General features: G+C 38.5%; 10 protein-coding genes across 20 annotated transcripts; 6 read left to right on the forward strand and 4 right to left on the reverse strand.

The window, feature by feature from the left end:
* Positions 1 to 3,692: 3,692 nt before the first annotated feature.
* On the reverse strand, positions 3,693 to 13,529 carry LOC134863356 (uncharacterized). Its single transcript, XM_063881835.1, has 13 exons — positions 13,355 to 13,529; positions 12,615 to 12,817; positions 10,872 to 11,009; positions 10,294 to 10,411; positions 9,540 to 9,726; positions 8,753 to 8,894; positions 8,504 to 8,659; positions 8,061 to 8,116; positions 7,668 to 7,843; positions 7,069 to 7,469; positions 6,814 to 6,910; positions 5,988 to 6,255; positions 3,693 to 5,564 (listed from the first exon to the last, which is right to left on the reverse strand). Exons 1-13 carry the CDS (start codon positions 13,475 to 13,477, stop codon positions 5,353 to 5,355), a joined length of 2,277 nt encoding a protein of 758 aa, XP_063737905.1. The 5' UTR covers positions 13,478 to 13,529; the 3' UTR covers positions 3,693 to 5,352.
* A 1,749-nt stretch (positions 13,530 to 15,278) lies between these two features.
* arfgap2 (ADP-ribosylation factor GTPase activating protein 2) lies at positions 15,279 to 25,928 on the forward strand. 3 transcript variants are annotated; one of them, XM_063881991.1, is made up of 17 exons: positions 15,279 to 15,324; positions 16,011 to 16,142; positions 16,875 to 16,993; positions 17,239 to 17,311; positions 17,469 to 17,600; positions 17,994 to 18,074; positions 18,692 to 18,797; positions 19,417 to 19,473; positions 20,908 to 20,960; positions 21,383 to 21,519; positions 21,636 to 21,767; positions 22,358 to 22,486; positions 22,582 to 22,734; positions 22,820 to 22,946; positions 23,101 to 23,188; positions 23,577 to 23,701; positions 24,075 to 25,928. In XM_063881991.1, the coding sequence occupies exons 1-17, from the start codon at positions 15,283 to 15,285 to the stop codon at positions 24,093 to 24,095; spliced, it is 1,707 nt and encodes a 568-aa protein (XP_063738061.1). In that variant the 5' UTR covers positions 15,279 to 15,282; the 3' UTR covers positions 24,096 to 25,928. The 3 variants fall into 3 exon arrangements, with proteins under 3 accessions (XP_063738061.1, XP_063738062.1, XP_063738063.1); XM_063881992.1 differs by having other exon boundaries at positions 23,586 to 23,701; XM_063881993.1 differs by having other exon boundaries at positions 23,589 to 23,701.
* On the reverse strand, positions 25,857 to 43,565 carry pex16 (peroxisomal biogenesis factor 16). The gene is made up of 11 exons (XM_063881994.1): positions 43,282 to 43,565; positions 42,825 to 42,860; positions 41,485 to 41,561; positions 40,310 to 40,443; positions 36,441 to 36,541; positions 34,934 to 35,014; positions 33,048 to 33,200; positions 30,120 to 30,192; positions 29,207 to 29,326; positions 28,325 to 28,389; positions 25,857 to 26,816 (listed from the first exon to the last, which is right to left on the reverse strand). Exons 1-11 carry the CDS (start codon positions 43,412 to 43,414, stop codon positions 26,758 to 26,760), a joined length of 1,032 nt encoding a protein of 343 aa, XP_063738064.1. The 5' UTR covers positions 43,415 to 43,565; the 3' UTR covers positions 25,857 to 26,757.
* A 35-nt stretch (positions 43,566 to 43,600) lies between these two features.
* On the forward strand, positions 43,601 to 56,594 carry cars1 (cysteinyl-tRNA synthetase 1). 3 transcript variants are annotated; one of them, XM_063881988.1, is made up of 23 exons: positions 43,619 to 43,706; positions 46,237 to 46,464; positions 47,927 to 48,018; positions 48,632 to 48,720; positions 48,813 to 48,909; positions 49,580 to 49,678; positions 50,226 to 50,375; positions 50,828 to 50,968; positions 51,071 to 51,159; positions 51,257 to 51,378; positions 51,667 to 51,779; positions 51,888 to 52,016; positions 52,195 to 52,324; positions 52,587 to 52,690; positions 52,788 to 52,885; positions 53,033 to 53,222; positions 53,348 to 53,413; positions 53,684 to 53,765; positions 53,889 to 53,969; positions 54,266 to 54,333; positions 54,785 to 54,844; positions 54,931 to 55,014; positions 55,237 to 56,594. In XM_063881988.1, exons 1-23 carry the CDS (start codon positions 43,685 to 43,687, stop codon positions 55,363 to 55,365), a joined length of 2,463 nt encoding a protein of 820 aa, XP_063738058.1. In that variant the 5' UTR covers positions 43,619 to 43,684; the 3' UTR covers positions 55,366 to 56,594. The 3 variants fall into 3 exon arrangements, with proteins under 3 accessions (XP_063738060.1, XP_063738058.1, XP_063738059.1); XM_063881990.1 differs by lacking the exon at positions 46,237 to 46,464 and having other exon boundaries at positions 43,601 to 43,706; XM_063881989.1 differs by lacking the exons at positions 43,619 to 43,706; positions 46,237 to 46,464 and adding an exon at positions 47,527 to 47,734.
* Positions 56,595 to 57,505: 911 nt separating this feature from the next.
* LOC134863742 (G2/mitotic-specific cyclin-B2-like) lies at positions 57,506 to 60,361 on the forward strand. 2 transcript variants are annotated; one of them, XM_063882400.1, is made up of 8 exons: positions 57,506 to 57,664; positions 57,864 to 57,977; positions 58,128 to 58,430; positions 58,508 to 58,666; positions 58,740 to 58,976; positions 59,175 to 59,315; positions 59,396 to 59,506; positions 59,604 to 60,361. In XM_063882400.1, exons 1-8 carry the CDS (start codon positions 57,638 to 57,640, stop codon positions 59,709 to 59,711), a joined length of 1,200 nt encoding a protein of 399 aa, XP_063738470.1. In that variant the 5' UTR covers positions 57,506 to 57,637; the 3' UTR covers positions 59,712 to 60,361. The 2 variants fall into 2 exon arrangements, with proteins under 2 accessions (XP_063738470.1, XP_063738471.1); XM_063882401.1 differs by having other exon boundaries at positions 57,517 to 57,664; positions 57,867 to 57,977.
* A 19-nt stretch (positions 60,362 to 60,380) lies between these two features.
* crybgx (crystallin beta gamma X) lies at positions 60,381 to 65,292 on the reverse strand. Its single transcript, XM_063882402.1, has 6 exons — positions 65,113 to 65,292; positions 64,648 to 64,696; positions 63,867 to 63,988; positions 62,433 to 62,568; positions 61,368 to 61,507; positions 60,381 to 60,615 (listed from the first exon to the last, which is right to left on the reverse strand). Exons 1-6 carry the CDS (start codon positions 65,154 to 65,156, stop codon positions 60,483 to 60,485), a joined length of 624 nt encoding a protein of 207 aa, XP_063738472.1. The 5' UTR covers positions 65,157 to 65,292; the 3' UTR covers positions 60,381 to 60,482.
* A 1,920-nt stretch (positions 65,293 to 67,212) lies between these two features.
* lctla (lactase-like a) lies at positions 67,213 to 73,202 on the forward strand. 4 transcript variants are annotated; one of them, XM_063882399.1, is made up of 15 exons: positions 67,432 to 67,808; positions 67,941 to 68,106; positions 68,190 to 68,350; positions 69,073 to 69,160; positions 69,484 to 69,593; positions 69,675 to 69,803; positions 69,900 to 69,995; positions 70,223 to 70,277; positions 70,369 to 70,530; positions 70,712 to 70,986; positions 71,726 to 71,852; positions 71,978 to 72,177; positions 72,259 to 72,322; positions 72,451 to 72,509; positions 72,704 to 73,202. In XM_063882399.1, exons 2-14 carry the CDS (start codon positions 67,980 to 67,982, stop codon positions 72,507 to 72,509), a joined length of 1,653 nt encoding a protein of 550 aa, XP_063738469.1. In that variant the 5' UTR covers positions 67,432 to 67,808; positions 67,941 to 67,979; the 3' UTR covers positions 72,704 to 73,202. The 4 variants fall into 4 exon arrangements, with proteins under 4 accessions (XP_063738467.1, XP_063738469.1, XP_063738466.1 ...); XM_063882397.1 differs by lacking the exons at positions 67,432 to 67,808; positions 72,451 to 72,509 and adding an exon at positions 67,213 to 67,404; XM_063882396.1 differs by lacking the exon at positions 72,451 to 72,509.
* Positions 73,203 to 73,789: 587 nt separating this feature from the next.
* tipin (timeless interacting protein) lies at positions 73,790 to 79,275 on the forward strand. 3 transcript variants are annotated; one of them, XM_063881901.1, is made up of 9 exons: positions 73,790 to 73,846; positions 75,045 to 75,180; positions 75,413 to 75,506; positions 76,187 to 76,262; positions 76,379 to 76,501; positions 76,677 to 76,734; positions 77,321 to 77,596; positions 78,249 to 78,857; positions 79,021 to 79,275. In XM_063881901.1, the coding sequence occupies exons 2-8, from the start codon at positions 75,057 to 75,059 to the stop codon at positions 78,848 to 78,850; spliced, it is 1,353 nt and encodes a 450-aa protein (XP_063737971.1). In that variant the 5' UTR covers positions 73,790 to 73,846; positions 75,045 to 75,056; the 3' UTR covers positions 78,851 to 78,857; positions 79,021 to 79,275. The 3 variants fall into 3 exon arrangements, with proteins under 3 accessions (XP_063737971.1, XP_063737972.1, XP_063737970.1); XM_063881902.1 differs by having other exon boundaries at positions 78,249 to 78,424; positions 78,497 to 79,275; XM_063881900.1 differs by having other exon boundaries at positions 78,249 to 79,275.
* A 1,499-nt stretch (positions 79,276 to 80,774) lies between these two features.
* Positions 80,775 to 99,411, reverse strand: dis3l (DIS3 like exosome 3'-5' exoribonuclease). Its single transcript, XM_063880614.1, has 18 exons — positions 99,172 to 99,411; positions 97,888 to 98,041; positions 96,082 to 96,210; positions 94,372 to 94,507; positions 92,193 to 92,360; positions 91,694 to 91,772; positions 91,411 to 91,590; positions 90,714 to 90,883; positions 89,382 to 89,543; positions 89,043 to 89,293; positions 86,831 to 86,923; positions 86,458 to 86,746; positions 84,256 to 84,491; positions 83,957 to 84,111; positions 83,176 to 83,354; positions 82,949 to 83,094; positions 81,896 to 82,067; positions 80,775 to 81,324 (listed from the first exon to the last, which is right to left on the reverse strand). Exons 1-18 carry the CDS (start codon positions 99,299 to 99,301, stop codon positions 81,001 to 81,003), a joined length of 3,153 nt encoding a protein of 1,050 aa, XP_063736684.1. The 5' UTR covers positions 99,302 to 99,411; the 3' UTR covers positions 80,775 to 81,000.
* A 1,481-nt stretch (positions 99,412 to 100,892) lies between these two features.
* Positions 100,893 to 216,067, forward strand: LOC134863331 (multiple epidermal growth factor-like domains protein 11). The gene is made up of 26 exons (XM_063881796.1): positions 100,893 to 100,967; positions 122,709 to 122,810; positions 127,891 to 128,024; positions 128,928 to 129,029; positions 130,061 to 130,161; positions 142,510 to 142,602; positions 169,807 to 170,053; positions 172,531 to 172,651; positions 173,203 to 173,339; positions 177,711 to 177,923; positions 179,090 to 179,264; positions 185,682 to 185,802; positions 188,169 to 188,332; positions 190,062 to 190,164; positions 194,056 to 194,202; positions 195,938 to 196,072; positions 203,585 to 203,713; positions 204,036 to 204,164; positions 206,205 to 206,333; positions 207,161 to 207,289; positions 208,906 to 209,139; positions 209,786 to 209,937; positions 211,173 to 211,242; positions 211,821 to 211,874; positions 213,439 to 213,657; positions 214,170 to 216,067. Exons 3-26 carry the CDS (start codon positions 127,909 to 127,911, stop codon positions 214,373 to 214,375), a joined length of 3,426 nt encoding a protein of 1,141 aa, XP_063737866.1. The 5' UTR covers positions 100,893 to 100,967; positions 122,709 to 122,810; positions 127,891 to 127,908; the 3' UTR covers positions 214,376 to 216,067.
* Positions 216,068 to 217,455: the final 1,388 nt, after the last annotated feature.

The following is a 217,455-nucleotide window of genomic DNA, read 5'->3' on the forward strand; positions in this document are numbered from 1 at the left end:
ACAATTTAACCTGCCAAATATATAAATATATATATATATATATATATATATATATATATAACATTGACAAATTGGTTGAAGTGACCACCATTCCAAAAGATGAATTGCCTTTTGGCATTCATTTTGTTAACTAGAAAGGTTTTTTATTATAGGTTCAAATTAAATTGTTTCATGATCGACTAAAATCAGTTATTATTTTGAAAAACAAGAACCGGAAGTACAGTCACTTCCTTTAGCGAAACAAAGGATTTCTTTTGTCATTTTTGATTTGCTGTGTGCTGTGGCCATTGACTCAAGAAATGTCTGTAGGCTACAAGAGGCTGATGTGGGTTTGGAAATGCTATGTATGGGCAGTTTATAAAAATAAAAAAATGTAATATAAAACAAACAAAAAAACAAACAGATACTTACACAGACAAAGTAGAATTTGCCAAGTGAAGTTGGATGAACTAAGAGATGAACATTTCTGCACCAGTAATATTTTGGTTGATTATTTTAAACTCCCAAAAAATCACACCTGAAAGATCTCGTGTTTTGATCCTCAGGGCCACACACTTGTAACAGTTTGCATTCAAAAAATCTTCTATACTATGCTGCTTTTACCCCGTATTTAAGTATTTATCTTTGAATTGTCACTTAAAAAGTAATTTACTCTTTCTTTGTAACTGATGTTTTGCTAAATTTGCTTATTTACACTAGTCGGACAAATCATTACCTTCTGGGATGAATGTAACCCTGAATTTAATGAACAGTCAGTTTAAATCTCAATATGAGATATAATTGGGAGGTATTATTTTGCCAATTGTTTAAACTTAATTACGGAACCCATTTAAAATGCAGAAAAATCAGTTTGCTTGTTGAGACTATGTTAAAAAACGTCATGGGCAATATGTCCTTTGTTTTTCTGAATACAATCTGCAACTACAGACCTAATGTATACTATAAAGAGGTTGCACTGAATAGGGGCATCACCTTGCAGGGCTTGTACATTTCTGACACCTGCTGTACACTGGTGGTATTACATGAGAATATCATCATACAACAAAATGGTTTTTTCCTGCATTATAAATTGAAACACCAAAAAAGCTATTATGACAGTAGGTTACGTTAATGCAACAGAAATACTTCATTATGTTTGGTAAAACATCATGTTTTGGCTTAAAAAGCGCTGGTGTAGCACAAAAATAATAATCGAAAAGAGTAAGGACCACTTTAATATTAATTGTGAGACTGTGTATCTGTGTAAGACATGTCTTATGATCTGTCTTGCTAAACATTTAGAATGATTGTGCACGTGTTTGTCATTTGAAAACGTAACGTAAGTTGAGGGACTTTGTGGCATTTTATTTCTGGATGTCTAATCAGTCAAATGTACCCGAACAATCGATCCTATGTTTACTCTTGATGCACAATCAACATAACAATCCAGATCACATTCAAGGAATTTGCTTTGGTGTTTAATGGTGCATAGAGTATTTTAACATAATGAAAGGTATTCAGTTGAAAAAAAGGAGCAATTATAAAATTATTTTAAAAGCTGTTTAAATTTAAAAATAAATGTTTAATGTTATTTTTTGGTTAAATTAAACGTTTTATAAAATAAAAATATATGAAAAAAACAAGTGCAAGAAGAATACAACTAATTACTTTCAATAATAAAATATGTGCAGTGCATCAGAATTCAAAGTGGGCATGCGGTGCAGTTTTAAACGAGGCATTATTGCTAGGATCTGACCAGTGAAGTAATTTAAACCCCTAGAGGGCACCCTGCTGCAAGATGTGAAGTACTGTATATGTCTTGGTGATGGACACCATAGAAAACAACTGTGTGTTACTCAACACTCCTCACAGTGTTGAGTTGACCACTTATTTAACCTTTACACACTTTTATTCTTTATGGCATACAGTTGAAACAACTGGAAACTATATTAAAGTTAGACGGCAGGTAGTCGTTAGACTAGAGGTGTTTGGACTATTGATAAGGGAGTAAAGCAGTATAACTTTACTTAACTTCAACCAGTCCATAATGGGACCATAATATTAAAAAAAAAAGATCTTGCATTATTGAATAAGACCTAGCGATGAAGAACCATGCGCTTTTTAGGACATTTTTGCTAAGTTAATAAATCAATTGAGAAATGGTGTCATCTTTGCATAGACTTCTATACAGTCACCTTCTTTTTGCAAACATTAGTCGCCCCTGCTAGATATTACAAAAATACAAGTTCAAGGTATTTTCGCATTGGCTTTGCATTTCATACTTAGAGGTTGTTGCCTTTTCTCATATGTCCAAGTAATCCTGACTCCTCAATTTTAATCTAGTGCCTTTATCAGCTAAATTATTTTATTTTATGAAATTCCCAGCACAATCGTTACTTTGCATTGAATGCTATTCAGCAAACTTATCCACGATAACTGTCTCAACTCAAATGTTGAACATGTTGGACATCAAATCTGCTCAACATCAACTTGTCATTGTGAGCATGTTAGCATGCTAACACACCCCCACATAACAGTAACGTCTGACAAATGCATCAACACATACACAAAATAAACAATATGTTTACTATTTCAGTAATTATTCAAAAGAAATAAAAGCCAATTTTTATTACACAAACATATTATTCACCATTAAAGATATAGCTGTATTGGTATATCGGGATAGTTCACTGACAGAATACTCAGTTAAAGTATTTTCATAAAATAGTTCATTAAACAGCCTAATTCAATTATCAACAATAAATTACCATATGAAAAGCCAGTAAAGGTTGAAGGATTTCTTAGATCTTTCATAGGTTGGCAGTAATCACTATTATAAAAGCGACAGGTATATTCCAAAAAGCATTTAATAAAAATATTATAAATGTAGAACGAACAATGTCCATATAAATATGTTACAAGAAACAAGCAGCATTTTTTTAGCTGATGCTATACTAACAGAGAGTCTTTCAGGCCAGCTTGCGTCCCTACCACAAAAACAAGAAAGTCCTGTAAAGCTGCTTCCATACAGTTGCAGGGCCACGTGGCAGTTTTCTTTGGCTGGTTACTTTAAAGGCTGCAGGCTACAGCAACCAATAGCTATGGTACATTGAGGGTACTTATGGTTGCAGGCATATGTATGTGTACGGTTTTGACACCAGTATAGTATTCTGGAAAATTGAGTCCCTTGGCTCAGCAGCCATGGTGGAGTGTCTCCAACATCATCCAGATAACACTTTCCTAATGCCCAAAACTCACTTTTTTGTTGTTGTTGCCGCTTCTTCTCCTCAACTGAACTTGATCCTCATATGACTCCTCCAGATTTCTTACTTTTGTGAGAAAGTAATTCCAGATTCCATCTGTACCCCTTCGGATCTTGATAATCTGTGCAGATCAACAATGCCAACCTGAGTTTACTCAAGGCAATGCTGTTTACAAGATGTAAACCTAGTCACTTTGACATCACCGATTGGCTCGTGGATTACCATTTGAAGCCTTGAGTATTGTGTTTTGGCTATCGCCATTTAGTTTTGTGACACAAGAGAGTCAACATTTTAAACAGTCCAGGGTTACAGCTATAATATGAAATCTCAGAGAGCACCTGAATGTGGAGGTTGTGTCCTGTCAATCACAAGGTAGAAACCCCTAAGGCATGAGCTGCTATTGTGTATTTCACTCTAAATGGGACCATAGTATTAAAAACAACAACAACAAAAAAACATCTTGCTTTATTGAATAAGACCTAGCAATTAAGAACCATACACTTTTTAGGACATTTTTGCTAAATTAATAAATCAATTGAGTGACTGCATAGACTTCTATACAGTCACCTTCTTTTTGCAAACATTAGTCGCCCCTGCTAGATATTACAAAAATACAAGTTCAAGGTATTTTCGCATTGGCTTTGCATTTCATACTTAGAGGTTGTTGCCTTTTCTCATATGTCCAAGTAATCCTGATTCGTCAATTTTAATCTAGTGCCTTTATCAGCTAAATTATTTTATTTTATGAAATTCCCAGCACAATCGTTACTTTGCATTGAATGCAATTCAGCAAACTTATCCACGATAACTGTCTCAACTCAAATGTTGAACATGTTGGACATCAAATCTGCTCAACATCAACTTGTCATTGTGAGCACATACACAAAATAAACACATTGTTGTGTTTACTATGCGATTTCAGTAATTATTCAAAAGAAATGTCAATATAATGTAGTTTTCCCCTTTTATTGTAAATAAAAGCCCATTTTGATTACACAAACATAATTTCACCATTAAAGATATAACTGTATTGGTATATAGAGATAGTTCACTGACAGAATTTAAATGTTTATGAAAAATCATCTCATTAGAACTGTATGTCATATACATCATCAAGCTTAAGATGGTTACACTTTTTTTGGTTCATTTGTTTTGTATTTTTAAAGGCGAATCTTGATCCAAATGTGCCTAAGTCTAAAAAACTAGTATTGAATGTACATCAACTACAGTAAATATGTGTGACAAGTCTATAATGTACTTCAAGTTGATGTAAAATATACGAGGGTAGATTTTTTTTGGGGTCCTAAACAAGTCAAATACATGAAATCTCAAATTCACACACATTCAGTAAGCATTCCTACTATTTCTTACTCAACCAAACAAAGTCTCAAACATCTGAGATCAATTGCTGGAAACCTTTTTCCATGAAGTTGATCCATGAAAAATCCAGCAAAACCAGACCGAATGGAATTTTGTTATGACAACAGTCAACATATTTTCCGGTTGTATAACTACCCTTAAACTGGTTTGGAGAAGAATGTGGGTGTGGTGGAAGACCGGCAACACAGGTGCAAGAGATAACGAGATAGCTAATTGTGCAACGACCAAAATGGTGTTCTATTCTATTTTTAATCATCCTCAAAAGAGTAACTCTTTAAAGGATAAGGTTGCAATTTTCAATCAACTGTGGTATGTAAAACGAAAGACATTGTCACATGGCTTACCTACATTGGCTATTTCATTTGAGCCTTTTAGAGATGAATTCCTGATATCCCTTTAGCCTTAAGTGTCAGACATATCAAGGAAGTATCGAAGTGGCTTGTGTTTTTTAGTGCAAAATGTCATTAATGTTGCTCTCCCAGTAAACAACTTTAGATCAGTGAAAATTAGACTTTTGAAGCCACAATTAACTTCAGATAAGTATTCATGAATAATAAATATTTGTATCTCTTTTTGTTACAATCTTTTTATGGCCAGTATGATCAGGAGGAATGATGAATTAATGTAATGTGTTTGAGTATTTTATATCATAAGAGACAAGCCTTTAAAGGATCTATTCTAAAACAAAATAAAGGAGTAACATGCAGTGTAGAACTGAGATTAGTTGGGTTTAGTTATCATAGCCAGAACTTAAGAGAGAGTTGTGGTCTTCTTCATTTCTCTTCCTTGTGAAGTAAACAACAACCCCAACTAACATTACCAGGGATACAAGGAAGGCGCTGGCAAAGACCAAGGTGCTGGTGTTGGCGCTGAGGATCTCCTTGATTCCCCAACTTTCTGGGCTGGATTTGGTGTCTTCCAGAAAAACTGATGGTAGAATCACTACAAGACAACAGAATAATGTTATTATAGTTTATAAATGAGATAGATAGATAGATAGATAGATAGATAGATAGATAGATAGATAGATAGATAGATAGATAGATAGATAGATAGATAGATAGATAGATAGATAGATAGATAGATAGATAGATAGATAGATAGATAGATAGATAGATAGATAGATAGATAGATAGATAGATAGATAGATAGATAGATAGATAGATAACTTTAATTAAATGTATTATGTCAACAGATTTCACATTACTGTATTAGGTTAGTTGAAAGCAATGATATTAAGTAAGTAGGTTAAATATTGGGTCCAACTTAATATTATTGCTTTCAACTACCCTAATACAGTTATGGGACATTTGTAGTACATTTAATTAAAGTCAACATTTTAGTGTAGATAGGTCAAATACTAACCTTCAGCAGTTCGGCGACTCTGTTGCATCACAACAGGTTTAACATCCATGTCTGGCCTCTTTTTAATCACAACAAGGTTATGATCCATGGCTGCACTGGGATCAGGATGCCCAATAAACCGCAAAGGACCCTGGGTAATTGAGTGGCTGACTGTCTCCTTGACAAGCGATCGCTTGCGTCTGCGGGATGGATCTGACAGACAACCCTGGGCACATCTTGAATAGGGAGTCCCGGGCTCACACAGGATGACGGAACAGGTGATGTACACCTGTAAGTAGGTAGGTGGTGTTAGTTAAAAAGGAAATCAATCATGCTTCAACAAGAGTGACCTGTGGTTCATGTTGTACAGTTATTTGCATTTCAACAGTGTGAAACTGATGCTGGTGATACATTTGATATCTCTAATTGTCTTTTCTCATTCTTTAACCCGTGGATACATGTGATATTGTTTGAAAAACAGACATTGGAAGCAGATCTTTGCAGAATCTCATTTTGGTTTCAGAATCAAATGACCAGTTCTTTAGTTGTTAAGGAAGTGACGTCCATAAATCAAAGATAAAACATTGTTTGTTTTTTTCATGTTAGGTCTGGGTTAAAGTCCCATGTGAGTTTGACCTATCCCTCCAGTAACACTTTGCTTTTTTCCGCCATCTTCATTCTATAATACTTCACAGTTTTCAGCATTGCTCCTGACATTATCAACTCAACAGTTGTTTCTAATAATAGAGCTTCTCCTGAGCCCTTTCAGGAAAAAAAACTAGACTCTTCCCTAATTACAAGATAATATGATAAAAGCTTTGTATGATTTAGTATTCAATATTATTACCTGGTCATAGTTTCCATTGAATTTGAAGGCTTGAACCTCAAAGTTGTATGTTTTTTGATTGGATGGGTAGACCACAAGTGTCTCATCCTTAACACACCTGTCAGAAATATAAATTGTAACACGTCACACACACAGATCAAGGAACTACATATAAAAGATCCTTATTATGATATGCCTTGTCTTAAATCAAACATTTACAAATGTAAAAGTTAAAAGTATTTCTGTTTGTGATTCCCAGAGAGCATCAGCACTCACCCGTTCTTGATGAGGTCATAGAAGATGACGTTTTCGGGGTTGTTATTAGGAATGGCTTTGCAGGATTCGACAAACAATGTCACGCTTGGTAGATCTGATTCGGCCTGAATGCCCATATAAATTGTATCCAACAGCTGGACCTCCACTGGATATTTTTTGGCTTCCACCTTACTTGTAAAGTTGTTGTCATTGTATATTTCAAAGGTGTAGCCAAAGCTGCCGAAGTTAGACTCTGTGAAAATGTAGTCAGACTTCTGTAGATTGTAATAGCTGGAGATGCTGACAGTTTTGGGAAACTGGCAGGAGATTTCGATTTTAACGGCCTTCCTGCGGATAATAACCTCGCTGGGAAGCTCGTAGGACCGGATCTCATTTGCGAAAACCAAAAAGTCCCCTTTGTCCTGTATTTAAGAAAAATAAAGGGGTATAAACCCGTTAGTGACTGAAAAGGAAATGAACAACAAATTGGAGTTCACACAACGCAGACATTTTAATGTGTTTACAGTGTTCTTCACATCGCCATGCAAAAAAACTTAATTTCTACTACCAGCTGCAAATTGATAGAACATTTCAGATTATAATGTCAATGAATTCCTAACCAGAAGTTTGGTGCCGCAGGTGCTGAATGACATGACGCCCAGGATGTGAGTGCCGTTTGAGGTGAGAGAGCATGACGAGTCTCTCAACTGAAGGAAGTTGACATCGATGCCAGGCATGGAAGCTTTATCCAGAGCCACCGCCATCTTGTTTGGTGAGCAAGTAACAGTGGCTGACCCTGTAAATAAATCACAAGTGTGTTAAATTAATTTATTGAACCCATGTAAGGTGTTATTTGAACACCGTCACTCACAAAGTTTTGTCACTTTTTGTAATAACCGTTCAGTCACTTTTGTATGTACATCAGAAAGTGAACCCAATCTTTTTTACGGAGAGACTCATTAGGAGGCTTTCTGAAGTAACTTTAACAGAGATTACCATGATGATCAACAAACCTTGAATGAGAGCTGCTTGGGTCACCAGGACAACGACACACCTCATTTCCGATTGGCTGCAAATAAAGAAAATACATTTTAGTACAAATTGCAACACGAAGAAGAACATAAGTAACGGTAATGATTTCTATACTGTATCTAGTAACACCCAATATGCAAAAAAAAGATAGATAAAACTATTTAGATTTAATGGAGAATATATTTTTTTTAAGTGGAAGACCATATATATATATATATATATATATATACCAGATATAATCCAATTATAGGGTTTAGAAACCAGAAACATGAATCCCCCCCATTAGCAGAGGCTCAATTCTTCAATTCTTTGTTGGTCCCTGTTGGTCAGTCCACCATATTTCAAGAAACAATAGACCTTGCTAACATTGAACAAAGCAGTAGGCAGTAAATATAGCACACATTATGCAGATAAAAGCATTCACCTTTGATTGGTCTCTGCAGTGAAGCAGACTGGGACGATTCGGTACAGGTCGCTGTGCTGTGGCGTCCAGCTCAGAGTCAATTCAGCTATTCCATGCTGACCAGCATTGAACTCTTTGGTCATGTTCCGAGGGCCGCTGACCTGGAAGTCCTCTATGCTTCACGAATGCAGACAAAAGAAACAACGTAAAAACCTGACATGTTCTCAGTTGCATGTCCATAATACAGGTTCTTTCTCTAACATTATATACCTGGCATCTGTAGCCTTTGCTTGGGCATTAAGCTGGAAATTCTGACCCATTGTGGCATGAACAACATCACCATGTGAAGGAGTCTTAGACAGGAACACAGGCTGGACACGGCCACGTTCACAGCTTGATAGTGGAGGAAGAACTGAAACACAGATACAAGAGGTTAGTGAGAGGAATCAAGTTTTCTTTTTTCTTAGACTTGGGTTTTTGTAGCCATTTGTGTAGATTTATCTGTGATTTAGTTGGCCATTGCATATCTCTAGAATAACACTCTATCAGCATATTTTAAAGGCAGTCATAGGCTAGGTTAGGGTGAGGGTTAGGATATGAGGGTCATTGTAGAAGTTATTTAATTCTTAGGTTAGCCGATGACTTAAGAGAGCAGGAATAATTCATTAAGAGTAATTCAAAAATGCATCACTGATCATTTCAATTTCTATATGACCAAGCACTGTGGAAATAAAGCCACACTATTTTGTGAAAACATTTTTTTTAGTATAAGAATATAGTTCCAAATATGCTAAAATTCGTACTATTAAAAGTATAATTATCTATAAAAAAAAACAAAAACATATTATTGAGAGAATCATGTTAACTTTAGGCAAATACTTTTAAAGAAGTATAACTTTGAGGGAGAAAAACCATCAACTTTACAGTATCACTGAACTGTTTTTCAATCTAAAGAACATTTTGCAATAAAACAGAAATGTGACATAAAAATTGCATCCCTCTTATAATCACTTCAGACATTGCTCCTATTGTGTCTCTCTTATGAACATGTACTCACTCTCCATGGAGAACTGCAGCTTCATTTTGCAGAGAGGGGGGGATTCCATGTCAGAGCCCTCCCGAAATACTGATGTCCCGTCTGAATAGGTCAAAGTGATGTTTTTACTTGAGAAGTCCTCCAGCATCAGCTCAAACACGTGGACACCAATGTCCACTTTACCTGTAGTTCTGAGTACGCATTCCATCTGGCAGGACACAGCGCGTTATAATATTATTTCAAATTACCACACCAAAAATAACCCAAAACAAGTAAAAGTCAAGAGTTCAAAACGTAACTTAACGAGAATTATTATCAGCAAAATGTACTTAAATGATGTTATTATGCAGGTTATCTCTTTTTAAACATGTTTTATTTTAGAATATCAAATGTTTCATCACTAACATGTTTTATTTTAGTTTTTTAATGTTGCAATTTATGTATGTCGAGCAAATGTTGTATACCTTGTGTACTAATGGATACATTTGTCATGCTACTTATGTGCTATACATGTCAAATAAAGGTGGTGGAGTTAAAAGTTTAATATTTATTTAGTTTTAATTGGAGAACAAGTATAAAATGGCAGAAAATGAAAGTACTACAAAATATTTTCCTCTAAATGTGTAACAGGATCCCTGCTATGATGATAAAGCTAAATGCATTAAACTCAAATCAAAAATGATATACAAGTTGAGAAAATAATATGACTATTGAATGCTTAGTGTTTCAAATGATCCTGATAGTATTGTAATGTATTTAACACTGCATGTATTACCTCATCGAGAGTGAAGTTTGCTGGAGCAGCAGCGTTTGAAGAAAAGCGACATCTCACAAGATCTCCATCGGGATCGTGGGCCAGGATATGAATCGGTGAGAAGCAGTTCTGAGGCACCCTGCATGAAAACAAAATTGAATATGGTTTAAATATAAATGAAACACATTTGTACACAGAACTATATTTTTTTATAATCACAAATATCATACCACATATTTCACACACTGACTAATTAAAAAAAGGAAGTGCCACAGTTTCATCACAATTTCATTTCATTTAACGTTACACATGATCTACTAATGATCATGAGTAACGTTATGTGAAACATCTCAGAAGTGTTATTTAAATGTGGTTGAATGGAGAAGGACTTGGTAGGGCTGATGTTAACAGCAAGAGTTTTAAAACAATGATGCAATGGCAGTAATTTGGTCAAACTGCACTGTTTGTCTGCTAACATGGGAGTGGTATTCCATTATATATATCTTACAGGTTGGGTTTATACTCTGCTTTACCTGCAGAGCTCTGCTTTGTGTGCTTTTCATTGTCTTTGTTTTCTAAAAAAGAATGTATGTTTTTACCGTAAATAAGACACTGTTGTTGTTAAGGGGCAGCTGTTGAAGGCGTGTGAGTCAGATCGACTTCCCAAGTCCAACTCTGCCTCAGAAATCCAATTTGTTTTCCCGTCCACATTAGACTCCCAGCAGCAGCCTGATTGACTGAAGACAAGACGATAAAGTGAGTTATCTCTCTGAAATACATTGATGCAATGTAGAAATACAAAAAATGTAACCACATCAACTGTTTGAAAAACAGTTTAGTCATTTTTTACCTGATCCCTGCACATAAACACACCCTTTCGGTCATTTCTCATGTTCATTTCCCAAAGTATAGCTATTTGATATATTCTGTTCCTTATGCCACTGATGGGCCAGAAGATAAAAATACAAAAACATGTTTTTACATATAAACTATTGGACCTTATAAACAAAATCTTTGAAATTAAACAAATCAGGTGTACAAATATTATTAATATTAATATTATTATTATTATTATTATTATTATTATTATTATTATTATTATTATTATTATTATTATTATTATATGATTAATAATATGATTAATAATAATAACAATGATAGGGAGGGTTATTGGATTATTGAATTTAGAAGAAAAAACTAAAAATACACATGTACTGCATACACATACTGACAAATATTGAACCCATACATCTTAAACATGACAGATGACTCTTTTGTGTAGGCCAACATGTATTTTCGTCCATCTTTTCAAAGAAAATGCTGCCATTTCAAGAATGTTTATCAGGGGATAGACATGTTGACCTGTCACAACCACAATTGCCAAGCTGTTAGTAATAAAGTGATTGATGTCTGAATACCATTTAGCTGCTTTGAATTCTACTTCCTGGTGTCAGGCATGCTGACTTACGGTCACTCACATGAATAGAATGAAGCCATTGTTAGTGTCATTAATAACACCTGTGCTTTTCATATGATGACTAATATGCAGGAATGTGTTGCTAATGACATTAACGGCTGTGAACCAGCACTAATAATACCATTAAATAAATAATAATAAATAAATAAACCTCATTACTTAGTGCAGTGTACATTTCAAAATGTCTTCAGTTTAATGTCATTTTTAATGTTGTTTTCTTAAACACAAATTCAATAATACAGATATAATGTATAAATCACTATTCATAATATCTTCTCCCCACTCTCAGGTGAGTTATTCTGGTGGAAACACAAATTCACTTTAAATGTAGCTAATCATTTTGACCTGGAAACATTGACATTTTAAGGATTTGATGTAAAAAAAAAAAAGAGGTTGATGTTAGAAAAAATCCTGTTGCTAAAACTCCCCCAAATATAACTCAGTGTTCTCAATATTAGTTATGGCTGTGTAAAATGTGTGTCTTTGTCGTGTGTCTTCTCTTATTTTTTTATATTTTGTTATGGCATTTTTTCTTATGTTTTCTGACTGGAGCAATGTGTTCAAAAGTTCAGTACAATTGAAGATTATCATTAACTCCACAGACTAGTGTTACTTGTTTTGTGCATTTCAGCTCTGTTTCAGAAAACATCAACCACTCCTAGTCCTTTTAACATGTATTTATAGTTATGTTTAATGTCATCGCTGAGGTTTGGTTTACTTATGCTGTGTTACATATTGACTTTAATTTAGTCCCACAATTGCATTTCGGTGACGACCACAGTTTAAACACAGGAAATAGAACGCAGGCCTGATGCCTTAGAGTAGAAGGAGTCGGAATAGTTTGGTTTCTGTGAGCTGGTCTTACTTCAGAGAGAAGGATGTTTGATTATTCCGGACGGTTGCTGTTGTGTGCATTTCAGACTGGCACCACCTGCCCTGGCCCGTGTCATCCTGGTCCGTTTGCAGGACACTGGACTCTTCGAAGCTTGTGCAAACCCCGCTCTCACATGTGTACAATGACTTGTCATCACAGCTGCTTCTGCCATTCTGTCTGTAATGAAAAGTCACCTACAGGGGAAATAACAGCATTGATACCACGTACAGTTGAAATAGTTCTATAAAACTCAAAGTTGACTCTGTGAAACACAGAAAACTGGATGAAATGAATGTTTATGTTTGTTGAACTGGTTTTTCTTTTTGTTTTCTGGACTTGGGTTGTAAAAATTCCACAAAGACAAGCCAGTGAATACTTTGTAGATGGCAGTAAGAGATATGATTGACATCCAGGTTTTTCACAGGGCGATAAGCTCTTGTTCAGTACACACATTTTGAGATGTAAATGTTTTCTAATTATTTTTGTACAGGTGTGGTCTACATGGCTGTGTGCTTCATTAAGTCCATATTAGTTCCCTTATATTATTCATGCTTTATTTTTATATTTTTAAAGTCAAAACTTGTGATTATTATATACAATTATTGTGAAAGTAGACTTTCCCAAATTAGTGAGACTTCTCCAATAAGTAACCCTGGCATTTAACGTATTTGCAGTTCTATTGAGTGTATGAATATTTTAGGCAGATAGTGATTGAAAAAAAGAGTACATACCTTGTATGTCCCATCCTTCTGCTTATGTGCAGGCTGGAAAGTAAGGCTATCTCCATAAAAGCTGAGCGTCGACGAAATCCCCGACAAAGCCAACAACAGCAGGTAAATCGCGCCTACCTCCATGATGTCCAACAAAATCAGTTTCTGCAAAATGTTGTTCAGTCAGCTTAAATATTGGAGATGTGAGGCGGTTCTCTATGATGTAGACCAACAGGACTAACCAGATCTGTGCTGAACTGTAAGAATTTAAAATGGTACAGCAAATGGTACAGGCTTGTTTAATAACTCCAGTCAGATCCCATTGACAATCAACAATTGAGCAAAGAAAGCCCAATATTGCTGTTTGATTGCACCCATTACATCTAAAAAAAATCCATCCTCAGGCATTTATTTGTTGGTATCTCTGGAAAAATGGAAAAAGGTTAATTATCAAAAACTAATATATCTCTAAAGATCTTTTTTCGGCCAAATCATTTATTTAAACCATTCTATGGGACCCTCTCTTAATAACTAATGTATTATATGTTCTCCTCTATCCACTAAAACTTTTGGCTTAAATTATGAATTGGACATTTTTGAGAGGATTCCTGTGTTTTACTAATTGGTAAACTACAAAAACCATAGGAGAGTCTCATTCTGATACCACTGAACAAAATGAAAAGACATAGTAGTTGTGAATTAAAAGAAAATGTGTTGCAATTTTCAAATGTTAACAAATGGAGAGAATGGGACAAGCTGGTTGTCTGCATGTATTTTTTAAAATGGTATCAGTATTGCTCAGCCGGAATTTGTTGCTTCCGTTTCATGCCTGACTTGTCTATGTGTTGAATAGTTGACATTGTTTTTGTATTACTGTGCTAATTTTCGCTGCTTCCTGTCTGCATTGGTTCATCGTAAGAATACTTCATTAGTGGCTGTTGTTGCCTTTAGGGCAGCGGTTCCCAAACCTTTTTTCCGGCGCACCCCCTTCTACGTCCCAACCGGGTTGACGCACCCCCCAAAAAACGCAAACAAACAAACAAAAAACGCAACAAAGCTTTGTTCTATCACCATATAAATAACTTTGTCCTGAGACGTTCCACTTGACAGTTTCCCTGATTTCAGCCTGTTAATCATATTTGAAAGAATGAATGAAACGAGTTGGCACGCATATATCCTAGCCTACAGCTGTCTTCTTCTACGTTTCTATCAAAAACTAATAAATTATAGTTTTTTGATTTAAAATAAAAGGGATTACAAAGGACATGTTTATTATTCCTGTTTTTTATTGTAGCCTATGGAAAAATCCCAATTAAAAATCAACACTGAGTAACATTTTTACACCAGACCACCATTACATGTTTCATCTCGCGCACCCCCTGGTGGCAGCTCGCGCACTCCTCGTGGCAAAATCTGGTTGGTTAAAAAAGAGAGTGAACACCCATGATCAACTGATAACAAGCAGCGTCGGAGAGAGCTCAGAAAGAGTAATGTGTCAATGTAGTTCCCTGATTTGAATAACATTGGGCTGCAATTAAATGACTTACAGTTCTCGAGAACAAATCCCCTTTGTGTATGTTTACATATTTAACCTATACGCCTATGCCCAGGGCCTGAGCATTCACCTATACGGCCTATGCCCAGGGCCGGCCCTGGGCATAGGCCGTATAGGTGAATGCTCAGGGCGCATCCATCCATGGGTGGTGCCGTAAATTGGGGAAACAAAACAAAAGTTCAAACCTATGAACCATGTTTGAAACTACGCTTACATTGGGTTCAGCAGCCATACACTATTTTGTGGGAGAGAGAGAGAGAGAGAGAGAGAGAGAGAGAGAGAGAGAGAGAGAGAGAGAGAGAGAGAGAGAGAGAGAGAGAGAGATTGGTATGGTATGTAGCTTTCCAACAATAAACCTTGAATCAATCGGGGTTTAAGGAAGAAGAGGGTTTTCATGACACAGGACATTGAAGGGGGAATAAGAGAAGGAGCTGAGGTAAGAGCTGTAAGGACATGGACAGACTAGTTACCCATGAGGCAACAGCTCTTGTTATAAATTAGAAAGATTATGGGCTTCAATTATTTTATCTCTGAAGGAATCTGGAATCTTCAAACCAACTTGTTTTAGATAGGTTTGACCATCCCTTCCGTATTTGATAACAGAGAGACCTGTGTCTGCACACGACACCATCAGTGCCGCTCTTCACACCTATCCTACAGAATAAGTTGTTTTTCCTGAGTGGGCTCAGGAGTTTGAGAGTTTGCAATAGGTCGCAGCATAACAAAAATAAGCCTCATAGTTTAGAAAAGATGTGGAAGAAGGTTATGTTCCAGATGGAGGTGACAAGGCTCTTATTCCAATCCAATTTACATAAAAAGTCCATAAAATATAGATGATAACATGATGACTGTTTTTTCACTATAGCATTAATAGGCCTAACTCTGGTAAACTTGCCCTTTGATCCTATTAACTTCTTAAGGCTGATTGGTCGACTGTTAGAGCAGGGTTAGACAATGAGTGTTTTAGCATTTCATTATGCATGAATGCACAAGTGATAATTAAAAAAAATTGTATTAATAGTCGTTACAAATAATTGGTAGGCTAAACACAACGTATCAATTATAAAGTTATTTAGCAATTTTACTTTTTTGGCCGTCGTTAACACCATTCGCTTTTGTTAGATATGGAACCAACGGGGATCCGTACTTACGTCAGCTGATGGAAATTCTCAGAGTGGCAAGATGGCTACGGAACCAAATAAGACTGAGATCCTTACCATTTTCAAAAGATTAAGATCTATTCCTACAAATAAGGTAACTTTAAAAGACTCTGCTGTTGTGCGTGTGTACTTGTGTACCTGTTGCTTGTGTTGGCAGTGTGTTACTCAGAGGCGGTGAGCTGGCTTGCTGTAGTTTTCTATCACGTAGCTAGGCCCAGCTAAAAGGAGCTAACGGCTGCTGCCGGTGAAGAGTCAAACATAAAGGCCACGTATACGATCTGTGTGTTGAGAAGTGAGGATAAGCACTAAGCCACACTTGGTTTGGGGAGTTAAATAAATAATGAGTTAACACGTTGGACCGAATTCTAGATATGTCCAAATTACGGCACACAATTTAGTAAAAATATGAACCTTCTACATTTGAAGTCGTAAGACTTGACGGTATTAAACCATATGCTATCAATGCTAAAGCTAGCTGTGTCTGTTGTACAGGAACGTCATTACACTTGATAAGCTTGAAAGTCAGATCCATATGCTCGGTTTAATATTCAAATATTATATATTGCGTCTGATATTTGTGTATGAAATATTGTATGTTAAATGTAGTGGTGCCAAAGTACAATTTGTAGGTATTTACCTTTTTAAAATGTATATTTCACCCTACCTTATACCTATATAATGTACAATTTTAGTCCCTTGCATTTGTCTGACTTAATTTTAGAATTTTGAATGTTTGAATTAAACTAAAGGATATCGTGTTGTTGAATGGCTCTCTGTGATGAACAAGTAATATCATTAATTAAATGAACATGTTGTTTCCGTTCAGGTATGTTTTGACTGTGCAGCTAAAAACCCTAGCTGGGCCAGTATCCCCTATGGTGTGTTTTTATGCATTGACTGCTCTGGCATCCATCGCTCCCTGGGAGTGCATCTCAGCTTTATCAGGTAAGCTTCAGTGTAAATCAACAATAGCACCTAAGCTGTCAAAATGTATCATCATGGTGAATACTTCTTTGACAGTTTCCGTGAGTAGTTGAGTATCCTGAAAGAAAAGCATGACTGCCACCTTTAATTACTGTTTGCTGTGCAGCAAATAGTTTTGTCTTTGTACTACAGATAGTTAGAGGCTCAGAATTCATGTGTCATTCACCGGTCATACTGAAGTGCTGACTTGTCCCTTTTAAACCCAGGTCCACTGAGTTAGACTCCAACTGGAACTGGTTTCAGCTAAGATGTATGCAGGTTGGAGGCAATGCCAACGCGGTAAGTCCGATAGAGGTTAGGCATGAATCCAAATGAATAATTAACTTAGTCCTTCAGGGCTCATGTTCTAGGTGGGGTAATTGGCAAGTTTTATTTGGGTAGCTGTCTGTGGTTTATTTATATAATGCAATAAGTCCCTTCCTCCTCTTTTCTGAAGATGGCATTCTTCCGCCAGCATGGCTGCTCCACAAATGACACCAACGCCAAGTATAACAGTCGTGCAGCCCAGTTGTACCGTGAGAAGATTCGGCAGCAAGCTAATGCTGCATTGTCCAAATATGGCACAGATGTGAGTATCAGTCTTTATGGGGAATGTGTCTTGTGTTGTAGCCTAAATCATGGCATATATTTATTAAATTCCATTGGTGCAGTCAGCAGTGGACTCTGTCTTTGTTGATAAACTGTACACAACCTGACATCATTGTTATTATCTGTTTTTATACCTCACATCTATGTCACCTACCTAGGAAAAATAATAGAAATTATCCGTTGTCCTGTGTATCATCGACACAGTTATGTAAGAGTTATTATCACTGTCTGAGACGTGTTGGTAGATGCAGTGCAGAGTCCAATAGGTGTGCAAAGATTTCATTTCAGGCAGTAACTCGAAACAGTACAATTTGAAAATTGCAAACATTGTGTAAACATTCTTAATGAAATTGTCTTACCTTCTTTGTTGCAGTTATGGATTGACTCTTCTGCAGGAACCACACCTTCAGCTCCTGAGAAGAAAGAGACAGACTTCTTTGCAGAACATACCCAGGTTTGTTTTTTCTGCAAAGTCCTGGCATGCTGCTAAAAAAACAAAAACAAGACAACCACACATCACTGTTTCTTTCTCTGTGGAACAGGAAGGTTATGTCTCTTAATATTTTAGCAATAGTGAATTATTTTAGACCAATTATTTTTTATTGAATATCATATACAATATGTCTTTTCAAAAAAGTACAATTAAACAGTAAATCAGAAAGCAAAATGTATTTAGCATAAATTAGTATGAACAATAGTTTACAGTTGACATTATTGTAATACAAATTGAATTGAATAATAAATACAACATAAATATATATTAAAGTTGGGACAAATATGTATAAAATAAAAGAAAATATGCAAATAAAATGTTGACTGTTTTTATTAAACAACAAAAAATAATTATCACCATAAAAGTCGTGTTTGAAAACCGGTATTAATAACATACATTTGACATGACTTTAATGCAATATCTTACATATGTTATACATTGTAACTGATATATCTGTGATGAGCTTCAATACTATTTACATTTTATGGAATTTAGTTGGTAAAATGGTTCATTTGAATCCTTGTATGTTTAATTCAACGTATAAATAACTTGTAAATTATTATTTTTGATCATTGCAGGCTGCTAATGACTGGTGCATGGCGCCGCCCTCCGAGCCAGAGCTGAATGGAGCCGCCGTCACCTCGCAGCTGACGGACACAACGGCCAAAGTCCAGGATGACAACCGTAAGTTTAAAAAACCTGTATGTTAACCTTCTGTTTTACACACACAAGGGGCACAAGTCAGACGTCTTTTTTCGAGCTTTCCAAAGTTGGACAGTCTAACCCAGATGATGTCATCAGGGTTATTTGATCAGACCACAGGAAGACTGAATACAAATTGGGCGTGTTGTGTTTTTGAACAGTCTGATTGAATGAAATCATAGAGGTGCATTATGGGAATTCTAGGATCCAGAATTTTGTAAGTTTGTCCAATACAAGTCACTGAACCTCATAACATTTTGATATTGACTTTGGATTAGGAAGATTCTGCTGTATATAATGGGGTGGCATTTTATTATGTTTTACTCTAATTTAATTTTCCATATTGAAAGACTCAACAAAAAACTAACATGACAACAATGCTAGAATAAATACAAACGGCATTGACTGACATGTCATGACTGAAATTAAAATAAATACAGGTAATCTTTTCATAACGATAATAATAACACTAATGAAGGCAAATATATATATATATAAATATATTCCAAACAACAAAAGTATCAATCACTAAAGAAGCTGTGGAATAAAAGGAATGTTTTTTTTTGTTGCTTTAAATGTTTTTACTTTGTTCCTTTTGTAGATCCGGAGGAAGGACCCAGCATCGAAGGGCTGAGCACGTCGCCCAAAGCCTCAATCGGTGAGTACTTAAACATGATTCATCGTGAAGTCACGAGCGTAGTCCCGCTCTTTCGTAACTCCAGCATTGTCTTCTAAAATTATCCTTCTCAAGTCTGACGTGTGTGCTTGTTCGAAGGGTTCACACTCCTCGCTCTTACAGCTTCTCTGTTGTCCCATCTTTAGGTCTCTTTATTTGTATCCCCTGTGGATATATGAGCATGTACTGGATCTCTCTTTTTAGTTCTTAAGTTGCTCAAAACAGGATTCTTGTTTATCATCCATGTCAATGATTCTGCAGACTCCCCCCCCCATTAATATCCATACATTTATATAGCATGTGCTTCACAAAAGATGAAAAGAATAACATAAAGGGAGAATTAGCACAGCAGAAAGGATAAATAAGACCAATCGAAAAGAGACCTTAAATATCGATTCAAATTCTAAATAGTTGCTAAAAAACTATTCTACCAACTGAAAGATCATTTATGATTCATCCTTTACACAATCCTTATTCGTATCATTGAATAAATGTCTCATTTGGACTCCGATATGTTTATAGCATTCTCCGTATGTTAAATCGACTTCTTCTGTGTTTTGGATCACGGTTTTGGTGACGGGGTTTGTCCTGTCGTATAGAGGACTCCATGCGTTTGTCCTCAGAGGAAGGACGGCTACCTAAAGGTGATTAGCTGTTGTGTGCGCCGGCTGGATTATGCCTTTTTAGATGCATGGTTTTGTTGCTTGATTGACATCCCTTCAGCCGCCTCCCATTCTACCCTCTTTGCTGATCACGCAATGGAAAACAGCCCACTTAGGTTCACAGTTTATTCTGGCGAGCGCCTGCTGCTCAACAAGTTGTCAAGAAATAAATGTTTGTCGGAAAAAGTAAACCGAGGGTGCTGCATTGTGTAGAAAGAGTACATTCATTGTCACGTAATCGCATACCTGCAGGTAATTGCTGTGTGGAGGAGAAATTTCGCCGCTAGCTTTCCATATGAAGGTATACAAGACTGGAAAGGAGTCTAATTATAGTTTTTGTGTCAATAGTCTGGTTTCTGTAAAGGAATGTTTCCCATAAGCGTCACGTCACTGAATTTCCTCACATTTTGCAAATGGCTCTGAAAAAATACTGACGCACTAACATGAGTGTTATGAGAGTTTGAGATTTTTCGTCTTGCGGCTAAACTTCCTGAACGCCAGAGAGAATGCTAGTTTAAAATGCAGCGTCGCTCCTTCTTACAAGTCCTCCACTGAGGGTAAGCTGTGTGGAAATTAGCAATAAAAGCCAGCCGAGGCTATGTTCTTATCTCAGTGTGGTTTCTCAGCCATATTAACTTTGTTCTTGCTTGGATTTGAGGTTGTCTTATTCACTCTCAATTGGCCTACTACTAAATCAAGGCAAAAAAATACATCTATTTTGCCTTTTTTTGACACGTTGCATCATGTGTTTCAGATGTGAGACCTTCCATTATTGGGAAAAAGAAGCCCATGGCTGCCAAAAAAGGGGTAAGTCATATTGTTGCCATACTATATAGCTTGTATTTTAGTGTACCCAGTGTTTGAGGAAATGTTAATGTGTTACAATTAAAGTGGCCCTATTATGCTTTTACTTCTGTAACATAATGACATCAGTATGTAACACTCAAGCTTCTATTGGCTAGCGCTCCAAAACAGCGGACCTGATAGGCTAAGGGGCAGGACATCTCTAAGCAGTTAACCAATCAGAGCAGACTGGTCTCAGGTTTCAGGGTGAAAAGAGCTCCTGTACAGACAGTATGAGAAAATTAAGAGCTTTTTGAACATTAAAGCATGGAGACATGACACAGAAGAGGCACAAAAAACAAATATGAACCTGAAAAAGAGCATAATTGGGCCCCTTTAAATCCATGCTAGAGCTAATCTGTGCACTACATTTCCCTCTCATGCAGCTCGGTGCAAAGAAAGGTCTTGGTGCCCAGAAGGTGAGCAGTAAGAGTTTCACGGAGGTGGAGAAGCAGGCACAAGTGGCAGAGAAGTTGAGAGAGGAGCAGGCTGTGGAGGTGAAGAAAAGTGCAGAGGAGTCCATGTAAGAAATATTACTTTAACTCTTTATTTTCACACAAAAGTCCAGGTAGAATGAAGGCAAAAGATCGGGGAAGCTTTGTCCATGTGCTCTAATTGAACTTGTTTTGGCTATTGCAGCGTGGCTTCAATGCGTTTGGCCTACAAAGAGCTGGAGATTGACAGGAAGATGGAGGAAAAGAAGATTAAGACCCTGGAGGGCAAGAAGAGAGAGCAGGCGGAGAGACTGGGCATGGGCTTCGGCAACAGGAGGTAATTCTCAGATCAGAGTTTGGGGACTATCTATTTCTCTGCAGATGATCGGATTTCATTTGTAGGAGCATCAACTTAACTGATACTGTGAAGTGATTGAACAGTAACAGATACCAGTTATTTCTGCAAAATCAAAGTCGTTTGTTTCTCTGGAAAGTAACAGTTACATCATTTGAGAAATAAGATGCTTCATCTCTCACATAGCTATAGTATAGCTGTTCTATATTTCATTTTATTCATAGCAGCCGCTCCCTGTGCCATTAAGCATTATTATCTGGAGAATACTATTACAACACCAGTACAATGTGTACTTTTTTTAATGTTTCTTGTAAATATTTGTTTAATTCAATTTGATATTTTAATGGACTTCTTTATTTCAACCTCTTATATTCATAAACATTTTTATTTCACATTCTTACATTATTTTATTTCAATTTCATTCTTAAATTAAGAAACCAACATTTTCCTGGTAAATAAAGCAATCTGATTGTGATTAATGAAAACTCCGGAGACTAATGCAGATGCCCGTGCGCACTTATCTATTTTTGAGTAATTCATAATTGTGTGTGTGTGTGTGTATCTTGTTTCAGTGCTGTGTCTCACTCGGTGATGTCAGAGATGCAGGTGATTGAGCAGGAGACTCCAGTGGGGGCCAAGTCCTCCTCTCGCTCTAAACTGGACATGTTTGATGAGCCGGGCTTCACCTCCGGACCCCCAAAGTACGTATGACACCTCTCAAAGGACCTATCAATGTGCTTCAGTTTCAATGAGTCCACTTGCAGGACAGGCAGGTTAATAATCCATTGTGTTTCAGATATAAGGACAACCCGTTTACAGTGGGAGACAGTTTTGGATCGCGGTGGGATACAGAGGGAGGGACCGCATCCTTCACCACCTCTTGGGCTCTGGAGAAAGATGACCCCAAAGAGGAGGTCACCATCTCTAGTATTCAGCCAATCGGAGAGAGGTATCTAAGCAGTGTCCATTGTTGAAATAATAATACATTTGTGTCCAATGGACTGCTCTGATGTGTGTTCTTGTGTTCAACCCAGACTTCCCAGCAGGAGGAAAGCGGAGGTGTCCGCTCCGGTGTCGGAGTCGAGTGAGGCCCGTAATAAATTTGCAAACGCAAAGGCCATCTCTTCCGACATGTTCTTCGGCCGGGAGAGCAGTGCAGAGGTGAGAAACCTTTCTAGTTCTCAGGAATAACTTGTAGCACTTCAAAAAAGCATGCATTCAATTCTCTGGCAGCAATCACTCCTGGAGAGATATTGATGTGCTAAAGGTGTATTGTCATTACCCAGGTGTTGACTTTTGTTTGTTCTTCTCTAAGTATGATGCCAAGACCAGACTGGACACCATGTCTGGGAGCACCTCCATCAGTTCAGCTGACCTGTTCGGAGAGGGCAATGACCATAAAGGTAAGAGCTGTTGTGCATCCATTTTTTTGTTCTTCTTGGTGTCACAAAAATGCCATCGACCACAGAAATTCATGTTAGGGTCCATGTCTGTGGAATTGGTTCCTACCCAACACGTGCATCTGGATATATTTGTGATCAGGAATTTTAAAAGTCTCAGTACTTGATATCTTGAACAGCTTTTCACTGTAGCTTCTAGCAAATGTATCTTAAACAAGAGTTAATTTGTTTGGGACTACTTTGAGCAGTGGATTAATCCACATTAAGTGTTGCACTGCTCATGAATTCTGTATTGTTTCCCCTTACACAATGAGCTAAACCGAAAACAAAGCCTTATGTATGATATTCCTTTGAAAAAGTGTGGCTTACTTACTTTCGCCCCTGTTCTCAGGGAGGGCAGCAGGCTACGACAGTGTGCTCCCTGCCGGCCCGGACATTGCTCAGTTCAAACAGGGCGTGAAGACCGTCGCAGGCAAGATGGCCGTCCTGGCCAACGGTGTCATGAATACGATCCAGGTGAGAGTTTTAAACTGATATCTGTTATAGTTTTGCTGCGGCCATAGAGTGGTGCCTTGACAACGCTAGGCTATAAACAAGCTACATCACCGCTATGCTAAAGGCGGCTAACGCTCGGTGTGATGACTTTAAGTGTACTCTTTTTAGTCACTTGTTAGCAACTGTGCAAAAAATGTCAGACATTGATGTGGTAACTCATTTCTTAAGTAATTTCGGAGTTTATGGCTCGGTCTTGCACCATTCTCTGATCCTTTATATACAAAGAAGACGTAGAGAAAAACTTTGAGACTTGAACATGATTCAACATCTGGTTATCTTCATTAGCTTAAACACGAATGGCTGCTAATTTTTCTGTTTGATGTAATTTCTTCAGGATCGCTACGGCTCATACTGATCCGCCCTGAGGTTTGAGCACCAAGCTGTGGGAAGACATACCAACCTGTGAAGAGCCCCCCCCCTCACCTCCTGACTGACACGTGCATTTGGGCGGAGTAAATGGGACAATAGAGAGACCGGAAGCAGAAAGGATTGCATGGGGATAATAAATCATCCTTTTCTCCCGTTCTCTTCTAGAGACATTTTTTACAGGAGTGGGACCGTATTTTCTTCTCTCATTCTCATAAGCTTGAGTTTTATTTTCGTAAGGAAGACCATCGAAGGGTGTAGTTTTTTCTAAACCGAGAGTTATGTTGTAATTTAATGTTGTTTTTGGTCTTAGTTTTCAAAATGACGTCAGAGTTCATTCTTAATGATTTTATTCCTTCTACAAAAATCAAAGTGTTGCTTTTGATTTATATTATCGAATACGTCGCGCTTATTTCTTTTCTTTTAATGTAACATTAATACACAAGTGCAGTATATAACTCAAGCCGTCAGCGTTCATTTGAACAGAAATCCACAATGTGTGCATTCAGTGTTTGATTTACTTACAGTACAGTTTATCCACGTTTTTTTTTTATTCATACACAAAGCACTGAATAAAAATGTCTTGTCAATTTTAGACGGTTTGTTTAGACAGCTTGGAATTATGCATTTCTGTTTGGGTGAGAGTATATATTGTGAAACAGTGGAGCATCCCATATTTAATGTCCTGGTTGCTATTGGTCTACACTGTGGAACCCGGAACTGTTGGGTACCCAATGTTCTATGTTGGAAATGTATATTCTGGCTCCCCAGCATTCAGAAACTGTCAGATCACCTGCATATGTTGGGCAATTTGCATAAGTTGCAATAATTACATTCATTGGGGAACAGGTTATCTGATTGGACATGGCATAAGTTGTGTAGGGACCTCAAAATGATTAACTCCACTGTGGACAATATTGGACAAAATGGATTCAGCATCTTCAATAACCCCCAAATCGCTCCAATATCAGCCAAGCCCTTTTTGACTATGGTCCATATAGGCTATAATAATTTGATCCTGAATCTTAAATCTCTTATGGTAATTGCCAACATTCTAACTTCTGGGGACCCTTACTATACAGTTCTAACATAAACCTTTAGGATACTCCGCAGTTACGGGATCACAACAGGACTCTATGATAAGAAGACTATATGGTTATTTATTATCTATACTTGTAATGCCCCGAGACCAATACATCAAGTTTCAACAAACCTAAGAGACCCAATCAGTAATGGTACAAACAAAATGTATGTAGATCAAATGTAAAGTCATGAAACACTGATGTAGTTTTGACGACGCATTATCATTTTAAGACCCGGAACTTGTTTAACTTGTACTAGTTGAACCAGAAGTCTGCCCCAATGTCCCTCAGCTCTGAAACAGTCAGACATTTCTGCCTTCTTCTCTGTTCAACCTTTTATTTTGAAAGGCTGACGTCTTGTACATTAGCTGTTCCGTTTTGGACCTATGAATAATTAAAAAATGCATTTGACATTCAGGATGTCGAGACAAAATGATGCCTTTTTTTTGCCATTATAAAAAATATTTGAAAGCAGCAGCATCTTCAACCTTCTTCTCCCCCGGCAGGCAGACTTGACATTCAACAAGTTATTAAAAGAACTGAGGAACCAGTTGGAAATGCTCTTTGGTGGATCAGAGTGTCATATCTTTCCTAGCGTGGCCATGCTTGTGTACGTTCCGACCCGTGATGAGACTCCCAAAAAGTAACAAATGTGGACTGAAAGGATGAAACATTCAACTATTTATTTGTAGACTACAAAATATAACGTATTCAGTATGTTAATAAAGATTTAAAACATCTGGATTGTTCTCATATTCTGCCTCACACACACCCAGCCTCAAACCTGTTCATGCTGTCATACAAGTTGTCAATCATGATGTTTCATCTGGTGTTGTACAGGTCTTTCCTGCACGAGAACTTTTCAACAAGAACTGCAAATTCAATGCTTGCTGGTGTAAAACAGACTGTCACTCAGGATGTACAGTGGGGCAAAATAGTATTTAGTCAGCCACCAATTGTGCAAGTTCTCCCATTTAAAAAGATGAGAGAGGCCTGTAATTTTCATCATAGGTATACATCAACTATGAAAGACAGAATGGGGGAAACAATCCAGGAAATCATATTGTAGGATTTTTAATGAATTAATTGGTAAATTCCTCGGTAAAATAAGTATTTGATCACCTACAAACAAGCAAGACTTCTGGCTCTCACAGACCTGTAACTTCTTCTTTAAGAGGCTGGGTGCTAGGTGCGCCATGCTTCCTTCAAAGATGTCTGCCTCTGGGCCAACATCATGTAGTTTTCACAGTACTGACACTCCCATGAACCATTAACTAGTCAAAGAATGGAGTTCTCCAACATTTGGCTTTAAAAGCATTCATAAAACCAGTGCTTTGTTCTGTCAGAAACAAAGTATTAAATCATGTAGGATGAAGAAGAATATGTTTGACTTGTTTCTTAAGTAACCTTCTCAGTCAAGAATAAGGTATATTTAATTATCTCCACATCGTTTCATCTGATTTATGGGGAAATTATGGCAAGCGCCTGACCCTAGGCCGGACAGTTCCTTTCTCATTGTTGCCCTCGTTGACTTGCGAATTATAAAGATCCGAACACATCCATCAGTATTTATCCCCAGTTGTAGAAGTAGATCTTCTGCCAGGAGGGGAGGTAATCCATCAGAGGCCCTGAACACACAAACAGGATCAAAACAAGCTCCAATATGCAGTGGTGTAAAGTAACTAAGTACATTTACTCAAGTCCTTACATTTTATACTTTTAAAATTCAAAGACAATATTGTACTTTTCAATCCACTACATTTATCCTACAGCTTTAGCCACTATTTACTTACTACAATTAAATATTTCTGCATGAAAACAGTTTATTTTGTTATAAATTAAACTAGCTTTTAGATTTATATAATTTTCTTATTCATTTTGAACAACGGTAAGGTTTTATTTTTTTCTTTGGTTGCTTTTACACTTAATGATTTAACTACATTTTGCTGAGGATACTTTTCTTGCGTTTACTAAAGTAACATTCTCAATGCAGGACTTGACACTGACATGGCCAATAAAACAAATGAATATGAATGAATTCCTGCAGCTGGACAGACAGAGGAGCTCCTTCTCCAACAGACTGCTCCAGCTGCGTTGTCACAAGGACAGATACAGGAGAACATTCCTGCCCACTGCCATAAAACTGTACAACAATTCACCTCTGGCTGGCAGACAACTCACTGCTCCATAGCCTCTCTGTTAATTGGAAGATAACATTCACTCTTTACATTGAACATTTATATTTGATTAATTAATTAATATTCCATTCATTGCACTATTATGTATATATCTTGCTTTATATTTTGTTAATTTCAATAGTGTTTAGTTGTCTGACAGTTTGAATATTATTTATCTTCATAGTCAACTTTATATATCTTTTCTCTAATGCCAGTTTATTTTTATTTCTTCTTTGAGATGTCTATACTTTAGAATGGTTTGTTTCTAATTATGTTCTATGCCTTGTAGTGTATAATGCTGCTGCAACACAAAAATGTCCCAGTTTGGGATTAATAACGTAGTTCGTATCTTATCTTAAGTGGGTTGATGAAGAAACTACATTTGGCTGGTGTTGGTCCTGCCACAACTGCCTCACTCTCATGGGAGCTGTAGTTTTTTAAAGTTGTTCAAAATGGCTCAGGGTTACGATGATTCACCACTTTGGGCAAGACAGAAATATCTCCAAAACTATGAGATGGATTATCATTAACTTTGGTGCAGATGCTCATAGTCCCCAGAGGATAAATCCCTCTGACTCATCTATCACCACCAAGAAGTTGACATTTTGGTTTTAAGTTAAATATCTCAACAAGCTTTGAATGGATTTACATACGATGTGATATCTATGATCACTGATAACTTTGCTGGACCCTTCACTTCATAGTTTGCGCATCATTCTGCATTTTGTGACAGTCTGCTGACACTTCGATGAAAGTAAGGGGCTTATGTAACTAGCACTTTTAATCAAACCAGATGAAACTACTCCCACACAGTCCTGAGGGACAGCCTGATCTCAGATAACATAACGTATTGTTATCCAAACTCTCTTGATTGTGTTCATGAGCTATGAATGTGATAGGTTAACTTCTGGGGGGTGTAAGGCACTCGGTTAGGACACAGAAATGAAAACAATACTTACGTGCAACAAGGCCTACTCCTGGAATATTATCAGCCAGAAGTCGGAGCAGGAACAGAATCTTTTCCCTGAAAAAACGCACAGTCACAGCAGGTAAAACACTGTGTGGTGCAAACAAATGAAAATAATTCTATTGGTTGCTATTTTACAAATATTTGAGGGATTCATGCATAACTGTGTATTTCACATAGGAGAGGAACCATTGATCGATAGCTTTATTCCAGATTTTAAAGCAGATCTGGTGTCAAATGTGAGGATGTTATATACATTGGAAACTGAACATCTTTAAAGAGCCCCTATTAGGATTTTTGGGGTTTTCCCTTTTCCTGTAATGTGTTAGATAGTTCCTCCCCCCCGCCTGAAAAGCCTCCATTGGACTCCTTTGTTTACTTCCGTGAAATACAGACATCAATACATAACACTCGTGCTTCTGTTTGCTCGAGCAAAGAACACATTGCACGTTATTGGCTAAGGGGCGGGGCATCTCTTCGCGGTTGACCAATCACAACAGCACCGGCAAGCTAACCAATCAGAGCAGCCTAGGCTCTGGTTTTAGACAGAGGGTGAAAAGAGGTGCTTCAACACAGGCCGCATGAGAAGAATAAATACCCTTTTGAACATTAAAGCATTTAAACATGTCACAGTAGAGACGCTTAATACAACTATGAAAAAAAATTAGGATCTTTAAGGTTTTGGATTGTCGAATGGACAAAACAAGCTAATGTGAAAATGGGGAAATTGTGATGTCTGGCATTTTTCCCAGAATTTCATACACCTAATTATGAATGCATGAATAGAAAACTTAATCAGCTGATTCATCGTGAATAAAACACTTTTTTTGTTGCGTGCTTGATCTTTTGATGACTGACATCCAGACATACTTACTCAGAGAACTTGTCATAGAAGGGTGATCGCAGCAGGTAGTAGAGCAGAAGAAAAGTCCTTCTCCTCATCTCCGCCTTCTCCCATGGATTTTGACATTTTCTTTCACTGAGCACAGCGAAACTGGAAAGAGAGGCACAAATAACCGGAAGAACTATTTATACTGTGACCTCGTAAAGGCAAAAAACATTATAATTGTTCGCTGTCATCTTATCTTCTTCCTGTGTTTTCATAGCTTAGCTTTGAATAAAAAAGAGTGACTGACATGTTTAACAAACAGACCACATACCCACAGCGAGCAGACTCTATTGACACATTATATGTAATCAGTGTGCTTTATGTCGTGTTGGTTTAATTATTTAGAAAGGTTTTTATCCATGGGAAAAAAATCTTGTCGACATAGTGGCATCACATATTGTAATTCCATACATCAAACTGAAACAATATATGATTCATTTTAAATCATTATAAAATAAAGTTTTCCACTTTGTACTTATTTATGAACTGGATATATTTTATCTGATGGAGAAAAACTCATGTATTACATTAATAATATTGATTTCCCTTAAAAAAGGGAGAATTAGGTCATTTTATAATATGTTATAATTATAGAATCCTATCTGGATGTCAATCATAATCCAAAACAATTTTTATAATTAAAACATTCCCTAAATATGGAAAGAAATTGGTCTAACACTGTTTGAAAACAACGCAATTGTTTTGCCTGCTTGGGTTTAACTAATGACAAATATAATAATGGTAAAAAAAAATCAAGATCATGAGAAAAATGTATTTGTAAATAAATAAATAAACTCAGTATTCTAGATGTTCCTTTAACCAGTTAAAGATAAGGCTGGATTTTAAATGGTAATATTTTGATTAGATGTGAAGGAGTACACAGGAGGAGCTTGCCAACCTGGAAAGTTCGATGATTCCTGAGACGAGCCACGGCTTCCAGGACTGTTTCCCACAGAGTCCGAGGCAGAGCACTGCAGGTTGGCTTTAAGGACAAAAATGTCAACAGAATCTCTAGTTCAAACATCAGTTTTGTTTTTGGGTAAGCTATATAAATCTGGACAAGAGCATCTTAAAGCTTTTATGTTCACCAATCAGCCACAACTTTATGACCACCTGCGCCTGTCAATATTGTTTGAGTCCCCTTTTTGTGGCCAGGAACCAAAGTATACCCATACGCAACAAACTGCAATGCTCTGTATGTTCTGACCCGTTTCTAACAGAACCATCATTAACTGTTTCAGCAGTTTGAGCTAAAGTAACTCTTTTGTGGTATCGGAACACACGGGCCAGCCTTCGCTCCCCAAGCGCATCAATGGTCCTTGGCCGCCCATGACCCTGTAGCCGGTTCACTGGTTTTACATCCCTGGACTACTTTTGGTAGGTTCTGACCGCTGCAGACCAGGAACACCCCACAAGAGCTGCAGATTTGGAGAAGCCATCACAATTTGGCGCTTCTCAAAGTCGCTCACATCCTCAAGCTGGCCAGTTTTTCCTGATTCCAACACATCAACTGTGAGGACAAAGTGTTCACTTGCTGCCTGTAAGTGTGTAAGTGTAAGTCTCCTTTTATTCTCACTGCTCATACTACACATGAGTGGCTTGAAAATACTGTAGCTATGACCTGCAACAGTTTGCCATCTATCGGTCAACAATATGAATGCAGAATCCTCAGAGAGTACACTTCTGCTAATACGGAGATTCAATTGATAAATTACAATAATGATACAAATAGTTAGGATAAACCTCATTTTCTAAAGCACCATGCAATGAAACAAGGTTTCAACTGTTAATAGATCAATTGAAAAAATATTGGGTAGGTAAAATACTATTTCAAAGATGGCTGTTACAGCTAAAGAAACTTGTGGTGTTTATTTCTAATGTTGAGCCTTTCTGATTTGCTTTATTAATACAAATCTAGTTTATGAATTTATATAGATATAATATGATGCACTTGGTAGTATTATCAGTTAATTTTGGCTGAACAGTATTTTGTTTTGCCTGGACAGAGGATAACAGATTTGTCCCCACCTCCTGAATGCGGGTCACACTGAATATAAAAAGAACAAGATGCACTCCTGTATGTAACATCATAACTATTATTTTCATCTGAAAAGAAGGCTGTAAGTCACTTTTTTGGGGTGTCTGCTTATTTGTTGCAAGATACCTAAAATAAACTGATTACATTTTGGATATACAGTGGGGCAAAAAAGTATTTAGTCAGCCACCAATTGTGCAAGTTCTCCCATTTAAAAAGATGAGAGAGGCCTGTCATTTTCATCATAGGTATACCTCAACTATGAGAGACAGAATGAGAAAAAAAAATCCAGGAAATCACATTGTAGGATTTTTAAAGAATTAATTGGTAAATTCCTCGGTAAAATAAGTATTTGGTCACCTACAAACAAGCAAGATTTCTGGCTCTCACAGGCCTGTAACTTCTTCTTTAAGAGGCTCCTCTGTCCTCCACTCGTTACCTGTATTAATGGCACCTTTTTGAACTCGTTATCAGTATAAAAGACACCTGTCCACAACCTCAAACAGTCATACTCCAAACTCCACTATGGCCAAGACCAAAGAGCTGTCAAAGGAGACCAGAGACAAAATTGTAGACCTGCATCAGGCTGGGAAAACTGAATCTGCAATAGGTAAGCAGCTTGGTGTGAAGAAATCAACTGTGGGAGCAATTATTAGAAAATGGAAGACATACAAGACCACTGCTAATCTCCCTCGATCTGGGGCTCCACGCAAGATCTCACCCCGTGGGGTCAAAATGATCACAAGAACGGTGAGCAAAAATCCCAGAACCACACGGGGGGACCTAGTGAATGACCTGCAGAGAGCTGGGACCAAAGTAACAGAGGCTACCATCAGTAACACACTACGCCGCCAGGGACTTAAATCCTGCAGTTCCAGACGTGTCCCCCTGCTTAAGCCAGTACATGTCCAGGCCCGTCTGAAGTTTGCTAGAGGGCATTTGGATGATCCAGAAGAGGATTGGGAGAATGTCATATGGTCAGAAGAAACCAAAATAGAACTTTTTGGTAAAAACTCAACTCGTCGTGTTTGGAGGAGAAAGAATGCAGAGTTGCATCCAAAGAACACCATACCTACTGTGAAGCATGGGGGTGGAAACATCATGCTTTGGGGCTGTTTTTCTGCAAAGGGACCAGGACGACTGATCCGTGTAAAGGAAAGAATGAATGGGGCCATGTATCGTGAGATTTTGTGTGAAAACCTCCTTCCATCAGCAAGGGCACTGAAGATGAAGCGTGGCTGGGTCTTTCAGCATGACAATGATCCCAAACACACCGCCAGGGCAACGAAGGAGTGGCTTCGTAAGAAGCATTTCAAGGTCCTGGAGTGGCCTAGCCAGTCTCCAGATCTCAACCCCATAGAAAATCTTTGGAGGGAGTTGAAAGTCCGTGTTGCCCAGCGACAGCCCCAAAACATCACTGCTTTAGAGGAGATCTGCATGGAGGAATGGGCCAAAATACCAGCAACAGTGTGTGAAAACCTTGTGAAGACTTACAGAAAACGTTTGACCTCTGTCATTGCCAACAAAGGGTATAAAACAAAGTATTGAGATGAACTTTTGTTATTGACCAAATACTTATTTTCCACAATCATTTGAAATAAATTCTTTAAAAATCAGACAATGTGATTTTCTGGATTTTTTTTTCTCATTCTGTCTCTCATAGTTGAGGTATACCTATGATAAAAATTACAGGCCTCTCTCATCTTTTTAAATGGGAGAACTTGCACAATTGGTGGCTGACTAAATACTTTTTTGCCCCACTGTATCTCCATCTCAATACAGGAAGGATACAGTGCACAAGAGGCCGTCCGATGTACACAGTCTCTGCGAGGGTCTCCTGAAGACCCAGTGGTGTTGGTGTGGCGTAGAGCTTGCCCCCGTTTGAGCTATTCGTCCTGTTATTCCGACCCGGTGCTCCCCACAGCCGTGCCTGCAGGGAGGGAGCTGAAACACAGACGGAAGAGGTGGAGGAATTTGTCACAGCAACAGTGAGACGTCAATAAATATCCTCAAACATTCCTTGTCATGATGCTGCTTTTCCTGACTTTTTGCAACATAAATATATCAACTACACAATTGGAACTTCAGAAAACTTGCATGAAAAATAACTTAGTGACAACCATTTCAATAACTCTGTTGTTCTCTTATATATATTTTATATATCGTTTTTTTAATGTTTTCCATTAATTGGTATTATGTCATTTATGTATTTTTAAATGCTAAAGTTTCCCTTTCCTGTAGTGTATTACAAACGTTTTTGTGCATGTAAATGGTCTGCAAAGGGTAAAATCCCACAGTTCCCTGACATGAAGTTTCTCTCTAAATACTTGTCCAGTAAAAAAGAAAATTATAAAAAAAAAAGAAAAACTCTTAATTAAAACTTCACACCTGCAATAAAGACACAGGTTGTTAGTGTGCCAAATGTGTCAGTAAACAGTTGCCTGTTCACACATCCAGCAGAACAGGAACATAGGCATGAATGAAAAGCTGCTCAAAAGCCACTTCCTTTTTAGCGCTGTTTTTGGTCTCTACCAACTCCTGAGGGTATGTTCTGTCACTCTAGTTGCTCCTCTAAGATTACCTGCTCACCTCTAAATGTCTTTGTGTCTGCTGTTGGGAGTGGGTTTTTTTAACGTTTAAGCTAAAAACTGCTCTCTGAAGCGCCTGAAGATAAGGTTGAGGAGATAGCAGTGATTGAACGAGCAGCCTAAAAACGATACTAACGACGGTAAAGTTTTGTATCAGAACACCGTTACAATTACAAGTACATACTTTACTTATGATAGCTGCTTTAGGTAAAAGTTCAAGGTTTATTTAACAAATTTATTTAACATATTTTAAAAGGTGCTCTTTTATGCTTTTTGGGGGTGTTTCCCTTTCCTGTAGTGTGTTATATAGGTTTTTGTGCATTTGAATGGTCTACAAATGCTAAAATCCCAAAGTTTCCACCAGAGAGAGTTTCTCTCCAAAACACTCTCCCGCCACCTGTTGGATTCCTTTCCTGTGCTTCTATACACACTAGAGGCGGCCAGCTAACCAATCAGAGCAGACTGGGCTCTGGTTTCAGACAGAGGGTGAAAAGAGGTGCTGCAGCACAGGCAGTATGAGAAACATAAAGAGCTTTTAGACATTAAAGCATGGATACATGTCACAGCAGAGACACAAAACACAAATGTGAAACCTGAAACTGAGCATTATAGGGCCCCTTTAAACCAAAACAATAAATCTGCTGATCCCATCCAATGACAGTATTGGCAACATAAGCAAATGACCCAACAACTGTCGTCGGATTTTGACTCACATATAGCTTTGATTGCTTAACTATAATGTGTTTTCAGGGTCTTGAAGATACAGAGTAAATGTTTTCATATGGCTGAACTCTGACTGCTCTCTCTGTGTTAACCTTAAGGTCATGTTTCTTTTACCAAACCTAAACATGATTAACATTCTTTAAAGTTAGGTGTTAGGTGTCTACTCTCTAACTGTATGTATTTGTATGTGATCTTGAGTTGGTTTGAACTTGAGGTATGATACCTTCATGTTGAGTAGTTATTAAGTTACCTTCTGAGTAAAAGGAGAGATCAACGGTCCCCACTCACACAGTTGCCTAAAGGTTAAATCCTCACTAACTCTCCGTTTTGTCAAACTTAAGTGTTTCCATTGAATTTGTAACTCACTGCTGCCGAGTGGCCTGATGACCCGTCCTGACCTCTGGCCCACATAGCAGGTGTCTTCTTCTTGTTCCCCGTTAGCCTCATCTGTGACAAAAAGGAACAAAAAGTCAAATTGAACACAATGGAACAGGCTGTACAAACTGACATATAACCAACCCTACAGTATTTACACATCCACACAGCAACACGTTACGTCTTCTCCTTTATGCTTTGTTTTTGGTCTCAAGCAACATCTGATATCTGACTGCTGAATGCTCTACTGTGTTCACCAGCTTGCCTCTAACTGTCTGCCTGCTGCTTGGTGCTGGGCTGGTAGTAAACAGAAGGTCTTTTACTATTAGGTTGGAAAAAGCTGCCTTTTGCGGTTGAAACGTGCAACTTTAATTACCTCAACACTCAAACAAGCCGCCACCTGGGGCAAAAGCAAGATTATTTTTTAAAGAAGGGACAACTTGGAGGTCATGTGGTGAGAAAGAAGGTCATGTGGAAAGAGGTCATGTGGTGAGAAAGAAGGTCATGTGGAAAGAGGTCATGTGGTGAGAAAGGAGGTCATGTGGTGAGAAAAAGGCGATGTTCTGGCAGTGTCCTGTGCTCCTGAACTTCTGGAAACAATTCAAGTCCTTTATAGAAAAGATACTTAGGGTCATGATCCCATTTAACTTCGAGACACTATACCTGGGCTTGAGACCAGACACCGTCAAGGGATTTACAAACAAATATATGTTCAATATAGCAGCCTATAATAGCCCTGACTAGGAAATGGTTGACAACAGAGGCACCTAACGTTGAGGACTGTTTTGATGTTATTCATGACATATATGTAATGGAAAAACTGACTTCTGTTGTGAGACTTGAAAGTGACAAGTTTAAGAATTGTTGGGCTTCATTGGTTGAGGGCATTTCTACAGTTAGATTGGATTTCACTTGAATTGTTATTAAACACTGTATAAAAACCTACCCCCATGTTTTAAGTTGAGCTACTCAGATGTTAACATAACTTGATTCTGTTGTTTAGGTATATATGTACACAATCTGGCACCCCCCCTCGCTTTCTTACTTTATTTGGGTGTACATTTGTTTTACAACCACGCTATTGCAGAATGATCATTTTATTACAACTGATTATTACAATATTATTATTATTTTCACCTTGTGTATATGGAGTGTTAAAAAGCAGGTTCTTTGTATGCTGTCTATGTTCTGTATTCCTAATACACATTTTAATAAAAAAAAAAAAGAAGGGACAACTTGGTTTGAATTTATTGTCCTGAGGCATGTTGAGAGCAACAGACTGTGTGAGTAAATACATTTGTGGGTTACCGCCGTGCTAGCATCACTATCGTTCCATGCTAAAGGCTAGCGTCATGTTTGACAAGTGAAACGTTACTTTTTAACCATGTAAAAAGTAACGTTTCACTGCTTTCCTATTACTAAGAATTTTAAAAAAAACTAGCAAAAAAACACGTTAGACTTTCTATAACCTACCAGTGAGTAAGAGAGGGTAACTCACCTTCCCCGACGTATTCTGCTGCTCTGTCAACGGGCATTATGGGAGGTGAAGTCTGGATGCCCGATTTGTACCACAGAAGAAGCACAAGGCGAAAAATTGCCCTGAAAATCAATGTGAGAGGAAAAATGAAGACAGACACAGGAGAGTAGACAGGGAATGCCACGGTGCTGACTGAAGCATGTGATTTCTTTCTTACACGGGTTATTACAAAGTGTTTATGATTTGACATCATATGGAGTTTATGTTCAACATCACTTTCTACAGCGTGGAACAAATTGCATAAACATGAGACCACTATTACCAATGAATGATATCAAACAGAACACACTTTAAATTGGAGTACACTTTCTTAATAAACGTTTTTTTTTGCGTATACTCTACAGTGCTAAAAGTTAGTTGTTAACCATTTACATATTATTTCAAAAAGAATGATAATATTTAATTTCATATTCTATTTCATCCTATTCTATGTATACTTGAGTTTGTTCTATTTAACTTGCACCACTGTGTCACTATTTACACTGCACGATTTCATGTATTTTTCTTTTCAGGTCTTAAATATATTTAAGATTCACTTTTGGAAGAGCCTAGAACATTTCTCGCCTACTAGTACGCTGTAGCTAGTGTGCATACGACCATAAACCATCAACCTGAAAACAGCCTGCACTTTACTGGTTTCAGACTTTCCTAGGACTGGGACGGTATTTTTCCAAATTATGACGGTATCGCAGTATTTATTTTTCAATAATTGGTCATTTGATAACACTTATACGTTTTTCCTATCATAGGCAGTCCCACGCACTAATGCGTCTTCAAGCAAAGACACAGTTTAGCCCCAGCTCCCAACCAGAGAAGTTTCAGTGAAATACAGTATAATGGGTCTAATATAGGCCATGCATGCCTTCACAAATACATACAGAGGGGCAAAAAAGTATTTAGTCAGTTCTCCTATTTAAAAAGATGAGAGAGGCCTGTAATTTTCATCATAGGTACACTTCAACTATGAGAGACAGAGTGGGGGAAACAATCCAGGAAATCACATTGTAGGATTTTTAATGAATTAATTGGTAAATTCCTCGGTAAAATAAGTATTTAGTCACCTACAAACAAGCAAGATTTCTGGCTCTCACAGACCTGTAACTTCTTCTTTAAGAGGCTCCTCTGTCCTCCACTCGTTACCTGTATTAATGGCACCTTTTTGAACTCGTTATCAGTATAAAAGACACCTGTCCACAACCTCAAACAGTCATACTCCAAACTCCACTATGGCCAAGAACAAAGAGCTGTCAAAGGAGACCAGAGACAAAATTGTAGACCTGCACCAGGCTGGGAAAACTGAATCTGCAATAGGTAAGCAGCTTGGTGTGAAGAAATCAACTGTGGGAGCAATTATTAGAAAATGGAAGACATACAAGACCACTGCTAATCTCCCTCGATCTGGGGCTCCACGCAAGATCTCACCCCGTGGGGTCAAAATGATCACAAGAACGGTGAGCAAAAATGTTTGTCTCTCATAGTTGAGGTATACCTATGATAAAAATTACAGGCCTCTCTCATCTTTTTAAATGGGAGAACTTGCACAATTGGTGGCTGACTAAATACTTTTTTGCCCCACTGTATACATACTTACATACAAGTCATGCATGCTCATACGCTCACAGACACCAACAAATAACACAAAAATAAATTAAAATCAAGGGAGAAAAAAATTAAATAAAAATAAATAAAACAAAAACAGCTACTGTGCTACAAGCTACTGTTTATGGGGGGGGGGGGGGGGGGGAATATAAACATTGTCTAGACATAAGGGTCAATGTCTACATGGAGAGACCGGACATGATCTGTTCTAAGAAAGGAAGGGAGTATTTAATTTTCTCCAATCTCATAAAATGAAGTGCATCCTTTATCCATTGAGAGTGAGGGGGGGGGCAAGGGCTTTTACACCGCAAAAGAACGCACGTCTTGCTAGCAGTGTGAGAAAGGCAACAAGCTCAGTAAAACAGGACGGCAGTGAGAGGTCAATGGGTAGGACACCAAACAGGGCAAGCAATGGTGAAGGTAGAATGTTGGCAGATGTGATGGCTGAGAGGGAGTCAAAAAAGCATATCAAGAAGGGAACAAGGGTGGGGCAGAACCAGAACATGTGACTAAGATTGGCTGGTCCTTGGTGACATTTGTCACAGTTTGGATCAATGTCAGGGTAGATATGAGCAAGCTTGCTTTTAGACCAGTGAACTCTATGAATCACTTTGCACTGTAAAACTCCATGGCGAGCACAGACGGACGATGAGTGGACCCAACTCAGGGCATGCTTCCAGGCAGCAGGACCTATGTCCTCACAAAGCTCTGCAGACCAAGCAATGCGCAAAGCATCAGAGGTTGTTGTCTGACTTTTGAGAAGTGTATTGTACAGTATTGAAATCGAACCTTTGAGACTCGGGTTAACATCAAGTATGGCATCAGTGAGAGTAGGGGAAGGGAGGGCAGGGAAGCCAGGAAGATGTTTGCGAACAAAATCTGTGACTTGCAAGTATCTAAAGAAATGAGTGGGCTGCAAAAATGAAAACCTGAGTGAGTTGGTCCAAGGAAGCAAATATGCCACTAATGTAAAGCTGTTTTATTGACACAATTCCTAGGTCTTTCCAGATCAAAAAAGCCTTGTCAATAACTGACGGAGTGAACAGAGTGTTAGAATGTACTGGGGCCAAGACAGGTATTAACTGTAGCCTACCTAGTGCCGCCTGAACTGATTCCAGATTCTAAGGCAGTTTTTCACTACAACACTTCTGGAGTGTGCAGATGGTGAGGAAGTCAGGGGGATGAGGCTTCCTCAACCTGCAGCCATGATGAAGATTGGTTGTTGGTTTGGCACCAGTGCAATATATTTCTAATGTTTGCAGCCCAATAATAAAGCAGGAAGTTGGGTAGAGCTAGGCCGCCGAACTGTTTAGGTTTTTGTAGAATTATTTTTTTGATTCTAGGGGTGCTTTTGTTCCAAATAAATTGTGAAATTAAGCTATCAAGAGAGTGGAAAAGGGTTTAGGGAGGAAAATAGGTATGCACTGGAAAAGATACAAGAACTTGGGCAGTACATTCATTTTAATACAATTTATCTGACCAGCGAGTGCTTGTTGAAGTATTCTCATACATTTCTTCATCCAATACTTTTTCAGCGTTACTGCGGGTATATGAACATTTCATATCATATGGTATACATTTCACGGTATTCTGTATGAAAGGGTATATCGCCCAGAACTATGCTTCCAACAGATGTTTAAACATGGCACCCATTCAGACACAGGAGCACAAGTATGGTTGATGTAGGGTCTGGATAACAGATTGGGGTTCAGGTCATCTTACGGGTGTTAGATGGGGAGGTAGGCAGAGCACTGTGCAGGCCAAGCTATCGCTTCCTGTTTCGACATTGTCGTAAAAATCAAATTACTGACTAAAAGTAGAAGTGGAGTGTGGAACTCTGTCTCTCTCCTGTGGTAGTGGGAGGAATTATCGTACTGGAGGGACTGAAATGACAGGGCAGCAGCTAGAGGTATGTGGAAGACACATTTCAAGAGTGGGTGTTCAAAAAATGTAATGTGCAAAGACTTAGAGTGCTCCTGCAGTGAGCTCTGCAAGCATATGGGCCCCGAGTGTGTAAAAGCTGAGCGAGAGACACACTAGTCCTCATAGCTTAGATGTGTAGTGAATGTTGAATTTGTCCTTTTGAAGTGAAATTAAAAGTTGAGTTCAGATTCAGAATTTAAAGAAGCTAGTCAAATTGGGGCCAAATTCAAAATTTCAGTAACTAATTACATATGCGATTTTCTTCTCATGTTAGAAAAAGATCGTACTTCAAAAGGAGAGAAGCTTACTTAAAAATCTGAATGAGTGCGATCACCAGCCAGCGTCCCGCGTCCCCCCACAGTTTGCAGGCTCCCATCTCCAGGAAGACCTCCACATGCTCCATCACCGACAGCCAGGTGAGGAGCCTCTGCTGAGAGAGGGGCTGAAGAACAGAGGAACCCCAGTCAGTACTTTAATCTGCAGCACCGGAACAACATAGCACACTGAAAGATATAACACTTAGTCATTCAAAGCCTAGATGTGTTGCTTTATTATGTAAAAATGAGAAAAATGAGTGACAGCTCAGACACTCATACATTAACTAGAATGACTATAAATAAATAAAAAGGAAAAACGTCTTCTTACAATGCTCCCTACAATCCGCTACACCATTGACAATACCCCCACGAAGCCAATCCAACAGCAGATTACAAATGATTACATTTTTTGCTGACCGGGAGGATTTCCATCCACAGGCTATTATTCTCGCGGCAAAACTGTTCAATTGTGTGAAAGCATTTCTCCCACATTAAATCCAAAAAAACATTTCAACTGCTAAATGTAATGCAACTCTGTTCAGTTTATTTGTGGATATCATGGTATATAGTGTGCAGCGGTAGAAATGTATCCACCAGATTAGATCAGGCAATACCATTTCCACTTCTTTAGCTACCCTAATCCAAGGTAACATGATTTCGACAAACATTGATGTTGTATAATCAGATTAAGAAAGAACTCTGGTTAAATCATTACCTCACAGCCTTTTGCCCAGTGTTTGCTCAGCTTTTTGGATACATGATTAGCAAAACCTGCAGGAAAAGTCAAGCCTTTTTTTGGTGAACTTTCCTGTTTAAATGTGTGATTTTTTGAATAGCTTTATTTTGCTCTGAATGAAGTCCATCTGCTATTTTTTTTCACCTAACACTATTTCAGGAACTACCTTTACCGTGATATAAAAAGATACTTTGATAGAAAATGTTGGCCATGTCAACCACCACTAGTTTTTAATCCACATTTCTGCTCAGCATTCAGCTCTGTGGTCATCTTTGTTGATTATCTTCCTATATATTCCAGACTGAGACCGGCCTGTATTGATTCACTGGCCTGTGTGTGCGCACTATCAGTGTCTGTTTCGTATTGAAAGGCCTTTCTTCTTCTGTGAATGTAATCTGAGATTATTGTAAATCTATCCAGCAGTGCTCACCACAGGGAGGTTACATCTTAGCCCCTTGCGTAGAATACTGTCATTGAACAACACCAGCAGATTGGAGGCAGAGTACACTGGAGAAAAAAAAAAGACAAGACTTAATCAGGCAATACATATACTTGATGAACTGTACATATTTTTACGAAACATTAACCTGGTATTTGCTTGATATTTAACTTGAAATATAAACATTGGTTCAATCATCAAAACTGTTTTCTGTTGATCTTTTAATTTATCCAGTTTATGTTAACCTATAAGTTTAGTTCTTAGTATTTGTTTTTACTTTCAGTTTTCCTCTGTTGCATCATTTAGTTTAATCTGTCATGTTTCGATTTGACAATTTCACTTGATATCCCCCTTATCTATATACAAGAAAATTAAATAATACTAATAATAACAATGCTGTTGTTATTATTATTGCTGTTGTTGAAGCATCAAACATCCTTACTGAAATAAAAAGACTTCTGGTTTTAGTCAGCTATGAGTGCAATATTACATCATCCGAAAATCTACTCATCTCTAAAGGCAACTTGACACTTAAAGTAGAAACATAAAGATTATACTCAAAACAAGTCTGTAACAGGATTGTATGCCCTATCATATGTAGGATATTAGTGTATTCAACATTTAAACTGTATAAGACGTATTCTTAGTATGTTTGTTTTTACTTTCAGTTTTACTCAGTTGCATCATCTAGTTTGATCTGTTAAGTTTCTATTTGACGATTACACTTGGTTCCACTCGTGTCTAAGAATAATCTTTGAGAGAAAAGTCTTTGAATCATTTTTATTAAAAAAAAGAATAATAAATAGTCTTAATTACATCTGTTTTTGTTTTTGTATTTTTATTCAGTTCATGTATATGCTTTATTTAAAACCCTGGGATTTGCCTTTGTATATGAAATTTGCTATGAGAATAAACTTGTCTTGCTTGTGTGGTGGAAACACTATATATTGATAAGACTGTTATTGATTTGCCTTATATAAATATATATATTTCTGGCATTTGTACAAGAACTTCTGTGTAATTACACCAGATTAATTAACCATTACAACTCAACTCTTTTCAACTGATTGATAGAACGTCAAGGGCAATATCATGGACAAAATCATCCACTTCCAGTATTAAAAGGTCCCTTACAATCATCCATACTTGATATTTAATTTTGTAAATAAATATCTATATGCAACTGCATTGACCCCTACTGTTAACCACTTTAAATATTATTGTCATACTGATTGAATGCAAATGCTAAACAGCATTTTGCTTCAGGAAAATAAAGTCCTATCTTATCTTAAACTGAGCTTGAAGCTTATTGACCCTTGTATTTTACTCACCCAGTTCGGATATTAAATGGGAATCTGTGAATCGCCCTGAAAAATAAGATTCAGCCAAGTTTGTTATTACACAGAAATAGACACAATAGCTAAGCACAAGCACTGGACAAACATAGCTTAAAAATAGACAGGAATGTATGTGCATACGTTTGTGGAAAAATATATGTATATGCTTTTATTTTAAATCACCAATGACCAACTAAATAAAATGCATGCAAGTTTAAATGTGTCACATGTTGTCATTCATTATGTGCTGAAAACAACAAATCCAGAGTCTGTATGTGCAGCATAAGCTGCTAGTGTTATGTTTTTTAAGTTACAATATAACTTATATCTGGTCTGGAACAGAAGTTAAACTGACTAAAGAGAAGTTAGAGGTGAAGTTGAGCCCACACACATGCTGCATTTTTATAAATATATGATTAATGTGAGTAAAAGCCTGCTGTATGTCACTGACCTGCGATCAGGTATGAGAGAGTCCGCACCGTGCTCTCCACCTGTGCAGCGGCGGAGGGGTTTCTCTTCACATACTCAATGTACCGCTCATAAACACGAGTCAGTTTATCCACGTACTCTTTAAGAGGAGACATTTCAGCTTTTACTTACTCTACACTAACACATAAACTCTTCATTTAGCCGCCATGTTCACAAAACACCATCTATAAGGAGTTAGTTTAGACAACATACGACTTCTTAAAAACAAAACGAACTTCCGCTTGGGTGAGCCGTCAGTTATTAACGTCCCCCGCTCCCAGATCTAAGACAATGGTTCCTGTTCCTGCCGTTAGCATATAGTGCACGGGTTCTTCTTCCGGACACGTTATTGTTGCATCAGCATCCAACCATCCAGCACTGTGGATATGTCGACCTCAGGAGAGCCAGGTACTGTACAACTAAATTCGTGTTTCTGCTAATGGACACGTTAGTTGAAATATGTAAGAGGGCCGTGACAGCACAATTGAATGTGTTTTTACAAGCTGTCACAACAGATAAGCTAATATTAGCCTTTTTAGCCATCTGTGGTGCAAAGCCACGTTTTAGTCCAGAATAGGTACTCCATACAGCAGTATTATGTTAAACAACTGAAATACCTTGTGTAGGCCTATTTTATGTTTCTGAGCCTATGCTCTTTGTTACTTATGTTGTGGATCGTGTGTAATTTTATTGTAGCACTTGAAAAGTTTCAGATTGATCCTCGTTTTTATTTATTTGATCTGTTTCTGAGCCCATGCTCTTTAATGTTGTGGATCGTTTGTAACTTAATTGCAATTTAATTCAATGTACTGTTGTTGTAATTTCCATAACCGTTGTGTTATGATGATGTTGATGTTAGCTGCACGGTCATTTAATATTGCTGCAATTTTTCGCGGCTGAAAATATGAACATTTATGTCAAAATTGCTTTCTGTTACTGAGCCTGTGTCTGTCACTCATCCTCTTAAAAGTGGAAGGTAACTTTGTTGCATTATATTGAAACTTTGTTGATGTTATTATCGTCATGCGTGTTCTGGTTATTTGCGCATGATTAAAAGTGAGTCTTTATATGGTGATAAAACAAAGCTTTGTTGCGTATTTTTTTGTTGCGTTTTTTTGGGGGGTGCGTCAACCCGGTTGGGACGTAGAAGGGGGTGCGCCGCAAAAAAAGTTTGGGAACCGCTGCTCTAGTGTATTATTATAAAGTGCAACAGGGCGAAATACGCTCATACTACTACAATATGGCCAAAATAAAGATCATTTATTTTGTTTACAACAGTTCGCAAACTGGTTGTTTTCACATCAGGCCAGATGTTATTTTTCATCCCTTTTTCCCCGCGTATATTTGATTAAAAAATATCTATTAATGTTGTGATCGGTTTTATTGTTTAACATTAGTTGGTTTTAAAGTATGTAGGTTTATTTCTTTCGATGTTTTATTCTTTACTTTCAGTTGTTCAGTTGTTGCATCATCTGGTTTGATCCGTTATGTTTCAGTTTGACATATGTACATTATTTCACTCATTTCTATGTACATTTGAATAAGGGTTCAAGTGCCAAATGTCCTGAGACCTTGAATAACTAGAATTATTAGATTTATTATAATATATATTTTTTGTTATTCTTTGCAAGATCCAACCTTTGCTCTATATTACAATATTGTATCTTTTAAAGAAATTGTTCTTCTCTTCAGTTATAATTTCATACTGAGATGTTATCAAAATTATTACTTAAAATGTATAATCTGTAGGGTTTATGTTTGTTTCATTCTTCACATGTTTGTGTTTACTTTCACATTTGTTCTTGCATCATCCGTTAGTTTCCTGTTCGACAATTGTAAATTATCCTGTCTATTCAAGATCAAGTGCTAAAGGGCCTTAGACCCTCTGGAAATCAATTTTAAAAACAAAAATAGTTAATAGTACATGCATATAAGTCAGGACTGTTAAAAGTCATCCCATTTTTGTTAATCGTTTGGTTTGTAGTCTTCCTGAGGACCACATTTATTTCTATTTTCGAGTTCTCGAGTATAATTCAGAAGTACAACCATTCAAGATCACCAAGATCGCCTTTATTGTGTTATCTAATTTTTCCATCTTCTTCTTCTTCCAGCTCTCAGTTTGTGTTTTTTTTTAGTTTTTAGTTTTAATGGGGTTCCTTTTCAGTTTCAGTTTGATCTTTTGGGTTTCACACTTACTGTGTTTTGAATTCATCCAGTCCTCTTCAGTTTCACTTTTAGTTGTTGGTCATTTCTGGGAATTGGTTCAGACTGAAAATACTTTCTTCTTTGGTCTGTACATGAATCAATAATTGTAGTTTTTAGGAAGGATGTGATATTACTTTTTTACTTTCATGCATTTTCATTTTGTTTACGTGTGTTTGTCATTCTAAACACTGAGTAATTTTATTCCGGTTTGTTCATGTTCCATTCTGTAAAGCAGGATTTTTCAGCTCCAGCACCACGGCCAGAGACAGGGTTAACTCTGGCAGATCATGTCAGATACACACATCTCTAAAACACGCTATGTTTTTATACTGGCTAAATACATGTAGATATTATTCTGAATTAAGGTTTGTGGTGCTGCAAACTGTGTTTTACAAACTTATCAAAACATACTTGTTTGGTACAGCTCCTCTTTAAAAAAAACCCTACCATGCCTCCAATACCGTGAATCATAGTGCTTTGCAATATCAGTTGAAATTATCTCTATTAGTTCTTGTTTTCCAAATTGTGCAGCCCTGGGTTAGACTCAGTCAAAGGCAAAATATGGGCCAGTTGGTTTTTTGAGACATCAGGAGTTTGTGTCATTTGTCATCAGTAGGATTTCAGTTTAGTTTTTCGTCAGATTTCGTCAGTTGTGCACTTTTCGGTGTATTCCTCTGGCTGCTGCAGCCTGGTCGGTAATCCACTGTGAATATTTGCCCTCTTGTTTCTGCAGCCTTTGAGTATGGCTCCTTGCTACAGATTACTGAGGAGCCCGCGCTGGCAGTGGCCCTGAATGACTACCTCATCTCACGCAGCTACCTGGCGGGGTTCTGCCCCTCCCAGGCCGACCAGAAAGCCTTTAAGCTCCTCCACAGGCCCCCAGACCCGCATCATGTCCACGCTCTGCGCTGGTACAGACACATAGCATCCCTGCAGCTGGACCTCCTCCCTGAGAGCAGCAGTGAGTAGACAGATAGAGGCATGATCAAGCTTAGACTTGGCCCCTGATATACACTGAGGTCCTCAAGGCAGGTAAAAGCCCTGATAACGTGCATGAACCCAGAAACAGTTTGCATTTAAATGAATTAATTTCCAGTTTTTCACTCCTCACAATAGCATGTGTTGCAGTGATGCTATGGTGCCGTTCAACGTTTCTATAGGCCATATAAAAAACGACATCATCGAGGCATGTCGATTTATATTTTCACTCATAGAGACTTCACAGGCTGCTGCAAAAATCAGTTTCCCCAACTGTGGAGCGCTGTCCTCTCAGCGACGGCATCTCATCGCACGCTTGTGGCCATGATGAGAGGCGCAGATACTGACTCATTAGACCCTTTCTAATACAGTTCAAATTGTGTTGAAGGGGAATTTTATCACAAAACATTATGACCGGAGAGATTTAAATTTGTGTCTGTTGAAGTCTGCCTGACGGACAGGGCCTCTAGCTGCGTTCAGTTGAGAGTTAGTTTATCATTGTTCAAACAAAATGTCAGCGGCTGGAACAAACCTCACTCGTGTGCCTACAGTCACCTACCCAAAGATTACCTGGTGTTAAACAGCTTTTTAGTGAGACATTTGAAATCCTTGATCTTAGGGTGGCGTGTGTTTTTAAAAAAAAAAAGATGTGTGCTGTTCCCTGCTGGCTGACTCGGCATGCTCTCTGTGGCTTTCACAGCCGCTTTTCTTCTAGTTGTAGCAACTTAAACGTGAATTGCTGCATTCCTTTGGGGAAAAAATAATCCCTCACATGTCCCCATTGCTTGTACAATTTGTTTTGCCCCCATTTTGCTGTTGTCTCCTCAAAGTTCCAAGAGAACCGCATTCATTTCTATTAAATCTGTGCAAAATGTCTCTTATCCAATTTCTGTTTTGCTTCTTCCTCCAGCTTTCACTTTGTGTGCATCTATTCTTAGTGCGTGTTTTCTTCTGCATTGCTTTCATTTTCATTCTTAGTATTTAATTAGACATGCTAGATGGAGGAGACACAGTTGGTGTGTTTGGGAAGGGTATCCAGTCCATTTCACTTTCATTCTTAGTCGTTTTCTAGGAATAGCGCTGTTTATAGATGAAGAAGCAAATTAGCATAATGATAAAAGAATAACACTTGCTGGGGGAACTAACCCACATTTAAAAATGAAAGGAAATATTCATCACTAATGCTTTACATCTGCTGCACATGTCAAGAGAGGCTATGTCAGGAAGTTTTACCTCCAGAATATTTCATGCAGGTAAACACAATCTAATCACAGCCATGAAATTGGATGTTGGGAAAAACGTGTTATTTTTAAAGCAAACCTTTTTAATTTACCATTTTTGCTCTGTGTGTCTGGCTTAAATTATTATAGGAAGTATTTATTTAGGACATATACACATTTAGTTTTAGTTTAGCTATTTCTGATTTTTTACTTTCTTATTTTCAGCGAAAGGAAAGCGGGTTCAGCCCCCTTGGTCTCCACCAGCAGGAACAGATGTTCCACAACTGCGGCTCTACAACAGCCTGACCAGAGCAAAGGTAGTGGGGGGGGGGGGCATTTATCAAAAGGGCCTGTGCATGCGTTATTTGTGGAAAGGGATGAGTGTGATTGAGATTTACAAACTGTGTCTTTAGAAAGCGAAAAGAAAAGTCAGCAATTTAGTTTTCTGTTAAAGATCCTAATAGGGTTAGAAAGAGCATGTATGTATGACAAGATATTTCCATAACTGTCTTGCATTTTGTTTGTGTCAATCGACAAAATGTACATAACTGCATGTTGTGTGTTTTAAAAATAATAATCTTCTTGTTTGGAGTCTGCATTTTATGTTTTGCTGAGTACTAAAAAAAATGGCTATATATATATATTTTTTTTGCTTTCCTTTTACAACGTGTGATGTCTTCGTTGTAAAAAGTATTTGAGATTCTCTCAACAAAAATATGAGGCTGCAAAACATATATTAAAAAATGCAGTGGAGAATCTTTAAAGTAGTTATCAATAAGAAGTCATTGAAATACAAATGTGTCAAACCACCCCCGTTATAAAAAGGGACCTCATCAGATTGTAAAGGGACAGTGTTATTGTTACAGTTAGATGTTTTTAGATCCAGTTTATTCTTTGTTTTTCCATCATCTCACTAACTTCGTGTTGCAGGAGCCATTTGTTCCCCAGTGCGGGAACAAAGTCACATGGTACAGCTGCGGGCCGACAGTGTACGATGCCTCACACATGGGACACGCCAGGTAAACGCATCAAAGGAAAACAAATCTATGTTTTGGCTTGTGTTTTTGGTGGTGTAATAATATTTGACTGTCTAATCCGTGTTTCTGTACAGATCCTACATATCATTCGATATTCTGCGGAGGATACTGAAGGACTACTTCAAGTATGACGTCCTCTACTGCATGAACATCACAGACATAGATGACAAAGTGAGTGTGAACAGGTTTATTCTTGCTGGTGTTATTTTATATTTTTTATTAAATGAATGAAAAGACTTGACATCATTTTTCTATATCTGGCCAAATACATATTATTTTCTTGCCTGATTGCAGTTTTTACACTAAAATAAAATAAATATTCAGACATTTTTTGCTCTTAAAATAAAATAAGATTTACATTTGAATAACAGATGCAACTTGCACACTTGTTTAATGTATGTGTATATTATCCTATGTTTATATATTTTGTTTTAGTAGAAAGTTGGTCTATTGCAGTGTACTGTGATATATTTTTAACTTGTGTTTGTTTTTATTTTATTTTATTATTTATTTTTATATATTATTATATTATTTAATTTTAATTGTGAACTCATCTAAAAATCATATCTCTATTCTGAGGATTCTGCATATTACATCATGGCACCTGTATTGTAGTGGAGCGTTATTTACAAAGTATAAAATCTGGATAAGTCACTAAAGATATCACTTTTGTATTGGGTAGTAATTATACACTATGTAGCTTCATGATGATTCAGTAAGAACTGACTTTAGGCTACAGCTCACAGGTAAGTGTTTACTATTGTCATATAGGTTGACTAAGTCCATGATGTTGTTTAATCTTGATGTTTACTATTGCTCACTCTATGTTTCTTACCCTCAGATCATTAAAAGGGCCCGGCAGAACCACCTGCTGGAGCAGTACAAGGAGAAGCAGCCGCAAGCCGCTCAGATCCTGCAGGACGTCCTGAGCGCCAGAGGGGTGAGACCATGCTATCTGGGAGCTCTGATACAACAAGGCTCTTTGCTCTTTGCTTTTCAAAACCCTTCACAACACTGAAGATTATTATTCATCACAAAGATGTAAATGAATGACTAAATCATGTTTGGCCACTAAAAAGTTTTGTAGCACTTCAAGTGACATGCTGCATTCACTCCCATGCTGTTGTTGGTTGACTCATATTGACTCCTTTAATCATACAATCAAATGTAATCAATCTTAATTATAACAATGTAAACACACAATCCATTGTTTAATAGTGTTACTAAACTAATTACAAACCTCTTTGCTAAGCGCTGTGGACTTTGGCAGACAATTTACCAAAAGGATATCAGATCAAATGTTTGGGAAGCAGAGACTGAGTTCAAACAAGGGGCTGCAATTATTCAGACTTGATTTGATGCACCAGAGACATCACCTAAAATGTGCATATCTATGATTTTACCATTCTTACACTACCTATAATGTTTAGATAACCTTTAGGTGTCATTCTGTTCACCTGAATCTTAATGTATGTGTTCATTTTCAGCCCTTCCAGGCTAACTTGGCTTCGACCACAGACCCCGATAAGAAGCAGATGCTGGAGAGGATGGACGCTGCTGTTACTGCCGCTCTGCAGCCCCTGCAGGCAGCGATGGAGAGCAAAGCGGCACAGGAGGTCGCCCAACCCCTGGCAGAGGTAGGACTGAGGAGTCGGTTCACTGCTGTCCCTTACTATTAATCCACATGTGATTGATGTCTTTAGAGAAATGGATAATATTATTAAATGAAAGGAATAGTGACATTTCAGGAAGAACACATGGTAAGATCCAAGATACAAGATCCAAACCACTCTCACATCTGTACGCTACATTTAAGCTGTTCTTAGCAGCCAGCTGACTGAGCAAAGGACAGAGAACGTGAAACATTTCTTATTTGCTTAATCGGAACCAAAAATATAGGCCAGGCAATCTTGTTTTCTAACTACTGTAAGTGCGTTTTCTATAGCAATGAATGTGAAGCATTGGCAGGAAAAGAATAATGAAAATTGTACTACTAGATACTAGATAAGACAACAACTAAATAAACACCACTTAATAAACAACACTTAATTTCAAACTTTAAATAATTATTTCTCCATTTTCTTCCTAGGTGCTGCTGCAGAGCTCCAAGGACTTGCTGTCTGATTGGCTGGATAAGCAGTTTGGAAGTCAAGTGACAGAGAATTCCATCTTCTCCATTCTGCCAAACTATTGGGAGGGAGAGTACCATAAAGACATGGAAGCCCTGAACGTGAGTAGAAGCAAGGAACTGTGTACATTGTGGCAGTGGAATATTTATGGCTATGTAGTATGTATTGTTGTTATTGTGTATTAATTATCTTTTGACCCTCAGGTTCTTCCTCCAGACGTTCTGACTCGAGTCAGTGAGTACGTGCCTGAGATCGTGGACTTTGTGAATAAGGTCGTCTCAAACGGTTACGGGTGAGGAAGAAACATGTGTTTACAATTCATATCACACCCAGATTGTCAGTTATTGTTATGGATTAGTTTAATTGATGTGGCTTTCTGATGTTTACAGATATGAATCGAACGGTTCTGTGTACTTTGACACCTCCAAGTTTGATGGCTGTCCGCATCACTCTTATGCAAAGCTGGTTCCAGAGGCTGTCGGTGATCAGAAAGCTTTACAAGAGGGAGAAGGTACATTTACTCACAGTTCAGTTACCAGAACTGGGTCTTCAGAGTTTACTTTGTGATTATACCAGCTTTCAAATCACTCTATTGGAACAAGTTGGTAAAATAAATCAAAGGTGTCTTTATTTGATTCTACCACTAGGAGTCTCCAAAGTCTGAAACATTCAAATGTTGCACAGAGTGATTTTAACATGCGTATTGAAGGTGCTTTCCTCTTGGAACTGTTTTCCTAATATAATAAGTCAGATCATTTGCTAATTTTGTCTGTTTTCTGTATCTGCTGTGGCCTTGCAGGTGACCTGAGCATCTCTGCTGACAGATTAGGGGAGAAGAAGTCCCAAAATGACTTTGCCTTGTGGAAGGCCTCCAAGCCCGGAGAGCCTTCGTGGGACTCTCCATGGGGGAAGGTGAGCGTTCATTCTTAATGCTGTTAAACAGTCTGTTCCAGGAGCTAGAACATCAGGAACCATTGTTTTAATATTGATTGTTTTCCTTTTTTCGAAATGATGTAACAGGGAAGGCCTGGCTGGCATATCGAATGTTCGGCCATGGCTGGCTCCATCTTGGGAGAGTCCATGGACATCCACGGTGGGGGGTTTGATCTTCGATTCCCCCATCACGACAATGAGTTGGCTCAATCCGAGGTACAAAAGCAAAGTTATTAATTAAAAATATTTGCTATTGTTTGACTTTGAAGCTCTTTAAATTGCCCAAAGTTGTACTATTGATCCATCATGTCATAAATGAGAGGTGTTTTAAAGATGATTAACTGATGCTTTTTTAAGCCACCACCATGACCGTCATTGGTTGTTTTCGTCGCAGGCTTTCTTCGAGAATGATCACTGGGTCAGATACTTCCTGCACACCGGACACCTGACGATCGCAGGCTGCAAGATGTCTAAATCTCTGAAGAACTTCATCACCATTAAAGACGCCCTGGCAAAGAACACAGGTGAATCATCTGGCTCAGCTTGATGTCATTATTGTCAGAGACCTCTGTTTACTTATTGAAATTATCCCATCACTCATCTAAAGTGTAGCTCAGTTTCAGTTCAATGTCATACTTCCATTTCAGTTTAACCAAAAACTGTTTAACCATCACAACGCCTACATTTAATCAAAAAAGCCTAGAAGAATCAAATGATCTGTCACTTATGTCTTTTGTTCTTCTGTCAGATGTGACATGTGTTTTTCCTCTTTCTGTCCTCCTGCAGCTCGTCAGCTCCGCCTGGCTTTCTTGATGCATTCCTGGAAAGACACCCTGGATTACTCCTCCAACACGATGGAGTCAGCTGTGCAGTACGAGAAGTTCATGAATGTAAGCTGGCGATGTGACAAACGATCTGGCTTTTTAGTGCAGAGGTGGTTTGAATCCTATTATTAATCTGTTGTTTGGTGCTCGTTTTGATTACCAGGAGTTCTTCCTGACTGTAAAAGACATAATGCGCGCTCCTACTGATATCACCGGGCGATATGAGAGGTGGGAGGCAGCAGAGTTGCAGCTCAACAACAGGTAAGAGAGAAAGATAGAGCCGAGTCTTTAAAATACATTATGCAGAAGTCCTTTTTGATATCTCAATGGCTCAGGACTCCTTTGCACATTTAAACCACTAAAACACAGATCAAAAATTAAAACTAAATGGCTACTTGTTTCGTCCAGTTTCTACGACAGGAAGTCTGCCGTCCATGAGGCTCTGTGTGACAACATGGACACGCGCAGCGCCATGGAGGAGATGAGAGTGCTGGTCGGCCAGAGCAACAGCTACATCGCCAGCATGAAGAGCACCAAGCTGAGGCCCAACCGCATGCTGATGGAGAGCATCGCTGCGTACCTCACCAACATGCTCAAGGTGGGAACATAAAGGAGGAACCATTGTTCTTCAAGGTTCCTGTATTAAATTAAGATGTATTGTGCTGTATTGTATAAGCAGTGAAAGCAGTTTGAACTCACTGACATGAGACTTTTGTCATTTAGGTGTTCGGTGCCATTGAAGGATCAGAGCCCATCGGTTTCCCCGTGGGACAAAGTCAGAACGTTGATGTAAGTAGAAAAAAAACCTTTATATTCAGAACTGGCGCCCTTTTTTTCTTCTTCATTATTTTGATGTTGTAAAGCTACATTTGTAAATAAAGCTCTTTTTTTTTTAAACCTTTCAGTTTTTGTTGTGAAAAATGTGATGCATTAAGGCTTATCGTGACAATTTAGCTCTGTTTACTGTGAGGAAAACAAATGATGTTACAGATTGTTACCTCCCCTATTGTAGTACTATAGTAACTTACATTGAAATATTGTCTTTTCTTGGTGTGGCAGCTGGAGAGCACAGTGATGCCGTACCTCTCAGTGCTGTCAAATTTCAGAGAGGAAGTCCGAAAAATTGCAAGAGAGAAGGAAGGTAAGAACGTGTTTTACACATCTGAGTGTCCAAAAGATGCCAGTAGTTCTGTTCTCCAAGAGTTGAAACATAAATGACTTCCTCTTCAGAGTCTAATTAAAGTCCATTGTTTGTCTCATCTAGTGATAGAGCTGCTGCAACTGTGTGATGTTGTCCGAGACGATACGTTACCCGAGCTGGGAGTCCGTCTGGAGGATCATGAAGGTGAATGAGCTGTTAACTTAAGTATTCTGTCCTGTAGAACAAAAAGGAGAATACAAGCATTACCCAGTCACTTATCATTATACAATCATGACTGTGGATTATTTACCAACAATCTCAATGTGTTATTTTCATGCAAATACCCCAATAGTCAACCCATTAATATTGTTGCCACATTGATTTGTTATTATTCCTTAAAATAAATGTTTGGAGATATTACATTTGTTTCTATCCCTGGTTAACACTTGGATAGGTTTGAGAGTGATGAGAATGACTGATGAACAGTGGCTGTGTTACAGGTCTGCCCACAGTGGTGAAACTGGTGGACAAGGAGACATTACTGAAGGAGCGAGAGGAGAAGAAACAGGTGAGTGATCAGGGGAAATGCCCTGTTTAATTGTATCTGCATAGCGACATTAGCTATTAACCTCAATCTGTAAAATAACTATAACCTAAAGTAGTCAAATACATGTAGTGGAGTCGACCTATAATATATAGTTGGAAAAGATTTGGTTCAAATCCAAAAAGAGCTAAATATTTCATGCAATGTAATATTTCTGTCTCCCCCTGTCAATTCTAAGATGTCCAATAAAGGCCCACTGTTCCAAAAATATGTTAAAATGACAATACAAAAACGGTATTCTCCTTTCTAAAACTTAAAGACACAACCACACGCAAAAAAAGGGTCTCTGCTAGAAGGAGAGGGAAATTGAAATCTAACAGTCAGTTGGTTGAGCCGTAATATTTAAAAAGCTTGAACCGTATTGGTTTATTATTCCAATATGATGGTAAAGGTCACTTGTTTTTTTATTTCACAGGTGGAAGAAGAGAAGAAAAGGAAGAAGGAAGAGGCTGCAAAGAAGAAGCAAGAACAAGAGGTCACACTGATGCTTCCATAAAGACAAATGTTGTTTCCCTGCTCACGAACAAGTTCACTTACTCACGTCTTTTGTTCATGTTTCAGATGGCTAAACTGGCGAAGATGAAGGTCCCTCCGTGTGAAATGTTTCGCTCAGAAACCGACAAGTATTCCAAATTTGATGAAGCGGTAAGTCCGTCTTGCACAAAAGAAATAGAGCATGATCGTTTTTGCTTTTTTCCAGGTGTCGTTTGATCAAGGATAATTCACATATACAAATACCGTAGTGAAAAAAACATGTAAAATAGTTTATTTTTATTTATTCTTTGTTGCTTGTCTATGTGAAAACCTGTTGTGTCCACCAAAAGCTGTTTATTGCTCTAATATTTGTGTTCTTGTTTCTGTCAACAGGGTTTCCCCACCCACGATGTAGAAGGGAAGGAGCTGAGCAAAGGACAAGCCAAGAAGCTGCGCAAGCTCTTCGAGGCTCAGGAGAAATTACACGACGATTATCTTCAGATGAACCAAAATGGCAACTGATTGTGTTTATATACTGCCCAAGACATCCAGGCTAAAGGAAACCTACAGAATAAATGTTTAGGGTCATCTTTTTCTCTACTCTCCATCTGTTTTGGATCAGAAAACAAATACGGTTTTTCATTCACATCACTTCATTACCAAAGTCCATGTATAGCATTTCAAAATACAAGGGGAGAAAAAGAAGAGCATTACTAGAGGAGACAGAGGTCCTCCTGGTTGTGTTTCTCCACAGCAGCAAAACAAAGCAATTACTGAAGTGAGGTTTTATTATGTGACGAAAATGTTTTATACGAAGGTGATGTTTTTGGCTGAAACTCTGTAACACTGCCAGTCGTTTGAAGGATTAAATAGATTGTTTGCAATATGATTTAATTTTGAAATGAACTACAAATTAAATGATGTCGGAAATTGGGATACATCTACACAAAAAAAGAATAGTTTCTGGACTACTAGAGAATTGAACGTCATTCTTCTAATTTGTATCGGTGCTTAGATTTCCATAGATGTACCAAGGATACTTCAGGTATTTTAAAAATGTATTTCAATTACATTTGGGCCCTTCCTTGTTTCAGTTACATATTATGTAAGTTTACTGCATTTGTACAGTCTTAAGTGTACTTTTATTGACTATTTTGTCAATGAATCCCATGAAAAGACCTCAAATAACAACATGTTTGCCTATCTTTCGAAACTTTACTGACCCTCCAAGCCCATCGGTACCTACTGGAAATGTAAATCTATACAAAATATTTCACAAACATAGTTTTCCTTCCTGTTGGAGACTGATTTTATTGATGGTGGATTAACACAGATTACACACAATGTGGCACTGTGCCACAGGGCAAAAACACAGTAGATATTTTACTATTTGAAGGATCAATTTTGTTGTTGGTCTTTTCTTGTGCTTTGTTGACAGTTAAAGAAATATACTGTATAATATCAACGGACTTATCAGCAACCTTTTTCTCATCATTCTGGGTAAATACCAATTCTCACACCCTCTGTTCGTGTGATCTCTCATGGCTCGAGTGACACCCCACAAAGATGAGCCTTTTATTATTCAACCGTCCATTAGGGTCATGCATTTTTGAACTGTTTGTGTATTGCAATTCCATGGTTGTGTGAATGCACAGCCGCAGTAATGCTATCATATAGGTGGATGCTGAAAAATAAAGGCAGATAGCACTACTGATTTTCTTTCAAGAAATAAAATTGATCATTCTTGCAAATGCTTGTGTCTGATTTTGGCTTTCATCATGAAACTCCTATCAGAAAGATCATTGTTTTTCAAAGGCTAAAATCCCAAAGTTTATTTACAACTGGGCTCTGGTTTCAGACAGAGGGTGAAAAGAGGTGCTGCAGCACAGGCAGTATGAGAAAAATAAAGAGTTTGTTGAACATTAAAGCGTGTAAACACGTCACAGTAGAGGCACAACATAAAAATATTAACCTGAAAATGAGGATAATAGGAACCTTCTCATTATTTTTTACGATGGCCAAGAGAAATGGATAGAAAGATATTTGTTACTATAATAAATATACAGAATTGACACACAAATTATTACAAACTGTCTTATTTTTTCATTCTGTGTAGTATGTTTTCCACATTGCAGATACAGTATGGACTAGTACTGATGTAGCAATCTTGTGATGCTGCACAACCATCATATACAACTTGCATTGAATGGATCACCCATTCAATGCAAGTTTGTTGAAAAGGAAGCAGCATATGTCTGACAAATTAATAAAAGCTTTTAGTGTTTTTGTTCTCAACACTTCATCAGGCCTTTAGATATTTGTTTATGTGACGTTTTGAGGGTCTTATAAGTGAAACGTTGTATGGCTTTTTCCATACAAGGTTAATTAGGGGTCAGAACTTACTTTTAGAATTTCTATGTTTAAAATGAAAACGTTGCAACGTGTATTGTTAATGGAAATAAGGACATGCATCAGTTTAAATATTTACCATGACTACAACTAAATATGTTTACTTGATAAAATGCAACAATTTCATTTGTTGTTAGTTATTATTATTTGAGGTTAAAAGTCCGTACGTTGTACCTTTGACCTCATGCTGTGAGCCAATCAGGAGCGTCCTACTGAAGACAGCATCCAATCAGATTTGACGGAGCGCTATTTGAAGCAACGTGCCTCAGTACTGAATACGTGCTAAAAACGCAGTTCGCTCAGCTTGTCGACAAATCGTGTTAGGAGATATATCAACTTGTGTTTTCTTTTAAAGTTTTTGGCCTCGTTGTAGCCGACTTTAAACATGTCTTCTGTTGGAGTTCGTGCTGTGGTGAGTAAACTTGAGTTATTTCACTGTTTTACTGCCTGTAACGTCAATTGTTTGCGAAGCAGCTGCTGTTAGCTTCGCCAGCCAGCATTAGCGTCTGCTCCTTGGCCTGGCTTTTAGTTTGCCGTAGCTTTTATTTAATTACATGTGTAGTACTTACGCTTCTTCGTAGTTTGTGATTTTGTTCCCCTTTCTCTTAAAGCAGCTCCCAGCCGCAGAGAACCCCGTGAGGATGGGTAAAGCCACCGCGGGTGTGAGGAGAGCTGCTCTCGGAGAGATCACCAACTTTAAAGCAGCAGCAGCAGTCAACACCAAGGTAAGTTATTTCATCATAGAAGAACAGTTTGGGTCAGCTACTGCTCTCCATGTTGTTTCATACCTCCTTTTTAGCTCTATAAAGTTTTATTTGAGCCAAAAATAACAAAAGGATGATTTCTGCTACTTTAACATAAACTTGTTTCATCAGAGGACGGGCCCTGCCAAAGCTTCATCCAAAGCCTCAGTGAAACCCTCCAGTGCCCCTAAACCTAAAGCTGTGGTGCAGCCCATTGCACCGGCCCCGGCCCCTGCCCCTGCAGATCCCCTCCCCACAGTCTCAGAGGAGTCCGCTGATGTGTCCATGAAGGAGGAGGAGGTGGAGGAGGAGCTGTGCCAGGCTTTCTCTGATGCGCTGCTCAATGTGCAGGATGTTGACGAGGAGGACGCAGACTTGCCGCAGCTCTGCTCAGAATATGTCAAAGATATCTACAACTACCTGCATGTCCTGGAGGTAATTCACGCCTCCATCAGACATGCTCTCTTCTCCCACCCTGCATTGCTTAGTGTTATATCGGTTTGTCTCTACAGGTGGAACAGGCTGTACGACCCAACTACATGCAGGGTTATGAGATCACTGAACGCATGCGTGCTCTCCTGGTGGACTGGCTGGTCCAGGTGCACTCCAGGTTCCAGCTGCTGCAGGAGACTCTGTACCTCACAGTTGCCATCTTGGATCGATTCCTCCAGGTAAGAACTGTCTAAACTGTCTTTGTGTTTGAAACTTGTGAGCTGTTTTCTAATCTCTGCCGCTGTGCTGTAGGTCCAGCCGGTCTCTCCCAGGAAGCTGCAGCTTGTCGGTGTGACGGCTATGCTGTTGGCCTGTAAATATGAGGAGATGTACGCCCCAGAGGTGGGAGACTTCGCCTACATCACAGACAATGCTTTCACAAAGGCTCAGATTCTGGAGATGGAGCAGCTGGTTCTGAGGACCCTCAACTTTGAGCTGGGACGCCCTCTTCCTCTGCACTTCCTCAGACGGGCTTCCAAAGTGGCTGATGTGAGTTGTGGATTTGTTTGGGACGCTACCTTTTAGCGTTGTATGCTTCCACCCAAACTTCTTTACTCTTAAAATGTGCTAGGTCTGCAGCCTAATGCATACAAACTAGCATTCTAGACAGATGTTTCTGCTAAATCCACCGGCAACAATGTGTACAATGTGTCTTAAGACTGTACTGGATGTTGTTTTGTGTCTCAGTCTGATCTAGAGAGACACACGCTAGCCAAGTACCTGATGGAGTTGACGCTCCTTGACTACAACATGGTGCACTATCGGCCCTCTGAGATCGCTGCCGCTGCTCTCGCGCTCTCCCAGCTGCTCCTTAAAGCCCTGCCCTGGGTGAGTGTGATGGCATTAAAGGGGCATCTATGCTTAAAATGTGTAATTGTCCTGATGTTAATTATTCTGTCTTGTCTCAGTCTCCTACGCAGCAGCACTACTCCACTTATGACGCCGCCCACCTGAAGCCCATCATGCAGCACATTGCCAAAAATGTAGTGATGGTCAATGAAGGGAAGACAAAGTTCCAGGTGAGTCTACAACAACGTATGACCATGAACCTTTTTAAAAAAAAATCTTAAACAAAAATTAAACTTTTTTTTTTTTTTTTTTTTTGTTTTCCTGCAGGCCGTGAAGACTAAGTACTCGAGCAGCAAGCTGATGAAGATCAGCCAGCTCCCTCAGCTGCAGTCCATCATAAAGACCATGGCGGCGGCTTTGCTCGGCAATCCTTGACGTTTTACGTCTCATCATCAGTGGACATTTCACTTGCACTTTATTTGATTGATTACAATCTGTGCAAACTACACTGCAAATGTTTAAATTTTTTTAGCTAAATTTCGTTCAGAATTTTAGCCACTGTTAACTATTCTTTTTTTATCCTGGTGATGTTTTGATAACTCTTTACGCTACATAAGATGTTCCTCCGATGCACCTTGAACTGCAGTTTCAATCAAACTGGAGTTTAGCTAATGCATTGCTTCCAATCAGAAGTTGTTTGTACTAAGATTGTTCTGGTTTCTTAATTCTACCTCGTGGGTTGAGGCTTTAATGTGTTTTTGCTTTCTTAAACATTTGACGGAAAATTATTTTTTTGAGATTACTCTTGTGTCATGTGTATTTAATGCGTTTGTTGTACAATTCTTCCACTTTGTTGGTTACAGTATCTACTTTTTCATAACTAAAGAGTTTAAAATGGCTGAGGTTGTATTTTATTTTGGTTTTCTCGAGTCATATCTGCTGACTAATCTGGATTTGTAAATCCATTTGGTAACCAATAATGTGACTCCACTCACTTCGCTATTTATTTTCAACCATTTCAAAATGATTAAACCTTTCATTGAATGAAAATAAAAACTATTTAAAACAAAAAATGTAAACTTTTTTTTTTTTTTTTTACCCTTTTATTACTAAAATAGGTTCTGCAGTGTGTGTGTGAGAAGCTGACAGGTTTCATTTTGATGTTGTAAGGAGTCCAGTGGGCAGGACTCGGATCAGAGGTGGTGTTCAGTTGAAGCGGACTCGGCGCATGGAGCCGACGGTGCTGTTCTGGCTGCCCCAGTCAGAGAAGTTGTTGTAGTCGCGCTTCTCCAGGATGTAGTGAGGCCCTCTGTAGTTGGGCTCCTGGTAACAAACCCAGCTGCAAACAGAAGGGTTAGAAGTCATTTAGAAAACAAATGTACGTTTAAGAAAGCTGCAGTTTCTGTTTTTAATGATTCTGCTCTGAATCCAAAACATTGGGTGTAATGGAATCTCAAATTATTGCTTCTGATTTTCTTAAATCAATAGAGTGCTTCAAACAGGAACAGCTGTTGACATTAGAGGGGGTGATTCACTATCTTCAAAAGTGTATACTTTGCTTACCAGTAGTGCTCTTCTACATTTCTTGGTGTGAATAGTCATGTTTTGGATGTATATGCCTTGTCTTGTATGATGGAACTAGAGGGCACTGGATTTATGCAAAAAAGCACATGGGGAAATCCTGATACATTTCCTCAAGATTATTCCAACCTTGACTTGAAGGAACTATTTTCTATAAGCTAAATTATGACCACTGTGCTTATTATAGCAAAGAGGCTCTTGCTCATTGACTGTGGGGTGGAGATCTGTTGAACGAAAATAGTTCCTAAAGTTAATTGCTGATAAACAAGGTCTGTAGAGTATCTTGATGTCATGATTTTGTGGCACTTCAAGCACCACAAGCCTAGTGCCATCTACTTCTATAACTACAGTGAGAACGCAGACATCTCTGACAAACGCATACCAAAACATTATGTATTAATAAATCACACTACAGGAATGAGCAACAATGTGTATTTGTGGGTATGAGATGTTCCAAAGTCAGAACAGACTTGATTTGAGAAGTCATGGATGATAGGTTGTAGCACTTACGCTCCTCCGAGCACGCGAATGGAGGCAACCCTGTTGAGGCTGTAGCGGCTCATCAGGTTGGGAATGTCATCCTGGATCTCCATCTTCTTACCGGAGAAACCGGCACGCTCAAACAGATGGGCTTTTCCAGGATTGTTGTCCTGAAATAACAGAAACACACGGACAGATTGTCAAGTAGGTAGTGACTGGTTCTAGAAATTATTTAAAGCCATTTAACTAAAATCCTTATTGCCTGGAAAGCTTTTCTCAAACCATCTAAATATTTTAACACTTTATAGTAAACATGTCTTACATATTTGGTACCAATGAAATGCATACTGAGTGGGTATCTATAGCTACAAGGAAAAAAGTACAACAAAAAGGTTGGTAACAAACGTTCATTTAGGGGTAACTTGAAGTAAATTACCAGAGGTGGGAATTAACTAAGTACTGGGCCAATCTGCGTAATAAGTACTTTTACTCTTGGTATATTTTGAAGCTAATATTTGTGTACTTTTACTTGAGTAATATTTTGAATGCAGAACTTTTACTTGCGACAGATTTTTCCTACACTCTGATACTTCTACTCAAGTACCAGAACTGGTTGCTTTTTCCACCTCTGTAAATTACTGCCCCTAATACATTACTACAAGATATTTATTCCCCTATTTTTTTTTAAAATAACCTGCCTTTTTAGTTATTGAAATGTATTCATGTGAGTTTTCTAACCTTTGCTGTAGGTACCCATGACATATTTCATCAATTCCCACGCATGTTGTAATTTATGGCAAATAATCTGAGATCTCAAATCTGTCCAACAAAAAATAAATGTAGAATGTCAGATTCAAAAATACCTTCTACTGGGTTTGAAGATCCACATCTTTATATTTATAGATATTTTTTCAATGCTTTGAGCTGTGATAAATGTATGAAAATAACAGCTCTTACTGATGCAGCAGCTGTGACTTTAGAGGATTAAAAATGAGCTACGGGGAGCCCACATTCAGTCCAGGTCTCAGGGTGTATTCCTCTGCACCTGTTCTGATTGTACCTTCTGTAATTGCGTGTTTTAGCTTCATGTCTCACCTGTTTGACAGCACGGACAGAGGAGACGTGGTCCACCGGGGCGCACCACTTGTCGTAGCAGTTGTACTCTCCCCTTTCGGACATGTCCCACAGGTACTGACGACCCCGGAAGTTTTCATGCTCGTAACCGATCCATCTTTAGAGGAGAGGAGAAGAGGAGAGGAAAGTCAGTGAGAGAGGAAAACACAGCTAGCAGACGATAAGCTAGAGCTGAACAAAACCTGGTGTCAAATCCAACATTGGAATAAAATTGGGATTTTTATCCAGTCACAGACTTGAGTTTCCCAAACAACTGTCCAAAATGTGACAACATGGCTGATAATTTAATAAGCAGCAGTAGAAAATACATTTAGTAATGCTTATTCTGAACCTGGTCCTAACATGTTCATATATATATTTCACCTCCTCAAATCTGTATTGTTGATATTGTAAATATTCTTCTCTCTTTTTTACTATTTTATTTATCTTTTGCACCATGTATGTTGAGTTGTTGGAGGAGCACGCGACATAAGATTTTCATTGCCAACATATACGCTGTATCTGCTGTGCATATGACAAATAAAAACCTTGAAACCTTGAAACCTTGAAACATGTAACATGATAAGGAAAAACAACTTTAAAATGACATTAGACATACTGTAGTTTCACCTCTAAATTATCGATATAAAAACAGAGTTTTTATTTGTTTTGTTTGTTTTAATATATATTTAATTCTGCTCTAAGACATGTTAACGTTACAGTAGAGTTAATACCAGAGGTGGGAAGTATCTACGTACATTTACTCAAAATTGTACTTAAGTACAATTTTGAGGTACTAATACTTTAATTGAGTATTTCCAATTTCTGGTACTTTCTACTTCTACTCCGCAGAAATTCAGAGTTAAATCTTGTACTTTTACTCCACTACATTTATTAAATACCTTTAGTTACTTTACAGATCTGGATTAATGATGTGAAATATAATCAACCCTTAAATCAGATTTTAGTTCACCTGCAGTAAATCCAGCAGCTACCCTGCAGTATACAAAGTCATTAACACTAGCTGCACCTTTACCAGCTCTGAGAACACTTTAATGACCAATAATTATGAAACATATCAGAGATATTATTCTGAAATGGACCAATCAAACAATGACTACTTTTACTTTTGTTACTTTAAGTACATTTTGATGTTAATACTTTTGTACTTTTACTTGAGTAACGTTTTCAGGACTTTTGCTTGTAACAGAGTATTTCTACACTCTGTTACTTTTACTTTTACTCAAGTACAAGATCTGAGTACATCTAGAGTTTCACTAATTAAATGTTGAAAAAATGTGTATTTAAAAACCCAGTCATTGTAGATAGATCAACCCAGATAGGTTGCTGTTATCTACATCTCCTCCTTTTCTTTCCTTTTTCTTCCTCCTGCTTTAGGTGGTGATGTAGACTTACGCTCCGCTCTCCACCTGCACAGAGTTACATCTCTCTGGGAAGTTCTTTTCACTGAGCCTGGCACAGTCAGAGCTCAGGTCCAAACGCCTTCCGGCGAAGTTCCTCTGTTCGAAAAGGGTCACCTGAGGGCACACACACCACCGGGAAACATATTGTACTAAAGTCAAACATTAACACTCAGATGTTTATAGCCTCCCAAATATGAAGTTCAGATTTTCTTTTGTTTTTACTTGGTTGGGTTTCAAATTTCCGAATGCAGAAAAAATCACATCTTCATTCAAAATGAATGTTGAACATTTTGATACCAATATAAGCCATGTTGAATTTATATAATTTGTTGTCGTGATCAGAGGGAACATGAAAATCTTAAGAGTAATATTCTCAAATGGTCACATTTGAAATTAGTAACCAATGACAAAGCTTCCACGACTATATAAAGGAATACAGAATATTAAATAACTGAAAAATTTGGTTTACAGTAAACTGATGATGTACTAAATAACATGCAGTAGATATTTATTTGTGAACGACAGCTGAGAGCAGTGACTTTCTGGAAACTAAACAAAATACAAAATAACTAGTGAGCTTTAGAGTTGCTCGTAGGTTATTTCCTGACAGAGCCAGGCTTTAAGTATTTATGTGAGGTACATAGCTTGTTAGCAATTCTTTGTCAGCCAAGAAGAGCCCACAGAAAATTATATATAGTTCTTAAACAATACTAAACAAGTGAATGACACTTAATCAGTTCATAACAACATGCTGCTTTAACCAAGTAACTCACCCTCCCACTGGACCCGTAGAAGGCACGTTGGAGCACAGACCCCAGCTTGCTGTAGATACAGAAGGTTTTATAAATAATTACACCCCAAACACTCTACACCATAACTAAAAACAGATGATAAAGAAATTACAGAGAAACTTAAGCAAACATGACAGTGTGTTGAGGTATAGCCAAAGACCTGAGCTACACTAAAGTGCTACAGATTGTAACCAATAAGGAATTAGAAGTATTTTCATGCTTTCCAATTTGAATCTATACTGTGCAGCATGTGTGCCTGTCTCCTGCCATGATCACATCACAAAATCGGGTGATTTTGGGAAACTGGTGTTCTCTGTAACACAGGGAAGAGCCTGAGAACCAGCAGCAGGTTTGGCGTGGAGCCATGGGCTCCCTCGCCCCAACACCTCTGAGTGTGGGGCTCCTGCTCTTTGCGGCCCTGGCTGGTGCGCGGTGCTCTGGACATACCTGGTTTGTTGGGCTAATCCTGTGACTTTAGTAAAGATGTTCATGTCAGCTCTGCGATGCAACAAGAAAGCCCCTTAAATACAGCCAGGTGAGCCGAGCACACAGGTACTAGAAAGCTCAGAGGGTTTCTGCAACAGTCCCCGGGGCCCTGGATGCCATTGATATGCTAAACACACAAACACACTCATGTTCTCTGTTGTCCCACACACACATCAGGTGCAAACACTGCATGCACAGGACAAAAAAACATAGAAACACACATTTGGCCAGCAATAGAAATAGATGTGTTCATGCAGATACACAAACACTAGTATTGAGAAGAGAGTTTCTGCACACACAAAGACACACGCACACACACACACACACACACACACACACACACACACACACACACACACACACACACACACACACACACACACACACACACACACACACACACACACACACTTACATGTAAATATGAGAGTGCAGTGCCAACAGTTTTGGCTTTGAACAATTCAGCGCTTTATACGACAATGCCCTGTAAACAATGCGCTGTATGATAAAGGTTGTATTCATGCTTTGTGCAGGGCTGGCTCCAGCAAACTGTATTCAGTGGAGAGGTCGTGACCCTGAGTGGGGCGGCACTCACGGACAGAACCTCAGTGAACATGAATGTACAGTTTTAGACTTTACTTTTCTGACGGGTCCACTGATAGATGTCTCTCTACCTGCCGATGTAATGGAGACACATTTCAGACATATTGTGTGATTAGATATTCTTTGAGACTTAACTCAATGTTTTATTTAGAGACATTTAGAGGAGGAAAATCTTAAGGCGAGACGTTACAGGCTTTAACATGTTTATCTTTTTTCCTTTTGCATCTGAAGATACCACTTAAATGTACCAAAAGTTAGCATGAGATAATGCATAGTATGCATGTTTCAACAGAAAACTTCCAAAACTTAAATAATTGTCAGAATGCAAGCAATCCAAATGGGATGTTTCACATTGATATCTTTTAGTTCACTTTTTACTCTATTACCTGTTGTGTCATTTGCTGAATTTTACATCATATCTTGAGACTTTTTCTCCACTTTAATGCACTTACATGCAACAAACTCTCCAGTTTTATTCCTATCTATATTCTAAATGTTTTAACAGGAATGTTTGATCATAAATCATTCATTGCCTGATTCATAATCACATTTTTTCCTCAAAAACACGCCAAAGATCAATGATTTTGTGTGTTGAAAAGTGATAGCCAAAATATCAACTGCAGATTTGTGATCCAGAAATGTATGCAAATTAGCATATTCATTAAGATTGGTATATAGTTAATGTTAACATCTCTCATTTGATACATGTGTATCTGGGAGTGGACAGTTTAAAAACCCTGAGCAAACACTTTTAATTTGTCTCCATTTGGTCTGAGAACACTGACTTTATACAATGAAAACAAGAAGAACACAATAATAATGTAATAATAATCATTTGAAAAATAACAACTCTTCCATTCAGAGTGCATCATTATGTAGGTGCATTGCACTGACTACAAACGACTCATTTATTTTTGGAATTCTTCCATCAGTCCGGAGGCCTTCTTTTTTAAAATTGTATAAAAAGCTAAATCTAAAAATGTTTTTAGGGGATAAAAATACAGAAACTATCTTTATTTTTTAAGTTACACTTTGAGAAGGGGGTTATTGTATTAGATTGTGTAGATAAAGTATAATATGTGAGAATATCTTTCTAAATAACAAAATCTATAGCTTCTATTTACTAATACTGTTTATGGATTAAGCCAAGGGAGAGTAAAACATGAGAAGAAAAAAACTCAGCAAACAGACATATTTACAATTTCCTCACTACAGCTGTCCATAAATTAACCCATACACTTTGGAATGCTAATAATTCATTCCTGCTCTAAACATTGAGGCATTTTAAAATGAAGTGTGATGACACCGAGCTGTATCAGGTTCACTGACATTAACTTTGCTTACAGTGTCAGAATCACCTTTTTCTAAGAGATCTGTTGGCCCCAGCAAATTTACTGTTACACCTCACTGACTTCAAATGGAGAGGTATTCAGAGCGCATGTGGATTAGATAGGGGAGGGGGGAGTCTCTGTATGGGGGCTGATGAATGGCAGAAAAGGTCCCTGGATGCTTCACTCGGTTTTGTTTTTGTAACATTGGCTCTGAACCCAGCGGTGACACTGGGCGGCATTAACTAGGTCCAGAAGCTTGGGGACGTTTCTTGTACTTTGGAGCAGTTTCCAGCGGAGACAAATGCAGGAGGTGCCGCAGGTCAGACATCTATATGTGGTTCTGAGAGAGGGGGCTGAGGCTGAGACACAGACTGAGCAAAGGGACACATGTAGGCAGAGAAACAGCAAAGGCTTTGGCAGGAGGACTCTCAGGGAACTTTACACTTTTTAACTCTCATCTTGGTTATCTTTCACCACTGGAGATTTACAGAACCTTGAAATGTCGCTCATCCTGACCGCACTGGACAAGCTGGCTTACTTCCTGTCTCTGATAGCCTTCTGTGTCAGTGTGTCTTACAGCTGGCTGAAATGAAATGAGATTATTCTTCTATATCTTAGAGCTCTGATAATGACCGGGTGTGTTTTCATTGGATTTTTAAGACGTTTTACTGAGGTTTGGGGTTAAAGTTAGAATGGTAACCTGTGGACACCCGAATTCTTTGAGTGAGTTTCTCAATCTTTGTACAGGAACAGGACAAGACAGCAGATGTTTTTTGTTTTGACAGGTTTTGGCCCACGTGTAAACCATGATATCTGTGAAATCACAGTTTAAACTTACATATTTTTGTCCACCAGGTGTAACTGAAGACAGAGAGTTCATTGCCATAGATCACGATGCTGCAGCGGTGCATCCTGAGGATGTACCATGTGCTTGCTCTGGTGCTGTGTGTGTCAGCCAGGGAGGACTTTGACTGGACCAAGAATGAGAAAACATCTTTCTACTACAGCACCTTCCCAACTGGCAAGACGAAATCTGCACTAGCCAAGCAATATGTGCTAATATTCTGCATAAATATCTATTTCTTCCTCTGTTTTCCTCTGCAGGTTTCTCCTGGGGAGCTGGCAGCTCCGCCTATCAGACTGAAGGAGCATGGAACATAGATGGCAAAGGAATGAGCATCTGGGATGCATTCACACGCAAAAAGGGGAAAATATTCCTGAATGACACTGGAGACACATCATGTGAGGGCTACTACAAATTCAAGGTGAAATGCTGAAGGACTTGCATCTAGTTTCCAGTAAAGAAGTGTTTTTTTAGTTATACACATTTGTTGAAGTGCTAAACAATAAGTCTTACCTTTAAAAGTAACACCAGAAGAATCTGGGTAGAAGAATCTCTGTCTGACATTATATCCTCTATAATCCCTTGGATTTTTGCCTTTTTTCATAATATTTATCTCTAAGATTCAAATCCATTTTTATTATGGTTGTACCAACTTCGGAATATTCTAAATGTTTTTGTTCATCATTTAAGATACATCTATCCATACTTGATATCTTTGAAACCTTGTGAAAAGATTGATATTACTCTCATGTTTGTATGGTAAATATTAGGCTATAGCCAAGAAGCCTTAAGCTGAGTTAGCATTAAGACGGAAACAGTGCAAAGCAGCTAGCCAGGACTATCTGAAAATAAAACAAATCTTTAGAAGAAACCTAAATGAAACAAATAAAACATTTGTGCTAATCAACTTTAAAGGTGATTGCAAAGCACAAAGCTAGCTGTTTCCCTCTTTTTCCATTCATTGTGCTAAACTAAACTAATCCCCTCCAGGCTACGGATGGTTTCGAAGTCCTCCTCTAACTTTCGGCAAGAAAGCAATAAGCATATTTCCCAATACGTCAAACTTTTCCTTAAAATGAAGTTCTGAGGCTGTGAATAATGAGGCATAAGATGTTTAAAAATGTTACTTGATGTTTCTTTTAGGATGATATCAACTTGATGAAGGACATGAAGCTGAATCATTATCGTTTCTCCATTTCCTGGCCAAGGATTTTACCAAGCGGACTGAAAAGTAATCACATGCTTGGCCTTTTTTATTTGAATTTATTCTCGTTTTCAAATTTCTTATTCCAATTGTGGTGGGATGCCATGTTTGTTTAATTTGTTGGTGTTCAAATCAATGCTAAAATGTATTGAAGCAATTCATTATCACAATGTTATCAAGATTCATGCTCTCTATTGTTGTATACAAAATACTTTTGAATGTTTGATTGTTGTGATAATAATTTTCGTACTATTTTTTTTCGTAAATATCGTATCCTATATTACTGACAGCCCTGATTGTTATGATGATATTTTTCTTGATAGTGAGTCTTGACATTAATTATCTTACAGGTGAACACATCAACGAGAAAGGAATCAAATACTATGAAGACCTGATTAACATGCTGCTAGACAATAAGATCACACCCATTGTTACTTTGTACCACTGGGATTTACCGCAGGTGAGCACTAAACTCACTAAACCTTTCATATTTACAGATTTGAAGCTACCCTGTGGATGCTAACACGTCTTTGCTTACCAGGTGTTACAGGAGAAGTATGGCGGTTGGCAGAATGTCACCATGGTAAACTACTTCAACGACTTTGCTAACTTATGCTTTGAAAGATTTGGACACAAAGTGAAATACTGGATCACGTTCAACAATCCCTGGGTATGTATGGGTTGGAGAGAAATGGTGCAGTCACTGTCTTGTGAACAAATGTTGTGTTTGACTTGGATAACGGAGAGTGTTGTCCTTTGTTTTCAGTCTATTGCTGTGGAGGGATATGAAACAGGGGAACATGCACCCGGAATGAAGCTGAAGGGAACCGGAGCTTACAAAGCTGCCCACCACATCATCAAGGTAAGACTCAAGAGATAATGCTTTGGGTTCCTTTCTCCTTGTATGCAAACAAAAATATAACTTATACCTTCTGTACTTTGTGATACTTTAGTCAAGTTTACTTTGCATAGTTCTTTGCTCGTTGTTTTGCCAGTGTTACAAATGTTTCCTTGCAACCGGTCTAGTTAGTTGATTTAGAGATCTTAGACGGACATTAAGCTGTAACTGCCTTTCTGTCTCTGAAACAGGCACATGCTAAAGTTTGGCACACGTATGACATGCAATGGCGAAGCAAACAAAAAGGTAACTGCACAATTTGTTCTAATTTTGGTATTTTTGGTCATCAAAGTCAAAGATAAGTTGCCATCATGCTCTATGTGTTTGGTGTGTCCAGGCCTGGTTGGTATCTCGCTAACGGCTGACTGGGGGGAACCAGTGGACATCACCAATCAGAAGGACATTGAAGCAGCAGAGAGATACATCCAGTTCTACCTGGGATGGTTCGCTACTCCCATCTTCAATGGAGACTACCCCCAGGTTATGAAAGATTACATTGGTACGTCACGGCCAACTGCAACTGCTATAGGACACACTCCACACTAGATTGAAATAAAATAACTAAATGAAAGCATCTGTTATTTGGCTTAAAACCAAAATGTTTGTTAGCTTGTTGGCACCTTTATTTGTCTGTTGTCATTTAAGTTTCAGTATTAAACACATTGAATTTTGATCTTTAGGCAGGAAGAGTGGCCAGCAGGGCCTGGGAGCTTCACGGCTGCCCGTTTTCTCGCCTCAGGAGAAGAGTTACATCAAGGGAACCTGCGACTTCCTGGGCCTCGGCCATTTCACAACTCGCTACGTAACCCTGAAGAACTACCCATCAGGCCTGGGAGACAGCTACTTTGCAGATCGTGACCTTGCTGAGCTGGTTGACCCTAAATGGCCAGATCCAGGCTCTGAGTGGCTCTATTCTGTTCCCTGGGGCTTCCGGCGCTTGTTAAACTTTGTCAAGGTATGCAACAAAAATTAGAAAAGAATCCAGAGCTGTATAATATATGCAGAAAATGGAGAGTTCCATTGCTAGATGTTAAACTTATTTAACATGTAGAAATCACAACATAAATGCCATGTAAGTGCTGCAAGTTAAGGACTCACAGTGGTCCAAAGTCAACTGAACAATTAAGAAACACATTATAAAGGGCTTAACCATGTTTGAAAAAGCAATGAATGGCTTTGAAATACTTTCCCTTAATGAATAGTTGGAAATAAGCTTAATTTTGGTGAGCAGATTGATCACACTGATGTTTCTACTTTAGCTATATAGTAGAGCATGCTGCTGATTAGCGTAGCTTAGCATAAATACTGAGAGTAATTGGAAATAATTATTTCAGAAGTTCAAAAATAAAACTACTGGCAACTCTAAAGCCCAGTGATTTAGTTTGATCTTGTTGGTCTAGTTGAACAATTACATACACATTTAAAAAAGAAAATGTGTGGCACACAACAGTTAATCATGCCCCTAGCATTACTGGCTTATTCCCTGTTATCTGTCTTTATGCTAAACTACGCTAATATCCTACTAGCTCAAGCTCTACAGTTAACGCACAGCAGTGGTATTCATCTTCTCATTTAATCCTGAAAAAATGTCACATTGCATCATGCCAGTATAAAATCTATTGTACAATTAAACATAGGTACAAAAGGATCAGTATGTATTATACCCTTAATATTTAATAATGTCTCTCTCATAGACTCAGTATGGAAACCCCATGGTATACGTGACAGAAAACGGTGTCTCGGAAAAGATGATCTGCACCGACCTCTGTGATGACTGGAGAATGCAGTACTTTAAAGACTACATCAATGAAATGCTCAAAGGTAAAAATAACAGCTCTACTCAACACTGTCTGGTCCGTACGTTATACAGCTGATAAAAGTGGCCACGTAGAAATTAAACGTGTCACCTGGTTTGTCTTTGTACATTTCCATGTTTTTACTAACAGCGGTCAAGGATGGCGTGAACGTGAAAGGCTACACAGCCTGGTCTCTCGTCGACAACTTCGAGTGGGATGAAGGATTCTCCGAGAGATTCGGACTCTACTACGTGGACTTCAGGAACAAAAATAAACCACGCTACCCCAAGGCCTCTGTCCAGTTCTATAAACGCATCATCAGCTCCAATGGCTTTCCCAATCAGAGAGAGGTAAACTCAAACAACACACTAAATGTTCAAAGTCTTTCTGGAGCAGAACATATTTAATTGTTTACCTTTTGATATTTACAGGTGGAGAGTTGGAAGAGGAAAGCTGTAGAGACGTGTGCCTCCAGTAACCAGCTCCTGGCTGCAGGTTAGTACAATAAAGCTTTATAAAGTGTAGGCTGTGCTAAAGCTAGGTCGGGCCAAACAAAGAAAAATTCTGTCTCAAGCTTGTTATTCCGCTCTCTAACAGAGTTTTTCTTTGTTTCGCCCCTCCAGCTAGAAGAAAGTCCCAGGGAAATCAGGAAAAGGCTTGGCCAGTGCATGATGAAGTTTAGGTACAAAAGTTGTTTTGTTTTTTTTATAATGGAATGCTATTTTATACACCACTTCATAGACATAATTTATGTTTTAACTTTTAAGGCCTTGTGTTATTACACATATCATGGAATGTAATGCAATCTTTTTCAATGGTTTGAAGCTTGGACTGTAAATGGGGATATGAACTTACATTTCCATGTATGTGTTTCAGACCCGTTGATAGGCCACATGGAGATGGTATCAGAAATTGTGATTCCCACCGTGTGCACACTCTGCATCCTCCTCAGTGCAGTGTTCCTCATGTTCCTCCTGCGTGGTCGCATCTGAAAGAACACACACACAGACCCCCCCCCCCCCCCCCCCCACACACACACACACACACACACACACATCTGAGAGTGCCTTCAAAGCAACTTTATCCTGTCGAGAGCATTGTGTTGATTTAACTGTCCTGCTTTTGAATTTTTCCGGGTTGTCACTATTGAGTTTAAATAGCTGGTACCTGTCACAACTCCGGAAAAATAGATTCAAGTTTGGTATATTAGTACTATTTTACATTTTTTTAACAAACTGGTCTTGTGTGGTTTTTGATGCTACTCCAGCTAACTGAAAATAATAAGATGGTTTACTGCCAACAAATGTTTCAAAAAGAAAAAAAGTGATAGAGATACAGTATTGTACTGTGTTGATCATACAATAAATACATGTTTAAGACATACAATGTGCTGATTATTGCATCAATAACAGAAACACCATTTCCTCCAAAGCGTGTTATCCTTCAAAATAAAAGCCCTGAAACTGGACCGTAATAATGAGATGAGGGAAACCAACATTTTGCAGATCGCCAGGTGTGTAAATATTGTGATTATATTATAGATTATGATTAAGATGATATAGATTACGATTATGTAGAACCTTTTAAAATGACTGAACCACAGTCACACAAATACCATGCACACCAAATTATAAACGCAAATAAATTGAATACGGTATATATACAGGGTACAAGACAGTTCAGTTTTTGTTATGTTTGAAACTTTGAACGTTATATTTCCATAAAAAATTGCTTATTTTCACATATATCAAGCTATGTATATTTATATTTTTATGCACGCACATAAATGTGATGATTTAAGTTTGGAAACGTATGCTCAAAAGAAGTGCTTCTGAATGTATAACCTGAAAAGAGGTTTACATGTCTCAATCGCATCAAAATACTCTTTTGTTGCTAATTGTATGTATGATCTACTTGTCTGTTGGACCTTTATGTTGAAAAAGGAACATTATAGAATCGGAAGTTGATATCGCTAGCTTGGCATTGCCTGTTGTTTGCTCACAGAACAGCTCTTACCCGGTAAGACAATATTTCTCTGAAACATTCTTCATAAGCCGTCAGTATTTTAAAGGATTGTGGTTAAAGTTGACTTATAATGTTTGACTTTTTCACTCAGGAATTAAGCTTACATGTTAGCTAACTAACCCAAAGTATCTCAGCTGCTCCTAGTGAACAGCGCAGTGTTTACTCTCTTTTACAACTGACGTCAAAACAGTTGCTTATAATTAAAGTCAGGTTGGGACAACGTAAAGACAAATAAGTGTGTGCCCTGTCCACTATGCTGTTTATCTTGTCATGGCGTCTCTATGTGACAGGGAAACACAGACAGGACTGACACTCTTTTCGCTTTGTGTGTTTTGGCCATGATTGAGTTTACCGCCTTCTTCTGAACACGACCGACATCCGTTTTTCATGGCAGATACCGGATATGAGATAGGTGGCGCTAGATCAGTGATATCGGGGCCAATAATCCTACTTAATATTAATAAAGTATATTAACACATGGAAGATAAAAAGCTCCAGTAATATCATTTACTTTAAAACCTAGCAAATAATTTGACGAATGCTGCTAATATGTATATTACTGGGTACCACAGTCTAATAACACGTCATAACACAACATACGTGCAGCTTTTAGGTTGAGCTGCCGCTATTAAAAAGCTTCTTTTGGAAATATATTTAAATGTACATTTTTTATCAAACAACTGTTTCATACAATTTGATTTAATTCAATACTGTACAGGGACTGGGACATAATGCCTTTTAGCATCTACACAGAAATACAGAAGGACAGTTAAGTGCAGAATAATTTACATAACAAAAAAGTAACACTAGTTAAATTCAGTATTAATTCTATTAACAGTGAGCATGAAACCTATAGTATTCAGTACAATCACATAGGTGACAGGGCAGGTATACAAGTTTCAATGCTGTAATGCTGAGTGCAATTATAAACAATGCAAATACTAAACACTATTTACAGAATGCACAATCTCATATCTGGTCATGTAAACTGCAAGCTAAGACCTCGCAATAATAGGATGTACAGTAGTATAAAATAAATGGGATTACTCTCTAAGTCAGTATATTCAGTATGCAGGTTATATGTACTGCACAGATAATGTAGTGGAGTAAAAAAGAACAATGTTTTCCTCTCAAATGTACGGCCAATAGATACATCTAAATTTGACTGATCCAGGTTATACCTTTCCTCCAGGAGTTGCACACCATGGAAGAAGCCGTGTTTGACATTCCCGACTACAACAACTTAGAGGATGAAGCCTTCCCTCCCCTCCCACCTCCTCACTCTCCAGGTGAGAGAGGACAAGATGACGGAGACCCTTTTGCAAACGGTGAGAAGCGAGAGAATATTTAACTTTTGAGTCAGCTGAACAACGATCTAATAGTTCCCTGTTATAATGGAAAAGTATTTTTGCTGGAAATGCGAAACCCTACACCTGCAGATAAAGATTGAACATTTGAAATTATTCTAATCTAACCTGCTGCAGGTTTTATGTTGTGTAACGTTCAACACGGTGATGTTGACCCCCTGTCCTGTTATGTTATGTGCTCTATTTGATGCAGGGGATGGAGACGGTGATGTGTCCGGGCTGGCGGATGTCCCTGCTGCTAAAAGGAAAGGAGTGAAGAGGCGGCAACCCAAGCTGGACTCTCAGAGGTACCTCAGACATCTGAGCTCTTACATCAAGGCAGAGGATTTATTGTATTGTTAGCTCATATTAGGACGTTTCAACACAAGGATTCCTCAAACTAGGGCTGCAAAATAAATACAATTCTATCAAAATCACTATATTAACTACTGCATTATCCAAATTGTGCCATATTTGGTGACAGAAGAGTATGTGAAAAATCTGTATTAAGTATTGTGGTGCTACAGATAAATCCAGTCCTACAAATTATATTGTACAGATCCTCTTGAAAAAATCACACGATCCTTAATCATATTTTTCAATGATAGTGGGAATAATGTTTCAAACATGATCAATCCCTCTAATATCGAAAATCATATTCAGTAATTATTATTATATTATATAAAATCCTGCAGCCCTTCCTCTAATTGTAAATAAATCATACACTTTAAATTTGAGTACATACATGTTATTGTTGATACAGGCTTTATTATTGTATTCAAGATACTCTTAAACGTTTTTAAAGAAAATGTTTACACCTACTCCAAATAGCTACATATTAATATCATTTTGGTCAGCATTAATTACAGTAAAGGATCCTGTTGGAGCCTGTTCCATTACTTTTAATCATATCTAACCTTAAAGCTTCCCTAATCAATATTTTAGTAATAGATCAAGTGACTGAGTATTTGTTACTTTTTTTCTTCAGGCTAATCTCAGAAAGAGGTCTTCCAGCTCTGCGAACGCTGTTTGATAACGTCCGTTTCAAAGGCAAAGGGAAGGAGGTAAGGGCTAACCAGCAGCAGGAAACGCCGGAGGAGCTCAGATTGACTGTATTTAATAACATCACATACATTCAGCCAGCGCTACATCATGTTTTAACTGCGCTGTGTCCCCCCAGGCTGAGGACCTGCGGCTGCTCATGCAGAAGATGGAGAACTGGGCCCACCGGTTGTACCCCAAAATGCAGTTTGAAGATTTTATCGAGAAGGTAGAGAAGCTGGGAAACAAGAAGGAAGTGCAGGTGGGATGAGACGTTTTTCTACTGTGCAGAATGACTTAATCATAATAATAATAATACATTTTATTTGTATAGCGCTTTTCTAAAAACTCAAAGACACTTTACAGAGATACAATTCATAAGAACATAATTAAAACAACACTAACATTAACTTAATATTTATTCTTCTCTGCGGTAGACATGCCTCAAACGGATACGACTGGACATGCCACTGATACACGAAGACTTCATTGGAGGTAAGGGATGAAAACACACAGAGGCAGATATATTGTTTGCACCAAAAATGTATCTGAAAAATGATGAAATTGACTTTTGAGGGTAACATTTGGTTTCCTTTTTTTTGATTGTTTTCAAACCTAAGCAAATGAATACTCAATTAATATTATTTACATATGGTGGCACAAGGTGCCCGTCAAGGGTTTGACTCGTAAAGATGTGTTCATTTTTATTAACCGAGTTATCGACCTTGAAACCAGAATTTCCCCCTAATTTAGTAACTCTGATAGATCATTTTTAAAATTATTTTGTCAGATTCAGAATCAAAATACTTGATTTAAATAAAAAAAATATAATAAAACATGTATCTTTTAGCATAGGTAGTTAAAGTAAGAGTGTGCAATACAAATCAAATACAAGATACTTATATATACATGAAGCATTACAGCAAAAATGTCTAATAATAAATATTCTAAATATTTCTTAAAGCTATTCTCTGTTTTGCTTTGTGAGACATGCTCTATGTTTGATGCCACACAAACAATTCAAATTGTATGACAAAATGTACAATCATCTACAATTCTGTGAATGTGTGTCTTTGTTTAGGTGAAGAAGATCCGGAAGCAAACGTCTTCAGGGAGCCAGATCCGTTTGAAGAAGCGGTCTTTAATGACCTGGAACGGCCGATCCACTCCACCCCAGCTCCTTCTGCCCCTCCTACTATGGCCTCCTCACCTACTATGGCCTCCTCACCAGCACTATCGTCCCCACCTTATTCCTCCCCAGCTGTCCCCTCCCTGACTGAGGAGCAGCGTAAACGCATGGAGCTGAACAGACAGCGGGCTCTGGAGAAGAGGCTCTCCCGCCAGCAGCTGCTAACAGGTGAGGGTCTAATAATCAGTTCAGTGAAGGACAAATCCCTTACCAATATTGCAAATAACCCTCAGCCAATCACTATCCAGATGCTTTTAGAACAATCAAAAATCAACCAATGGTGATGCATTCAATAATGATATTAATTGGGTTTTTAATATACTTTATTTAGTTGTTTCCTTAAGAAATAAACCCTAAAATATATATAGATATGATATGTATAAAAGGCATTTGAAAGAATATTAAATATACCTTGACAATCACGGTATAAAAATAGAAATGGAATATCCCCAAAAACATAAATATTTTAAAATTAGTTTTCTTTCTAAAATAATATACAATCAAACATACATACCACACCAGATTCCGAGCTTCTATTTGCATCCTCAGGATCCTTCATGTAGATTCATAGGATATATAAAGTGTTAGGTTTGTAGATAAGGCGCTTTTTAATAAGAAATGGATAATAATCTGAATAGAAACTAATCTACATTTTTTCTAGGATCTATTGCTAAAATATATCACATCATCTGTGTAAAGTCAAGAATGACATTTTACTGAGAAAAGAAGTTAAAACAAACATTAGTATATGTTCTTTAAAGATGACTTTTCACTGTTTCAACAATGTTTGACTTTCATAACTCCTCCTGTCAACCTCCAGATCCTTCAGACTCCCAGACTGTCGACTCAACGCCGTCTGCTGAACCCACATCTGTCCCTCCTGCAAACACACCCAGCGATTGTCGTGATCAGGTGGAGGCTCAGGTGGAGGATAAGATTGAGGATCAGGTGGAGGATAAGATTGAGGATCAGGTGGAGGATAAGACTGAGGATCAGGTGGAGGATCAGGTGGAGGATAAGATTGAGGATCAGGTGGAGGATAAGACTGAGGATCAGGTGGAGGATCAGGTGGAGGATAAGATTGAGGATCAGGTGGAGGATAAGGTGGAGGATCAGGTGGAGGATAAGACTGAGGATCAGGTGGAGGATAAGATTGAGGATCAGGTGGAGGATAAGACTGAGGATCAGGTGGAGGATAAGACTGAGGATCAGGTGGAGGATAAGACTGAGGATCAGGTGGAGGATAAGACTGAGGATCAGGTGGAGGATTCGGACTTGAAGCCAGACACACCGGAGCCCAGCGTGCAGCTTCCACACACAGACTCTGAGCCTTCTGCTGAATCACTTCAGTATGAGAAACAGGAAGTACCCAACCCCAGCCAGGACCTCCAACCCAGCACCGAGTGTGAAGGCGGAGATTAATGCTCTGGTGCGGCACCCTCTAAGTTTTCTTTTCAGAAACAAATAAAACTTGTCTTCTTGGAGACTGCAAAGAACAAACCCTACTCTTGTTAAATGTCCCTAGTTCAGAATATACCTATACGCATAACTTAGGACTGATCCCATTTCTGCTGTGTTTTGTTGTCTTGCAGAATTAAATGGAACTGATGATACAAGGATTGGCAGGATTTTGTTGACTTTCACTAATTTCAGTTATTCCTGAACTCTACTACGTGTAAATTGTAAGTGGCAATATGACCCCAACTGTCAGTAACATGCCTTCCTGCAGAAAAGTGTGTCTTTTTGTGTTGTAGTAATATAACGGTGCACATTGTGCTTTTCTTTTGGAGATTTTTTAAAATGCCTATAAAGATAAATAAATAAAGACTTTCTTTTTTCAAATTGAATCCGTTCAGTATTTGGACACCTCTGTGATCAGCTCAGTGTCGGATACAACATACATTGTAAATGTGGATGAAGTAGAAATGGGGGAGTAAAAAAGCTCAGTCTGCATGTGTGGATGCAGGTATTAGACAGATCCTTTTTTCTGAGTTTTGTAGCAAAAATACACAATTCTTATTCTTCAGACCCAATGTCTGACTCATAACTATCTGATTTATTGTTGTTTGTTACAAAATAGTTTGTCTTAGAACACCTGAGCAAGTTACAGTTTTAGGATTAAGTACATTGTTCGCAGTGAAAAATGAGAAATGAACTAGTAGGTTCATTAAAGAGATTGTTCTTCCACTTCTTATGTTTACATAACTATTTGTATTATATTTTATCCTTATTGGATATTTAACTCATGTTTATATTATAAATATCTTGATATATCTTCAAATGTTTTTATGGCACAGAACTTCTTACGGTTGTATCAATACTTTAGGTATTTGTATATATTTATTTAATCCAATTTCCCCAATGTTAATAATAATAATAATAATAATGACTTGGATTTATATAGCGCCTTTCATAATACCCAAGGTCGCTTCACAAAGTGGGAGGAGGGAGGTAGAGGGAGGGGTGGGGGGTTTAGGGAGGATAAGTAAGAGAGAAGAGGTGTGTTTTGAGGTGCTTTTGGAAGAGACGTGGCAGAACGGATATGAGGGGGCAGAGTGTTCCAGAGGGTAGGGGCAAGTACACAGAAAGCCCTATCGCCAAAGGTTCTGAGTCTGGTGCGAGGAGTGGAGAGTAAGTCCTTGCTGGTGGAGCGCAGGGACCGTGACTGGGAGTACGGCTGGAGGAGGTCGGTGATGTACTGGGGTGCCAATGAGTGAAGTGATTTGTAGGTGAGGAGGAGGATTTTGTATCAGATTCTTTGTTTGATTGGCAGCCAATGGAGTTTCTTGAGGATGGGGGTGATGTGCTGCCAGGGCTTGGTGTGCGTTAACACCCTGGCAGCTGAGTTCTGGACATACTGCAGTCTGTCTAGGGCCTTGTTGGGCAGCCCAGACAGGACACCATTGCAGTAGTCCTGAGGGGAGGTGATGAAGGCGTGAATGAGAGTTTCGGTGACTGAGTCGGTGAGTGACGGCCGGAGTCTTGAAATGTTACGGAGGTGGAAAAAGGCAGATTTGGTGATGCTCTTGATGTGGGAACTGAATGAGAGTGTGGAGTCCAGAATGACGCCCAGGTTCCGCACTTCAGATGTTGGCGAGGTGATACAGCCGTCAATGACCAGGGTGAGATGTTAATAAAGTATTACAATTCTGTGATAGTAATAATGATGAAATATTGGCCCATATTTCATTAATGGTTCATGCAACGCTCAAATATTTCTATTGGTTTGAGTGGTACTAATGCCATATACTGTAGAACTGTGTACATGTACAGTGCTGTCAGCTAAAGATGTTCATAACTTATAACCTCTATTTACAATATAAGAAAAATGTCTGCAGAAACAGAATATTTCTCATCTCATTTAATATCAAATAACTTATTTACATTCCAAATCATCAAGCAATTATCACAGGTAAAAAACGATGGCGATAATAATAAAAAAAACAAATCAGCGGCCAGGATTCAAAGAGTGCTTAAGAATTGTGACAATGATATAAAGTGAAAAGCCTCTTGTGCTTGTGGCCTTCCTCATGTCGATGATTTGTCATGGAGATATCAGTAGTAAATCATGTTTAGCGTCTCTCGGCAGTAGTCAAACAGACCTGTGTCTCCCCCTCTAGGTCCAGCAGAGCCAGCTCCCTGATCTCCTCCAGCAGGGAGTACAGGTTGGGGGTTTTGCTCTGACTGAACTCCCTCTCCTCTTTAGAAAGTTTGGGCCGCCGGGCTGCCTTCTCCTGGGCCGCTTCCTCCGCCAGGCGCACCACTTCCTGCACCAGCTGGCTGCGGCCCTGGGAGCGGGGCTGCTGGGGCCCCGCGCTGAGGAGGGGCCTGTTGCTGGTGACCTCCAGCTTTAGCGAGTCAGCGTGGCAGTTTGTAGAGCGCACAGAAATACGAACCTGCGGAGAGACAGGACTCAGATGACTCACATGTTAATTGACATGTTACAATGTCAATGAATCATAATTGTATGTATTTCAATATTAAATTAGAAGATACCATATTTACTAATGGCTATAAAAAAAACACATTTTGTTGGGGGCAAAATCCATACAAAAAATAAAAACTAATCACACCAGGATCTTTTTAATATATTTTGGGACTTAGATTGATGCAAATATAATCAATCCCTCAAATACCAGTTTTGAAATATTACTTTAAAAAAAAGTCTTCTTCTATTACGAGGCCCTTAATAAATTAGATTAGGATATTATCATAAATATTACACTTAAATATGAAGTACGACAACATGGCATATGGCTTTACTTACAAGGCTTCACTTGGGCAAAGCAAACTACTTTTTTTGTATTAAAATGACAAGACAGTCACCTTCTTTTTTGACAAGTGGATGTCGAATACATTTGAAGGCAATGACTGTTTCAACTGACTACATTTAACTGTTCCTTTACAGTGTGTCAACAACACAATATAAACATACGATATCCTCATAAAGTAATGAACGCTACTCACAGTGATGTGGTCGAACAGTCTGAAGGTGGAGGTGCCGCAGCTGGAGGTGGTGGTGATGTGGTGCGAGTATCGTCTCAGGGAGCCGCTCTGCCACTCACAGCTGCCGTCCGGTCCCACTGCCACCACCTGGCCCTCGCGGTTCTTCAGGTACATCGGGCCCTTCACCCCGTACCTGAGAGAGCACAGGGGAGGTCAGGAATACTGGGTTAGAATATTGTATTTAAATCATGAGCCTAAGACCTCTGAATGAAAAGAATCAGATAGTAAATTTTATACAATTTACCGGCCATTTCCCTCCATAAAATGTTGAGATTAGGCTTAACTCCTATACATAATAACAACACGTAAAATGTTAACATTTAACATTAAAGTGCAATTTACATTACTTTACTAATCAGAATACATTCAGAAAGATTGAGAATGGTCCCAAAAGCTTCAATCTACAAACGGTGTCCTGCTTTTCCAAAATTAATTTACATTTATGACCCATTTTTAAAGATTTCCGTGCTGATAATGTCTTCATGACAACATATTATATTAAAGTGGCCCTATTATGGTTCAGGTTCATATTTGTATTTTGTGCTACTACTGTGACATGTCTCCATGCTTTAATGTTCAAAAAGCTCTTTATTTTTCTCATACTGCCTGTGCTGCAGCACCTCTTTTCACCCTCTGTCTGAAACCAGAGCCCAATCTGCTATGATTGGTTAGCTGGCCGGCTCTGATAGGATTGGTCAACCACTGAGAAATGTCCAGCCCCTTATCGCGTACAATGTTTCGGAGCGCTAGTCAATAGAAGTGCGAGTACTACATCGTGATCTCACTATGTTTCAGAAGTAAACAAAGGACTCTAATGGAGACCATTTACATGCACACAAAACCTATATAACACACTACAGGAAAGGGAAAACCCTGAAAAGCATACTAGGGCCCCTTTAACAAAATATATATTTCTACCATCCTTTGAAAAACAGCAAAATAACATGGACAATTAAAACCTTTATAATACAAGTAAGCAGCCCTCCTTTAAAATGACCCCGGTGATTTTCTTACTCTGAGATGAACACCAAGACGCCGTTGTCTCTGATGGAGTAGATGACTGCGTCCGCCACACAGCTCTGGTCTGACTGAGGTTCTCTCTCTTTGAAGTAGAGACACTGGAACAGCTCTGTGGAAATCTTCTGGGCCTGCTGTGCTGCCTGGAGAAGGTCACACAGAGGTCAGACGGTCAGAAGAGTTTATTTTACAGAGTAAGAAGTGAACAAGAAAGCAGCACGGACCCTGTTCTTGTTGTTGATATGATGAGCCGTGTCCTCCAGGTCTTTGTTGCTGGCTAATGCTTTACCCGGGTCCACCCCCCTGTCCATGGCGATGGCGGCGTTGAGCAGGCGGTGCACCACGATGTCGGCATAACGACGGATGGGTGAGGTGAAGTGTGTGTAGCGGTCCAGAGCCAGACCTACAAAGAACATTAGCATTAGCACAGATCGCTACAGTTTAAGTGGAGATACTACTGGGGACGGGGGAATGATAAGGCTTTATCTTTTTTAAGTGATAAATTGAATACTTTTTCAGGAGAGACGTCTTAACATTGGATAAAACCAGATTTAAAATTCATTCTGTTCACAGATTTGAGTCCAAAGTTTGTACAGAGCTATTTTGGATATCTTTTTGGAACACTATAAATCAGAAAAGTATGTCAAACAGCTCAAAAGAAAATGATGCCATTTTTGTGAATGACACTAAATAAATATTTCTAAGGGATTTCACTTACAGATTTCACCATGACACTTCTCCAAATGATTAAATACATTCACACAATTATTTATTTTGGTCAATAAAACCCTCAAATATGCATTTTTGATGTTTAATATCCACTACACTGACGAAAGCTTGCTGTCTTTATCTTATTTGTAATCTCAAAATCTTTCTTTCGAATTAGCATAAATCGATATGCTTCTAGGTCCAAGGTCTAAAGATCCCACAAAATATATGTAAATGCAGTTCCACTTAATAAAACAATGAATGCTGGGGATATGGTGAAGGTGTTCCATAGTTTACCATAATGGTAGAACTGGTCTAGAGACTGAAGACCAGTTGAGAAGTACACAGCCTGGGACATGGCTGTAGTGGCCATTATTCTCAGCAGCCTGTTCACCATCGGGTCCTGGGGGTCCACGGCCTGGTCCAGAGAGTCAGCCAGAGCCTTGTTGGTCCTGGCGGAACAGAACTACCAGTATTAATATGATATAAAATGTTTATCCGACAACAGCTGCCGAAATTCTTGTGCTTAGCTTTAAATTCAAAATCTCATGCATGTGAAAGGAGTAGAATCAGCTTCCTATTCTAAATCCGGTCACCTGGTATCGATGGTGAAGCCCCCGGCCGCGGCGCTCTCCACCAGTCGGCTGAAGAACTCCTGCCGGGGAGGCGGGTGGCGCCTCAGCAGGGCCTGGTGGGGGAAGGTCTCCTGGATCTTGCGCGCCACCCAGTGGTTGGCGTAAATCATGCACTCGGCCACCGTCTCGTGGACCTCCAGAGGCTGGCGGGGGACCAGCGCTGTGATGTTCTTGTCCTTATCTAGCTGGGCACGCACCTGAGGAGGGAGGGGGACAGTTTAAGTGGAACATGTGAAACGATGTGAAAGTACAGAATACTTTTATGTAGTCTAGAGAGGTTGGATATGTTTGGTACGGGTTCTGGTAGAGTGCTACAAAGGATATATACTGTATATGTTTTTAAACCAATATATGCACTTTTTATAAGCTTTCAAATACGAACCAACAAAATTCAATATTTCCCCCTATCTTTCAATACAGCTACATACACCAGCTGTTTTAGGAACGTTTTTAAATTATGAAGCTGAATTTGTTTTCCATGTTTAAAGATGTTCAACTTCAGTAGGATCCAAGCGGCAACTTCATGGTCTAAAAAGTGTAGCTAATGAAAACGTACTTCTAACCTGCTTTCTATTGAATATCCAGCAGGATTCCGATCTAATATTCTCTGGTTTCATAAAGAAGTCTAATTGTATAGAAGTCTATGAGAAAAATACCCTTTTTCTCACTTGATTTATCACCCCAGTAAACATTTTCCCAATGAGATTATGGTATCAATTGCTAGTTTCAACATTTTATCAATAATTTATAATTTAAACAAATGATCAGAGCTTCAAAATCTTAGTCCACAGATGGTGACGTCACAGTCTATTTGTATACAGTCTATGGAAAAGAGTAGCGGGATTGCAGCCACACAGGGTAGGGAAGTTGGATAAAATTGAACGACCGAAACAATTTTGTTTTGGTTGTTATTATAGGATTTGTTGACAATCACTCCAGCCTTATCCTTGAAGTTTCTTTACTTTGTGGTTATTAGTGTACTTTCAGTGTGAGTCATTTCTCCTGGTTGACAGAGTCATTATAAAATACATTTTGACCCAGCATTCTCGGTGGCCAAAAAGCCTTTTCACAACTGGACCAGGTAGTTATAGAGAAACTATAATTCCAGGAGGTTAAATAAATAATGGTTATTATGAACAACATACAGTATTTGCTCAAAACAAACGACAAGTAATTTCATGATGACATCTACTGAAACAAACTCAATCAGTCAGACTTATCTAAATAAGACAGGTTGTTACAGAGTATTTTACACATGAACAACAAAGAGAGTTTATATCTTGTTTTGATGGATCACCAACTCAATGAAACACACCGGATTCACAGTGGAGTGCTCTCTATTTGCACATCCTTTGTTACAGTATTCCAACTGAAATTGTTTTCTGACCATGTGTGAGATTAACGCCTGTCTGCTGGACTGGATGTTAAAAATAACTCTAATATATTACTCGGAACAAAGTATCATCAAACCAGAGGCTGAGGAAAACAAATGTGAGGGTGGTTTTTACATTGTGTTTCAGTTTAAAGCATGTTTATATTTTCTAGTTTTGGGTTCAGGAAACTTGTACAGTGAGTTGTTTACTGCAGTTTTCCTCAAGAGTTTTGAATGTACCCAATTTCAATTGAACTTGGTGGAAGGGTAAATCAGGTCAACGAAGGACAAATATATTTTAACAAGTATTTGAATCACAAGTTATATTCACTTTTGGAAGTTGCCTAGGATGAATTCAGCCCTTTACGAGTACCTGTGTAGTTTATATTTGTCTGGTATCCCATTAAGGAGGGACCATTTTAACAATATGACAAAAGAAAGCATTCATTTATTTATTAATTTCCTAGAAACTGTCATAGTGGGCTACCTATAATATGTTGATATCAATGGAAACTGTAAGACCTCAGAGTCAAATGGCTGAAAACATTTACAATTCCAAATCCTTAACAAGTCTGACCAAACTTTCAGGAAAAAAAAGGGATAATTTTTGTTTTTTGTTATTATTATGTTTATTTTATCTTTTCCCTCAAAAAACATTTGGACAACATGGATATGATAATGCATGTTTTTTTTTGTTACCTACTTACTTACAAGAAATTAGTTTGTATTTTCTTGAGTAATTAAAAAGTAAAAAAAAAAGGACCACAAAAAAGAGGAGAAACCAATCCTACCTCCACCCCTTCCAGTTCCAGCGCTCCTCCCTGGTCCCTCTGCGCCCGCAGGTGTCTGGCTACGTGTGTCAGCATCTCCAGAGCCTGTGTGAGCTGAGCTAGTTTAGCGTCCTTCTCTTCAGACCCGAGCCCGGCCAGCTCCAGCACCTCCGCCTGCTCCCCGTCGAGGAGCGCCTGGGCCAGCTCGTAGTGCAGCTGGTAGGAGGAGCGGATGAGCGTGCGACCGTACCACACCTTGTTGACGACGAGGGTTTGTGCATCCATCTCCCACATCACACTCATCGCATACCTGGTTATAACATACAAATAGCATGTTTTAATATGTTTCAATTGACTTTCTTCGACATGCTGTAGTGACGTGGAGTTCACTGACCTGTCGACTCCGCCCAGCAGAGAGCAGAGGTCTGCGCTGAGAACACTGGGCAGCATGTCGTACCTGCGGTCTGCCAGGTAGTACGTTGTGGCCCTGAGAAGGAGGAAGAAGTACAGAGAAGAAGAAGGAAAAAGAAAAAGTAAAGTATAGTGCGTTTTTCTCTTGTGCTGAAATTAAATCCGGTGATCCAGTTTCCTACTTTGATCTGTACTTTCTCTCCTGTGTTTATGAAAAAAAGGCTTAATTGCACGACGACCCCATAAATAAAAGGGCTAAAAGCATTTATGTTTTTATCCAGGTGAGGATAATTTTTTGCTGCACTCTAATGCAGTGTCTTTATTTTGGTTTTGAATCCTAAATGCTTTTAGTCTTTTTCAACATGGGTTAGCAGCACTTCAGCCTCTTTGTCCAGAATAAGTATCAAACACTTGAAAAATTACCCTGATAAAAGAAGAAACTAACCTGCCTTTTAAGGAACTCAGAAACCTTAAAATACATTATTTAATTTCTTAAGTCATAAACTCAGAAGAGAAAACTTTTTGAATTAAACATAGAAAATGGATCACCATTTCTCCCCAAGGTATGTTTCCAAGCAGTAGATACATTTTTAAAAACACATTCTCTCATATGTGAATCTAAGTATTGATTTCTGGTACTTTTTTCCCCTCATCTGTATTCACTGTATTTATATCTGTATTATTAAACACGAGACCTCCTACAGTTTATTAGTAAGTATTGATAGTGTTGTAAAAATAAAAAGTAAAAGTTTTCCTATTTCCTAAATACGTTTACATACATACAGTATTAAATAAAACTTGAAATATACATATATTTTTTAAAGTTATCTTTTGGGGGCTTTTTGCCTTTAATCGGATAGGACAGTGGAGAGTGACAGGAAAGTGGGAGAAAGAGTCGGGGTGGGATCCAGAAAGGACCACGGGTCGGGAATCGAACCCGGGTCGCCGGCGTACGGTGCAGGTGCTCCAGCCAGTTGCGCCACGGCCGGGGCCATAAAACTTGAAATATAATAAATCATAATATGCATATACTGCATTGTAAGACACTCCCAACAGAGCAAGCAGATTATCGGTTTTAACTGAAGCCACAAAATCATTTTTAAATCAATAAAACCTTTTTTAATGGAATATTTTGTGATTGATTTCTCTTGTAAGTAGTCGGGTAATTTGCGTTGCGGTCCTGCTCACCCTGTAGGGGTTCATTTCTCTTACCAATGGTGTCACTGTGACATCACACTGTCCTTGTGTATTTAAATCAATGGGTGGAGCATCAAATAGATCCACTTTACCCCACAGCACTGATACATACAGAAACACAGCCCTGAAGAGTGCAACAAAACAAAGATTCTGCAATTCTGTCTTCTGTGTTTTTTCTAAATGTTGGTCTGTTTGAACTATTAAAGGCCCTTTTCCTTTCGCCGTCCTTGCTCTGAGAAACTCCTGACTCAGCAGCACCATTTCTCACTGTCAGAAACACTGTTGTGCCTCAAGTCAGTGTTGTGTGTCATTTCTGCTTCTTTCCTCTGTTGTTGTTGTGATTTTGACACTTTCAAAATTACACACACATCAGACATTGCCATTTGCAATATACAACCAGGCAGAAACTTTCTGGCCTTTCTAATACTATCCCAAAGGCGGCGGCTGAGGCTCAGGATAAGAAGGGTTAATATTTGACCAACTGTCACTCTTGTTTTGAACACCACATAGGATGTTAATATGTTTATAACAACAATTCTATGAAAACACACAACTTAGGAGCTAACAAGGGGCTGGATGTCTATAGCACGTGCTAATTAATTTTGACGCTGAATACAGTAACATACAACCTACCAAGCTACCTAAAAATAGTTTTTGACGATACCAGGGTTATATGCTACAGTTGCAGAACAAATGACATGAATTTAGAGCGAACAAACAAAAAGAATACACAAAGTTTATGACAATAAACAACCACAATCTAAATCATGGTCAATCAAATAAATTCCTGCTAGTTGTGGCCCCAGGCAAACACTGCGTGACAGAATAAATTAGCTGCATATGAGAGGCTTAAAGATGATTGGGAAATTATACTGTCTGCCGGTTTTATATGTAGTTCAAAATAGTAACGGGACCAATAACTAAGGTAAGCCTAAGACTTCTCCAGCCAACACTACCTGCCGCCCCTGCCCTATACTATCCTCTAACTGGCTCCTCACCTTGAACGTGCTTCCAGGTCGGTGAGCGAGCCCTCTGTGACAAAGTGGGTGACATCTGCGATGTGGACCCCCAGCTCCAGCAGCTTCCCGTCGGCGAGCCTGCGCACAGACAGCGTGTCGTCCACATCCTCGCAGCCCCGCGGGTCGATGCTGAACACCAGGTGACTCTCCCGGAGGTCCCGCCGCTGCGCCACCTCAGCCGGATCCATCCTCCATGGTTTCTCTGCTGAGTTCACCGGCATTTCTCTCAGCTGCGGACACACAGAGACAGTCACAGGTAGAAAGTAGAGTTACAGCCTCACGGTCGTGTCTGGGGGGAAAAAAAGCTTCCTGTCTGACCTGTGCGTCTGAGAATGGAGGCACGTGGATGCAGTTCTCGATGAGGATGGTCTGGATCTCCGTCTCGAGCTCTCCAGCTTTACCCAGCACCCGTACACTGTGGCCGTTGGGATAGAGCGACGTGCTCTCCCAGGAGTCGATGCGCACCACCACTCTGTGGTCCTGGGTGGGTGAATGAGGGGGAAAACAGTTCATATAAGGCATCTTTTTCTGCCTTTTGGCATTTTGAGGGACTTACTGGAGTATTTCCATGTTCTGCTACTTTGTACTTCTACTCCACTACAATTCAGAGGTAAAGCGTGTACTTTTACTCCACTACATTTATTTAATACCTTTAGTGACTTTACAGATTTGGATTAATGATGGTAAATATAATCAACCCTTAAATCAGACTTTAGTTCACCTGCAGTAAATCCAGCAGCTACCCTGCAGTATACAAAGCCACTAAAACTAGCTGCACCTTTACCAGCTCTGAGAACACTTTAATGATCAATCATTATAAAACATATCAGATATATTATTCTGAAATGGACCAATCAAACAATGACTACTTTTACTTTTGGTATTTTAAGTATATTTTGATGAGAATACTTTTGTACTTTAACTTGAGGAACATTTTGAGTGCAGGACTTTTACTGTGACAGAGTATTCCTACACTCTGGTACTTTTACTTTTACTCAAGAACAAGATCTGAGTACTTCTCCCACCTCTGCTTTTGGACATCTTGGTAGCAAATCAAAAGTAAACAGTAAACATGTTTATTTCCCTCATTTACCCTTCAGTGAAGCTGATCTTAAACCCTTCTTTTAGCTTCTGCTCTATAGAGTTTGGCCTACTTGAGGGACACATTAGTGACTAATGAAGACTTTACTTCATGCTGTTGCTTTTACTTCATTTAGGCTAATAACTATTCATATTTATTCTTGGTTTTTTTACATCTATCCAATTCTATATAATATAATTTAACTTGTATGCCTTTGGCTTTTTACGTAATGTTACAATTTACATGTAATTTGATAAGGTCTTACTAATTCCACTATGTCTTAATGCTTTAAATTATTTTTCACATTGACATTTTATAAATAAAAATACATAAACTTGCCTTTATTTAAACGCACTTACTAACAAAACATTGTGCTGATGGATCCCTTTACCTTCCTCTTGTTTTTTATCTCATGTTTATGTAAAATAATCCTCTTTCTGTTTCACCCAGTTTACATAAATACCGAAATAAGTAAATGATCCACTTGTAAAAATAAAGAATGTAAGGCGATGTTAAATTTGTTTGTCCAATCATGTGAGTTTTTGATGGTAGGTCAAGGTAAAGCAGACCTGCAGAGCGTCGGCCTGCTGGGTGCTGATGCGGATCTTGGGGATGCGGTGGTCCCAGGGCACCGCCAGGATGCGCTGCGAGTTCCTGCTCTGGGGCTGAGGCCCCTCCCTGGGGGGAAAAGTCACCACATAGTCCCTCCAATTCCTCTGCAGGATCCCCACAACACGGCCTGAGGATTAATATATGAGACGCAAACAGTTATCATTTATTGTGTGTCCTAGCGTCACATTTATACTTCTGTCTACTTTCTCTGACATATTCTATGTTATAGAGTTTTACCTTGCCCAAATGTATATGATCTTCATAAATACTTTAAATAAAATGAAGATACTGGTTTAAAAACATGTATGTAAACCGTTTTCTCCTATTTTTATTGAAAAAAACTGCAATAATGATATAAATGTTTAAAAAACCTAAAGGTGGTACCTTATATAATAAAAACAACAACAAGTAAAAACTGAAATGTGTGGCAGAAGAGAGGATGACAAGAGAAAATATATAAAGCATAACAACTTTGTAGGTGTGACACCAACAGTTAAAACTCTAAAAAGCCAATATTTTATATGGCCACATGTTCAAATACAGCCAGAACTGCTTACATTTCTTCTAAGTTTTAGTTAAAGGACATTAGGAGTCATCATGTACACTAACAGGTGAAAAGACAATAAATTGGAAGAGATAATAAAACGGACCCACCTGTAGGCATGGGTTTACTTTCACTTTCCTCTCCGCTCTTCTCCTCCCCCTGACCCTCAGCCAGGGTGTTGTCCTTCCCTCTCCACTCGCTCTTCGGCAACAACTCCACCACAACCATGTCTCCATGCACCGCCCTGTTACGATTCTTCCCTCCGCACACCAACACGCCCCAACTCAGATCTGAAATGGACGAGGAAAAGGTGAGATGATCAGGGAGCGGCGTCAGCGATAAAGCAATTAACGCATTAACTGTTTGTGTGTTTGTGGTTCTGTTGATCTGCACCTGTGTTCTTGTTGGACAAACCGTCCGTCATGATTGAAGCTTCACTATGTGCCCGGTGCTTGCTAACATTCAGAGTCCCCTTCAAAAAAAAAGGAAATAAATGTGAGATTTATTCAGATTTCCAGAATAGACTGTTGAAAAAGTGCCATTTGAGGGTATTTTACTCTATTTAAAACCCATTATGGTGCGCTATTGAGTACAAGGACCTTCGTTTATGACGTGAAGTGCTTCAGAACAGACAACTGGCAAGCTTCTGAAACCATCCACCTTTCTATTATTATTTCCTTGACCCTTAAATGTATTAAACATTGCCACTTATTATTATTAATCTTATTTGTCAAATGACCCAGTTAAAACAAGCTTCCAGTCTCTTTTTTGTTTACTGTTATGCACAATTTTGCATATTTACTGGCTATTTTCTGTTTTTGCCCAATGTTATTACCGCTGTACCAGTAAACACTTGCTAGACATAACCCAGGTAGGTGGACTTGTGCTCTACCTGAATGTACCGCCCAGACTTGATCCCAGCCTCCAGCACCTCAGCGGGCAGATGCTCGGTGTACTCCCTCTCCGTGCCTTCACTCTCCTTCTCTTGTAGTGCCTGGGAAATGGAGCCGTACAAGTCGTGTGCTGTCTGCAGCTCCGGACAGAAGTTTCTTAAATAATCCTGACACATAAAGAGACACAGGAGGGAAGAAATGTCAGGAACAGGTAAACATATAGCAAACATTATAGGTCAGGGTTTTACCTTGTGTAAAGATGCAAAACACAAGATCATTCAGATACTGGGTGATTGAGCCATACTCATTTTGACTATATGCTGTTTAGAAACACAGGAGTGACCTGAAAACCCAATGTGAAAGGGTTAAAGTTTCCTGTCATGTGGTAGCAACCTGTCAATCACAAGGTAGCCCCTGGCAACCAGTCGAGTCGCCCCCTGTTGACCATTAGAAAGAACGTAGGTTTTAAGGCTCTTCCACATTGGCTTCACTTTTTAGACGTGGAAGAAATTTGAATTGGAACAGGACCTTTCTTTGTATTTTTTGTATATGCTAGGCTGCACTATACAACTAAAGTAACTCCATTACGCTGTCTTTTGATTTGCTACCAAGATGTCTTGATACACAGGAGGTACTGAGAACAGCCGCTGCTTTGCTTTTAAACATCTACTCTTTTCCAAAATGACTTGACAACTGTTGCAGGTAGACAAGACACCTACATTACTGCCGTGTTAGAATCAGCTGCTTATAGAATTTGCATCGTCTTCTTGTGTCAAAACAGCCCTCTGCGCTCCACTGCGTCCTTGTACTTCATCAAAAACTTTAAAAGCAGCCATGAGAGTTTTCTTTTTCTGACGTTTCTTTCTCACTATTTACTGAGCATATTAGTTGTCAGGCAGCTCAATGGAGCGATATATAGACGGAGCGTATTGGGGGCATGTCTATGCAAGACAATGAGACACTTAATAATCATTTCAGCATTCTAGGCAATCCATAATGTGCTGATGCGTAAATATTTAAGATCTAAGGGGTTATAAAAAGATTATTGAAGTAAGATGCTAGACAGTCTTTTCTTTTTACTTTGTAAATATGTCTGTTGACTCATTAACTTGGACTGCGCGATAATTACATTATTAAATCCTGGTTCATCAACTTTTATAGGAATTGCATTGTGATGGTGGTATGAGCAAATAATGTTATTATAGTACACAACAGGTTGAACCTACAGGTTAGAAAACAATTTCACCACAACATCCATCCTGAATTAAATTATCATCATTAGCAATATGAGTTTTTCTAAAAGTGCAAATGTATGCTCGAGATATCTACAATTCCCTGATAACTGGGCTCCATCTGCTGAGGGAAGTCGTTTGATATGACCTAAAGCTCAAACATGTGGCAAATGCTTCCAAAACCATTCAAATAACCAACACGTCTATTGGTGTTTCTGTGTTTATATTGAGTGATGGATGACCTGGGTCAACACACAGCATGCAGCAGAGAGAGGTCTGTACTTTAACAGCCATGCATTTTCTATTGTTCTGGCTCTGCACTGAAACATAATGGTTTCAAAAGTACGTGAACAGAGCAGGATTCAATGCCTCTTGAGAACAATGCAGCAGGACAGCGCTAAATCACAGGACTCCCAGCACAGAAGCAACAAAGAGTACTGCTGTGGACAGAGTCAGCAGCAATATGTGTTTTAGCCATCTAAAATGACAAAAAAAAAATAAAGGCATTATCTAGGCAGGAACATCCGTGTTCTGGGAGGTAAAATAAGACCTTTCTTCATTGGAGTCTGCTGTCTTTGGCGAGAGCATGTATAACCATTTCAGTTCTCTGTCGTGAAGGACTATCTGACTCTAAAATCGAAATATTCTACAGATAGTCTGCATAATAACTGATATTGACTCCCTGCTCCTCCAAACTTGGCTTGCTGCCTTGCTCAAAACCTTAAGTTATTCATAGATTATGTACATTGTACAAACGCACTCTGAAAGAGCCAAAATGAAAAAAAAGAAAACTGAATTGGCTTTTTAACCACGTAGCTGTGTCACTCGACATGCAGTATGCTGAAGCCAGAACCACAACATGTCTCACTGTCTAAATACTTATGGACAGTATTTTGTGTAGGGACAGATATTAGCATCATGTGGTGTTAGTGTGCAGTTCAAGTACCTGGAAAGAGATAATGTAAACCCCAGAGTTGAGGCTGCTGTACTGAGCCACGGCATCCTGATCCTCAGTGATCATCACTACATCGATCATACCAGCCAGGTGGTTGTAGTACCAAACTGCTGCAGAGTACACACACCTACACACACACAAACACACAGAGTTAATTCACAGATACAGGATGTATGCAGACAGCTTGCCTGTTAAAGCACTAAACTCTGATATTCTGTATTTAGTTCCTCTGGCTTATAAATGTTCACTACCTGTAACTGAAAACATCATGAAGAATGCAGACATCTTTTACGGTTTGCTGTCTTGGTTATGTAATAAACTATTTTCATGATAGCAGTTTGCAACTACAGCCTTCTGCCTTTTAAAGTTAAATAAAAAATGTGGGGACAACATGCATAACAGCAGTGGAAGACATCACAACACACGAAACAAAGCATAATGACAAAAAACTAAATTCAAGGTGGAAGGCAGAACTTTGAAAAAGAGGTTTTTGCTTAAAGAGAGCTTTGGTATTGCAGCAGCTACCACAGAAGTGCTAAAAAGACTTAATTGATTATTAGACCTAAAAATGTATAATCATTTTGATTAAAACAACTAACATGGGCTTGAAATCTCTCTGTTCACATCCTTTTTCCCAGTTTACTTCTTTGGGATTTTGGCAACTGGTCTGACTTTTTGCATTAAAATAAATGAAAGGATCAGCCTGACCTCTTTCTATCAACTAATACCTCTTTGTATGAGTCCATAATTAATACAACTGGAAAGTTCTGTGTATAATTGCTACTGAAGTGCAGATTTCTGTATCAAAATGTAAAAAACAGCACTTTGAGAAAACAAAATCAATATTAATAGCAGCATCATCTAATGCTAGCTTTCATTGAATTTAGGAGGAATGCCAAAACACAAATAGACACATTTGGTAAAATAAACACCTAATAGCCTTTTTTGGACATGGCATGCAAGCAGAGTAGCTCAAACTGAAGAAAAAAAACTCAACAGTGCAGGAAAAAACTTTTTGCCCTGAGTGCCGTATGGTCCATTATAACTAGACCTTTATACAAGTTGAACTACAGTCGAAGTGAATTCACACTTTAAATATTACTAAACTGGATTTTTAAACTTTCATTCCCAATCTGGCAAAGCACCCATAGGAACAGATACACGACAAGAAATGTATAATGGAAATTGCCCACAGTTCTCCCTTTCACAAAGGAAAGCATCACTGAAGTTCAACATTTGAGCAAAATGCTTATTAAGCTGTTGTTTATTGTTTTTAAATTATCATTCTTGTTAACATAAAATCCATTTGTAATTGACCACTTCCGGTAATTGTCTGATGGATGTGGTTTATGGTATGTAGGGCACCTGAGTCTGTGGATAAAAGAGAGGGTGATTTGGTTCACATATTTTCTGATGACCGTATGGTCCTACCTTTGTTTTGTTCTCTATATTAGAAATCGTACAATTTCAACTTCAGTAAGGACTTTATTTTGGAATGCGTCACAGCTATGATGCAATATTAGCCTCTTAAGAGTCTGTATTCAATGGGAATTTAGTGGCTACAGAGTTTTTTCCGAGAACTGTTAAGTAATTGGTACATAGAAATCACAATATTAATGACACGTTGCCTCTCGTAGGCTGCTGGTTCTGATTGGATATCACTGTACTTGGGGTGGTGTTGGGATGGTGATGAGCACTGACCTGGTCTGCCAGTTCTCCTGGCTCTCCCCCTTCTCTCGTGGACAGTATGAATATTCCTGAAATTCATTGGCAAACGGCACGCAGTCATGTCTGGGGTCTTTGAGCAGGTTCCGCAGACGGTTGTATTGCCTGAACAGAAACCCACACAACGAGAACGGAGAAAAAAACCTCGTAAGCTTTAAATTATAGAGATAACTACAAGAAGGAATTCAGTAGACTCAGGGAAAGGTACATCTTGGGAAGTACACTGATTCGCTTTCTTTCGAATAGTAAGTCGAGAAGATTGTCCGTTAAATAAGAAGCTCACCATTTTAAAAAAAACATATTCACAAAATGCAATGAAAATGCTTTTTTGTTGAGCCTGACCCTTAAAAATAGGGAGTATGCTGGCAGGTGGATATTGTTACCTTTGCACTGAGCCAGGGTAACAGTTTCCCCCTGTTTCTAAACTACATGCTAAGCAAAGCTAGCCAGCGCTGTTGGTAGCTTCATATTTACTGTGAGAGTGGTTTCCATCCCCTCATTCAACTCTCAGCCAGAGAGTATATAAGAGTTTACCGAAAGTGTGTTGGACTTTTCCCTTAATGTAACATATTTGCACAGTCATCCTTTAGAAAAAGAAACATAATCAACACAATACAAAGTGCAAGATACATTAGAATGAGCTTTTTTCCCAAGTGGTGAGGAGAACCAGCTGATGTTTCTTTAATATAGATAAGATGTACCTTTATTAATCCCCGAGGGGAAATTCAAGAGTTTATGCAGCAACAGAGAACAAAAACAGTACAGATTCCCACAAGGATATGAAATTTAAAAAATATATATAAAAATGATTTACAGGTAAGTAATGGTTTTAAAACAAACTGTTAGAACAAAAACTAATTAGAACTTAAGTGGGCATATCTACATTTGGAGTCCATATTGTAAAATATATTCACAATTAATTATTCATATCATTATTAAAACTAAAGCAAAGAGTCACGAAAGAAAATCAAAGGCCGTTCTACACAGATACACACAAGCACGGCGCCCATTCCAGTGGGTTGAAGTGAGTGAAAAACTGCAATTACTGACACAGTATGGCATCAGAATATGCTCTGCAAGCTACCTAACATAATTTTAAGTGAAGCCTCATCACATGAATGACGCAACATGGTAAAATGACGGCGTAAGCACGTCCGTGTTTGTCTGGGAGACGCATTTCAAGTCACAGGCCGTTTAGCTTGGTCAGCACTGAGCTTTGATATAATGAACATCACCAGGACACACTCTTTAAACACCTGTGCAGGTAGGTCTTCAGAGGAGGTCCTGATGCTTTCAGGGTGCCTGAAGCTGAACTTTCTGTATTTGCTGGTGGAATAGTAATCCTGAGACGCTGTCCTCCAGAACGCTTGTTTGGATATATTGTAATATAAAACATAAATCTATATTGAATGTGTGATTGAATTCTTTTTTTTGAGCTCTGACTGTAAAACAAGGAAGCTGGAGATCGATTTAAAAACTTGGCCACCCATTACGACAAACTCACCTCTGGTCTGCATATTTAACTGATTCATAGCCTGGCCATAAACATATCTGCCTGTGGTCAGAATATCTTTACACTCAAAAACAGAGGCTCCAGCACAAGATTAAGACATACGTCACAGCTGTTACTATCTGCCTGGTGTGACTTTGAAGTGACTTGAAAAAGATATTCTAATTTCACCATATACATAAAGTTTAACGTTTGAATATATTCATTTAGGTATAAATTGATAGAAAGGAATTAGCTGTTTAACCAAAGGATTAATGTTCATGTGAGTGTACCTTCGTCCTTTGCTGTGCTGCACCCCCTGGCAGGCGGTCTGCGTGAAGATGATGCCCTGCAGCTCTCTGAATTCCAGGATCTCCAGATAGTCCCCCGCCACCCCCACATCAGGAATGACATAGTGGGTCAGATCTCTTGGCAGCACCTTGCCATCTGGTTGGGAAGTAAGCAGGGATTTTATCAATGTTTATTTTGGCTGAAACACTGATTCACTTCAACATGTGTGTAGCATAAATAACTTTTATTTTAATATAAGAATAGTTTTTCTTTAATATGTTAAATATTAGAATAAACTATATTTTATTGTTATAATATACTTTATTATGCTAGAATTTCAACCTAACCTTTAAGCGGCCTGGATAATTACCTGCTGTGCGATTCAGCATTTTTCCACTTATTGGGATTCGTTTTGTTTTTTATCTGACCGTCAATAAAACATATAAAATATATCAAAAATATTTTAAAAAGGTGCTACTTTGGCTGTGATTAGGCCCCCTCCTATATCTGTCTTTCTTGATTGAGTCACAAAAAAATAGTACTAGCTCCCTTGTGCAGCATTTATTAAAACAGTATTCTCAAAAGCATTTAATCTAAGTTTTGAAATAGAGTGTCCTAAATTGATACTATAATTCCAATTTTACTGCAAATGTATAGCCTATTAGTTGCACAAATTGGTTATCAGCCTCCTTGAATACTAATAATCAGTATCAAATTGAGAAAATATGATATTCACTATCCCATTCTCTAGTATACTGCACTACTACAATATTATTACACCTTACTCTACGTCTTATATCCCATACTATATCATATTGAATCATATTAACTAGGCGTATTTTATGTTGATATGCTTCATTAACTATTGCACTTTATTCTTTTATAATGCAGACAAACAGTGAGTGCCATTTATGATTTATAACTGTACACTGTTTACATATTATAGGCTACCTGTTGACCTTACATGTATCAATCACATGACATTTTTCTTCAAATGCTTTTGTAGAGATTCTAGTTTTATTATATACTTATTTAATATACCTCATATTATTTATTTGTTACTTTCTGCACCACCTATCTATGTCTCTATACTGCTGCACCAACCGATGTTGCCCTCTGGGGATGAATACAGATGTATAATATTTATCTTTGGTTTAGTGGAATCAAAGCCACTGTGTGATCTAGTGTCTCACTCACTGCTGTAATAATAGCTACAGTGTGATTTGATAGTTACTAGTGAAAGTTAATTAAAGGCTGTGCTGTGTCTTTGTTTTTAGCTGACGTACCGTTCTCACAGCCCGCCTGACACAGGGAGCTGTAGCAGGGGACCCTCTCTCTCAGATAATGCTCCCGGACCACACGGACCTTCCTCCCGCGGCAGCTCTTCAGATGTAGGATCTTCTCCGTCTTAATCATCCTCAGATCTCAGGCAGCAGCCATGTGTAGCCTGCTGCTCTCCTTAATCAGCTGTTTATATCCCAACGCGGGAAGATTCACTTGTAAACAATCCGAACTTCAGGGAAGCGAATAAGGCACGCCTGCTGACGTCATGACGCAAAGCGGGTTCTTCTATTGCTGCGTTCAGGTGGTGTTTGACGTAAGGGATTTAAGATCGCCCTTGTATGGAAGTATCAAATGATGGACAAAACTACTTTGAGCTTGAAAAATTAATATTTATCTTTACTGATTTTCATTTTTTATTTAAAACTCTTGATTGATTTCAATAGACTCTAAATCAATGCAGTATTGTGTACGTTTGAAGAGTAGGACACAACTTTAAAACATAATACAATTGTATTTTAGAGCAATTTGTATTATATAATGAGCAAATGCATATTTTTACAAACCTATTTCAGACCATGAATGTGTAAAGTAATTAAAGATAGCACTTATACATGTTGAAGTATAACCAGCAGGACACCATTCATATATTAATTATTTTTGGTAGAAACACACTGCTTAATATGGCATTTGCTTTACATTTTCAACAACAAAACATGTGCAAAACTATGCTGAAGCATATTCCTTCAAACTTTACCGAATATGCTGCCCCTGGTGGTCGGGACATGTTTCACCGCCTGCTGATCAGGTGCTATTTTAGTTTCCTGTCACTTTCAGTGTAACGTCAGATATGACCATCAAACCCCAGAACTACGGCAATTTATTTAACACTTGTGAACACACCTGCAAATAGGCTACAAGCTAACTGCATGCTATCTCTTGGAGACAACAAGGACGGAGAAGGATAATATTTAAAAAAAAAAAAAACCATAACAAATAAACCTCACTGACAGTTTCTCTCTCAAGAGGAGTAGGGTGGCAAACAAACAAGGGATAACACACTAATAAATATTGGACTTCAGGTCAACAGGTGACCGAAAAGAAATGACAGCCATGCTGCTCTGCTTGATATGTAAGTACTTTTATGCTAGCCATGACACTGAGCTAAATGCAATGGTGGAGAAAGTACTCTGTTTTTTAAATTTGAGTTAAGTAGTAGTGTAAGAATACTTTTTTTTACAACTCTTTCATTCATATACATGCGCAAAAAGACGCTAATTCCATCACCTGCTAGCTTAAACGACTTATTCACTGTATTTGTCTTGTGTGAGGAGTGTTCTTTCCTCTAAGTATTGGTTTAAACAATGATATCATATCACATCAAGCATGTCGTTAACAAGTGTAGTTAAATTTGGTTTATGATACTTACAAAAACTGAAATAATTATTTTGCAACTTTCAAAAACCGCCAGGCCTCAGGGTTATTGTTTTTTATAGAAGCGAAGCAGCGGTGGGGAGGGGTTTCTCCTCTCGCTGCCTCCGCTGCTCTCTGGCCGGCAGTGGAGAGAGGCTGCAGCAGAGCAGCAGCAGAGAGGAGGCACTGAGCTCAAGTTGGCAACCGCTGCACACCGATACGGATGCTGAGGACTACTTCACTCATGTGTCTACATACACTTCTTATAGAACATTATTTTTAAGATGTATTTTTTCCACGTTATCTATTAGAACACGCTTTCAATTGCGTATTCATTTCCATGTAGTCTGCCAGAATGAACTTTATTTCGGACGCATCCTTCCTGCAGGTAATCTCTAAGGCTGTTATTCATGTTTTTAATGACTTATTTCACACACACATCACTTAAATACATCTCTGTATTTCTTTGATGCGTATTGCTGTGTTGTAATATGAGTAGCTCTGTTGTCGAAAATCCTGCTGAACTTGTAATTGCAATACTCTGCACCAGAAGGATGCATCCTTGTAGTGTAATGTTATATTTTCACCTTAAATAACTTATATTTTCTAAATCCAGTTGCATATTTGCTACATTTTAATTTTTTTTAAAATGAGTTCAACTCGAGAAATGTAAACATTATTGCAGCATTTACTAAGATATATATCTTACATTTATTTAGCATATACTTTTTAAGTTTAGTTAGCCTATTGTCAATTATTTATGTGATCAAAATGTTACTTTCTGTCTTTGGGGCATCAGTATGTTACTAGAAAAGTTAAGCTTTTGTGTCTTTCTTGGGTTTTTCTGAAAGTTGATTTGCTCTCCATTTCTTCACTTTATTGTCCTCCTGTCCCAGACCTCTACTTGGTTTTATTCCAGTGATCTAATCGGGACTTAGTCTAGATGCAATTATCTGTAATCAAGTAGCTGCTTGGACGGAAGAATAGAGCTACCTGAACTAAAAACCTGCAGTTATCCACTCTGTGATTCGGACTGAAAGCCGATGCTGTGCATTGACACAGTTTTTTTTACAGCTAGATGTCTGTATTGCTGGTCTAGACATTTGTCAGAGGTTTTGACGTTAATTAGATGGGTCAGGATGATCAGGCTGTTGTAGTATTTCTATTGATTCCCCTGAGGCATCACAGCAGGCAGACTTTACACAGAGAGGATCACACTGGCAGCACTAGATGGCGATCTTGAGCAAGGCACATGTTAACCACGGCTGAGAAGTGTTGCTGATTGTCAAACATACAAGAACTGTCCAGAGGTTCTATGTCATGTTAATTTAGATATCAGTTTTTGGTAATTCTGTAGATTTTTTTTGCAAGAAATAGAGTGGATTTATTTTCCTATTTTCTGGTGTCATCTTTTGGAAATCTCTCGCTAACAAAATCTCTGATTCGTAAATATCTAAAGTCTGCCAATTTCATGTGGTCCCTAAGGTCCAGGCAGCTGAAAAATACCCTGATTTAATAGCGTGCTTTAGCAGTGAGACCTTTTCTAGTGCAGCGTATAAACCTGGTGTCATATATTTATTGGGCTTGAAGTTTAAGATTTCAGTCCTTCCCTTCAATTGGTGCCTTAAATTTATTTCATTCCACATCTTCAGGGAGCTAGTTTTCCGAGGGTTATTGGGGTCTGAAATATGACTAGTTAATGAATGGTCTCTAACGTGTTGAGTAGTAATTCAATCCCTATTGAGCTCTTTTTATCTTGATCTACATTAACATTAGCAACTCTATTACAATTCCTTAGACATTTAAGGGCTAATTGACCCTCAATATTGGTAGTTGCAGAGTTTCTTTTTTATTACTTATGTTTTTTCTTAACTGAAAATGTACTGTTCTGATTTTTCAATAGGTATGGATTTGAATCATTTGAGAATCCTTGGTTGGGTAATCTCTACATAAGCAGTTTTTTTCTTTCAACAGTTTCAATAAGCAGTTTATAAAGCCAAATACAGACTGAAGTAAACCAATATAATGAAAAAGAGAGAAAAGTGCTTTTCAGTTTCGGCGTTGTGTTCTCTCCTAAAGCGGCTCTCTGCTGCTGTAGTCAGAGAATATGCAATTTGTCACGGAGACGTTTGCCACTCGCAATAATAGTAATGCAGCATTTTGACGACTCCTCAGCTCTTACTTTGATTAAATCAGTGTTACTTTTTAACAAGCTGCTGTGGGGTGGAGGTGGAGGTGGGGATGGGATACACTGAGTCTCGGGATCAATGATGTTCATGTCTTTGCACTTAAAGCAAGTTGAAGCAGTGCTTGATTGGAAGAAGAGTGATAATTAATATCTCCATTTTCTTTTACTGTGAGTTTGTTATGGTTAGGTGGGTAATGGACGTCTACCAATCAGAGAGCCAGTTGGCCAAGTGTCCTTGGGAAATATACTTTACCCTAAATTGCTGACATAGGCCTTTCTACACATTGAAGTTTATGAAGGTTGCTTTGGATAAAAGTGTCAGCTAAAATGATATCCTTGTAGTTGGTCAAAATAATTCAGTTTTAGTTGAAAATAATATATTTATAAGTAAACAATGTTTAGTGAGCTACTAGACAAAGAAGAAATGGAAAATACAATTAAAAGAAATTGTTCTAAGCGACCTCAAGACATACTTTGACCCACCTATTTTTTTATTTGATTTTGCAATGTTTAAGGTACTTAATACTCTGATTGTGAGCTGTTAAATAATAAAAATATATAAAATGAATTAATTATGGTTAGGGCAGCCTTCAGTAGTCTAGCTAATTGCGGCTGCAGCAGTAGGAGTCATTCATTGATAATTTATTCTCAAGCTCATTAAAAAACAACACTATAAATGCTCTGCAGGCCACAACTTCATAATGGTTCCCTCCACACTCCTGCACTTTTGATGTAGCCGTCTAATGGTAAACATAAGTCTAATCACAGTTTAAAGAATAACCTGGCTGTTGAGAGCAGAGTATTGAAGTGTGTCAGCAGCAGAAAAATAGTTCCTGAAGGCCAGCTGCCCTCCTATGCATACAAACCAAACAAACACAAAGCCATTAACACCTGAAGTGGGACAGAATACAGCTGGAATATTGGAGCAAGCACTTCAATGTTCCTCTAGGTAGTTTTTTCAGAGCGTGCAGGAGAGTTCTGTTCCTGAAATTCAATGATGTTCGTGCAGAAGTACCATTTGTCAGTCTAGCAACACATTAAAATAGACTTTCCATTTCTATTTCATTCCAAAATGCTATTCATATTCATGCTCATTTTTTGAAAGCACATCAGGCAATATTTTCAAAAGATAAAAGATTCTGGACACAAATATGTTTCTATTTTACATGCAAATGTCTTATTGAAGATTCACAGCTGTAATGTATAAAACAGCAGGTCTCATGTTTTTACCTTTAGGAAAATAAGTTCATTTGTATTCCGTAACAATACTATTGAACATTGTTGTTTTGTATTATCTCAGAAGAACATGCGCTAATAATTCATGCAAAACCATTTAATGGCAAGTAAAGTGTAATAAGACCACATAATAAAGCTCTGTGCATGCAAGATAACCTCATCTAACTGCTGTTGGCAGATGAATTAAGCTGTGTTAGGGTCTGCAAACGATCTGTGTGTTTGAGTCAGGACGCTGTGTTTCCAGTCTGCTGAACCTTTTCAACTGGGAATCCTCCATGTCAGATCAATATTTGTAATCAGTGTTGAACAATTGGAGAACTATGCCTGTTGTTTCTCAAGGACATGTTGTATCGGAGTCCAGCACTGCCTTTGCATGGACAGTTTTGACTGAAAAGCTTTTTGTAATGTAAAAAAACCTCTGTAAGTAGCCTTCAAGGATGTATAAAGAGAACTAGATACAGCATAGGCGGCGGAGCCCCGTTCATTACTGAAAGTGACATTTACTAGGTGACACAAGAAGCTGAAATGGCCTGACTCAAGAACAACAATTCCCGGATCTTTCCTGAAATCTGTCCTGAAATCTATCCATTAGCCCCATTGAATATGTGCTCTTACATTTTCCTCAAGCCCTGCCTCCAATTTGCTCTGACATGGTAGCGTCACATCCGGTCTTGGGTCAGTCAAATGAATAAGGAAATAACTCTGGATTCCACTTTTTCGGGCATTTTACAACTTTTAGGCCTCATTGATTCAAATATGGGCTTATTTAGTGTGTGTTTTGTAAAGTTGTTTTTACGTTAACAAAAATCAGCTGATTTATAGATGTACTATTCTAAGTCAATAGGAAAAAGTCATTTTGGTCCCAAAGGATGTCACAAACTGACACAGAAGTGTAGTAGCACTGTTTGGCCACAACAATATTAGCTTCAACGCCTGTGGCTGGGGAACCTTAGGAACCTTAGGGTGTAAGGAGGGCAATGTCGAAATGTACGTGACCTTTTAGGAGTTTCTTGTTTTAAAGGTCCCCTATTATGCAAAATGCACTTTTTGCTCTCTTTTATACATAAATATGTGTCCCTGGTGTGTAAGTAGACTCAAAAAGTGTCAGAAAATACAACCCTCTCTCTTTTCTTTAGCTGAGTTTCTCCATTAGAAATGTCTCTCTTCAGACAGAGAGCTGCGCTCCAAAGGGGCGTGGCCAGCTTCAGCTCATTTGCATGAAAGGGACAGTCACAGAATCAGCACTTTGGAAAAAGAGAGCGAAACAGAGGGATAGCGGACATGCTAAAATCAATGATCTGTTTGGTATTTTGAGCAAAACACATCAGAGACATGTTTTATTGATATATTTGAGACCTATAATATATGCCATAAAAGAGCTTAATAGGAGACCTTTAAAACGTGGTTCTTGGATTTTGTTCCTTTCTACTAAGTACTTGTCATTAACATTGTGTTCATTACTTCAGATTAGAGATGAAAATCAAGCGTTATTTATGGTCTTCCGGACCGTTACCAGCTGAGAAGGTGTGTATGTGTGTGACTGGGTTTATTAATTATCGAGAGGCTTAGTCAAGAAGTTTGAGCACTGTTCTCATTCTCAGGACGAGGCAATGGCAAAACATCAGTCAGGAAATTCAAATAGCTCATAAGGTGGAGGTAAAAAGGGGGAGACCATTAAGGCCAGCAACCCATCAGCTCTCAGCATCTTATTCATCCCCGCAACAAAGGCAGAGCGGAGGAGAAAAAAGAAAAGAATGAAAAAGCAACATGAAAGACTTTTAAGTGGTTCTGCCTGGTGGGCACTCTGGAGTGGACAGGAGGGAGGGTGATGGAGCTGACCATTACAAAACATCGTGAATGCACTCCTCAGGGCAAATGGATGAGTAACACATTATACTGGAGACATCCAGGGGCTTCTTTGTGCTTGTTGTTGCTGCTCCCAGAGAGCGGCTGTTCCTGCTGTCAGGGTCACATGTTGTTTTCTTCCAGCAAGTTTGTGCCTGAGTTTTTCAGGGGCCATCCAACTCTGGCCTCGATCACTGAGGTCTGATAGGGTGAAGTTAAAATTAGATAACTAATTGCTTTATTTTTGGTGGGCAGATTAGCCCTCATTTAAGAGATAGAAAGGGGGATCACATGTGATTAGAATCCACAGGACACATTCAAACCTGTGTCCAGGTGGGCCAGTCCTGTTTGTTTGATGGGTAATATATTGTCATTTACTCAAAGCAACATCCTTAAAAAGTCACGGGTTCCGTCTTCTCAAATGTGAATATTTGTTGGGTTTCTTAGTCTTCTAAAACATTAAGCTTATGTCAGTTTTTTAAAACTTGTTGAATGAACAAAATAAGATTTCTGCCAAGAGTTGTGGGAAATTGTGAAGGCCACTTTTGACTGTTTCTTGACCAAGACCAAATGATAAATCTTGAACATAATTTCCTCATGAATGAACACTTGTTAGATGCAGCTCTATCAGTTTTCATTTCAATCAGACATCATCACGAAGTTCTACTACAAAAAAAGATCTTTCTAAAAACACATTTCCTTGACTTTAAGAGTGTACTTCAAACTTAAACTGGTTGCAGTCTTTAGTCTTAAAGTAAGAAAATATTGAAAACAGTCAAAATTGAGCAACGTTTATTCTACATATGGTAAAAAATGCCCCAACTTCTTTTTGTTTAATATGGGAACCATGGAGAAATCAGTTTTAACATATAGCTAACGTATGCTTGTCCTTTTTTTTTGAAGTAGCATTTGAATAAAATGACATTTCAAGTGCAAATTATGTCAATATGTAATTTAAATCACACCCCTGTTTGGACAGATGCAGTGGTGTTTGCTGCAACCGTCCTCTGCTGAAAAACAACAACATTGGTTAAGTAGGCCAGGGATGCCTCTATTGATTATTTTTATCATCAATTAATCATCTAATCAATTTCCAAATGAATTGATTAATTACTGAGCTGAAAGAAGGCCAATTTTAAAAAGTAAGTAGAATTTCCTGAAGACAATGATGAATATACCGACCTGCAAAAAGAAGAAAAGTAGCTATTCATCACAACGCAGGATATGGAAAGGACATTTTAAAATTTTAGAAAATGACAGTTTACCCACAGCAACTTATTTTTTGTATGCAACTAACAGCAGCATCTTTTGGTTGTGCACTTGATGCTTTGTGAAATGTAGCTTTTGTTTGACCGCCATTGTTCCCAAACAAAGACACGTAGTTTTTGTGCCTAAATAGATCAGTAAGGTAAATCGGAAAACTCAAGGCACATGAATCCCATTTATTTTAACGTTACAACAGTTTTGGAAGGTTTTTTTTCCTTAGGTTGATTGTCATTCTTGCTTCTGCTTCTCAAACTGGACCAACATGTTGACTGTCCTAGAAAACACCAGTGTTATATTAATGTTATCAACAATTTTCTGAATACAATTGAGGTGGTAAGTAGGGCAAACGGTTGCAGATGATTGCTTCATCCAAATTACGACAAAACATATTATACTGTGTTCTTTTTTGGCAGAAAGTAGTTCCAAGGAAACCAGTTTAGAGGAACATCGACTCAGACTCCGCGAATAGATTTAGCTTTTTAATGATCTGAGAAGGACCTTTTAAGGAAAGATAATTGAAACTAAAACTTTTTGCAATTGCTGCATACCACTAGAGATAAGAGTTCATTTTTCTTGCAGAAGGGTGAGTTTTGTTGTCAGGTATGGTTTTGTTTAGAGTACATGTTCGTGGACTTTCTGATATCATTATATTATTGATAGATGAACTGGTATATATCACTACATTAATCTGTGCGATAGAGTGTGGACAAACTCAAATAAGCCCCTATCCATGTTAAAGTTTTATTGTTTCAATAAATAATACACTCATGTTCATGTCAGATGGTCATTTGATTGACATTTCTACTAAAAGAGAGGCTGATGTGCTGTAGTTTGAGCATGGTGTTGTAAGTTCAGCTTTAAGGCTCAAGGTGTCAGTCGGGCATGGAGTTTATTTTAATGATGGACCTTGTATTTGTCACATTTTTCTCGCAAATAAGGACCAAAATACTAAGTTGGTTATGGTAAGCACTACCTATTGGAGACAGCCTGCAGAATTGATTTTCATTTTTGAACTTCTAAAACTTAATAAAAGTAATAAAACAACACAGTAAAATGTGTTTCACAATACAGCTGGATAAAAGATTGATACAAACCAGGGGACCTTTGAAAAATAAAAAGAGTTTCTGTTTGAAAACCTTAGAAGAGGTTTTCTAGATGGTTGAAACTGTGTTTCCTGTGTTTGACTTGTTAGTTGTTAGAAGTTTTGCTCTTTGTCCTGATATGAGATGCAGCATGACAAGGCTTGTAAGTCCTTTACAGGCGCACCTAGGTTTTATATACAGTAAGGCGGCACAGTAATAACCTTCTCTTTTTGATATTTAATTAAAAATGCCTACATTACCTGCATATATTTATGTGAATATATGTTGTATCAAAATGACAATAAACCCCCCAAAAAGTAGACCTTAAACTGCACCTGTAACTGTTTTATTATTTAATTTTCAAGTTTTTTCAGACAGCCTCTGTGGGGCTCGTCAGTGTCTCTGCAGTAATCACAGTAACCAGAAAGCCTGAAATTATGTCAGCTGGGAATTTGTGTGAGATTTTTTGTGGCATTTGTGCTTTCATTAAACATGAGAGCCTGGGGACGGACAATCCATATCATTATGTTCCTCGTAATAAGTAATGACCTTGTCTGCTCTGGGAGACGAGTGGAACCAAATTATAGCAGAGATCAGACTGTGACACTGCACAGCCACTAGTACTAAGCGAGGGAAGAATTTAATTCTGCTCTTGGACTTATTTTGACTGCGTCCAGAATATGTAGAGCTCTCTCCAGCGTCCTCTGGAAGAAAACACAAGTCAGATTAGAGAAGTGCTCTCCATCTTAGTTACTTTTTCTCTTCCGATCGGGCCTCACATGAAGTTGTCGACTTAACGCTAACAAGCTTTGCTGGTTTCCTCATAGAAGAACCCCGGGAGCTGGAAGCATTATAGTGGATTATAGTAAGTCCAGCACAGCACAGCAAGACTTGCTCATTGTAAAGGGATCCCCCTTCTTTCCTGACAATCTGTCTGTGGAGAGTCTCTATGGGGTTAGTTACTGACCGAGCTGTGACAGCAGCTAAACAAACATAACAACATGCACTGGTTGTGTTCTTGAAAAGCTTTTTATCAAGCAATATAAACTAAAAGAAAAACTTAGGCGGCCCAAACATCTGTTTCCTACAATTTTAACATCTGTTGCTGAGCTACCAATTTTCTTGATGTCTACAGCTTTGCATATTTTGGGTAAATGTATGCTAGAACGGGATGAACCTGCTGAATGGTCCTGGGGCAAAACATTAACAGTGAATCCCTTTTGAGTCAAATTACAACAAAGCAGGGGCATCCTGTTGGACAAGGGGCCTTACTACTTTCATTTCCTGTCATCTTTCTACTTTGATCTACTTATTAAAAAAGCATGAAAAAGGACCATATTGTTTTTAAAAAAAGGACCCCAAGTAATTGCTGCTTGGATAACCTACGCCCGGGGCAGTGTCCCGCTCACATGCTTGCTAATCCAGCTAATTAGCAGCCAAACAAGCAAATCCTTCTCTATTAATTGAAGCCTTGGTGTAGTTTTCATGAATGAATTCCATCACAAGTTTCTTTCAGAAACCTGAAGCTGCTGTTGCTGCACCTTATTTCAGCTGAGAATCTGCTGAAGCACTTCATACAAGCTAAGATACTACAGATGACCTTCAGTCTGCTAATGAAGTAAAGTGCTGATTGCCGTGTGCTGCTGCGCATCGGAAACACCTTCATGTGCTCTGATGTGAATTCTAAAGCGAATATCTAAAGGAACTTTGGAGATAAATGTGATTTCCTTTGCTTTAATGTTAGCAGCAGGGCTGTACAAACATACTAATTATGAGTGACATTCCTCAGAGGTTTAAAACGCTGATAGATTTGGACATGCGTGCATTTAATAAGGAGACTAGCGATAAAGCCCTGTTAGCATTAAAGGGTTATTTATTGAATATAAGGATATATTGAAGATATACCACACTGTTTCACAATTCAACCACACAAACTTTGAAATGAATGCTTTTGTTTGGAATAGATTTCTTACTCTTTATTAAAATTTAAGACCAGCCCTACAGAGTCACACTGTTTCAGACTGTTGGAAAACCACATGGTCGTGAAGGCCATGATGCATTCAGTCAGTATGAAATTGAGCTAGAATTTAAATAAGCCTGCAGGCACCCTCAGAGTACATTTTGAGATATGGCCATTATTGTGCTGGAACTACATTTCCTATGAAAGAAATACCACTAACTAGTTTAGCCAAACCTAACTCTTGTCTTTCAGGTACATACACACCCATATTAAATAATTCAAGTTTTCATTTTTTTTTTGTAACCCGTGTGCCCCCTCTTTATTTCAATGACGATCAATTATAAGCCAGTTTATCTCAATGACAGGTGGAACGTCCTCTGCAGGGCTGTGTGTGACTTTTTACAAATAGTGCTGATATGTCTTCTTATGTGTGCCAGCTCACCCAGGGGAATATCACGACTAACCCACAGCCTCCTGGATTAACTACTCTTACTGTCCATCAATAGGCACAGGGGAGCGGACCGCCTTCAGAGGAAGGACTGAACTTTATAGCACAGCTCTAAGTGTCTTTGCCGGCGGAACTGCCAGGAGTTGTAACTTTTTAGTAGTGAAGTTACTTCTTTATAATTTCAGTGTGTTGCTCATAATGACAAGCCCAAATGGAAATAAATTCCCATTGCTCTGCAGTTACCCAGGTCCGGAAAGTGTTTTAGCCTCTTTCAGCTTGTTGTTTTGGTTTTAAAGCCCCCTACTGTTAAAGTTCACAAACCCACTTTCCCGCTCAGCACTTAATGGGAGACGGACAAAGTTAGCGTTTAGCAGGTGAACAAAGTAATGAGCCATAGGGTAATACATTTAGTGTTGTTTTAGTGCTATTAGAATACAGCTAAAAGTGAGTCAATATTAGCCCTACATTTACCAGGCGCACATAAACAGGTTTTTAAATGTATGTTAATTTATCTGCTGGTTGTTTAAAACGCAGCAACTCTTGGCTTACAATTTCAACTCTACAAAGTCAGCTTTCCAAAGAAATCATGGCTGTAAATTCCGGCTTTCCCTCAGAAAACACTGCTTTTAAAATAATTGGTGTAAAAAAATATTGTTGCAGTTCCAGTGGCAGGTTTTAACATCTATTTTCATTCTCTACAGATTATTCAGCAGACAGAGCAACATTTTGACCTATTTTAGTACAAAATCAAATGTCATTAGAGTATAGTGCAATTAAAGAAAAACCTTTCTTTCTTAGATCAGGACACCGATTTAAAACCAATTTTCCAATCAGTTGACAGTTTGTTTTTACTGAATGGGTTTCTTGTTGGGAGGACGATATTTATTTTTTTACCCTTACCAATCAGTCGTCAGTGATTTATCCGTCCCACTAACATCGTTTTCGGCCTATGCAATAGCGGCAACTAAGATTGCTTGGAGTAGTTCATGTTTTTCCACATTGATCAAAGAAATAAAGCAATTGAAGGCTCAGTGACGACATACAGCTGAGCCTATCCTATCCACACTTGTGGCCATGTTGTAGATACTTTTTGTTGCTACATTAATCTGATCGGACGTAGCTTTATCTTTTGTAGGAAAACCTTTTCGTCCATCTTAATCTTGATAATTGTTGTTGTTTCAGAGGATTTCAAACAGACTACATCCTGTTTTCAGGAGTCATTTCTCTCAAGAAAGGTTGGAAGGTTTCTTACGGACTACATCCGAGAGATTTTCTGTGGAGGTTTCTTGAAATTGTGCAGCTTATTTAAAAGCAGGAAAGTGGGTTTAAGTTCAGGAATAGAAGGCCAAAAAGTTCAAATATAGAACCTTCTTCCACTTTGTTTCAAGTTTTCCAACATACATCTTGCCTAAATGTAATTTAGAGTTTTTGAGCAGTGGCTTTCTCTTTTCTACTTATCCACCAGCTGTGACTGGTGGATCACCTGGGCAGCAACAGGCCTCTCAGCCATGGAGTCCTGTTGTTTCTTCATAGCTGTCATACCTCGGTCTCTGGGGGCCTCCTTAACTCACCAGTTCCCCCTCTCACATGAACTCTTAGTTTCTCAGGACCGTCTGCTAGAGGCTGATTTAAAGCTTTGACATATTCTTTTTATTTTTATGGTAGACCTTACTGCACTCTGAGGGATATTATGTGACTTTTGAAACCTTCTTGTATCCTTCCTTGTGATGTCCCTTTTCCTTTTCTCTTTTACCAGTCACTTGACCAGCGATCAGTTGATAAAGTTGTTTATTTTAATCTTAACATGATTTGTGATCACAACTGATTTCTTTCAATACACTTTGGGACAATTGGGTAAACCGTTGTAAATAGGGTTCAGTAGACGGCATATCAGATACACGTTTACTTTGTGTGTGTTGTTAAGCTAAGTAATAAGTAATACAGTATATAATAATATATATATTTGTTTCCCAATTCAATGAATGACTCCAACAGCTGTCTGCTGCATTTGATTTTCACTGGTGAAAAATGGACCCTAATTTCATTGGGAGGAAAAATCCCAGAAACTCTTGAGCATATTTGTTAAATGAATTTTTCTGTGATTATTTCAAATCTGTGCGGACTGGAACCACTGTGCTTCTCATGTACACTGTATTGAGTGTGTGATGCATAAAACTGCCAATTTACATCTAACACTTGGGTAAGCAAATGATAGATAAAGTTAATCCAAGGTGGAAAAAGTTGTGTATGTTGCCATTACTTTCACGCCACAAATAGAAAAGTATACCTATTGAGAAGAGGTTAAACAAACAACACAAACCTGAATCTTAAGGAGAGTGAAAATCCATAAAACAAGGACACAATCACAGAGAACAAAATAATCTGCGTCAATATTTTAAATGTGTAAACTTCACTGTCCTAACTGCAATGGGAAAGGAAGAAAGAAAACACAACATAGCTGTAACTCTGTTATTTTCCCAAGGAAATAAATAAATATGTGATGTTCTAGCACACAGACCTTTTTGTCTTCACTTCTGCTCAACCCAGCGGTCCGAGGCCTTTACACTCCAAATAGTTTGGCCCCTTAAAACCTGAATCTGTTTTAGCTCCTTTTAAACCAGGCCTTCAGATTTGAGCTTTTTTGTTTTCGTGGTCGGATTTTTAGTTTAGGCTTTAAAAGCGGAAACAGTATTGATAGTGCAACTCCAATGACTTATAGATTTATCTTCGAGCTTGTAATCAATTTTGTTGTTATGTTATGTCCATGTAGTGTTAAATTGGAGGGAAACATCCACTTGTACCGGCCAATTCTGATATTTTGGGAGCTCTGTCATGGTGCAACTAGATGAAATCTACTGTATTTGAACATTTGTAATTTTTCTTTTGAAGTCAAATTTTGAGGGCTGCATGATTTTCATCCAAATGAGATTCTCAGTTTCCAGAATCATTTTTCCTCGGACGATTCTAATAAACACCACTTACTATTCAGGCAGGCAAACCAACCATGAGTGTTGCTGATAATTGTTTTCTGGTTTGCTTCTAGATCAGTTGCATTAGAATAATAAAGTAAGTTTGTAAGTCTGATTTGAACCAATTTGAGCAATCATTTTCTTGTGTGTATATATTAGGTTTTACATTTTAAGAATAGTCAGATGTATTTACAAGATTAATAATGTCAACTTTCTTCTAGAGAATGGTATCTTAGTAAGATATATCACAATAATGTTTTTATATATATGATAAGCATAGTGTTGCATAAAAAACAAGATTAGAAATAGTGACGGTGCTAAACTCTTCCGTCTCTACCTTTTTTACATACGGTACATTACACTTACTATATGTTGACTCAGCCTGGCAGAACTTGGTAGCGTTTAGTTTTATGCAACATATCTTCCTGATAATGCAAATACGCCAGAACTGTCATCATGCACGAGATTCATCGAGGCATTAATCAAGGTCCTGATGTGTTTAATGGTACAGCCTAGATGAAACATTTCAACATTACTGGAGCAACTCTTATCATACTGTCATTTTCATTTCTTTTACGTGCTTCATTTGTATGTGCAGCTGGTAATATTTGTGACCTGCACTGTAGGTTAGAAAGTATCAAAAGACATACTGTAAGTCAAAGTCAAACAGTTCCCGAAACATATTATGTAAGTCCAAACAAAATCTATAAGGTCTGGTATTCCTGATTGAACCATCAAAGCTTTGTGCTTAATCAGCATCATACTTAGGCTTCTAATCAATGTAAAGGTGGGCGGAGAGGGGCCCAGCCTGCCTGACAAATTACACAGAATGAGTTGTGTGTGTTGGGCCCCGGCCTTCAGAAATACCTCACAGTGGCTCGTGTGCCTGACAGGCTTCACTCATGAATTACGCAGCTGACATCGCAGCGTTCTCGGGAGAGAAAGAGTTCCTGCTGGGGTGTCGAGAGTTTGCATCAGTTGTTTGTTCTTGCAGACCTTGATAAAAGCTCATCGCCTTCCCCTTCGTCTATGCAGCTCCACTAAATGCCCTTTCAAGTCTGGCGTGTGTGTTTGGATTTAAATGCGGTAGCCTAACAACGACAGCAGAAACTGTGTTGTGAGTGGTTTGGCTTGCGTCTTGAGATCTCATCACTTTGATTAGGTTTTGCATGTCTTGACATCATTTGGTGGTGGCAAAAAACACTGTACATAAACCTCGTTGAATACCTGTCAGTAGCTGTTGTCAGTCACTGTCCAGATTTGTCTTTGTGTGTTCGACCCCTAGACGTTGTATGATGATGTAAAGGAACTGGAGGCAGGAACCCGTTCATTTCAAGGACAGAGTCTTAGGGCCTCCATGGTCTGGAAAATATCTCAGAATTTGCCTTTTAGCACATTTACAAATTGTATGATCCATTGTTTTAAACAAAGGCTATTCCAGGGTTCGTAATAAATTATACGATTTACAGACGTCTCTTCCCAATTGTCAAATCAATGGGAAAAAGGCTTTTTTTGCCCAATGTGGTCAATGACTGGCACGGAAGTCATAATAACACAGTTGGACACGAAAATCTGCTTTAACGCCCAGGTCATTTCCTAGGGGCTTTGTTTGACCGCCCACACCTCGTTGCCTCCACTTCAATATATTTGATCCTGATAGAGGCTTGATAATAGAGAAGCAAAAACTGGGCCGCCCATGTTTTAGAACCCCTCAGTGTGTATGTGTGAGACTGAGGCCACATCAAGTATTTATGCTCTGCAGACCGCAACCTCATTCAGGCATACGTTCAAAGAGAAAGTAACCAGAAGTCATTATACAGCTTGTACTCATTATGCAGTATTGTACATTGATCCTTCTTTCATTTGCAGGATGTGTACAACTTTGTATATTAACACTGCAAGATACTCGCAGCGATTGGAGATTTTTAGTAATACATCATACTGAACACGCTCAATATGTCATCTGGGAAAGCAGGTCAATTACTGAGGGGATTATTTTTCTAATCATAGTGGATAGATTCGTGGTAGAAACTGGAATTAGTGGAGCTATCTGTTGACAGGAATTCAGTTTTTAGGTTAAATAAATACGATTTTATGCTTCCTATACAGAGAAGCAATAGATAAGACTAATGTGAAAAAAAGAATCCCCATTCCATCTTTCATTTCTGCAGTGTGTGCTAGTTTTGAAAACTTTGGATGGGTTTCTGTAAGATCTTTCATCTTTTGATGCTTATGCTAATCACTTTAACCTGAGAAAATCACAGCTTTTAACAGGCTTTCCTCTGAAAGCATACCAAAAGTTTACACTTATACGGGCAGCAATTTACTGGTTACAGTGCAGCCCAACTCCTGATTTGGTATAAGTCAAACAAAAGACAAGGCGTGGCTGGCTTTACTTCATAGCTTATTGAGCAATATGTAGTTTAATTACTAGTTTTTTAGTTTTTGTTTAGTTCTACCTTTAGTTTGATTAATGAAGAAATCGTATGACTATTAATCAACATAACCAGTTTTATTCAAGGTCAGAATTGGGTCCAATTACACAAAATCCAACCATTTTAATTTCTTTTGAGTTCTTATGAGTCAGACTCTTGGAAATCATATATTTGGAAATGATTGGATTGAATTATGTGGCACTTTCACCTTTTCTCACGTGAATCATAACACAGTTTTAAGGGACAATGACTAAATAGGCGGGTACATTTAGTGTAATGATTGATTGAAGAGTGCGACGAGGTGAAGTCATTTTGTGAGATTAAGTTTAAGTGACCTTCTGAGAATTGTCGAATTGTGAGAACAAATCAGTGGCTCGTAGGCTGACCACATAGATGTTTTTTTTTGTTGTATAATTTGAAACGTCATTAAACACTCCATCCAGCCTTCTTAACAATTAGAGGAAGAGCAGAGTAACTCAAAACCCTGACAGTAGGAGAAAGAGGGAATGTATTTATCCTGAAGTGCTCCTATTTCTCAGGTTGAGCTTGACATGATTGGTGACTCATATGGTGAAATCTTGTTTTTGGAGATCCATTAGATGTTGACAACCGTTTATGAAGAGTAGAGCTTGAAAAATGACACTGCCGCTGCTGCTTGGCAGAGTGTCTTTTGCTTTCTTCTTCGTAGAACATCATTCCCCTGCCGTGTACATTAAAATAGCTGCTCTGTCAGAATTTCTTGAATGTCATGGGACAAGTTATCTCTTTAATTTAGCAGCAGGAGTCTACATTTTGAGACTAGATTGAGCTGTTTTGCTCTCTAACATGTTCACATGGATGATGGATGCTTTTCAGTCGCCCGCTGCCCCTCACCAGGCCTCTCAGTCCTGCAAGGCAGAAATGCTTTCTCAGCTCTCTCTTGCACACTGTGTTCCTCCTAAAAAGCCATTACTTCAATTGTCCTTGGTACCAAGAGGGAGCTGCAAAACAGGAAAAGCTTGGGTTTTCCTGGGGCTAATTATACATTAAGTTCAAGTAAAATGGCCCCAGGAGCCAAAGACATTATGGGGGGTTATGTGGGGCAGCAATATGCCTCAAGAAAGTGTTTGCTTCTTGAAATATAGATTCCCCCACCTAAACTTCTGGCTTGAATTTAAGAGACAGCTGTTTCCTGATCTCTATAAAAGTTGCAAACCTAATTTTTTTCAAAACACCTGATGCTGATAAAATGGGATATGTTTTTTACAAATTAGAATTGTCCGAAAAATGTGTTTCCACCGATGGCTGCCTTAGTTATTGTGGTCGTACTGTTCAATGATGCAATGTGATGATCATAATGACAAGCAGAGTGTCATTTCATCATGTGGCTGTTTCAGTGTCAAACTAGCCAGTGATATTACTGTCCTCTCAAAATGAAAAGCACGTGGATATCCACCAAATTGGATATTACTCAGTATCCTACTTGACATTTCTACTCTTTTACAATTCCTTTGACTGGACAGTGTGATGAAACATGTTCAGAGCAGAGCAAAAGGCGTATTCCTTTTTTTTCATATAGTCAACACATCTCTGTTAAAAAACACATAAATACTAACAGACTTTTAGAGGAATCTTCTCCCTTTGGGGCCGAGTTCCAGGTCCTCCAGGTTGAAAAGGAAATATGTTTTTTAATGTTTCTGTGTCCCAAGTGCATAATATCGAAAAGATTCAACCTTGACTGGACTGTACTTCTATCATAGCATCCATTCCAATGGGTTGATACTTTGGCTACATCTATGTCCTACTTGGCTGTTTAAGATTTTTTAATATGCTTCGTCACTAATGTTGTATTTCTAGATAGACTTCTTCCTGTGGCCATGTTTCCAATACTTCCAGTCCAGCTCTAAAAACTCAAGCTGCATTGCACGGCAGCACGCATGTTTCTGTTTTTGTGTTTTTAACCACTTTTAATTTAGTTAACAAACTGCATTACAGATCCAATGACTATTTCAAGGCTTGTCTTCAAACGGTATTTGTGGACTCTGAAGGGCAAATGAACCGAAAATGTGAAGTCTTTTGCTCCACTTAACTCGTTGGTTAAGAGGTCACTCATGCGACTTATGATGCGTCATCATATTTAATGCAGAGGGGATTTATTGACCATTAAGAAATATAAAAGATGACCACACTAATCCTTAAAGTCACTTAGTCACATTATAGATGCAGCACGGCCATGCATTATTATTCTGAAAAAGTTCTCCCTTTGTTGCTCTCTGACCTATAGAGATTTTAGGGTTTTTCAAGCCTGTTTTGCAAGTTTAATAAGAGCTAAAATTTGAAAACCGTTTGCACTGAAAACCCTTATTTGACAAAAGGGGCATGTCTTAAAGATAGAAGGGACTACAAAGATCCATTTATTGATCGGGCTCCATGACTGTCAATACCCCCCCTCCATCCACAGCTCCCCTGAGCCCATAGGTGACCATTGATCAGGGCGAGATGAAGGGTGAATGGACGGATTAGGGTGATTTCACAGATTGGTGCATAGCCAATTGAGTGAGTAGCTCTTAAAGACGCCGCACATAGAGAGAGGCTGCTTTATATGGGTCACTGAGGTCATGGTTCACTAACTACACCATTGTAATAACAGCTGCTTCAGTGCAGAAAAAAATTGGATTTGTTTTACTTTTAAACCTTAGAATCAGACAATTACAGCTGATGTTAAGACCGTGGTGATTAGTTCAACTTGTTAACTATTTATATTTGTGTATTATTCATAGTAATTCGTTTTTGCTCGAAGTCATCATATGTTTATGAGAAATGCTCCGTAATAGTATCAGTTCAGACTGTGGGTCAGTGCATGACTTCCACAGTACTCATGATTTATGAAATGTATTTATAGAGATTCTGGGCAAGTTTTATATTTCTATGAGGCACCATTCTTAAAAAGTTTAACAATGTTCCGTCTGTTGTTGTTCAGACACAGATGTTGCTTACTGCTGAGTCAAGTTGGCCCATTTAAGTCTTATCCTATGAACAATTAAGGATCATTTAACAAATACATGTGATGGCCTTTGAATGCGTTTGACAGGAGTTAACCTGTTAAGTTAAGTGTCCAGGGCACAGTAAAATGTTGAATGCTTTGCCAACACTTTTGAGTTGGATTACCAAAGAGCCCTTGGAGAGCACTGAGGAGATCGACTGGTTTCTTTCTACTGTCAGCAAACTGTAACTCTACGTCAGGGTGGAGTATCAGCCACAGGGGAGCTTACTCGTCAATGAAGCTTTCACATATTATAGATCATTGTTGATAATGTCCTAGTCTTTGGTAGCTCAAAAGTCAGATTGCGGACATATTACGGTTCCGGATGAACTTGTTTGGACTATGTGGTGGCTCACTCAGTGGGAAAACCTAATGTCACAATCCTAAATTAACCTCTTTTGTTGGTTTTAGCCTTTACTAAGCCTTCATTACAGGAATCAGCCAACAGTTTTATAAAACTGTTCCAAACAAAAGGGACCTTCACTGCATTGAGTTGCCTAAATTAAACGTAAACCATTGAGCTATATTTCCTTTTTCGCATTTTCTACTCTCGAGCTGCAGTGACAGAATAGTCTTCAGTATTTCCATCAAATACCTGTTATTTTATTTCATGCTTCGTGAAAGCCTATCTCACCAAAAATGTTTTTGAACTTGCTTTTACATTTAGGTCTTTTGTAACTTATCAATATAAAAACTATAATTGCGCACTTTTGACGTGGCCAATGGTGCATTCACATTCTCCTCTGATTATCCTATTTCCCAAGATGGAAAGTCGCTCTTCCACTGATGTGTCCGTGAGCTTTAAGTCGTAATGATAAGATAACATGGACACCTCAAAGGAGATATATTTTAAAGGGCCCAAAGGCCATAAAATCATTTTTCTGATTACTCCAAAACCACATAAATGCTTTTGGCTCATTGCAACAACCTTCAGAAGAACTGAGCCAAAAACACAACTTCTTTTGCGGAGGCAATAACTAAACAACGTCCCCTTTTGTTTCTGATATTAAAAAAAAATTAACAAATCAATAAACGGGTCAAATAAAAAAAAATTCAACTATAGTGCTTTGATATTTGTCAGTAAGATGGTTTTGATTGAATTCACTTTCTTGAACACGAGTTGGAAAACGTTGTGTCGTAATGAAATCCCACCGATAACAGTGAAGATCAGTGTAAAAGCAGTCTTTTGCAAAGTTCAACCAACCGTCAGTGAAGTATATGGGCAGAGTTGTGGCTGCCTGGATCCAGACCGTTCAATCCACCCACCCCAAAGGGATGACTGATTAACAAAGGAACCAGAGTGTAACAATTCTGTCTGACATCCGGCAAGTCAGAAGGCAAAGAAAATGGTACAAAACAATTTCTAAAATGGCATTATTTCACTTCTTCAGATGGCACTGTGAATAACCACACAATGAAAGAAATGATAGAAAACCAGGACGTTTGCAAATAATACGCCTCACTGACCCTGAAAGGTTTTAAAACCAAAAATGTGGAGCTCTTTAGGCAACGAGTTGAAGTTAATCATTCCACAGAAGTAGTTTGATTGCAGCCCAAATAGTTTGCCCCCAATGAAAGCTACGTTTTCTCCTTTTATAGTTTGCATTACATCTACTGTGGATAGCCTTGTAGAAAATCTAAGATCAATAAGTTTCATCTTAAAAACAAATGGCAGTCTGGAAATTGACAGTCTGATAACTTTTAACTGTACAATAAATGACAATAAAAGTAATACAACAAATAATCTTTTGTGTAATCTTGTAGGAAAAAAACGTACCCGTACCGTTTAAATCCCCTCTTTGATCAGCTGGAAAATGCATTGTCGCAAAGCTGAAAACAGGGCGGTTTGTCTGAGCAACTCATGAAAAGATTTTATGGAAACCTGGTTCTCACAGCAACAAACATGATCATCTGATAGAATATGACATTAAACTACCCAACAGAATATTTTGAAAATTGATTTTTTATTAGAGTATGTTCACTGTGTATTATTAATTTTACTTAAGGGATCCAAATACTTTAACGACTTCTGTTTTTAGGCCTTAAAGACATTCTACATATACTTATTAATAAAATACGAGTACTCAAATCTTAGTATAAATCCGATGTTAACATATGATACAGAGCAAGGTCTGATCCATTGCTTTCAGAAAGAAAGTCATAATAAACAAATATTATATTGAGTTAGCAACGAATTTGAGATTGGTTTACTGGTGAGGCCATAAGATGTTATTAACCAAAAGATCCATGATGCCGTTTTAGTGAAAGATTATCTAAGTTACGATCTCGCCTCGGGGAGAGACCCTGCTTTCCTGCAAATAATAAAATATGATGACTTCCCTCTTAGAAATGTGCATTTAGTACAATCCGAAACGACTAATCTGATCATAAAATTGGGTTATTTTAGCGCAGGCGGTTATTTCCACAGTACTGTATCATATATCATATCCCCTTCTCCTATGAACTCATATTACGCAGAGCTGCCACGTCTTGGCAGCTCTGCGTAAGCTCACTGTCTGACAGCTCCGCACTGCAAACCCTGACTTGCAGACATTCATCAGGGTGGGGAAATATTGTTTGACTAACAATAACAGTGTTTTTATTGATTTCCTGTCGCTGTGAGTCGCTGCTTATAAGAAGCAGCACTCAATGAACACAGAGCCACCACATGCACACAAACGGAAACGTATTTTCACACTTTATAGAGTTTATAGCTCTGTAGTCTTCATTTTCTGCACTGATAAAATATGGCAGAGCTCAGGTAAAAGTGCTGCTGGCTGAATCTTTGATAGTTCTGAATTATCTCTGGGTTTAATCCTAAGGAATATCTGATGGAAGCATCTACCTGGATGTGCTGAATTGGATGAATCAGAAGAAGTGAATTAACTGCATTTTTCGGTGTCCTCGGGTGCATTTAAGTAGAAGGTGATGAGTCAGACGTTGTTGCAGTGCAGCATTATGGGAAAACTACAGTTGTGAGTGTGCAAATCGACCTTATCCATTACATGATACACATACACACTGAGGCACTTTGTACTCTTGAAGTTGTTTTTTTAAATCTTGCCTTACCTATCGTAACTTTAGATAACATTTGTTTTGTTTTCTGATTTTTAGAGACTATTTTAAGGTGAAAAAACGTATAATTCAGACCTGAAATGTATTATTTAACTTTTGGAATTGTATAAGCCCCAATACAGGAAATGATTAAAAATGTTATTTCATATTTAAGCTGTGTTGCCTGAAGGCAGAATTGTTGCTTGTATGTTCCAGCAGTATTGTGCGTTTGACACTGAAACAGGGACCGGTTCCTATTTAAATCCGTACAGATTTTAATACTAAACTTCAAGTGTCTATTACCAATGAATTCTTCTCCCCGGTTGAACTGTTGGTCAGATATGGCTTTGTCTCTTGTTGTCCTTTCCATTGTCAGTCTGGTTGAACCATTGCATAGCATTTTGATCCCCATGTACAAAACAAGCCCATCCTACAAAATAACATCTATTTATAACAAGGACTTTTACAAACTAAAACCATGAAAGGCTATTCAAAAATACAGATACTCCTCTCAACATTTTTGGTTTGAGATAACAATTTTTTTAATGATTGCTTAAATGTTTGATTTGGTGTGTGTTTCGTAATACAATCTCTTACTTCTATTCCTCTTTGTGTTACACACAGGCATCCTGAGGTCCATCCCCAACATAGGCGTTCACTGGGGGTCTTTTTCTGGTGAAAAAGTTCAGTCTGACAACAGATTACCACTCATCACATTCACTCAAGGTAAGCCCATCTCAATGTGAAATAGTTTGTTCCTTAGTTAGTTAGTTAGTTTCAAATTATCCCTTCAATTCCAATTTAATCAAATATTTTTCTGTCAGTCTGAGCCTTGTGTGTTGTGGAATTTGCACTTTTCTACAATTGAATAATGTTTTTTTTAATACTTTTCGACGTTAAAATGATTTGATTGATGTGCTTGCCTCTTTATTTGATATGGTGGTATGTATGTAGTATGTTATATAGGTTTGTGTGCATGTAAATAGTCTGCAAACGCTGAAATCCCTTCATTGAACTCCTTTGTTCTTTCCTAACATAGTGACATCACTATGTCACACACTTCTGTTGGCTAGCGCTCCAACACATTGTACATGGTAGTCTAAGGGGCGGGACAACTCTCAGCGGCTAACCAATCAGAGCAGACTAGGCTCTGGTTTCCGACAGACGGTGAAAGAGCTTTTTAAACACTAAAGCCTGTCACAGTAAAGGTACAAAATACAATTATGAACCTGAAAATGACCATAACAACTTTGGCTGCGAGAGGAGTGCAGTTGTCTTTTAACCAGAGGGTTCGATCCCAGCCCGTGCAGTCAACAAGTCAATGTATCCTTGGGCAAGATACTTAACCCTGAGTTGCTAGAGACTGGATAAAGCGCGATATAAGTACAGTCCATTTACCATAGCGGCCGCTTTAATTTGGTGTAACACCTGGAATGCAGTAGGACGAATTAAGGATTTCTGAGTCTTATGCACAATTGTAACATTTGAAAAAGTGTTATCTCTCTTCCTTGGGGCTTTCATCTTTATTATTATGGAATTTATTTTGGGATTTTAAAACCCCCAATGTAAAAAAATAATAACTTACTCTGTAGACTTTAGACTTTTCCCTGACTTCTGGCCATGTAATTTGGATAAAAAATACATTAACTGTGATGGAAACTTCTGGAGCAATGGAGACAAAACTCAGAGAGACACGGTAGAGTTGGAACTGTAATGTTAAACACTGAAGGTTTATTATGAAGTTAACAACCGGAGAATTGACAAGACATTTGCTGCAGCCACGAGTTGACACAGTGGTTGCCCGACCAATTCTGAAGAACTCTACTACAGTCCGAAGTTTTAACCAGTTCAGAGAAAATCAACATTCCTCATCAGCGAGACCAGACAAATATGGACCCTGAATCTAACTAGAGCTGTCGTCCATGGAAAAGAATGTGTGGCAGGGAACCTCCGTTCCAGATAAGAAGGGCTTCTAGATGTCCCTGAAAAGTAAACTATCTCATGGTAGCTTCTGCTCGGTCATAGACTGGCATCAACAATGCGCCCAAGCTGCCCCCCCGCAAGGGAGATTACAGCACCCCAATGCCGAAAGACCTATGCCTTGGGAAAGCAGACAGAGGAAGGACAAAAATGGTGAGCTGTGTAAAAGTTTAACTACCTGAGCAAAAATCCCCTAACATTAACAATATCACTTTGAAATGTTATCCTTGACCAAACTTCACTCAACACATTTGTCACACGTCAAACTCCGCCCATCGTCACCAGCGATTATTCTTGCAGAGGCTGATTCACTGCTTCGCTTTAATTATACCTGTCTGCAGCCTGTCTCCACGGAGCAGAGACCTGTAACCAAAACAAAAAAACATCCAGCTTGTCTGTCTCCCCTCAGCCGTGCTCACATTACACCTAATGAGAACACTCTGCCGGTTGTCCACAAATGAACATCCTAATGTCATTCCTTTACGGGACAATGTGCCAGGGAGATTTTGACTTGTGCGTCCTCTGTCAGTCAGAGGTTTTATTCATCATCACCATGATTTTCCAGTGCTGTCATGTGTGCCTCTGAAATGGCCTGATGGCGTGAGGAATCGCTCCGCGGTTGAGTCTTATGTCACTTTCAGGCCAACAGCTGCTGTCAACAACCCTCCCCGGGATCCTACAGTGTGCAGACATTTAGAAGATAGTAGCAGCCTCAACGGTGATATGCGGCCCATCAGGCTGCCTAGAATTCAGACTGGAAAGAATTTTGGTAATAATTTGTTCAGAAATGTCCAGTTGCATTGCACTAAATGCTCCCCTAGCTGTAATAGATTGGTGCAGTGATAATGCAATTTCGTAGGCTGAACCGGAAGTTAGCATTGCAAGAGCTCCCTCGATTTAAAAACAATGGGATTTTCTATTGGATTTTGTAAAATTGGAGAAAAATTTTATCTGTGACACACGTTTATGATACTTAAAGAATGTTTTCAGCAGGATAATCTCTACATATTAACACCAATTTTATGATTTTTGAAGCTTAAATGGAATCGCCAGGATAAAAAAGCTAATGTTAGGCTATAAACAAACTACTTCCCGGTGTCATGACTTCACATCCCCCCTGCTAGGCTAAAGGCGGCTATTGTTTGTCATTATGACGTAGTCGTCTCATTTAGTGACTTGTTAGCCACTGCTGTTTAACAAAACGTACAAAACTCCTAAATCTTATTTCAGGCGTTATCCACAAAGAACTGGTCAAATTCTAACTTGTTTCCAGGTTTAAGGACTCATTCCTGAACCACTCTATACAGTATGTGATACCAATAATGTTGAATGTAACAAAGCTCCTTTTATTTTTAAAATACTTAGTATTGTACTAGTTTGAGGTTCTTGTACTTTACCTGAGTTTTACCATTTTATGCTACTTTATGCTTATGCTCTTCTAGATTTTGAAAGTCTACATAGTACTTTTTATTCCACTACATTTATCTGACATCTTATTTAATTTACAGATTCAGATTATCTGCTGGTAAAATATGTTTAATAAGGAATAAGTTAATATCTTATTTTAGAATAAGATACCTACCAGTGTGCAAAGAAATAAAACATAGCTCCACATTAACTTGCTGAACCAGTCAAATTCCCACTTGTTCCCAGGTTTAAGACTCATTCCTGAACCCCTCTATCGCTAGCTGTGATGAGCACATTAATGCATCCATCATAATTATCCAGTACTTTTTTCAGTACTTCTAAAAGTACCTTTTTATGGCAATACTTTGAGACTTTTACTATTGCTTCTGTTACTTAAATATAATATCTGAATACTTTTTCAACACGTTAAAAATAAATAAAGCTAGAAATGGCTGCTACCTCAATTTGCACTGAGATTTTTTTCCCATTTGAGAAGAATAAATAATAATAAATTGAGCACTCTTGTGAAAAATAAGGTTTCCCGCTGCTGCCTTTACTGTTGTGTCCAACCTTTATGTAAAGAGTAATTTCTATGGAGAGATTGGACACACGACCCCACACCGTGAAGACGCGATTTTCTTCTTGATTGGCATTCTCAGCAAGGGCATGCATGCCCTGCTATTTTCTCTTGCATTTACTAGGTTTAAACTTTTCAGTGCTCATTTCCCTGATATGCATTCAGCCGTCCGCCTTTTGCTCCGAAGAAAATAACAGTGGATCACCCCAAGCAGAAGTTTCATTGCGTTGTGAATCAGATCGTTCACATTTCAGGAAATCTCCATATTTACCCCATGGTTGCCTGTTTTCCCCTGCTGCATTTTGTGTAGTGACATTTCTCCCTGACAATAGCATGGTGTGCTGATGCTGTTTGATGTTTTATTTGTTGCAAAAATGATGATTCTTGCTACCTGTTCATCTTTGTTGTTAAAAAAGGCATTGCCAAGAGAGATGTGACTTTTTTCTTTTCTACAAGTTTTTATGCAAAAAAAGTAAATTCAATTTTAAAGGAAACACAAACTTTATTCAAAGACGTCCCTTTGTGTTCTTCTTGGATGTAAAGACGATACAGGTGAATAGGGTTAACATTTGACTAATTGATATGTGAAGTCCCGGCTAAGACTGTAATATTTTGTTTACAAGTCTTAAGAAATAAATATGCAAATAGGGCACAGTTAACCACATTTAGTAAAAGAAACCACTTTATGTGCATTATGGATGTTAAAGAAGACTGTAAGGAAAGCAAAATAGCAGGAACTTAAGATGGACCAATGCATGAAAGCAATGTTGTTCCTTTATTGGTTTGCCTTACAGAGGTAGTATTCCTCAAAAACAGCTTTATGATGTAGCTTGTGAGACCTTTGCGTTATAGATTTCATTGGATATCAGTTGATATAGGATGTCATTAAATTAAATGCTTTAGTATCGAATAATCGACAGAGGATTTGTTAATGTTGACACATAGAAAACATGAATATTTCCCGGCCTGATAGGTCAATCCTCACTGGGGTGTGTGGGCTCTCATACTTAATAGTTAGGTTGTGTTTTAGAGCCTTATATAGAGTACATATTTGATAGGAGTTGAAGTAGTTGGATCCAAACTGTCTCTGTAAACACTTCAAAGCTGTGTAAAGATTGAATGAAAGTTTACATCAGCATCTGCACCACCTGCTGCTGTTTGGACCTCAGCTTAAAGAGATTCACCATCACACCTGCAGCTGCATATCACCAGAAGCAGCCAGATGGGGTGCAGCCTATAAGCGATCTCTGTTAAAGAATCATTAGTTATTAGATGGTTTGCACTAAAGCATTAATGTGAGTGAGATGTCACTGTTGTTGTAGCTAACTATCTGAATCTGTAAAGTAACTAAAGCTATCAAATACATGTAATTTGCTTCCAAACTTGTAGTTGAGTAGAAGTATAAAAAAGCATCAACTAAAAAGAATGTACCGGAACCTAACATTTGTACTGAGGAACAGTACTTGGGTAAATGTACTTCATAATATTTCTCCACTGTTAATAGTATGCTGGTGATCCCTGGGGACATCGACAGAGCCTAACTCCTGAAGTATATCTTGTAGCTTGTTACTGTCTCTGTTTGTCCCTGAAGGTAACTGATGCAGAGCACCTGGTTGCTGCGCTCCAAGGGAAAATAAAAGCCGCACTTCAGAGTGTCTCTCTTTGTTTTTTCTCCTCCTGCCAGCAGCTACACATCTAGCCTTTGTTTTGCTTTATATTACAATACATGTTTCAAGAACTATTGTTTCCTCTCACTGTTTTTTGTCATGGCCTAGAATCAGAGTTATGACACTGCATCCTTTTTAAAGGTGAAATCTAACCGTTTCTCTCTGCTTCCCCTAGCACGGAGGGAGGAGGACAATGGGGGCCGGTGGGGTTCCCCCCCAAGCCCTGCTGTGGCTCTTCCTGTTCGGCTACATCGCTGTGGTGACACCCCTCAACCCGGACGACCCCAATGTGTGCAGCCACTGGGAGAGGTCAGTCCCCCCCACCCCTCCATTCAGTTTCCTCTCCAATATTCATAAACGCTGCTCAAAACCGCGCAGCGAACTAATGGACTCCCCGCCACAAATCAGGGACCGGGGGTTTGCCAATAATCAAAAGCAAAAGGGAAAAGGGCTACTCCTGGGGACACGGCGAGGCCGTAAATCCAGAGCCATGCTAATGTGACTGCTTGAGTGGTCTCTCCACTCAGTGCAACGCTGAGTAAAAAGCACAATGTCATTTCTGATGAGAGCAACAGAGTGCATGTGCCGTGATCGATAATCTCTCAGTGTAATCAGCGGGAATTGTGGAAATGGATATTACCTCTATTACAGTTTTCACTTCTCCCCAAAGGTTAGACTCAGTTCAGTAACCTTTGTTCAACACAGGAGTGTCAACACCTGTGCCAGCTAGGTGTTGTTGCAGACAAATGACCCTCTGAAGGGAGAATATCAGAAATCATAATTAAAGTTCAGTCCGGATTCTTAAAAAATGTGTGTGTTTTTTAGGGGAAATAAGGTTAAGCATTTTAAGTGCTCCTGACAAATCAATTCAGACTCTTTTTAAAAAGCCCCACAAGGACACTGCGTCATGGCGTTCTAACCTGAGATCAATAATTACCCTCCTGATGATTGTTTTTTTAGGAAACATTATCAAGTATCGTGAAAAAATGAGCTTAGGAAATATTGTGTCCTACTCCCCTCCAAAGGCATTTTAAGAATTTACCTCGAGTGTAACTGGGAAATAAAATCATGAATTTGAAATGCAGCAGGCTTCTGGTTAATTTATTATTGACAAATAGTTATTCAAAATTAGGAATTAAATTCTGCATATGTTTTTTAGAGATGGTTTTCAGGCACCCTGGTTATCTGTGGTTGTTTTTCCTATCCCTCCAGCTATGCAGTGACTGTGCAGGAGTCCTACGCCCATCCATTCGACCAGGTCTACTACACCCGCTGCACCGACATCCTCAACTGGTTCAAATGCACCAGACACAGGTAAGCACTCAGACGACAACACATGGTAACTGCAGAGGGCACTGGTGAAGCAACAAGTGATTATTTTCACTATCATCTAATTCTTTAGTTAACCAATTAATGAATTCAGTCCAGAAATCTCCAGAAATCTCCAGAAATTCTGGAAATTCCAAAGACATACATGTATGTGACGCCCTTACATTGCTAATTTAGTTTGAAAAACAGTTCAAATTTAAATTAATTTGTATTTACTGTAATATGCCATATAAAATAGCTTTTTTATCCTTGATAAATGGCTAAAAAAGAAAAAAAAGCTTTTGATTAATTTATTAATGTGCTATTCCACAACTTCGACAAGCCTTCTCCAGATTACAGTTCATGGCTTTTGGACCTAAGGTATTTCAAATCCCGAAAAAGATTAAATAAAATAAAGTATTTATACAAACATAAGAGTTTAAATTAAATGTTGAATAAAAAACTAAATTATCATGACAACACTTGTATAAACATAAGCATAAAATGCACATTGTACTAAGAGTTTTTTTCAAACAATTCCTGTTATCCATTTTGACTATTCCCCTGCCGTCCTTTATCTACAAACAGTATCCAGTCAGTCCGCATGCAGTACGTCATCTCGTACAGCATGCTCTTCTGATGCTGAAGCTCCGAGGCAGTCAGTCAGCAGAGTATACTACCCAATGCCGTCTGATGTGGTCATTTTGATGAGCGACCGTCAGCGCATCGGCTTTAATGACCACATTAAGCTTTATAGCCGCCAGTTTAGCTCCTCCAGCTAAGAGCTGAGTCATTGATCTTAAGCTGAAAATGTCAAGACAACATCAGCGTCCTTGAATGAGTGGGAGAGACTTCCTCAAAGTGTCGCTTATTCTTCAGAAGTGTACTGATGTGAACACTTTTTAGTATGTTTTTATGGAGCAGCACCATGATTGTTGGTTATAAATGTGCTATTTAACAGAAAAGAAATTGCATATATTGTACGTCAACTTTTTGTTTGTGTGTGTGTGTGTGTGTGTGTGTGTGTGTGTGTACAGGATCAGCTATAAGACAGCGTACAGGAGAGGTGTGAGGACGATGTACAGGCGACGCTCACAGTGCTGCCCGGGGTTCTTTGAAAGTGGAAACCTGTGTGTTCGTAAGTATTTAAAAAAAAAAGTTTTATTATCTGTATCTGTTTGGTAATCCTCTTTTAGTTTCAGGAGGAATTTATCCATAGAGCGACATTAGTTTTTATGAGCCTGGCATTTCTTGTGAGTTTCGCATGTAGTGTTGCTTCAAATCTTGTCACCTCCATGCGTGATTGAAAAAGAAACCCTGGCAAATATCACAAAAGAATCTCTTGGAGTCGCCCTCCACCGGCTACTCCCATAAATATATACATTTACAGACTTTGTTTTGGATGGGTGACTGTCAATCCAATGCTGGACCTTGGCTCAATTTGTGTGACAAATTGTAGAAATTTAGTGCAGTGCTGCACTAATCAAAACACCTGGTCACCCTACTACAGTACGAGGGGAAGGTAAAGGCTCTGTAATTGTAAAGGTTAACAAAGAAGGTTACTTGCCTCAAATGAACCAATACATAACAATTGCAAACTTTCTTTTTTATTGCAATTATCTGCTCATTAGGATTTCTGCATTGCTTGACATCAAGTTGGTACAGTGCCTTGTGAAAGTTCACCTACTTAAATTCAGGCAGTAGGTGTATGGATTCACACTCAAAGATAGCCTATAGAACAGTACAATGGACACTTCTTATAAAGAACTAACATTTACAGAAAACACAGTATGCTCTTTTTAGGTTTATAGTAAAATTGTAATCCTGCTAGTAATCTGATTGCGTCTGTTTCATGTAACTGTAAGAGAATACAGTTAACTTTTTTTCTGTATCCTGATTAAATAAAACCAATTTTATACAAATGTTTAGGTCTTGTAAAGTTCTGTAAAGAGCTACTGGAAGGCACAAAGCATTTTAGAGTAATGTTTAACCGACAACAATAAAGTGTCTGATATAAAAAAGATATAAAAACCAAACAAATGACCTTACACCGAGCAAAACATGAACTTTTTCCACTAGTAGTTGACATGCATTGCTCTTTCTAGAGGATGCTATAAAGCTGCACATTGTGTTTTATCAAATGTAGATATACCAACACATCCAATATTGTTGTTTCCATTCAGACAGCACTATCTCCAGAATACACAGCCTCCCTGCAACAAACAAAATCATTTTCCTGTCATCTGCATTGTTATTTTCCAAACTTTTTTTCCCAGTTGATACACAGAAAGTTTTTTTTTCTTTCTTTCTTTCAGGCTTGTTAAAATTGCAGTGTATCTTTCGGAACAGTGATTCAATCTCAATCGTTATCTTTTCACTTGCGCCCAGGCGGTTATCTATATCTGCCGTTAGAGCTGTCAAAGTTAGATCAATCCGGCTCGGTTACAAAGTGGATCCATTTCCGCTTAAAGTTTATACCACGGACAGCTTTGAAACCAACACAGATGGAAGGAAAAATTTGAAAACAAGGGAAACAAAAGAAACCACAAAACATCCACTAATATGGAGTTAGATGTCAGATATTTCGCTCATTCTGGAGATAATGTTTGAACAGTAGTGTTTTTTTCGGTCAATAATGGCTACATCTGGCAAATGATTCCTGTGTTGCCTTTTATTTTCACTACAAGAAACCAATTATCTCTGTGATGTTTGTCACATTCACTTCATATACAAATGACCGCCATCCTTTTATCTTAATGTTCAAGATAAAACACCATTTCTCCACACGCTTCCTTCAATTTGAATGTCGTTTTTAGTTTTCCCTGCTAAAGAAAAACTATAAACAAAACATCAGACAATTAGATGGAGCAGATGAGACGACAGATGTTGAGTCAAAGCTGATGCGACAGACACTGGATTCTTTATTTAACTGTAAAACCTTCAGCTGCTGCTCTTAATTGTTTGAGAAACACACACACACACACACACACACACACACACACACACACACACACACACACACACACACACACACACACACACACACACACACACACACACTCTAGTTCTCTGTCATAACTATTTATCTCACACACCCACTAATTATATAAAGGAGAATAAGTGTAATTAGTCATATGTGCACACCTTGATTGAATGTATACAATACATTACAAAAGGTGTCAACTAAAAGGAGCAGAGTAAAAACAAAGGTGCAGATCAAATATATGACATATTAACATGGCTCAAGTAACATTTTCGACTTTGATTTGCTCTCGATGAACTAAAGCTGCATTCATCAGCATTACAACATGTCTGCGCCCAATGACACATGAAATGCAAGAACAATCGTACGTCGTAATGGAGACATGTGAAACTGTTCACCCTGATAAGCTATCTAAAGCTTTAGAAAAGGGGCCCAGACACTAAACAGAAAGTATTTACAATATATATTACTAACATCTCTATAGTTATAATAATAATAATGAATTAAAGAGAATCGTTATATTATACCGAAACATTTATATGCTTAAAAAAACAACACTTACCAAATACCCTGAAAACAAACCCAACCCAAACTGTTAAATGGTGCCGATTTCATCGGTCTAAACTGGTCTGAAATAGGTTGGATATGATAAACCAGGTCTAGGACTAGGAGAAACATTGGTCCAAATGATATGCATATCTGAGTCCCTAGCCATTTAGCACATTCTGACAGATTTAATAAAACTGCTGTCAGACACAGACAAACACATTTTTATAGTATCAATGTCAAACCCATCCATATCCACTCATTCTACTTTTTGGCTTGGGAAGTTGGCCATATCGACAGGGGCCCCTTGACCTCTCACCTCAAGATATAAGATAGAAAAATGGGTTTTCTAAATACCCACAAGGCTCCTCTTTACAGACATGCACACTGTATGCTAATCAAATGCAGTTTGGGGTAAGAAAAATAAACAAACATGCAGTTTTGTGTTTGCAGTATAAATGTGTTATTTTCCACTATTCTGAACTGGAATTCTGAATGCTGGTGGCACCAAAAACTCTTGGAATTTCTTGACATAAAGACTGTTTTACGGTGGATGCAATGAGCCCTATGGTTTCAGCTCATGTAAGTCTACTTGGTAGCCATTTGATTGACACTATTTTTTCAAACTTTGTCTTGCTGTTTTAAATGACTTGTTTGGAGCTTTATGATCATCACATGCTTATGAAACTACAACAACAAACTACAGTCTGAGGGCAGAGGCTGTGTGGCTTTTATCTCATTATTTACAATAAGCAGCCTGAAATGTCCAAATATCAAAAGCTTTGAATGCCAATTCAATGCGTGGATTTTTCAGTGGTGTTCCTCAGGATGTTGATCAAATTTGCTAGCAAATCTGTGGAACACATGCTTTCAACCATATGAGAACAAGGGGAATGCAATTAGAGACATCCACTATATTATTTTACAGTCCCTATTCACTTTCACAATTAATTTATTATCATAATTCAGTTGATTTTTTTCTTATTCTGAATTATGGCTAGAAAACCCATAGTGCATCTCAAATGAATGTTCCTGGTTTCGGATGGTGTCCACAGCATCTACAGTATGTATTTACTGTTAACATTTTTCCCCTCAACATCGTCTTTAAACCCCCCACCCCTCTAAAAAACAAGATGTGGATTACTAGTCCCAAAGTGTAGGAGATGTTGGCTATACAAATCTATTTCCATTACATTAGAGAGAAGGCAAACATCTCTACAGCTGATATCTCCAATACTCACTACCTCTATCTAGATTGACGAGTAGCACTACTGGTGAGAGAAGAGCGATGTACTTTTCATTTAGGTGCCTTTTATGTAAAAAAGCTTAGTTTTCCAGTTGTGGTCGACTTATGTGCTTTGATCGGTGCTTACTCATACCGGGAAGAAGCAGCCATGAGCAGGTTCATTATTAGACTCATACTCATATTTGACCTTTTTAAGCTCCACGTGAAACATTAGTGTGAAACGTCTCACAGTAAAAAGGTATTTGAATGTAAGAATAAAAAAAAAAGTCTGCACTTATATCTTAATTCCCTATATACTGTATGCAGACTGATTACTCTTCACAGAAATGTCTCATAGAGCGAGCTAGACTACAGTATAAGCAGATTTTCAAATTTCTAAGTAGTGCTGGTACAATGTCATACAAAGCTGTAAAAACAATATTGTATTGTTTTTAAAAAAAAGGCAAAACTATATATATTGCACTTGCAGATAAAAGTGCGATCCTGAAAGTATGCTTGCTGCTTGAAATATACTTGAGCTCTTGAGCATTCAGAGCTTTTTCGGAACAGTGTTTGCAAGAAAAACGGATATCTCCCTGGCCCGTCTTAATCTCATGCGTGTATACCTTCCTCGATCTTGCAAAAGAAATCAATTATCCACCCTAGATGGTAAACTCCATAGGGCAGTGTTGCCTTTTCTCATTGAGGAGGGGTCGGCCCGAGGGGTGGGGAGGGCAAAGAGGAGCGTATTGTGTGTCTTTATTCAGCATCTGCTTGTAAACAACTTTATTAGATTCGCCCGGGGGACCTAGACAAATAACCCTCGACTCTATTGTGCGATGCCTGCTCTACCAAACACACACACACTCACACACACACAGCTCCACCCTTCCATTGGCTGACTAATTTGAACGCCGGAAGCTAATTCTTCAGCGTTAACTACGGAAACAAGCCTGCCTGGTTAGCTAACGGTAACAGCATGTGACAGGTCTTTTGTAGTGCGATATGCACAGCCTGAGCTAATTGAAAGGTTTACCTCCCCAGAAACAGAAAGAAATAGAGGGGAGGGGAAGGGCTTCTAATTTGATTTTAGGGCTTCCCTCTTTCTGTGTTTCCCGGCTGTGTTGTGAGCGCTCTGTTTTTCATTTCCTGTTTGTATCGATATCAACAAACATGTAATTATGTGCAGGGTGTCATCCCTGTTTACTTGCTTCTTGACTTTGCACGTCATTTGTGGATGTTCCCTGTCTTGCAGGCGTAGGAAACCATTTGTTATTATTCATCTCTGCCTGAGGCCATTTATCTCAAGTCGTAGCGATTTCTCCCTCAGTCGTCCCCTTTTTTATTCTCTGTCCGACTCACTCTGTTTTCTTTCTTTCTTTTTATTCTTCCTCTCTGGATCCTAAGTGCCTCCCCTCTCTGGCCATTGAACCCTAGCAGCTTGGCAGTCTGTCACCTCCTCACCCATCCACCTGCTTCCACCTTAAACCCCTCCCCACGCCGTCACCCACCTGAAGAGTCGGCCACTTGTGATGTCCGGGCAGCAACTCTCATATAAACTACGAGATTGCTATTTATAATATCCATTTACGTGTAGATTTAGCTGCTCTAAAAATACACAACAAAACACACTGCTTGAACCTGAATAAATCAAATAATAAAGAATGAACTGTATTTTAACACAACCACATAAAAGGTTCAAAAAGTAAGTATACATAAAAGCTGTGTGACTGTCAGTGAACATATTAAGTTTAAAGTATCGCTCAAAATGTTTTTGTTTTTTAAGCTTAAGTAATTTAAAAGCTCTCTGCCTTTTTACATGCACTAAAGATCTTCACTTTGTCAATATCCTGTCCATTGTCAAATAACACAAAGGTGTCAGCCTTGTTTTAACATCAGAGCATGAAGAAATTCCATTTGTGCGACTTTAATCGAGCTTGATCCAGTACCGCTCAATGCATCTGGTTCAAAAGATATTATGGATGACCCACATGTCTGTATATTAAAGGGACCCTATACAGCTAACCAATCAGAGCAGACTGGGCTATGGTTTCAGACAGAGGGTGAAAAGAGATGCTGCAGCACAGGCAGTATGAGAAAAATAACGAGCTTTTTGAACATTAAAGCAGGGAGAGATGTAACAGAGACATAGAGACACACAAAAATACAAATACAAATATGAACCTGGAAATGAGTACAATAGGGCGTATTTTATCTTAAAACTGTCCCAACACTTGGAGTGTTAAAAAGATATTATTTCTCAATACATTTATGCATCAGATTCCTTATTGACTGGCTTTTTACCCAAAGAAAATAAATGTTATTTTTGGCAAATTGTGTGATGGGGAAAAATTAAATATTACTGCAAAGATTTGGATACAGACACTATCATATGTTCTTATCCAGATGATGATTGTGGTTACTGCTCTAATACAAAAATACATTATTGATATGCAGTTATTTTTTCCATAAATACATGCAACAATTGAATAGTATGTGATGTCACGAGTGGAAATAATAATTATTTTTAATGTCTTTTCTGAACAAGACCAATTTTATTGGCAATCCCTGTCGCCTGGGGTTGTGAGGAGCCCTTTGACAGTTTAACACAGGCACACGACTCTGGAGAAAGATGTCAGGTGTGCACTTCGCCGTGCTGCTGCTCATACCTCCGCTCTCAGCAGATCAAGAGATTCAAGGAGACTAAAGACTGCTTCAGCATGCCGAGACAATAGCGGGAATTAGGTGGCGATTATTTAATTTGATATCTATTAATCTTTCTACCCATCACTGATGTAATCCTGCTTGTAGCTGCTTCGGCTCCTATCCACAGGATGAAAGGATTAGGCCCACCGTTTAATGATTTATCAACTCTCCTTCAGGATTACAAGAACATGTGTCTTTGGCTCTCTTATTAAAATCTGGGTCTGTCTTTGCAGACATTTGCATTTTCTCACTCTCTTGCCAAAGATATGCCGGTAGGACAAAGACGCGCTTGAATAGAAACTGTTAATCTTGATTAGTTTGAGCTCATTACAAAATTCATCCTGCTTTGATTGCAGCAGTGACCCCATCCCTTCTCCTTTTACTGTTTTTTTGTTATCAGTGACCACACAATGGCAAATGGCTTGGTCCCCTATCTGAAAGGCGAGACTAGAGGGGTCAGAAGAGAAGTCTAAAGGATTAAAAGGGAATGGAAGCTGAAAAACATAAATCTGCTACACAAGCTTAATCATATCCTTTAGCTCTTGAGTCTGAAATCTGACAATTTGAAACAGCATTTTGCAGAAATACAAATTCAATGTGTGGCATGCCTGACATCGTTTTATTTTAAGAGAAGTAAAAGGTTGATAGACACAGTGACAAAAGCTGGGCAATGCTTCCAAAACTAAAGTGTAAACAGAAACATCATTGGCCATTAGCCCAATCTCATTTTCTAAATAAAATCCTGAGAGTAATAGCCATACTGTCATAGTACAACATATTTGTTTGGATGGTGCCTTTTTATTTTTAAACTGACGTGTAGGTGCTAGACATCATTTGTCCGGTACACATAGACTAATATTCTCCTGGTCCTGGTGTCACAATTACCAAAGAGAACTGCCTTACCCTTAAACATAGGGGTTCATAAAAATGTTTTCACTAAGGTGGCACAAGGGGGACCAAGAAACCGTTATGAGACCCATGGGAAATCAAAAAACAATCTATCAAAAAGAAATAGGGCCTTACAAGCTGACTCAGAAAGTGTTCTGTGCACGTCGTATTACATGTAAAGTGGCACTGGACTAAATCCCCTTGCCCCTATGATATCTATAATTTCTCTGATATTATTCTTCATCATTCTCTAACATAAATGAGAGGCAGTTTGGTATTATTACCAGGACACCCTGTTTTTGCTAACCCATGTTTCTGTTTGTTTTCATCTTTTGTGAGGTTGTCAAGACAAATTTGAATATTGTATCCAACTAAAACCCTTACCTCAAAAATAGCAGATCATATGAGTTGTGTGTTGGACGGTCAACCTTGTTGTTTCCCTGTTTTCACATCAACCCAATTGTTTGTTCAGAGTTATTGGTAAGTCTTTGTTATTTTTAATACTGAACATAGTTTCTAATTTAACAGCGCTCAGTCTATTACTGTAGTATTCTTTAACGAAAATGTTTCTTTCCTCTCGTAGAAACAAATACTCATGACACTTAAACACCCTTGAAATACAGCCGTCTAGTTTGCAGTGTCTGTTTTAAGGGAGATGTAAAGCTTTCAGTATTACAGTCAGAGGCTCAGTCTCACCTCCAGTATAAATCTTTACTTAGTGTGCGGTGTCAAGTGCATGTGCCTGTGAGGATTCCTGTCTTAATGCATGGAAAAAGCTGTAAAATGTTAACACAGTGCCACTATAAATTTAAACAGGACGACCCCTCGGTAGCTAAAGTACTATAAGAGCCATAAAACAGAGTCCAGTCTAACTCCTGTATCCACTCAACCCACTTTTTGTCCCTTCTCGCGTACTTTGCAACTTTTAAAACTCAGCACTTCCCTTTTTGTGCACTGTGCTAATTCTAAACGCCCCATAGCCTTAAAACACAGCATCTAATTTCAAATATTGTCTGTGGTGCAGGATAAGTTGTGTGTGTGAGCTGATTTTTTTGCAATTTATGTGATATTAATTTGTTCCTGAGCACATGTTTATGCAAGAGGAGCTGCCTGTTTCCGTTGGAGGGGAATCAGTTGCACAAACAGAGAGCGGGAGCAGCATCCTATCTCTGTGATGGAGCAGCTAAAGTCTCCAAGCTGTCAGACCGTCTTCTCCCGGTACATCCCCTACCTGATGTGTGATGCAGTATTCATGCCGTAGTACACAAGTGATCCTCGCGAAATGAGTTGCGGGGGATGTTAGATAAAATTCAGCCTTTCACTTTTAACAAGTGGCACAGATGACAATGAAGCTGTTTATCACCCACATTTTGATTTAACAAACCATTAAGCAATATGGGGCTTTCAGTGTGACGGGTGAGATTACCATTTTCTATGCTTTTTATCCTTTTTTTTATTATTATTTTTGAGCTGTGAGACTGTTGAGAATTAAAGCCTTTCCCAGCATGCATCAGGCAGAGTACACCCTGGACACCTTGCCACTCTGAGTGAATTTACACTCTCCGCGATTACGACAATGTTCCACATGGGGTTGGGTCGATGAACGGTGCCATCTGGTGGGCTGTCATCGATCACTGTGCCCGGTGTGGTGATTTAAAAGCCCCACCCCAAGAACACAGTGGCGCAGGTTTGCAGTGGCGCAAATAGATTTTGCAATGAAACTGAAGGTGGAAGCAATAAGATAAAATGACAAACAAGCATATTTTGACAGCCGACACATAACACACTCTTCATATGTAAAAATAGCCTTTTATTTGTAATAGTTGATATTGCTCCTTTTGTCCCAGCAGGATTTACTCGATCTGTTTAGATGTGTTGGCGGCTTCAGTCCGAGTGCCTGAGTGCTCAGCAGCAGAGATTAGAAACATGCAGCTAGAGCCACTAGGGAGCAATATGCCTGAATCGTCCAGCGTGAGCAGACCTGTGGTGTGTCCCTACTTAAGATTTTATGTATCTGCAAACGGGAGGTCATGCTGAAACCCACAGGAAGTGCACCCAATGCCACATTTTTGTAGTGGCCGAACGGTGTTACTACAAGAATGTATATTTTGAAAAAGTGCTAGACTATGGTAAAGATCGAAGAGTCAAAGTGTGTCAGGCTAGCACTGGCAATGGAATGCTAGCTTAAACGAGTTCCAGTCTATGGATAGTTAAGCTAGATAGACTATGAAAATATAAAAACAGGGAGAGATATCCTCTGAAATAAAAATAGGTGTCTGAATGATGCTGCGTTTTGGCGCAAGCTACTGTATGTAAAGGCAGGTGGATTATCGAAGACATAATCACCAGCCAATCTGGTTTGACGTGATGATGTTGACGCTTGTGAGGAATTGGCAGGGACACACATCCCACAGTGAGTCATCACAATTACGTAACAACGACTTGTAAGTGATCATAGCACTATGTAAACACATTAATACTGTAATTACAAGTAGCTTTTAATGACATTTATTGATGTATTAAAACATTTTGCATACATACTACATCTCAAAGGTCTATTTAAGATGTTATGTTTTAAATATGCCATTTTGTGTGCTATTGGGTTTAAACTTTTACATATAACTCTTTGAAGTCAGATAGTGACGTTTTCAGATTCCCTTTTAGAGAAATGTGTGTGTGTCATTAGTCTTTTCTTTATTGTTTTCTCTGTACCTTTTATAACTTTTCTCTCCCTCCTCTTCCTCACACCTTCTTGTGGCCACATCCCCGCCTCTGAGATAGTCGCTGCATTAGATAATAGGCTACCACAGTGAGACAAGGCATCATTTATTATTCGGTGATAGAGTCGTTTGTTTTGAACCTTGGGACGGTGTATGACGGCTCCTAACTTTAAGGTTGTGTCCTGATGAAATATTACACCAGTCGGAGAAGCGTAAGGTGAAAATGAAGATGTCAGTCAGTTTCTGCCTTATCTGTTTGCTGTACAAAGCAGATAATATGCTCTGCACTCTATCAAGAGACCGACTTGCTGAATCTTACCATAACTGAGGCAAGTGTACTTCTGTTAGGTGGAGAATACATAAATATTAAAAGCCACTCACAATTTGTACCTTTAATAAATGAATCTTTGCTTAATTTATTTGAATAAACAGTCAAAACAAAAACTGTTCAAATAATGACGCAGCAACACCAAGATGTGCAGTCATTGAGGGCAACACTTCTTCCACGCACAGTTTCCATTTTTCTTGAGGCCAAAAGATCAGTTATCTGAAAAAGTTGTACACACCCTGTGTAAACGTTACAGACATGGTAACACTTTCTATAAAGCCCATGTTATTATGAGCAAACCTATAATTTTCACGATTTTTTCTGTTTGTCTGGGTTTTATTTTGAAAAGTGTGCACTCCCCTAATTATTTCTGATTCTACTTCCTGTCTGTCCCCTCCTGTTTGATTAGCCTGATTGTGTTCACCTGGTGCTCCTGTGTGTTTCCTCCCTCCCCACCTGTGTCTTGTCTTTGTGATCACTGTTCTTGTATTTAAGTTCTGTTTGTCCTTCACTTGTTGTAAGATCCTCCGTTGATTTTGGATGGCTCATCCAGGAGTTCCGTTCCGTTTGTGTTGTTTAAAGGCCTTGAAATAAAGGTAGTTTCCTTTTAACCCCGTGTCTTCCCTGCATATGGGTCCTGCCTGCTTCGCTCTTGGTGACAATAATGCGTTAAAATATTCTTAAATCACTATTATTATGTTATTATAGTTTTAAGGTCGGTTTGCTGCTCACTCACTGACATTTTTTTATTTTCAAGAATAATAGATTATTATAATTCCTAGATTGTTATATCTTATTTCACAATGCGTTATAATTACTAGACTAACTCATAATGTCATTATAAGTGACTCTATGTGGTCATTGGCTGCTTTAAGTAAAGGGAACAAAATATAATCAAAACTTTGCAAGAACAAAACACAAAGCGCTTTAAAATGAGTTTTTCCCTTGAGATTAACTTTTACTAATTAAATATTGAAGGAAATTATACGATTTGAATGCATTAGAACTATAAGCTTTGTAAAACACTATGAACCTTGAAATTAAATGTGAGTGACTGGTAATGAAGTATTATAATAACTGACCTTATTAAGTCGTACATGTTTTACCACGTGTTCTGAATGTTGTTTTACAGCAGTGGGAATTTTATTAACGTGTTTAACTATAATAATGCTATGCTATCAGCATATTATATAGCATTACCTGGGCGTCATAGAATAAGTTACTAAATAAATCTAGCAAATCCCAAAGTTTATTAATAAATATCACATAACACAATGCTAATTAACACTGTGTGCTGTTTATTCATGAACTCAATTCCTTAACTTCAACAGATACTACATTTTTACAATAGAGAACACAGTGCTTTACTGTCACATTTTTATGAACCATAGCCATAGTTATAAAATACAGGTTTAGCAGGGATTCCTTTCAGTACTGCAGACGACCCCTGCAACCTCTGCCAATATGTTAGGGCCAACTGTATGCAGCCTGAGAAGCGAATCATGTGGGGAAAAAAGTCCATAAAAATTTGCTGCACCTCGTTAATCAGAAGTGCGCAGAGCATTAAAGATTCAGGTTTAATAATATATGAATTAACTCAAAGCTGAAGCATTTAGATAAATTGCAGTCACCTGTCGAATACTGTACAGAAGATGATGTTTATCTGGACTGTCATTCCTCATTTAGACAGCATTGTTTTAGCCTGCTAGTTTGAGAAAGAAAAGTTGTATTGTTTCAAATTTGATAGATAATATCATTCACATATTTCAGAAAAATAGTTATGATCCAGTAAGGTATTTACAGATCTGTTTTTGATATCAGTTTAAAAAGCAAAACAGTATTTAGAAGGGGATATAAGAAGTTGAGAATAACATTGAGACATCATGTGTTTTTTTCTGTGTTCAGGGATTTACTGCAGTCTAACATTACAGCTGTAGATGGAAGAGACATTCACATTTTGATTTGTTCTGATCACTTTTTATGTATTGTACAACTTAACTTAACTAAGATCTACGGGACCATGGCCATGAATTACAGCTAAAATACAGTTATTGTATATTTTTACAAATCTTTTGTCTTCTTTTCCTCAGCGTTGTGTACTGAAGAGTGTGCCCACGGACGCTGTGTCTCTCCTGAAACCTGCCAGTGTGAGCCTGGCTGGGGAGGACTGGACTGCTCCAGTGGTGAGTTCACACCTCACTCATTACATTAAGAAAAGAAAAGCCAATGCAAGAAATCATACATCTTTAAGTGTACATCTAGTGAATCCTGGGGGAATATATCTCTCATGAAATTGGTCATGACCTTTTCAAATATTAGACTTGCCATATTTCGAAACCAGACATTTTATCAACCTAAAATGTGAAAAGCTAATTCAAGAAATTAAGGGGGAGAGTTGTTGGTTCCCCCCTCACATTCCCACCCTCCCAACCACAGCAATAATGTATGGTTGTTTGCGGGGCAGAGTATAATGATCACAAACTGGCATTTCAAAGGGACACCAAGTCAACTAACGTTCACCTTATGTGGCGATAAAGAAAAGTGCAGGTTCTCACAGTAGAGGTCGACCTGCAACCTCATTCCCGCCGATAACAAAAGGGAAATGGTAAATGAGCAGGAAGGACATCATGATATGCTTGTTTAGCTTTAAAGGGCCAGCGTCGCTGTTCAAAGTTTACTTTGTTTTAGTTTATTTTTAGAGCAAAGTCTCACACAGTTCATAAGCCCTTTGAAATGCAGATTAAAACAATAAAAGGTAGGAAAAGACACGCACCCTTGTATTTATTGTTAATTAAAAATAGAAAAATATCAGGGCACATCTTAGATGAAAAGTCAGATTGTTGAGTGTGCCATTGAGGAGCACAAACAGTCAATGCCCTAACCAGATTTGGATTGAATTCTGGTCATTTGGGTGTGATTGCTTTCTTGGGAAACCTGGGTAATCTTGTTTAAAAAGTAACATTCTGTCTGATGTATAATCTAACACTAAACTATTAGCTAAATCTGGAATGTGGTTCTGTCGAGATGAGCAGGCGCTGCACGGATAAGTAATTTCAACCTTTTATTTGTTGACACATTTTTGAATTTCTGTTTGATTTCTTAATGTCAAATCTTTTCAATTGCCAAACCAATGTTGTGGTTAGTTCAACTTTAGCAGAAGAAAGTCAACAAGTCTGCCGAAGACAAAGGCATGTTCAAACTAATCCATCTGGAATAGAGAGCATGCAGTTTTCAATATATTCCTAAAACGATGGAAGGCTAAATTGTAGTGGAGTGGATGAGATTTTAGTTACAGGCCAGAAAATGACTACCTAAAATTTCAATAACCGATATAGAGATAATCTTAGAGTCCTTGTTCCTGTCTCATTTTCATAGTACTGAACAGTAAACACGATTCTATCTGGGACTGAGCAATATATCGAAATTATATTAATATTCTGATATGAGAGATCCTGATTTTAAAGGTTGAGTTACAATAAAGTGATCTAATGTTCTGAAATTAACAGACTGCTCCAGCTCTTCTATTATTTGCCTTTGCCCATTTATAATACAAAATCTGAATCTTTAAATAAGAGCACCTATAGTCAACCATACAATAAAGTTGCAACATCGGAATCAAGGTATTTGATCAGAAATATTTTGTGATTTGATTTTCTCTATGTAGCTCAGCCCAAATTCCATCTTTTAAAGTGAAAATGAAGCCATTGCATCTCAATGCCAATATCATTGTAGTTTGGTTTGACTCCTTGGCTCTTTGAAACTGTCGACCTGCCCTCACGGCTGTTCAGTATAAACTTTAGCAGTGTATGTATGCAGTTGGAGGTATTTGGGGGGTATTGATACTTAATGAGTCACACAGCCCCTTTAGTCCCACTATCCTTATTGGTGTGCCCCAGCTTCCCCTCTGTTTACCTGTTTTTATTGCTGCTCAGGGACCAGGGGACTGAGGCCAAAGCCAAGACAGGGGTTAGCGAAATCTAGCAGCACTTAGGTTGAGGGGAAGAGCAAGATGAAGTACGTCGATCGAGTCAATCTGGCGGCTTCACTCAGGAAGTTTGGCTGACTTAAACTTCCTTTCTTCAATGTGCTTTAGTCTTTATTCCTCATCCCCTCTTATTTATTTAGCGATAACACAAAACTGTCTCACACCTCCCCTCGCAAACAGTTTAACTGCGTGACGGGTGAATCTGAAGACTGGAAGATACATTTAAAATACATGATTTGCCAATTTACCACAGCTTTTCTTTTTGAGTAAATATGCTGCACTGTGAGGCCTCTCCCATTGGGATCTTAAGCCTGTGTGTTTTATATTAAACACTCTCACTCTTCATGGTGTTTTGCAAATACACATGGTTTAGCAGTAGTGGCACTTATTACACGAGTTTGAAGGTTTAATTTCTCACAGGAAGCACTGACGCATTACTGGTTCCTGATTGGTGGAACTGCTCCTTTAATTCAGATAGGAAAGTGGGGGCTCTTTCAGTAGGATGTTACCGTCAAGCGGCGATTTATTGATGAGAGGTGTTCAACCCTGTCTGTGGAAGGACTCTTCAAAATAAAACACCACTAAGCCAAGCACTCAAGCAAAAAAAACAAACACTAAATCTAAAAGAGAAATATAGCAGTGCCACGATATATCTTCCTTCATAAAGGTTTTAATGTTCACTTTGTGTTAAAGTCTTTCAGGGAGGTGATGATTCAACTATGCAATGATTTCACATCTTTTTGAACTATAATCTCTGCACATAGCATATTCTTTTTATTCTTATCACTGTGATCCTTTTTAACATCCCATAGAATATATATTTGCACATTCCTGCCTAGCTATTGACTTGTTCAGTCGGTAGAACTCGACATGTTTTTAAAAAGGGATTTAGTTATACCTTTTTTATATATATGTTTTTGTCCATACAATTAGGCATTTTCTTTGTAAAGAGCCATTGTAAACATAACTTGGCAAGACTGTCTGTCCCTTTTCAAAGAAGTTTTTTGACAGCTTCAGTTACTTTTCAAAAAGGTTTTTTTTTGCCACTTCTTGTCCAGTGAAGCCCTTGTTTCTCTAGATGTGTTTTTATGTGATGAACTAAAAGATTTTATGTTGAAAAAATGTACCTTTAAAGGACGATTTTTTAGAATTTAGTTCTCACAGAAATGCAACAAATCACATGATGATCTTAATTTAACGCTATATTTTTACCTTCGTAAAGTATTCAAACACCTCTTCCATCACCGGTTGGAGGCCTTAAAGGGGCCCTATAATGCTTTTTGCTTCCTTTCCTGTAGTGTGTTATATAGGTTTTACTGAATGTAAATGGTCTGCAAAGGCTAAAATTCTAAAGTTCCCTCCAAAGGGAGTGTTTCTCCCCAACACACTCCCCCCTTGCCTGAAACGCCTCCATTGGACTCCTTTGTTTACCCGCGCAACATAGTGACATTTCTATGTAACACTCGTGCTAGCACTCTAACACATTGTACGTGATATGCTGCAGCTCAAGCAGTATGAGATATCTAAAGACCCTTTTGAACATTAGATTGTGTAAACATAATACAAATATGAACCTGAAAAAAGTATAATTGGGCCCCTTTAAAACCAAAACAGTAGGCTAAAAATTGCTGAAAAAACTCTAATAAGGTGAAAGAAACTCCAGAGTTAAGATAATTATTTAGGAGTACATCATTACAACCTCATGTGCTCATGACAACTGTGTGGTAGCACAATAAAACACAGGACACTAGACCTGGTAAAAAACAAAAGTTGTCAGTGAACAGAACCATTTAGTTGTGCTACTTATTCCTAGGAAACAGGGTTCCTTGTAGAGAACTATTTGATGATTGTGTACTTGATGATTGTGTGTGGGTTTTTTTATTCATTTGATACACATACCAGAAATAAACATCTTACGTATGTAGAAGGCAAACTTTCAGTGAGTACTCTGTCTGAGTAAGAAAAGAAGAAGTCCACAGGATTGTCCTTTGCGCTGTGTTTGACTGTAGCTAACCAGATTAGCTTGTGGAGCAGTGTGTGAGCCTCAGCCTCTCCAAACTCCTGCCCAGTTGAAGAACTTTGTTGCTCTGCCAGGCAACATAAATAGCTTGGAGAGAAGTGGGGTGAGGCAACGAGAGGGAGGCAAGGCGGCGAAGACAAGAGAGAAGACGTAGCAAGGGACCTCAAAAGCAGAGGAAATTAAAAGAGTAAAAAAAAAAGTAGTAGATAAGGACAAATTATGATGGAATTATCATGTAGAGATGGTGATTACGATGAGCAAGATAATCAAGAGCAAAAGGGAGAAGATGAAGGGCCGAACATCGCAAAGACGCAGTTGAAGGCTCGTAAAAAAATCAAGCAAAGGGAAGTTGCTACATAGGCAATTCATGAAGTGTATAGTTCTGATAATCAGTGATTACTTCAGCGCCTTCAGACTTTTGTAAGTTTAAGAGTTGACAAAGTGGTCCTAGTTTACATATATTGTTTCTTACTGAGAACGAACTATGCAAAAGAAACAGCAAAGACAACAGGGTTGAGCAATGTCTACAAAGTTGACTTATGGTTAAATATCGTGTGATGGGTATGGGGTCACTATACCTCTTTTTGTCTAGGGTGCTGTAACTTAAATGGTCAAATCCAAAGTTGGTATTAACCTTATATTCAGCACAGGCAGATTGTATAGAGATTTGTGAGAAATTACCCAACTTTTCACTGGATTAAATAACTCTGTAAACATAATGCTATTATGTTTCCTACTCTCAATTAATAGTTTCAAGTCTTCAACACAGGATAATGATAATTCTGTACTTAATGGTCCTATTAAGAGTAAAAAATGACAGTAAATAAAACATTGGAAGGCCTCACCATGTACTGATGTTTTGTAAACCAATTCAATCTATAAATAAGGAAATTCATCAATACATCAATCTGTCATAAAAAAGCCTTACAGATAAAGTAACCAACGTAATGATATACACTGGGGAGAATTTAGCAACTAAATCTTTCAGTAGGTACCTTGTTTGAGTTGTAATGTGTTAATAAGTACAATAGTTTCTTAACATGCTGTGAACCAATAATGCTGGTTTGAAGCCACACAGAATGTCTCTAGTATGTTCCTTCTGTGGCTATAAATAGTAGCTTCTTTTGTGATCCATTGTACTGACGTAACTGCAGCACTCCAAACATTTGCGTCCATCTTTAACGCCTCCAGGGTGTGTGAGGGTTGGATGCTGTAAAGACAGATGGGTCTTATTCAAAAACACATTCGGCACTGGCTAATGCTTTGTTTCATGTCATACTCACAGCCACTTTATATGACCACAGTAACTTCTCAGCAGCAGTCCATATGACACTAAGAGCTGGGGTAGTCAAAAACAAAGCACGACCAACAGTTAAAGACTTATAAAACCCTATGCAAGTAGACAGCAGCTTAAATAAATAAATATATATGTTCACAGGAGCAGGTGTTTTAATTTGAAGTGTTTGCTTTTTTTTATCGAGAGCAATGCCTTTTCATCTCAGGTTGCACATAAACAACCTCAGCATACACCTGAAACTGTGGCCCAATTCCAATCCAGCCCATACAATCTTCCCCTTCCCACATCTACTAGGTTTGCGCGTTTACGTGGAGGATCCGCATTCATTGCTGTTACCAACCAACCAGCAGGAAGTGGAAGTTATTAAACCCTCCAAAAAAAGTGTGATATATACCTGTCTAGTCTAGATAACAGTAGATGTGCGCATTCGATTGTAAAGTTTTCCATATGAATAGATAACAAAAATTAGAAGAGGTTAACATAAAAGTAATAACACAGAAGAACCTCTGAGTATTTGTTATTATTTATTTTTTTATTGTCAGAGAGATGCTGATTCTAAACAATGGCTGCCAAAGCAGGTCCTGTTTCTGCTGGAGAGGGGGGGGTTCGTCCCCAAAGCTGACCGCTGTACTCCACCCACCAATTTAGAGAAGGAGCCTTATTCAGCTCTGAGTGTGGCTAGAGATGAAGTTCACTCCCTCACAGAGTTCGAGGTTGTGGGGATCGGTTTGAATTAGGCCTGTGACTCTCTTTGTTGCGGCTTGATGGAGGTGACAGTGTAATCTCAACCAAGTACAGGAAGTGACCCCAGAACACAAGGGTTTCTGGGTAGCTCACCTCACCACACTCTCTCCACAAGGGTCGCGAGGAGTCGGGGAAAATGCACAACAATACCTGACTGGAACCAACAGACCCCTTTGTAAAAGAAAAGCACATTCAATCTGGCACAGGTCTCCATTTGTCGTCATGGAAACGGGCAAATAAACTAGCACATTATATCAACGCGCCTTTTTCTGGAGAGCTTCTCGAAGTAGGATAACTTTTGTTTTGGTCTCTTGTGCACTTTCAAGACAGAAAACAAAATAGTCCAAATGAAAAACCGCTAAACCTGCGAGTACATGTTCATCTCGGTGTTTGTGGCATATTTTTCCTTGAGAGTTTCTCGTTTTACCTTCTTGTTTTTTACTGTTACTAAAAATATAATAATGTGTCAAGGTGGAGTGGATCTGGTGTGAATTGCTGAGAGGACTGTCAATGGCCAGAGTGGGCGCTCGCTTACTACTGTGCCCGGACATGCCATTTATTGGAGTAGGACTCATGCAGACGGAAGCAGCACACGCATGTACACACACACGTGCACCACTCTCAGGCAAGAAAAGCCCACAAAGAAGCAGAACAGCAGCTGGGCACACACACTCTCATAGAGTTGCCTGCAGTGGTGTATTCTCTGCTGCTTCCTAGTCCCCAGAAGAGCCAAGTTTCACAAGATTTTTTTCTCCCTGGCATCCACGTTACGGAAAGCCTGTCAAGGTATGCAACAACATAATGCAGCCTGCGTTTTTCCTCGGCCGTTGTTCACTCTTTCCGCTGTTCTGTCTGTCTCTTGTGTGCCTCTCTGCTTATCTCGCGACGCCACTCTTCAGCTCGACTGTACAAAATCCATACAGTGCCATCACAGTGTAACTCTCCCTCAACTCCTGCGTTTGATTTCTGTTTGTTCACGCTCAGCCACTCCAGACAAGGCCTTTTTTTAAACCATGTTTCTTCGAGTTGACATGTTTTTATAGTTTTCATTTGGGAATTTTGTCCTGCTCCAGTGAGAAGAAGAGATTTTGGTTCTGGATTGCCAGCATCACAAACACAGATCACAGATGTTGTATTCTTTTGATTTAAGACTCCAAAGGTCACAACATCCAGACAATCGACCAAACTGATACGCTTTGCTTCCTACAATGTTCATCAGTGCTTGTAGCATTCAATAAGCCTCAAAGTCCCCAACAAATGCATCATTTGATGCTCGTTGAGTCGAGTTTTTTCATAAACCACTGTCGGTAGCCGCTCGGTGAAAACCTCACTTTATATTTGTGGGCTCTTTTGAAGATGAACATCTTGAGAGCCACATACAAGCAGTCAATAAGGGTGTCAAAGAAAATAAATATATATATAAATTCCAGTTTTATCCTTCCAGTGATAGTTAACTCTGAGCCGTCTTGCCGTTTAGCTCCCCTACAGTTTTGGAGTGCCACTTACTTACATACACCCTCCGTTTTAAATATAGACTGATGTACTCATGAATATGTTATGGTTAAATACTACATGATCAGAAGCTAGGGTTACGGTTAGGGGTCACCAAAATCACCATAGTGCTATAAAACCTTACACAGACTTACCTAACCCTAACCCTTACCAAAGTAAAGTGGTGCAAGTTCAGGCCCCGGAGCGCAGAGTGAGACTCTGTTGCTTTGGGCTGTAGTGGTATTCTACCAATTTAATTGTCGGAAGCTCGATTCCCAGCGACTGCAGCCGACATTGCGATGTATTCTTTGGCAAAATACTTAATCCCAAATTGTTTCCAATGGTATGGCCAATGGTTTGTGAATGTTAGCCCACCCATGAAGAGTGGGTGAATGCTAACTTGTACAGTGCCCTCAGGATATTGGCACCCCTTTGGTAAAAACAACTTGAAAAAAATGTCTTTATGGTTTTTCCTGATTATATTTCATTCAAAAATATTAACAAAAATCTAACCTTTTTACTGAAGTAAAATTATTTAAATAAATAATAATGTTGACTTTAAATAAATATTTTTCTCCAAAACATGCGTGCCACAATTATTGGCACCCCTTCATTTAAGATTTTGTGCAGCCTCCTTTAGCCAGGATTACAGCTCTGAGTCTCCTCCTGTAATGCCTGATGAGGTTGGTGAACACATGGCACGGGATCTGAGACCATTCTTCCAAACAGAATGTCTCCAGATCCTTCAGATTCCGAGGGTGACGCTTTTGTTAGAAAAACAGCCCCACCACATCAAAGCTCCACCACCATACTTCATAGTAGGTATGACGTGCTTTTCTGTATGGCTATCTTTCTGTCTACGCCAAACCCACCTTTGACGTTTGTTGCCAAAAAGCTCTATTTTGGTGTCACTGACCATATAACCCTGTCCCATTCGAAGTCCCAGTTGCGTTTGGCAAACTGTAGACGCTTTAGTTTGTTGTTAACTGAAAGCAATATTGTTTTCCTGGCAACCCTCCCAAACAACTTGTGGTGATGTAGGTGGCGTCTGATGGTCGCTTTGGAGACTTTCTGACCCCAAGACTCAACTGACCTCTGCAACTTTCCAGCTCTGATCCTTGGAGATACTTTTGCCAGTGGAACCATCCTCCTCACGGTGTGTGGTGTCAATGTACACACATGTCCTCTTCCAGCCTGATTCTTAACCTCTCCTGTTGCTTGATGCTTCTTAATTATTGCCCTGATAGTGGAAATGGGCATTTTCAACTGTTTTGAGATTTTCTTATATCCATTCCCTAATTTGTGCAGCTCAACAACTTTTTTTTCGCAGATCATCACTGTGTTCTCTGGTCTTTACCATAGTGATGAATGACAAAGGGAATTCTGGCTTGTGTCACCTCATATTTATACCCCAGTGAAACAGGAAGTCATGGTTGACCTCTTAAGAGTTCCTAATCAGCAGGTGAACCTGAACATGTAAGGTTTGACTGGAAATATACTTCAATTAGATCTTAATCAAATGATTTTCTAGGGGTGCCCATAATTGTGGTACATATGTTTTGGAGGGAAATATTTATCTAAAGTCCACATTTGTTTTTCTTTTAATAATTTTACTTCAGTGAAAAGGTTCGATTTTTGTTCATATTTTGAATGAAATATAATGAGGAAAACAATAAAGACAGTTTTTGCATCTTGTTTAGCTTATTTTTACTAAAAGGGTGCCAATAATTCTGGAGGGCACTGTATATGCCAGTATACATGATATGAGGCGTGCAAACACTATTTACCATCATCATTGATTCATAGTAGCACACAATGATTTTAGCTAAAAAGATTATTAAAGCTAAGAAAGGGGGTTGAAAGCTCAGAAGAAAAGATATTTCATGGAAGTTTGGATATTTGTCAAATCCCAGTAAGGATATCATGTTTATAACAAATATTGATTTATTGTATACCTTTTTGTTTATATGATAGTTTTTCATCAGAAAGTTTGGTATGATATTAAGAGAAGTTGTAGTGTTTTTAAGTGTATTATATTGATCTTGTATCCATTGGTTTGAAGTCATTAGATTCCATTATTATCCTTCCTGAATCAAAAATGCATGCAGTCTTGCCTTTGTCTGCCTAGACTGTTTGCAGGAAACACTCGCTCTTGAGAAGAAGCAGGTAAACAACTTGTAAGGGGAAATAAGTAGCAGGTGTAAAAGGTTAAGTTATTTGTAAGAAGACGGGAGTAAAACGAGGAGACGAAGGTGTGATTTGTTGGAGTGAGAGGAAGGTAGAGCAGAGACGGACGTGACATGTTTCTTGAGGAGAGTGGGTTTCTATCCCCTCCGGTACATAGGCAGTGACTGTGCAGTCCTGAATGCGATGGGAAGGTCACCCCTCCATTGGGAGAGAAGAGGGAACAAAGTCGAGGCCGCCTTAAGGCAATTCACCGAAGGAAAGGAAGAACTAAGCTCCTGCTAAGAGCTGATAGGCTGCTGTAGACTCAATAAGAGACTAAACCCCTGGGAACAGTGTTCAGTGTGGCCTTTCATGGAGATTACTTCAATTACAATTAGACACCGGGGTTATTTAGTATTTTTATTCGAAAAGTCACAAAGTTCAAGGTTAAAGCCCAGATTAGATGCTGTTACTGTTAGTGGTTTAAACTTTAACGCAGCATTTAACTAGAAACAAAAAGGAAAACGTTTAATTGAACACTGCTGTGTGCAAACATTAGTCAAGTTAATTATAAGATGATGGAATATACATTGTACAGAAAGTGTGTCCTCAAATGACTTCTGCAAGGTTACACATAAAGCTGCCAATCATCAAACAGCTGAGCCTGTACAAAACCAATGCAGTGCTAACTTTTTTTTCTGAGCAAACACAAATAATTCAATCCTGTTTTGAAGGTATTTCTGCCTTTCTATTTGCTCCTCACATTTCGTCCAGAATATATTTCGATTTCTATAATCTATTACAGTGATTGTAAACTTTAAATCAGGGAGCCTCTTTGACGAAAACAGCACTAGGCACAGAAGTAGAAATACAGTTTGAAAAAAAAGATGGATTAGGAAATATATAGAAAAGTCAAATACATCCATAAAATAAAATAAGAAAATTGTGCAATAGTGCAAAATACAAAGGCTGCTGAAATACACATGGGATGATTAATGAAACAGGTTGCTTATATTCATGGGTGTATGAGAGAAAATTCAGTGTGCTTTGATTCATATTTGAAAGATCATATATGTCACTGTCAATACTTACGAAAAGAAGGACATCTTACCCGCATGTTATAACGAGGCAGGACATACAGGGCTGCCGATGTGAACGTAAAGTCAACATTGAGTTAATGTGACTTTTTTACATAACTTAAAAACTTCACTAACCATTCTGTTGGTTACGTAAAACTTATTTCAACCCAAACCATGATGTTTTCCTAAACATAACAAGTTGCTCTGCTGCCTACACAAGTTGTGCGTTGCAGGGGCATGCACAGGCACACCGATCGTGTTCATGGGCGGTTGTAGAAGGGGGCCAGTAGGGGCCAGTAGGGGCCAGTAGGGGCCAGTAGGGGCCAGTAGGGGCCAGTGCTCCTGAAAAATGGTTTAAATACTGCTCATGCATCCTCTCAAAGCTAAAATCATCTTGTTGAATATAATGCAGTGTTGTCATGCTGATTTGACTCCTTTATATACTGTTGGGTAGTATAAGCTACAGTAGTAAAGCCCAACATACACATTAATACAGCAATAATATTAACCAAAAAACATTTCATAGTTAAAACGCTGATTTATTATAATTCGACACGTATTCACACAAATCTCAATCTGATAATCCAGTGCAGCTCCAAACTAGGAGGTTAATGGGATGTCACAAAAACCTTTTCACCCCCATCTCAGACACTACGAAATGGTCTGAGGACATGAAAATTCAGCCATGCTTGAAAAGGGATTAAAACTATGAAGTATTATGTCTTTTGTTTAAAACATGCCTCTCTTAATTCATTAACACGCTGTAATTAATCTTTTACAGTGAGGCCAACTGTAGTGTTTGGCCTGGATCTCTCTCTTCTGCTTTGTGTCTGCAAGTCTGTCACAGCAGCACAGAAGCTCAGCCTCTTCTTTACGAGTCTCACTCACCTGTGCTCTGCCTGGCAATAGATGACTCTGAACTCCCACCGCTCATCATTAGCAGCGAGTTCATTAGGTAGCTAATTCCTGTTGCCCGTGTTGGAGGGGGCTATAAGGTGGGGTCAGTAGCCATTAGCCAGTCCGTTCTCCTGAGCTTTGTCCAGCTCCGAACCCCATTCAGGACGAAGCTAGCGCTTTATGACAAAGTGTATCTTTCATTACCCAACAGACTTCAGCGAGTCATTAGGTGCGGCTTTGGAGAATGATGCGGCAAGTTTATGTGGAGAAAAGAGGGAGTGCTACATGAGGATGAAGAGACTTAGTGATCCAGCTGAATGTAAGGCATAGGGGAGGAGTGTGAGGCCCTGGGATAAAACCTGTTGTCATTTAGAGAGTGCTGCTTGATGACGTAAAAGCCAGGGGTCCCTCGAAAAAGAGCTACGAGATTTTTCCATTGGATATCGGAATATTGCAGAACATAGCAAACACACGTTGATAATACTATATTACATTAGCACCATTTTTAAAAAAAGTGTTACAATCACCGACAGAAAAAATCTAACGTAAGGCTATAAAGAAACTTGTCACGGTCGCATTGCTGCGCATCACCACTGCTAAGCACAAGATTGTTTTCGCCGTATTGACATTTATTAGTGATATTTAGTCAGCGTTTTTTATTTTTCAGGACGCATAGATTACAAGTAATGTACATAACTACTGACGTGTTTTAAATCGTAGAACAAAGCATGGACATCTCTTATGCTTGTATAAATAACACACCTTATTTAAGGCATCTAACTGCAAACATGGTAAAAAGATTTTGACTCAGAACCAAAAGCAGTAAAATGCGAACTAATTGCTGGGTTTTAGGACTCCTTGCTGCACCACTCTTTTTTTAAGCTTGTTATGTGCTGTATGTGATTGCTAATATTGTGCAGTCGGTATTACACACTGCTGTCCTTGTTCCTCTCTAGCAGCAAATAATGAGTGTGTGTGTGTGTGTGTGTGTGTGTGTGTGTGTGTGTGTGTGTGTGTGTGTGTGTGTGTGTGTGTGTGTGTGTGTGTGTGTGTGTGTGTGTGTGTGTGTGTGTGTGTGTGTGTGTGTGTGTGTGTGTGTGTGTGTGTGTGTGTGTGTGTGTGTGTGTGTGTGTTCACCAAGGCTGCACCTACTGTGGATGTTTATGCCGCCACTTAATTTAGGTCCTCAATGATAATACACACAGTCTCAGGGGACAGTGATTGTCCTGCTCGACATGCACAAAGCTACACACACACACACACACACACACACACACACACACACACACACACACACACACACACACACACACACACACACACACACACACACACACACAACGCTGACGAGTGGACTTGCCCCACTGCCAAGTCCAATTAACGGCTACGGCCGCATCAGCATGCCCCTTGTGTTTGGTCAAAATGAATTTACCAACAAACTTTTTAATCAAATCGCACCACAACCCCTGAGGGGTGATTGGCTCTCGGCGCTCTACCGTTGCGATGTCCGTCTCCTGCATCAGGGAGCCGTGATTCAGCCACAAAGCAGGCGCTTACTTTTGCTTCTCGCGAGCATAAGAAAAATGATCCTTCAGCATTTCCTGCAGTTTGTTAAATTACAGCAAGAAACACAATCAAAGCCAAAAATGCTCAAATGTCAGTGGATTTTTGTTGTTTTTAATAATAATAATTTATACACTTTTGCTGCTGGAAGAAAAAGTCACACTCCTGCTTAAGATAGGATATGTATTTCAATATCAAAAGAAGCCATTTCAGAAATATTTTAGATGGCATTGGTAGCATAAGTGAAAAAGATATTGAAGTAACTGAGCTGAGCTTTTCTTTATGTGAATGTCTTTAAGATTGTCTTCAAAGCACCATTCGCAATACTCAATGCATTGTATCTCATCCCTGATTTTGCTCCAGTACCATCTTTTGAAAGAAATTCATAAACTTCATAAGGCTGTACAAGCATGATATCCATGTCACAGTAGAGCCTTTTTACAGAAGACATCTCTCATGAATGATTAAGGTTATTCTGACATAACTGGCAAACGGGAAATTGCTGCTCTTGTAGGAATGTTTCAACTTTTAAAAATATGGTTTTCATTTCTCCCGAAATTACCAAAAGAGGGAAAGAGGACAGAAAAGACACAAGAGGCAATCAAGTTTGAGTTCTAACGTGAAGCGCTAAATCACTGGTTTATAATTTTGTGAATGTACCCTATGGCACCTTTTATTATTTGTATCCCTCTAACGTTCTTCTCTATATTCATAAATAAATTGGTGCTGATAACTTTAAATCCTGTGCGCGAATGGTAGTCTCCTTCAGTAACAATCAAACTATTATCTAGAGAGGTAATTATAGAATGGAAATGCAACAGCTCCCGCTATAAAATGCAAAACATATGATGACAATGAGAAAGATGAAAAACAAAGCTTTAAATTTGTGAAAATGTAACCATCAAATGACAATTGTAATTTGTATTTATAGAGTTTATGCAGAAGAAATGGATAAACAAGTGAGCAATACCCATGTAAATACATATGTTATATATCCAAACATTAATTCTAAGGGAGTTGGATATTGAAGCAACTAATCTCTATTTTTGTAAAGTTGTGTGCTATAGCTGCTCTGTTAACAGATGAGGATACAATTGACTCCATCAGCAAACAAATTTTAGGCTGCTGTTTCTCCCGAGTTTTCTCTTCCCCCCCTTTATACGCCATCCATCATGTATGTCTGAGAGTAGAAGGGAAATGGACTGGCACCTCACCTCTGAAACCCTTTGATTACCCTTTTTCCTTCTAATGCCACATGAGCCCACGCTGGCTAAACCTCATGACAGACAAGCCATTAAGGAATATAACGACTTGCCCACTCCTGCCTTCCCTCCCTTCCTCCTAAACTCCAGCCTCTCAACATTTCCCCCCCTCTTTCTTTCTATGCACTCTGATTAATTTCCAGACTAACTTGTTTATCGTCCACTGCTGCTTTTCAGAAGTGGCCAGCACAATAGATCCTTTTCCTCCCCACATGACCGACTACGCTTTGACTTTGAAAACGGCAAGGAATTATTCATCGGCTGTCTTGCTCTGCTTTACATTTGCTCAGAGAAGAAGAGCACAAAATCGCAGACTCCTCCGGTCTCTTTATTTCCTTCATCCTCTTCTCCCTCAGTCATTTTGCACTTCAAGCCATCTTGACCTTTCTCAAGGGGGCTCTTGGTGCAGAGAAGGGAACCGATGTGACCTCCAAGTAAGAGGGAAGGTCGATCTGTTGATTCCTAAAGGATCTCCTAAAGCCAGTCTGCTCCATATGATGGCACATAGACTGACTGAAAGCATACTTAGGCTTTATGATAAGATGACACTTCACTGACTCCTCAGGGAGGAATCGTCGTCCAGGACAAATACCAAGAGGTTACAGCTCTGGGGGAAGAGCGAAAGCCTAAGAACAAGAATGAATATAAATTGTGTCTTAATTTGAATTCATTTAAAAGTATAAATACTTAACATCTTTGCATTAAAGTATGTTAAAAACAACTAGATTTTGATAAGTTGTGCACTCGTCTAAAAATGTTCAACCTTGAAAAGTCAAACATTTGAATCAAAAACAAAGGTGTGTTATATTAGTTTGCCTGTAACGTATCCCCTCTGTTCATGGGCCAGTGTTGTTGTTGGTGCCGAAAGCTGTGATAAGTGAAATCTCCACAAGTTTGTAGCAACATTTTCATGATACACTTTTTAGATCTTGGTCACTTTAAAGTATATTTCATCTGAATGATGGGTTTTAGTCATTAGAGGTCTTACCCTAACCCTTAACTTTCATCTTCTCAATCCTATGTCTGCTGAACTACAATGGAGAAACACTGTTAAAACATGCCTCTCTATTGTTTTAACTAGTTTATCATCAACGGGTCAGTTTTTTCGGGAGATTTTGAAGACCTGCCTTTTGGAGAAAAACTTCTTCAGAAGAATCTTACACCAATGGCAGTGTTGCAAGTCAAGACAAACCCACAGATCATTTCCCCAGAGATTTGCTTCTAAAGAACAGTAAGTTAAATCGTGAGTTTATGGGTAGGCTGGGGTCCCTATGGTGAGTGCCTTGTGTGGGACTGCATCGTCAATCAGGGCTGTGGGAGACCAATGATTTTGGTGGCGAGTGTGATTTTAAGTCATTAGTCCCATTGGACAGTGAGCAGGGTGAAGGAGCATGAGGAACAGCAGAGGAGGATGGGTTATATGATGCTCCTGTACGGGGGAGCAGAAGGTGGGGTGTGTCTGAGAGAGCCATGAGATGCTGTTTGCAGCATTGTGATAGTACCTCAGTATAGTGCTGCAGCAATGAGTCCTAAAACTAGGAAATGGTTTAGTTGTTTTGCTCTTTGACATAAAATGTGTCAGTAAATATTAAAGGTAATTTAGTCAGGACTGTTTTTTCGTTTGTTCATAGCCCAACGTTAGCTTCCTATCCTGGTGGGTGATTGCACTCTATTGGGTTTAAAACGTATTATGTCCAAGTGGCTCAAAAATCTCAAAGTAAGCAGAAGATGGGACTGTTCTTTATTGTCTTTACTCAGTGAGATGGAGACAGGAAAGATAGCCACATTGTCAGTATCCGCTGTAACACGCTAGGATGATGGTTGACCTCTGTCCTCGGCCAAATGGCGCCAGCCACTGTCTGATGTGCACCTCTCACCTCTTTATATATTTCAGCGGGTCGGTGGGAGGACAGCCACCTGCCAAGGGCCATTAGACCTGAACTCAGATGTATGCCCTAAGTTTGCATAAAGGGAGATCATTAAAATGCGATTACCGCAAAAGAAAGCAACCCAGACTACGCCTGAACGAGTCCAACATTAGTGATCAAGTTAAAGGTTGCCACATCTCATGCATCACTCTACGGCTAAGTTGTTGATGACTGCTAAGGAAAGCAATTATATAGTCTTGATAAACAATATGGAAAAAGATAGCTAAGAAGCCAGTTAAGACTTCAAATTATACATGTATTGCCCTGCTGTTTCATGTTTGAAAACCAAGTTAGTACAGTGATGGTGAGACTGAAGAGTGACTAATAGTATGCCACTGTTGTTTTGCCAAATGCCCATTCTGTTGGTTGGTTGGTTGGTTGGTTGGTTGGCTGGCTGGCTGGCTGGCTGGCTGGCTGGCTGGCTGGCTGGCTGGCTGGTTGGCTAGCCAGTCGGTCGGTTGGAGCATGAGGAACAGCAGAGGAGGATGGGTTCTATGATGCTCCTGTATGGGGGAGCAGAAGGTGGGGTGTGTCTGAGAGAGCCCTGAGATGCTGTTTGCAGCATTTGTACATTTCTGTTGTGTGATAGTACCTCAGTATAGTGCTGCAGGAATGAGTCCAGAAATAAGAAATGAATTGGTTGGTTTTTAGCTTCAGCATACAGAGCTTTAGTTTCTTTCTCTTGCCTTTCTTGTTTAAATCATGTGTCACAATGTGCATCTTTATTTTTTTTATTGCCTACCAAATCTACTTACGAGTTTGAATAAAGAACCTGAACATGAATTACTGATGATCTAATTTGTTTATCGAAGGTCTTGAAATGACTGTTTTGTTCAAGCGTTGATTAACACAGGTTTGACTTTCATGGCTTATTATCTCGACATGAAACTCGCTTCTTTAAAGGAAAATCTGTAAAAACTCAATCACCTAAACGCACAAGCAGATGCAGTCAGTGTCAGAGTAAACTGACACTTGGTCTGTGAGCAGTAAATTGTGTCATCCATCTGGCCTGTCCTCCAACATCGCCCTCCCCCTAATCGACCCGAGTCCCGTGCAGCCTGAACTATGCTGCCACTAATTACAATTATTAATTGAAAATAGGAAATCAATGGCTCTGAATTAAACACAAGCGTGCGTGTTTGTACATCGGTCATCCGTCTCCTAATAACTCAGTTTTGCTTGACATAGTTATCTCCTGACAGGGCGTTCCAAAGCAATTCACACACAGCTACAGCTCCGTCAGTTTGTTTTGGAGGTGAGACTGGCTTACTACAGAAAATCAGCCACCCACACTGCTGCTTTTATAAAGTATTGTTTACTCATTTGTCAGGGGAATGAGCACAGTGGCTGTCTGACAGTGTGCTGATGGAAATAGCTTTACTCATGCAAGCAGTGTGGCATTAAATAAAGTGGTGCATTGCTGGGCAATACCCGGGTGCTGTTGGAAATATAAATGTACTCTACTCCTGACTCATGACTGTACACTTTCCAGAGGCTTGGCTCTTCTCCGCTGTTGACCTTTCTCAATGAGCCTTCGGGACATTTAAGTTAAAAAGCAGTCTGGGTGTGATTTGCAGCACCTTAAAGTAATCATTGGCAATTTTTTTCAAATGAATAAAACTCATTTTTTTAGACCAGCACAGATAAAATAATGGGTCCACAGATAGATTGTTTAGAAAGCCCTTACTTTGCTTTCCAGCTTTCTTTCTTTTTTGTTGCTATAGGAAGATATCGTCTTTGTGTTTATGGAAACAACAATAGCAATTTGTTTGGGATAAAAATAGGACAGTAGTATTTAATAATAGATTATATTGAGCCAGCGTCTGCAGTAAATGCAAAACACCAAAGCGTGGGCTGCTTATTACCAAAGGTGTCAACGAAGGCATGAAACACAAGTATCCTGCAGATTGCTTTTCTTGCCTGGTTCCATAGGTTTTTGACAAATATGGCATTGAATTAAAAATGAATGAATTAATCTAGAGGCTGTGTGTGAGTGTGTACTGAATGGATAGTACTTTGGCTTTTGCCCAACAAACGCTGTGAGTGCAGCTGAGAAGGCGTTCATTGGCTGACAGCCGCATTGATCCAGCATCTTGACCGGGTGAAATGTTGTAGGGGAGCTCGATGACAGACCGAACAACTTTATAATCATTTATTCATCCCTACAACAAACCATTTAGCGGCTCTCAGTTCACAGAATATGAGACCTTTTCTCTGTCTGCAGTTGCACATGTTTGATCACATCCATAAACAGAATGGCATGTGATTTGTTGACAAGATTATGGTAGCAGAAGAATTTTTGTTTATGTATGATGGCTGAGTAGTGTTGATTAATCACTTTTATGTGGTCTTTGGTTGCGTGCAAGTAAACAGTTGGGTCAAAAGCAAAAAATGTGGGCATCAGAGCTAACCACAATTATGCACCTAATAAACTAAAAATGATCAACGTTAATGATTTATTTACCAACAAAAAAGCCCTATGATTCAACTCATAATCAACTGATCAACAGGAAATAAATCTGCAACAATTGATAATGAAATCAGTAACCATATATAAGAGATGTTTTAAGCAAAATGCTAATAATGTACTGGTTTTTACGTTGGTCAGGAGGTTCAAATGCACGACTGCAGCCTCAGAAACTATGCAAATAAAAAACACAATTGTGCCAAAACACATGCAAATAAAGAGACATTTTCACCAACTTAACGAAACATACGTTTTGGCACATTTGTGGTTTTTTATATGCCTCGTTTCTGAAACCGCATCGCTTTTCTCCTCATTGAAATATTTTGGGCCATTGTAGCGTGTTTACACCTTTCGGCCGACGTAGGTTCTAGCTGTAGTTATTTCTTTAGTAGTTTTTTTTTTTTTGGTTTCTTTATCTGTAGACTGGTTGGACAAAAGAAGCCGTTTAAATCAATCATTATTTCATTTTCATTTCATCGACCAAACTTAAAAACTGAAAACTATTTTTAAATTCTGCCCACTAATTCATTATGAGTTCTGAAAACAAGAGAATTTTACCAAAGAGGAAAATAAAATGTGTTTACATAATCAGGAGATCCTTCACTTCTATTTTGTGAAAACACAGGCACCGTACGTTTGCTGTTAGATAGACTTTAGAATGCATTCCCCTCCCCTCTTTCCCCCCACCCTGTGCATGAAACATTGTTTGTCCAGGTGGATGCTAATAACCTCCAATAAAAACCACACTGTAGCTCACAGTCAGGCCCCCCCCCACAAACCCACCAAGTGATCAGCGGGGCAGAACCAAGACAAATGAGTGCGGGTGCTGCTCCATAGATCAACAGATGGCCTGGTGGCAGTCGGAGTGCTGCTGCGTTTTCGGCCACTCAGCACTATCCCTCTGCCTCACTTATTGGCAGGGCATTCCCCCATCGGTCCTGTCCCGGCAGACTGCTCATCCATCAACCTCCCATCGGGGCGCGTGCATCCTCTTTATGGGAAAACTATTTTCTCATCATGTTGGGAACACAAGCTCTGATTGTAAATAAAGGATGAGCATTTCAATGATACCTGCGCTCAGATTTACTTTGAATCTTCCAAATAACACCATTTTTTGTGTGAAATACCCTCTAGTGTGTCTTTGGAAGACAACAATGGATATTCCCCTGTGTGTTTTCTGTTGTCCGACTCTCTGATTCTCAATCAGCCGAAAAATAAAACAGTAAAGAGCACATTGCAGATGTTTTTTCTCTTTCCTGTGTGTGTGAAGAGAATAGTGAATAGCTTATTTGTTTTAGTTTTTATTTCACACATTGTAATTAGTATAACCTCGTGGCCCACCCCCTGACTGAGTTTCATTAATGTAAAACCCTCGTGCAGTCTGTGGTTGTTCAGGGCAGGAGTGGAAGAGGATGTTTTTGATATCAATTTAATGCTGGAGAGGTTTTGTAGGGAACAGCAGATTAGATCTCGGCTTTGTGTTTGTGAGAGAAGTTTTGTAACAAAAAAAGTTTGTATGCGAGTGGAAATAGTGAGAAAAAGTCTTATTTACCCTCCTGCCCCCTGCTCCGCTGTAGCTCAGTATTCATATATTGTATTTGTGCAACAAAGTACTGGCTGCTCTGGTATGCATGTTCGTATAATTGTACATTTCCAAATGCTGATGCTCAGGGTTAGTTGTGGAAGAAGGACACATTTATTGAAGAAAAAGCAGCAATTCAAAAAGAAAATCACCAACTCAGTAGTTTCTCTCACCTTATACTGAGAGAGTTTTTTAGCAATGTATTGGGCCTACTGTTTTGATTTTAAAGGGGCCCTATTATGCTCACTTTCAGGTTTCATATTTGTATTAATAAGTACCTCTAGTGAGACATGCGTTCATAAAAAAAACCCTCTTTTTTTCTCACACTCACACCCTCTGTCTGAAACCAGAGTCCAGTCTGCTTTGATTGGTTAGCTAGCTTGTTCAGGCCGCTTGGAGATTTCCCGATTCTTAGCCTATCACGTACAATGTGTTAGGGCAAGTATTATTTAGTGATGTCATTATGTTACTAAATTAAACAAAGAAGTCCAATGGAGGCGTTTCAAGCCGGGGGGGGATTGTGGGAGAGAAACTGTGATTGTATCCTTTGCAGACCATTCACACCAAAACCTATACAACACACGACAGGAAAGGGAAGACCCCATTATAGGGCCCCTTAAATTACATTGTTTGCTTCTGCTGGATATGTTAACATAGAATTATATATCAATAAGTGTATTTGTTAGTTTTTTAAAATTATTATTAGATCATTATCTGTGAATTAACTCAAATAAATGTAGTGAAGTAGCACTCGTAGTATTAGTAGAGGAAATGTTCTACCTCTGCTAATAACCACACTGATTAGAATTCACAGGCTTAATAAAAGTTCATGGAAACATATTTCTGTACACTCAAATGATCACAGCCCTAGAAATGCACATTGACAAATTTTTGCCACATGGCACTTTTGTGAACGCAAAACAGCTCAACCACCTCAGTCCCACCTGATAATGACTAATGAATGATTATTATATTTGCATAACTTCTGCCTGTGTAATAAAAAAGTGGTACAGTGAAACCCTTAAGGATTTTTGTATTCTTACGAATGGCTGGAGAGACAAGAGAACAGCATTTAAAGTAGGTCCAGCAGTGGATTTAATGACGACATCAATCAGCCATGCACAGCATGTGTGCACACATTACCTTAAGGCACTTCACAGGCCTTTACAACACCATGCAATACAACACAACTGTAAGAACTCTATGAAAGTTTTGTATAAGCGCATAATCATATCATGTCCTTTGAATTTGCTTGAAAATTGAATTTCTCTACAGGATACGGCTGGTAAAATGTAGTTTGCACTGAATGTATTACAACCCCATTATGCTGAATGTATAAAGACCTGCCAATGTGACTTAGGAGTATAGCAGTTCCTTGTTTATATGTTAAACCAAACAAATGGGTTGCACCTAATTCAATTATGTGCAACAGTCATGAATTCATATTGTGAAGCGTTAGTCTGATCATTATCAGTGATTTTCCAGATACAAGTGATGGACTCCTGTCCTAAAATGAAATCCTTTTGACTACTTACTACACTTGTACGTAACTCGCAAACTCTCAAAGTCTGTGCTTTTACAACAAAAAAGCTGACTACTGCACTGTGAGTACGTTTAATGTGACAATGTGCATGACGAAGACTTCGGGAGCGAATCATAGTGAAGATCATTACACATGGTTGTGATGAATCCCTGTATTGAACATCACTAAAGTGGCTCCAGAAGTTTAGGTGAGTGTGTTATCTTTACTAAACCTTTGAGTCTTTGTTCAATCTAGGCACATTTTATTCATGCCTTAAAAAAAGCCTTAATAGGGAAGATAGATGTGATAACAGAGCTGTACACATATGGTTAAATTAGGATAGGCATTACCTGTAAGACATGTGCAAAAGCAGATCAGGAGTTGTATCAGACATACTTGTTGTCGATGAAACTTTAAAGTTACCAAACTTCTTACGAGAAAATAAAATTAGGCATAAAGTAGGCCTGTCTGACTTCTTTTATCTGTCTCCTATTATGTTTTCAGGCCATGAAGTGAATTGTTGGATTAGTGGAAAAGACAGGAATTTAAATCATTATAAAAGAAAAACATTTTGCTGTTTGAGTTAATTGAGACCCAATGTAAAGTGGAATATTATAATATCCGTCCATTTAACAAAGACATGAAATAAAGTACTGTATTTAAAAAGAAAAATCCTTATAGCTCTTACAGCAATGATGAATGGAAAGGAATGTCAATTGAAAACACAGTCCATCCTGACTCAACGTAATCTGTAATGTGAGTGGTGTTATATGGTTGACAGATGTTCGCTGAAGCAGGATGCCACATCAATCGATGGACTAATGGACTAGTGGAAACGAGTCATGAAGCAAAAGTCTGGTTTTTGTCTTGACTTATTTTGAAGTACTAAAGTAGTTTTTTTCATTCTTTAAAAAAAAGAGAGTTTTCCCCCCTTCCTGTTCCTCCAGTGGAGGCTACCCAAAAAGCCTCTCAAGTTAAATGTTGGTCAGTAATTTCAGAATGAAAGTGAGGTTTTATATTTTACGGAAGGAAAATTAAAGGAACCACATAACAATAGAGTTTTTTTTCCATCTGCGTAGGAGGGTGGTCTGTGTTTGGATCTCCCCTGAATTAAAAAGGAAGTTTTATACATCAATATTTCAGTATGTTCTGTAAGTGCGAAGAGTAAAGGCATAAAAGGATTTTGTTTTTGGCACTACTAATTGCTGCGCTAACAGCTGTTCAGTTGTGAAGCCTGTACTTTTATATGTGAGTTTGTATAGAGTTTCTGCTATTAAAAAAACAAAACAAAAAACATCCCCTATGTCTATAATAAGTTGCCCACCCCTGCTGGCACATTGCAATACTCTTGATTTTAGTTTTGTACAATAATTATAGGCTTCCTTTTACATGCAGTGATATAACCCTTTATATTGATGTTCAACCTGAAATTGTGTTTGACTTTAGCTTTCAAAAGTAGTTATTATGGAACCTACACTAGGTAGACAAAAGTATTGGGACACCTACACATTACACCCAAATGCCATTCATCCAGAAGAGCATTTGTGAGGTCAGACATTGATGTTAGACGAGAGGGCCTGGCTCGCAATCTCCATTGTAGTTCATCCCAAAGATGTTCAGTGGGTCTGAGGTCAGGTCTCTTTCGGGCCAGTCCAGTTCTTTGACACCAAACTCATCCAGCCATGACTTCATGGACCTTGCTTTGTGCACTGGCGCACAGTCATGCTGGAACAGAAAAGGGCCTTCTGCAAAATGTTTCCACAAAGTTGGAAGCGTAGAATAGTCCAGAATGACTTGGTAAGATGAAGCATTAAGAATCCTCTTCACTGGAACTAAGGGGCCTTACCCAACCCCAGAAAAACAACCCCAATATACCACAATGTCCCAATATGTTTGTCTATATAGCACATGGAACCTGCCCAGCTTCCTCTTAAGATTCTGAAATTGTAGAGGTTTCACACTGAAAATGAACAATAGGCTACATCCAAAAAGGTGGAGGACTTACGGTGGGTTCTCTAAGTCCTACCCATTTAAATCCCGATAAACACAACTTGTACTTTTTTGTAAAATATGAATAATAAAAAAAGCAATGTTTTAATAAATGAGGTGTGGAGCTCTGCAGCTAGTCCTTCTGCTCTGCAAGGCTAACTCATCTATGATTTAACTAATTTGATTTAATACAAACTCCTAAAATATGAGAGTGGTATAAATATTTTATTTTGCGTTCACATGTTATGCAGACAGCCAATTAAGTTTTGTTTCTATGGTTACCTCCCTGGCTTCTATGTCAGCAGTAAACTAGGTTGAAATAATTTAAACTTCAACAGAAGTGCTCCGTGATCATTTCAAGCAGTGAGCGACACTGTGGGTAGCTCTCTCCATAGAATCACAACGGCAACTCAGGGCCATTTTACTAAGTATCTTATGAATGCAGCTTAACTTGGAATTTCCCAAAATGTGTACTAAAGTAACCAGTATTCAAATGATGGCCATCAACATGATGCAAACAGGTTAAGACTGCATTATAAGTCTGTTTGTCTTTAAGAAATGGGAGAGAGACAGACCCATAACCAAAGAGCAAGCAAACGTTTTATTATTGGCAAAGAGTGACTACACCAAATACAAACCTAGAAATATTCCTTAAAGTGTAAACCCTTGCCAAAGTATATCATGCAGCTCTTAATTTAGTGCAGAAAGTTCTGCTTAGTGCCAGCGAGCTACTCTTGATCAAAGTCATTAGTCACTTGATTTGGACTCTTTGCTGCTGAATAATTGAGGCTGAGAGGATAAAGGATTTGACGATGCTGGCTCACTAGTTAGGAGAAATAAAGAATAAAAGAAGTCCCCTCTTTGAGAGAGCGGCAGGAGGAGGAGAGGAAGGGGTTAGAGAGTGTGAATTAGAGAAAGATTGAGAAGGGGTGAGGGTGAGTATCGTCCAGCACGATAGTGATGAAACATTTAACACTAAAATATCTATTAGAGTACCACCCACGTTTCTTGACAGCTTTGGTCGCCATTTTCAGTGTTTTTCAAGGCCATTCAGTCAGAGCTCTTGGCCATCAGCCTCTGAGTACTTCACTACCCTTCTGGGGAGTGCAGTTCACCCCGTGAGCACATATAACAAAAGATAATAGCGCTTTGATTTATGTTATCTTAAGATGATGTAATACACAATAAAAACGTCTCGTCTTTTGTACTTGTTTTCACCGCATGTCTTCAGGTTCTGATTTATACCGGCGATTTGTCCATTTAAAGACCTGTGATGTATTTTCTGAATACAGATCCTGAGCATCTGTTGAATTTACTCATCAGTGTAGATAAAAGGACGGAGGAAAAGAAAGGATTTTCTTGTAACCACTTCCTTCCGGCAACAGAACGTGTAGATTTCAGGATATAGCAATATTTGAGGTCTTCAAATTAAGTTGTTTGTACGACGACGTCACAAGGCAAAATTGTTAAAAGCTAAACTGTCACACTCAAGATGGGGTAAAAAAACCTGCAGGCATGGAGACATCATAATAGTTTAAATCTGGGCAAAAGGAAATATATTTTCAGGCAGTCTGTCTCCAGAGAACTCAACAGCAACTCTGCACAGTTTAACCAATCACTGCTAAATGTTGCTATAAATGTGTGATTGATGGTTCTAGAAATGGTCAAACAGTTATTTTACAGAAATGCAATTTGTATATATACACTAAATAACATTCTGCAAATATGTTCAATCAAAGTGCCAGACATGAAGTCTCTACTGCATCAAGAACTGACAAATTGACATGTTTAAAGTCAAGATATGAAGTTGGACACTGTTAGTTATTATTATTATTCCAATCAGATGTTGAGCACAAAGATATGCGTATTGGGCACGCTTCCATCAACTACTTTGGAGCATATAAACTAGTCTATGCTAGGTGGGCTTCACTTTACGAATGGCTGTAATATGCAACAAAATAAAGTTAGAACTAGAGGTTGCAAACCTGAAAAACAAATGTCCCATTGGCAACCTCACAAAAGAAAATGACTCAAGAGCGTGGAAATCCTTAGCACAATGGAGTAAGATTTCTCAATACTTTTTGTTTCTGTTTGTTTGTATTCAAAATGTGCCTAAAATAAGCAAATGGGAACACAGCTAAGGACTCCTACTGGTCTAAAGATGATGCACTTTGTTGGTTTACAACTTTGGTTCTCTTGGTGAAAAGTGGTGAAATAACTAGTTTGGATAATTCTGCAACAAGTCATGTTTAAAATGTATAGTATAGAGCAGATTTGAAGAAGCCAGCAATGTTCATGAAAATTGGAAATGATCTTATTAAGATTTGTAGAATACACATCATCGGTGCTGCTATGGTTTTAATGAAGCAAAACTTAAACGATTAAAAGAGAAACACACCTTTTTTTCCACCAGCAACCAACATCAGTGATAGGATTTCTGCTGCAGCTGCGCCAAGACTATAGATTACTTTCCTCCAGAGCATCTGACGTCTGAGACTCGTTAGACTCTATTTTTGTGCTTCTGTGTATATGAAGTTATACATTTTAAGTTACTGTACACATACAGTTGATTTACCTTGCCTGCAGTAAGGTATCTCTGGATTTGATCAGATCTTAGACCAGCTGGGAAAACATCAATGTTCTGTAGAGAGTTTACTAATGACATTCCAAAGGAGAGCAGAAAGGGAGAACTGAAGCACCAGACTTACAGTAGCTGGTAGCTTAGCATTAGCTGTCCTATTGAACCTGGCCTTCCAGTTACTAAAACTCCACCGTCTGTTCCAAATATGGTCACCTCTGGCTCCAAAAACCAGGACACGGACAGACCAAATGCCAAATTCAAGGATTCAAATCCAGAAACGAATGAGGGCTCCACTTTAGCAATGCAGTATATGGTAGTCACACAAGACATTTTGAACCACTCCCATTTTTTTTTGTGACAAAACATCCCTGCTTTTAAACCTTTTTTGTTCTGAAAGCATACACGTAAAAACATTTAAAGATCTGGACCAGCTCTTATCATACCTGCTACTTAGACTTTCGGGTTGATTCATTAAGTTAATAATCTTCCTGAGCAAGAACAGATTGTCTCTGATTGGCTATTCGTGATCACTTGACATCAACTTTGATATGTTTCTTAAGTAGGAGTGACTCACTTGATTAATGAGTCTATGCCTCACTTTCAGTTTGGAACATTTGTAATCCCAAATTATCTTGGAGAGATTTATTAAGTGTGATGCTTTAAAGTTTGATAAACACTGTACTCTCTTTTCTCTCCCTCTTATCTCACCTGACCTCTCCACCTCACATCAACACTCTCAAGTGGATTACTTCATTCATAGATTGACCCTTTTGACTGGTACAGGTTTAAATCACACGTTATCCTCTCTGTCTAGGCTGTGAAAGTAACTTCTGGGGGCCCCACTGCAGTAACCGCTGTCAGTGCCGCAACGGGGCCAAATGTAACCCGATCACCGGAGCCTGCGTCTGCACCGACGGCTTCCAGGGATGGCGCTGCGAGGAGACCTGTGACCACACCCTCTACGGCAAGGACTGCCTGCAGGAGTGCCAGTGCCTGAACGGCGCCACCTGCCACCATCAGACGGGAGAGTGCCTCTGTGCGCCCGGATACACCGGAGCCTTGTGAGTAGTCGTGTTTCCCTCTGAATTCTCCATGTTTTCAAGGGCTTTTTCATTATTCCAGATGCAGTGATTTGCACAATCAAATTAATAAAGTACTGAAGAACTTTGAAATGAGGTGAAAAGTCATAAATATGTGACTGCTTGATGTATGACTTAATTTGTGTGATGCATTATTAAGATAGACCTAATCGAAATGTTCTGCCAATGGTAACTTATGATTGAGGTCATGAAATACGTAACATAAATTCTAAATTAGTGGGTTTTATTATATGAACGAAGTCACTTTGAATAAAAGCGTCAGCCAAACAAAATGTAATGAAAAGTATTTTTATTTATTTAGATATTCATGTAATAAACTTAAGTATGATGTCATCTTTCTTCAGCAGAACGTTTCAGTTTTCTATTTTTATTTCTAGTTATCTGCATCTTTTTGCAATTATAAAATATGGTCTACTCGCATGTCACCAAAACTCTACTCGCATGTCACCAAAACTCTACTCGCATGTCACCAAAACTACAAGTGTTCAAAAGTGTCCAATTAAGTCCAAATATAGAAATGTCTAACTCCCCATTGTTCCCCATTCCAGAGTGAAGTCTTCCTCATAAGTAATTCACTATTAGACTGTTTGACTGTTAATAACATTTCCCTTTTCTAAAAGTAGCTCTTCTTCATATGAATTGTGTAGTTTTAAGATGCAGGCTTTAAAAAATAGAAATAGGGAATATGTGTTTTCCTGAACTGAAAAAGTTTCACCTACCTTAGGCAGCGCATTCTTAGCCTTGAAGAAACGAAAACTTCTTCAAATAGACACATGTGCATTTCTGTACAATTGGCCCTTGAATAAAGGAGAATTTTCCTTGGTCTAACTGTGTTATTTTATTAATGGACAGGGTTATAACCTGTGCCTCACAAGTAAACTCAATTTACTGCAAGGCGTTCCCCATCACTTTAATTGATTTACTAAGTATGAAGACACAGCCGCTTTAGAAAAAGAGAACCTGTGTAAATCTCACACTTCTACAATACATTTTATACAAATAGACCATCATTTTTAAGTGTGTTAGAGGGAGAATGACTATCATTGTTGTATTACCACCTTATAAGGCTGCAAAGCTCAATAATAAGATAAGATGTACCTTTATGGTGCTAGGGGTTATCCAGGATACTGTCCAGTTTCCTCCTCATCCTCCCCTCATCCACCTCCTCCAGGTTGTCCAGTTTAACTCCAACAACAGAGCTAGCCTTCCTCACGAGCTTGTTCAGCTTGTCAGCATAATATTGTATTTGATGTACAACAACATCCTCAACAGTTATTTGGAGGTTATTCAGGGAAAAATTCAAGTTAATGGCCTTGCAGAATTTGTAGAGGTTGTAGTGCATGCTACAATAACTGCTTCATCATGGCTAATAAAGAGCCACTTTCTCAGTTTTTGTTACTCAAATTGTTGTGATTCTTACATCAAACCCACACCCCTCACACAGTAATTGGGCAAAAACACTTTATTTTGTTTCAGAAAAAAAGTTGAAATGATTAAAAGTAAAAACAGGAAAGCATTTGAAGTTTCGACAAATGCTTTTGCGTTTTTAGAACACAATAAATAAAGAAGCAATGGAGGTTCAAATAAATCTCAATAGTTGGCTTATTAAAGTGACAATCAAGTAAATGCAGTAATGTATTGTTTTATGTGTTTGCATTATGAATTTACAATACAACCTGGTTTATTGTTAATCTCTGATTATTATCTTACCTTGTCTGGTCAGACTTACTGTTCTCTCTCCTGTCTTTGACATTAAATGTGTAACATGCAGCATTTTCATAAATCAAAAAGAATCCATATCAATCATCATTTTTAACCTAACTCTAAGTCAACCTATCACAACATACAAATATGAACCTGAAAATGAGCAAAATAAAGAGCTCGGGGCCCCATATAGGTGTGTAAATCTAGGCTAAATAGCTGTATGAAGTCCATTTGCGTCTAATGCCATCACCCAGTCACACACCTTGGCTCCTGATACCAGGACTCTTTACCCTTTAGCGTGTATGCATAGCCACGAAGAACCAGTTGTTCCATCGCTGGTAGTTTTATGCGCTTCAGTGTTTCCCCTGCCTTTCTCTCACCTCTGATGTGTGCAGAGTGACAGATGTGCGCTGTTACCGGTGTGTCAGTTTGACTGAGCGAGCCTGAGCCATGCACACACACTCACAGCAGGATTAAACAGGTGTTTTGGCTGCATTCCCATCATGAAACTATCAGATTTGTTTTTATTCTTGTGATTGACTTGTTTCTTCTCGCTCATTGTACAACCTCACTCTCTGAATGCTGTGTGTATACAAACAACATCCAACAATGCTACCACTCCTTGTGGGTCATGAGGGATGATTGAGAGGGATTTTTATGTCTACATTTTTTATTTGAAATCTCTACATGTTATATCTTTTTACATTTGACGTTCTTCTGTATTTTCCCTCCAGCTGTGAGGAGCCTTGCCCCCCAGGTAAACACGGCTCCCTGTGTGAACAGCGCTGTCCCTGCCAGAATGGAGGAGCGTGCCATCACGTCACCGGAGACTGCTCCTGTCCCGCGGGATGGGTGGTACGTTTATCGGTGTTCAACTAATGGGGATTTTATTAAGCCCAAATATGACGTTACCATGTTTGTATTTTGGGCATTAATGGCAATAATAAGGCTTGTCCTTCAGTTATTTGAAAGAAAAGATCAAGAGCAATCAGTGGAATATAAAGATAACACAACTGCCAAGTTAAAGAACGCAGTTCAGGATAGCATTCATTTTGAATTTCCAGTGAGTAAATGATGTGCCAATAATAATTAAAACTTGGTCAGATTAAACATTTTCTTATATATTCCATTTTCTTAAGAAAAAAATCAGTATATGTCTATTTCAGACTGGTTAAGACCATTAAGATGAAGTTCTTGGACAGCTAATAATATTAGAACGCATTTTAACACTGACAAAATTTGAATTTGGCTTATTTTGTTCGGACAAAAAAAAAAGGATAACATCTCATTTTGGTATATTTACTGAAACTCCATTAATTTAATGAGAAAGCAATAATTACATGAGTTTGTTTTCACACAGTCATACCTCTTAAGGTTTTGTATTCTCATCTCCTGTTCCTCCTCAGGGTCCGGTGTGTGCACAGCCGTGTTCGTTCGGATCGTTCGGCATCAACTGCTCTCAGGAGTGCACGTGTCGCAACGGAGGCTTGTGTGACCACATCAGCGGTCAGTGTCAGTGCACTGCAGGCTACATCGGAGAGAGGTACAGTGTGAAAGTGGATTAATACAATCATATGAAAACTTTATTGGACCCCTCTTTGGAAATTAGCTTGTTGCAGCTGAAAATATTAATAGAATTCAGCGGGGGAAAGATAAATGTGGGCACACAGCAGGATATATAATAAACAGTAAGTACAGAGGGGGGAAGTAATAAAATCAATAAGGCGCTATGGTTGGTGTTAATGTAAATTTGTTAGTGTTAAATATTTATGTAGAGTATAAAATATAAAGTTTGACAGCACTTGTTTCCAGCAGACCTGACTGCTTCTTTAAATACTGCATGGGTTACTAATTTTAGTAATAGCTGGTATTTACATAAAATGCAGTAACTTACATGTTGTTTACACAGTGTGGAATCATTTTGGTGTCAGAATTTGGTGTTACATATAAATAAAGTGACCGACTCCTTTTACTTTATTCCAAAGCCACAGACCATCTTGCAGCCATGTACAGTAAATTTAGCTTGTGGGACTTGTGGGAATTCCAACGGGCGCACAGAGGCACTCTCCCGAATTATGTCATAGTAGAAGGTGTGTGTGTATGGATGTTTACACTTTGTTTACATTACAATACAATTCGACCATGCATCCAAACAGTTGACCGATTATTCTGTCAGAATAATTCAAAAGAAACGACACGATAATCCATAAAATCCGATAAAATGTATCTTCAGGGTCATATTAGCGTTAGCTAGCGGTAATTTAAGGATTATGGTATTTTAAATAGGCTGCTCTTGGTTATATTGTTAAAACTCCACCATGTCACGTCCCATGGTAGCACTTGCAGGTTAGATGACATTACAGAAAGCTGCCTTTTTCCTACTTGTTTTGAAATTGATAATAATGTTCTAATCGGTAAGCAAATTGAAAGTTGCTAAAGATGACGGTGTGCTTGATAGCTTGTTTTGTGTGCAAATAATTGACGGTTTTGCAGGCCACCATTCATTATTGTTGAACATATTGAATGGTGGCCCAAGTGTATGTCATGGAAACACCAATTTAGTACAAGCTAAAGGCTCAAACTTTGATCCTTGATGACGCCAGTGAGAGAGGTACGGTTGGGCGCCAGTCCTCTTCATCTCTGTATCATTGCAGTTCTCGAAAGGCGTTTGCAATCAAATGAAATCCTCTTCATTTAGCTCAAATCCCTTTCAAAATATACCCATCGGGATATTCTGTTACAATCAGAGATAAGTAGGTTAAATACGCAGTGAAAAACCAACTCCAATTCCACACAGTATATTTAGTGTGTTTTATATAATTTAACCAGAGTAACACTTTAATGCATCAGTAGTTATGATTCAAAAACAAATAATAGTTAAACACTGACTTGCTGCAAATATGAAATACTCTCACTTTTCAGTCTTTAGGTTCATTTTGCACATTTTTATTGATCATTATTTTCAGGTCATATAAAGTTCACTAGCATAAAAATGTCGACACAGATTCACTCACAAATTTTCCAAATTCAGCCATGCTTATAAAAGCTATTTAGAAAAGTTTGGTTTCTGTGTGTTTTGTTTAGACTTGCCTCCTATTAGTTAAACACACAGTTTTTAATCCAACTTTTACAGTGACATTAAGAGGCCAACTGTTGTGTTGGCTCTGTTTGCAGGAACATAACGAGAATCAATAAGTTGCAGCAGAGTAGCAAATATAATGCAGAGTAGCAAAAACTTAACCCCAGAAAAGCCCCATATCCTTGCATTCCCAATGTAAACTGTTTGCATATAATTATCTGACAAGGTGCATTTTTCTTCTATTCACAGAAGGAAAGTCCTAAGGAGATAGTTTAAATGAATCTGTTGATAGTCAGCGTTATTAGAAGTGATGACAGTCAAAGACCATATCTTCTCCCAGTCGAGAAGATCCTATCCAATGTAGTTCTTCAGCTCCTTCATTAATACATGTGTAATGGATTGAGCTTAATTCTCTTACTTCTTAAGCTAAATAAAGTATTTAAAAAGCCTCTTGGACCAGCTGGAAAGAGGGATGTTTTTTAAGCTCATTAAAGATTTTTTATTTTTTCGATAGAGGTAAGCAGGACAGTTCAAAGCTACAAATGATTGGTGAGGCTTTAAACATGATGCATTGCTTTAAGTACCCAATATAAAAAGAAAGACATGTAGCACAACCCTTAATATCTACAGCGGTAAAAGGCTACATACACTGAAAAAACTGAAACGTTGACTTTAATTAAATGTATTATGTCAACAAATGTCATTGCTTTCAACTAACCTAATACAGTTATGTGACATTTGTTGACGTAATACATTTAATTAAAGTCAACGTTTCAGTTTTTCAGTGTACACATGAATGTAGCAGTAAAATAACCCAAACACATCATATATATAATAGTAAAACACAAAATGTAAATTTTTCAGAACATTTTGTAGTATTATAACAGTGTGGTATTAGTTCAATATGAACATTAAAGCATGTAAACATCTTACAGTAGAGTACAAAATATACAAATATTAAAAGGACCATAATAAGGGCCCTTTAAGTAAAGGATCTGTATTTTTTTTTCACCACTGACATGGACCAACAGTATATTTTGGAGACTCATTCAGTGAACTATGACACTTTACCTTAGTATTTCGAAAATGTCCATCTATAGCCCTGACTCTGGGTGTCCCCCTGAGCTAGGAGTCTAAAGGGCATTACAATGTAAAGTACCATGTTGAATTCCTTGTTGCATTTTAGTCTAATTAGCTCTCTCATGTTTTTTATCCGGCTCTCCTGTAATGTAGCCAAATAAAGGCAAACTGCCGAGAAAAACAATGGTCTTAAGGATGAACTATCCCATGCTCATTCATAAATCAGTCCTGGTTAAGCTAAGACATCTCTCTGTATATCACTAAAGAGTCATGCTACTAAACACAGCTGGTCTACACCTCACTGTGCATGTCTCCTAATTGGAAAAAGATTAGGACATTTGAACTGTAGCTACAGTGCATTTGTCGTACAGAGTATTACTTTACCGGCAGCGTTATTTGTTAATGTTCTTCCATTCTCCCCTCCACATACTAATGCTCATGATCGCTTTCCTATCCACCCTCGCATCACCCAGAGTAGGAGATTTTAACCAAGAGCCATTTGAAATTGTTTTCCTTTTTATTTCTTCCATCATCTCGGTCTATTAGTTGAAATAGACTTTCTGCAACCCAACCTCTCCTCTGGTCAGCGCTGCCTCCTCCCACTCTCTCTATCTCTCTTTCTCTCACTCTCCATCTTTAGTCTCAATTGAGCCAAATTACCTCCATTCATTTAGGCCCCAGACAGGTGAATTAGCCTACACGGAATAATTCCTAGATTGAGTTCTCCTCCGCCCCGTCCACGTTCTAATGGAATTAGCCGAGATAAGAGTCCTGAGGAAGTCGGCATGATTTAAACGTGACATGATACAGAACCCCTCACTGAGCCAGTTTAATTGAGTGATTTGTCTATTTCTTAATGGTTTCAACTCGCGGACGTGTCGAGAATGAAGCCGAGAGGTGCGGCTTCAACTTCAACATCTTCTGTTCAATACAGTTCTGCGTGTGCAGTAGGGCTCATTATAAGGACCACTCGGGGTCTCAGCATAATGTTGTAGCCTGTTGACCTTATGATGGTGTGAGGGTACGTGACGGTAGAGCACGTCATCTGTGAGGAATAAGAAGAGCTCTCTGCCACTGTGGGATGATACCTCTCAGGTTTTACTGTCAGGTAGCAGCAGGAGGAGGATCAATCCTTCTATTTATTGGTAATGTCTTGAAAAGGTACATCATGTAGGCAATTGAGAGAATTTTAAAAACGAAATGAAATATCAACAGAAGAGGTGCAGTGTTGAAGTTATTTTAAATAAGAGTCTCGGAGATATCTTCCGAAATTAGCATGCTAACTGACAAGTCCAGTACATCACCTCATCACATCACATCATGTTCTGCTATCAAACATAGTACCAGAAGCACAACTCTTAAGTACTGCATTCAAACTTAATATGCACTTTTTATTACAAAGAGTTGAGTAGATCAAAACACCATGGCTGTCCTTGACTAAAGAACGTTTTAATGGACAAAGCAACAACTTCATTATTGTAAAACTGAGTTTCTCCTCAAAGGGATCATTCAAAGCACCGCTTAAAATATTAGTTTAACGAAGATATGCTCATACGTTTGTGGCAAATAAGTCATTTAGCATTAAAAAATCTATTAAAAAGGACTTATCGACTTAACATATCTTATCCCTTTATTTTCTGCTAGTCATTCTCATTTGGCATGTTTGCCTAGAAACACTCGCATTTAAACCACCACGATCCTCATATGCCTGGAACCTGTCCTCACCACTTCTTTATTATACTTAAACCCCCACAGATGCCAGGACGAGTGCCCAGTCGGCACTTACGGGCCGCAGTGTGCCCACAAGTGTGACTGCCAGAACGGAGCCAAGTGCTACCACATTAACGGGGCCTGCCTGTGCAACGAGGGCTTCAAGGGCCCCAGCTGCCAGGACCGCTTCTGTCCCCCGGGCCTCTATGGACTCATCTGTGACAAATACTGCCCCTGCAAAACTGCAAACACTCTCAGGTACTGAACTGCTGGTCAAGGAAGCAGGAAAGCTGCCGTGCTTTTATAATGTACAACAAAGAATGAATATAGGAAGGTTATGTTTGAATTAAAGCTGGTTAAAGTGCCAGTGCTGAAATTATAAATGTCTTCAATGTCAAGCAGTTTGTGTTCTTTCTCAGCTTAGTCATAGTTTAAAAAATAAATACATTTGAGATCTGTACATCATGAAAATATCACACTTATGAAAAGGTCTGCATTATGTTATATTAGACTGAGTTAAAGGCCAAATAGTTAACTTAATTTAAATGTCTTAAAACTACTAGACCTATGTTATATATTGTGATTGAGTTGTGTATTGGAATTATCCCAAAATGTTCCAAATAATTTCCCTAGAGGAATCTGTCATTTTAATCAACATAGAAGGGATTCCATTTTACTTCGAAGTGTCAGTGTTGTGGCTGTAAGCCTGAAGCTGTCATAATGTATGTATGTAATGTACTCTATATCTAGTTCTACAACACAATCTAAAGCCACATAAATAGATTTTGTGTTTTAAGTTACATCATGTGTTAACAACATTAAGGATTTAGTGATTGGTCATCTGGATCTTACATGTTAATTATTAGGGAAATAAGCAGAGTGAACACCAGCAGCAGCTCGGCTCGCAGCGTCAGAGAGACAGAGAGATTTTAAATCACCAGTTCCATTTGGTTACAAGATACAAGAACTCTGGTTATTTTATGAGGAGAGACACATATTCAGGTAGCATATTCGGGGATCCTGCAAATCCTTGAAAAGTCTAAAAGGCATTGGATTTATTCATTTAGATGTGAATTTAAATGAATGAATATAACATTTAAACGGCTTACAAATGCTAAGACAGAGATTTTCTGAATTGATTTTCTGATGTTACATTGGGAGACCTCAAAATAATTAACAATAACACAAATCATAATAATAACACGTTTTTCATATTATTGTTTGCAGATCTGGAAAATTATTACAATAATTGTTAACGACATTTTTCTTTTTCAAAGACTTGCAATGCAACTCAAATTTGTGGTTTATTTCATTCCCTGGCTTCTTATTCTTACTGCATTTTGATCCTAAATATAAAGATGCATGCATTTAAAATATGCTCTTCACTCTGTAAACGACAAACTTGTAACCTCTTTCTCTCTCAGCTGCCACCCTCTGTCGGGGGAGTGCACCTGTGCAGCGGGATGGGCGGGACTTTACTGTAACGAGACCTGTCCGTCAGGTTACTACGGAGAGGGCTGCCGAGAGCTGTGCGCCTGTGCCAATGGAGCGGACTGTGATGGCGTGGCTGGGGCTTGTATGTGCGCCCCGGGATATATAGTAAGTGCTGAAACACAAACATGACCCTGCTGATTTATATCTCATGGTGAAAGCTTTCCAATTTGCTAAGTCATTCTAATCTGCATCTACACTCTGAATCAACATCCAGATGCAGGTGTTTCATGAGATTGCTTCTGATCACTCTCTGTTAATGCACGGTCTACATTGCACCAGATGTAGATATAGCAAGACCAGGCACATACGAACAAACGGCAAGAAAGGAAATGTAAAATAGTTTAAAACTTTTACAGTAAATATACTGATGTTTCTCCATCCTACCTGTACACTGCATTACATTTCTAAATGAACAGTTAAAAATAGAAATCCACCTCAAACCAGAAAAAAAGTCTACATTTGCATATCTATAACAGATGATTTAAGTAAGAATGTTTTAACAAGTAATAATTTAAGGTGTTTTTCTCAATAATATTATATATACACTGCCTGGCCAAAAAAAAGGTCACACACTAATATTCGTTGGACCGCCTTTAGCTTTGATTGCGGCACGCAGTCGCTGTGGCATCATTTCCACAAGCTTCTGCAATGTCACAACATTTATTTCTGTCTTGCATTAATTTTTTGCCAAGATCTTGTGTTGATGACGGGAGATTCGGACCACTGCCCAAAGTCTCCTCCAGCACATCCCAAAGATTCTCAATCGGGTTCAGGTCTGGACTCTATGGGGGCCAATCCATGTGTGAAAATGATGTCTCATGCTCCCTGAACCACTCTTTCACAATTTGAGCCCGATGGATCCTGGCATTGTCATCTTGGAACATGCCCGTGCCATCAGGGAAGAAAAAATCCATTGATGGAATAACCTGGTCATTCAGTATATTCAGGTAGTCAGCTGACCTCATTCTTTGGGCAACGTTGCTGAACCTAGACCAGACCAACTGCAGCAACCCCAGATCATAGCACTGCCCCCAACAAGCTTGTGTCCTTTTTTTTGGCCGGGCAGTGTATTCTTTGTAATTGTGCTTTTTTTTGTTATTCCTTTCCTGGCAGTTTCTCCGCCTCAATGCCTCCATTGGACTCCTCTGTTTACTTTAATTACATAGTGACATCACTGTAACACTCTCGGCTCTTTTGGAATATCTAAGCTGTTGACAGATCGCTAGCAATAAGAGCAGACTGGGCTCTGGTTTCAGACAAAGGATGAAAAGAGGTGCTGCAGCACAGGGAGCATGAGAAAAATAAAGAGCTTTTTGAACATTAAAGCATGGAGACATGTCACAGTATAAAAAGGTTTAAAATGATGTGAAACAAGCTAAATTATGTCTCATAAAGCACATGGGATAAAATGTGTATTTTGAACGGTTAAAAAATAACATTCACTCATTGAATCATAATGCCTTCAAGACTTGTAAAAACAAAATCAACAACTTTATAAAGAACAGATATTACTTTTAACATACCAATGATGATGATGCCTTACACAGTACATAAGGAAACAAATAAAAATGCAAAAGAGGACAAAAAATGAATGCAGGGTCTCAGGATTGAAGCAAAGTGACTGCGTGTGGTCCTGAAGTTTTATAACCTTTGAAAAAAAGTGGCACCTGATTCAGTTGAGGCTCATTCCAGCCAACATGTGAAGATAATCTTCACATGCTTTGCAGCAGCAGGTGCAGAACATGCTCTGGAACATGCTGAGGTTAACTTATCAGCGGCTGTTGACTCTGCAGGTTTAGTCCTAGAGTTACAGTATACGGTTTGTAACGGAGAAAAGCTGCTGCAGGTGCAACCCCATCATGTAGGTCAACCTATAGGACAAGGCGTGGATGTCAGGGCAGTGTTGTGTGTGTAAGCAGTAATAAGAGTGCAGGTGAGAGGGTCACTTTATCTAGATCTCTGTAACAATGTTCGGCATGTGTGTTTGTGTGAGGACTTCTTTAGCTTTCATTGCGAGACCAACTTTTGAAGTAACTTTGGGCGAGTGTCTCATTTGTGTCCACACATTCGTAACTTCTTCCAAGGATGTTGTTTTTAGGCCAATATGTTTTTCCTTAAGTTTGCAGCACATCTACACATCTATGACCAGCCTTGTTGAGAGTCATGGCCCTGCCTGAAGAACCTCCTTTGTTTGCTTCGGTAACATTCGTCCTCCCTTTGTCACAATTGCACCTCTATTAGCTGGCGCTCTAGCACACTGTACGTGATATGTTAAGGGGCAGGACATCTCTAAGCGGTTGTCACCTAAAAGTGACATGAGATTAATTTTGCAGCTTGCACAATCATCATCAGTTCAAGTTATACTTTCTATAATTGTACTTTCTTTCAGTATAATTACACACAACCAAACACAAACACAGAAAAGGGGAAGAAACAAAGGGTGTTTTTTGTTTTGAGAGGAACAAATTCATACAGCAGGGAGTATACAAAGGCATATTCAAAGCTAATGTTTGGTATCATACCAGTCATCTTCTGATACGATGTCTAGTTTAAGACATTGCTTTTCCAGCCGCTACACTCAGTATTCCAAATTGGTATTTTGTTTTGAAATGTGTGGGTGTTAATCACCTATTTCTGTTGTACATGGACATACGGACAATAGTTTACTCTAATTATACACTGTTGTTGTTTTTGTTTGCTTGATGGCCACAGTTCAGTTTGAATACACAACATACTCGACACATAAGGTTAAAAACTTGGATTTAGAGTCAAAAGTAAGATCAGTTGATGTTAAATTAATTGGAGGCAAGTTCAAATAATAATTTTAGATAGATTTGGGTCAGGAAAGTTAATATTAAAGAGATTAGAGAGTGTGTGTCAGGTGTGTGGCTTCTGCCTGGTGTGTGTCGCTGTGGCCGGCCCTCCTGCTGCGCTCACTGATCTCACAGTGACTGAGCGGAGATGAGACACCTTTAGTAGGAGCAGGCTGATGACAGGGACTTTGAAAATTGGACTAAGAATATCAGGGATTTTCTGCAGATGAATGTAGGATGTCCACTGATATTGAATGTCCGTTTGGTTTATTGCAGCTGAACGCAGATAGATGTTGCTCCCAGCTGAGGGTTATTGATTCGAAGGGAATTTATGCTGCGCTGATAACTTGCCACGTGTGTCACTGTGAGGACAGGAAGACAACTTTAAACAGATCTCTTTGCCGTATTGTGAACACTTGGACAGCTTCGATCGATATCTTTGAACCGGTGCAGCTGTGAGCCAAGGTTTGAAATCTAGAGAACATTACTGATGTGTCGTACCATGTCAGACTTTTGTCTTGGTTTCAGGAAAAAAGAAAGAATTACAAAACACAGGAAACCAATCATCCTACCAACGGTTGCACATCATTCCACCAATACCCTAAAAAATCCACCAATGCGCCAGCAAAGACATTTTAGGTGTAGTTAACAAGCATGCAAAAATACAGCATTTCATGGCGAGTAAAGCTAAAGAAACACCTAAGAAAACTCCTCAAGAGAACTTTAATGTTTTAAATAATCAACATCAGTACTATTTATTAAAGGAGAAACAGAAGTGCTGTAAAGCTGAGCAGTTAGCCACCAGATGACTTGAAACCACCACACTATAATCCACTGTTTTTAGGTTACAACCTTAAACATCACTCTCTTGCAACTAAAACTTGTTGTAGGAGTATATTTTGGTTAAAAATGTTAAAAGCAAACATATTTTGGGATAGAAAACAAGGATAGACGCTCTTCAAACACATCAAATACCATAATTATTGGATGTGAAGTCGCTGACTGATGTCCGACGTAGCTTAATATGTAAATGTCCGAAAACGATGCAGTAAGGGTAGAATATATGCAGAGCATTATAACTTAATACTGTAAGATATACGTGGGTAAATTAGCTTATCTAATATCGTTGACATACATATTTGTATCATATAAATCTTTTATGTACATTGTGCTTAATGAATTGATTTACCAAGTTTAGATGAATCCTCTAGCCCCTGAATGTGCTTTTGTTTATTCACTCTGATTGTGGCTGTAACGCTGCACAGATATGATCAAATATTAAAAGCATCTGAGCTCTGATCCAGTTATTAGAGAAGATGCCCTCAATAACCAGTGACCCCCGGTGAACTCCCAACACACTCACAGGTGTCTGTGTGCTGTCTGTGGAAATCTACCCATAAGAATTATTTTGTATTTGCTCAGATTCTGATATTCAAAGGGTAATTCCAGAGATTGTGATACTTGGAAAGACTGATTGATTTGCATCAGCGTAGCCCTGTATGGGACTCTTTGTCAACATAAAAGGAACTGTAAGAAAAACATCTATTTTTTAATAACTAACCAGTGTAGTTTTGCATAGAGCACATCCTCTGCTCCACACATTCAGGATAGATGGATGTCTATATTTTTACCTTTGCTCTCTAAAGGACGTTAGAGGGATATTAGCAGCTGTGGAATGTAACTACTTATAAAAACATATACTCAAGGACATTTTTATTTTATTGAGTATGACCACTTAGTTAGTTTCTCTGCAGATTAATAATAAATAATAATAAACTTAAAATATATAACTTCCCTGCAAGATGCAGCCCAAAGTGCTTTACAGAGCAAGATAAGATACATAAAAACATTGAAAATGAATAAAAGAAAACATAATTAAAAACAAGTAATAAAACAAATAAGAGAGTTAGGTCACAAAAACATTAAACAATAAAACATGAACAATGATAGCACAGAAATTAAACCAAATTTAAAGTCACATTTGTAGCCTACTGTTCTACGATTTGAGATCATACATTAAAATCTGTGAATCATTTATCAAGTATTAGTATTGTGTATTTGTATATTAAAGACAAAGATAAAGATAAAGCTCAAAACAACCTCTTTGAATATGAAAATGCACGTTAAATATCAGCATCCATCGATCTAAACGTATTTATTATTCCAGAGGTCACTTCCCCTGTTTACATCTGAGCATACGCCTTTTTCGGGCCCACACACGTTATTTATTCACAAAGCCTTGTTGGTTTTTTTAAGTTCTTAATTCACCAACTTTTTAATAAGGCTTCTTTCTTCTCCTGTCTTTGCACATTTGGCTGGCTTTGTGAATATTAGATGAATAGCGTTTTAAAGGCAGCAGGTTGTGAGCGGCTGCTTTAATTAGCACAGTTTACATGTCGAAGGTTCTGATCAATGCCGGAGCTCCAGGTTTACATGGAGCTTGTTTCACAGCTTGCCGAATAAGGTTAAACATCCTGCTAATGCCAAGCTGTCTCAGACCATGTCCTCTGCTGATTGGACTAGCACAGACATCATGTTCCTCTGCAGGGAATGCCATCAGTGATGATCGCGTCCCTCCTCCATAATACATGCGCTTGTTTGCTGCATCTCCGCCATCACATTCAAAGCAGTTGGGGCTCATAATAAATTCAAAGCTGAACCCTGAGCAGGACCTGTTTCCTTGGGGCTTAGCTGCAGGAGAGGGAGAAAGGCGGTGAGCACTGTCTGTCAACTTGTTACTAAAACTCCAAAACCTGTGCGCTCAGTCACAGGCCGTCTCATGAAGTATACAAGACGAAAAGACAGTGAAGTGTTGTGGACGGTGGCAGAGAGCATTGACACACTGCAGCTAAAGAAAACACAATCTAATAAAAAAATATCTGTGTGTGTGTGTGTGTGTGTGTATTGTTTTTTAGCTGACATCTGTAGCACAACATCATTATCACATCTATGATATATGACACAAGAGACTGTTTGCTTGCTGGCAGAAAGACATGCCATGGTCACTGCTTTTTGTTTCCGATGTGGAATTCTTAGGATCTATATGGCATATATTTCACACTTTTTTTCTGGATTTTTTGATAAAAGTTGTCTCTAATTAACTTGTGTTGTTACTGACAACAAGATCTCAAAACTGTCAGTAATGTTTTACCTATTAAGCTTAAGATAATACACAAATAATTGTTGTATGCTTACCTCCTTCCTTCATTTCTCCATATATTATTTTACGTAATTTATAAAAAACTTAAGTGAAAGACTTGAAATGACTGAAAATTAAATAAGCCTCTGGTTGGAGTGATATGCATTATTTAAAGGGGCCCTATTGTGCTTTTTTCAGGGCCAAAATTGTACTTTCTCCTCTACTTTGACATGTCTCCATACTTGAATGTTCAAAAAGTTCTTTATTTTTCTCATACTGCCTGTGCTGCAGCACCTTTTTTCACCCTCTGTCTGAAACCAGAGCCCAGTCTGCTGTCTACTGGCCGGCTCTGTTTTTGATTGGTCAACCGCTTAGAGATGTCCTGCGCCTCTGCCTATCTCAAACAATGTGTTAGAGCGCAACATTTCTAGCTATGTTAAGGAAGTAACCAAAGGAGTCCAATGGGGGGGTGGGATGGAGATGTAGTCAAAGTAAAACTGAAGTAGTGGGGTTAAAGAATGTATTCTGAAGATGTTCATCAGTTTCTCTGTGTGTGTCCGTTGTGTCTAGGGGGACGACTGCTCCATCAGCTGTCCTGCCGGTCTCTATGGGACAAACTGCACCTCCTCCTGCTCCTGTCACAATGAGATCTCCTGCTCACACATTGATGGATCCTGCATCTGCAGAGAAGGTACACTGGTCCTACACTGTTATTCAGTCATTTTCCCTAAACTATTCCTTTTGCAAATACAATGAATCATTACAGTAATTTAAATTAAAATTAAATAACCCATTACAAATACAAGTTGTGCATTCTAAGTCTTAAATTGAACCACAACCTAAATGTGACACATTTAAAAAATACACATTGCATATTTGTGGAGTGTCAAAAATAAATTCATGCTGGAAACCATGTTCAAAAATGTTTTATTAGTACTGTAGTGTATAGTGTAGTATTTTTAAAGTGTTTCCCTGTTATTTAGTTGATCCCAACCTATAAGAAAAAAAAGTCAAATGAAATGATATTCTCAAGTAAAATACAAACACCTCAAATTGTAAGACAAATACAGGTACTTTTCACACGTTGATGTTTTCACTATTGTTTTCTCACCTAAAAAATATTCTAAGCTTTATTTTTTTCAGCAAAAATACCAAACATACCTAAGTTTATGTTTCTTCATCTTTTGAGGGTTTCCTGCTTTGCTTTGTACTTCTTCTTTGTATTTCACTTTTGGTCAATGTATTACTAAATTTAAATTCATTTTATACAACCGTTCTTTTGACATTTTTAGAATAATACATAGAGCAAATAATGGGCAGAGCAGCCCTTATCAACTACAGTAAATTCCATATTTGTTGTTGGATTTTGTTTTTATTTTCTTCTCTAAACTCACCTGACCGTCAAAAGAAAGTAAAGGTACCGACCTTCACAATCTCCAGAACTTTTCCCTCATTCGTATTACTGTTCTCCTCTTCACTTCCCTAATACATCTCAATATCAGCATCCTTAAATATTTATGCACCACTGGGCCTCGTGGGAAACACGGGTAATTAAAGTGGAGAGACATCTGAAGCAGAGCGCAGGGCCACGGGCCCGAGAGCCTCGGCTGGAACAAGTGGGTGTCTTTCTTCACCCTGTGAACCCTTTTCCCTCAGAGCTTCTGAGGGGGAGCTTAAAGTTCAGGCTGATGAAAAAGGATGTCAAACATGAGCTGTACTTGTATTTGCATGTAGAGCAAACGTCCCATAATCTATACAGTTCATATGCTGTTAGCACTCTAATATTTACTACGTGTCCTTCCTAAAGAAGCATGAGATGTAATGGGGTGTAAAGAAAAGGGATATTTGACAAGTTCTTTGTCTGAAGAAGGACGGGAAATAAGGACATACGCATATCATTTTTATTTATAAATCCAAGGATCTATGTTTCAGCACATGTTTCCATCTTCCAGATAAAAGCCAGTCATAACTGAAATGAGATAAATACTGTATTAGAGATGAGATTAGGAATGTGTAATTAATACCCGACTCATAACTTCAACGTCAACACGTCCACAATATTTTTAGAGGGCCTTTTTACGCTGTGTCATAAAGCAGACAGTAGAGAAATGACAGGAAATGAGGGGAAGGCAATGAGGGTTTATATTAGACAAATGTCCCTGCCCGGATATGAACCAGGGCCGTATCAATTTATTGTCTTGCCCTAACCCCAAGGCCACCAGGGGTCACGAAAATAAAAATAATTGAGACATTGAAGTATAGCTATAGGGCGGCAAAACATCATCAAGCTTACTTAATTTCAACATTAACTATAATAATCCATTTCATTCATAACAATACCTTCCAAATCCGGTTGAAAGCAAGAACAATGTTTGCGTTTAGTTTAAATTTGTACATTTATATTGTTATTAATAATGAAATGGTATCACGTGTTAATTTTCTAATGGGGATTTTTGCCAAAATGTTGCTTATAACTTTTTTAATTTTTCTACCACTTGGGACCTATTTTCATAGAATTATCCATTAGTGTTAATCATAAAAATGTATTCCCCTAGTGAATTGCTGGTATCTGAGAATGTTAACGCATTGTTAAAATGAATGATAACGTGTCTAAAAAACGCAAGCAATCAGATAAGTTTAGTAAAGAAACCCCCAGGTTATACACATTTAAATGGTAGCGAAAAACAAAAACTAAGTTATTTCCCAAATGTTCACAAATTGACTTCCTACACTTCCATTTAGGAATTTGTGTATGAATAGATTTTATTTGCAAAAAGTCGTTAACAAGTCAGTGTAAGGTAGTTCAATTGTACCCTCCGATAGAGTGGTTTCCATCTTATAACTTCTACAACTTGACAGCTTATGTTTCTAAGTCTGTATGACTTAATCATTCCAATGTCACTGTGTTCCAAGATCTCATTAACTACTTAGTTGAGTACTTCAAAATAACTGATGGAAATAATGGAGTTCACAGGTGCTCACAAGTACAATTGACTCAAACTAAGTGCTTTAAATGGCTGTCGGATGGTCTTTGGACGGTGTCTGTGTCTCTGTTAGGTTGGCAGGGTGTGGACTGCTCCATCCCGTGCTCCAGTGGTACCTGGGGACTGAGCTGCAACCAGACATGTCAGTGTGCCAACGGGGCGGCCTGCAACCCCTCCAACGGGACATGCACCTGCTCCCCGGGCTGGAGGGACGAGTACTGCGACTTACCGTGTCCTGTAAGTGCTTGTGGCAATCTCTAGGTCTTTGGAGTAAAAAAAGATGCAGCAAAGTTTTGGTAAAATGGGTTTGAGCTTGTATTTATAACAATAATACACTGCCTGGCCAAAAAAAAGGTCACACACTCTAATATTCGTTGGACCGCCTTTAGCTTTGATTACGGCACGCAGTCGCTGTGGCATCTTTTCCACAAGCTTCTGCAATGTCACAAAATGTATTTCTGCCTTACATTAATTTTTTGCCAAGATCTTGTACTGATGACGGGAGATTCGGACCACTGCCCAAAGTCTCCTCCAGCTACAATACCTTTGTGTTACTTTGAGTTACTTTCACCAAAATAACCGCAAAAGTAAGGCTTTAAATGCTAAAATGCAGTTTATTGCAGCTCATTAATTAAAGCTATCTATGGCAGTATGCTGAAATTAAACATATGCTCCGTTTAAGTGAGCTGAATAATATTGATACCGGTAACATGACGTCTCTGTGTGTTATTAATAACATGTTAGTGGAGCCTCTGCACGGCCCTGTAAGCTGCTGTATATGAACGAGTCTCTATGGCAGTGTTAGCTCACCTTGTCATAGGTGTGTTAACAGGGATTTGGCTGACAAGCTTTCTAAAGCTTGTCAGGCCGGCGATTCCACAGAGGACAGAGGCTGCATATCTTCAACAATCTGCCACGAGTCTCTGAACTTCTCGGGGTTCAAGCAGCAGACCGAGAGAAAGTTACCTTCTGTTTCTTCGGCCTGCGCACACTCCTGTCTTTCTCTTTTCTTTTCTCCGAGCCTGCAGCTCTGCGTTGTGATCCTGCAGCTTCCAATCGCAAAACTGTTTCTGCAGCCCTCTTAACCAATAGTAAACAGGCTTACTGAGTTACTATTCAACCTGCACAATTATTTCTCTGGTGTCGGAATGTCCGTGATGTTTGTGAATTCTCAAAAACAAAACACCACATCATTTCGGGTTAAAATGTGTTGTAACTGCATTACTGAGAATTGTAACGGGTATTATATTACCCACATTTCAGAAGTAATGCGTTATATTACTGCGTTACAGCAAAAAGTAATACATTACTGTAACTCCGTTACTTTTGTAACGCGTTACACCCAACACTGGTTACGATGCAAAATGATACGATGCTGTACAATACAAGGTACGATACAGACATGGTTTGGGTCGGAGACAATGTTATTTTGTTATAATGGTAAACTGATTAATAGTTTCTCAAAGGCTTGTTCTACAATTTCTGAGCCATTGGTGATATGTTGGAGCAGTTTGGACATTAAAGTGATAAACAAACACTTGTACCATGTATAACAGACCACACTAATACCTCACAATCGCAGATGTAAAAAGCAAAAGAAGAATTAGTTTAATTGCCCTAAAAACCCTAATGCAGAGGAAAAATAGATTATTTGTTTGGTCCTTTTACCGATGTATTCAATTTACAGGAAAGAAGACGGTCTATCGCCTCACCCAAGTTTTTATATGATATATGTTTTTCATTATGAGAGACGGATGGTGAACTGAATACAATTTCCTCTATAATTTTCTATACCTCCACTCAAACACCTTGTCTTTGCCATGATGGTGCACCCCAGGGTTGTCAGTTACCTTACAGAGATAATAACACCGTCTCATCACAAAACTTTTCTTTCTTAAAAACAATTCTTATGTTAAGTCAGTTTTGTTAATATGCATTATGTCTGCTGTGTCCTGGCTGCTGTAAGGAGGGATCATACGGGCTGGACTGCAGAGAGAGATGCGACTGTTTCAACGCAGACGGATGCGATCCAGTGACCGGCTTCTGTCGCTGCCTTGCAGGTTGGACCGGTGAGTTTTGCAGCTGCTGTTAAGGACTGATAAAACACTGGGATCACCAGAGTTTAAGCTTCTGGCAGCAAGAATGAAGCCCGGAGACTCAAATTGTCTGGTTGCAGAAAACATCCTTCTTCACTATTACACCTAGAGCTCAATCTTTTCGTTACCCTAGGCGGTCTAAAAAGGGAACGATTATTCTTCTGGAGGAAAACATCAATTCATTAGTTTAAACATTGGTTTTAAATACGCAAAACTTTCCGGATACCCTTAGTATAAGACCACGATAATAAGAAAATCTTAATGAGAATGGTGTTTGTGCAACTGATTTTATTTTAGGTCAACCTTAACTAAACTATTTTATTTTAGTGCGACACTCAAAACGAAATCATTCTGAACGATGTGTGGCTGCCGACACCAGGACAAGAATACACAAGAAGACACAACAGATCAATATGACACACAGGAAAATGATAACTATATTATCTCTTATCCTAAAACTGATGAAGATTCAAGCATGGATTTCACAGCTGCACAAGATGAAGCACCTTTTATGACCTAGCCTTGCGCTGAGACTCTTTTTGTTGTTGTTATTTTTTACATTAAACAAACATCCTCCACTGTGACATTGCACTTATTGTGTAATTTGCTAAACTTTTACCCATTAATTGTCAATCAGAATAGTCGTGAGTGATATGAGAGCGGATGAATATGGAAACTGTTTTAATTCATTGCCTGAGGGAGAACAGGTTAGGAAATGAAGTTGGGAAAGAAATTAACATATTGATGAATATCTAAATTAAAAGTTCAGACCAACAGTTCACTAAATAAGTCTGGTTTCCAAGAAGTAAAGAAAGAAGTGTTTTTGTTGCTCTGTGCAGTTACAATTAAGGTGATAATCACAAAAGATAGATGATCCTAGGAGATAATAGGAGTGTAGCTTTGTATTCAAATGTAACTAGATAAGCAAAACTAAATATGTTTATGTTATGCCCCTGTGGGGGCTTGAATCCAAAAATGGATGTTAGGGTTAAATACATGTATGGATCATAACTGCATACTGTGCTAACAATATACAGAATATATTGTAATGTTTTTAGAGTAAGTATTTCAAAAATCCATGCACAATAAAAAGAGGAAATATAATATATTATAATATAAATATGTGACATTAGAAAGCACTTAAAATCTGAAAAAAATGATTGTAATGATTTAACATGTTTCCCACTGTCATTATTTTGAATCCCTCCTTTCATTTCGAAGTAGAGTTATATTTTTGAGCAATAGTGTCCATCGGTTACACTCTTAAAATCCCAAATAATTTATTATTTGCATACTGACATCTTTAACATACTGAATTGTATCACAGAACAACCTCAAAAGCCTGAAACAATCTGTATCATCTAGTGTGGAATAGGGACACGAGAGAGTCAAAATAGTAGCTGCAAAAACTTGCAGTACTGCACAGTAACTTTGAGTGCGTGCCTGTATTATTTATTTTAAACTGTATCTTTCCTTTACACCGAGTGTTACGACCTGAATTGTTAGATTTTAATGTCATGTCAGAATTTTAAAATGTATTTCAGTGCCTCTTGGGAGATGAATACTAGGTATCAACATTTGTCCTTCTTCTGCTTCCCATCCTCCACCTTCCTTTGTTTTAACTTCAACGCATACAGTTTCAGATTTTCACCCACTTTGTGGCTCAGAGGTAGTTTATTAATTGAGTTATAATGGCTGCCTGTGCCTCACTCTCATATTCTCTCATATTCTATGTCAAAGGAAGTTTCTAATGAGCTGCAGATATGCCAGGCTATAGAGGAGGAGGGTGTTATACTGTATTTGCACATACACTATTCTTACTCTGTCTGTCTATTTTTCTTTATTTAGATTTAGTGCTGAGCATATTCCTGTGCGTGTGTGAGGTTGAGTGTTACTAAGAATTAATGTAATGTGAGTCTCTCGGGCGCAGCAGTCTCCAGACTGTCCCCTGTGAGCACCGAGGGCTCTGATCCTTTCTGCAAGCCAGCTTTTGTGTAGACAGACTGCTGCCTCTCAGGACACACACACACATATGCAAGACTGATGAAAGAAGGAGACACTTCAGCAAATGATTAAAAGGCAAAAAGTCCTGTGCTGAAATTTGGGGGAATTAAGGTTTTAGGCTAAAATATTGTTCATAAAGTCTTATATATCAAGTTAAGCCAATTTTATCTACAGTATATACTCAATATAACAAACACACATTTGCCTCAAGTGGCTTTAGAATCTGTAAACCATACCACACCATCTGTCCAAAAAACACTTTCATCAGAAAATTAAATGGAAGAAACTTCAGGAAGAGCAACAGAAGAGAGATCCCTTTCCCAGGAAGGACAGATGTGTAATAGATGTATTTGTATAGAGAAAAAAAATCAATGTGACCAAATTGTTTCATACAGTGCTAACATAATGTAAAGCAGAGCAACTTAACCTCCTCGTGTCTGGACTATAATTATTTTATTCTGAAGTTAAAAGGGATCTTAACTTTACTTAGATTACACTTTAAATACATAACCACTGTTTGACTTTTCATACTCATTTTGTTATGTTTTATTAGCTAAACATATTGCAACTTAGAGTTTAGAGCCATGCTAGCAGCTCTGTCAATTGTCACGCTTTGAGCTGAATGCTAATCTCAGCATGCTAACATGCTCGTAATGAAAAATCAAGCAGTGTTTACTATCTTTACATCCAACGCTAACAAAATGTGTAGCTACATTTTGAGCCACTTTGCCTCCTCTTCAACATATCTGGATTACAATTCTTTAATAATCAAATTCAAGGGATCTTAACTTTGCTTAGATAACCCCTTTTCAACTACATAACCACTGTTTGGCTCTTCATGCTCATTTCATTAGAACATATGTTGCAAGGACGAGTTTGGAGCCATGACAGGCGGTTCTGTTGCTGTAAGGCTCTGACCTAAATGCTAATGTTGTCATGCTAACATGCTCATAGGCAGTGTTTACCATGCGTACCTGCTAAGTTTAGCGTGTTAGCACACACAATTTATGCATCACCACATGCTACTTTGATCAAATATTCGGATATTTAATTGAACAATTACTCCATTAAACTAAATATACAGTAGTTTATAGATTCATTCAAAGATTTCTGGAAAACTTGACATATTTTACTTCCTGCCAGTGCTTTAAATTATTTCTTGGAAGATTTATATCCGTTTGTTTAAAAAAATAAATGTGTTTATATTTACTAGAGTCAATCTAACAAAAGGCCCAAAACCAATAATATGTTTAATCAACTCTCAGTACTCACTGTCTGTTGCTTGCCTCCCTAAGGCCATTGGTTCCTACTGAGGACGTTTATCTTTAAAAACAGCTCCCAAATATATAGTTTGTGTTTAAAAAGGCAAATTTATTTACTTAAACTGCTTACATTGTACTTTTTATTAAACTTTACTCAACCAAAATAAATAATATGCTTGTTGTGGTTTTATTTGTCTGGCAGTTGCCTCAGACACAAAGGGAATATCCAAAATATAATACATCAAACTAACTAACAATGGAGATCTTTGGCACAGAGGCATAAGATATTCAGCCTTTGATTCACACACAATACTTGTTAGTAGATACTTTCAATGTTAGTTTGAGTCTTTTCATTCTTTTCAGGGGAATACCACCAGCTGTATTCTTCAGCAGGGAGTACAGAGGACTTCTCTCCTTGTCTCTCTGATCTGTCACATCTGTCATCTCTGTATGTCTCTTTCACACTCTTTCCTTCTAGTACAAATCTGAGGTTTGTGAGCAGCGTGGGGGGATTCAGTTTGACTTCAGTTAAAAGCGGTGCAGCTAAGAACAAAGCTTTACTATAGACTAAAACTGTGTGTGTGTGTGTTTTCTGCAGGTGTCCATTGCGACAGTGTTTGTGAGGAGGGGCGCTGGGGGCCAAACTGCTCCTACAGCTGTACCTGTGAGAACGGAGGCTCCTGCTCCCCAGAGGACGGCACCTGTGTGTGCGCTTCTGGCTACCGCGGCACCAACTGCAGACGGAGTAAAGAGACATTTTTGCACACTCTCACCTCCCCCACATACACTGGGCTTTCACTATCGTAGTTGCAGGACAGTGGAGGAAGGACTTAAGTAAAACAAAAAGAAGAAATATACTTCAGTTGGGAAATGTAATTCCTTAAGATAGCTTTAAAAATAACTACTATTTAAATATATTGTTCACGTTAAAATGTGTGAAGAAGGGCTCTAGTCAGGCTCTACCTGCCTCATGCATCAATAGGGAAAATCCCTAAAATGATGAAGTAATACTTTGCATTTATTAGGGTCATTAGAATACGATATGCTCATTTACAGGTAGAGAAAAATCTTAAACACTAAAATGATGTGCAAATGTAATATGCTAATATACTAAATGTAATGTGTCACTGAGCTGAAACAAGCATTTTCCAGAGTTTGAAGCTTCTACACTTTTAAGATATGCCTGCTCAATTAAATGTCATACTAATGGTCACATCTGACAGGGAATTTACTTAAAGGCAGTCATCAAACTTGACAGTTATTAAGTCAAAATTGCAGATGCTCCGTTTATATTTAAATGTGATTATGTTTTCTAGTATCTTCCAAAGTCTCAGAGGTAAAAAGTTGATGATTTTCATCTTGTGCTCTGTAAATCTATGGCGAACAAACACATTAGCTGTGTTAGTCATTCACCCACCAATTGTGTGTATCTTAGAGGTTGGATAAAAAAATGTTCCAAAACCGCTTTTCTGTAAAAGTTTGAAATCTAAATTATTAATGTTTTTGCTTCTTTATCTCGCCTTTAATGATGGATTGTTGCTTGTATGTTGGTGCGTTATCACCTCCTGTAGGTCATTGAAAAACAGTAAAACCAGTGGCAGGAATGTTTATAATGTGACCCAAAAACATGGTGCATTGATGTGCTCCTCAGAAAGACAACAAAATGCTATGCTTTGCTACTAGCAAAGCACCCTGCAACTTCCTAGCATATTTCTATCTCCACGTTATTTAGAATCTTTTTTGGGTGAATAATGCAGGACAAACTCTGTATCTTTAGATAAGTCACTGTGTTTTTTGTTCTCTAAAAAAATCAGAATCAGCCTAGTGAGAAACGAATGCGTCATCAGGTCTAAGAAGGGTTTATGTTTAATCTGAAGAATTCGGGATCCGTAAATCAACGATTGTAGAATCTGCTTAAAATACAGCCTACCTGTTGATGTTGCTTGCAGTGAGCCTTTCTGCTGATAAGTACACAACACACACCAGTTTTTCATCAGCCTCGCTCTGCATCAGAGTGATAAATTTAAGGGCTCTGGGTTCACAGTTTAGGCAATTATCTTAATTAGGAAAATCCTGTAGTGTGAGGGAGGCGGTGGACCAGCCTGCACCGGCTTGTCTCACCATTTAGAGAAACATCAATTAAAACAAATTAAAGGCCTCAGGAGGATACACAGCGGAAGTGAAAACAAAGAAAAGCTAACTCTGCCAACAGGTTGTCAGCGGAGAGACAGCCGCCGGGGAAACACTTTTTCACACACACACACACACAAATATATATATATATGGGAGACAGTAATAAGCTTTCATATATGTGGGGTTTAGTTTAAATTGAGACTAAGTGGACCATGAAATCTATATTAAAATGACCAGAGAACTAATCAGAGAACTAATCAGAAGTTCTCTTTAGACTCTGGAATTGACTTTTCTCTCACACACAAACACACATCTTTGTAACAGTGGTGTGTGTGTTTTCTCTGCAGCTTGTTCTCCTGGTTTCTACGGACACCGTTGCAGCCAGTCATGCCCACAGTGTATCCATAGCGACGGGGCGTGCCACCATGTCACCGGCCACTGTGAATGTCTGTCCGGCTTCTTCGGCTCCCTCTGTAATCAAGGTTAGTCTAGTTTTACATTTGTGTATCATCCCAAAAATGATGTGTCTGTTTTAAAGCTGGAGTGCAGAACTTATGTACCCCCCCCCCCCCGGCAGTGTGGGAAATCATATAGGAGAGATCATAGTAAAGAGCAACAGCTAGAAGCACGGCTGAGGTTCTGTGGTGGTTAATCCAGATAAAAAAGAAACTCAGCGATCAGAGGAAGTATTAAAGCTAAAGAAAATTCCACTAGAATTCTTGAAAAGAGCCGGGGAGTTACAGTGAGCTCACCTGGAGGCACACATGCACAACAGATCCCATACAACACAACTTTAACGTACTGCAAAATACAGAGAGCTTTCCCTTGCATCGATGGGCTTTGCTGCTCAGCATCATCATGTAACAGTCTTTCATTTGTATATAAAAGTCCTGCACTTGAGCTTCAAGCACAAATGTTATATTGTTGTATGCTTGCAATAAGAAAGAGGATGTTTTACACTCCTCATTCATAAGAAAAGTAATAGAATTAAACTTGATTTACTGAAAGCAGTTCACATTTTTGAATAAATATGTGCACAATATGGGCGGTGGCACAGCTCACTTGGTAGAGAAGGTAGCAGCCCATATACCTGGGCTTGGTCCCCATGTGGAGGACCCGGGTCATCCCCTCTGTCTCTCCCCCTTTCCACTCTGTCCCTTAAATAAAGGCACTAGTTAAGTATGGAACTTTAATAATTGTGTGGGTCTTTTGAGAGAAAGGTTATAAAGAAAAACTGGCTAAGATATCCTGGATTCTGGTTTGGGTCAAGCTCTGAATTCTACATTTCCCAGGATAAAATTCTGATAGTGTCTTTCATTATAAGAAATAGGATTTGTGTTTGTTTGTCTAAAGGCCCCTGCACCCTCTGTGGACTGGTTCATAAAAAAAGGATTGAAAGCATCGGTCCTACCCAACTGTGAGACACTTCCACTCACATAAGAAATGAATCCAAAATATTTGACACACTGTTGCCACCGTATTTTTAGACCCATCTCAAACAATGTCACATAAGCCTGTTGGATGGTTGTTTGGGTCTATGAATGACATATTATAAGAATATAAGAGGCCGAGATGTCCTGGATCTTGCCAAGCTCCAAAAACAATGAATCCTACATTTCCCAGAAAGCACTTCTTCTAGTTTCTTTAAGTATGGTATCCTTTGCTGATAGATGTCTGAATCTGTAAACCTCTACCTTAAGCTGTAATGTAACATTTCCTTTGTAGTCTCCAATCCCAAAAGACTGAGAGACACTTCCACCCAAGAAAATGGACCCAAATGATTTGATAGATTATGGCCACTGTGTTTTAGACCCATCTCACACAATGTTTCGTGCTGTGTGTCAGCATATGCTCCATATAGATGTTATTACCATTTGGTTCTTGCATCAATAGGAAAATTCCCTGGAAGATGTTGCTAGATTTATCTTCATCTGATGCTGTTTCGTAAGGTTTTCCAGGTTCTTTAGAAACCAGACATCAAACAGCTGGTAAACATTGCATTACATGTCACTTGTTAGACATTTTTACCCAAAGCAACTTACATACCCTCAATACTGTGGGCGATCCCAACTTGAGCTATTTGGGGTAAGGTTTCTTCCCTATACAGTTTAACTTGCTGTCAGATTCTTGATATCCTCATTTAAACAACCTTTTATTTTGTGAAACACTTTAATCTCTTATTCATTTTAGGTCAGTTTTAAAGCCCTGCACACAAAGCAAAGCCCCTGAATGCCTGCATTTGATTAGAGTCGTAGGTAATGAAAGAGAAATCTAAACCTTGAGCTTATTCTTTGTCCCCCTTTTAAAAAACTTCTCGCACCTCTTCATTTTATCGGAATAATCTTTTTGTCGGCTCCTCCTGTACATCATTATTTCAGTATGCTTCGGCTCATGCAGGTTAAACAGGTGTTAATTCTCCTACGAAGGCAGTTGGCCCAGGATCCGTTGCCAAGTCGAATTTTAAATAGAGGCGGTGCAGTAGTGTGCTGTGAAATATTCATCATCATTAAACATGAAGACGGCCTTAGTCATGCCCTGTCCTACATTACCCATTCTGCTGGCCGCTGCATCTTTGAGCAGGCCCATAGATAACTGGGCGAGCGTTGATAAATCAGATGTCCGGTGCGGGGGCTTTTAACCGCCTGAAGAGCCAGTCCCGCTCCATCCCTGTCCTCTCGACGTGTGAGAAACTTTGGTACGAGCTAATGATGTTATTGACTGGTGAACTCTCAATGGCTCCATTGCATCTCTCAACAAACAACAACTCGTTGTGTGTAGGAAGGAACTGAGACAAAATGCTTTTCCTCTGCTTTAATGAAAAGATCACATCTGTGTGGAAACCATCCACAATGTTACATTTATATAAAAGATATATCCTCTTAAGAAGAATACATTGTTCTCTGTCTCATCTGAACTGGTAAAACAAACCTTAAAGGGACCCTATTATGCTTTTTGCCTTTCCCATTCCTGTACTGTGTTAAATAGGTTTTTGTGCATGTAAATGGTCTGCAAAGGCTAAAGTCCCAAAGTTCCCACTAGAGGGAGTATCTCCCATTAACTGATTTATTTTTTGAAAAACTGACTTCAGTGGCTTTAATGGCAGCAATGAAACACACAATACATTTTACACTAAACCAAATATTTTATTTGAATTCGATTTCTTCCTTCTATTCTCCTTTAGAAATATTTGAGGTGAAGATTCTTCCTTAATCATACTACTAGGTTATTTCTCGGCCAAAAAAGGTGTCTCCAAATACAACATTTTTGCACACATTGAAAAAATGTACACAATGCTGCTTCAATGTTATAACTGTAGACCGGTGATGGATATTTATTCTAGATAACCATTAACTGTAGGTCAGATATACACTCACTGCCACATATTCTGTAATGAATAATTGCAGCGACACATCATGCTGTAATGGTCATAACACATAGGATATTAAAGTTGATGGATGAATGATCGATGGCTCTCTTTCCTCGATCTTTACCACTTGTAGAGTAAAAAATGTAGAGCTTGGTCACCACTGGCCATCTGTTAAACACTGTCAGACTAATTTGTTGCAAGACTTGGATCAACTGTGAAGTTATTTAGATAGCTGGAGAAGATGCTCCATGATTGCGCTCCATTGGTTCTAATAAAAGCAGCTCAGCCAGCACATACACTGAAAACATTTTCAGGCTTCGTAAAGCTTTTTTTGGGAACATTTCCCTTCTTGGTTTTGACCGAGCTGGCTGACTTCCTGCTGCACAATGCCTTGAAATGATTTCACTTTGAAGAAAACTTTCTTAGCTTATTAGCTGCCTTAGCTTCTAGCTCTTCAAGACCTTTTCATTTAAATCCATTTTACTGGCTCACATTTTTCAACACAGTCATTTTTTTAAAAGTATGATGTTGAATTGTTTGTTCTGCAGAAAATTATTTTTTATTGATTTGACTGATATTCCAACTGACCCTTCGTCTTAATGTTTGTCTTTATCTTGTAATATTATCCAGATACTTACCATGTTAGGCACTTTTTCAGTTCAGTTTTTGCTTACTGCCTTAGATTTACTTAAGCATTTCATGTTTAGACTAAAATGTATTCTTAATATTTATTGATAATGTTTCGCAGGTATAATATTTAACATATACATATATCCCTCCAAAAGTTGTCTAGATATTTGACTTCGGACCAAAGTCTTGTCCACACTTGATGACATCACCTGAAACTGAAATCGAATTGTGTGCTCAGTGAACAGAAGCTCATTAGGGATCCGCCGAACGGTCCCTCTCCTGCTAATTATTTTTGCTAAACGAGGTTTTATTCATGTGCGCATATGTAAGTGTATTCCTTTGATCCAAACTTTACAGATACTAGTCATACATTGGGTACTGTTACATACGGGTAGGGACATCATTAAAGCTTTCATAGTGATCTTTATTGCTCTGATATTCCCGGGTAAAGAATTCCCTCCTGGGTTTTATTATTCCAGTAAAAAAAAAACATCCATGGGTCGCTAATGGCTATTATAAAATCGTCACGGAGAACCTGTAATGAAGACTATACATCATGTGCAACAGGTAGAAAAAAGTCGTTAAATGCAAATGAGTGGAGAACAGATATGTAATATCATGAAATCAATACATAGCTCATGTATGTATCATTTATTTTATCTAAATATTAACATGAGGGAGGAGCACACGTTCACAAAAGTGTAATGTGGCTGTAGTGCTTAATGAAAATGACCAAAGCATATGTTGTATCTTGAATTGTGTCCTAATTATGCAAATACTCATTAAACATTTAAATGTTTAATGTTAGGAGGTTGAGTCAGGTTAAAAACCAGCCCTTTATTTTTGCAACACTTTAAAGCTTATGTATTATACTGTATTTCAACAATATATTATAGGATATATACAAAACATGTCTCTGAAGTGTTTTGCTCAAAATACCGACAGATCAGGAATCATTGCATGCCTTATCCCCCTCTGTTTTCAGCCCTGATCCAAAAGGGCTGATTCTGTGTCTGTAGCTTTAAATGCAAATGAGCTGCTGCTGGCCACGCCCCTGTGCGGACGTCTTTCTGGCTCTCCGCCCCCTACCAGAGCAGGTCCATGGTAACGGTGAACACTGCGGTAGAGAAGCGTTTCACAATGTCTAACAGCAGAAACTCAGCGTTGCCAGATTTTTGCAGCCTGAAACAGCACAGTCAAAGATGATTTTTACGTATGAACCCGAAACCTAACTCACACATGTTTGGATCAGCTTTCACATACTTGGATCAGGAGGGAAAGAGAGACAGCCTTGGAGCTACTGTATATAAGCTAATAAAAGATTATTTTAATTTTACAAACTCACATATTTCAGTTAAACCGAAAGTCTACATTGATGTATAACATGCAGTAGTGGCAGTATGTTCTCTCATTTTAATTGGCAATTATCCAAGAAACCCCAGAGCAGGCTGAAAAAATGACCAGGTTTGTCTGACGCTAACATCATTTAAAGATCTAAATACAAAGAAGTTGAATTATTACATCCTTAAGCAACCAGGATGTGCATTCCCTAAAATGATTAAGTGTAAAACAAACTCCTTACAGCCTCTTTTTAAGCACGCGGAATGGGAACAATTTTTCTCAACCTTGTACTGTTTTCTGCAGAGACGCTTATTGCATTAGAAACAATCAGCAGTGATGATTCAATTCAGACTGTTTAGTATAAGTACATATGTTTCAAAGTAATTTGCAATCAGGCAGCAAATTGAAATCACTAATTTCTCATTGTGAGAGAAGGTCAGCTATTAATGCTGAATGAGTGTGGCACTTCTGAAAAGAGACATTCCATTTAAGTGAATCGTATTTTCCCTTTCTGTACAGTTTCTCTTTTAGTATGTCCAATATTTTATTTGGTTTGTCCCTCCCCCTTTTTATGAGCGTTTGAAAAATATGTATTTCATGTATTTTTTGAAAATGTAAAATAATTGAATCACACCTCATTTTCTAATGTTGTAGTATCCCCTTATGCAATTAATCGAGATGCTAGAGTGAGATTAATGCAGTTCCACTGATACTAATTGCCCTCATTGTTGGGGTGTTGTAAAATATAAATTAAAAAATAACACGATTATATGATATGCAGGGATAAATAACAGAGCAGTGCTAGTAGTAGAAGTAAAACACATAATAAGTCTTTTAAATTACCTTCATGGATAAACATGTCAAAGCTCTACCCACCAGCACGAAAGAAAGATACATAATGATGCCTGTAATGTAATAATGATCCAGACCCAACTATGATTTGTGTATACACATTCATGTTCCCCAGAGGTGGATCCTAATGACTTTGCTGATCCTCTTTTTCCTCTAGCAACACCAGGAGATCCATTTGTGTGGAATTGGCGAAATGTCTTAACATCTGATGGATTGCAATTCAAATTTCAGCCACAAATGTTATCACTCAGGATGAATTCATTAATTGTTGATCCTGTGGCCATCAGGTCAACATTTTAATGTTACCAATACGTTGGTTTACAACTGAACCTGTCAAATTAATGAAATCCCCTCAGCTGTACTTTGTGTGTATTGCTAGTAAGCTATCATTTCGTTATGTATACTTTAATTGTGGCCATGTTAGCATTTTATCTGCTATAAATGTCCATTTGAGCATACTACCCCTCAATAAAAAAGATAGATGTAGAAGAAGAAGATTCACTTTATTGATCCCCAAAAGGGAAATTTATTTTTTCACCCACATGTGGCTATACATGAACTTATGCAGAAACAGAACAATGTGCAGGATAGGATAGGAAGAGGGAAGGAGCAGCCAAATCGCTGGCGCCCAGAGCAATATGGGGCTCTGTGCCTATCCAGGTGCCAGTTCACCCTTCAGTTCAAAGTCCAAGTCCCTACAGGCTGAACCACTGCCCTCCAATGGTTCACTGCTTTGGGTTCATTGCAAAGAAGAGAGCATGTCAATTTGTATACAATATTGGTTGACTTTTTAGCATTATATCTGCTAAAAAGCTGTATTTCAGCATGCTATCTTGAGTATTTTTTGCATGATAGCATGTCGGCGTTAGCATTTAGCTCAAGTACAGCATTACTGAGCTGTTGGCTGTTGTTTTTTGTTTATTCAAGTTCTACTTCTTCACTTTCCATCCTCATTCCACTATGTTTGACACCAACAATTAATAATGATTCAGTTTATGATGTGTCAGGTTGACGGATGGTATTGCTCTTTCTAATGACAGATTATTTTTCATCAAAATCATGACTTTTTTTTAGCAAACCTACATAATTCACTATTTATCCCAACTAGAAAGTCTTATGTGGCATATACTTGTCAAGAAATATTAGAACATGGCCGCCTGTGTAATTTAATTTTTGTGCTGACAGCATTGTATTATACAGAGTATATTGTAAGTAACATTTACCAACGTAATGACTGTACTGTACAATTTTAACTGTAAGACAACATTTCCAGTTTCTGATACCTCATTCTTATACTTCACTTCATTTTAGAAAGAAAACATTTTACTTTTTACTAAACTATATTTATTTTAAAACTTTAAATGCTTTGCAAATTAAGATATATAATAAGAAATATAAGGAACTATATAATAATAATAATTAGAAGAAAAAACAAAGTATGATGCTTCATTATATGTAAAGATAAAACTTTAAAGATCCTCGGGGGGAAATCACAAGCTATCCGGCAGTAAACATAAAACAATTGTAAAAAAAACGTTACCAGCTGCAACATTAAAAATCCAGTCATACGTAGATATACAGTATGTCATTCTGGAACAAGCCGTTGTGCATAATGAGTACTTTTTCCTTTGTGCTGTAAGTACATTTTGATGCTAATGTTTTTGTGCTTTTACTTGAGTAAGGTCTGTTGTGTTTCTTTCACTTGTACCGCAGATGTTTTACAATGTGGTATAGCTTTGTTAATGACTTCTTCCACAGCCTTGTCATTATAACTAAATCTATAGGATGTGTGTGTTGCCTGCAGTGTGTCCCAGTGGGAAGTATGGTAAAGCCTGTGCCGAGACGTGTTCGTGCACTAACAACGGCACGTGTAATCCCATCGACGGCTCCTGTCAGTGCTACCCAGGCTGGATCAGTGAGGACTGCTCCAAATGTAAGACGCTACAAGTGATCTCCCTTGCTCTTTCACACTCACTCTCTTCTCCTTCTCACCTCAGCACTTATCGACCACTTGAGTTGATCACAAACCAAGTAAGAGACAACTGGAGAAAAAAAAACTCAAGGCAATTACTCCATTGGCTCTGACATTAATTATCCATCTCGCACTGAGCAAAGCTGCCACAATCACCCAATCACTTGTGAAGCTAATGAAGGCACGGACCGTCCTGATGTCTGTTACAGAGGGAGAATAGAGTGCGTGGGCATTTGTTCATCTTCCTTTTTTGTTTTTCTCACTATGTGTGTGTTTTTGGCAGCATGCTCTCAGGGCTCATGGGGTCCTGACTGCATCCACACATGCAACTGTCACAACGGCGCCCAGTGCAGCGCCACAGACGGGGAGTGTAACTGCAGCCCTGGATGGACGGGCCTCTTCTGTACTCAGCGTGCGTTTAACACACTCACACACACACACACACACACACACTCACACTCACACTCACACTCACACTCACACTCACACACACACCTTACCGTTTTTCCTAAACCTCAGTGAAAAAAAATCATGGAGTTAAGGAAAGATGCGAGGGAGAATTCATCAAGAGTTAGTAAAAGAAAACCTCAGTACTAAAAAAACCTGACTGCACTTAAATTAGGCACTGTAATTATGATGCACCAGCAGATGTTATTGGTGTGCATCTGCTTTGGGAACATTTTCCCTAAATGGACTATTAAATGCGCATACTGCAGATACTTCCCCCAGTGCGTTCTTATTATGTTGTTTTATGCGGTCTTTATAAACGTAGACAACAGTGAAAAATATACGACTTCATTGCCATGGTTTGAATTCAAATGGTTGCTCTCGCTCTCCCTCCAGCCCCATTAATCGGGTGAATCCTAATATGTATGAAACTATTTTAAATGATAATACTCTATGCAATATAGACATTACTTCCAAGGGCTACACGTCTACTGCTGTGCACCATTCCAACATCAAACAAGTCCAAGAAAGACCACCCAACTCCGGAAACACTGAAATGTTGACTTTATTTGACAATTGAATAAATATTAAGTGTTCAAAGTTAGCATTTGGTTTGGTTTAAGCACTTTTAGTACATATGGCATACATTGAAAAAAAAATGTATAAGCAATGTAACTTAAATGATCTGCATTTTTTGGTCACAATCTTTTTTTAACAGCTAGTGGTGCGTCACTTTAGATACTGTGGCTGCATGATTTGTGGGGCAGCATTATGCCTTCCTTTCTTTAACGATCATCCAGAGTATCCTTTAACGATCATCCAGAGTATCCAATGCTCAGGAGAAAATCATCCTGTTATTTAGAGAATTTAAACAGCATTTATCATGGCTAACACTCAGGTACTTCCGTGTCATTTCACTTCATTGGGAAACTTCCTCAGCTAATAACCTCTTGCACCTCCACCTCTTGCAGTGTAGTCACAGAGGGCCCCCGCTTTGAACATCTCAAACCTGCACCTCCATCTGGTGGCAGATCGAAAAAATGACATGCCAGACATTTCTTCTTTTAGCTCCTTAAATTCCTTCATTAGATAATAAGATAAGATATGCTTTATTGATCCTTTATAGGAAATGTATTTGCTGCAGCATATAAAACAGGGAACTGCACTTAATTAGAAAAATAAGCAATTATAAAATATAAACATCTCAAAATAGAAGATAAAACAGGAGTAAAATTCAATATCTCCTTCTGTCCCTACTTCTTTCTTTACTTCCGTAGTTTGGTGCCACCATTTTATTACTGTACATAATAATTAAAATAATTAGGAGCTCAAAGGTTTCCTTTAATTCAGGAAACAAATCCAGATCCTATTAAGTCATATTTTGATGTATCATACATACATAAAAAATGCCCAAACCCCATGAAGTCAGGTCAAGAGTCCTTGGGTTGCTTTCACTTAGACCTGTTGTTCAGTTCTTTTGGTTCATGTTCACACTTTCAAATGTTAGACTGTTTTCAAACTAACAGAGCCACTCAGTGACTGGCACTTTGTGGAGATAGCTGTTATATTTGTAACTATACCCAGTTCAGCCAGACAACTCACATGTTAAATTGATATGTTTAGTATTAGTACTTGTATTAGAAGCAGCATCTAGTTCGCAGGCTTCGCCCCATTTTTGATTTTATGTTAAGCGACTTCAGCCATATTATCAAAACATCTGAAGAGAAATCAAACAATACTGTGAACGTATTTGTTCAACCTTTGCATTGAAAAAAAGAGGAAGAAAAAAATGTGTAAGTATAAAGGGTCAAAACAGGAACAGGAGATGATCCACTGTGATGGAGCAGATTATCCAATCACAGAAAAGATGCTTTCAAACACATCTCCAGATTCATGGATCATCTCTCAGCTGATGAGGATATGGGGGTCTTGTCCTCTGTTTGACACGAGAAACCTGATGCACTGACACTGTAAAGACATGCTGTTGTTGTGTGTTCCTCTCCAGGCTGTTCTGCAGGTTTCTACGGCTCTCAGTGTGCTGAAGTGTGCCGCTGTCAGAACGGGGCGGACTGCGAACACATCAGCGGACAGTGTTCCTGCAGGACGGGCTTCATAGGGCAGAGCTGCGAGCTCAGTGAGTGTCTGCACATCATGGTTGTTGTTATAGGAAGACTAAAGGTGCAATAATTACATCATCTTTCCATAAATACAATAACAAGATGCTGTTCGCTCTGATCAGACCTTGGACTTTTTAAAAAAATGGATTGAAGAATGATATCTCCTATTTTGCTCCCATAACCTACAGACAACAGACAAAGTGGAAAGAAAACATCCCCAAAACACAATGTGGTGTTTATTTCCCTGACTGCAATAAATAATGCCTTGTTTGCATATTTAAATGTACATTCTCCAAAAACCTTCATTACAAAAAAATATAGATTTATGGTTGGAAATCAACTTAGGAAAATGTATATATCTAGCTATCTATATTTTGATGTTTAGCTGAGCGAGGGTTGGTACATATATCATTCATAGCCTGATTTATATAACATTATTCCAAGAAAAACGTGGAATGTTTTTTATTTCTGATTAACAAGCGATACAAAAAAATATGTATATACATCCCATAAGACAACATATCATAAACAAAAATGTAACTTCCAATTCTTCCAGATTTCTGCTACGGAAATGTTTGTAAACTAGCACATATTGTAAGAGAATGCCTCGTTTGCATTTTATCTATACATGATTTGTGTCTCAATCCAAACATTTTAGTCCACATTTCATCCAGATATCAAATAACATAAACCCACTGCTAAATAAAGATAACAGAAGAAACCTCATTACAATAAGACCAGAATTCTATATTTAAAATGAGTATCTGCTTCACATCAGGACATAATATCTGTGCCCCCACCTGTAAGATTTGAAGACATATTAAAGCTCTGCTCCTGCATGCAGAGTGTCCTGCGGGGACATTCGGGTACGGCTGCCAGCAGCTGTGTGAGTGCATGAATAACGCCACCTGTGACTACGTGACGGGGACCTGCTACTGCAGCATCGGCTTCAAAGGCATCCGCTGTGACCAGGGTAAGAACTCATGTTCTCTGTAGGAAAATAATCTACAGAGCAGGTGTTTCTGTAAAGGTACTATAGCTCTCTGATGGACTGATAGTCTATGATGTCTGCACACCTTTTTATCCATTATACAGTTAGGTTTTTGTCTGTATTACTTTTTTAAGGCTCTGCTCGGCGATGTCATTCGTCACAGTTTTGTAAATTATCTCAGGAACGCCTTAAAGGAACTTATTTGAGGAGGACAAATTAACCTTCCTCTGGATGGAACACAGGGATTGTAGAATTTCCAGATCATTTGCAAGCACAAAAGCCTATATAACACACTACAGGAAAGGGAAAACCCCAAAAGGCATCATAGGACCCCTTTAAATTTGGAACCATCTCTCAGTTAGATTTAAGGATGAACTGTTTCAAATTTGGTGGTCGAAGCTCAAGTGTGCTGCGGCCATAACCCATGAAATAACTTGCTAATTAAGTGGATTTAACATAGCCAAATTGTTGACTATGTTAAGAGGAATTAACATAGTCAACAACCAAGCTAATCATAATGAATTATATCAACAGATAGAAATGGTGGTCACAAGTTCAAAATAACCAGCAGGGGTATAATTGGGTTCACAAATGTACAATTAACTGGCATGCGACCTTAAAAGACCCCCATGTATAGCTTTGCAGAGGCATTGCAATGTTTTTCTCACCCCCTAAAGATTTATAAAGCAAAATACTCAGATTTAGAGCCAGTAGCAACAATAGATTACAAAGAAACACAGTAATTAGTTAAATGTTAGGACTACAATTTCAACATGAGGATTTGTTTGGAAACCTTGAGAGGCCAATAGGAAAATTAATGTTCTTATCTAAACTGTTTTCTCTCGTGTGCATGACTTAATGTGAAAAGAAGAGTTTTGCCAGGATAATATGGTGAATTCATTTAATTGTTCATACATTTTTGAGATGGGTAGAAAAGTTTTACTGGAATAATTTGTCTGAGTTACTTATTTTTTTCTTCTGTGAAAATATTCCTAAAACATTTTTTTTTTCTTGAATGCGTGACAGTAATGTTACAAAAAATGCTAACAAATACACAGTGTATACGTACATTGTGTTTATAGTGCATGGAGAAATTAAAACTCAACTGGAAGAAAATGTGAATATAATTAGTTATTACTATTATTATTATTATTGTTGTTGTTATTGTTATTGTTATTATTATCATTATTGTTATTATTATTATTATCATTATCATTATTATTGTTATCATTTAGATTGCCCTTTAACCTCTTGTGGCTGAAATGAGTATTTAAACGTACAACAAAAACCTGCTAAAACAAAAGAAAAAAAAGATGCAAAAAGGGTTTTCCCTTCTGGTTTCCCAAATGCAAAATTCATTTAGAAATATTATCCTGACAAAACCCCTTTTCACCTGTTAAAAAGTCTAAACAGAGGAGAAAATGAATTAAATCAGACTTTAAAAATGGATCACCAGATGTTCTTCTCATTAACCTCTCAGGGCTTCTGTAGGATTGATATAAGCTATAACTGTATTGCATGTAAGGTTTTATGAGTTTAGTGGTTTTACATGTGTAAATACACCCATGTAAAACATCTGTTTCTGTCTGTTTGCTCAGCGGCTCTGATGATGGAGGAGCTGAACCCCTACACCAAGATCAGCCCGGCTCTGGCGTCAGAGCGGCAGTCAGCCGGGGCCGTGCTGGGCATCATCTTCTTGCTGCTGCTCATCATGGCCATGCTCAGCCTGGTGGTGTGGTTCCGCTATCGGCAGAGAGAGAAAGGCCACAACGTGCCCAACGTCACCTACACCCCCGCCCTGCACATCAACTCCACCGACTACTCCCTCTCAGGTAAGCGAGAGAAGGGCCACAACGTGCCCAACGTCACCTACACCCCCGCCCTGCACATCAACTCCACCGACTACTCCCTCTCAGGTAAGGGAGAGAAGGGCCACCACGTGCCCAACGTCACTTACACCCCCGCCCTGGGTGTTTACCTTCTTTCAGGTGCTGGAAAACCTGAACCCGGATGGGAACTGATTCTTCTTCAACCATTCTTTTAGGATATAAAATGTCAAAAAGTCTATAAAAAATGCTGTGGTGCAAAATGCATTATCTCCATTTAAAAAAAAAAAAAGCTTAAAAGGAAAACACTCACGATTCTGGGAATAGAAGCAACAAATCATAAGCATTTTTGCTTGATAATCAAATTATTGAACATTACTCAAGTCAGTATTACAGATCTACACTGTATGAGAACATGAATGTGAGTGAACTCTGTGTAACCCTTAACTTTCTCTGACCATAAACAGGAATAAACAGGAGAAACAAATTTAACTAACCCCTAAGTTCCCCCTTTGTATTCCAGTTGGACTTCCTTTTATTTTAACTTGCAGTTTTTTTCAGCAGCACCATGTGTGCACGTGCATGTATATATGATGTTGTGGTGTAGAGGGGGGGTGAGAGGACATGTGCTGATGCTGTGTGCCGGCAGCAGGGCTGCAGTGCACAGGCCTGCTTTCCTCTCCAGACTCCTCCCCCAGTAACAGCGCTGCAGGCCGCTGCTTCTCCAACCCCAGTTACCGCACCCTGGGGCCCTGCACCTACGCCGCGCACTACGCCAAGCCCAACAAGAGGTGCGCCACCAAGGTGGGTCCCATGACTACCGAACTTTTACCGTTTGTCCACAGAGAAAATAAATGTTGGGGAGTTTGGGCTGATGATGACAAGCCATTAAATTGCTGGATGTTTTAGATGTGAACTCATTTGCATTTGGTTTATGCACGATTTGGTCATCATAGTCAACTTATTAGACCCCCATTTGTATCTGTGTTTTCTAAATAAAACTCTCATTTTCCTTAAATCTTTATCTCTACATGTATGGCAGCCATTCCAGTGTTTGTTGAATTCCAACACAGTAGTTTATAGAATACAATACAACAACAAAAAATTTTGAACTCATAGACATACATAGTACGAGTAGTACTTAAACCTAAATAAGATAAGGCAATTGAAGGTTGAAAAAATAAATTATAATAATATTATTATTATGAATATTTGAATATGTTAATATGTAACTTCAATCTTAGAGAATTTGAGTTTTTGTAATAACATTATATAGCAGCCCAATAATAAGAACAATATTGTAAGAAAATATTAATTAATTATATAAATATATAATATATAATACTAAATAATAATCAATATTAGTCTTCAGGGGAGACAATTAGCCCTTCATTTTATGTGATGGGGCGGTAAGCGACCTGGATAATGCAAAGGGGGCACTGGCCCAAAAAGGTTGAGAACCACTGCTATAAATAATAACACAAGAGAAAATGATAATAACTCTTCATAAGTAGAGTCCTTTTCATGATGTTATATATGGAGCCATCAAAGGCCCATTTAAGATATACAGGGTTCCGGCTTTTAAAAAAGTCAACATGGAATATTGACAGTCAAACATTCAAGTTGTTTTAACAAGCTTTTAGGGCTAACTTTAGCTAAGTTGTAGCGTGCTAGCTATGGCTAGTAATAAGTCTGCAAGGGACATGTCAGCAAAATCCGGCAGAATGAGAAGCAGCATTTGTCTGGCTGAAATCAGGGACCCATTGTCTTAAAAATGGATATGAACTAAAAGGATTTCAATGGATGTAGTGTAAGTAAGCTTGATGGACATAGCCAGTCACTAAGAGGAGCAGATATAACCAAATGTACATTTTAAAATACAGAAACTCCTCCAAAGAATTGTATCTATAAATCTATTTCCTGTTACTACAGCCTGTTCCATTTACAAATATTTAGAGTACCATTTCTTTGGCGCACAATGCTTTTTGTTATTTCTTTAACAATGTTTAGAGTGTGCTCTCTCTTTGTACATTTCCCAGATGAAGACAAAGAAGCGACACAGGAACAGTGCTCCAGAGTGGGGGGCCTACTGTAACCTCAACGACCTGGGTCCGTCTGACTTTTTTTTTTAGCTAGTCTCACTATCAGATCTCCCTCTCAATGGTAGCCATCTTGGCTATGTAGCTTAGCTGCACACCTAGCCAGGGCTGTGGTTGTTCTGCTCAACAAAGCACTATATGAATGAAGGTAATAGATGTTATAAATGTTTCTATATTAAATACACATTCATATTTACTGGAGTGAGGAAAAGATTTTATTGGGTTAATTGCTCAGTCTGTAATGATTTGAGAACTATGATGTTTCTAGCTAGCTAACAGCGGTGATCACCTCTTCTGGTAAGGGCACTGAAATAAACACACTGCGAAAGGGTTCAGTGCACAACATAACATTGTACTGAGGATAGTAATAAAATTAGGACACACTTGTATAACCATACAAATGTTGACTATATATCTCAGACAGTATTCAAGTTTCTGTCATAAATGTCCGACTGAAATTAGGCGGTATTATTCTTCAGTTCACACTGGCTCTAATACTTCGTAGAAGTTTTTCAAACATTTGTTGTGGTCTTGTCGTTCTTTTTCTGTATTCACCTTTTCTGGACCTTCTCTCTGTTTCTTGCGCAGGTGTTTACCGCATTGATCGGCGCTTCAGCTACAATGTGGAGCCGCGCTACAGAGGTACAGTGTCAGGTGGACTGAGCCTGTGTGAAACTCTGGACTCCCTCAGCCAATCCTCTTGCTCGAACTGTTCCCTTGGCCAATCATGGCCTCTGTTGCACTATGTACCTCAGCGGCACCTTTTAGTTCCCTGTGTTGGCTGTGGATCGCTGCATGTCTTGTGTAACGGGAGATGAGACAGTGTCTAGGGCTCAGTGTACGGAGGGTTCACCCACTGTTCATTAGTGAACATAATGACATTTCCAACACATGAAGTCAAGAAGACGTGATGATGATGTCAGATTTTCTTCTTCCTCTTTGCTCTCATTAATCAGATTATGTACAACATTGTACCTGTCCAATATTGGGCCACATGTTTTAGACCAGAGAAGAAGAGCCTCATTGCTTTACTATTTTGCCCTTCACATTTTAAAATGGGTCTTAGAATCGAAGTCTGACAAATATTTTTAAACAGATGGCACATAAATGTATATTTTTTACTAAATGTAAAATTGTATTTGATTTAAATGTACACATTTGATAATATATAGGAGAAAATACATTTTAGAAACAGAAAATAATTAGCGTCTGAGCCCTTCAAACTCCCATTATTAAAGGTTTAAGAGTGGACATCATCCTCCTGATTATGTAGCTATCTGCATATTTCCACATATTTTATCTATCATCTACACTCCTACATGCATTGTGCAAAGGATGTCCAGGAAATCTATAAACAGAATAACAAAAAGGTAAATTAGCATGAGGAACAATGGGTCATCAAAAAGTGAATTACAACTCAGAGTCCTGCTGTTGAGAAGAGGTGCAGCATGAAGCCCCTCACAGATCCTGTACCTGACTGTGTCTTGGAATGTAACGATTGTTATTGACTTGATATTGTTGACATGTACCAACAAGAGCTCACCTGTGTGTTTGTGTCTCTGCAGGACGATCTCTTCCCCTCTGTGTGTTTCCCCTCTCTGCTGGGGTCTTCCTCCCGCTCTGACCCCTGTCACTCCTCAAATCCACCCGGGGCATCTGTCCTTACCAATAACTGAATGCTGTGTGTTCTCCTCTCTCTTCCTTCAGCTGCTGCTGTTTTTAACCTGAACTGCTTTTGAATGTTGATGTTGGCTTTGCAATTTAACCTTTGTTGTCCAGCTATGCAATGATTATTCTAACATGTATTGTTTCTTAAAGGATAAGTCTGGAGATGTTCTACTTGTTTTTAGCCTGTGAATCCAGTGAAAACACCAAAACCAATTCAATTTTTGTCCCAAAACTTTGTAAAAACACATTAATGAGCCCCACTGTTGCAATGTGTAACATGTTCCTATACGTCTTTAACACACACACACTGTATTCTTTTTTTACTCAATCCAACACACACCGTCCTGCCGCTTCGAATACTCAAAAGAGTACCAAACACGGATTCATCCGCCGCTAAAAATAGTCCCGGACAAATGTCTTTTTTTTTGTATTTTGAGCTGCTGGGTTCTGAAGTATACAATCACTTATATTAAGAGTGTGAGTGACAGAGCATTATTTTAAAGGTCAAATGATTGATATATATTGTTCTATCTTTTAGACTACATGAAGGGCTCCTTGTCCAGCACCTGCTCCCTGAACAGTGAGAACCCGTACGCCACCATCAATGATGCTCCAGGTGCATGCAAACACTCAGAGAGCAGCTACGTGGAGATGAAGTCACCGGCTCACCATGAACACATGACACACTGCTGCCCCGCTGCCATCATCACCACGGCGACCTCCATCACCGCACCCACCAAGAACGTCTACGACATGGGTACGTTTAGGGCGAGAGGGGGGTGTTTTGCAATTTAAATTCAGATGGTTGTGCTCCCATATCTGCTGGGACAATATGTGATTTATTTTATATATATGAGAGTTTACCCAACCACATACTACTACACACGTGAACATAAAATAAATAATTGGACAGAAACATTTAAATCACAAAATCTAAAGCTTGCATGCGAAAGGATTTATAGCTGCTTCTAATGATATATATACAAATGTTTCTCTTGCTATTTTAATGGCTTTTTTTTCATATAACAACTGGGACAATACAGCACAATGAGTGAAAAGTTAAATAAATTAGACTTTGCAAAGATGCTAGATGTTCATAACAATGGTTGTGTTTTTTATTGTTTACATCATTCAAACGTCAGAACTTAAAAATGATATTAAAATATTTTTACTTGATAAGACTTAAATCCTGAAGCAAAAATAATTGTTTCTCTAACTGATTAATCCACTAAATAATTTTTACTTGAATTCCTATTATTGGTTTCCCAGAACCAACCATCAGTATCATCCAGGGGGCCAACGGCATGGTGCTTCCCAGTTACCCCCAGAACCCGTACGACCTGCCCAGGAACAGCCACATCCCGAGCCACTACGACCTGCTGCCTGTGCGCCCCAGCCCCTCCCACAGCCACAGCCTCACCCTGCGCAGCCACAGCCCCCCGCTGCCCGGTAGCCCCACCAGCTCGCTGCTCTAGACCCCCTCCAGCCCCAAGGACCAGACACTGGACTCGCAGAAACAGCAAATTGTAAACTGGGATAAAACGGGGAAAGGTTATTCTGGCAGTGCTCTAACTGCTGTTTATCACTGTATTATATCCAAACTGTTTCTGTGCCAATCAATACTACATATTTGTGTTGTATTGTCAATTCCCCTTCATCAAAAACATGTCAAAAAAGGGAATAAACGTCGAAGTATGCACAAAAGTATACCTTTTTTCTGGTATGCTGATACGTCAGAAGATGGAAAGTGAAGGAAGAATGGAAAAGAGTTTTCAGAGAGTCACAAAGAGACTGCGTGTAAATGTATCTATACTGCAAAGTAAATGTGAGAGCCAAATATAAGACTGAGGCCCTATTTACACCTGGACTGAGTGGATCTACCCAACGAGGAGGAAGCATCAAACGGGCATTATTTCTCCAGTGCAAACAGACTTGTAAATTATGGAAAAATGGAGGAAAGGTGCTCTTTTCTCCCATATTCTCCTGGAAAAAGGAGATAGTAAATATGTGAAATATGCACAAACTTCAATCTGGTCAGTACCACACTACCTGTATAATTCTGGGATTTTTACATATTTGTTTCTTATTTCCTGTTTACATATTTAAAGGTCCTGACAGGGATCTATATTTTCTCTCTGAAAATGTATTTTTTTGTAATTACTGTAGACAGAGTGGTGTATTGGATGTACACTTACTGTACACTAGTGATTATTAATGTGATTTTCTTTTGTTGTGTCAACTTTAATACGCATGCCAAAGAGTATTCAAAAGATAATATTAGCCAGAATTACCTTTAATAGGTCCTTTGGTGCAAACTGAATACTGTCATCTGACTGTCCTCACATGCAAACAAATTCAAAATGCTTTTTGGGAACAGATTGTCATGTTTGATGGTTTTTCAATGAATCGATAAATAATGTGACCTATGACAAAGTGGAATTTGTCCAAGAGGACAGCTTCAAATGTCCTAAACTGAAAGATATTCAGTTTCTATCACTTTATGGAAAGAAAAAGCTGAATATTATCACATTTCTTTGCTTGAAAATGATGAATCCATTCACAAAATAGTTGAACAAATGTACTCATTATTGAAGTATGAATGCACTGTTGTTTTTTTGCAGCAAGGTCAAAAGTGGAAGCCAATCAATTACTTCAACCATTTTTATATTTCATAGGAAACAGATCTGTAATGTGTGAAATCCTGCTGGATTTTTCAATGACATGCAGATCACTTTTGGTAAAAATGCTCACAATTTTAAATTTGCAAATAGCAATAACAGGACATGTTGACAATCAGATGTGAACCGCTTTGTTTTCCCATGTATTCATTTCCTACTTGTGTGCCATTTGCCCTAACTTTATCTTGCTAGTTACGCCTTTCCTTAAGCTTTGTTCATAATGAATAGTTTAAACTACAGTAGATGTATTGAGTGCTCCGTGGTCATTTTGTTTCAAGCCCTTAACTTAATAAAGTCGTCATAGCTCAGGGGAGTGGTGTCATGTCTTGTTACGAAGCAGAGAAGCAACCTAAACTGCTTCTGGTAAAGCATTTAAACAGCTGTGGTCATCAAGAAATGGGGTTAAACAAATGTGTGTCTTCTGCATATCAACAATATTTTTACATCACGATGACTGATCATGTTTCCCAAAGAGAGTTTGTTAGACTAAACTGGAAATAGTTAGCAGCCTGTGTGTTAAATAAAAAGTAAGTAGCATTATCTGTTGCTTTTTGTATACACACAATAGTAGTTTGTGTGTGTGACTTTGTGATCCTCTGATAATTTATCTAGCGCCATAACTAGGGAACAGTTAAAGAAAATATTTGTTTAATAATGACATTTCTGTAAAAACAATTAATTTTGTTGCAAATTCAAGCGTGTTACCTTAACTCTAAATGGTGAACCTGTTAGCGTTGTCATTTTGAGCTTAGCATTATCATTTTGAACTTATTAGCATTATCATTTTAAACTTATTAGCATTATCATTTTAAAGTTGTTAGCATTATCATTTTAAACTTATTAGCATTATCATTTTAAACTTGTTAGCATTATCATTTTAAACTTGTTAGCATTATCATTTTAAACTTGTTAGCATTATCATTTTAAAGTTGTTAGCATTATCATTTTAAACTTATTAGCATTATCATTTTAAACTTGTTAGCATTATCATTTTAAACTTGTTAGCATTATCATTTTAAACTTGTTAGCATTATCATTTTAAACTTATTAGCATTATCATTTTAAACTTGTTAGCATTATCATTTTAAACTTATTAGCATTATCATTTTAAACTTGTTAGCATTATCATTTTAAACTTATTAGCATTATCATTTTAAACTTGTTAGCATTATCATTTTAAAGTTGTTAGCATTATCATTTTAAACTTATTAGCATTATCATTTTAAACTTGTTAGCATTATCATTTTAAAGTTGTTAGCATTATCATTTTAAACTGGTTAGCATTATCATTTTAAACTGGTTAGCATTATCATTTTAAACTTGTTAGCATTATCATTTTGAGCTTGTTAGCATTATCATTTTGAACTTGTTAGCATTATCATTTTAAACTTGTTAGCATTATCATTTTAAACTTGTTAGCATTATCATTTTAAAGTTGTTAGCATTATCATTTTGAGCTTATTAGCATTATCATTTTGAGCTTATTAGCATTATCATTGTAAGCTGGTTAGCCTTTCAGTGGGAGAATGTTAGCATTGAAGCTTCGTATAACTTGAATATACGAAGCTTCACTTTAGTTGAAGATAGCCACTAGCATTGCGGGAGACTTGTTGGACTCTACTCAACTTTAGTGTTGTTGCGTTACATTATCTGAATTGTTTTTGAAAGAAACACTAGATAGAACCTTTTTTGTTAGTGTTTAGTAACACTTGTGCTTGTGACAAGTTCACAATTCTGTCATTTTAAAGACCCTGTGCAGAGCTTGGTAACACCCAGACAGATGTTTCCACTTAAAACACTGATTAGACCTCGTTTAGGGTCACCTGCTATCCTCATTTGTGTCTAATTACATTGCTCTCATCTCACCCAAGCCAAAA

This window comes from Eleginops maclovinus, chromosome 4 (assembly GCF_036324505.1).
Source record: "Eleginops maclovinus isolate JMC-PN-2008 ecotype Puerto Natales chromosome 4, JC_Emac_rtc_rv5, whole genome shotgun sequence".
Classification (NCBI taxonomy): Eukaryota; Metazoa; Chordata; class Actinopteri; order Perciformes; family Eleginopidae; genus Eleginops; species Eleginops maclovinus.

Bases quoted from the DNA above. Each gene is read 5' to 3' on its own strand.
- lctla (XM_063882397.1), top strand. From the start codon at position 67,980: ATGCTGCAGCGGTGCATCCTGAGGATGTACCATGTGCTTGCTCTGGTG. The intron at 71,853-71,977 runs GTAAAAATAACA...TTTTACTAACAG, and splicing joins CATCAATGAAATGCTCAAAG to CGGTCAAGGATGGCGTGAAC. The intron at 72,323-72,703 runs GTTAGTACAATA...TATGTGTTTCAG, and splicing joins TAACCAGCTCCTGGCTGCAG to ACCCGTTGATAGGCCACATG.
- LOC134863742 (XM_063882400.1), top strand. From the start codon at position 57,638: ATGTCTTCTGTTGGAGTTCGTGCTGTG. The intron at 58,431-58,507 runs GTAATTCACGCC...TTGTCTCTACAG, and splicing joins ACTACCTGCATGTCCTGGAG to GTGGAACAGGCTGTACGACC. The intron at 58,977-59,174 runs GTGAGTTGTGGA...TTTGTGTCTCAG, and splicing joins GGGCTTCCAAAGTGGCTGAT to TCTGATCTAGAGAGACACAC.
- cars1 (XM_063881988.1), top strand. From the start codon at position 43,685: ATGTCGACCTCAGGAGAGCCAG. The intron at 52,886-53,032 runs GTAAGAGAGAAA...TGTTTCGTCCAG, and splicing joins GAGTTGCAGCTCAACAACAG to TTTCTACGACAGGAAGTCTG. The intron at 55,015-55,236 runs GTAAGTCCGTCT...TTCTGTCAACAG, and splicing joins ATTCCAAATTTGATGAAGCG to GGTTTCCCCACCCACGATGT.
- crybgx (XM_063882402.1), bottom strand. From the start codon at position 65,156: ATGAACATCTTTACTAAAGTCACAGGATTAGCCCAACAAACCAG. The intron at 61,508-62,432 runs GTGAGACATGAA...CTGTTATTTCAG, and splicing joins CTGTCCGTGCTGTCAAACAG to GACAACAATCCTGGAAAAGC. The intron at 60,616-61,367 runs GTAAGTGCTACA...TTCTGTTTGCAG, and splicing joins ATTCGCGTGCTCGGAGGAGC to CTGGGTTTGTTACCAGGAGC.
- pex16 (XM_063881994.1), bottom strand. From the start codon at position 43,414: ATGTCTCCTCTTAAAGAGTACGTGGATAAACTGACTCGTGTTTATGAG. The intron at 30,193-33,047 runs GTATCCTTCCTG...GCCAACCTGCAG, and splicing joins CGGACGGCCTCTTGTGCACT to TGCTCTGCCTCGGACTCTGT. The intron at 29,327-30,119 runs GTTGGCAAGCTC...CTCTCTTTCCAG, and splicing joins GGAATCATCGAACTTTCCAG to TTTCGCTGTGCTCAGTGAAA.
- LOC134863331 (XM_063881796.1), top strand. From the start codon at position 127,909: ATGGGGGCCGGTGGGGTTCCCCCCCAAGCCCTGCTGTGGCTCTTCCTG. The intron at 129,030-130,060 runs GTAAGCACTCAG...GTGTGTGTACAG, and splicing joins TTCAAATGCACCAGACACAG to GATCAGCTATAAGACAGCGT. The intron at 172,652-173,202 runs GTACGTTTATCG...GTTCCTCCTCAG, and splicing joins CCTGTCCCGCGGGATGGGTG to GGTCCGGTGTGTGCACAGCC.
- arfgap2 (XM_063881991.1), top strand. From the start codon at position 15,283: ATGACACAGGACATTGAAGGGGGAATAAGAGAAGGAGCTGAG. The intron at 22,735-22,819 runs GTATCTAAGCAG...TGTTCAACCCAG, and splicing joins ATTCAGCCAATCGGAGAGAG to ACTTCCCAGCAGGAGGAAAG. The intron at 22,947-23,100 runs GTGAGAAACCTT...TTCTTCTCTAAG, and splicing joins GCCGGGAGAGCAGTGCAGAG to TATGATGCCAAGACCAGACT.
- tipin (XM_063881900.1), top strand. From the start codon at position 75,057: ATGGAAGAAGCCGTGTTTGACATTCCCGACTACAACAACTTAGAGGAT. The intron at 75,507-76,186 runs GTACCTCAGACA...TTTTTTCTTCAG, and splicing joins CCCAAGCTGGACTCTCAGAG to GCTAATCTCAGAAAGAGGTC. The intron at 77,597-78,248 runs GTGAGGGTCTAA...GTCAACCTCCAG, and splicing joins CCGCCAGCAGCTGCTAACAG to ATCCTTCAGACTCCCAGACT.
- LOC134863356 (XM_063881835.1), bottom strand. From the start codon at position 13,477: ATGGAGGTAGGCGCGATTTACCTGCTGTTGTTGGCTTTGTCGGGGATT. The intron at 10,412-10,871 runs GTAAAAACATAC...GTTTTCATGCAG, and splicing joins ACAACAGTGTCTTATTTACG to GGTGCCTCAGAACTGCTTCT. The intron at 7,844-8,060 runs GTTTGTTGATCA...ATTTATTTACAG, and splicing joins CCAAGCAGCTCTCATTCAAG to GGTCAGCCACTGTTACTTGC.
- dis3l (XM_063880614.1), bottom strand. From the start codon at position 99,301: ATGATTAAGACGGAGAAGATCCTACATCTGAAGAGCTGCCGCGGGAGG. The intron at 96,211-97,887 runs GTACACTCACAT...GTTTCTGTTCAG, and splicing joins CAGCACAGCAAAGGACGAAG to GCAATACAACCGTCTGCGGA. The intron at 89,544-90,713 runs GTCTGCTTTACC...TCACCCACCCAG, and splicing joins AGCAGGCCGACGCTCTGCAG to GACCACAGAGTGGTGGTGCG.